The sequence below is a fragment of the Ornithorhynchus anatinus genome, chromosome 7, assembly GCF_004115215.2.
Source record: "Ornithorhynchus anatinus isolate Pmale09 chromosome 7, mOrnAna1.pri.v4, whole genome shotgun sequence".
Classification (NCBI taxonomy): Eukaryota; Metazoa; Chordata; class Mammalia; order Monotremata; family Ornithorhynchidae; genus Ornithorhynchus; species Ornithorhynchus anatinus.
The window spans coordinates 34614901-34858693 of NC_041734.1; the positions used below are offsets into that span (position 1 = coordinate 34614901).

A 243793-nucleotide genomic window follows, 5' to 3' on the forward strand; every position below is an offset into this window, starting at 1 on the left:
TAAAGTATCATTTTCTCGTAAAAGTAGTTTTACCTGAATATTTGCGTAAATCTTGCCTTCATCTTCCTTAAATATTTAGCTTGCTTTTTTTTTCAAAGCACTTTTTATGTATCTGCTCTTTCAACCTTGTACTATTATTTTCCTCTGCTGCTTCGGTAGGAAGACAGTGAGCGTTATTCTCGTAGATCCAGAAGAAATACATCGGTTAGTATTGTCTTCATTCTTTATTCAGGCCTTTCACCGAATTCCAGTGTTACTGCTTTGGGGACCGCTTTTAATGATATTCATAAAAGGTAATTAGTAATAGTGATGTTGAGAGGCAGGTATAGTCGAGATAGGTATTGGGAAAGTCACCATCAGTAATTGGTTAACATCTTGGGAATTTTTTTTTCTTCATGTTGGGCCATTTTGCCTTTTCCTCTAATACGAAAGGTATTTTTAACATAAACGGTGAGTCCAATTCTTCCATCTGTGGAGTGGAAAACAGGCTCTCAAAAGCCATGGATGGAGTGTCTATCAACTTCATAGATTTGGTGGAATAGCTCATATTGTGCGGCTCTTCATTCCTGGATAAAGGCATGTTTTTCTATGGCTACTGCTTGAAGAAGAGGCAAAACCAGAGAAGGGCACAATGGCCACTGCTGTAGCTCTGCCCAGCTTCCTCGCAGTACCACAGCCGGTCCTTCTACGAGATGGACTACGACCTGAGCACTTTACTTGGCCACCCTACATCTGCCATTGCTGACATGGCAGCCGGGGTGGGGGAATGAGTGTTTTCTCAAGAGTGGCCAGAGAAAATCATGCCCTCTTAGCAGAACACAAGAGATGAGCTATGTGGGTGGGAAGGCTCAGTGCTCCTGTCTGTATGTGATCAGATATAAAGTGTCAGTGTCATTTCCAGGAATTTAGTCTCTTATATTTTGGGGGCATTAACTTTCACACGTTATTGGTTTCATTTCATGTTTTTCTTCTCATCCTTTCTTTTCAATAGGCTTCTGATGAAGATGAACGCATGTCAGTGGGTAGTCGTGGAAGCCTGAGGGTTAGTAACCAGAATGATAAAGTTTGCATGATTGTTGAAAAAAAAAGATAAGATCATCCTTCACCTTATAGTGATGTTTTCTGCTTTGAGTTGAAGAAGCAAACATGAAACCTCAAGAATTGTTTCCTTAAATTTCCAAAATCCCTGAAAGGTTTTTGAAAGTCCTGGTCTTTAAAGACACTGCCCAACTGCCCAGATGGCCTTCGAAGTCCCATGGTACTGCATCCTGTGTTGCCTAGAGAGAATGCAGTAGCAAACTATCTTGAATCAAGACGTCATCTTTCTGAATTTTATCTGGAACTCTCCCTGCGCAGGTCCCAACCTTGAGCCTGGGATGGATATTTTAGGTCCTCCTGATGGAATCTACGCTGCTGTCAAGGAAGAGATGAAGGGTTCCAATTTTGACCAAGACCCTCCTTGACCCACCCACCCTAACCCCAAAATGTGGTCAATTAATGTAGGCTCTGACGTACTCATTAGGATAAAAGTTGGCTGTAGGGTTGAACTAGACATTTTAAATTATGACCACATATGGCTACAATCTGGCTATGTAGTTATAATATATATTTTCAAGAACGCTGTTTTCCCTTGAATTAAATCTACTATTGCATTCTCATACCTTGCCAACCAACTAAACAAATCTCTTAGAACTTTGAAGTGCAAGCCTTGCCAGAACATTTTCCTAATATGTCCCAAACTTCCATTGGTGCACATACCTCTGATGAAAACCAGCTATGTTGATTTTATGGATTGGGTCTGCTTAAATTCTTTGAGTGTGCTATTTAAGCACAGGCATTTTCATAGCGTTAATGTGATTATTGAAGGCATACTGCAAATTAATGGCTGCTGAAGTCCTTTCTTGTGCTGGACACAGTTGGGGAGAAGGGGGGAAAAAAATCTGCCAGATGATATCACTTGCTTTTGTAACTTCATACCTCAGTAATAAGTATGGTGTCTGACATTTTGTGAGAAGCATATTGTGTTAAATATTATGTAATGCTTTAGGGTTTAAAGCGTCTTAACACCAGTGTCCAGTTAAACTGAAGTATTGGCAGGAGCAGAGAAGCTGGGTGAAATCTCTTGTTCTGAGTGTTGTGTGCTAGAAGTGCTCAAGAAGGCATTTAAATAGTCTTGTCTTAACATTTCTATATCTTCCATAAAACCCAGTTGCCAAAGTGCTACTTGAGGCCTACTAGACCAAGATGCCCCAGCCTTGTGGTGACTCTTGGCACTCTGGTACCCAGACCGTTGATGGGGTGGAGGTGGGGGATGGGCTAGGTGGAGTTTGTCTCAAATAATAAGTTTCCCTACCAGGATCTGGTCTAGTGCAGATTCTGTTTTAAGGAACCTGATGGAATGGAAAGGGGGTGTGGGGAGGCGAGGAGGAAGGCTGCAGCATCACCTCAGATTCGAGGATAACATTAATGCAGTTTGATTATGCTGTTGCAGGGCATAGCGATTGCCCAGTCATTCAGGGATTCAGTGACTGAGGCTGACTGTGCCCTGCCCTGCTTCTCTGGGGATTCTCAGCTGTGTCTTCTAAAAATATTTAGTTTTAACATGGCTTATGCACCTGGTGAATTGTCAGATAGCAAATCCTTACTGTGCTAGGGAAAGGTTTCCATATCTTCTACTGTGTTCATTTTGTATTCTCCTTTGATAAAGTGTATTTTTTTCCTCTAAATGTATATATCCTTATCTTAAAGTGGCTTAAAATAGCCCCCCCACCTAATGTTTCTATTAGAGAGGCTACCTACTCAAAGTAAGAAGTGGTTCCTGATGGGAGGAATTGTGAAGATCATTGTAAAAGTGCTTGATAAACTGAATTTTTTGTTACTAAAGGCTGAAAACTAACCTTGTTATGCATGGGTGAAGTGTCTTTGGTCTGGTCTTACTTTTAAAAATCAAACTACTCAGCCAGCCCTGATTGTAACTGCATTTTCATGACCTACAAAAGGGTAATTACTCTATCAAATTAGGAAAAATTATTCATCTTTATCCATATACCTAAAACTGCTAAACCGATTTATTCTGTTGCTCTTTATACGTTCAACTGTGAAGCTGATTTCTTTTACAGCTAACATTCCTTTAGAGTGGATTTTAGTCTTTACTCTCCAGTAAGCAATTAAAGATTTAAGGTTGGAATCCACTGTAAAAAAGCTAACAAACAAAGAAACAGATTACTTACTTGCCCCTGATCGTAATGATAACCAGGTGAAGTGAGCAGTTTGGAAAAAATTTTTTAAAATCAGGTCTCAAAATGAGATTCTCATCCCACCCAAGAAGCTAAATTGGTCTGATCGACTCAAGAGTGCCTCCTTTACAACCCGGTTTCAAAGGTATGCACCCAGAGGCTACTCATTGAGCCATGAAGGTGAACTTTGAAAATTCTTTGAGTTGCACTTTTATACTGTTGGTGCTCAGTAGACTGCTTCATTAAATGAGAAAAATCTAATGGAATTGGTGAATTGTGTAGTTACTGAGAACGTTTTATTTGCAAAGCAGTCTACTAAGCACTTGAGAGCTCCATGAAAGTAAGACTTGGCCCAAGCCCTCCTAAAAAAAAAAATCTAAAGGGGGATCTCTTTGTGTTTATGCCTAGTTTGGCTGAGAGGATGGAATCTTACTGGGGCGGGGTGAAGAGTGGAGGGAGGGGTAAGGAGAGGAGATTCAGGTTGTCCAACTCCTGTTTTCAGATTTTTTGATTTCTGATACTGCTTGTAGGCTATTGCATGTGGAACTCTATTTTCAAGCTACCCAGTTTTAGATTTATATTGATCAATGTATTTCTATTTTGGTTCAAGTACAGGCACTGCTCATAGGCTTGTGGATAAGGAATTTTATATTTGGCCTTTCAGTGCACTGCTCTAATATTGATAATGTCCATTGTTGTGCTTTTGTGTGACATTCATTTTTCCTTCTGACAGTCTGACTTGGAGTATCCCAGTTCCTTCCAAGGGGTGAGAGTGGCTATGTGAATATCACAGTTTGAAAAAAGTAGTTTTTTGAAAAAAAATTAACACTTCTAATCTGTGGTATTCTTCTGGAAAGCCTCAAGATCATTAGCTGTTGGTGAGACAAGGGGGTGTCTATTACCTATGGGACCAGTTCCATTCTCAAAGAGCAGACATTAAATCCTCCCTTCGTCCTAACAAATGTCTTTAATCATCAGGTTTTGAGGTTTACTAAGCAATTGATGGTAAACTTTGCTCTCCCACTAGAAGTCCTCTCATGTGATTGGCTACAAAAGTTTAACAACCATAAAACCCAGATAACATTCTTAATTAGTTCCTTGGAAATTAAATTATTAAACCAAAGAATGCTGAATGAAAATATAGCTTTCTAAACCAAATAATCTTAGGTATATTCATTCCCAAGACTGAAAAAAGACCCAAGCATTTTAAAATGTGATTATAAAGCACAATGAATATAATTACATGAGGAGTATAACTATATTTTAAATTTGAATTTGATTTTAGTTTTGTTTCACATCCCATTCAGCAAAAAGCCATCTTGATAGAGCATACTAGTTCTATAAAGCTCTCTGTCTTTCCAAGTAGATCTGCCATTATCTCATGCTACATTGCAGTAAACTCTAATAATAGCAATAGTTACTACAGTTCTTGGCCAACAGTAAGTGCTTAATATCACAATTACTAAGTGCTGGGGTAGATACAAGGTAATCAGGTCAGACACAGTACATGTCCTACATGGGGCTCACAGTCTTAATTCCCCATTTTACAGATGAGGGAACTGAGGCACAGAGAAATTCAGTGACTTGCCCAAGGTCACGCAGCACACATGTGGTGGAGCCAGGAGTAGAGCTCAGCTCCTCTGACTCCAAAGCCACAAGGCCATGCTGCTTCCCTAATCACTCTATTTAAATCAGCCAAATACTTTAAAGATTGAGGAGGAGAGGAAGGGAAATATTTAAGCCAAAGTAAACTTTACAGTTAAATGGAAATGAGAGACCACTTAAATGTCTGTAATAAAAATTCAATAGCTCTATAACTGAAATAACTTTTTTCTTTCAAAGGCTAGCTGTATTCAGTTCTCTCAACGAGGCATCTTTATTAATGTAAGATTGATATAAAAAATTAGGCCAAATTTTATTCTACTTGTTCTATTGTCTTGGCCATTTCACTTTATAGTTTGATCGAAGAGGTAATCTGAATATAAATATGTTGGGAAGACTTCCAGTTCATATTAATAGCCTGTTACTATGCTATTGAGGTTTGTAGGTGCTTGGCTTTCAAGATAGTTCTCATCTGCAATATTCAGCACTAATTGTGAAATATTGCATGCTTTGAATATCTTGTATAATATATTGCCTAATCCACTTCTGAGGTCTGAGAGCATTATAAGTGCACATGATGTAATGCATCAGATTTTGATAATAATTTATGCAAAATTGACTAATTGTCTTGTGCACCAAAAACCGGTGTGCTAGAACAGAAAGTCATGCTGTTTAACTTTGGGGAAGTCAGAATCAGGATTCCTGTTGAAGCCAGTTCTAAGTGTTCCTGAATCTTTCCTAATGACTTTGGGTTGGATTATTTTATTCTGATCCATAATAATGATGATAGTACTTGTTAAGTACTTACTCTGTGCCAAACACTGTGCTAAGCACTGGGGTAGATACAAAATAAGACACATACCCCTGCCCCACCCAGGGTTTAGTAGGAGGGAGTAAAATTTAATCCAGTAAAATTTAATCCACATTTTAAAGATGAGGACACTGAGACATAGAGAAGTTAAGTAGCATGCCCAAGGTCACACAGCTGACAAGGGGTGGAGCTGAAATTAGAACCCAATTCTCCTGATTCCTGAGCCACTTTTTTTTCAACTAGGTTGCTGCTTCCATGTGGTAGAATAAACTGATTGATTTGAGAGAGCCACATTTCATGACATGCCTTCTATTCTTTTTCTAAGATAAAAAAAGAATTCTAAAGGGATATTGCTGTTTGCCAATTTCCTCATAAATTATTTACTCTCCTCTTTGGTAGTAGAGCTGTGCTTCCAACTACTTTCACAAATACCATAGATTTACCTCTCCCCATAGATTCCCCATTAAGATAAGCCACCCTTTAGGAGATTGCCCAGGGGAAAAGTTTCTTCTAATATTATTAATGACTGACTTATGCATGACTGTGTCAAAATTAATAGACTGGTACATTAAAACTCTGCATGAAAAGAAAGAGCAGTCATTTACATTTGAATTATAATTATTTAAATAGCCAGTACTTAAATCTTCTTAATCCCTTTTCACAAACTGGTTCCTTGGGCCTTCGGTTTTTAAATTGTTTATTCTTTGCCGCCTATAAAGTCATGCCTCCTTTCTGTGTCAGAGCTTATATTCTTGTGTGTTTTTGCATGGTAGACCCGAGAGAAGAGGTGATGGCCAGAAGAGTTAATTTAGCTTTGCCATCTTTTTCTTTTGCCCTTTTGATCCCCACCTACAGGCTGAATTAGAGATCGAGAAGACCAAAAGGAAGAATTCCAAAGCAGTATGTACTTAGAAACTCTCAATGATTGACACCACCTTTCTTGATTCTCTTTATTTTATGAGCCATTTTTTTCCAGAAATTATTCTGAGTTATTTTTTATTTTATTTCTTGAAGAGATAAAAGTTTAAGACATAAAATGGGATGAGAAAGGAACTCCAGCATCAATTTATCCTCTCCATGCAGAGATGAAGGGGAAGAGATCATTATAAAAATTCCAGCCAGGATCATTTAGCTTTCTCTGAGGATTTTACTAGAAAATTGTTTTCTGGAGATTTTTATCTATATTTGTAAGAAACTAATATCAAATTTCTTAAAGATTTACCTTTGTTTTATAAAAATTGATTCAAATTAATTTGGTTCCTTTTTGTTTAACAATGCAACCAAAAATCCTTACAGTCAGGGATGGAATGATTTGAGGATTTGGGACTGATGCTCCTCTATCAATAGACCTAAATCTTTTCTTTTCATAAACCTTTTGAATGCACGTATACCTGTGGATTCTGCTCATGTTAATGAGAAGCAGCATGGCATAGTGGAAGGAGCACGGCCTGAGAGATAGAGGACTTGGGTTCTAATGCCGGCTCTCCCATTTGTCTGCTGTGTGACTTTAGGCCTGTCACTTAACTACTCTGGGCCTCAGTTTCCTCATCTGTAAAATGGGGATTCAATACATGTTCTCCCTCGCCTCCAGACTGTGACCTCATGTGGGACAGGGATTATATCTAGTGTGATTCATTTATATCTACCCCAGCTCTTGATATAATATTTGGCGCAATAGTAAGAGCTTAACAGATACCATAATTATTATGTTCCATCTGCTTCTCAGAGACATTACCGGGCTTTGGAGTCAGAGGTCATGGGTTCGAATCCTGGCTCGGCCACTTGTCAGCTGTGTGACTGTGGGCAAGTCACTTAACTTCTCTGTGCCTCAGGTACCTCATCTGTAAAATGGGGATTAAGACTGTGAGCCCCACGTGGGACAACCTGATTCCCCTGTGTCTACCCCAGCGCCTAGAACAGTGCTTGGCACATAGCGCTTAACAAATACCAACATTATTCCCCCGATTAGACTGTAAGCCCGTCAAACGGCAGGGACTGTCTCTATCTGTTGCCGACTTGTTCATTCCAAGCGCTTAGTACAGTGCTCTGCACATAGTAAGTGCTCAATAAATACTAATGAATGAATGAACATTACCAGGAATTACCTCAGAGTTCTTTGTGGTCCAAGGGTAGATTGCACTCCTCAGTTTGAAAATCAGTGCCCAAGCTCAAGAGAAAATAGGAACATTGAGCAGCTGCTCATTTTGAGCTCTGTATTAGCATAAGCCACCACCAGAGCCAGAAAAATTTTGCTTGGAGAGTTGTCGATGAACCGAGAAATCTGTGTTTGAGAGAAGGTGGACATAGTGTACAATCAATCCAGTCTTCCTCTGCCATTTTCTCTTTAGATTTGGCCAAAGTTTTCATTTGGGTAAAGAGTTGAAAAAAAGATAATAGACAGGATTCAATGAAACAGAATTTATATAACTTAGAAAAGACCTGTCCTTGCAATATATGCTTCTGATTTCAGTTGAACTTCATAGGTCTGCTTTTCAAAAGGTGTCTGATGTATTTCCCTGGTGCTAGATATGTCTTCAAAAGCTTTCTCCAAAAAATGTTTTGAATCTTTTACCTATTTGCATACCTACCTACCTCTTAATCACTATAAGACACTGACATTTGTTCTTGGTCTGAAAGTCCTTCTGCTCTTAACGTCTTGTATTTCCCTTGGAAACTTCTTAATTGTTATTTTGCTCTGTACAGTTGTCAGTTCTTTCTCTCTCTTCTCTCTAATAGACAAATGGTTATGATGGAGATTTGTATGGATCATCATCCCTGAATAGAAAATCTAGCAGGGTTAGTATGCCACAAAAATCTCTAAGTCATTAGAAATTTCTTATAAAGTAGGTGAATTGGAACTTGTCAACTCTCTTCATTCCTTTGCCATAATATGATTGGAAGAAAAAGTTTTGTAGTTTATATATGGTCCTTATTTGTTTTTGCACCTGCATTCTCATTGATAATTCAAAAGGAGTCAGTTTAAGTGAGATTTGAATAGGAAATAAGGATGATTACATGTTTCCCTTTCATAGGGCAGATCCCCAGTTTCTTTTTCAGATTCCCTTGAAATATCAATTTAAACACTGCCCCACACTTTCTACTTTCATGGTTGAATCTCATCTATTTTATTTCCCCACAGGGAATACATTTTGCTGGCTACCATTTGCTGACTAACCGGCCCTATTTACTCCTACCACTATGCCAAATTAATCATAATTTGTGATTTTGACTGTCTCATATTTTGAGGTATAGCCAGGATTATGGGTGTGACACAGAGCAAAGGAGCCATTAACTAGAAAGTGCATTTAGTCCCTATAACATGGAACTTGTGTTACCACAAAACCCCAACTTGAAGGAAACTCACCCTGTAGTAGTACTCCTTTCTGATACTGCACACAAACTGTTTCTTCAAACAGTGCAGCAGTTTTATCCATACAGATTCATGCTATAGGGCAGATATTCCCTAATTCCCTAACAGTTTTCCAAGCAAACCGTGTAAAACCACCTGTAATAGTAGAACTGAGTTTCATGATGATTTAATTTGCAGTACCTTTGCTTCCTGTCACCTTCAAGTTATAATGAACTCTCAAACTATGAAAAATTCAGGCTCACCATTTTATGTTTCTCTTATCCTCTTGAACCACTTTGGATGGTAAAGTTAATTCAACTTCGGTCTCAATTTTTATGCACTTATTAGTTTATGATGCGATGCCATCAATATCTAATGCATGGAGAATTCCAGGACACTAGTGAGCGGTCTATGTGGGTGTAGGCTAATTGCCACATATATGGTGTTTAAAGTTTAGACTAGGAAAAAAAAACTGTTCTTCTAAATCCAAGGTGGAATGTTAATTTATAAATAGCATGGATAACCTATAAATCTCTTATCAATCCTCTGGGTGTATTTCAATGTAAATATCTAATTTATCCATCTGTTTAAATAGAGCACATAATTAAAATCAGAGATGTAAGTGTACCATGGTGTTACTGGATTATGTTTCTTGAGAACGTTTCCATGTCCACTGATGTCCAGTCCATGGGAGCAATGGAGGAAATTGCCCCCAGAACTCTTTAAACTGAATTTTCAGTCCTGCCCTGTTTCTGAAAGGGCTGGAATGTTTCTAGTCAAAGCTAAAAAGACCCAAAACAATACCTTTCAGGCCTATAATTTCCTTGAAGCCTTGCCCCACTCCTAGTCCTCATCCCCACCTAAAATTTCTTCCTTGTTTCTCACTCCCACGCTAATGATGAAAAGGTGGTTGAATTATAGAATAGGCTCTTCCATTGATTTTTTTTTTTTTAATGCCATTAGGTTCTGTTCCAGAACCAGCCCCACAGGACAGCTGCACCTTAGTTCAGGAAAAATGACCCTACAAATCCCTCCCTGTCATCCCAACCCTTTCCTTTGTTCTTTCTGCCCTGCCCCATCAATCTTACTCAGCCTTTTTCTCAGTGTTTCATTCTCCCCCAACCCCTTATGCTCCAGTATTTGGAGTTTTTTTGTTTTTGTTTGAACATAGCAACAGGTGCTAGATCCACTGCAATGCACTTCCTCCTACCCCCATCCCAACTCCCTCGGAGCCCCAGCTGTTGGTAGATCACCAGCCAGAAGGGGAAGAGGAAAGGGCAGCATGATGGCAGTTGCAGCCCTGTGTGTGCAAACTGCTGTTGCCCCCATTGTGCCCCAGTGGGTCCTTGTCCCCCTGGGGCAGTGACTAAAAGGTGGAGTTACTAGTGAGAAGGGAGGTCAGGGCAGGCCCGGGCTCGTGCCAGTGGTGCCTCGAGTGCAGCTTGTACCAACGGCTCCTGGAGCCACTAGGTTTAGTTAAAAAGTACTGGAAAATAGTGATGAGATGGGTGGGAGGGGTGAGGAAATGAGCTCGAATGAGGGAATGCCAGAAGGGGACAGAGTGGGGCAGTGACTGATCATAACTTCAGGGGTGGAGTGTCCATAGTAGCCAATTGACCATATTTATTGAGCACTTACTGAGTGCAGAGCCCTGTGCTAAGCACTTGGGAGAGTACACTATAACAATATAATAGCATATCGAATGCTAGGATCAAAGGTCCCAGGGTAGTGGGAAGTAACCATAATCCAGAGTATATTTGCATAAACACTGGACCGTGCATTTATCAGGAGTATAACCCTGTGAATGGAAATTCATCAAATCTTGAATTTGGATAGAGGAGCCCATCTTTCTCTTATTGACTTCTTGTTTCCCTAATATGGCAGATATATCTGTGGCCTATCAAAAATGTCTTACATGTGACAGTTGTTTTAACCAGTCTATAAGTATTCTGCCATTCTCCCAGCAACAGATTTGCCAGGAAAAGCTGGCCCAGGGACACTTCTGGAAGCAACAGGGTGGTAGTTCAGGGTTTAAGAGATCCTAATGGTAATTACAGAGAGCTATGGGGAGGTCAGAAAATGGGATTCCCTCTGGTTGAGGGTCTCACCAGCCCTCACATGTCCCTGGAAAATTATCTTAATTGGCTTCTCTCACCACAACACCTCTCCATTAATCACCAAGATCTTAGACAAGTTTAGCTTATAATGTATAGCTAAAATAGCTGTAAATTCAAATATATAAAATCAAAGCAAAAGGTGTGCTTTAAGTTATTGTTTCAAGGTTCTTCATAGGAAGCAGTCCAAATGGGTGAAAGTAATTGACTGAAAAATAGATCAAACTTCAGCTTCCTTTGAAAAGGAACATATTTTCCCGCAAAACTCAGTTGAGAAAACTGCGATTCATGAGCAGAACTTGTTTCCAAGGATTTTCTTTTTAATACTCATTTCAAACAGAAACATTTCAAATGCACAAGTGAAAAGACTCACTGTGGATTGAAATGGAATGAGTTTTGTGTTCTCTAGAAAGACTAAAGTCCTCAGAGTGGGGTAGATTGTGTAAAATATAGTCTAACAACTAGCCAAAACATAGAAAGCAATTCAATAACAAACATAATTGTCATGCACAGCAATTGGGTAAAATACACTATAACCTTGAAGTGTATATGTTAAATTAGGTGTAATTTAAAATTGTTGCAATTAGGAGTCATGGAGTTATCAACTTTCAAACATTTTATATTGTTTTAAAATACAAACACTAGCAGTTTTCCATAATCAGTTTTTATTGAACTGTTTATTTAAAAATCTGGATGTGATTTTTCAAGACACTGGGTAAAGGACTTGGCTGAGATTTATTCGGGATAACTCCAAAATTCCAAGATTTGTGATAAGTGATGTTCTTGTTTGACACTTTAGAATTCCAGCTTCAGTGGGGAGAGCAGAGTTTCTACCAAGTCATCGGCCAGGGAAGAGAAGTTGGTTGGTTTCCATTTAAATAAATATTTAAAATTGTATTGGAGAAACTGAAGGTTTTGTGTGTGTGTGAGAGAGAGAGAGAGAGAGAGAGAGGTATTTCACTTGTAATTCCAACCATTTTTTCATTACTAATTTCAATTTAGATCAGACCAATTTCAACAGTATTAGGCATATGATCCAATCTAGCTCTTCAGCCTCTTCTAAAAGTTATCATTTGCTATCATTCTCTTTGCAGCACAAGAAACATTTTTTTATGGATCTTGTGGAACTGAAAGAGTGGAAAGCCTAAATGAGGAAGCTTCAGGTTCTTTCTTCTTCAGGCATGATGAGTAATCCCAGTTTACCTGATGAATGAGGAAAATTGTGACCTAGAATAGAAATAGGCCCCTGCCTTACTTCTAATTGTGAGAATTTGAGGGCAGAGAGCATGTTCTCCAAATAACACCATCAGGTGTCATCATTCCCATTATGAACTCATACAACAGACTGTAAAAGTGATTCATTGTATATAATGGGAGATGAAGTTAACGAATGTCAGTTCAAGTACACTTTTGTCTTGTTAAGAGAATGAGCATAACCTTTCAAACTCAGTGAGACCCCAGAATTTCTCTCAAAACTTTTTTTATATTTTGGAATACAAATGCTTCTCAAAATTTAGAGAAATCAACATAATTCCATAATAGGGAGAAATTGGTAGAACTCGGTTTGGAAATGCTTCATGCAAGGTTGCTCAAAATGATCTAAAAGCATAGCATTAGTCATAGGTTTGAATGCAGAGTTGTAACTCTGCATTCTGAAGAGGAGATGTTTATCATCAGCTCCTTTAATGCTTCTCCCTGACAGTTGAGAAGCAAGAACAAGAATTAATAAGAAACAGAATTATAGAATTGAGTGCAAAGGATCAATCAGCAAAGAGACCACAGGCATCTCTGTAAGAAATAGTTTCGTTTCTCTCAAAATATTAAATGATCATTACCTTTTCATTTTTTTCTGCTTTATGATATTTCTGTGCCAGGAGAGAGCAAAACCATTAGTCAAATACATCAGTATTTTATGGTAATGATGATAAAGGCAGGTATAATGAAAATAAAAAAGCCATTTACAACGAATTCTGTACCAAAGTACAGGAAATGTTAGTAACTTGGAAACATTTAGAAAAAAGTGTCTTCTAAGCCTTGTATAGTAGCCCATTTCCAAATATTTTAGCTATCTCAGGAATCTTTGTTTCCTAAATTTAAATCCATCATGCATTCATCATCACCTTTTAGTGTTCTAATGGTTCAGGCCTAGCCAGATTTGAAATGTATTGTTCAGGGCAGGACAATTTATTATGATAATTGTGTATCCAATTATGCATTTATTCAACCATACATTTTATTAAAAGATTACTTTTTAACCCTGAAAATGTGGTTGTGACCTAAAAGCCATATTCAGCGACAGAATAAACCAATTAGATCATGGAAATACAACCCTCTTTAAGGTTGTCAACTTGGTCTGGCTGCATATCTGACCTCCAAAATCCTTGGGTTGCATGCTAGCTATTGACTATGCAATAATAAATTGTGAGGTAACAAGCATGAGATTGGATCTATCGGAAAGGTGTAATGGAATGCCATTCAGACCAGAAGAAGACTCCTCATCAATTTTGTTCTATTGTGATGGACCTGTTTTTATATAGCCAAGAGAGTTTTTATACTACATAATGCTTTTTCTCATTTAGAACCCCTGGCCTACAAATTGGAAAATAGCCATGAAAGAGCAGCTCTCTCATTTGTCATATTCCAGTGGATCTCTTTTTGGCACACCAACTTTTGTCCCTAGATTGCCTGGATATGAACATAGAAGCTCTGTTATATAGAGGATGGAAAATGCAACTTTGCAGAGAAAATGCAGAGAAGCAGCGTGGCTCAGTGGAAAGAGCACGGGCTTTGGAGTCAGAGGTCATGGGTTCAAATCCCGGCTCGGCCACTTGTCAGCTGTGGGACTTTGGGCAAGTCACTTAACTTCTCGGTGCCTCAGTTCCCTCATCTGTAAAATGGGGATTAAGACTGTGAGCCCCACGTGGGACAACCTGATTCCCCTATGTCTACCCCAGCGCTTAGAACAGTGCTCGGCACATAGTAAGCGCTTAACAAATACCAACATTATTAACTTTGGGATTTTGATCACTGTATGGCTTTTAGCCTAAATAAGAGAATTGATGAACATACCAATCTAAGATTTGGAAACCTAGACTGTCATTCCAATAGGAACTCTGTAGACACAATAGCAGTAAAAGATAAAACCTTTGGCATAGGTTATTCTGCGTAAAATGGCCCTGAATTAGCATGAAAGGGGAGAATGCCAAGGAAATCAAAAGCTCTTGCCTGAACAGGCTTTGAAAAGCCTATCCTAGGTAATAATATTTAATGGACGCTTTTGTTCCATGATGTATTTTAATGCAATTATTCAGGATTTGTTTTCATAAATTTTCTGTATTTCTGTTCATTTTTCACTCCTATTCCATTTTGGGCTTGGTTGAATAAAATGAAGTTCTTTGTTTTGTTCTTTCCCCCTTCCTCCTCGTTTTTCAATTTTGTTTGATTGCAGGGATCCTGCAGCTCGGACCTTGGCCTTTCCAACAGTGGTTTAGCCTCCAAATCCCAATCTTCTTCCCAAAATGGAAATCGGGTCTGTCGTCTTCCTTTTCCACATCACCCCTCCCCTCCACCCTGCATTTCTTTCCATTTAAATGTTTTGCTTTCTGCAAAAATTGACGCTGACAACTCACCTTCACTCATTTGATTGGTGCCAGCTAAATAGACAAATGAGCATGTTCCACTCACTGACACTAGTGCCAAGAGCACTCCTTCGGTATATTTTTCAAAAAGTAATTTGCATAATGAATGAAGTGACGAGCTTCCCAAAAGAAATTCCAGTATATGTGACTCAACTCTTGAACCATTCCTGCTTTATCCTGCATTTTGCTGCTCATTGGTTCTCATTGTTTGTTTAATACTTTCCTCTAGCACTGAGGTGTGAAATGTTTTCTTCTGCTCACCTGTCCTAATCTGTTTCTTTGTGGGATATGCTTCTGTACCCCCAAAGTGTGTGTTACAACATATCTGATCCCTATTCTGCTGCAGAGAGAATAAGGGTCAAAATGTCTATTTCTGAATTGGGGAGTTGAATTGTCTGCTATGCGTGCAACCAGGACTATTTGCAGATGAGTTGAGAGGACATAAATGTGCATCCCAGGCATTACTCTGCCTATAAATTTTATCTTACCTGCTATCCACCTTTATAGATATGTTATTAGTGGCATACCTGTTGTGTGTATAATGCCATATGCAGTGTGCTTTCGTGAGATGGATTTGCTTGTATTTTTACCTATTTAATTGTATGCCACGAGCTGTCAGTATGCCACAACTCATCAGGAACATTTTAAGTGTGACTTCTAATAATACAACATATACGTGTATCCTTTCCCACAATCTTTTGTGACAGCGATCCTGACATAAAATCAAAATTTGGTCTCTACAGCTTTATTGCTTACTTTTGTATTTCTATATCTTCTGAAGGTTTCAACTGTTGCCTTCTGTTAGAAATATGTTCTTCTTTGCTTCTTCATTCCATATAGTGCTTCTCAGTGTGTATTTTTATCGTAAGACTTCTAATTCTAGGTGCTTAAGCACAGACAACTAGTATCATACAGGTGGCTCTCTTAAGCTTTCCTTCTGCCATTACCAGAAAAGGAAGCCCATTCTGAATGCTCAGCTCTTTTGCATTATAGAAGGATTTGGATGCTGTGAGCACACAGAACCTCTAGATCTCTAAAGGAAAAGAGATTTTTGTTTAGCTGTAAGGAAGACCCTGTTGATTAACAGTGAGATGAAACACAGGAATCGGTTATATAGGGAGTTTGTAGAGTCTCGTACCCTGGAGATATTGAAGAGCATGGACATGGCCTTTTTCCCAGGTTATTCACCTGGCTGATGTTTGAGATGGTCCCTTCTACCTCTGTGATTGAACAAGCCATTACGCATGTCTCTCTTGCTGGGTTTTTGTGTTTCCTTTGGTGTTTAAAGCTTGTGCTTGTTTCCTTCAGCCCAGCTTTCTCTATAGTGGTGCTCCGCTTGGCAGAAGTTACAGGGTTTGTGTGCTCCTCCTAAGTTCTCTTAACCACTGTTGATCATTTTCACTTTGGTCACACCCAATAAGACAGTTTGCATTTGCAGTTTGTCCTTGTTTCATTTCATTACGTAAGAAGTGATTCTAGTTGAGTCGCTGATCCGATGGCAATCATTTGATTATTTTACTGCTATTGGCAGTGTGCAACAGCTACCCATTCAACAAATGCTGTTGCAAATTTCTAAATAAAGTAAAACATGAAGTTTTCATTTTTCCTTGATTAGTGACTGCTATAGACCAGAGGTCACAGCAATATATGATTACTTTCTGAAAGGTAAAAGGCATTATTTAAAGGCCATTGGTAACCTTTTTACATGCCAATGTAGCAAATTATTTTGGCAAGCAGTGATCTAAAAATTGTCAAAGGCAAATAATACTCTTGCTTGTAATATATTTACAGTTCAACGAAGAAGTCCACTTTGTGGGCTTTGTCTGTGACTGGAAAACTGAGCCCTTTGGCCAGAGGAGATATTAAAATTGTTTGAAAGATGATTTAGTCAGCACTGCCATTTTATATAGCAGAACGTTTTCCACACAGTTTTATGCAATCTAAAACAGAGTGAAGAATGCATGAAGATTGATCATTTTGATCTCCCATTAAACCTTTGGTGCATGCAGTGGAACAGCTTGGGGAGTGGAGGTTGACTTTTTCATTCTTTGCCTGCTGTTACTCCATGTTGTTTTCATGAGTTACTCCTATCACTGTTGCCCTTCCCTTATATTATTTCTCCTCTTTGATCACTCTGCACCTGATTTCCGTCTCTTTAGGGACTGAATCAAAGAAAACCAGTTGGTTCTGTTCTAACTCTTATTTCATTTGTAGGCATATCTGTATGATGAGAGCATTTTCAATGGAAGCCGTCGATGTAGCGTCTCTAATTCTCGTGCTGTAAGATGTTTTTCTGATTTTCCTGCTGATCCGTTTTCTCTATTGCCTGTTTCTTACTAATGCATAACCAACTAAGGTGTGTTTCCTTTTTTTTTTTAAATGATGGACATTTTCTGCGGACTCTCTAGTTTTTGGTCATCTGTAGTGGAATGGGGATAATATGGATACTTTAATGACATTTCTGCCCTTTTCTCACCAAACATTTAACCATTGTCATAATGAACAGAAAAAATGACCAATCTGGGATTCATCTCCTTGTATAAATATGCTGACAGGTATTAAATGGCTAAAAGGTATGAAAAAGTGTTGGTGCTACAAAAATGAACCCAGGAGTATTACCCCCACCTAGTTCCTTGCTTGCAAACCCGATAGAATTGAATGAAATTGAACCTGATGGACTGGAAGAGCAGGATTATGCTTTTTCAGTCCTCACAGAGAAGTCATTTGGGAGTTGCAGCATATGTTTCTAACGATGAGCAAAAATAGTGCCTGGTTGACTTCTCTGTTAGTGTTTGCGGTCTGGGAAGTCATTTGGTGGCTCACAGATTAAATCCAAAGTCAGAGCTCCCAGAAATGGCTATATTGGTAGCAAATTCTGCACTTTTTTGGCTGTTCTGGAATGTCATACTCTGAAACAGTGGCCCATTGAAGGATAGGTTATTCATTCAGTCACATTTATTGAGCGCTTACTTTGTGCAGAGAACTGTACTAAGTGCTTGGAAAGTACAATTCAGCAACAGATAAAGGCAATCCCTACCCATCAACGGGCTCACAGACTACAAGGTTATCCACTCTTGCCAGGAATTTTCCAGCTTGCCCGCCAAGTTCCTAAAGGACTTTGGAGTGGATACCATACAGTCCTATTGGTTGATTTACATAATGTGTGCTTTTGTAAATGTATGAAAGACCTCTTAGCCATATGTTGTAAAACAAATATGGGTGTTGGAGCCTCTGTCTTCCAAACTAAAAAATAAAGAATGAACTCAAACTCTCATTAAGCCACATTGCTATCTCATTTCATCCCATAGTGCAGTATTCACACCTGATCTTCGATTAGCTTCTTGGATTTCATACCTGGCTACTGCTTGTGTTCTGTGTTCTGAAAATTAGCTTATTATTAGCTTTTGTGTCCCTTTCATGGGGGAATCAAAAAGGAGCATGAGGAACCTCAAACATCCTTTTTGTGACTGGCATATAATTGTTTTGTGGTTTCTTGTTCTTAAGTGAGTTTAACCATTAATAAAAAATTCTTGGAGCACTTTTGCTCTGCCATTGAGCCATGCAAAGTTCTCTGGTTTGAGGATTTCTGTGTGTATGCGTGCACGCGCGTGCTATTGTGCATATTTTACCTGGGCTTCTAATTTAGCATTTTTGTTTGATTGTAAGCTTTTTGTGGGCAGGGAGCACATCTACCAACTCTGTTTTATTGTACTGTCTCAAATGCTAAGTACAGTACTTTGTGCACAGTTAGCACTCAATCATATTTTTTTAGGTGTTTATCGTATGCAGAACACTGTACTAAGCATTTGGGTGAGTACAACACAACAATATAACAGACACGTTAGAAGCAGTATGGTGTAGTGGATAGTGCATGGTCCTGGGAGTCAGAAATTCATGAGTTCTAATTCTGGCTCTGTCACTTGTCTTCTCTATGACCTTGGGCAAGTCACTTCACTTTGTAAAATGGGGATTGAGACTGTGAGCCCCATAAGGGACAGGGACTATGTCCAACTTGATTTTCTTGTATCCACCCCAGCGCTTAGTACATTGCCTGGCACATAGTAAGCACTTAACAATTAGCATTATTATTATTCCCTGCCCCCAATAAGCTTACAGCCTACAGGGGCAAAAATAATAATTAAAAAAATCAATACCATTGATTAATAGCAAGTTCCAGGCTTTTTTATACCTTTAAAATATGCTCCTTTCAACTTTTTCCTAATGTTTGCAATTTATCGTAAGTTCCTATGCAAAAGAAAAATTGGTGTCTCAGGTTGTTTTTGCTTTTTTGGAGGGGGAGGGGTTCCCTCGCAGGCATTATTGTTAAATTTAGTCATGTTGTAATTGATATTGCAGAAAGGCTATAAGAACCCATGACCTTCTGACTCCCAGGCCCATGCTCTATCCACTACACAATGCTGCTTCCCTTCCCTTTCCGGTACCTCACAGTATCCTTACGAGGAGGCAGAGGTGTGGGGGAGACCCATTTTCAGAAGGGGAAACTAAGGCCCGGAGCAGGTCTAGGGATTTGAATAATAAAGACTTGAATAATAGAATAATAATAAACTTGAAAAATAAATAATAATAATAAAGACTTGAATAATAGAGACTTGAATAATAAACACCAATCTTGTATTGTTCCCCCTGGAGAGACAGTCGTGGGCCTCTTCCTCCAGAGCCAGAGTCTTGAGGAGAGGGACTCTCTTCCTTGTCACAAGGTTTTCCTCCAGATATGATGAGCCGTTGGCTTCTTGATGACTCCCATCTCTCTGTGGATACTCTGAGCCTCCACTCAGCACTCTAGGCTGGTCTGTAAGGACATGCTCAGAGCTTTACACTGTAAACTCACTGTGGGCAGGGAATGTGTCTACCATCTCTGTTGCATTGTACTCTCCCAAGCGCTTAGTCCAAGGCTCTGCACACAATAAGCGCTCAGTAAATATCCCTGATGATGATGATGTTCTCAAGGGCTTTTCTGGATGATTGTTTCGGGGGTTTCACAGAGACATCTACAATCTGCTTTTTTATGACAAATGACAAATCACACACCCATCTTCTATCTGGGCAGCCTGCCTGGACAAGGTCCTGTTCTTTATGTTGATCTAAATCCTCTGAGTTTTCTTTCCTTGTGGTTTCTAGGCCTCCCTCTTTTCCAAGGAAGTCATTTATCCTACCAAAAATCCTTACCTCCACTTCTTACACTACGTTTTTGAGTCATGGGGAGGATGATTAACACCTCCAACTTATTCCCTTCTCTAATGTACTCCCCATTCTGACCTATCATTTCTTTCTTATATTCTTTGTTCAGCTCAGAGCTATATAGTCGAGCCCAACATTTACTTTTTTATGGTGGAATTTTTGGAATTTATACCCAAAGAGAGTTCATGATGGGACTCTTTATTAAGAAAATTTTGTACTGACTTCTATGTTGTCTTTCTCAGTGCTATATTCCTAACTATAGTCTGCCTCCTTTTATAACTTGGCAGCCCTAGATCACATTTAGTGTCCCTTTAGTAGTTCTTAAGCTCCTTGTGGGCTGGGAATGTGTTTACTAACTATATTATATTGTACTCTCCCAAATGCTTAGTACAGTGCTCTGCACACAGTAAGCACTCAATAAATATGGATGGAATAGACATCAAGGTCATCAGACTTGCCAAGTGTTCCAGTTCACTCATTTTATGTTTCAGGCTTCCAGCATTATATCAGAAGCATTTGTAAATTTGGGGTTGATTTGTTCCTTTGACTAGTGAGTTGAAGGTGTAGGATTTATAGCTAAACTCTATGGGCTAGATACTGTAGCCAACCTGATAGACCTATACCTACCCTAGCACACAACAGTGCTTGCCACATAAACACTTAACAGATACCATTAAAAAAACACTAACGGAAGGATCTTTCTTAGTAAAATGTATTTCTTTTAGACAGGAGCTGTTAAAAGTGGTGGTTTAGCCAGGTTCCATGTTTGCCTGTAAAAACTGGCAAAAAGTCATTATTTCAAACTTTCAATACATTGAGTCATTTCCTTTAATGCCAAAGTAATAAAGGGTTGGGATGCATGTGCTAATGAAGTTGACATACTTATGAAATGAGTCACATTAGTACATGCGTAGTTCTGAAATCACTTTATGACTTGGTAAGAAATGCTTTCTTTCTTTGGCCCATTTATAGAACAAAGTCCTATTCTTTAGGGTATAAACCCTACTTCCTATTTTGAACTTTATTAAAAGCCAAGTTCAGGATATTCAGTTAGATGATTGAAAAAAATCTAAAAACCTGTTAGGTGAGTGCTTACTATCATATGTTTTTGGGGGGCAGACTAAACCTGTCTATATTACAGTCCTTATTTGAACTTCTAACACCTGCATAAATAGGAACAACTCTATTCTGTGGTTCTAATGCTTTTGACCACTTTTTGTAATGGTATCTGTTAAACGGTTTCTTTTTGTCAGGCATTCTATTAAACACTGGGCTAGATATAAGATAATTGGGTTGGACACAGTTCCATCCCACATAGGGCTTACAGTCTTAATCCCCATTTTACAGGTGAAATAATTGAGGGACAGAGAAGTTAAGTGACTTGCCCAAAGTCACCCAGCAGACAAGTGGCGAAGCTGGGATTAAAACCCAGATTCTCTGACTCAAAAGAAAGTAGCATGGCCTAGTGGAAAGAACACTAGACCATTTAATTCAATCCAGGCTTAGTTAATCTTCCTTTGAACTCTTAAATAAAAAGATTACTTGGAAACTGTTATCTCTCTGAGTTTCATTAGAGATGCAACGTTGCCTAGTGGAAAGAGCAAGAACACAGGCCTTGGAGTCAGAGGACATGGGTTCTAATCTCGGCTCTGCCAATTGCTTGTTTTGTGACTGTGGGCAAGTCACTTGACTTCTCTGAGCTCAATTTCCTCAACTGTAAAATGGGGATTCAATACCTATTCTCCCTCGAACTTACACTGAGCGCGCCATGCGAGACAGGGACCATGACCCACTTAATTTACCAGCACTTTCCATAGTGCTTAGTGTTTGACACATAGTAGGTGCCTAACATACCTTAAAAAAAAGCAGCCTTCCACTAGTTTGCCAAATTCTCTAATCTTATCAGTGATCTAGGCAGTACTTGGGTGAACTAGAAAATGGGTGCTGTCTGTTGTTATATTTTAGTTTCCCAAACCTTAACACAGTGCTTTGTACACAGTAAACAAATACAATTGAATGAGTGAATGAATAATGGTAGATTTGGAAACTGTGAACTAGGCCCTCGTGCTGAGGTGGACACTGCCTTATTTGTAATTTTCCAATTAGCTCACCGACAGGGAAATACAGTGTTGTTCTTTTGAATTTGTGTATTCAAGACACAGTTGTCAGTAAACCAAGCCTTAGGTTAGACCTGGCTTTTTTCATTCATTTGCCACAGTTCTTTGGAGAGAACATTTGCAGTGTTATCATCAGGCAAAACAAGAGAACACAAGAAGTAATATCTGCCCCCTCTCTGGGACTCTGATATCATGAGGATAATTACTACCTGGAAAGTAACTTCATTCATTCAGTTGCATTTATTGAGTGCTTACTATGTGCAGAGCACTGTACTAAGCGCTTAGAATGTTCAATTTGGCAGCATATAGAGACAATCTCTGCCCAACAGTGGGCTCACAGTCTAAAAAGGGGAGATGGGAAAACGAAGCAAGTAGTCAGGCATCAATACCATCAAGATAAATAGAATCATAGAATCATATATGTATATCATTAATAAAATAGAGTACCACCCCCCCTTCACCTCTCCGCAGCTTAACCCTCTTTTCCCCCCATTTCCCTCTGCTCCTCCCCCTCTCCCTTCCCATCCCCTCAGCACTGTACTCATCTGCTCAACTGTATATATTTTCATTACCCTATTTATTTTGTTAATGAAATGTACATCGCCTTGATTCTGTTTAGTTGCCATTGTTTTTACAAGATGTTCTTCCCCTTGACTCTGTTTATTGCCATTGTTCTTGTCTGTCTCCCCCAATTAGACTGTAAGCCCGTCAAAGGGCAGGGACTGTCTCTATCTGTTGCCGACTTGTTCATTGCAAGCGCTTAGTACAGTGTTCTGCACATAGTAAGCGCTCAATAAATACTATGGAATGAATGAATAATATATACAAATATACACAAGTTCTATGGGGAGGGGAAGGGGGTAGAGCGGAGGGAGGGAGTAGGGGGACTGGGGAGGAGGGGCAGAGGGAAAAGGAGGGCGCATTCTGGGAATGCCTCCTGGAGGAGGGCTTTGAAGAGGGGAAGAGAGTTAGTTTGGCGGATGTGAGGAGAGAGGACATTCCAGGTCAATGGTAGGACATGGGCCATGGGTTGACGGCGGGACAGGTTAGAATGAAGCACCGGGAGGAGGTTAGCGGCAGAGGACCAGAGTGTATGGGGTGGTCTATAGAAGGAGAAAAAGGGAAGTGAGGTAGGAAGGGGCAAGATGATGGAGAGCTCTGAAGCCAAGAATGTGGAGTTTTTGCTTCATGCGAAGGTTGATAGGCAAAAATTTTCGGGCATTTGAACTTGAATTTGGTACTTTTTCATTTAGTCTGTAAAACCCAAATGAAACCCAGTTTTTTCCCATGCTTTTGTAGAATGCAAAGTAGTAATAGTAGAGAGGTGATGTGCTCAGCTTGTGAAAAACCTAGTTTGATATGAAAATTCCATTGTCTTGTTAGAAACTTTCAGATTTTTTTTGGTGATGATTTCCTTTCACTCAGCAAACCAGGTGTGACTCCAGGGATTAGGATGGTGTTTTAAATATTTTATATTTACCGAGTGTGTTTCATTTCCAACCTTAACAGATCCTCTTTTTACCATGACATAGTGGTCTTAACCCTTTAATGCACATAGAATGCCCATTTTAGCATATTGTGTGGTTCTTCTAAAAGTGAAGGCTTGAACTAACATTGATCTGTTTTTCTCTATTCAGTATAACACTGCTTTTCTTGGCTGCCTCTCGGAGGAACATTCTGCTTTTTTCTGCTCCTGTGCTGCTCAGTTGCTAATCCTGTTGGTTTATTTGTGTTTTCTGTGTTTCGGGGTGTGGGCTGGTAGCCGTCGGAGTACACCTTCTTCGGGTCAGGATCTCGGGCGTCATCCAGAGCCAGTTCTGCTCGGGCGAGTCCAGTGGTGAGCATATCTTTATTTCTCTTTAATGCATACTTGGACTTATTTTCTTTTTCTGCCTCCTTCTTGCTGAGTGCTATCTGCTTCTCAGGTTTGGAGAAGATTGATCGGGTACAGGAGCAAGCCTCCACGTTACCTCACACTTCATTTCGGGTTTGAAGATGAAATAATCATTGAACACGAGTAGACTGGCAAAGAAAAAAGTCACCCTTATCTGTGTATCTTTCCCTCATCATTCACAATACTCGTTCCCAAGTGTGTGCTTCTGATAAAAGGTGCAGGGGTAGCCTGTTCTGTCCTTTGTGATTTGGGGCAGATTCTCACAAGATCTGGTTGCCTCAATCGACTTACTTTATTGTTCTTCTAAAATGGCTGTTTTGACAAAATGCCATGGGGTTAGTGAGAGGTTTTGAGCGTTGTTTCTTCTGTTTCGGAGGGGGGAACAAATATCGCAGTCACCTTTGAAAACAAGAGTGAACCTTTCTCTAAAGGGAGAGGGGGAATGCTCCAAGCGCATTTCACAAAGTAGTGCACTTGGTGAATGACTGTGGAAGATGATAATCAAAAGCAGAATCTTAAAATGTCATTTCAGTGGCTGAGCGAAAATCACCCCAGCCATCTTAAATTTAGAATCAGTTACTCTTCTCTCCCTAATCCTCATCCCCACTTGGATGTTGAAATCCCAGACAATCATTGCAGAGGAGAAGGAGGCAAGGAAGGTGAGAGAGGCATCAAAATCTAGCAGGAATTTGGAAATGGTGCCTGGGGAGGTATGGGGGACTGCAGTTGATGATGATTAATAATTGTTGGGCTGTTGATCTGGTCTTCAAAAGAAGAGAGAAGGTGAAAGTTGGAGGAGGGGGTGACAGAAGAGCCATTTCAGGGCAAGGAGCAGGCTAACTTCTCCTTGAAGTATAGAGACAGTCCCTGTTCCCCAATGGGCTCACAATCTAAGAATGAGGATGAAAGGGGTGGGACCCATGAAGGTAAACCAAAATACAAAAGAGCAAAACAAGGAGAAACTTGGAAGAAGGAGCAAGACTTTTTTTCTTTTTTTCATATGGGCTATATCAAGTGCTTACTATGGGTCAAGCACCATTTTAAGCACTGGGGTAAATATAACCTTGTCCCCCATGGGGCTCACAGTTTCAGGCTCCTCATAGCTCAGACCAACAGTCACAGAGGAGGCCATAGGCCCTGACGGAGTCGAGAAGAAGGGAAATGGGGCCGGCGGGAGGGGGATGACACGTGGATGTGGCAGGTGATGCCACAGGAAGGCATGGGAATCCAGAATGTTTTGATCACTGGGCTAGTGGGGAGACTGAGGGGGCAGTACACCCACAGCCCAGTGTGCCAAGGGCTTATTGAGAATGGGGGTCACTGGGTGACCGAGTTTCCATTTGTTTCGATTGGCTGGTAAAGAGATCAGGGAGCGTGCTGCTGAGTACCTTTGTAGATTGAAAGCTCATTTTGGGCAGAGAACATGTCTCCCAACTCTGTTTTATTTTACTCTCCCTACCACTTAATACAGTACTCTGCGCTCAGTAAGTTCCACTATTGAATTAAATAATTATAATAATTATGGTATTTGTTAAACACTTACTATGTGCCAGGTACTGTACTAAGGGCTAGGGTGGATACAAGTAAAGCAGGATGGACACAGCCCCTCTCCCACTTGGGGCTCACAGTCTTATCACCATTTTACACATGAGAAAACTGAGGCACAGAGAAGTGAAGTGACTTTCCCAAGATCACACAGCGGACAGGTGGCAGAGCTGCGTTTAGAATCCATGACCATCTGAGACTCAGGCCTGTGCTGAATCCTCTACACCATGTGGCTTCTCCATTATTAATAATAATCATTATTACCAAATAGGGATTTTTAAGTGATTACTATGCACTAAGTACTATAGTAAGTACTGGAGTAGATAGAAGATTATCAGACCAGACACCACCCAATCCCATATGGGGCTCCCAGTCTAAGTAGGAGGAAAATAGGTATTTCATCTGTGTTTTACCAATGAAGAAACTGAGGCACAGTTAAGGTGAGTGACTTACCCAAAATTTCAAAGCAGGCAGGGAGCAGAGCCAGGATTAAAACCCAGATCCTCTGACTCCCAGCCCTGTGAGCATTCTACTAGGCCACGCTGTTTCTGTAAATCTCTACAGTCCCAGGGCGCAAAAGGCATGTCAGGGCCCTTTGTGGCGAAAAGAGGAGACAACAGGTTCCCACTGGATTTGCCTGGTCATGTGGTGGAATGAGAAGCTGAGAGATTTGCTGCCTCAGTTTAAATCCATGTAGTTTAGTGGGCCTGGGGCATAATAGAAGCAGAGGTCCTGGGGGCCACGGAATGGGGCAGTGGGTGGGGGGAAGTGACAGGAGTCCTATTGCTTTCACTTGGCATGCCAGGGGGTAGAAAGAGAGTCACCTGGAATGAGCCAGGACTTGTTGATGGTGAAGAAGCACCATGGTCTAGTGGAAAGAACCTTGGCCTGGGAGTCAGAGGTCCTGGGTTCTAATCCTGGATTTGCCACTTGTCCGCTGTGTGACCTTGGGCAAGTCACATAACTACTCCGGACCTTAGTTACCTCATCTGCAAAATGGGAATTAAAACCTGGGCCCTATATGGGACAGGGACTGTCTGACCTTATAATCTTATATCTTCCCCAGCACTTAGTACAGTGCCTGGCACAGAGTAAGCACTTAATAAATACCATTGTTATTATTATCAATAGCAATAATAATATTAAGTGGAGAAGTGACTGGATCGGGAAAAGATCAAAGATAAGCAGATGGCTGGCTGCGATGGGGCAGGAGTTCCACAGGCTGCGTTCAGGTGGGCAAGTGGGGTGAGGGTGGGAGAGGAGGCTGCACGAAGCCTGGAAAAGCTTTGAATGAAGAAGGGTTGAGGGGAGTGCAATACAGGCGATCAATCAGTCATAGTTACTGAGCACTTACTGTGTTGTGCACAGCACTATACTTGGGAGGCTTGAAGTGGAAGTAAGAAAGGGAGTCAAGGAGGAAGCACAGTGATGTCCTGGATCTCATTTCCCAGACACTGGCTGGAGTGACTGTGGCTTTCATTCCCAAGTGGAATAGGTCAATCAGTCCTATTTATTGAGCGCTTACTGTGTGCAGGGCACTGTGTTAAGCGCTTGGGAGAGTAATGATGGGTGAAGAAACCACTGTTGCATTTTGTAATAGGGAGGAGATGTTGATCGTACTGTGTTTCTTGTGATGGGCAGTGAATGAGATCAGTGTGACGGTCACCCTTCATTGGGGGTTTTTCTCTCTGCTGTTAGATTGTAGGTTGGCACCTTTTCTGGGAGACACATTCCTTTCCTTCAATAGTTATCCTGTAGGAGTCTGTGTGTATTTTGGGATTTGTCCAAATGCCATATCCTATCTTTAGGAAAGGAACAGTGCCATATCCTTCTACGATAAGCTTGGTAAATTTAACAACTGAACAAACCTAAATTTAATATATTCAGGTATTACATACGTTTAGAGAGTGGTATTAAAATCTGGCACTGCAAAATGGAAAATATGTTTACAAGAATTTTTTTACAAACTTAAAACAATCACAAAACCAATATTTGCGTGGCCCTAAATCTGTTTATCTTTTGGACACTTTCAATACTGTACAAAATATGGAATTAAATGTTTTGCTTTCTGGGAATGTTTCTGTAATATCGTACTCTCCCCCGCGCTTAGTGCAGTGCTCTGCACACGGTAAGCATTCAGTAAATACATTTGACGGGGAGCCTGTAAACTGTAAGCTCCTTGTAGTCAGGGATTATATCTCCCAATTTTGGTGATTTTACTTTCCTAAATGTTTAGTACAGTGCACTGCACACAGTAAGTGTTCAATAAATACCATGGATTGTATTGATTGATCTTTGTAGATTTCCACTAGAATGCATGGAGAATCAGGTCTTGCACACCTGTTGTAAGGGATAAGTGAGGAGTTTGTCAGCGGGAAATGATCAGAAGCATTCCCAGTTTGGTAGAACTAGCCAGCCCTTGGCTTTGGTCCTGAGAGTCACTGTTGAATTATTTCAGGCAATTTCACTCAAGTTGGCCATGGTACATGTCAGCTTTCTGCTTCAGTCTACCTAGGAATCCAGGATGATCAGCACATCTGAACATTAAAAATCAAGTTGCGTATTATAATTTAAAAAGTTTATCAGAAGGAAAGTAAAACTGACAGTTAAGCCATGATTCCCTACAGAATCAAGAGTGTGTGCTGAAGATTACAGAGTTATTAGACATTATCTTGATTCAATCATTATACAATTTTATCAATCGATGGTATTTATTGAGCACTTACTGTGTGCAGAGCACTGTACTAAGTAAGCACTTGAGTACAGCAGAGTTGGTAGGCACATTCCTTGTCCACAGTGACTTCTCTTCCAACAGTGGTATCGTCAATGCAGATGTCCCCGAGGGGCTGGAAATGTTTTCAGTAGAGTGTGAGTGTGCACTGAATTTGACTTGCCCAAGATCACACAGCTGAGCGTAGCAGAGTCAGGATTGGAACCCGTGACCTTGACTCCCCGGCCCATGTTCTAACCATTATGCAGTGCTGCTTCTCCAGAAATACAGTTTCCTATAACAAATTACGCTTTGGCCAGAGTTAGAAAAATAAGCAAAGCAATACAAATATATAGAACATGGATAAAAAGATGTGATACATATAAATACACGATCAAATAGTTATATTTTAGTGTGGTTGTTTCCTGGGGCATACCTGAATATGAATGAAACTCTAGCACTGTCCACCCTTCTATAGGCTGTGAATCCCAACCTGTGGCAGATGTTAATCTGTGATTTTTAAATGAATCTGAGAATTTTCCTAAAGGGTCAAATTTTTAATCCACCTTTCGGAATATCTAGAACATGATGAATGCCGCATTAGCTGGCCACCTGCCCCTCTCCCCCAAGTATTATTTTTGTTCACTCCCTGATGCTTCAGGGCGACTTTCTCGCTGTATGAGACTGACATCTAGTGACTGAATGAGGAAGGCAACTTCATATCTTGGCATTGGTTGAAAACATTCATCACCATGTAATACATGCTACATTAAAGCATATATTAAAGGCTGAAACCTTATCACCCTCAGTTTCATTGTGGTATTGAATCTTCCTCTCCTTTGTTTCCACCTGGGTAGGATTTGAGTTACAATGTTTAAACTGGGATTCAAAAGATAAAACAATAGAGTATAACTAAATTTATAAAGAAAGAAGCTTAAACTATCAAAATAGATTTTCTATAGTCCTATTGAAATGAATAAAATACATCTTTTTTTAACTTGAACTTTGCTAGTGGATTTTGTCTTTTAAGATCTACACCATTTGTATTTTTGACTTGATTTCTCAGTCATATAGTATTTGTATAATCAAGGAACAATTGTAATGAATGAAAACCTAATTCATCTTAGTTTACAAAATAATGGAGATGGTATGCGCAGGCTCTTAAGCAAACTTCCCTTACTGTCCTCAATGAACCTCTTCTTAATTATTATCCAGATTAACTCATTATTTTAACCAAACCTCATTCAGTTGGCAAACAAACATAATGATGATGGTATTACTTAACGTTTACTGTAGTCCTAGCACTGTACTTAGTCCTAGGGTAGATATAAGATTATCATGTGCTAAGTGTAGTGCTCTGCACATAGTAAGCCCTTAATAAATACAATTGAATAAATAAATATCAGACACGATCTCTGTCCCAAAAAGAGCTCAAAGTAGCTGGGTGACTGTGGGCAAGTCACTTAACTTCTCTGTGCCTCAGTTACCTCATCTGTAAAATGGGGATTAACTGTGAGCCTCATGTGGGACAACCTGATTACCCTGTATACCCCAGCACTTAGAACAGTGCTCTGCACATAGTAAGCGCTTAACAAATACCAACATTATTATTAGAGGGTAGGAGAATGGGAAGAACATACATTTTATTTCCATTTCATAGATAAGAAAACAGAGGCACGGGGAAGTTAAGTCACTTTCCCAAGGTCACAGTGCAGGTAAAACTAGAACTTGGGACTCTTCATGGCAGTATTTTATTGAGCACTTAGAATGCCATACAGTGTGTGAATGGCTTGGGAAGGTAAAAGCTTAAATTTATGACCAGAGATGTGAATAAACTGAACAATAGACTGTTTTTTTACCTTCCATATTTATACTACCAAGTCCACTAGAATTGTTCAGTTAATAACTTCAGTTAATAATTAAGAATACTTATAGCCCCTGGACTACCCAGTATTTTGTCTGCTTTTCTTTCATGGGCCCTCACTGTAATTTGCAGCTCTCCTCTATCACAGACAGTATTAAAGTTTTAAATTTTAACAGGAAGCACCATGGCCTAGTGGAAGGAAAACAGCCTGGGAGTCAGAGGGCCTGAGTTCTAATTCCAGCTCAGCCACTTGTCTGCTGTGTGATTTGGGCAAGTCCTTAAACTTTTCTATGCCTCAGTTGTCTCATCTGTAAAATGAGGATTAAGACTATGAGCACCCTGTGAGACCTGAACTGAACTGTGTTCAATCTGATTAGCTTGCATCCATCCCAGCACTTATTGCAGTGTTTGGCACATAATAAACACTTAACAAGTGCCATGAAAAAAAAATTACAGAACTTTGCTGTGGGTTACATTTGAGGAGATATAAAACCCCAGAAAGATTACAAATTAAGATTCTAAATTAAAGCTTTCACAATTTTGTGTAGTTTCTGTGACTTTTCAGAAACACCAGTAATTCCATATTTGGACTTGGAGAGTTATTCCACTTGTACTTTTAGTTGTATGAAATTATGGAATTTTTTTTTAAGTGGATGTTTTGATTTATTCTAAAAATACTACCTGGCACTGTGTGACAACCTTCACATATCTTTTTTTTTTCTTTTGTGTAATAGACTTTTCTGAGAGTTTCTTATACTCTGGGCTGTTCAAACTAAACTGTAAACAGAATTCTGGGGCACTTTTTAAAGTGTGTGTAAGAATTGTAGGGTTTTTGTTGTTTTGATCCTCAAAAATATAAACTGATACTATAAGCAGGTGTTTATTCAAACAGGGTAGAAGTATCAAACTATCAATCATATTAAGCTCATACGGTGTGCAGAGCACTGTATTAAGCCCCTGGCAGAGTATATTTTAACAAAGTTGGTAGAAGTGTTCCTTGCCCACACTGAGTTTACAGTCTAGAGGGGGAGACAAACATTAAATTAAATTATGGATATGTACACTAAGTAGTATAAATGATTATGATTACTCAATCAAAACCAACAATGTCATTTACTTCCAATTTTTAGTTCCATGGTTCCCTGAGCCCTGTAAAAATATATATATGCACTGTAGGGAAACAGCATGGTCTCTTGGAGAAGCAGCATAGCTTAGTGGAAAGAACAGGGACTTAGGAATCAAAGGTTGTGGGTTCTAATCCTGGCTCCACCATTTATCAGCAGTGTGACTTTGGGCAAGTTACTTAACTTCTCTGTGCCTCAGTTCCCTCATCTGTAAAATGGGGATTAAGTCTGTGAACCCCACATGGTACATCCTGATTACTTTATATCTACCTTAGCACTTAGAACAGTGCTTGGCACATAGTAAGCCCTTAATAATAATAATAATAATAATAATAATGTTGGTATTTGTTAAGCGCTTACTTAACAAATACCATCATTTTTATTATGGGAAAGAGCATGGCCTTAGGAGTTAGAGGACCTAGGTTCTAATCCTGGCTTTGCCAGTTGCTTGCTAATTGGACTCGGGCAAGTTACTTAACTTCTCTGTTTCTCAACTGTAAAATGGGAATTTAATACTTCTCCCTCCTCCCTCCTTCTCTCTCCCTCCACTTTGAGGTCCATGTGACCTGCTTATCTTCTATCTACCCTAATGCTTGGTTCAGTGTTTGCCATGTAGTAAGTGACTAAATGTTGTTGTCATTATTATCTAAATTCTTTTTCTCTTTGGGTGGTTTCCTTTTAACTAGAAGTATTTCAGCCCGAACTGTCCCAACTCACAGGTGATTAATCAATCGTATTTATTGACTGCTTACTGTTTGCAGAGTTCTATATTAAGCGCTTGGGAGAGCACAGTATAACAGAGCTGGTAGGTTCCCTGCCCACAACAAATTTACAACTAAAGGGGGAGACAGACAATAATATAAATAAATAATGGATATGGTACAATAATAATAATGATGGTGGTGGTATTTGTTAAAAACGTACTATGTGCCAGCCACTATACTAAGCACTAGGGTGGATACAAGCAAATCAGGGTGGACACAGTCCCTTATCCCATGTGGGGCACACAGTCTTAATTCCCATTTTACATATGAGGGTAACTGAGGCGCAGCAAAGTGAAGTGACTTACCCAAGGTCCATGACTGCCTGACTCCCAGGTCCAGATTATCCATGGTGTCATGCTGCTTCTCTACCTAAGTGCTGTGGGGCTGAGGGAGGGGTGAATAAAGGGTGCAAATCCAAGTGCAAGGGCGACACAGGGAGTGGAAGAAGAGGAAATAAGGGCTTAGTTGGGGCAGGCCTCTTGGAGGAGATGGGCTTTTAATAAAGACTTTAAAGTTGGGGAGAGTGATTGTATAGGTGATGTGGGTCACTCTGGGTCCAGCATGTTTGTGTCATTCTCCTTAGTGCATGTGCTCTCTGACTGCACAGTTGGCACTTCCCCTCCCACAGCCCAGACAAAAAGTGTCTGGCTGGAAGCAGAACCAAGGATTGCCTGATTGCCTGATTCAGCAGGGTCACTTCTCTCTCCCCTCCTTCCACCATCCCCTGCCTCCTGCTCTGAGCCAGGGTGGTCAGTCAACATATTTGACTGCTTACTATGTTCAGGCACTGTACTAAGCACTTGCGAGAGTATAATATTACAATATAACAGACACAATGAGCATACAGTCTAGAGGGGGAGACAGATGTTAATGTAAATAAACAAAATTATAGATATGTACATAAGTGTTGTGGGGCTGGGCGTCAGGTGGCAGATAAAGGGAGCAAGACAGGTTGATGCAGAAGGGAGTGGGAAAAGAGGAAATGAGGACTTAAGGAAGGCTTCTTGGAGGAGTTGTGCCTTCAATAGCCTTTAAAGGCGGGGAGAGTAATTGTCGAATATGAAAAGGGAAGATATTCCAGGACAGAGCAGGATGTGGGCTAGAGGTCAGTGGAGAAATAGATTTGACCAGGGTACAGTGAGTATGTTGGCATTAGAGTCAAGTGTATGGGCTGGGTTGTAGTAGAATAGCCAGGTAAGGTAGGGGCCAAGGTGATTGCATGCTTTAAATCTGATGGTAAGGAGGTGGATGGGCAACTACTGGAGGTTCTTGAGGAGTGGGGAGACATGAACTGCATGTTTTTGTGGAAAAATGATCCAGCAGCAGAGTGCAGTAAGAACTGGAGTGGGGAGAGACAGGAGACAGGGAGGTCAGCAAGGAGGTTGATGCAGTAATCCAGGTGGAATAGGATAAATGCTTGGATTAACTTGGTAATAGAGTATTTGTTGACAGCACTTGCCAATACCAGACACCCTTCTGTGGAACTGGAAAGGAGACACATGTTATGTCTATGGTGTAAACCTGTTACACAGTATAATGATGCCAGAATGGACAATTGGGGGAATTCTTCAGAACTGAGAGCATTTCTCCAGGGGGACCCTTAAAACGCACCTCGATCTCGGGATCGAGCCTGTGCATTCATTCCCCCTGTAGTCCCTGTGCATCTGAATGTCGGTTTTGAGGCACGAGACTTGGCTGCTAGAGCTAAGGCAGGAGGAAGCCGGACACAAAATCAAAATGTAGAAGAAGCAGTGTGGTATAGTGGGTAGAGGATGGGCCTGGGAGCTTAATCTTGACTTGGCCGTTGTCTGCTCTGTGACCTTGGGCAACTCACTTAACTCCTCTGTGCTTCGGTTACCTCATTTGTAAAATGAAGATTAATTAGACTGAGCACAGGTCTGGGAGTCTGGACGTGACTTCTAATTCCGGCTCCACGATTGTCCTCTGTGTGGCTTTGGGCAAGTCGCTTAACTCCTCTGTGCCTCAGTTATAATAATAATAATGTTGGTATTTGTTAAGCGCTTACTGTGTGCAGGGCACTGTTCTAAGCGCTGGGGTAGATACAGGGCAATCAGTTTGTCCCGCATGAGGCTCACAGTTAATCCCTATTTTACAGATAAGGTAACTGCCGCACAGAGAAGTGAAGTGACTTGCCCACAGTCACACAGCTGACAAGCGGCAGAGCCTTAATTCGAATCCATGACCTCTGACTCCCAAGCCCGGGCTCTTTCCACTGAGCCACGCTGCTTCTCTATCTCAACTGAAAAATAGGGACTAAGACTGTGAGCCCCATATGGGACATGGACTGTGTCCAACCTGATTAGTTTAGAACAGTGCTTGGCACAAAATGCTTAACAGATACCATAATAGTTAATTGGCTTGCACACAGCTCACAGTACAGTGCCTGGCACATATTTAGTGCTTAACAAATACCATTTAAAAAATAAAATAAAATCCCAGGCCATGTCTGTTCCAGGCAGGGGACAGACTAGCTGGAAACTCTCCCAAGTGCTTAGTAGAGTGCTCTGCACACAGTAAGCGCTCAATAAATACAATTGATTGATTGAAACCTGGTTAGAATGGTTTAATAGTGTACAAATAGCTACCTTAGTCTGGCTAACTTCTAGTCCATGCAGGGTTCATTAGCTGCCAAGTTCACACTGGTCCAAATTTCATCTAAGGCCCATTCAGGCTGCAGCTGTCAGACTTTAGTGAAAGTTTTTGGTCTCTGAGCAGATGGAAGTATGAGGTAGAAAGATAGCCTTTTCAAAAGTAGAAAAAATTGTAAATTAGGTAGATGTAGTTTCATTTTCATTGGTTTGCTGGCTAACATTCGACAGTGATGGGGAAATGTTTATTTGGCAGGGTTTTCTACTCTTATTACCATTTGCATCTGCCAATAGAAATTTTTAGGTTGTTAGCCCCATGTAAGAGAGAGATTGTTTGATCTGATTATCTTGTATCTACGCTAACTCTTAGCTCATCGTACCATAATTAATTGGTTGTTATAGAAAGTCATACACATTGGGGCCCTTTTTTGGATGTAACATGTAACTGAATTTAGCAGAAGAGTAACCAATTCTTAATTATATTTATGAATTGAAGAATGTATATAGAAAAAGACAAACTGCTGTTTTGAGGGGGGACATGAAATCTGAATTTCTCTTGCATAAAGAACTTAAGAAATGCTTTAATTTTCAAAAAATTTTCACAGACACGTAAAACTGATCCTCATTCAGAATTTGTTTTTGGTTTGTGAGTAATTTTTCTGAACTGATTGGTAGCATGACCTTTAAAACAAAAATTTTGTCAGTGGTCATTTTTACTGGACCTCTTTTGAAGTTGATGTCTTTGAAACGTATTTAATTATCCACTGTGTTAGAAGGCAGTTTACTTGTTATTGCTAGAATCCTTGTGCTGTACTTCACTGCCAGGACTTGGTTAGCCCTTGTGATGGTAGTTGGTGTCAGACTAGGTTTCTACCTACCTATCTAAAACCACATTTGGTGTTAGGGGGAAATCTAGAATGACTTGTCAGATTTCTTTAGCACTTTGTATAGTATATAGTAGCTAAGTAACTACCATGGCATTGTAGAATTCCACTTCTCCAAGTGTTAGCATTCACTTTATATTTTCTAAACCCCAAAAAGAAAAACTTGAAAAATTACCTACATTTTCTCATACGCACCTGTTTACTAAATTCCGTGCCACTTTTAAATGTGGTGTGAATTCCTGGAGGGATAAGGCAGTCCTGGTTGAGCCAAAATTAAATACCATCATTTTTGTTATGTAAATGATATAAGGTGTCTTTAAAGGAAACCATTTTAGGTCAACTCTGAATTTTGAGTTTTAGTTTCATTCTACTGTTAGTTCAGATTCACTAAAAATCACAAGATTAAATAGTGAACTAATGAACTAAATCTCTTTTATTCTGACTGTGATGTAAATGCTGTTGTGTGCATTTGAGGTCTGCATATTAATACCTAACATTCTTGAGATGCTCAACTGATAAGAATTGTGTTTAAAATATCAGAACCAGAGAATCCGAGGAAAGATGTTTAAAAGCAGCTCAATTACCAGTTGTCTCTCTAGATTTTTCAGTAGCAGGAAAATAATAAAATGGACATGAGGTCTAAAATTGCGAAGAACAAAATGTTTAGGTAATTATGTAATTACCAAATTAGAAAATTAAGTTTGAGAAATGAAGTGCATTTATCATCAATGTATTAGCCTATGTAGTGGCGGGGGCCTCAGGTATCATGTACAAAGGGGCTTGAAAGAAAAACGAACTTGACTTCATTTTATGAATTTCTTTCCATTACGTTCTCATTCCTTGGTTAATATTCCTAATATTTTTGTACTTTATTTGACAGGTTGAGGAAAGGCCAGAAAAAGATTTCCTTGAAAAGGTACGTCTTGTGTATTTTCAATAATTCTATTTTGCCTCAACAACAGAATTTGTTGCCCATCTTAAAATGCGGTCAAAAGAGCAAGCAAATCATCATATTTGGGGTTTAGAATAACACCCCCTCCTAATGATTAAAATACATATATAAATCCTTCATATAGGGATGGGAAAAAATTCAGTCCAGAGAGCAAGCACATTTGATAAATTGTCTTTTCCATTTCTGGCCTAGGGAGGACGGAATGTGCCTGGCTTGTCAGCTGCTACCCTTGCCTCTCTGGGTGGAACTTCTTCTCGGAGAGGCAGTGGTGATACCTCCATCTCTGTTGATACTGAAACGTCCATTCGGGAAATCAAAGTAAGAAACCCTTTATGTATATATATTTGCCTAAAACTGCCCTTCGCCAAGACCTGCAGTCCAATGAGACATGATTCCTTAAAATTCTGACATTCTACTCCCTGAGTATTTAGCTGGTACGTTTCCTAATTTTACAGATTTTTTTTTGTTTTTATTTCCAGATTAAACAGCAAATCTAGGGTAGAGCTAGGCTTAAAACTTTGCCCCAACCAAAGATACCAACCTACACCTAGATGGCCGTATCGGTTAAAACATGGCCAGAAATTTGTAATCTGAGCAAAATCTTCTCTCTTAAGGGGATAGTGTTTCAAAACCAATGTCAGATAGACACAGATGAAGTTCTGACAGTGTTTCAGCCTTCTCCATTTTCCCTCTTAAGTGAACAGTTTTCACATAAGAAGCACATTCTAATAAAGCCTGAAAGTACATTTTGATTTTTCTCCTTCTTCTATACTAGTTTCATATTCAGGACTCACAAAATACGGACAGTGAATAATGAAGGTTGGATGATGATTATGCACAGGATTGCTGCTACACAGCAGCAGAAGATATAAGGATAGTGAGAAAAAGCTTCCAATTGTGAAGATAACATATATAGGGGCAAGAAAGAAGAACTACCAGGGATGTGTGTGTTTGTCAATATAGGTCAACATTTTTTGAGCCTTGACTAAGCAAGTATTTATTTTGCCATTTCACATGAAGGAATGAAAGTGTTTCCTAATATCAAACCAATCTTAATACAGATGAAGCTTTTGAACATTATTCCAATTCTTCACCTATAATCGCTTTAATTTGTTTCCTTGTCATCGTTGACCTTTCTTGCCATTTCCCTCAGGAGATCAATGAGTTAAAGGACCAGATTCAGGATGTAGAAGGCAAATACATGCAGGGATTGAAAGAAATGAAGGTACTAGCTTGCAGTCTGAACGTGTGATATTAACACACTTAACTTTCCAAAGAGATATTGAAGAGGGACTACTATTTAATATGCATGCTTTGCTCTAAGTTATAAATTGTTTAAAAAAAAATTCACACGGGTGGGAGAAATGGGTTTAAATTAATTTTCCCAAATATTTAGACAATTTATATAAACACTTAGCAAAAAATATTACTAATATATGGTAACTAGATGCATGTCTTTTTCTATTAAACTATGTACTCAGATTTCTTAGTTCCCTAATAATTTTTATCTAGTAATGGGACCAATGAAAATTTCTTATTTTCTGTTCTAGGATTCCCAAACAGCTACATTAGAAGAATGTATACTTAGCTTTAATACCTGCTTGGTTTGGATTTATCTTAACATTGTTTAAAAAGTCATACTTTTCTCATCCACTAGCTTTTGAGGAAATAACAAAAGGCAATACCATAATTTGAGCAAACGCTAATTTTGAAAGGGATTTTATTTAATACTTTTCAGTCAGTTTCTTACTCAGTTCAGGATAATTGTCGCAACCAAAGAATCTAGCTCATTACAGATCATAGATATAAAGCTGCACTTCTCATAATATGAATATATTTTCTGTCAAATCACTTTGAGAGTAATATTGCCCTTTTGATAGAATTCCTTCACCATACCCCCAGCTACTCAGTGTTATTCACTAGTCTATAATTGTAGTTGGGACCATCGGTTAGAAAGAAAGCAAATACTTCCCATTAATCCTTTGGTAGTCATGAGAAATTAACTTGGTTTTGCTCAGAAGGAAGTGTCCAAGGAGACGAAATAACTTCCCAGGTTTGAAAATCTTTGAAATTAGTAAACCAGAATATTTTCTTTATGGAGAGCAGATTGTACCTAGCAAATTCAGTCTCCTTCTGTGTTAATGTGAGAACATGTGGACAGCATGAGAGGCAGCGTTGCCTAGTGGAAAGAGCCCAGGCCCGGGAGTCTGAAGGACCTGAGTTCTAATCCTGGCTCCGCCACTTGTCTTCTGGGGGACCTTGTGCATGTCACTTCTCTGTGCCTCAGTTACCTCATCAGTACAATGGGAAGTAAGACTATGAGCCCCATATGGGACATGGACTGTGTCCAACCTGATTAGCTTGTATCTACCCCAGCACTTAGTATAGTGCCTGGTACATAGTAAGTGCTTAGCAAATGTTAAAAAAAAATGTTAACCGGAGAAACAATTTTTACATCATCTTGCCTATCCTTCACTAAGGCTTGTGACCTTCTCCCTGACCAGCTGACATTGACCACTACAGTTTAGGTGGAAGCACAGCTGGCTTGTGAGCTGCACTCAGATTCCCACTAATGGTTCAGTTTCAACCTACATGTGATGGGCCCTGATGGGATGGGGTTGTGAGGGGGACCCAGAGAATGATGCTCCTCAGGTCTGCCCTGAGGCCAGTTCTATTCAATAGAGTGAATGACCTGCACAAAGCAGTTGAGTATACTCATTGCAAAATGCAGATGGAATAAAATATGGTGGGATTGCTAACATTTTGAAAGTCAAGGAGATAAATGAAAATGACAGACCAATTAGAAACATGATTACTGCAAAAACAGGATGAAATTAAGCAGAGACAAGGACAGTTGAAACTCATCTAGGAGTGCTGATGCTCTATGTGGTGCTTAGCACCCTTCTCCTCACCTCCCAAAGTAAATATCAGTCTGTAATATATTGAGAACCTGTGTGTAGACCACATTATTAAGGACTTGGAAGATCAATCAGTCGTATTTATTGAGGGCTTACTGTGTGCAGAGCACTGTACTAAGCACTTGGGAGAGTACAATACAACAGAAGACATATTCCCTGGCCACAACAAGCTTAAAGTCTAGAGGACGAGATTACACTCTAGAGGAGTATAATTATTGTTGGTAGAAATGATTTCTCTTCTCAAGGAGCTACAGCCTAGTAGAGAGAGGCATTAAAGTAATTTAGTTAGGAGTTAGAAGGAAAATTGGATAAGTAGATCAGTAAGTGCTGAAAAAATAGGGCATGTAAGTCATTATGTAAAGAAGGGTTGCCCGGGGTTGTGAGTAAACAAATGTATAGGTGGCACAGAAATGCTGTCGTGGTACATGAAGAGGGGAAGTGGGGAAATACCCTGGGGAAAAGAGAAATGAACCAGGGAAAGGTTGCCTGGAGAGGGTAGGATTTCAGAGGAACCTGAAGATGAGCAGAACTGTGTTCTGTCCAAGGTGAAGGGGGTTGGAGTTTCAGGCGGGAGGAATGAGACCCAGAGAATAGGTTAGCTTGTGAGGAGCGCAGGCTGGGGTAAAGTTTTTATTGAGTGTTTACTGTGTGCAGAGCTCTTGGGAGAATATATTGTAATAGACACAACAATTCCCTCAACAATGTAATGGTGGACAATACCAACAAGAGTGGGATGTGCAAAAGTCTGAGCTCTCAGACTTTTATTAGAGTAATGTGTCCAAATGTAGTTATGATACTTTAAAAAGAATATGGAAAAATTGGAGAGGGTCCAAAAAATACCAGTAAAACATAGATAAAGGAGTGGAGAAAGATTCAATCATCTAACTGTGTGAAGCCTATAGAAGAAAAGGTTGTGGATCTCATTGTCATTTTCTTCCCAAAGATTTAAGGAATTTACTGAGGAATGTAATGATCAGTTCTTCTCCAGGCCAAATGAGAATTGAAAATGAAGAAATTAGAGGCGGAGATACTTTGTTTAGCTATAACTTTCTCATTATCAAGTTGATAAAATCCATAGAATAAGCCACTAAGAGAGGTTATAGAGTCTCTATTCTCTGAAATGTTCATTGAAAGTCTGGTCACCCCCCTGCTTAGTTGGTTAGCCATTCACAGTCTTAGAGGCAAGAAAATTGGAGATCTCACGACCTCTTCCTTCCCATTTCTATGATTTAATGGAGACTTTAATCCACCCATTTGCTTGGTATTTCATACACTGTTTTACATTTTCTTTTATGCCAGTGGAAAGTCTAGGCCTCTCAACCATCTGGACCTTAAGGACACTGTAACAATCATAAGTCAATTTAAGTGGTAGTCCAGTGGTTGGTGGTCCAACAATAGACTTCAAATGCACTTTTTCCTTCCACCATTGGTTCAGTGGAAAGAGCATTGCTGTAGTCAGGACACCTGGGTTATAATTCTGATTGTATCTTAGCTGGTTTATGTGCGCCAGCACTGCACAGGCGTTTTAATAATAATGATAATAATGGTACTTGTTTACTTGTTAAGCACTTACGGTGTGCCAAGCACTGTTCTAAGCATTAGGGTAAATACAAATTAATCAGGTTGGACACAGTCTCTGTTCCACATGGGGCTCACACTCTTAATCCCCATTTGACAGATGAGGTAACTTAGGCCCAGAGAAGTGAAGTGACTTGCCCAAGGTCACACAATGGCCACTAGCATCAGACTTGATGTATCTGCCCGGGTTCTAAATCTCTAAGTCTCAGGACTAAGGGTCATCCTTCATTCCCAATGGGAGACACCATCACATGTCACATTATAACCTAGTAAAGTATCCCACAGTTGACTGATGGATCTCTACACCTTCCTAAGTACATTTAAAGCAGGGAGGCACCAAAATCACTTCGCCAAATGGAAAGAGCCTGGGCTTCAGAGTCAGAGGTCATGGGTTTGACTCCCGGATCTGCCACTTGTCAGCTGTGTGACTGTGGGCAAGTCACTTAACTTCTCTGTGCCTCAGTTACCTCATCTGTAAGATGGGGATTAACTGTGAGCCTCACGTGGGACAACCTGATTACCCTGTATCTACCCCAGTGCTTAGAACAGTGCTCTATACATGGTAAGTCCTTAAATACCAACATTAAAAAGACCAGTTCTGAGCTAAAGTTTTTGCTGAAAGGGCAATCCTAGAACCATCCCCTCTCTTTTATACTAAATTATGATTGTAAACTAAAGAATGCTTCTTAAGGATCACCATACCACAGTTTGTAACAACTAGCAAAGAAGAGACCAGCGGAGCACTGAGACTTAATGGAAAAATCACAGATCTGGAAGATAGGAGACCTGGGTTATAATACTGACTCTGCCACTTGCCTGCTGGATGACCTTGGGCAAGTCACTTTGCTACTTTGTGCCTCTGATTCCTCACCTGTGAAATAGGGATATAATACCTGCTCTTCTTCCCCTGTAGACTGTGAGCCCCAATGTGGAACAAGCACTGTGACTAATAATAATGGAATTTAAAGGCTTACTGTGTGCCAGGCACTGTACTAAGCACTGGGGTGGTTCCAAGCAAATTGGGTGGAAAAAATCCCTGTCCCACATGGGGCTCACAGTTTCAATCCTCATTTTACAGATGAGGTAACTGAGGCACAGAGAAGTGAAGTGACTTGCCCAAGGTTGCACAGCAGACAAGTGGCAGAGCTGAAATTAGAACCCAAGACCTTCTGACTCCCAGGCCTTTACTCTGCCCACTACACCAGTCTACCCCAGTGAATAGCACAATGCTTGGCACATGGTAAGCATTTAGTATAAACCACCCGAGCTGTAAGATGGTTTTGATGTTACTTGGCTTTCATGAATGGGTATGATTGTGATAATATGGAATTCTGGCTAGCTTGAAGTTGCTGAAGCATATCATATCAGCAAAAATTTACTGAGTTGGGAGAGGCAGCATGGCTTAGTGGAAAGAGCATGGGCCTGAGAGTCGGAGGACCTAGGTTCTAATCCCAACTCTGCCATTTGCCTACTGTATGACCCTAGGCAAGTCACTTCTCCGTGCATCACAGTCCTAGAGGCAAGGAAGTTGGAAATCTCAGGACCTCTTCCCATTTCTGTGATTTTTTTTTTTGCACACTTTCTTCTGCCCAGTTGCTTGGTGTTTCAGACATTCTGTTTTCCATGTTACTTTATGCCAGTGGGAAGTCTAGGCCCCTCAACAGTGTAGGCGTTAGGGGAGCTTAGTACCTGTTGTTCTTTCCCACTCAGTCAGTCCCATTTGGAATAAGGATTGTGTCCACCCCAATTAACTTGTTCTTGCCCCAGCACTTAGTAGAATGCTTAGCACACAGTCAGAGCTTAACAAATACCACAAATATAACTGCATAATAATAATAATAATGACACCCACAGCTCAGCTATTGCGCCAAGCCTTAAGCAAGTCACTTTAAATTCTCTGGATCCCAGTTTCCTCATCTGTAAAATGGGGAAAAATTCATATGTTCTTTCCCTCTTAGATCATGTGCCCTGAGGAGTTCAGGGAATGTGCCCAAAATGATTGTTGCATCTATCTACCCCAGTATTTAGGCACAGTGTGTTATGAGTACCAGAATTAATCAATTATATTTACCCATTCTTGGAGTTTAATCTCTTGGCTCACTTTCATAATTGGCATGCTTGTTCCAGGACTCACTTGCTGAAGTTGAGGAGAAATATAAGAAGGCTATGGTGTCCAATGCTCAGCTAGACAATGAAAAGATGAACTTCATGTACCAAGTTGACACTCTAAAGGATGCAATGATGGAGCTAGAAGAACAACTGGCAGAATCTAGGCGACAGTATGAAGAGAAAAACAAAGTAAGTATAATATAGATGAGTTCATTAACACGTATTATGAGGCCAGGAGCTTCTGAAAGACTGGGGACATGTCTATCGGAGTTGTATTTTGTTGTGATTTAGATTTTAGGCACCATTTCAAACCAGTTTATAAATAAGCCCACTATCCCTCTAGGAACTATTTTCTTTGACCCTTAAATAAAAATCAGATACCTAGGGCAATTTCCAGAATCTCTGTGTTTGTGTGGGTTTCGTTTTCAGGTGAAAGATTGTCGAGGCTTACCTTTCATTTCATTTTTGACTGACACTGAAAATAGAATTCATATTTCTTTCATCCATTCATTCATTCCATTGTATTTATTAAGCGCTCTGTGTGCAGAGCACTGTACTATGCACTGTGAAGACAACCCGGCTTGAGAATTCTATAACCATTATCAATATATAAATTATTTCAGTAATCTCCCTCAAATACAAATAGGCATGAATGCATTATTCAACAAAATTGTATTAGTAAAATTGTCATTTGCAAACTGTTTCATTGGGAATTGGGTTGCAGCTGAAGTGTATGATGTATATTACAATAATCTTTGCAATTAAGAAATATTTTCAATCATTCAATTTCCCTGTCCTCCTTCAACTGATCATATGTGTAAAGCCTCCAGCATTTGAAAATTTTAGGTGTTAAAATAAAATGTTCAGGGTTGAAATTGGCAGAATAAGCTGTTCTTTTGCAAGGGACTCCTATTTAAAACTGTTATTCAGCAAGATAGTCACTCTATAGAGATGGAATTTATGAAATTAATAAAAATTAAGACTTGGCTCAACATCAGGAAATAAAATGTTGTTAGTGATGCATATTGTGAGTTAATTTGGCAATAACCAGACTTTATATTAGTTTGGTCATTTGTCCTTGAAGATCCTTCATGAGATTTAGGAGAAGAAGCATGTACTTGTTATAGTTCTAGAAAATTGTTTTTCCAAGATCAAAATAAATTCTATTTTATTTCAAAGCAGTGCATATATCATGTAGTGTTTAAATTTAGACTTACAAGGAATTTGGAATGGGGGAACCTATCTAAACCCTTTCCTCCATAAAAGGACACATATTATTGATGATTATGCATTAACCATTTGGAACAGAAGCCTTTAATATATTTAGTATATAATATGTTTAGTACAACTCTCTATTTTTGTTCTTGAAATGCATATATTTTTACCTTTAAATGTAATTTTCTGACTAGAAGCTATTTCTCTAGGAATTTGAAAGGGAGAAACATGCCCATAATATATTGCAATTTCAATTTGCCGAAGTTAAGGAGGCTTTGAAGCAAAGAGAAGAAATGCTTGCAGTAAGTACTTTTCCTTAACTTATTTTTTGAATAATATTAAATTGAGCCTTTTTTGTAATTGGGATCAATGAGAAAGTGAGAATTTTGGATTGAATTCCAGTTGTCTCACCTAGAGTAATCGTGGTTAGCTGATTTCCCTAACTGAAGGTTGACCATCTTGTTTTTATTGAAAACTCGGTCATAGGAGGAAGCTTGTGCACTTTACTCTTTCTTTTGACCAAGAGAGCAGGGTGGGGGAAAAACCTTAGGTTATGGCCACCCCATAATTCATCCACAGCAGATGTAAACCCCACTTCCCCATATTAATCCAGTTGTTACAGGAAATCTTCCCTATCTGCTTATCAGTCAGTTGTATTTATGGACCAAGTACTGTGTGCAGAGCACCTTACTAAATACTTGGGAGAGTGCAGTAAACTAGGTGGGTATGATCCGTGCCCTTCCCCTGGTACCAGTGGCTTTCCTGATCTTCCCCCACTTCTCACCCTGAGGCCCAAATTTGCCCACCCCAGCCTGTCTTCCCACCCTCCACCCAACAAACACACACATCCCCCAGTGGGTATTTTTATTAAAAGTTATCCTGGTGCACTAGCAGTCACTACTGCCAACTGAAAATGTGTCACCGACCACCCTCCCACTTCCTCTTCCCGGCTGGTAATCAAAAGAAGGGGCAGTGTCAAGGCAACAGCACCCACAAGTGCAGTAACAACTATCAAATGCAGGCAAAATTACTGGAATGTAGAAATAGGAGTGGGTGAGGGCTTGGGGAGATGGCAGCAGAGGGGGTTGAGTGTGGGATGTGGGGAAGAGGCTAAAAGAAAGATGAGGAGGAGGGACATGAGATGCAGGTTTAGGGAGGGATGTTCTGGGTAACTTCTACTCACCTGTGAGGCTTAGGGGTAGTTTTGAAATGGAACTATTAGGTACTTCTTTGGGAAAACACATCCCACGACAGTTGTATTTTTGAAGAACGTCACGTGGCCATATTGTCCGGTCGGTCTGGAAAGTGTTTTAAGTATTGGTTTAAAACACTAATACTGAGTCACAGAATGCTATGGAACCCAAAATAAGCATGCACTGACCATGCCCCAGGCTGGATGTGGAAGTGAGGTGAGCAAGAGTATGGAAGGGTGGCAGAAGGTATTTCGATCAGTCAGCCAGGACCATCACAATTCCAGGAAGCCTACAAAAAATCCAGATCTATCATGGGCAAACTGAGGCAGAATCAGCCTGCCTGAAAGGGACTCAAGTTTTAGGACAAATACTTTTCTTGAATACACTGAGAATACCATTCTGTGTTTTCAATCCAGACACTATATGTCCTACCATTCTTCCTTAAAGAGTAGAGCAAAAGGATGAAAATGAAGGTAGTGGAATGAAGAATTCAGGGCCAAGTTTGCAACTAACATAGCAATCATTCAGATTTTTGGGGTAGTTAGCAAGTTTTCATAATCAAAGTCCTGAGAGGATCTACTGTAAATAAAAGGTTATAGAGGCAAGTTAATGAAGTCTGTAATGCTTGTTTTCATTAACCTTTCTATAAGGATAACTGTAACCATTTGTAAGGTCTTCTTTTCTTCTTGCTTAACACTTTTATCTGCTCTCTCTCTCATTTGTTTCTGCTCAGGAAATCCGACAGCTACAACAGAAAAATGAGAGCTATGTCAGGGAGATTTCTGATCTTCAGGAAACAATAGAATGGAAAGACAAAAAGATAGGGGTAGGAATATTTTGAGCCTTTGGAAATCTGTTGAGTCTGGCACTGAGTTTATCACATTTAATCCTGGCAAATATTACTCAGGCATGCATGACATTAAACATGAAGGGCTGTATTTTAACCAGGAATATGTTTTATGAAATGACTTGCCTGAATTCATTTAAAGTTAAAAAAAAAATCAACTCTTTTCAACAGGAGTCTAGATTTTCTTAAACACTGTGGTTTCCAGAGCAGCTAAATGTTGGGTACACAAATGTTTCGATCAGTCATTTAGTACTCACTGTGTGCAGAGTACTGGACTAAGTGCTTGGGAGAGTACAGTAAAACTGTTGGTGGACATGTTCCCTGCCAACAATGAGCTGGCAGTCTAGAGGACAAGCTTACAATCTAGAAATGATGTCTCTTGGTAAAGTAGACCTCCATTTGTTGGGGTTTGAAGCTCAGCATTCTTTCACCTTCATTTCCTTGACCTTTTTATAAGAGGAATTTGGGGAAGAGCCACCTTGCTGAAGGGTATCAATATACTGCCCTGGATACAGCCCAAGGATGTGTGTCTTAAATTCATTTTTCTCCACCACTGCATAAGATGAAAGCTTACAGAAACTGTTTCTTGACATGGAAGAGTAGTGAGAAGAATCATGTAGCTTGCAAACATGTGAGTATGGAGGAAATAATCCCCCAAAGGGGTAACTATTCCCATGAAAAAGAATTCAGCCCAAAGTCCGGAGACTCCTTTGCAGAACAGTCTACTTCTCTGACTTCCTTTGGCACTAGCTCAAGACTCTCTTCTCTTTTTTTCCTTGTGAAGCAGTGGTGAGTGGTCTAAAACTGGAGAACCAGGAGGGGCACTAGCTCCACTTTGTTCTTCTCTTCTAACTTTGTTTTATTTCTGGAGCAACCAAATCAGTCAAACATCACTTTCCCCTTCTCCTCCCTCCATTCACCCTTCCCTCCTCCCTCCCTTTTCCTCCCTCCCACCTTCACCTAGATGTGCTGATAGAAAGAAAAGTCCTCTCAGGCTTGTGTGTGCTGTGTTTTATAAATTGTCAGCAGGTGCCAGTGTTGTTGTCTTTCATTTTTTTTGTTGTTGTTGTTGTTATTATTCCCAAGCCCAGTAAAGAGATTGGGGAAAGCTGCAGTGGAAACCAAGGGATTTTCTCTCCCATCTAGGGAATGTGAAATAGGGTATGACAGTGATCTTTCCAACCCCAGTCTGTTCATCCTCTCATTCACCCAGGCAACTGCAATTAGTGCTGCTCCTTAAATGGATGTGAAATTCAGTAATTGAAAACTTAAAATGATGTGCGTTGGACTCAGGCCCTAATTGGTAATTAGGGGTCTCAAATGTATAGCATGTATAGGTGGTAGATATGGCTCTTAGTGGAAACAGATGTTTCTGGAGGCCCAGCCTTCCCAATTTGCAGACCTGAGTGAAAAGGCTGTCCTAGGTCTCTGCTCCTGCTCCCTCTGGCTTCTCAGAGGATTTAGATGGGAAGGGGAGCAGCTTATTTGCCAGCATAGCCTCCGTGACTGATTGAGCCCTCACCACTGCCCTTCCCCCAGCCTTTCTCCTGCCACTCTTTTGTCACCTTTTCTGTTCCCCTCTACTCCTGCCTTTTCCCTTTACTCTCCCTACCCTCCTCCTTCCCTGCTCTTCCCCTCCTCCTTCCTTGTTCTTCCCCTCTCTTCTCCCTCTCTCTCACCTGCCTTCTCCCTGACCAAGCTCTCACCATGAAGCAGCTCTAATGACATCATGTCATGGGTCATAAATTGAATGACTGATTGCATACCTACTACTCAGAGTTTTCACTTTTTTTTTTTACCTCATCTGCAAAGAGAGGTTGATGAATCCTGGTCTAGAAAATACTAAATTGCCCAGTGAGGGATTACTGTAGTCTACTTTTTAAATTACTTGACGGTTATTAACATAAAGTACAATGTCCACTATATATTAATCAGGACAACACCCAGTCCTTGACTTTTGGGACACATGCCGAAAGATTTGTATAGTAATTTATGAATATTTTGTATTGTTATGCTCTTGTATTACATTTATGTATGGCATTGGAATCAGACAAAATTAATTATCATATTTGTTAAGGACATTCTATGTGCCAAACATTATTCTAAGCACTGTGGTAAATATAAGGTTATTAGTTTGGACACGGTCCTTTTTTATGGTATTTGCTAAGCTCTTACTATGTGCCAGGCACTGTACTAAACGCTGGGGTAGATACAAGCTAATCAGGTTGTACTGAGTCCATGTCCCACTTGGGGCTTAGTGTCTAAGTAGGAGAAAACTGAGGCACAGAGATGTTGTGACTTGCCCATGGTCACACAGCAGACAAGTGGCAGAGCCTGGATTAGAGCTCAAGTCCTCTGGCTCTTAGGCCTGTGATCCTTCCATTAGGTCATGCTGCTTCTCAATATTAAGTAGCATATTTAAATTACAGTGATAAAACTTCTATTTCAAATATGCCCATAGTATATTTCCTCTCCTACCTATTCCCTATTAAATGTCTTGAGGACCTAAGTCCCAAAAATACGTACTCTATCTGATATTGGTATTGTCCTGTCCTTAAACTTCATTATTTTTTTTCCTTTCTGTACACCTGAAATCTTCTTATTCTTTCAAGTTTTTTCCTAACATTGCTTTACTTCCCTATACTGTACTTTCCCTTCTCTCTGGGCTCTACTGCAAATGTAGGCATTAGAAAGACAAAAAGAGTTCTTTGATTCCATAAGGAGTGAACGTGATGACCTTAGAGATGAAGTAAACATGCTGAAGGAAGAATTAAAGGTATGAAGCTAAAAGCGGCAACCACCATTGTTATACCAGTAAAGTGCCTATTCTTTTATTGACGATATCTATCCACTGTTCAGACCCTGGATTTTATGATGTTAGTCTCTTTTCTGTTGAGCAAACTAATTCTTGAAGTAAAATAAGATGGGTGTTCTTTTATATAAAACTATTATCGTCATTATTATTTGTAGAAAAGTGACTCGGAACATAGCCCTAAACTGGATGCTCAAAATGTATTTAAAGATCATGTCTTTTGTTCTAAAGAAACTTGTAGTCCTATAAGAAAACCAAGGCTGATGAATATAGGTTTCCACAGGTTTCCATATTTATGGATTACAATGAGTAAGTTATTGCAACCAGTAGTAAATGTTTAGTAGGCTTAAGGATCTTTCTGAAAAAGTCCTGAGAAACTTGGGCCAATTGTCAACCCAAGCTGCCCATCAAAGAGCAACTTGGTGGCTAGTTAGTATATGACAGTCACCAGCACATGACAATTATGAATTGGTTCATAGGGGATTTACCTAAACCCTTGCACAGTAAAATTAATCAATGGTATTTGAGGGCTTAGTATGTGCAGAGCATTGTAGTAAGTGCTTGGGAAAGTAGACTGTAAATTCTTGGAAAGGGACCATGTCTATTTTGTAATTTCCAAGTGCTTAGAACAGTGCTCTGCACACAGTAAGCGCCCAATAAATATGAGTGACTCACTGAAAGTACAGTGCACTTTACCTGCCCATAAAGAGTTTAGAGTCTAAAAGAGTGGGGAACAGACATTAATATAAATTACAGAGTGGGGAATATTAGCAAAAGGAGTTAGGGATTTTAGGACAGACATCCCTAACTTTGGAATTGGGTGTCCAGAGGTAGGGTACAAAATATTGATGCATTTCCTCTAACCATCTTTTGCCAGCACTACTGTGGATCAAATATAAGTGAATCATTAGGCTAGTACTATCTGTATGTTTGTAAATGTAACTCATCTCTGGTACCCCCCAAAATATGATACCTCTATGTGCAAGTACTGTAATACACTGTGGCGTTGTAGGAATTTATAAGAATGAGTAGACGGTAGGGGTGGGTAATGGAATATGCAAGGCGGAAAAAATGGGAAGTTTCCTTAAGGAAGGGGCTTTGAGCTATAATACTCTATTTCAAGCAGAAAGTATAGCTAAGGAAAAAGACTAAAGTTTGGAGAATGGTTTAAAAAAAGACAAGCTTTGTTGAGCGGAGTACAGAATGGGGGAGAATGGGAAATGACAGTAGGTGTATAGAGTGGAGAGCTTTGAAGACGATGAATAGGAACTTATATTTGATCCAAAGGCAATGGGGAATCGCTGAATAGTGAATAGCAAGCTATATAATTATGATATTTAAGTGCTTACTATTCATCAGTCAATTGAACTATGTACAGGGCACTGTACTAAGTGCTTGGGAGAGTACAGTATAACATAATTAGCAGACACTTCCTTGCCCATAATGAGCTGTGTGCCAGGCAGGGTATTAAGCATTAGGGCAGCTACAAGATAATCAGCTTAGGCATAGTCCCTGTCCCACAGTCTAAGAAGTAAGGAAACAAGTAGTTAATCCTTATTTACAGATGAGGCGACTGAGGCACCAAGAAGTTAAGTGACGTGCCAAGGTCAAATAGGTAAGTGACAACCTAGGATTTGAACCCAAGTCCCTGATCCTCATGCCCAGGGTCTTTTGCTAGGTCACACTGCTTCTCATGTTTGGAGAAAGGTAGATGTCTTGAAATTTTTAGAGAGAGAAAGCTGGGACAAAAACATTCTGATCTCAAAGACATTTTAGTTATTCCTAGAAAGTACTCCAAGGTTATCTCCATTGGAAGTAATGAACAAGTTCAGACATGGATTGCAGAGCCCCAACAGATGTGTTGAATGTCACAACTAATATTTTCTCTGCTCAGATATTGTAATAATAATTGTGGTATTAAAGTATTTACTGGGTGCCAAGCACTGCACTAATCTTGGGGTAGATAAAAGATAATCAGGTCATATTCAGGATAATATGTCAGTACACCTCATATGGCAGGGAATATTTTAAAAGTTTTTTCTTAAAGGTACTCTTTGCTGTAGCAGTACATACTGTATCTGCAATTTGGCACAGAGTGCAGAATGAAAGATTCTTACGTTTTCCATGAATAGGACTGTTAGCTTCACATTCCTTAGCTGTTGTTTTGCACTTCCTGCAGAAACATGGAATTATTTTGAATTCTGAAGATGCCACTAATGGAGAGATTTCAGGGGGGCCAAATTACGATGGACCCCTGGGGTGCCCTGCCAAAGCAGTCAAAGAGGCACAAGAAACAGCACATGCCCTAAAGGGAGCAGGAGATGAGACGTTAGGTAAGTGCTCCTTGTCTCCTAAATCTCCCTCTTTCCAGTCATTCATCTTTGCTAATTTGAGCATCTGTCACTTGGAAGTTGACTAACCACACATGGCATGCTACTGTGTAAAATCATTTCCTGTGTGTTTTCTCTGCTTGATAGTAATCTCTCAAACATGTTGTCATGCACATTTCTTTTTCTGTTCCTAAAAGATGGTTTAGTTCAGAAAAGTTTCTGGTTGCGAAGACAGACAGTACTGCATTTTCAGTATTTAGTCATAGTGTGTTCTTCAGTTATGGTCCAAGCTCCAGCTCTCTCTACTTAACACAATTTAGAGGGGAGAGATGGGGGATCTATAAGTGTAGCAATATGGTAATGATGAGAGATGCAAAGGAAGAGCATTTGGAATTCCTATTTATATATTTAATATTCCAGGTATTTACAGTTGCATGTGTTTTTGAAAATTTGGAACATCCTCCAGTTGGTGATTTTTGGTCACTGTAGTAAAGTACACTTTAGGTGTAGAGCACTACACAGATAGGGAAATTGATAGCTATTGCATTACTATTAACATAGCATTGATACCCTCCCACATTCTGCTGCTTTGTCAGTTCACGTTGCTATGTGAGGAGTTTCTGCTTCTGAAAGGAGAGATTTGATTGGCGGAATTCATTTGAATGTTCGTAGTGGTAATAGTGTAAAATGTTTATTGTGTGCAGAGCACTGTACTAAGTGCTAGGAGAGTAAGCCTATGGAAATTAGACATGGTCCCTCTCCCTCAGGGCTAATTGCTAAACACTTCTGTCAGTTTTCTAAATTTTTTTCTTTAATGGTAAGATTCCATTCTGGAATTTTAGGTAGTTTTGGAAATCGAAATCTTCACATTTTGGTAGTCAATCTGAAGTAATCATCAGATGAATACAAATGTTGATATTTCTTCACTAGAATGTAATGGGAAGATGGGGAGAAGAAAATCATCTTTACTTTCCCCTGGGATATAGGCCATTTGTATGTTAATTACCTGAGTCGTTCAAGCCACCACAAGACTACTTAATACATTTCTTTCAGTTAGTATTAAATGGTTCCTCAGTGCCCTGAAAAGAGTTCAAACAAGTCCCTCAGCACCCAGTTTACCAACAACTAGCTAGGGAAGTCAGACTCATTACAATTCAAAGGAAGTGACCACAGCTCTCACTTGGAAGAGTGGTAGACAAAACTGAAGGTAGCAAACCAGATACGTTTCAGAAGTGGCCTTTGCCAGAAAAACATCGGAATGACTTTTTTAAGTGCATTGCACATTGTTCTAGCTTGAATGAGTCTTTTGTTAATAAATAAATAATTACCTCTCTGTAGTATTCACCTGGCCAACCAGTTTATGAACACTTCAGAGTAATATTGTCAGCCTCTTGAAAACAATCCCCAAAATGTCATTAGCTAAAGCTAGGGTGGAGGAAGAAAATGGTTTAGCTTTATAAGCCTATTTGGAGGTTGGGTTTTTTTATATTTGTTTTTTCCTAGATATTCTGGGGGCTGCTTCTAAAGGTACTTACGGAGGCACCCAGGAAAGGATGCTTTGTTGAGTTCTTTGACCTCCCAAGTTAGACCAAAGGTTAAATGTTGAGACTAAAATGTTTGAACCTGAGAATTGAAGTATTACTTCCGATTCTAAAGTCTGTTATTGTTCACTGTCTTAGTTTTCATTGTGCTACCTGTAGTAATGCTCTTTCTGTTTGGCAAAGTTCTGGATTTCTTCTTCAAAAATCAGTTCACATAAAGTGCCAGAAAAACACTTTTGCCTTTCAGGTGGTGGTGGGTTTCACTGTTTGACAATTTACTAATTCAATTCCTGCTTTGCCGCACAAAATTGGCAAAGGCTGATCTTTGATTAACTGTGAGTCTTCGATTCTTTTTCTTTGGGAATGGGGGTTGAGAATGTTTTTACCTAGCGATTAAGTGGTCACCACATCATGTGGTCCCTTCAATTTTCTCAATGGTCTTTTAGGAAGAACCAATGAAGTGGAGATGAAAAATGAGATTTTGGAGAATGTGGGGAAAAGAGAAATCTTGCAGAACACTGAGCATGAGCAACACAAAGAGGACACTGTAAAGGACTTTACGGAAATAAAGACTTTACATCCTGATGAAAATGCAGAGTCTAAGAAAACCATTGAAGACAATGCCACATCACCAGGGATGTTAGCAAATAGTGAAAATGAGGAGCAAATTAGAAGTGAAATTCCAGAGGGTAATTCTTTTCCACCAAGTGGAAAACAAGTTGAGTTTAGCAAGGATAAGTACATATCAAGTGATAAGACTTTAGCTTTCTCAGTGGTTACTAAGGAGTCTGACCCCTTGTGTGATTTAAATCATGAAAACTTGAAACACAATCAGGAAACACCAGGTACACACCAGCATCCTGGGGATATGATTGTCCAAAACGAAAGCCAAGAATTTGTCCCAAAGCAGCAAAAAGACCAACCCGAAGATTTAAAACCTAGTGAAGGAAAGGATATTGGGAAACTATGCCCTGAATCTGGTAATTTAGGAACATCAGAAGTTGCAGTAGCTTATGCAGCTAATGAAAGTCAAAATGAATCAGTGAGTTTAGTTGATTCATCAGAGGTTTTGCCTCTCTTCTCAGATAGTGATCATACTTTGGGAGAACAAGAAGTCATGCCAAAGGGGAAAGAAGGTGATAGCAGCGGGGGAGCTGAGGCTGGAGATAGAATTCCTCCAGATTTGGCCTGCAAAAGGAATCTATCAGAGTCTGGAAATGATACAGATATACAAAATGAAAAGGATTTGGTAGGTAGCTCTGAAGTGTTGAAAGTATTGAATGACTTAGAAAAGGACCAAGGAAATGGGGAAGCATTGAAGCCTAAGGAATCACTTCTAGACACTAGTCTTAATAAAGAAGACCAGAATAAAGAACAAGTCAGTCCCAAAATCAGTGAAGAGAAGGAAACTGAATTGAAGGAAGAGGCGCTCTCCCAGACAGAAACTCAAAGAATTCAGTGTTCTCCAGCTGAGAGTAGTCAGCTGGACGAAGTAGATGGTAGCACCTTGGAAATGGAAGGTGAATCTCCAAATTTAACTGTAGCTCTTGAAGAAAAAGATGGTAAAAAGGCAGAAGATGGTAGCCAGGAAGTGGGTATTTCTGATCAACAGGAAGAAACAATTGAATCAAGCAATGACACAAGTAATTCATCACAGAAAAAAACAAAAAACAAGAAAAAGAAAAACAAAAAGAAAAAAGCACTGTGTACCCCCAGTGAATCATTTGAAGATGTTAAAAGTGAGGTGGTATTTCACGATGCAGACTTAAGTGAAGTTAAAGAGAAGGAGCAGGTAGAAATTGAAGATTGCATTCAGCCAACAGACAAACAAGATGTGGTAGCTGAAGTTAAAGAGCAGGAAACTTTGGCAAATACTAGTATGCCTGTGGATTGTCCCGAAAAACCTAAAGCTGAGTTAGAGGGGAGGCTTAATCTAGAGACAGATGAAGTAAAGGGTCAAGAAAATGAAAGTACAGTGGAAGCGGGTGAAAAAAGTGGTCCTGATGATGAAACAATATCAGCAGCCGAAGTTAATGGGCCCAGAGAATCAGATAATACAGATAACCCCCAAACTGATAGTACATTCAAGGACACAAGTGATAATGCCCTAAAGAATACCAGTGAACAAAGTACCCATGAATGCAAGACACACGAGCTGGAGAATGAAGAAGTATCCTCGAGGACCCAACAAGAAAATACAAATGTTTCAGAGGAAACTAGTGCCCTAACTCAAGGAGAAATTACTGAGGAGGAATCAGAGGACCAAATAGAAACTGCTGAAAGTGCTCTAGATAGTATTGATGCAGAAAGAATGGATGACCCAGTGGAGCAGTTGGGAAAGTTCCCATCAGGAAGCAAAGAGGATATCAGAGGGGGTAGCAAGGGGAAAGGTAAAAATAAGGAAGATTGCATGCTATCATGAGTACACTTAGGAACACTGATGCTGGTTATGGATCATAAAATCAGATTAAGGAGAAAACATTTAAAGGAAGAAATGCACTTTGCACAATATATTAGGAAAACTTGTTTGTCTTTACTGGTGAGAATTATAAAATATGTTGTAGTGAGTATGTACTAAATACCACAAGTGACCAAGTTATTTACTTATGTTAAGACACAGATCTTTTTAAATCTGTTGACTCGTATTTAATCTCTTGGGTTTATAACCATAACCATATCATCAAAATTAGAACATGGTGCACAGTTATATTTGCTTAAGCTTAATTAACAGACAAAAACAAATTAATAATATTCACTTGTTTTCTGTTGAAATTCAAAGTTACTTCAGTTTATTTGATTCCCGTCCTTAGTTTGTTAGTTTGTCTGCTGGTAGCCATGTCTTTGCTACTTCACTGAAACCATCAAATAGCATTTTGACATCAGTAAGCTGTACTAAATCCTCAACTTGGCTTGCCTCAGGCTTAAAATATAGTTGCTAAAACTATTCTTCCCATTTTAATGGAAACCCTCTAAAGTAAGTAGTATGTAATTTATACCTGATGAGCTGCCGTATTATACTTAAGTGAAAATCTGATCTGCTCCTTATAAAAAAAAAAACAAACAAAAAACTTCATTTTTTTAAAAGTGAAGCCTGAAAGTCTTAAGGCTATTAGCTATTTATTCCTTTCTAAGGACTATGTGTGTCTACAAAATCAAGTCTTCTGAACAATACTTTAAAACATATTTGGACTTTTTCATTGTTTTATAGTAAAGTTTTAGTTCACTTGATGTGGGCAGATTTTCTATCTGGTGCATTTTTTGCAAAATCATAAAGTCTATTTTTTCCGAGAGATTGTTTAAATAGCATTTTGCATTTTGGGGGAAGAAGTATAATTTTTTTAAATGGGTCTTCCTTTTTGCTGGTATTTTTTGAATGTCTGAATTTTATTGAGGTAGTCCTGACCAAAGATATTTAATAGTACTGTTCAAAACCAAGCTCCTAGTAACAAAATGGGTTTGAGTCTTAAATAACAGAATTCATCCTGATTGCTACCTGGAATACCACCACATTTTTGCTTATTAATTTCCTCGTGGAAAATTCTAGATTTGACCTGCCTGAAGGAAATGTATGTTTTGTATGTTAAAAAAATAACTGTTAAAATGTTCAAATGTTAAAATTCAAAGGGAATGCATATTTTGAAAACTGTTGACATTTGTAGTTATATTCTTTGGCTTTGTTTTGCTGTTACACAAGAAAACTGAGTGCCCATAGACCAAGTCTTTAACAGTATTTGATATAACAAATGTACTAAGTTGTATATAATTGAAATAAAAACATTTTATAATTTAAGAAGTCTGACAAGCACTGTTTTCCCATTATGTAGAATTATTCTGGGTTTGGCAAGTATTTCTCTAAATAGTATTTGCAAAGAAGTTTGAATTTCTCTGCCATTTGTTTTGTAGCTTTCCACACTTTTTCTTGATTAGAAAGATGCTGAAGCTCAAAAATGTAATTTTACTCCATTTTTCAACAATGTCAACCTGTGGCAATATTTTGGAAATATACAGAGAGTGTCAACTGTATTTCTACTTTGTTTCCAGATTCTAGATCACCCTGAGCCAGCAATAGAGTGACAAAGCCCACTCAATTTTTTGGAAAATTGGGCAAATCATTGGCGCTCTTACTAGCCAAGAATCATAAGGCTAGAAGGCACCAGAATGCTTGCTGGCCTTGGCAAGATTCTGTCAGTCAGTCAGCGGTATTTACTGAGCACTTACTGTGTGTAGGGCACTGTACTAAGTGCTTGGGAGAGTACATATAACAATATAACACACATTTCCTGCCCACAGTGAGCTCTCTACCACCCCTGAAAATGAGTGTCCCTCTAATTTTCAAAGCTTGTATCCATGAGGAAATCGCATAATTTTCCTCATTACCCCATTGTGGTAATTAACAGTAGTTCCTAGGTTCTTTCACTTGATTTCACATGCTGTTTCACCCAATGTAGGGTTTCATTCCCAGGTGATAATGCAGAGTAAAGAGAGAAATCACATCAGCAGCATCAATCAAATTTACTGAGCACTTACTGTATATAGAGCATCGTATTAAACGCCTGTGAGAGCACAATGTAAGAGAGTTGGTGGATGTGTTCCCAATGTATATAATAACTACTCCTTCCTAAGCCAATGTAAGTTCAAGAGAAAAATATAAAATGTACATCTGCTCCAAAACACCTCATTTCTTACAGTTAGTACAGGTATACAATGAAGGGGGAAAATATTTAGAAAAGTTTTCTGAGAACTAAAAGATAATTAATTGATATTTGCTTTGGAATTTATTTTTAAAAAGAAAAAGGCTTTTAACATTTGAGAATTGCAGTTTTTCATTTAAAATTTGGCTGTGTTCAGCTAACAATGAGGAGACCTAATGAGTTTACTTCCTGATATTTCATAATCATTCTTTTCAATACATAGGGCTCACCATATGCTTGACGTTGTGAAAGTCAGTCCAGAAATGCTGCTAGTCCTTGTGCTAAGAGAACTTGCTGTCTTAAAGGAAATTCATGTCTTGGCTACAACCATAAAAACAGAAGTGAAATAAAGTAGGTTTCAAAATAAGCATTTGGGATGTTCTCCATAAGAGGAGGATTTTGACAGAGATCCCAAATGAAATTTGGGGACCAGTATTACACATTCGGATGACACTGAATACTAAAGTAATTCATTTTGCTTTTTTAAATGATATTTATTAAGCTGTTACTATGTGCCAAACACTGTATTAAGCACTGGGATAGAGAAGCAGCATTGCCCAATGTGGAAAGAGCTCAGGCCTGGGACTCAAAGGACCTCGGTTCAAATCCTGGATCCACTACTTGTCTGCTCTGTGGCCTTGGGCAAGCCACTTAACTTCTCTGTGACTCAGGTGGTGATTAAGGCTGTGAGTCCTATGTGGGGCAGGGACTGTGTCCAGCCTGATCATCTTAGTATTTCTCCAGCACTTAGTTCAGTGCTTGGCACATAGTAGGTACTTAACAGATACCATTTAAAAAAAAAAAAAGATACAAGATAATCAGGTCACAGTCCCTGCCCCAACTGGGACTCGCAGTCTAAGTAGGAGGGAGGTCAGTTATTGAATCCCCATCTTACAGGAGAAGAAACTGAGACCCAGCGAAGTGAAGGGACATGTCCAAGTCACACAGTACGTTAGTGATGGTGCTGAAACTCCAAGGTGCTGGGACTCCCAGGCTCATAATCTTTGCACTAGGCCATACTGCTTCCTATGGTTTTCCTCAATCAGTCAACAGTATCTGTTGAGTTCTTGCAGTGTGCACAGCATTGTACTCAGGCCTTGGGAGAGGTTACAATCTAGTGGAGGACGCAAATATTTAAATTATAGGTAGGGGAAGCAATATGAAGACAAGCACTTAATGGCTGTGGGGGATAGGGTAAGTATCTTAATGCTTAACGGATACAAGCTCAAGCATGTAGTTGGTGCAACAGGGAGAGAAAGTGGGAATGGGAGAGGGGAGATTAGTCAGAGAAGGCTTTCCGGTGGAGATGTGATTTTAGTAGGGCTTTGAAATCCACCCTCCACCCCTTCACATACAGCACACCTCTAGTCTATCTTCAGACAGGAGGGAGGGTGGGCATGGGCAGTTGGTCCAAGGCAAGAGAGATGAAAGAGAGGCACAGTGAATCGATTGGTATTAGAGGAGTGAAGTACGTGGATTGGGTCTTAGTAGGAGGTGATTGATAGTAGTAGGCAGAAGGGCGGATAATTGATTGGGTTGCCTTAAAGCCAATAGTGAGGAGTTTCTGCTTGATGCAGAGATGGGTGTTCAGCTATTGAGGATTTTTTGAGCACTGGGGACGTGTATGGAGTGATTTTCTAAAAGAATGATCCAGGCAGCAGAATGAAGTGTGGAATGGAGAGGGAAGAGGCTCGAGGCAGGGAGATGAGCAACGAGGCAGATCAGCAGTGAGGCTGTTGCAGTAGTCTAGATGGGAGATAAGGGCTTACACCAGCACAGTGCCAGTTTGGGTTGAGAGGAAAGGGCATATTTTGGAGATGTGACGCTAGATAAAACTGATAGGATTTGATGATTGGATGTGCAGGTTGAAGGAGAGTGAAGAGCCAAAGATAAAGCCAAGTTTGTGGGCTTGTGAAAAGAAGGATGGTGGTGGTAACAGTGATGGAAAAGTTCTAGGGAAGAGAAGGCTTGGGAGGGAAGATGAGTTCTGTCATTTATAGGTAATTCACTTTTGATTCCTAGTTCACTTTTCAATATCTAATTGTTCTGTTTCCTTTTTTCTATGCTCATTAACTAATTTTTTTATTCTTAAAATGTTTTTTTGAAAATTTTATTTACTTTGATCTTTTCCTTATGTTCCTGCACCATATTTAAATTATCCATACAGTTTCTACTTTTAATTTTTAAATTGAACATCATGAGGCTCCTCAGGTTCCCAAGGATAAGTCTTGCAGACCAAAAAAAAAAGAGCATTTGGTATAGTCTTGCTTTGGAGAATTTTTAGCTTCTCATTTCCCAAGGTTTTCCATATTATTTCCTTAACAGATTAAAGAAATTTCATCATTTAATCATTTCTGCTTTGACTCCCTTCTCCTATTTTGCTTTCAATTCATTGATCTATGAAATAGGTGTAACTAAAAGTGTTGTTGAAAGGAAAGAATGAATTTACTGCTACCAAAGAGGCTCTAGGTGTGGCGAAAATGGAAGGTGAGGAATGGAGGATTCAGAAGACCAATTCCATTTCCCTCAGTGAAATGTAACACAGTTCATTCTGTTATTCGGTTAAGCCTTGGGGAGAGGTTTTCCCTCATAACTTTCCCTAAAAGGTGTTTTTGTAAGTGGATTTTTTCATAGGTTTTATTAATTAAAGATAAGAGTGGATATTGAACTGCATTACTTTTTTTGCCTAATTCTGTAAAAAAAAATAAAATAAAATCACAGGTTAGAGATGAGAAACAAATAGTGTATCGAGAAGAGAACAATGGGCTCGTTTAATATATTTGAGTTCTTGTGTTGATTACTTGAAATTGCGGTGTAATTTCATCTCTCCCCCCTCCACTTCAGACAAGAATCTTTAGTTCTTGCCATAATTTCCCTATTTAAGATAATAGTCCTTATTAACAACCTTAAAGTGTTACTGTGAAGGAGTCTACTAAAGTATTTTGCACTCCTTGTGGTAGAATATTACAAAAGCAAAGTATTATCTTCTAACTAAAATTAATAGTTGAACTTGTTTGACCTAGTTATGTTATTGCTACCTGTTTTGGTGAACTATTAAAAAAATAAGCTCAATTGGTATTATGGGCCTAGATCAATCAATGGTATTTACTGAGCACTTACTATGTGCTAAGCACTTCAGGGAGTACACTAAAACAGAATTAACAGACAGGCTTCTTGCCCATAATGAGTTTTGAGTGGGGGAAAAGTTATTGCTGAGGAAAACTAGAGTTAGAGTTGAAGAAAATCCTGAAGATATTTGTGATAAGCTAGTCCTGACAGGTGTGTTTATACTTTGCTAATGATATTAAACTGTAAAGCTTTGAGATTTTTGTATTGCAGTTTTGTATGCATGCTCACCTAAAGTAGAAGATAGTGTTTGCATGCAGCTGGATGCTCTGTGAGGTTAATACAACCTTCCTTGGCTGAAACCCTTCCCCAGTCGTGTCTGTGACCTCATTCACTGTGGTACGTGTATAACTACGTTCATCATTAGTTTCACTAACCTGAATGATCAATTTTTCATTAAATAATGTAGAGGCTAAGATTCATGTTCAGCAATATCTCTGAAACCCACTTATTTTCTTCTTTTAGACAGTAGGCAGAAAAAGTGTATCGATGATGGAGAATCAGTATTAGAAAAGGTAACAAACTTCTGTTCACTGTTACTTTGTAATTTCCCTTAGTGATGCATTTTCAACTTTGATTTTACTATAGGTATCACCTGTACCTATATTTCGTAACAACAATGAAAGACTTCCTAGGACATGATATCCAAAATTAAGTACACCCAAGGGGCTGTGCCTTGAAAACCCTTGATATTAAGGAATACCCATGCTTTTTAGTAATCAGGATGTCTGACATGGTACATGTGCATACAACCATTGATTTTTTTTTTCCACTGTCATTCTGGATCCAAAAAGGCTCAGGTTGTCAGAAAAACACACCCTAATTCTAGTCAAAACTTCTAGTGTCAAGTCTGGGAAGAACTGAATGAACTGTATTGACTGAAATGGAAAAAATCTCCCATGAATTAGGCATTTTTTCCTCTTAAATGAATTTCTTCTGTGAAGATGAATGTTTTTCAGAAGAAAGATATGGAGGCAAATTTGGCCCAGCATACGTCGATTCTCTTCTGCCATTATTTTGTCTATGTTCATAAACCCACAGGTATAGAAGAGATCTAGACCAATTGTGTAGTCCAGGGTTGGAAACTGTATTTTGCAGAAGAGCTAAGAAGGAGCGAAGCAAGCTGAAACTTCGGAGCAGGTGGTGCACAGAGAGCCATTCATAATAGTAATCATAAAAAAATTGGGGAACTAGATAAACGCTTTACCATGTGCCAAGCATGGTACTAAGCGTTGGGGTAGATATATGATAATCAGGTCACACATGGGCCTCACAGTCTAAGCAGGAGAGAGCACAAGTATTGAATCCCCGTTTTGCACATGAGGGAACTGAGGCACAGAGAAGTTCAGGGACTTGCACAAGGTCACATAGCAGACAAGTGGCAGAGTTGGGATTTGAACCCAGGTCCTCTAATTCCTAGTCCCATGCTCTTTCCAATAGACCACCCTGCTTCCCCTAAAATTCACTGCACTTTTGCCAGAGTACATGTTTTCACTATGCATTTTGGCTAGACCTAGATGGCAGAATTAAGGAATATTCTTTTGATAACTATCCCGTCTGGATTCAGTGAGATGCAGTGTTGGAAGAAATAGAAGCACATGGTGAGTATCACAATGCAAGTTGTCCTGCAATGTGGGATTCAGCAAGAATGCAATACCAGCATTCTAAATGGACTGGGTGTACCTATTTCCATCCTGATATACAGTGAAGAACATTTTGATTTCACAAAGATTTAATAAGCAAATGTATTTGGTAGTTTCAGGTGAAGAAATTGAAAGAGCAACCAGGAGAAAGGCAGAAGAGCGCCAAGACGGAAAACATACGCTCTGAAATTGAAGTTTTGGAAAATGGGACAGATGTGCACATAATTGATCTACAAAGTAAATGTTGAATTTTCTACCTAAATTTGCATTTCCAATGCAGCGAGCTTGAATAGGGGCAATGGTAAAGACAGTCCATGAATTCCCAGAAAAATCTCCGGCTTCCTGAAAACCTTTAAGATAGTTGGATTCTAAGCCTTGGGTGGGGGCAGGGTGGTAGGGATTCCCTTGAAATAGGATCTTCAGTTCAGAATTTAGATTCCAGCTGATGGATAGAGTTATGTATTTTGAGGAGCAGTTTCTGAAGTATTGATAGTATTTGAAAGGTCCACAAGCAATATTTTTCTAATTGCGTGATATTGGTGGTTAGTGAATTACACCTTTAGGGGCAATACTGCCCTAAATCCTTCACCTCCCCAAAGCAACTATTTTAGGTGATGTCTGGCTCACTAATGGAGCCCTTGGATTAGTCAGAGCAATTGCTGGAGTTGTAAATATGTGGTAGCCTCATTTCGGGAATCCTCACGATATTGCTCTTCAACCGCACCAAATCTCTTAGGGGTGCAGGAATAATATTCTCTTTGTGGTAAAACTAGTTTCTAGGAGAGGATCTGACCCCCCATGGTTATTTCACCTTTCAATGTCTTAGGAGTTTAGTAGATGTTTCCTTTTTCGCCCCCAACCTTGTTTAGGAGATGCCAATAGACAGATCAGCGACCTCAAATTTAAACTCGCAAAATCTGAACAGGAGATAACCACATTGGAACAAAATGTATGTATTCACTGCCAAAAGACTGGACTGCCAAACTAGATTTTTATTTTTAACATATATAGTAAACCCAAGTTTGAGTTGTCAGAAGTATTAATCTGTTAGTGGGATTAATAGACAGAAATCTTATGTTCTGTTGAGTTTAAACCAGGATTATCCCCCCCAAAAAAACAAAAAAAACCTTTTCCCTGTGGAGTTCTACCCAGGTTTTGCAGGATGAAAGAGACTAAAGAACTCTATGGAATCTGAAGGAAGGAGCCATCAGATTGTAGCTAGACCAGATACTCGGGAACAGCTGTTTTGAGGTTGAGAATAATAATAATAAAATAATGTAAAGAAAAGCTCTCCATGATCAATCAATCATATTACTATGTGCACAGCACTGTACTAAACACATGGGAGAATACGCTAGAACAGAATTAGCAGATATGTTCCTTGCCCATAAGGAGGTTGCAGTCTACAGTGGGAGATGGAAAAAGGTGGAGATGATTGGAGCTTCTAATAGGAATAGCTGTTTTTGGCTTGGATCATGGCTGTCCCTGGGAAGAGGAGGTGAGGGGGAAGGAAAGGAAGATCAGCAAATCAGGCTAATTGCATATACATGTACCTGCCAGCAGCCCAGCTACTTGGTAAAGAGGAAATCAGCTGACAAGGGAGTTTTGTTATGTGGTAAAAATCAAGCTGGAGAAGGGAAAAATGCATTTTGGTACTCTTTTTCCCTTCCAAAGCATAGGACTTTTTCAGATTAGTGGTGATCCTAATTCCTATCATTTTTTAGTTTTTTTCTTTCCTGCCTATAAGAAAAGAAATCTGGGCCCTGGGGGCTTTTTTTTGTTATGTAACTGAATCTTTTGGTTTTAATTTTGTTTGGTTCTAACCTTTAGGTAATACGATTGGAGGGTCAGGTAACCCGCTATAAATCAGCTGCTGAAAATGCAGAAAAGGTAGAGGATGAATTGAAAGCTGAAAAACGTAAACTCCAAAGAGAGGTAATCCATTTGCCATGGCTGTTTTATGAAAAGAATGCTAGCAGTGTTATTCTTTGGGGAATAGAAAGACATTCTCACCGCTGAAAGGACCATTAGGGTGTTTCTCTCCTCACCTTTTACCCCCATTGTATCTTCTGCTCTTTCCTTCCCTTTATTCCATCCTTTCCTGTCTCTCTTAGAAGTGTCATCCAGTGGACTACTGAAAGAAACAAGTTGGAGACAGGCAGTGCCTAGCCAACAGAAGCATTCATTCATTTGAATGTATTTATTGAGTGCTTACTATGTGCAAAGCCCTGTACTAAGCATGCATTTGCAGACCAACATATGGAAGGACATACAAGCAGCTTTGTACAATGAACCAAATATAGGCAGTCATATTTATTGAGTGGTTACTTTGTGCAGAGCACTGTACTAAGCACTTGGGCGAGTACACTATACCAGTTGTTTGACACCCTCCCTGCCCACCATGAGTTTACAATTTAAAGGTGAAAAAGAGCTAGTTATTTCCAGGCGGGATAGGGAACAGGCATATTTTGCCAGGAAGAGGAGTTGAGCTTGCATGTTGAGGGAGAATGAGTTAAAATGTAAGTGATTATCTTTCTCCAGTTAGGTGGGAAAAGTTAGAGGAGAAATGTTGGTAAGCTTTTGTAGGCAGATGATTTGCCCTCCACTTTGTCGAGATAAAGAATTTATGTCGAAATCTTACATATGTTGCTGTTGGAGTTATTAAGCTAAGGGTGAAGGTACATCTGCTCATGTAATTGAAGCTGCTACCACTGTGGTAAGAGTGAAAAATCACCCCACTTATATAGACCAGTAAAAATCTGTCACAAGCATCTTAAATCCAAGGATTGGAATTACATATATCCTTTAGGTTGAAAGACACACACACACACACAGAGAAATGTCTTCTGTTTATGTATATCCACGCAATAGTCAATTGTATTGAGCACTTACTGTGTGCAGAGCACTGTGCTAAGCACTTGGGAGAGTACAATATAACAGACACACTCCCTTCCCACAATGAGTTAACAGCCTAGAGACAAGCTAGCCCTGCATCTTAAATAATAATAATAATAATGTTGGTATTTGTTAAGCGCTTACTATGTGCCGAGCACTGTTCTAAGCACTGGGGTAGACATAGGGGAATCAGGTTGTCCCACGTGGGGCTCACAGTCTTAATCCCCATTTTCCAGATGAGGTAACTGAGGCACAGAGAAGTTAAGTGACTTGCCCACAGTCACACAGCCGACAAGTGGCAGAGCTGGGATTCGAACTCATGAGCCCTGACTCCAAAGCCCATGCTCTTTCCACTGAGCCACGCTGCTTCTCCGTGCTGCTGCTGCTGCTGCTTAAAGTATATCCCCACAGCACTTTAGTACATATCCATAATTTATTTTAACATCTGCTTCCGCCTCTACATTGTAAGCTCCTTGTGGGTGCGGAATGTTGTCTTCCAACTCTGGTATACTCTCCCAAGCGCTTAGTACAGTGCTCTGTAGACAGTAAGCAGTCAACAAATATAATTGATTGATTGTTGCCCTCTAAGTTATTTTCAAGAGTTGGATTGATATTTTGTTTCAGAACTATTCCATTTTAGTGTAAACTGTAACTTAAATATACGGATTATAGAAAAACTTTATGAACAGTTGCCAGAATAATCACTTGATATCTACTTGGCAGTATAAAATCACCATGAGTTTTTTTAATCTATAGGAACTAGTTCCATATCCATACTTAACTGGACCTTTACTTTCATTGTATTCATAATTTTTCCCAACTAACTGGAAGAGGTGGAGTTTTACTCTCTAGACCAATTCTGCCTCAGCGTTCACCCCAACTTCCCTCTACCACCCCAGTTATCCTTAATTCTCTACCTCCTTCTTGCACACAGAGTAACTACTTATTTTTGTGTGAATTTGGCTCCTCATAGACCATTATATGCCCAAAAGAAAGATACTGTTATGCTGCCTTATTCATTAATGAATACAAATTCCTCGTATTTTGAAGGGAGGGTTTTTTTGGTTGTTTTTTATGGTATTGGAGTGCTTATTATGTCCTAAACCCTGGAGTAGATTTAAGCTAATCAGGTTGGACATAGTCCATGTCCCAATTGGGGCTCACAGTCTTAATCCCCATTTTACAGATGAGCTATCTGAGGCATAGGATTATGGGTCAAACAAGTCATAAATGAAGACACGGTGGTCATTTCTTAGAATTTACAGGACCTACATTTTGTCCCAGGCAATCACCTCGCTAACCACTAACATGCCATTGAAATTATGGAAAAATCAAACTCAGGGAATGAATGTTGGTATAACCCCAAAATTGAATATATTACTTTTTAAGTTGGAAAGATTCTGATAGCCTGACAGGTTTTCCGTCTCTATCTCCAGCTTCGTTCTGCATTGGATAAAACTGAAGAACTCGAGATGAGCAATGGCCACTTAGTGAAACGGCTGGAAAAGATGAAAGCTAATCGAAGTGCTTTCTTGTCACAGCAGTAAATACCAGCTCGGAATGGAAATCTTCTTGACAGAATGAGGACACCTCTGCAGATGAGTCTCTCCATTAGGAGTGCTTCTTTGCACCATGCCTTCCGAGAGAGGGAAAAACAACACTATAAGGCATGCGCTCATTTGTTAGGTGCCACCAAACGGTGGTAGTCAACAGATTCGAACCTGTAGCCACCCCGTCCATTCCTGAAGGGGAAATTGATCCAGGGGTTGTGCCTACCGATGCCCTTTCACACAATATTTGTGGTACCGATACAGTACCTGTACGTAACTGAACAAGCACATTAGGCATCATGTAACTTTCTCATCTAGAAAGGCACAGGAGCATTAATTGCCATTTAAAATGGTGTTCAAGGTTAAGATTAAAATAGGACTCGAATTGTCTTTTTAATTGTCTTGTTGAAAAATGAGCAAAAATACATAATTTTTGGACTTCCTTTCATGGCAGAATCTGCTATTTTAGTGACTTAAGTAGTATAATCATAACCTCTGCTTTTCATACACAAAACACTGTGGAACCATAAGCCATTATGAAACAAAACTCCTTCGTCGGAAACAAGAGAAGATGGTCTTAGAAGCAAAAGTGACCTTAAAAGACTCTCTGTGGATAATAAATGAAGGTGTTCAATAGGAATTTTTTCATTGGTTCAATCATAAAATATTTTATTTCAGGGTAAATAGGCATTAGCTTCACTGAAAATGACAGCTTTTTATTTGTATTATTTAATCCTTATATTTGGAATTGAAGTTGTTAACTTCTTTTAAAGGATGTACTGTTGGCAAAAATAAAAAGAGAAATGTCATGTTAAAAAAAAAAAAAAAAAAGGATGTCTTGTCTGCCCATTGTGTCATTATCAAAAAAACTTCAGATTGCTTGAAGAGCTTTTATTAACTTTTTAATATGGTATTTGTGTTTACAATGTTCCAGGAAATGCTCTAAGTAAATGCTGGAGTAGACTCAAACTAATCAGGTTGGACACTGTTCACGCCCTACATGGGGCTCACGGCCTTAATCCCCATTTTACAGATGAAGTAATTGAGACCCAAAAAATGAAGTGAATTGCCCCAAATTTACACAACCGACAAGTGGCAGAGCTGAGATTAGAACCCAAGTCCTTCTGAGTTCTTCTTTTAGACTGTGAGCCCATTGTTGGGCAGGGATTGCCTCTATCTGTTGCCGAATTGTACATTCCAAGCACTTAGTATAGTGCTCTGCACACAGTAAGCCGCTCAATAAATACGATTGGATGAATGAATGAGTCCCCAACCCGTACTCTACCCATGGGTTTCCTAGTTCGAAACTGCAGTCATTCAGAGCCCCTTTACTGTACCACCGAAGACCGCCCTCTTTACATTTTTCAGTTAGCTCACTACATTTGTCAAAAAACTCATTTGCTTAAAAGAAGTTTGAAACTGCACAATTCTGATCGTATAAAGCGGTACACACTTTATAATCCTTTCACATTTTCTAAGGAAATAAGTTTCTTCTTTGGTCTATTCACAGTATTCACCACATCTTTGGTCTATCCATAAAACTATCCAAGGAATTTGCAATTTAATGTGAGTTAGAAACTAAACTCAGTGGCCTCTGACGTAGACTGGCTTTAATGGAAAGATTAAACCATTTTTTGAATGACAGAGTTGGTTGGGAGAAAGCAGTTCTTTAAATACTGCAGTTCATTCAGAATTCAGGTACTCTACTCTTCTACATAAAAGCGTTTCTTTCCTTAGAGAACCATTCTTCCTATCTGCCTGCTGCAAATCTTTAACCTTTTGTTGTGAATCAGTAGAAAAAAAAACACTCTTTAAATTGTTTTCATTTCCTAAAAAGAACCAAAGTAATGTGAAAAATGCTTTGGAAATGAAAGTGCTTTATAAAATCAAAGTACTATTCTAATTTCCCCTCAGGGTCGCACCTGGAGAGTTTCCAGTACTCTACTGGTCTCAGCTGTGGGAGGGAGAATCAAGTAGAGGCCTATCCATTCCACTCCTAGCTTGGGCAGTGGCTAGCGAGTGGAAGGTAATCTGCTACAAGTCAAAACTCACCCATGCTGGATAGGAGCGGCATGGGAGAAAGTCGAGAGTGGAGACTTGAGTTTACTGCGCGGAAGGTGGCAATGATAAACCACTTCTGTATTTTTACCAAGGAGACTCAATGGATATACTACCAGAACAACTGCAGATGGAGAGCGGAGCGTTCTGGGAGAGATGTGTCTGTGGTGTCTCTGTGGGTCGGAAATGACTCGGCATAAGACAAGACTATATTATTTAAAAGTTAAGTGGTCATTGCTCGGAGTGTCATTGCTAGACCCTTTCAAACTAACCATCTTAGGCTCTCATAGTAAATACAGAATTCTTCCCAAAACTTTTTTTTTCCTAATGGTATTTAAGTGCTTACTATTTGCCAGGTGCTGTACTAAGCACTTGAGCAAGTCACTTCACTTCTCTATACCTCAGTTACCTCATCTGTAAAATGGAGATTAAGATTGTGAGCTCTGTGTGGAACGGACTACGTCCAACCTGATTAGCTTGTATCTATCCCAGCACTTAGTACAGTGTCTGGCATGCAGTAAGAGCTTAATAAGTACCATAAAAATAGAAAGATGCTATGGGCAATTGTAAGTGCTGAAGTGGGATAGTTGGAGGATAAAGCTTAAGGAAATAGGGAAAGTCTCTTAGAGGAGGTAGGATTTCCAAAGGACCTTGAAGAAGGGAGAGCTGGGGTCTGAGGGAATTTTCATCAGGAGGAAATATGTGAGCAAGGGGATGGAAGCTAGGGTTGAGAATGAGGCATGTTGAGCTGGAGATGAAGAAAGAATTCAAGTTGGGGTGTAGTGGAAGAAGAGATTTGATGAGGAGGAGCGAGAACTGATTGCCTTAAAGCCAGTGTTCAGGAATTTCTGCTTGAAAAGGAGAGGAATGGGGAGCCATTGAAGGTTTTTAAAGAGTGGGGAGTTATGTGCCGAGTGTTATCTTAAAAGCCTGAACTGGGCAGTAAAGTGAAGTATGTATTCGAATGGAGAGAGACTGGAGACAGGGAGGTCCGAAGGATCTTACGTAGCAGTCAACCCAAAATATGGGAAGTGAGTGTGGATGTTTAAATGGAGAAGAAAGGGTGGATTCTGGAAATAATGACATTGAAGAACTTATATTGTTTTTATAGGGGTTGAAAGAAAGGGAGGAGTTGAGAATAATGTCACAGTTAAGGGCTTGAGAGAGGAAAGATGGTGGTGGTGGGATAGATCAATGCAGAAGATTTGGGCAGGAAGATCTGAATTCAATTTAGGACATATCAAACGAAGTGTTAGCGGTCCACCCTTGTAGACATGTCCTGGAGACAGAAGCAAATGTGAGATTCTGGAAGAGGTGAGAGGTCGAGGCTAATGAGATAGATTTGGTAGGATAAAGGTTGTGGTTGAACCCATGCAATTGGATGAGCTCCCCAAGAAAAAGCGTATAAGCGAAAAGAGAAAGGGACCCTGAATAAAGCCTTAAGGAATACCCACCAGTAGAGCAGTGGAAGAGGAGCTAGTGAAAGAGATTGAGAAAGAATGGCCAGCGTTACAGGAGAACCAGGAAAGAACTGAGTTGGTAAAACCAAGATTAAATAGCATTTCTGGGGAAAGGTGTGGTCCACAGTGACAGAGCTGGCCAAGACATCCAGGAGGATTTGAGCGGAATAGTAAAATGCATGAGATTTGGCAAAGAGGAGGTCATTAATGATCCCAAAGCACAGTCGTGATGGAATTAATCCAATCTATTGGTGGTATTTATTGAGGGCCTACTGAGTGCAAAGAACCATGCTAAGCATTTGGGAGTTCAACAGAAGCAAACTGCACATTCTATTCCTTCAGGGAACTCACAATCTAATGTAAGAGACAGATGCAAATGATTTCTACAGTCTGTGAATAGGAAGATGTGAAAGGAAGTAATTAGACTACAGCTGGGTGAAATGCAGAATGTCTTAATAGACAAGGGAAAAATCCAAATAAAAGTATACAGGTGTACGTGAGAAGCTTAGTGGCCTAGTGGAAAGAGCATGGGCCCGGGATCCATCAGAGAACCTGGGGTCTAATTCTGACTTTGCCACATACCAGCAGTTTGGCCTTAGGTAGGTCACTTAACTTCTTTGTGCCTCAGTTTCCTCATCTGTAAACTGGGGATTAAATACCTGGTCTCCTTATAGGAAAAGTGTCTACCAACTCGGTTTTGTTGTACTCTCCCAAGCACTTTACAGGGCACTGCACACTACAGTAAGTGCTCAATAAATACTATTGAATGAGTGAATACCACTGATGATGATACTGAATTATGAGCCCCATAAGGGACCAAGACTGTCCATTCTGCATCTATTGTATCTAGTACAGCAAACACTAAGCACTTCATAAATACCATAGTTATTATGAGAGCTGAAGAAAGCACTTAATATTTTTCTCCTAAAGATGACTACTGGGCTGATAGGACTGAGGTGTTATGAATGATTTAGGAAGGCTTCCTAAAAGAGTTGTGGGGAATAGAGAGTTGGAAAATGAGAGACTAATCTGGGAAGGCCTCCTGGAGGAGATGTGATTTAAGAAGCCCTTTGAAGATGGAGAGAACTGTTCTGCCAGATATGAAAGGGGACGGAGGTACAGCAGAATGGGGGATGTGAGAAAGGGTGGGAAAAATGAGAATGAGGCACGGAAGTGAGTTAGCTTGACAACTGTGATGCATACTATACTGGGAGAAGAGCGAGGACAGGTGAAGAGAACTGATTGAGTGCCTTATAGTTGGTGGTCACAAGTTTAATGTGGAGAGGAATGGTTAACCATAGGAGGTTTATGAGGAGTGGGAGGATACGTACACAAAATGATGGTTTAGAACAATGATTTGAAACTTGAAGGTAGAGGGGAAGGAGCTATTGAAAAGAGAAAGGCTGATGGTAATTTTAAGGGAGGGGAAGAACCAAGGGCCTTTTAAGAGGAGAAAGAGTCAGCGTCACAGGTTAGAGTAGTGATGGATTTCAAGAGCAGGCTGAAGATCTATTAATGATATTTATTGAGCACTTCCTATACACAGAGCACTTTACTCTCATACACATGGGAAGATAAGAGAAAAATGAGGAGCAGGTAGATTGGTGATTAAGAGATTTGGAAAGATTCAACCTGATGTTTTCAATTTTACCAACAAAATGGTTGATGGGGTCATGAGGGAGGATTAGGGGTAAGTGTGGGGGGTAGAGCACTGAGGACTTCAGGAGAGAGTATAAGTTTTGGAATAGTTTGGGGGTTGTGGGAGTCAATGTGTGAAGAGTTGGAGTTGTTGAGCAGAAGAGAGAACTGGTAGGAAGAGAATGGTGGGAGAAAGTGTTTCTGGAAGGTGAAAAATATAGGGTTAGAGACATAAATAGAGGGAGTAGATTTTAAAATGTACCCACCTGAGACTACGAGTGACAAGCAAACTTGGAATGAGGTATTTAGGCATTCTATAAAAAGAAAACAAGAAATGCAGCACAACTATATGGAATCTGCTACGCATTGATCAGAGGAGCATGCAAAAACAAGAAATGGAAGATTGAAGTTGAGAGAATAGCAGGAAACATCTGTTCTCAGAGAAATGTTCTTCTAGTTGTTCAGGTGTTGCCGAATTGTACATTCCAAGCACTTAGTACAGTGCTTTGCACACAGTAAGCACTCAATAAATATGATTGAATTGCACACAGTAAGCACTCAATAAATATGATTGAATTGCATGAATATTGGGAAGAAATTTCAGTAAAATGAAATTGCAGCCCAAATCAAACCCTGAAAGATATTTGCAGATATCTGACTTTTTTTTTTTTTTTTACCAGTTTACCACAAGTAGATTTGGAAGAGAAAATGCAAACCACTACCTTTCTGGGAAGTTTTTTGTTGTTCTGTTTCGGTTTTTTTTAATTCAATTGTATTTATTGAGCACCTGTTGTGAGAGTACAATAAAGCAGTTGGGCTGACAGTGCCTGTAGTTTCTATGTAAAATAATAGACTTGCTGTTTCTTCCTTTCTCTCCTATCACTATGCCAGAATTTTCAGTGTTCAGGCATTAGACACACACACATACCCAGAGATGATCCAGCTTCCAAACTAAGGCGTTTGTATTAACAGTTCCTGTTTCATCAAGGGGAAATCTTTGATTCAGCAAAGGGAAATATTCTTGGAGAGATTATTTGCTTTGAAAATAGGTTTGCCAATTCCTCCAGAAATAGGGTGCTAATCCCGTAATTTGATAATGGCCCGCATTCAGATAGCTCATCCCACTGTCAGTGACTTGTTCCATGTTTTAAAATGACCACCTGCTTCATTTAGCCCGGAAAGCTGGGTCACCTTAAACATAACATGTTAGCAGCTGCTGGAGCCATCTTGAAGGAGGGGCTTGAGCAGGGATATGTAAAATGAAAATTAGGATGGGCAAACTCTTGCATTTCTGGTGTGCAGTGAGGTGCAACTGCTCCTTCCTGCCTGACACCGGTAGGGACAGGAGTTTCTCGGGCTCGGATCAGTCAATCAGTGGTATTTATTGAGCACTTATGTGCAGAGCACTATAGGAAGCACTTGGGAGAGTACAATACCACAGAATTGACAGGTTACTTGCCTGTAATGAGCTTACAGTCTGCATCGACCAGTTTATCCTCAGGAGGGGTAGAGAAGCAGCGTGGCGTAATGGATAGAGCATGGGCCTGGGAGTCAGAAGGTCATGGATTCTAATCTGTTTTCTACTGTGTGACCTTGGGCAAGTCACTTCACTTCATGCTTCACTTGCCTCAACTGCAAAATGGGGCTTGAGCCTGTAAACCCCACATGGGGCAGGAACTATGTCCAACTCGATTTGCATGTATCCATCCCAGCGGTTACTACGGTGCTTGGCACATAGTAAGCATTTAACAAATCCCATCATCATTATTCTAATTAGCTTATGTACTAAACCACCTTTTGGAGGGTGTGCACTCCGTGTTACCGCTTCCAAGGGGGGAGGGAACTCGTGCACACTCCCTAAATTCATTCATTCAATAGTATTTATTGAGCGCTTACTATGTGCAGAGCACTGGACTAAGCGTTTGGAATGTACAATTGGGCAACAGAGAGAAACAATCCCTGCCCAAGGACGGGCTTACAGTCCAATCGGGGGAGACAGATGGACAAAAACAAGACAACATCATCACGATAAATAGAATCAAGGGGATGTACACCTCATTAACAAAATAAATAGGGTAATAAAAATATATGCACATGAGCACAGTGCGGAGGGAAAGGGAGAGGGGGAAGAGCAGAGGGAAAGGAGATTTAGCTGAGGAGGTGAAGGGGGGAAAGGGGAGGGAGCAGAGGGTGGAGGAGGAGCAAAGGGAAAAGGGAAGCTCAGTCTGTATAATAATGTTGGTATTTGTTAAGCGCTTACTTTGTGCCGAGCACTGTTCTAAGCGCTGGGGTAGACACAGGGGAATCAGGTTGTCCCACGTGGGGCTCACAGTCTTAATCCCCATTTTACAGATGAGGTCACTGAGGCACCGAGAAGTTAAGTGACTTGCCCAAAGTCACACAGCTGACAAGTGGCCGAGTTGGGATTCGAACCCGTGACCTCTGACTCCAAAGCCCCTGCTCTTTCCACTGAGCCACGCTGTTTCTCCCAGCGCTTAGTAAACGCTTAACAAATCCCATCATCCTTATTATTTTAATTAGTTTATGTACTAAACCACCTTTTGGAGGGTGTGCACTGCACGTTACCCCTTCCAAGGGGGAAGGGAGGTCGTGCACACTCCTTATGGTTTCGTGGCTCAGTGGAAAGAGCACGGCCTGCGGAATCAGAGGTCATGGGTTCAAATCCCGACTCCGCCGCTTGTCAGCTGTGTGACTGTGGGCGAGTGACTTCACTTATGTGTGCCTCAGTGCCCTCAGCTGTAAAGTGGGCATTAAGACAGTGAGCCCCACGTGGGACTAACCTGATTACTTTAGAGAAGCAGCATGGCTCAGTGGAAAGAGCCCGGGCTTGGGAGTCAGAAGACACGGGTTCTAATCCCGACTCTGCCACTTGTCAGCTGTGTGGCTTTGGGCAAGTCACATCACTTCGCTGTGCCTCAGTTCCCTCATCTGTAAAATGGGGATTCATAACAACAATAACGTTGGTATTTGTTAAGCGCTTACTATGTGCAGAGCACTGTTCTAAGCGCTGGGGTAGAGACAGGGTAATCAGGTTGTCCCACGTGAGGCTCACACTTAATCCCCATTTTACAGATGAGGGAACTGAGGCTCAGTGAAGTGACTTGCCCAGTCACACAGCTGACAAGTGGCAGAGTCAGGATTCGAACCCACGACCTCTGACTCCCAAGCCCGGCCTCGTTCCACCGAGCCATGCTGCTTCTCTATAATAATTATGGTATTTGATAAGTGCTATGTGCACAACACTGTTCTAAGCGCTGGGGTAGATACAGAGTAATCAGATTGTCCCACATGAGGCTCACAGCCTTCATCCCCATTTTCAGATGAGGAAACTGAGGCACAGAGAAGTGAAGACTTGCCCGAGATCACACAGCAGATAAGTGACGGAATCGGGATTAGAACCCACGACCTCTGACTCCTAAGCCCGGGCTCTTTCCACTAAGCCAGTTTGCCAGCTGTGTGACTTTGGGCAAGTCACTTCACTTCTCTGTGCCTCAGTTCCCTCATCTGTAGATTCTATTTATTGCTATTGATTTTGTCCGTCTGTCTCCCCCGATTATTCATTCAATAGTATTTATTGAGCGCTTACTACGTGCAGAGCACTGGACTAAGCGCTTGGAATGGACAAATCGATAACAGAGACAGTCCCTGCTCTTTGATTAAACTGTAAGCCTGTCATTGGGCAGGGATGGTCTCAATCTGTTGCCAATTTGTACATTCCAAGCGCCTAGTCCAGTGCTCTGCACATAGTAAGCGCTCAATAAATACTATGAATGAATGAATGAATGAATGAATGAATGAATAAAATGGGGATGAAGCCTGTGAACCCCACGTGGGACAACCTGATGATCTTGAATCAACCCCAGCGCTTAGAGCAGTGCTTGGCACATAGTAAGCGCTCAAATACTATTGAATGAATGGATAAAATGGGGATGAAGACTGTGAGCCCCACGTGGGACAACCTGATGACCTTGAATCAACCCCAGCGCTTAGAACAGTGCTTGGCACATAGTAAGCGCTTAATTGTGAGCCTCAGGTGGGACAACCTGATGACCCTGTAACTCCCCCCGCGCTTAGAACAGTGCTCTGCACATAGTAAGCGTTTAACAAATACCAACATTATCATCATTATTATTATTATCATTATTATTATTATTATTATTTTTTATTATTAACAAAATGCCATCATTACTACGGTTTGAGCGGCCAAGGCTCGGGGCAGGGCGTCGGTTCGAGGCCCGGGCTCAGGACCGGCTCCGTTAGGCCTGGCGCGCTCAGCCCCGGAGCGTTTCCCGCCGCTTTCGGACGATCCCCCAGCTCGGCCAATCAGAGAGCGGGGACGTTGCACTCCAGCCAATCAGAGTAAAGATCCGCGCTCTCCTCCCCGTTCCCCGGGGCGGCCGCTCCTTCTTCCTCCACCGTCCGGGCTGGTGAGTGAGTCCAACTTGGGCTTCTTTCATCCCCTACCTGTCTTGGATCCCCGACCCCTCGAACCCTTTTCATTCATTCATCATTATTTATTGAGCGCTCACTATGTGCATAGCACTGTACTAAGCGCTTGGAATGTACAATCCCTTTGCCCCCGGATCCCTCTGCCCCTCTAACCCCCCAACCTCTAAACGCTGGGGTGGATACAAGCAAATGGGGTTGGACCCAGTCCCCGTCCCACGTGGGGCTCACCGTCTCGTTCCCCGTTTTACGGATGAGGGAACTGAGGCACAGAGAAGTAAAGCGACTTGCCCAAGGTCACACAGCAGATTAGTGGCAGGACCTGGATTAGAACCCATGTCCTCGAGCCCCCGGTCCTTCCAAACCCTTGCCCCTTGAACCTTCAACCCCTCTAACTCCTTTCCCCACTAGTCTTAGGCCCCCAGTCACTTAGTAAAGGGACACAGCAGATAAGTGGCTGGCAGGATTAGAACCCACGTCCTCGAGCCTCCGATGCCTTGAGCCCCCAGCCCTTCTAACCCCCTGCTCCTTTGACCCTCCCCCCCGACCCCTTTAACCCCCTTCCCCTCTAGCCTTAGGCCCCTGGAGCCCAGGCTCCTCTAACCCTGTAAACCCATCATTGGGCAGGGATTGTCTCTATCTGTTGCCAAATTGTACATTCCAAATGCTTAGTACAGTGCTCAGCACATAGTATGTGCTCAATAAATACTATCGAATGAATGAATGAACCCCCATCCTTCGAGCCCCCAACCCTCTGCCCTTGGAGGCCTCTGCTTCTCGAACCCTTTGCCCCTGGAACCCTTGAACTCCTGGCCCCCTCTAATAATAATAGTTATGGGATTTGTTAGGTGCTTACTATGTGTGAGGCTCTGTACTAAGCGCTGGGGTAGATAGAAGCAAGTCGGATTGAACACAGTCCCTGTCCCACGTGGGGCTCACAGTCTCATTCCCCATTTTACAGATGAGGGAACTGAGGCACAGAGAAGTAAAATGACTTGTCCAAGGTCACACAGCAGATAAGTGGCAGGGGCAGGATTAGAACCCATGTCCTCGAGCCCCTGGCCCTTCAAATGCCCTGGCCTTAGAACTTCCTATCCCTCTAACCTGCTTTCCCTCTAGCCTTAAGCCCCTGTCAGTAGAGTGACACAGCAGATAAGTGGCGGAGTCAAGATTAGAACCCACGTCCTAGAGCCCCCGGTCCTTCTAACCCCCTGACCCTTGAGCCCCTGACCCCTCTAACCCCCTTCCCCTGTAGTCTTCGGCCCCTGGAGCTCTGGGCCTCTTTAATCTCTGGTCCTTTGAGCCCTTTGTTCATTCATTCATTCAATAGTATTTATTGAGTGCTTACTATGTGCAGAGCACTGTACTGAATGCTTGGAATATACAATTCGGCAACAGATAGAGACAATCTCTGCCCAATGATGGGCTCACAGTCTAATCGGGGGACCTGGGCAGCAGCCACCCTCCTCCCCCTCACCTTGAGAAGCAACGTGGCTCATTGGAAAGAGCCCAGGTTAGGAGTCAGAGGTCATGGGTTCCAATCCTACATCCACCACCTAATAATAATAATGATGATGGTTGTTAAGCGCTTATTATGTGCAAAGCATTGTTCTAAGTGCCAGGGGGAGGGGGAGAGGGGGAATACAAGGTGATCAGGCCACCCCCCGTGGGGCCCACAGTCTCCATCCCCACCCTCCAGAGGCCCAGAGTGCCTAGAGTCCTCGAGACCCCGGTCCCTGGAGCCCCCCAGCCCTCTGCCCTTGGAGTCCTGTGCTCCTTGAACTCTTTGCCCCTGGAACCCTTGAGCTCCTGGCCCCTCTAGGCCCAGGCTCTCTGAGCCCGTAGCCCCTCGAGCCCCCAACCCTTCTAACCCCCTGGCCCTTGAACCCCTGGCCCCTCTAACCCTAAGGCCCTGGAGCCCCGGGCCCTTTAATCCCCTGCCCCTCTAGCCCTTGGATTCCCGAGCCCCCATCCGCTCTAACCCCCAACCCCCAAGCCCTTTGCCCACTGGTGTTTGATCCCCCCCGACCCTTCTGCCCCTCCAAGCAGTCGCCCCTTGGGCCCTTTGACCCCTCTGCCCCCGGCTCGGCCATTAGCGAGTTGAAGCTTCTCTGTACTTCTTCACTGAGAGATTTGCAAGAACCCTCAGAACTAGTGGAGTTGTGTAGCTGGGGCAGCCGACCCAGCCTTTCATTGCATTGCATGAGAGGAAGGGTCCGAGGCCGGGGAGGCCACTGCGGACGGCAAGGCCCTAAACCCGCATCCCCTTAAAGAGTCAGTGGTTGGAGTAAAGAGAAATGTCTTTTGAGGTTTAAGGATAGTCCCCCTACCGCTCTGGGTTGATGACTCCTCGAGAGGAGTTCAAAAGAGTGATGTTGTTTGTTGTTACGATTGAGAAGTTCAGAAAAGTGAAGTTGGTTGTTCTGCTTAGGTGTGGAAGGCGGGAAAGTCTGCTAGCAAGCCTTTCTTCTCCCAGCACACGCCCCAGCCTGTCAAATCGCCCTCCTCAATCAATGGGATTTATTGAGTGCTTACTATGTGCAGAGCACTGTACCAAATGCTTAGATGCAAAATAAGTAGCAGACATGTTACTTGCCCATAACGAACTCTTCCCAGTGCTTTCTCACCATGCCGCTCCCACACCATCCAGGCTCACAGCCTTTCTCCTCCTCCTGCCTGGAACTCCCTCCTCCTTAAGATCCTACAGCCCCTATCCGCCACCTGCACCCCCGCCTCCCCCAAAGCTCTCCTGAATAATCATCAAAATTGTGGGCCGTAAGCTCATCCTCTAGACCGTAAGCTCACTGTGGTTAGGAAACGTCTGTCAACTCTGTTTTATTATACTCTCCCACGTGCTTAGTACAGTGTGCTCTACACATAGTGGGAGAGTATTTATTGAGCAATTAAGTACTTAGTACAGTGTGCTCTGCACATAGTAATTGCTCAATAAATATGATTGACTGGCATTTGTTAAACAATAATGATAATAATGATATTAAGCACTTAGTGTGAGTCAGGCACTGCTGTAAGTGCTGGGGTGGATAAAAGAAAATCGGGTTCATTCATTCAATCGTATTTATCGAGCGCTTAATGTGTGCAGAGCACTGTACTAAGTGCTTGGGAAAGTACAATATAACAATAAACAGACATTCTCTGCTCACAACAAGCTTACAGTCTAGAGGGACCTTGCAGTCTAGAGGGTCAAGTGCCTGGACTTTCAAATGGGTGAAGAGAGGAGGAAGGAAGGGGGCAGAGAGGGGAGGAACAATCCTTGACCTCTCTAAAGAAGGGGTCCCTGGCAAGTCAAAGCCTGTCCCCTCTCTGTGGTTGGGGGAAGGTAGGCGGATCTGAAGGAGCTCAGAATTGAAGTTGAATTGTACATGGTGGTCAACTATCCAGGAGGTGGCTAATTTTCAATTAATCTTTTTATATCTTTTTATTGAAAGTAAATGTTATTTCATTTGTCAAAACAAGAGCCTTTCCAAATGAAAATATTAAAACACATTAGAAAAGTTTTAATTTCAGCTTATGATTCAAAAATACATTATATAAATAATTCCTCTTTTCATAGGCTTAAGAATTGTTCTAACTTTACAAAAGACATTGCTTCAAAGCATGGGGCTGAAGAAATTACAAAATATAACTATATCCTTCCTATTTTAAAGTTCAGTATTACGCATCACAAAGCACTCTCATTGTGCAAAGTATAATAAAATATTGTGCTTTTTTACATCAATACAGTTCTGTAGAGGAATAAACTGCAATCAAGCGCAATTATTCTACATAATAGTTGGTTACAATTTTCTTCAAACAGCTTTCCCCAGAATATAAGGTACTTTAGTTTAATATTTTGTCTTTATTTTGTAGCATTCTTAATTTTGTTGCATTTGGTAGTAACATATTTTATACAAATATACAGTCATATGAAAATAAGATACTATTCTGATATTAAGTAGATCATCCAATATATTTACAGTTTTGCTGGGGCAAATGTCCTCCAAACAAGTCTGTTAAAAATTGTAGAGAGCAGTATGAATGAAAAATCTTTTCTGTTGATTTCATTTCTGGTGCAAAGCATCGGGACAGTCCCTGCCCCATGTGGGGCTCACACTCTTATTTGCATTTTACAGATGAGGTAACTGAGGCCAGACTTGGGAAATGACTTTCCCAAGGTCACACAGCAGCCCTCTGGCAGAGCCGGGGTTAGAATCCAGGTCCTTCTGACTCCCAGGCCCATACTCTATCCCATGTTGCTTGCAAACACCTGCTGTTGCACAAGCCAGGGACCAGTGGTACTTTTACCTGACAACCTCTGGGGAACCTGTCTTCCCTAAATGTTTACTAGGTACCAAGCCCCATACTAAGCGCTGGGGTAGATACAAAATAATCAATCAATGGTGTTTATTGAGTGCTTACCATATTCAGAGAGCACTGTTCTAAGCGCTTGAGAGAGTACATACAACAGAATTAGTTGACATGTTCCCTCCCCATACTGAACAGCTCGAACACAGTTGCTCACCCGCACGGGGGTCTCAGTCCCCTCCCCTCTCCCTTCCCCCATCAGGTTTTTGTTCTTCTTTGTGCTCTCTTTTATCTTTTAAGATGAAAAGGATCTCCATCCCTTAGAACCCTTAGAACAGTCAGCATGAGTGCTACACTAAGTAATGGCTTTGAAATTAGAGATATGATTGGGTTCTGTTATTTAGTATGTGTCTGCAACACTTGGCCAGATTTGCAACCCTGCTGTGGATAACCACAGGTGGGGTTAGGTAACATGCAGATTTATCTACTGTGAATCAGGTGAAGTAATAGTAGTAATAGTGTGTATTGAGCACTTCTTGAACACGGAGCATTGTACTAAGTCTGAGAGAGAATTCACAGATGGAAATTAGACTTGCCCAAGGTCACACGGCAGACGAGTGGCAAAACCGGGATTATAATCCAGGTCCTCTGACTCCCAGATGTGCTTTTTCCACAAAGCCATGCTCATGAGCTTACAGTCTAGAGGGGGAGACAGTCATGAATAAAAATAAATTATGTATTTAAGGGTAATTAATTTAAATGTATATACATAAATGCTCTGGGGTTGTGGGTGGGGCAAATATCAAATGCTCAATTGCATAGATGAGAAAAAAGGGAAAGAGAGCCATGGCAAAGAGGGCTTAGTCGGGGAAGGCCTCTTGGAGGAGATAGGACCTTAATAATGCTTTGAAGGTGGGGAGACTGGTGATCTGATGTATATGGAGGGAGAAGGAGTCCCAGGCCAGGGGGAGGTTGTGGGAAAGGGGTCCGTCCTGAGAGAGACAAGATAGGGGCACAGTGGCACTAGAGGAGTGAAGAGTGCAAGCTGGGCTGTAGTAAGGTGATCAGTGAGGTAAGGTCAGAGGGAGCAAGCTGATTGAGTGTGAGCAAGCTAGGCAACCACTGGAGGTTCTTGAGAAGTGGGGAGACATGAGCTAAACTTTTTATAGAAAAATAATCAAATAATTCTTCAGTGAAATCCTGGAATGGGATTCATTCCTATTTATAGGTTTCTACTAATGAAGAATCAGGGTAGTCTTATTACTAGAACTCAGAAAAACAGAATTGTTTTTGGCTTTGACTCTGGGAAGTTTCTTCATGTCCCTATAAATGAGTTCCCCCCATCTGCAAAGTAGATTAATTTGCAGTAATTGCTTACAGAAATATTATTGGGCTTAATCCCCTAATGCATAGGAAACAATTTGAACATATCAGATAGATTCCAAAGCAATGCTAAAATATTCTGTGTTATGAAGAAAAATTGAAGGGCCCGAGTTCCCCTATAAATGAGGATTGCATTCTTGTAAAGCCTGTCTTAAAGAAAACTTTCTGGTTCTGACACAATCATTCCTTTGATAATATGGCATACTGAGCCTAAATGGCTTTGTGTTGTCCAAAGAATGTTCCCTACCAAATCTAGCTGAAGCATGGATTGAAAACATGCATTTTAGCAAAACTGTATTCTATAGTATGCTTCATCTCATGTTTTCTGCCCTGCTGCACCTGGAAGCACTTTAATTGTATGAGATAGTCTTATACTTTGGTAGAATCTTGTCTCTTTTATAGGAAAGTACAATTTAATCTTTGGTTTGTCAATAGGTGAACAGCCAAATTCTAAAAAAAAGACTCCTGACTTCAGATAACAGTGGGAGCCTGAGGATGAAGCCAGATGTATATTGACTGCTGCTAATAATCAGTGACATCCCTTGGTTAAAGAGCAAAAGGAAAACTTCAATGAAAAGATGAGCATTTTTGACAAAATAGGAAACCCAAAGTCAACATCTGCCCTAAGCCAGCCTGTGGAAGTTCCTAGAATGGACAGTGAGTCCAGTGAGTTTGTAGACTGCGTCTATGGCTGCAGTGAAACTTATTTGACAGATGCCTCGGAGTCAAAATTGATTGAAGAAGATGCAGTGCTTGTAAATTGGTCATTAGATACAGAACTAGACAGATACAAAAAGGAAGACATATTTAGTGATGTTGTGGAAAACAAAAGTGTTGATTCTGATTGTTTGGAAATGAACTGCAACACTTTAGATGATGATTGCAAAGAAACGAATGGCCATAGGAAAAAAACTGGCACAGATGAAGACTCACAGTTAGAATATCACAGTGCCGAAGAGCAAGATTATTCGGACCACTCTTTACCTTTTGACAAATTGAAAACGTTAGCTCCTAATCCCCAAATTATGCAAATTGAAAGGTTACATGATGAAACTAAATTTACTGAAGACACAGATGAAAAGATGCACACTACCAACTTGGAAAGTAATTCCTTTGTTTTCTGTGATTCTGTTCATATTTTTGGAAAAGCAGAGACAGCCAAGACCTTCAATCGCGAGGACTCCATATCACTTATGCAATATCATAGATTGACATGTGAAAGTATTAAAAGACAAAAAACTAATCTTATGTACTGTAATGTGTTAGGTGAAACTGTACTTAGGAGCAGAGATGAAGGACATGGGGAAAAGACTTCAAGTCAGGAATCTGAATTAGTAACCAGTTCAGAATATCCTCAAAAGATCATAAAGGGTCTTCTTGTAATGATGCACTGCCAGGTCAAGTAACTGAAAATAAAGGTATATGGGGAAATGTAGAAGATAAACATAGCAAGCAACAGAGTTTAGAAGATCCTTGTGTCTTACTGCAGAAAAAGATTTCTGTAACATGTCTGCCCCAACCCTGCAAAGATCTTCCAAGTCCCAGCATTTGTGTAGTTGATGATTTACATATTCCTGGCCATAATAACAATGGTCAAAAGGGTGTCCATAAAACCATTGACCCAAACTTGCATTTTTCTCTTGCAGCCTCAAGGATTTCAGTCAGAAACAATCAGTTGATTGAAGAAGATAGAGAGATAACCAGCAGTACTATAAATGAATCAAACTTCATGTGTACAGATCTGAAGATCCCTTCACCTTTCAAAAATGCAGCAACTCACTTTTCGGTGAACCAGGTGGTTGATGTCTGCTCAGATTTTAGGGCATGTTTTATGACCAGCAGGGCTACAAGTGCAGGGCTGCCTGTTGTCTCTAGATCAAGTAATACAGTGATAACACTGATGAATAGAAAATGGCCTAATGAGATTTGCAAAAGTGTTGCCTGTAATACAGATTTGCCTTACAAGTATAAGCCCAGGGAAGAGATGGACTCAAAAATGGCTCTGAACAAAGCACTGGAAAAACATTTTGTTGATGATATTGCAAAGGCTAATGGAAATGTTCTAATCAAGGTAATTTTAGGTATTAGATTTTTACATTTAAAAAAAGTCTTGGTGGTGACCATGCGCAGATGTTTCTTATTTGCCCTACAAATTTGTATTTGTTTTTCTTTTAGGATTCTCAAGAATTGAAAGAAAAGTTGGATGTTAAAGAAAAGGTAGTGAAAAATTCTGGAAGGTATGTCAAGTGACCTTTATTTGTTGCAGACTTTTTTGAAGGAGACGTGTGCAATACTCTCTGTTGATATGTTGACCCTGGTGAAAGGAAGCAGAGGTGGATGTAGTATAAAATACATTACACAGTTACTCAAATTTATTATCTTACCTATATGTACATTTGTTCTCTGTGCTTCTTCCCTGGCTTAAACAAGGCAGGGATGGAGGGAGGGAAAGCTGGTTAAGGCAAGAAATGGGAAAATCAGCCCTAGACCCTAATGCAAGCTCTTTAAGGGCAGGGAATGTATCTACTAATTCTGTTGTATGGTAGTTTCCGAAACACATAGTTCAGTGCTCTGCACATAGTACGCACTCAATAAATGTGGTTGATTGATTGATTGATGTGAGGCAGGAAGAAGTAGGATGTTCTGAGTGAGACAAAGGTGCCTAGGGGTAACAGTTGTCCAGGACGAGTACTGTGGGCAAAAATAAGAGCAAAGATAATTGCATGAAAATAAGCAGGGATATATTCATTGTTCTGCTTTTAGCATTGAGTTCAGAAATTATTTTTGAATCTTGACTGTCAACTTGACTGTGGCTTGCCAAAGAATGAGTTCTAGTAACACTCTTGGCATCACACAAGGAACTCCAGTACTCTTAATTAGTCTCATTTTCCAAAGCCGTTTTGTATCTGCAGAATATTTGCGGTGCAGTTGTGAGCCACTTCGAATAGTTGACTTTAGCAATTTGAAGGTGGAAAGCTAGGGCAACAAACTTAAAATAACTGCTCTGCTTCTAAATGTTTTAAAAGTTCATTAAAAGAAATGTTTTGGGAGTACAAAGTGGTGGGTGGTTTTTTTTTTTTCATTTTAAAGGATAATTCAACATTCAGAAGAAGTTGAAGATAATTTTCCATCAAAGTGTTGTCAGAATACTTTTCAAAGAGCTGTAAATGCTGAATTAAACCTTTTAAAAATCTATTATTATCTGTGTCATCAGCATTGTTGGAAAATTTACGAATATGTAAAGGAAGAAAGGAAATTTTGTGATAGGTATGTATTCATTTAAAATTTACCTAATCAGTAGCAAGTAATAGCAAAAGAATGTTACTGTAAAGGTTTTCCCTTTCTCAAACTCTGGTTACCTACCTGCTATCACCTCCTATTCAAACTTTCTCCTTCAGTTGAGAAAATCTGCTGATCAGAGTTTTAAAACCTCCACACTCCCAACCCTTTTCTGCGGCACATGCTATTGTCCCCTGTCTGGAATTCTTTGTCCTTTTTCATCAAACCTTGCCTCTCTCCATTGAAGGTTTTAACAAAGTAGCCTGAAGTAGCTGTCCCAAGTTAAATCCACTGACTCCAATTATTCCAGTATTTGTACACATTTTTACATATTTTATCTTTCTCTCGATATAGACGTAGATAAATATGTCTACATCTATATTGAGAGAGAGAGAGAGATAGGACCAAAGAGATGCAGTTTCCAAACTGTGTGTGCAAATATACCCATATCTAACTCATACTATCAAAGACTTTTTATATTCTGATATGGTCTGCCCTGTCTTTTTCTCCATTTAGTATTTCAGCTCCCTAAGAGGCAGTCCTTGCCTTAATCCTTCCCCTCAATATCTAGGAGAAGAATGCTATGCACAAAGTGGGAGTTCAGTGAAAACTGCTGCGTGACAGTCAAAATATGATAAATTTTCCAAGGCTGCAATGTGAACAGAAAATAATAATAATAATTCTGGTATTTGTTAAGTGCTCATTATGTGCAAGGCACTGTACTAAGCTCTGGGGTGGATACAAGCAAATTGGGTTGGACACAGTCCCTGAACTACATGAGGCTCACAGTCTCAATCCCCATTTTACTGATGAGGAAACTGAGGCCCAGAGAAGTTATGTGCCTTGCCCAAGGTCACACAGCAGACAAGTGGCAGAGCCAAGATCAGAACCCAGGTCCTACTGACTCCCAGGCCCATGCTCTATTAGGCCATGCTGCATCTGGAGTAGTCATTCTACTGTTGATTGACTGAACTGTACTGGGGAAAGTATTTGTTGCAACTGTTGAAATAGAGCAGAGGTTGTCAACTCTGATGTGGAAACACTTGTGGATAATTCAAGGCATTGGGCCCAGCAAGCTGGAGCAGGGGCAGATGAGAAGACAGTGCCTCCCTCCAGGTAAACAGCAATGCTTTCTCCTCTCTGGCTACTACACCATTCTCAGCTCTACCAGAGGAACTAGAGAGAGAGAGGGAGGAGGCAGAGAGAGGAAAATTGGAAATGTAGGGAGGCCTGTGCTTTCCAGGAGGAGGAGGGCAGAGAACCGGAATGTCATGTATTCTGTTCCACTTTACAACCAAAGGGATATAGTTTCCAAGTGGTTGAGCGAGAACAAGTTACATTATATGAAACTGAAATAAGTGGACAAAGACCTAATGATAAAATTATGTTACCAATGTGTTTTTTTTCCCCACAAGTGATTTTGACAAAACAGAGCTGGACTTTGCATTTTTGTCTGATTTTGAAGATCTGAAAGCTAAGTATATGAGAATGAGAGAGAAAGTAATCGGCGGTGTCCCATTAGATGAACTACCCCCATTGTCTACAGAATCAAAATTGAAGCCCTTCTTTTCTTCTTTTGTTCCTTCAAAGGTATGTGGCTTATTCTAAATTTTAAACTACTCTCATATCATGTGGAAAATGTTACATTTTAAATCCATATCTCTCTCTTTCAGTTATTGAAAGAAGAATGCCATATGTAAGTAAAGTGGTTTTCATCCAATTTGGATTAAAATCAGCAAAATGAGAATGTAAAACAGTTGGTTTTTTTGTTTTTGCTTCTTTTAGACATGTCAAATTGATTTTGAAGCACTGGTACTCGTTTCTAAATAGTGATTTGTATCCCATTCTAGCTTTCCAGGGGAAAAGTCAAACCTAGATTTTCAGGGTGGTAATAATGCTGGAATTTCAACGGGCCTGAAAAGAACACCTTCTAAAGTGAGTTTTTTGGCAATACTTAGCCTTAACAAGTCTTCCCTGTACATTTGCCATCTTTATTATATCTAACTACAATATAAGATATGTTGTTAATAACCTTGAAAATGGTTTCAGAAAATAAATTGCCTATCATTTTTTTCATTAGCACCTTTCTTCCTATCCAACTAAGTTGGTACACTGCCCTCAAATGTGTGCTTTTATAGCTGTCCTTTGGGTTTGAAGAGGAAACTAGTGAAGAGGAGAGATGTTATTAGTGTGTACAATGTGGCCGAAAAGACCAGTGTGCAACTGGCAATTCCTTCTGCACTGTGTTAATGTAAATGTTGCCTTTTGCAGCCTTGTTTTTCATTTGTTACCTCTAGTACTGAATAGAGTTTCTGTTTTTTCCTCATGGTGTTAATGATGTTTCTGCAGCCCGCACTCCAAGATAGTTACCTCTTTTCTGATCTCTCTCATCAGACTGTCTTGTCAAATGTGGCAATTTCCCAACTGTTACTTTCTGCCACATCATTTGAGGTTTTGCTTCAATCAGTAGTATTTTTTGTGCATCTGCTGTGTACAGAGGACTGTACTAAGTGCTTCAGGAATATAATAAAAGCTAAAGACATGATCCTTACTCTCAAGGAGCTTACAATCTAAGGAGGGAAACAGACTGGTATAAATTATGTATAGGGGGAGTAGGAAAGAGAACAAAGCTACAATTGGTAATAGTGGAATTTTGGAGAGGAGAGTAAAGAGTGAAAAACAGTGTAAGGAAAGATAATTTAGACTAATTTCAGGAGTACCACTATTGACTAAACTGATTCTAATGAATGATTTTAATGCTAGAGTTGGAAGAAACATCAAACCACATGGGATTAGCAAAGTTACAGGCCCTGGCCTATTTTTGCTAAGTGCACATCTCAAACCCCATCTTGTGATCACGAACACCATCTTCCACCCTCCAGCGTAAAAGGAAAACCCTTGATGCACCCAGGGACACCTCATTGACTGAATCCTAGTACAGCATACAAACCTTGATATATGGATTTCACCCACTTGCCTGTGGGAAAAGGGAGAGGTGATAAGGTGACAAGTTGTAGCTATGTTGGCTTTTTCATAAACCCAGTGTCACCATCTAACCTTATAGAGGAAACAAAGGGAGTAGTGTGTAAGCTTTTTCACTATTACAGTGTAGGGCCAGAAGGAGCACAGAGAACAATTAGAACAGTAAATTTTGTGGATAGTTTAAAAATTATTTACTTGGAGAATTATTTCATTACCTTAGACCGAGGCACCACCTATTTTTCCATAAAGGCAATATGATGTCTACTGTGGATTTCTATCAGTTCCAAATGTGTTTATTGTTCTTTCACTTATCTTGGTAATAGAGAAACACATTTTAAGCATATTGAGGGAATGGTAACATTTCTTGAGTTCTATATTTTTGCATTCCAAGTACAAATGGTTTCTTAACCAGTTTGTGTAGCTATAACCCAAAATTTTTGTCACCCATATACCTATCATATTGAATCACGTGTTTCAATTACTCCTTAGATGCCTTCTTTTCCTGAAAACTGTTCTTCCAATTCAAATTCTTCCTCTAAGGATGTTGGAGTAGTGAATCTTAATCTGAAGAGGGACATTAAGCCATTTGACAATACAGGTAAGTATAGAAACTTGAGGTCTTCATTAACTGACACTCATGAAAAGGTATTTAAATAGTTTCATTTACCCTCCTTTTATCCAAGTGAATAATCTATATTTGGTCAACAGCATTTTTATTCTACTCTTAAGTGCTGAGTTCCTACTAAGTTTTTCATAGTCTATTTGGATGTATAAGTTCATAAACTAACCTTAAATATCTCATCCTTGCTTTATATTGAAAACTCTTATTTATTCTTTCTGATTGCAGTACAATGTAACTGACATAAGCAATTAAAACCTAGATCCTGCTGATGACAAGGAAAAGTCAAGTAGTGAGTGTGGCTGCAGGTGGGAGTCTAACCTCATGCTGTGTCATGGCCTTGTCTCCAAAATGCCTTCCCCCATTTGCACATATATGTGCCTGTCTTTCCCCTTTGAGTGGAAGCTCCTTGCAGGCAAAGAACGTCCTTCAGGCTTCTGTTGATCTTTCCCAAGTGCTGACTCCAGTGCAGTCAGTAATATTTGCGGGCTTTTCTGCAGCAAGTGCTTGAGAGATGACAGTAGAGTTAGAAGAAGTTAGAGTTAGAGAAGCAGCTTGGCTAAGTGGAAAGAGCACGGGCCTGGGAGCAGAGCACCCGAGTTCTAATCCTGACTCTGCCACTTGTCTGCTGTGTGACTTAGAGCAAGTCACTTAATTTAATCTGTGCTGGTTATCTCATCCGCAAAATGGGGATGAAGACCATGAGCCCTATCTGGGACAAGGACTGTGTCCAACCTAATTATCTTGTGCCTACTCAAGCACTTAGTACAATGCCTGACATATAATAAGCACTTAACAAATACCATTAAAAAGTAGTGTATAGCTGTATGAAATAGTTTATTGATGTTGATAATGAGGATTCTCTTGGAATGAGAGAGGTTTTTTCATTCATGTTCTCTTCTGACTGCTCACCACACTCTGTGGGTATGTATATATATATATATATAAACTTTATATATAAAAGTATATGTGGGTGATATGTTTTACTATCATCATAAATGATTTAAAGGCAGTGAAATATGGTTTCAGTAGTGGGCTTCAGGTGTAAGAAAGTACTGGAGATTTGACCTACTCTTACCTTACTCCTTGACTGCTGTTTTATTCCCTGAGATTCCTGGAGGCTCCAGATGCAAGCGAAGCATCCCTCTACTAGACCCTATGCCCACTGTAGAGATTAAACATTACCATGTTTTCTTTATTAAAGTCTTTCACTTTTATGGAATATAAAGATCTTCTAGATTAAATTACATCATCTGTCTAGATTAAATAAGCTTTATATACCTGTAATTTTACTAGCATTCTACTTAGTTTTCCAAATTTCTTAGAAATTCTAAGACCACATAGACTTTATGATCGTAATTTTTTAATCTTGAGTTTTTGCTCTTGTAACTTTACTCCTATAACAGGCCTATTCACCTATTCCATTTCAGGAAATGAGGAAAGCATTTAAAATGGTTTTTCCTTGGTGCCTCCTTTAACCACTTCTCTTAATGAACTTCTGGCATTTGCACTTTGAAGGGGATATCGTAGTGTCAGTCACGTGGCCATGAGAGCCTGTTGATCCCTCCTGGAGTTCTGGGGAGGGATTAAGGCTAAGGAGTTAAAATCGGTAGATGGGTTGATTTCCCTCTCTACCTTCCTGTTCCTTGGTTGAAGAATCCAGTCAGAGGGCCAGCCACACTGAAGGGCATTTTCCGAGGCCACATGACATCAGTGGATGTTGCCAGTTTTTGGGACCCATCTGCAGTGAAACCAGGATTTCGTTTTCATAGCGTACTAAATCCCAGCTAAAGGAGACTTTAGATCCTGCCTGGGTACTTCTGTATAGAAATATTTTTAGGTTTTATGTCGAGGAATGTGTGTGTCATCTGTCATGTGAGAACCCATTAACTCCAGGGAAACCATGCTTTCACAGTGATGAGGAAGCTGAGGCTTTCTTGCCCAGATGGCAACCAAACCATCAGACATGCAGGTCAACAGCAAAACTCCCCAAAAGTCCAAGGGCCTCTTGAAGGTTCAAATCTCACCAACCAAGGAAGGACAGTATCCAAACAAGTAGTATCATTTCCAGGAATACACCAGTACACCAGCTGGAACTATCTGGAAGCCGAGACAAAAGGCAAGGCTCCCTGAGAATCCTACTTCGCCCTCAGACAGTTCCAATCAGTGAAGGAGGCTCTAGGAGACTTCTTCATCTGACATGTGTACACTGTCCTGAGATTCAAGCCTTCCAGCTGGGCCCTCATCAAGCCGCTGTAGAGCTCCAGGCTGAGAACTGTTTTGTCCTTCATGGCTGGTTGAAGCTATAAACTCCAGTGTCTAATCTGGAGCAAGATCCCTATCAGAGCGATGGGGAACTTCACATGCTTCTGACATGGACAGTGACTCTCCACCAGTGTCAGTGCAGAGTTTACTCTTGAGTCTTCCCTTTACTCGAGAAAATTCAAAGGCTTTTATGTTGCCTAAAAGCTAGGCATCTTTTTAATTAGAAAGTATGAGATCCCTTCCTGGAATTGATATTTTATTCAGCTATATAATGAATTGGCTAAAGAGAAGCAGAATTGATTTTTTTAAACTCCCTGCAAGAAATACTATGTGTTTGGTTGTTTCTCTTATTTCTTCCTATTTATGACAACTGCTCTCACTCCTTAGTTTTCCCAAATTGGAATTTCTCCAGTTCTCTTTTTGTGGAACATATGATTCATGGCTTGATGGGTTTAATTTTCTAGTCTATATAAAAAGTCAAGAAATACCAGAAGACTGGTTTGATGCCAAAGAGAATCTTACAGTAGTTGACTTTTCAGAGGTCTGTGGGACTGAAGTGGAACAAGTCCAGTTGAGGGCAGCACATAAAACAGGTGAGTTGATGTGACGTGTTGGGTGGAATTATTGTACAGTGCACTTTAAGGAAAGGTTGCAGTCTTAATTGTATTTTTGCACCTTCAGAAATGACAGCTCTCGAGTCCTCTGAAAAGGAGCCAAAGCAAAAATATTTCCTTCATGTTGGTGGCCTAGGTCCTTCAGTATCTCAGGTATTCCAGAGTTCTTTAATAATGCTGGTATTTGTTAAGCGCTTACTATGTGCCGAGCACTGTTCTAAGGGCTGGGGTAGACATAGGGGAATCAGGTTGTCCCACGTGGGGCTCACAGTCTTAATCCCCATTTTACAGATGAGGGAACTGAGGCACAGAGAAGTTAAGTGACTTGCCCACAGTCACACAGCCGACAAGTGGCAGAGCTGGGATTCGAACTCATGAGCCCTGGCTCCAAAGCCCATGCTCTTTCCACTGAACCACGCTGCTTCTAATTAAGCATGTTGACCCACCTTAAACATGATCGTGGCTTCTATCATGGAAGTAGTTTTTGTTTTAAGCTCTCTCTATTTCTCTTTTTTTATAGGCTGATCTGATGACTCATTTCCAGAAATATCAAACCTCTGAGGTTTTTATTTACAATTCTGGTAACAATTACAGGTAAATTGCTTGTACGTCAAATTTTATTTGAGTTTCGGATGGAAATCTTTACGGTTGATATGTGGGATTTTTATTTATCTTCTGAAATCTTAACTGAATCTAAGGCAATGACTACTGTTAAGGTAGTGGAGGTTTTTTTGGAAGGGATAGTGTTTGTATTTTACTTGATTTATGAAAACTATATTGAATCTCTTCTTTGGAATTCGATCAAATATAACACTAAGTGCCAAGTTCTTTAGTAAATGTTTAAGAGTTGTGTAGCCAAGGGGTTTTTAAAATATGTTTTCAAACTTAAATTTCAGGTATGCAACCCTTTCTTTTAAAAAAGCCAAAGATGCAAAGATGGCTGTGCAAGAAATGAATGGGAAAACAATAAACGGGAAATCAGTCAATGTTCGCTTTACAAAAACTTCAACAGAAAATGTGTCACCACTTGTCCACAAACTCCCAAAGAAAAATATTGACACTAGAATGCCCAGCCTGGAAACAACATCTTCTTTCAAAGAGTCCAGTTCTATGCTAGAGACACTTGGATCTGGACCGGAACCAAAAAAAAACTTTATCCTAGTTAACCAGAAGGTAAATAATTACAATCAAGACCTTATGTTAAAGTTATATTCTCTATTGTTATGACTTCTAAAATAAAAATAAATCCCTGTTCAGTACTAAGTTCAACAGAGTAGCCTAATGGGGCATATAAGATGTTATATAGGTTGTGGTGCCTACTTAAACTGATTATTTCAATTCTATTAATGCATATCTAGGTTGCTGGAAAGGATCTTAAGCAGGTAAAATCTCAGGTTTTCCCTTTAACAACTGGTATGTTCATGCCTCCGAACAATTTGAACTTGAGTAGCTTTACCAAACTGATTAAGAAACTGGAAGAGCTTCATCCAAAATCCAGTAGGTAAGCATGTTTAGTTATAGCTCAACTCTTTCCATTTCTTTATTAAATGCATAGAAGATTAATAGTTTCAGGATATTCTTAATTCTTTGAATTTGGAAAAATAATTTTCATGCACTTTATCCTCTCCCTTAGAGACAGTATTATAAATGCTCTACAGGAGGTGAGAACAAAAAAGGGTTTTCTGAATGGCTTACCTATTAACACTATTGTGGAAATGACTTCTTTGGTTTTGAAAGACAGAGCATCCAAGCATGAATGAAATAAAGGAGCAAAACCAGGTGATTTACCAAATAGTCTTATATATAAAGAAGTTTATAAAGGTATTACGGAGATGAAGCCTCAAATGAATTTTCACTTCATATTGCTGAGAAATAGAAATCTATTGATTTTTTTCATTGCAACTTTCAGTAGAAATAAACAACACAAGTTAACTCCTTGTTTTCTTACCTGTGCTAGCTTTTCCAGATCCAGAAGTTGTGCAAGCATTGATGGAAACTGGTTAAGTGGGCCTAGAGGACAAGTAATGTGTAGCAGAGGAATAGCAAGCATGAGATTTAGGAGGGGACAAGGCAGCTAGCAAGTAGGAGGTTTTGGGGGAACCTAATTTTTTTAAAAGTGAAGCCATCAAAATGTTGTGACTGCACTGGTGGCCACAGCCAATTTACTCTGAAAACATTCACCGAGACTCTGTGTAATTCATATTGAATTTTATTTTTGTGTGTTAACATGCGGGACAGGGACAGGATCAACATGATTGATTTGCATCTGTCCCAGTGCTTAGAATAGTGCTTGGCACATAGTAAGCACTTAACAAGTACCATAATTAAAATTATAAATAAAATGAAATACTTTAGACTTTGGATGTTAAGCAGGAGATACTTGTTACTTCAGAAAGCAGTACTGGCCAAAAATATCTAGTTCAGAGAAGGGTTTGGTCAAACTGATGGGCAAGTGATCCATAAAGGGTTATTATATGGGAAAGTTAGGGTTGTAGAAGGAAATTTTAGGGATGTTAGATGGATCATTCAGATCATTAGAGTGTATATGAAAATGCCTTGTTTATGTTTTACACTCAGGATATTGAAATTGACTGGATTTGTGTGAGGAAAATCGATAAGCACATTTCTATTTGCATGTTTTCCCATCTTATTTAATGGAGTGAAAACCAATTTAAATGAATCTGATAAACCTTTCCTTGTACTATGCAGGGTAACCCAATTAAACAGGTTCTAGCCAAAGATTTAATGTATTAAAAGAGGTTATATGCCATTCTCTGGGAATGCCTTAAAACCATACAAGCTGCTATTTTAGATTTTTTATAACATCCTCAAAATGTGTTCATTTGATGACTTGATATTTTAAAATATTAGTTTGCAATTCTCCAGTTCTAATTCTACCCCCTTAATGTATTTACAGGATCAAGAAAAAAAAGCCCTGAATCTGAAAGAAGTTGACATCTTCAGTCAAGTGGAACCTTAATTAGGTTGATTTTTCCTCCTCTTGCCTATTGTCATAAACAGCATACATGCATACTTTGTATAGACAAATGTCCTCTGGAAGAATCGGGATTCAGCAGTTATTATTTGAAGGGTAATAGTAGGATTTAATATAGCTAAGAGGAAAAACAACCCAAAATGTTTAACAAATGATTTGTGGCTTAGAACATTTTGGATTAATGATACTAATTCTAATAGGTATAAGCATTCAAGATAGAATGTTCAGCAGGATGTGGTCCAACTTTTACAAAAAGGTAGTTGGGAGAGAGCCACTCCTTGCAGGCAAAGCAGTTTTGGAAGAACACTAATTTTTTTCAGGCTTCTCTGGAACTATTAAGTAAAGAGTGCTTGTGGTTCATTTAATAGTGTGAAATAATACTTGCAGCAACAGAAATTTGGCCCTTTGTCTGATCCTGCACAAGCAAATGTAGCAGCCTTGCAAATTAATAAACTGTTCAATTTCCTTTTTTTGACATGAAGTAATGTCATAAACCCTGAGAAATTTACTTTATTTTCTTTGATAATTGTTGACTGTTCACTTTGAAATAAAGACTGAGTTATTTTTCACTCATGTGCTACATGTAAAAGAGAAACTTCTTTTTTAACTTTATCCTCCCTTATGCTATTGTCTCTAGTTGGATGGGGATGTTGGCTCTACTACTACTACTACTTCTACTACTACTACTAATAACTCTAATCTTTAAAAAGCATTTATATTGGGTCTAGCACTGTTAAATTCTGGGGTAGAGCTATCTTCTAAGATGATGTGGTTGGGCTTAGTTTCTGTCTCACAAGGGATTTACAGTCTCTAAGGAAAGGAGTTAATTGGGGCCTTGGCAGCTAGTAGCAGGAACAGAAGCCCAGGCAGGACTCTTGAGTGCAGGGGACCACTTCTGAAACTGTTGAGTGCAGCCAGGCACGCACAGTTGGGTAGAAGGACAAGTTACACAGAATGTGCTGAGAGCACAAGTAACCAGGATTGTGTCAAGATGGCTCCCCTTTGCTTGGGACAAGGAGGCAAGCAGAAACCCAGGTACCCTGCCACAGGAAGAACTGAGTCGGGTGATAAGAGTAATAGTAGCGGTGATAGTAGCAATAGCATTTATTAAGTGTCTCTCGTGTGCAAGGCACTGTATTTGGCACAGGGAATGAATCCATGGGAGAGAATTAGCCATGGTCTGGGAGAGATTTGATTTACGAGCAGTGATTGGAGGGAGGTGGGATTTGAATATTCTGGGGAACGCAGCAGTTAGTGCATGATGTATCTGAGTCATCCACATTCTTGAGTAGCTGTAAAGTAGGATGCACCTTGTAGGAAAAATCTAGGAGAGAGAAAGATTGTGTTTTTATGACTCAATTTTATATTTTTTGAGCTAGTAGAGCTAATGTCTGATCTAAAACTGCTTAATATTGATTCCTGTTGGTGAGTATACCTAATGCTTTAACCTGCTTTATGTTCTGGGTAGTCAATCAATCAGTAGTATTTATCAAATGATTACTCTGTGCAGAGGACTGCTAAAACATTTGGCGGTGCAGTAGAGAAGCAGCATGGCCTGAAGGAAAGAGCATGGGCCTGGGAGTCAGAGGACCTGAGTTCTAATCCTGATTCTGCTTCTTTCCTGTTGGGTGGCCTTTGGCAAGTAACTTCTCTATGTCTGTTTCCTCACCTCTCGAATGGTGATTTAATACCTGTTCTCTCTCCTACTTAAACTGTAAGCCCAATGTAGGACGGGGACTGTGTCCAATCTGTATTTAGTGAATTTAGCCCAGCATTTAGTACAGTAAGTACTTAGCAAATACCACAATTATTATTAGTATTAGTAGTAGACAAAATCCCTACCCTCAAGGTGTTTGTATTTACTTACAATCCACATGATTTCCAGTATCTGGGCTTGCCTAGATCGTTAAGTCCCAATCAGTACTGGTTTTGGAGGCTAAAGTTTAGAGACAGTGAATACTGGACTGTTTTGGAGTGCTATAGCTGGAAAAGTCAAATCAGTCATTCTCAGTAGATTGTAGGGTGATTACCAAAAGTGACCCACATACTTTACGTTCCTGCTATAGAACACTAAAACCTACTTAGGTTTTCTAGTGCATCCTGAACACTCCATTTTTCTCTCTTACATATGGACCAATGTGAGATCTATTACCATAGGTAATAAATTGAATACCCGAAAGAGTGATTTATATACATCACCTTCCCCTTACAGAATTCTACTGCACAGATGAGATATCCTGTGCATTTTGACCACTCTCTCTAGGCTGGAAAAAGATGTGAGGAAAGCATTTTGGCAAGTTTTTTTTAGTATTGTGGGAACTCTTTGGGAGCCACTGTAAAATCAATTACAATAAACGGTGCTCAGCACTTAGTACAGTGCTTGGCACATAGTAAGCACTTAACAAATACCATTATTATTATTATTATTATTAATCCAAAAGAGGGCACCACATACTTCACCTTCCTACTGCAGATTTCTACTGTCCACCTGGGTGAGTTTCCTTTTAGTTTTGTGTCCATCTTGTCTGGAGAAGGGGATATGGGAAAAACATTTTGGATAGTTCCTCTAGGCTGTAAACTCATTTTAGATAAGGATTGTGTCTGCCAATTCGGTTGTATTGGACTCTACCAAGTGCTTAGTATAGTGCTCTGCACACAGTAAACACTCAATAAATACCACTGATTTCTTATGTTGAGCTTACTTTTTCTGGTGTTTGTTATACCTGTACTATGTACCAAGAACTGTTCTAAAGGCTGGGCAGATACAAGATAGTTTGGACACAGTCCCTGTCCCACATAGGGCTCCCAGTCTGTCAGTGGGAGAAGGATTTAATCCCCATTTTACAGACGACATAACTGAGACACAAAGAAGTTCAGGGACTTGCCCAAGGACATGTAACAGACAAGTGGCAGAGTTAGAACCTTAGCTTATGCTGCTTCTCTCCTTCATTACATATGGGCTGATGTGAGATATACTACCACAGTTTATACAGGCATTGCCCACAATACATCCATTCACAGTAAAAAAACATAGTCAAGGTCTGTAACCACTCTGTATCATGTAATACATTTTCCCCTAAACATTACATGTTATAAATTAGGATCTATCCAGAACCTCTGGAAAAATATGAAATTATTTTACCGTCATATTACACATTACTAAACCATTAATTCTTTGTTGAAGTGATTTCAAGCATAACATCACAACTTTGAACTGTTGGTTTATAATGTGATTGAGTCTTTTCAGGAGGCTCAGAAGTGTGGGCATATGTTACACTTACCCAATAGCAATTTGGAATCCTCTGTACACTTCTCTTAGCTGACAGATTCCTACCCTTTTGACTTACTGAGAAATAATGTATCGTGTCTGCTGTATGCAGAGTACTTACTGTATTAAACATTTAGGAGGATACAATAATAGAAGACAAGTTCCCTGTTATTCAAGGAAATGGCAATCTAATGGAGATAAGGTGACCTAATCAATCAGTGGTGTCTATTGAGCGCTTACTGTATGTAGAGCACTGTACTGAATGCTTGGGCAAGTTTAATACAGTAAAGGTGGTGGATATTATCCCTACCTTCAAGGAGCTTACAGTCTAATGGGATAGATAGACATTAAAATAAGTTGCAGATAAGGAGACAGATCATAGCTCATGTGCATATGTGTATATATATATATATATACATATATATATATATAAAATAATAAGGTTGGTATTTGTTAAGCGCTTACTATGTACAGAGCACTGTTCTAAGCACTGGGGTAGATACAGGGTAATCAGGTTGTCCCACGTGAAGCTCACAGTTAATCCCCATTTTACAGATGAGGTAACTGAGGCACAGAGAAGTTAAATGACTTGCCCACAGTCACAAAGCTGACAAGTGGCAGAGCCAGGATTCGAACCCATGACCTCTGACTCCCAAGCCTAGGCTCTTTCCACTGAGCCTCGCTGCTTCTCGCGAAGCAGAGCTGTGAGGGTGGTGTATCAAAATGCATGAGGCGTAGAGACCCAAGTGCATAGGCGATACAGGAAGAAGAGTGAAGAGGGCAAGTGAGGACTTAGTCACTCTCACTAAGTCACTTAGTCAGTCTCACTAAGGACTCTCTCCTTAGGCCCCCTGTTCCTCCCCCTCCCCCATCTCTCACCCCTAATGATCTGGCCACCTATTTCCTCACGAAAATCAACACGATCAGGTCTGAGCTCCCCAAAGTCACCCCTCCGCCTCTCCCCTCCCCCCAACAACCCCCTCCCCTACTTTCCCATCCTTCCCTGCAGTATCCTCAGGGGAGATCTCCTCCCTCCTCGCAAGTGCCACCCCCTCCACCTGCGCCTCGGACCCCATTCCCTCTCACCTTCTTAAAACCATCGCCCCTGCCCTCCTCCCTTCCTTAACTTCTATTTTTAACCACTCAATCTCCAAGGGCTCCTTCCCCTCTGCCTTCAAACATGCCCACGTCTCCCCCATCCTAAAAAAACCCGCTCTTGACCCCACTTCCCCCTCCAGTTATCGTCCTATCTCCCTACTACCCTTCCTTTCCAAAATCTTAGAACGAGTCGTCTACAATCGATGCCTAGAATTCCTTAACTCCCATTCTCTCCTAGACCCCCTCCAATCTGGCTTCTGTCCCCTCCACTCTACCGAGACTGCTCTCTCTAAGGTCACCCATGACCTCCTTCTTGCCAAATCCAATGGCTCCTACTCCATTCTGATCCTCCTTGACTTCTCTGCTGCCTTTGACACTGTCGACCATCCCCTCCTCCTCCATACCTTATCTCACCTTGGCTTCACGGACTCTGTCCTCTCCTAGTTCTCCTCTTACCTCTCTGGCCGATCATTCTCGGTCTCCTACGCTGGAGCCTCCTCCCCCTCCCATCCTTTAACTGTTGGAGTTCCTCAAGGGTCAGTTCTTGGCCCTCTTCTGTTCTCCATTTACACTCACTCCCTCGGTGAACTCATCCGCTCTCACGGCTTTGACTACCATCTCTACGCAGATGACACGCAGATCTACATCTCCGCCCCGTCCTCTCCCCCTCCCTTCAGGCTCGCATCTCCTCCCGCCTCCGGGACGTCTCCACCTGGATGTCGGCCCGCCACCTAAAACTCAACATGAGCAAGACTGAGCTCCTCATCTTCCCTCCCAAGCCCGGTCCGCTCCCAGACTTCTCCGTCACCGTGGATGGCACGACCATCCTTCCCGTCCCGCAGGCCCGCAATCTCGGTGTCATCCTTGACTCGTCCCTCTCGTTCACCCCACACAACCTATCCGTTACCAAGACCTGCCGGTTTCACCTCTACAATATCGCCAAGATCCACCCTTTCCTCTCCACCCAAACGGCTACCTTACTATTACGGGCTCTCGTTATATCCCGGCTAGACTACTGTGTCAGCCTTCTCTCTGACCTCCCTTCCTCCTCTCTCGCCCCGCTCCAGTCTATTCTTCACTCCGCTGCCCGGCTCATCTTCCTGCAGAAACGATCTGGGCATGTCACTCCCCTTCTTAAACAACTCCAGTGGTTGCCTATCGATCTCCGCTCCAAACAAAAACTCCTCACTCTAGGCTTCAAGGCTCTCCATCACCTTGCCCCTTCCTACCTCTCCTCCCTTCTCTCTTTCTACCGCCCACCCCGCACGCTCCGCTCCTCTGCCGCCCACCTCCTCGCCGTCCCTCGGTCTCGCCTATCCCGCCGTCGACCCCTGGGTCACGTCCTCCCGCGGTCCCGGAACGCCCTCCCTCCTCACCTCCGCCAAACTGATTCTCTTTCCCTCTTCAAAACCTTACTTAAAAATCACCTCCTCCAAGAGGCGTTCCCAGACTGAGCTCCTCTTCCCCCTCTACTCCCTCTGCCACCCCCCCTTTACCTCTCCGCAGCTAAAGCCTCATTTTCCCCTTTTCCCTCTGCTCCCCCACCTCTCCCTTCCCTTCCCCACAGCACTGTACTCGTCCGCTCAACTGTATATATTTTCGTTACCCTATTTATTTTGTTAATGAATTGTACATCGCCTTGATTCTATTTAGTTGCCATTGTTTTTACGAGATGTTCTTCCCCTTGACGCTGTTTAGTGCCATTGTTCTTGTCTGTCCGTCTCCCCCGATTAGACTGTAAGCCCGTCAAACGGCAGGGACTGTCTCTATCTGTTGCCGACTTGTTCATCCCAAGCGCTTAGTACAGTGCTCTGCACATAGTAAGCGCTCAATAAATACTATTGAATGAATGAATGAACTTAGTCAAGGAAGGCCTCTTGGAGGAGAAATGGTTTTATCAGTCAATCAATGGTATTTGAAAGCTTACGGTGTACACAGGCACTATACTAATCTCAGAGTTGGTAGACTCATACCTTGCCCACAAGAAGTTCACAGTCTAGAGGAAAAGACAGACATTAAATTATGGACATATAAATACGTTCTATGTGGCTGAGGGTGGGATGAATATCTGTCATATATGAAGAGGGAGGGAGTTCCAGGCCAGAGAGAGGACAACAAGAGGCCAGTGATGAGATAGACGAAATCAAGGTACATTGAGTATATTGGCATTAGAGGAATGAAGTGTGCGAATGGGGGTGTAGTAGGAAATCAGCAAAGGGAAGTTGGAGGAGAGAGCAAATTGAGTGCTTTAAAGCTATGGGTAAGGAGTTTCTGTTTGATCCAGAGATGGAGGGCAACCATTGGAGATTCTTGAGGAGTAGAGAGACATGGACTGATTTTTTATTTTTTTTTAGAAAATTGATTGGGACAACAAAGTGAAGTATGGACTAGAGTTGAGAGAAAAGAGGCAGGGAGAAGAGAAACAAACGAGGCTGATGCAGTATTCAAGGGCTGTAAGTCCTTGGATCAATGTGGTAGCAGTTTTGAGGGAGGAAGAAGTGGATTCTAGAAATGTGAAGATTCTAGAGATGTTATGCAGACTAACCTATTTTCAGAGAGAAAGAGGAAAAACATAGGTATTACTAGTAATAATGTTGGTATTTGTTAAGCGGTTACTATGTGCAGAGCACTGTTCTAAGTGCTGGGGTAGACACAGGGGAATCAAGTTGTTCCACGTGGGGCTCACAGTCTTAATCCCCATTTTACAGATGAGGTAACTGAGGCACAGAGAAGTTAAGTGACTTGCCCACAGTCACACAGCTGACAAGTGGCAGAGCCGACATTTGAACCCATGATCTCTGACTCCAAAGCCCATGCTCTTTCCACTGAGCCATGCTGCTTCTCTACAAGAGCTTATAAAGCAAATAAACAAAGAAGTGAGAAAATAAATGGAGGATGTAAACCAATATGTACACAAGTGATAGGGGTGGCTGATGGGATAACCCAAATTGGGGTGATGGGATTCATTTGGGGAAAGCTTTCTAGGCAGTCTTTCCAGTAAGCTTTGAAGCTAGGAGAGGGAGATGAGTGGGTTTTGGCAGGTTTGAAGTAGGAGAGAATCCCAGGGAAGGGAGGTACACAGTCAGAGATTAGAGAACTGAGAATGAGGTATACTAAGGTTCACCTGTGAGAAGAGTGAGGAGTGTGAGATGGGAAGTCATGAAGATGATGGTGATGAGAACAGATTTATAAAAAGCAGAGAGCCAGTGGAGAGTCATGAAGCTAATTGTCACGAGCAACTGTTTGTGAAGGGAAATAGGGAGCCATTGGAGGTTACTGAAGAGAGGCTGGCCTTGTGCTGATTGACAATGTTGGCTTCAAGGCTCTCCATCACCTTGCCCCCTCCTACCTCACCTCCCTTCTCTCTTTCTACTGCCCACCCTGCACGCTCCGCTCCTCTGCCACTCACCTTCTCACTGTCCCCCGTTCACGCCTATCCCGCCGTCCTACCTCTGGCTGTCCTGGAATGCCCTCCCTCCTCACCTCTGCCAAACTAACTCTCTTCCCCTCTTCAAAGCCCTACTGAGAGCTCATCTCCTCCAAGAGGCCTTCCCAGACTGAGCTACCCCTTTTCCCTTTGCTCCCTCTGCTCCCCCTCTGCCCTCTGTATGCTCCCCCTTCCCCCCTTCATCTCCCCTCAGCTAAGCCCTCTTTCCATCTGCTCCTCCCCCTCCACCTCCCCTCAGCACTGTGCTCATTTGTATATATTTTTATTACCCTATTTATTTTGTTAATGAGGTGTACATCCCCTTGATTCTATTTATCGTGATTATGTTGTCTTGTTTTTGTCCGTCTCCCCTGATTAGACTGTAAGCCCGTCATTGGGCAGGGATCGTCTCTATCTGTTGCCGAATTGTACATTCCAAGCGCTTAGTACAGTGCTCTGCATAGTAAGTGCTCAATAAATACTATTGAATGAATGAATGAACAATGTAGAATGATAAACCCGTCAATGGGCAGGGATTGTCTCTATCTGATGCTGAATTGTACATTCCAAGCTCTTAGTACAGTGCTCTGCACATAGTACGTGCTCAATAAATACTATTGAATGAATGATGATTCCAGCAGCAGGGAATGGTTTAGATTGAGGAAGGGAGTAGCTGAAGGCAGGGAGGCCAGGGAGAAAGTTGCTGCAATGGTCAGGTGGTAACTTGAACCAGGATGAGAATATTATGGAGGAAGAACTAGCAGGATTTTGTAACAGACTGAATATTTGTTAAAGGAGAGAGGAGCCAAAGATACACACAATTTGCAACCATCTGGGACAGGGAGAATAGTGGTGTAGTTAACTGTAATGGGAAAGAGAAGCAGGGTGGTGTAGTGGATAGAGTCAAAAGGACCTGTGTTCTAATCCCAGCTCCTACACTTGTCTCTGTGTGACCTTGGGCAAGTGACTTAACATCTCAGTGTCCCAGTTATGTCATCTGTAAAATGAGGATTTAAGGCTGTGAGCCCCATATGGGACAGAGACTATGTCCAACCTAAGTAGCTTGCATCTACCCCAGTGCTTAGTGCAGTGCCTGGAACATAGCGCTTAGCAAATACCTTAAAAAAATGAGAGGAGTGGATTTAGGAAGGAAAATGAGTTCAATTTTAGCCAAATACTCAAATCCAGCACCTGAGTGCTATTGCTCTGAAGACTGGAGGCCTCTCCAGTACCTCTCGCTATTACCTCTTGGGCAGTCTAGATGTCCACTGTAGATCTGGCCAGTTAACAAGCCACAAGTGTCATTCTTAGGGGATGATTGGTGTTATTGTGCAATAATTTCCCATTGTTCCATGATCATCATTTTCCATCCATTGGTTTTCTCTGCTACTGCACTGAAAGATGCACTGTTCATAACAGGAAAAGATTTGGGGGTTGAGGCAGCTCCTATCCAAGGATGGCTTTGGCTTGAGGGTAGATGGAAACGTTTAGGATTCTACTCTATGGAAAGTTTGAGGTTGAAAGGGGCTTGAGGGGATGAATTAAATGTGTTGTCCTCATGCCAACTGGGGAGTCTTGAGCCTGTTGGTCTTTAAAATGGAATTTACAGATTTACAAAAATTCAATATACTTAATGCTTTGGCCTCTGATCTCCAAAAGGACCTGAGCTGTGAACTGGATCTCTGCCGAGGCAGGTCAATGCTTTGGATGAATTAGGACCCTCAGGCCTCAGTGAGATTCAGCTGTATGGCTGTTGCTACCCTTTCATAATGGCTGTTCAGAACAGCACGGAAGGGATGGGAAGTCACAAGATACCACTTTAGAGCAGCTGGGATTGCACAGCCTCCTGTCACCAGCTATTCGACCCCCAGCATTTCTGGGATGGGAGCCTGAAAAGTGTCCACTTTTGGAAGTATTTCTATCATTCCACGTCCCAGAAACTCTGAGAGCACAGAAACCCTCTCCTGCTGCTGTGGCATCCTGCCCCAGCCCTGCCCCTCCTGGGGATGAGAGGAGGCTAGGGGACAGGGAATAATTAAGGGCCTGGTTTTCTTTCCACTGAGCGATATCCCAAATGACCTTTTACTTTTCTGAAGACTTTGTTGTTCAGAACTGCAGTCCGGGCATGGAGGCCAGAGGACGTGGGTTTTAATGTCTGCTCTGTGACCTTGGACAGGTCAGTTCACTTCTCTGTGCCTCAGTTACCTCATCTGTAAAGTGGAGATTAAAACTGTAAACCCCATGTGGGACAGGGACCGTCTCTGACCTGATTACCTTGTGTCTACCCCAGTGCTTGACACAAAGTAAGAGCTTAACAAATGCCATTATTAATATTATTAACTTTGTACTTAACTAATCAAGTGGTATTTATTAAGCACTGACTATGTGCAGAGCACATTCCCTACCCGTAATGAGTTTACAATCAAGAGGAGGGGTCCTCTAGAGGGGGAGTCACACACTATGGTGGAATAGATCGATTGGCCAGATCTGCTAATCCTTGGTGGGCAGATGGGACACAAGACAGTGTACAAAGAAAACCCACTTGAGAGGAGGGGCTATTCTGGCAGAAGGGGCTATAGTTTGCCCAGATTGTCTATTTCCAGAATTGAGGGGAAAAGATTGTGAAGCAGGGGTTAACACAGTGTCTGCTCCTTCATTTGTCTGCCCGTACAACTTGAAAGAAGCAAGCACACAGGTGTAAAAATAATTAAAGTGAGGTGAAAACAGGTGTTCAGGATAAGCATTCATTCATTCAATCATATTTATTAAGGATTTGTGGTGTGCAGCACACTGTACTAAGTGCTTGGGAAAGTACAATACAGCAATAAAGAGTGACAATTCCTGCCCAGAACGAGGTCACAGGCTAGACTGGGGTGGGAGGGGAAGACAGACATCAATACAAATAAACATATTTAATACAAGTAAAATTACAGATATACACAAGTCTTGTGGGGCCGGGAGAATGGGAAGAGCAAACTGTGAACACTCTGTAGGACACAGACTGTGTCCAACCAAATAAGCTTGTATCTGTCCCCGTGTTTAGAACAGTACCTGGCATAGAGTAAGCACTGAACAAATAGCATTTAAAAAAAACAAAAAAAGCTGAAATGAGAAATTCCTTAAGAGGGATTCAGCCTTCAAAGTGTTCTCTAAAATTACAACAGATGGCAGCAAACTCCTTTCCTCTAACTGCCCCAGAGAGGAAAAAAACTGTGCCGTTGAGGATTTACATTTCTCCCTCCAACTCAAGAGACGTCTGTCAGTGTGGATTGTAGAAATTTCTGTCGTGAAACTTGGACTCAAGATCTAAGGGCCAATAAGAGAGAGAGAGAGAGTGCAGGTAAGTAGGTAGGTAGGTAGGTACGGGACATGGCTTGGAACCTCACATGTTTTGTTAGAGATTTAGGAGTGAAACTGGAAACCCTTGAAGACACGGTGCCCATGGAGTTGTATCTTTGTTTAAGATGTCCAAAATTGGACGACAGACACTTCATCAAGATACGTGCCCAAGCAGGAAGAGAATAGAGAACCAAAGGGGCCTCTGCCTAGATTCAACCTTTGCAGTCAGGGGGAAGACTGATAAACTGCATTTAAAGAGATAAAGTGGGGTGTGGCACTTGGCAAACAGAATGAGTGTGTAAAAGAGGAATTGGTAATTGTAGTAGAAGGCCCCTAAAATTAGGACCTAGGAATCACTCAGGGGGATTAAGAGCACGTGCTTAAGCACAGGTAGGGAATTATTAGCTAGAGAAGCAGCGTGGCTCAGTGGAAAGAGCCCGGGTTTGGGAGTCAGAGGTCATGGGTTCAAATCCCGACTCAGCCACTTGTCAGTTGTGTGACTTTGGGCAAGTCACTTCACTTCTCTGGGCCTCAGTTACCCCATCTGTAAAATGGGGATTAAGACTGTGAGCCTCACGTGGGACAACCTGATCACCTTGTATCCTTCTCAGCGCTTAGAACAGTGCTTTGCACATAGTACGTGCTTAACAAATGCCATCATCATTATTATTAGCTGCTGGAGAGAGAATCTAGTCTGTTCCTTTCTAAATCAATCAACAGTCTTTATCGAGTGCTTAGTATGTGCAGAGCCCTGTATTATACACTGGGGAGGGTATGGCATCGCCTAGTGGTAAAAGCAGGGGCTCGGGAGTCAGGACATGGGTTCAAATCCCCCCTCCGCACTCGTCTGCTGTGTGACCTTGGGCGAGCCTTTCTGTGCCTCCATTACCACATCTGTAAAATGGAGATGAAGCCTGTGAGCCCCAAGTGGGACAACCTGATTACCTTGGACCCACCCCAGCGCGTAGGACAGCGCTTGGCATAGAGCAAGCGCTTAATACCGTAATCATAATTATTATTAGGAGACAACAGAGTTGGTAAACGTGGCTTTGTGGAAAGAGCACGGACTTGGGAGTCAGAGGTCATTGGTTCGAATCCCAGCTCCACCACCGGGTTGGGGTTGTGTGGTCTTGGGCAAGTCACTTAATTTCTCTGCACCTCAGTGACCTCATCTTTAAAAGGGGGACTAAGACTGTGAGCCCCACTTGGGACTACCAGATTACCTTGGATCTACCCCAGCGTTCAGAACAGCTCTTGGCACATAGTTTTAGAGAAGCAGCGTGGCTCAGTGGAAAGAGCATGGGCTTGGGAGCCAGAGGTCATGGGTTTGAATCCCAGCTCTGCCACTTGTCGGTTGTGTGGCTGTGGGCAAGTCACTTAACTTCTCTGTGCCTCAGTTACCTCATTTGTAAAATGGGGATGAAGATTGTGAGCCTAATGTGGGACAACCTGATTACCTTGTATACGCCTGCGTTTAGAACAGTGCTCTGCACATAGTAAGCACTTAACGAATACCAACATTATTGGTAAACACTTAAATGCCAGCATTATTATTATTATTGTGTGACCTTGGGCAAGTCACTTAATTTCTCTGTGCCTCAGTGACCTCATCTATAAAAGGGGGATTAAGACTGTGAGCCCCCCGTGGGACAACCTGATTACTTTGGATCCACCTCAGCCCTTAGAACAGCGCTTGACACACAGTAAGCACTTAACAAATACCAGCATTATTATTATTGTGTGACCCTGGGCAAGTCACTTAATTTCTCTGCGCCTCAGTGACCTCATCTGTAAAAGGGGGATTAAGACTGTGAGCCCCACGTGGAACTATCTGATTACCTTGGATTCACCCCAGCGCGTGGGATGGCTCTTGGCATAGAGCAAGCACTTAATACTATAATAATAATTATTATTAGGAGACAACAGAGTGGTAAACATGGCCTAGTGGAAAGAACACGGGCTTGGGAGTCAGAGATCATGGGTTCTAATCCAGACTCCACCACGTATCTGTTGTGTGACCTTGGGCAAGTCACTTAATTTCTCTTCACCTCAATGACCTCATTTTAAAAAGGGGATTAAGACTGTGAGCCCCACGTGGGACAACCTGATTGCCTTGGATCCACCCCAGCTCTTAGAACAGCGCTTGACACATAGTAAGCGCTTAACAAACACCAGCATTATTATGTGACCTTGGGCAAGTCACTTAATTTCTCTGTGCCTCAGTGACCTCATCTGTAAAAGGGGGATTAATAATAATAATAATAATGTTGGTATTTGTTAAACGCTTACTATGTGCAGAGCACTGTTCTAAGCGCTGGGGTAGATACAGGGTAATCAGGTTGTCCCACGTGAGGCTCACAGTTAATCCCCATTTTACAGATGAGGGAACTGAGACACAGAGAAGTTAAGTGACTTGCCCACATTTTAAAAAGGGGATTAAGACCGTGAGCCCCCCGTGGGGCAACCCTGATTACCTTGGACCTACCCCAGCGCTTGGTACATAGTAAGCACTTAACAAATATTATTATTAATAGTAGTAGTAATAATAATAATAATAAACGTCTTCCCCTGCCCAGAAGGAGATCTCACATGAATGGGAAAGGGTGTCTCCAGACTTCTCCTTTGGAGGCGTGGATTTTCTACGTGGAAAGGTAAATGGGAGACAGGTGGGAAAGGCGCATCCCCCACCCCCTTCCCCGGGGATTTGCCACCCGGTGCTGCCCTAAGGAGGGCAGAAGGCAGCAGAAACTGAGGAGGTGGGCAGGCCCTGCCCCCCAGTCTGGACTTTGCGGCACACCTGACTCCCTCTTGCTGCTTCCCTTGGGCTAGGAGGACTCAGGGGTTGAGCCGGCCCTCGCCCTCTTCCCTTGGACTATTTTGGGAGCCTGGTCCTGGCAGCTGTAAGCCCCCCTCCTCCTTCTTGCCTTGGCCGAGCCCCCCCCCCAGAGCGGACCCATGCCCCCGGCCCCGCCCGCCGGAGCCCGCCCCGCCCCGAGCAGGATTGGAACTCGGCTCCCCGATGGTCTTCTCTCCGCGGCCATGGGTCCGGAGCGGGCTGCCGGACGCCGGACCCTCTTCTGGATGCTCCTCGGTGAGTGCGACCCCCCGGCTGGTCCTGGGGGGAGGGTGGATGGGGACCCCCCCCCCCCCTCCCCGAGCAGCGTCTAAAACAGTGCCTCGCCAGCCGGGCTGCCCTCCGCTCTCCAAGTAGCCCGAGGTCCAGAAGGACCGGCCGGCTGTCGTAGCCTCCCCCCGCCCAGCAACCCCCTCATCCCGCCGGCCCCGAAAGCATAAAAATTCACCATAATGATGGCATTTTGTTAAACGCTTACTAGGTGCCAGGCATTGTTCTAAGCGCTGGGGTAGATAACAAGGTAATAATAAGGGTGGTGTTAAGCGCTTACTAGGTGCCAGGCACTGTTCTAAGCGCTGGGATAGAGACGAGGTAGTAACAATGATAATGGTGGTATTTGTTAAGCGCTTTACTGTGTGTCAGGCGCTGTTCTGAGCGCTGGGATGGAGCCGAGGTAATGATAAGGGTGGTATCTGTTAAGCGCTTACTGTGTGCCAGTCACTGTTCTAAGCGCTGGGATAGATACAAGGTAGTAATAATAATAACGGTGGTATTTGTTAAGCGCTTACGATGTGCCAGGCTCTGTTCTAAGCGCTGGGATAGAGACAAGGTAATAATGGTGGTATTTGTTAAGCGCTTACTATGTGCCAAGCGCTGTTCTAAGCGCTGGGATAGTCAGGGTAATAACGGTGGTATTTGTTAAGCGCTTATGATGTTCCAGGCGCTGTTCTAAGCACTGGGATAGAGACAAGGTAATAATAATGGTGGTATTTGTTAAACGCTTACTATGTGCCAGGTGCTGTTCTAAGCGCTGGGATAGAGACAAGGTAATAATAATGGTGGTATTTGTTAAGCGCTTACTAGGTGCCAGGCACTGTTCTAAGCGCTGGGGTAGAAAGAAGGTAATAACGGTGGTATTTGTTAAGCGCTTCCTATGTGCCAGGTGCTGTTCTAAGCGCTGGGGTAGAGACAAGGTAATAATGGTGGTATTTGTTAAGCGCTTACTATGTGCCAGCATAGAGACAGGGTAATAATGGTGGTATTTGTTAAGCGCTATGTGCCAGGCGCTGTTCTAAGCGCTGGGATAGAGACAAGGTAATAATAACCGCGGTATTTGTTAAGCGCTTCCTATGTGCCAGGTGCTGTTCTAAGCGCTGGGGTAGAGACAAGGTGGTAATAATGGTGTTAAGCGTTTATTGTGTGCCTGTCAGTGTTCTAAGCGCTGAGATGGATACGTGTTAATAATAATCGTGGCATTTGTTAAGCTCTTGCTATGGGCCTGGCACTGTTCTAAGCGCTGGGATAGATACAAGGTAATGGTGGTATTTAAGCGCTTACTATGTGCCAGGTGCTGTTCTAAGCGCTGGTGTAGAGACAAGGTAATAACTGTGGTATTTAAGTGCTTACTATGGGCCACGTGCTGTTCTAAGCGCTGGGGTAGATACAAGGTGGTAATAATTATAATTGCGGTATTTGTTAAGCACTTGCTATGTGCCAGGCACTGTTATAAGCGGTGGGATAGATACAAGGTAATAATGGTGGTATTTAAGTGCTTACTATGTGCCAGGCACTGTTCTAAACTTTAAGGTAGATACAAAGTAAAAATTATAATTGTGGTATTTAAGCACTTACTATGTGCCGGATACTGTACTAAATGCTGGGGTGGATACAAGCAAATTGGGTTGGACCCAATCCCTGTTCCACAGGGGGCTCACAGTCTCAATTCCCATTTTACAGATGAGGCAACTGAGGCACAGAGAAATGAAGCGGCTTGCACAGACAAGTGGCAGAGTGGGCATTAGAACCCACGTCCTCTGACTCCCAAACCCATGCTATTTCCACTAAACCATGCTGCTTCTAGTTGTTTTGGGAGTGGAAGGAGAGCTTCCTCCCCACCCTCCAAACCTGTAACTCAGGGCTGGGGGCGTGGGGGAGTCCTCTGCCCTTTGGGAATGGAAGAAGATGTGTTGCACCTTAACAAAGAGTTGGTTGTCCAGTGCTGCCACTGTGGTCTCACGAGCAGCCGTGCTTCAGTGCATCTGGTCTGTGGACTTCTCAACAGCCTTTCCTGGCCAAGGTGCCCACAACTTTTCCAACTCCCTGTGCAAAAGTCGAGTCTCAAGCTGAACAGCCAATGCCTTTTTGGCCCAGAGCTAATGGAAACATGAGGGAGGCAGGCTTTGAGGGCCACCATAGGCAGCGAAGGTGTTGCTGAGATGCCTATCAAGGTGGGACCTGCTCAGACAAAGCAGATCTCTCACCTGGGGGAAATAATGATCTCCGCCAGCTGGGAGAGAGTGCCAGCTGGGGGTGCCACCAGCCCCAGCCTGTTCTGAGCTTTCTTCTTCCACCTTAGGCGGATCCTTCCTAGAAGCAGTGCGGAAAAAAGCCATGGTTTGTGGGGTGGAAGACGTTATCCCTAGGATACATGTCTGACAAGGAGGCGTTCTTGTATTGTCCAGTTTCTGAGCACAAAGTGGGATGGCGCAAAGATGTCTCTCAAGGAGAAAGAATTTTCTAGAAGGAAAATAAACTTGATACAAAACAGGAAAAAAAAATGTAGAGGGAATGTGGTCGTTCCTTTCTCATGTCATTCTTACAATGTGGCATCTGTCTTTTGTTTATCCCGAATCTCTAGAACTACAAGTATTGTTTATACAAACTTGTATTATGTAGTAAGTTCTATTAACTTGTTGAATCTGGAAACCAAAAGTGCATAAACACAAATATTTATGGCATTGCAGCTTTACTTCATGCATTTATTTGAAACTAAAACTAAAACTATACCTTGCATACCAATGTGAGCAATGTCATTGTTGCGTCAGGACTGGATAGGTGGGATAAGTGGCAATCCAAACTTTGATCACTTCGGGTGATAATTTCGACTTGGCTAACCAGGAACTTCTCATTGTCAGGTTCATATTGTCCTCTCATCCGTACCTATTGCTTATTTGCGGGTAACAAGCTTTGGTGAAGGCAAAATGCCGTTTCTGAAACATGTGTTCTGTATGCATACTTAATAGGCTATCCCAAACTGTACTGTTTACTATTGCCCTTAGCATCCTTATTACTTTGAATTACATAGAGCTTTCACTGGTGAAAATTTGAAGGAAAATAGAATCCAAAATTTGGTGGTAAATCAGGTTATTCAGGTTTTCTTTTCTGATGTCTATTATTCATTCATTCAATAGTATTTATTAAGCGCTTACTGTATGCAGAGCTTTGTACTAAGCACTTGCATTGAAGCATGATATGTGAATTATGGGTAGGTGCCATTCCTTAGAAGTTAGGGGACCTAACCTTGTCGATAATTTTATTTTAATGTTTAATAATAGCACGTAACATTATCAATAATATTTTTTAAGTGCTGGGGTAGTTACAAAATAATCAGATTGGGCAACAGTCCCTGTTTACACCGGTTCATAGTCTAAGAGCGAGTGGTTATCTGAACCCCATTTTCCAGCTGAGGAAAGGGAGGTATTATCTGAGCCCCATTTACCCGATGAGGAAAAGGAGGTAAGGTGGTGACTTGCCGAAGGCCACACCGCAGGCCAGTGGCAGATCTGGGATTAGAGTCCCGTTCTCCTGCCCTCTCCCCACCGAAAATCCCTCCTTTCCAGGTCCGCTGCTCTTTCCACCATGCTGCCCGTTTGTCTTCTAATATTAGCTGTATGCAGCTTGGAAAATCAGCCTCTGCCTAGCCAGGCACTGAAAAAGTATTCTAGCTGAATAAACGTCCACCTTTAAATGGACAATTTCAGTGTGCTGGTATGTGATAGTTGGTCCTTGAGGGAACCCCAGATTTCCGGCCTCTCTGAATTTGCACCCTATTTCATGTTTAGGATCCCCAAGTTGGAGAAGTCCATGGGTGTGCATTAGGGAGCCCAGCCCCTTCTGTGATCTTGGCTGCCTGGTTCTCCGCCCCTACCCCTTCACCCCCCGTCCCCTAGGCTGGGGGGGATTCATTCATTCAATAGTATTTACTGAGCTCTTATTATGTGCAGAGCACTGTGGTAAGCACTTGGAATGTACAATTTGGCAACAGATAGAGACAATCCCCGCCCAATGATGGGGGATTGGTCCTGGAGCAGGGGATGGCAGTGGTGACTGAGGCTGACCAAAGTTCCCGGACCCTGTGGCAACTTACTCTTTCTGGAGGACCCATTTAGTCCAATCCCCGCCCCATCTCCATTTGCAAGCGAGACTGACTTGCAGCTTTTCCCTCTCCTTTTACTTCTCCCCATGCAGTGTGGGGACCCTGTTCCCAACACCCTTTCTCCTCCAGCTCCAGAAGTGCCATCCCCAGATCCTGCCCCGAGCAACCTGTGCAGAATGTGTGAACGTGGTGCTTTCCTGGGACCCACTAAAATACGAATCATCTCTGACTGATTCCCAGCACTCTCACTCCCTCCTTCATAAATAAGAAACACAATCAGGGATTATGTTAATTCTCTATTAATATTCGCACATGCCCCAACAATGAAGCAGAAAGAGAGCATGAGTGAAACAGCTAGACTGCAACACGCCGAGTCTTTGCTGGGCTGCCAGCAATGGCATGGACACATTTCTGCCTCCTAGCCCTCCAAAAAAAAATTCCTCCAAATCAGTTACATTTATTGACTGTTAACTGTGCCCAGAACACTGAACTAAGCCCTTGGGAAAGTATAGTATGACAGAGTTGGTAGGCATGTTCCCTGTCCACAATGAGCTTACAGTCTAGAAGACTGTAAATCACTTTCAAATGCCCCAGAAACCTCAGCCGGTCAAACCCCCTGATTTTTGAAAAAAATGAATAAAGTAAAATAGCTGCACATTAGCACAGTGCTGTCTGTTCTGTTTATATTATTTTTAAGAGTCTCTGATTTTTATGTCAGTATTGCTATTTACAACATATATTATTGTAACTCCAATTGTCAAGTGCCCAGTTCTGGATGATTTGGGTAAAGATAGGGTACTCAACTTTGGTTTAGGAATCAATTCCCCTATGGGGTCAGGGACTGTCAAATTCTCAACTGGATATTTTTTTTTTCTCAAGAACATAGTACAGTATTTTACATACAGAGAATGCTAATAACTAGTCCTCAATTCAGAACATTTTCCTTATGGGGAAAACTGGTTCTGACTTGCACCTTTTTGACTTACGATACAGTTTCTAGAAACCGTAGTAAGCTCTAGGGCTGCATGTTCGCCACTACCTTTACTCTTCTAACACTTCTAACAGACCAAGGGACAGCTTATTCTCCTCTTCATAAAGCCCCGAACACCAAAGTGAGGAATCAAGGTGGTTGTGAAGAGTGTTACCCTGGTTTTACTCTTGGTTGCTGGGAGTTTCTTGGTGAGGAATGGAGCTAGGCTAGAACTGCTTTGGCTCGCTAATTATTTACCGTAATGCGTATTACGACCGTAATGCCACACCGCCTCTTACATCAACACAGAATCTCCACTGGGAGATTTTTAGCTTGGCATAATAAAATAATATCCAGGAATTTCATTTATCCCAAGACTTTTCAGGTACTTACATTGAAAGCTAATTAAAATAACACACATGGGATATAGCTTTTTTTAGAGTAGGAATTATTCTGTGATGGAACATGAAGTTCCTTCATCAGTGATATTTACTGAGCATTTCCTGTGCACAGAGCGCTGTACTAAGCACTTGGGGGAGTACAGTACAACAGAGTTGGTAGGCACTTCCCTGCCCACAACAAGTTTACAATCTACAGGATCTCAGACTACTAGTTCCTGTTGGTTTGTTTTTATCCATCAAATGTGTAGTCCTGGCTAGCAGAGCTGAACTTCTCATTTACCAGTGTGTTGGAGAAGTTGAAGGTTCTGATTAAAAATCCCCTACCGTTGTCAAAAAGCTCCTGAATCCCCTAACACCTTTAATAATCACTGTGGTATTTAAGTGCTTGCTTTGTGCTAAGCGCTAGGTAATATAATAATTCTGCCACACTTGCTTCCTGGGGAGGAGGGTGCTTGTGTCAGTGGTCCAGCTGCTGGAGAGACAGGTTGCAGGAGTCTTGCTGCCACAGATCCACTGCTCCACCTTGAGATTTGCATTTGGTCAGGGTCCCTGAAGCTACCAGACACCTCTTCCTTCCTCCCTCTCCATAGCCCCACAAGATATAAGGTAGATGCAAGGAAATTGGGTTGGACACAGTCCCTGTCCCACATAGGGCTCATAGTCTTAATCCCCATTCTCCAGATGAGGTAAGTGAAGCTCAGAGAAGTGAAGTGACTTGCCCAAGGTAGCACAGCAGGCAAGTGGAGCCAGGATTAGAACTCTGGTCCTTCCAACTCCCAGACCCATACTCTATCCACTAAATCATGATGCTTCTCTGTCATGCAAGGAGGGGAAAGAGTGGAGAAGAGGGAAAGAGACTGAGCCAATCAATCAAAAGTATTTATTAAGGGCTTACAATGAGCGAAGCCCTGTACTAAGTGCTTGGTCCTGAGTGAGCTCTCTGCCTCCCTCCCTCTCCATGGGCCCATTGCTGGTATCTGCGAGGGACTGCCTCTGAGGGGAAGGCTGAATGGCGGAGTAGGTGCCTTCTCTCCTAACCCCACCTGGAGGTGCTGCTTGTCTCCATTGCAAGAAGACATCAACCAACCAATCAATTGTGTTTACTGAACTTACTATGTGCAGAGCACTGTTCTAAGTGTTTGTGGAGACTTGATCCCTGCCCTCAAGGAGCTATCAAGCCACCTCCTGCAGCAGGTGATCCCTGAGTCCCTCCCCACCACCTTCCAGGCTTTTAGGCCTTTGACCCCAGTGCTACTTCTCCCCCTCCCAACCCCGCCATCTCAGCACTGGGAGGTCTTACTGATGAAGCAGTTCCCTACTGGGCACCCTGCACTTGTCTCTGGAGCCGGTCGGTGGGGATGGGACCATGTCTCTTGGTGCTGCTTGGAAGGGCGAAGAAACTCCAGGGGAGAGCCATCGTGGAACAAACAGGTGACAAAATAAGGAAAGTAAGAAGGTTGGTGAGCGTGTGTGTGATCATTAAGGGATCGATCAAAATGTTTCAGTCTCCTTTTTTGTAGAACATTGAAAACATGAAAATGAAGGCATTAATAATAGGGTTTAAAAATGAATAAATTTTTTTCTACAAAGTTCCACCCATCATCTAGGTGTGTCAGTTTATGTCTTTTCCATTTGTCTCTTCCGGTTCTCCTCTCCAGCACCATTCTGATTCGCCCCACCCGTGCTACAGTTCCTTCAAATCTTCATCCTTATTACCTACCCTGAAGTCCCTTCCTCACCAGGGCCAGGTCTGGAACCACACCTTTATTACAGAAGCAGAACCACACCTTTGTTACAGAAGCAGCATGGTGTAGTGGATAGAGCATAGGTCTGGGAGTCAGAATGACCTGAATTCTAATCCCAGCTGTGCCACTTGTCTGCTGTGTGACCTTGGCTAAGTCACTTCACTTCTCTGGGCCTCAGTTACCTCATATGTGTCACAATCATAGGGACTGGGACTGTGAGCCCTATGTGAAACAGGGACTGTGTTCAACCTGCTCTGATTGTATCTACCCTAGTACTTAGTACAGTACCTGACACATAGTAAGCACTTAACAAATACCACAATTATTATTGTTGCTTAAATTAGGTCACTTCCTGCTGCCTTTTCTGTGGTCCCTAGGTCTCTTATGGCCTGGGCATCTGAAAATCCTCAGAGTATCGGGGATGGGACAGAGCTGAGGAGGGGGGTGGGTGGTGGTAGCCCCTAGCCAGGACTCCTCCTCTCCCCTCTCCCTCTCCCCTCTCCCCTGCCCTCAGTCTGTCCCACTCCCTGGTGCCCTGGCTTTATAGGGTTCCAGGATGCTTGGCTGGAAGGTGTCTGCATGGCAGGGATGGAGGGGAAGGGTTCTGATAGGATGGAGTGGGACAAATTCTGGACCAGAGCAGCGCTGGCCTGCATTGAGGAGAGAGAGTGGCCACCATGCCTCACAACTGGCCCTGGAAATCCTCAAGCTACTAGGTTTTTTTCCTTTTTTTCATGGTATTTAAGCACTTACTATTATGCCAGTCACTGTTCTAAACACTGTGGTAGACACAAGTTAATCAGGTTAGACACAGTCCATGTCCCTCATGGGACTCAGTCTTAATCCCCCTTTTACAGATGAGATAACTGTGGCGCAGAGAAGTTAAGTGGCTTACCCAAGGTCAGGGTCTGGGCTTCTTGCTTCACAGTTGGTTACATTTTTCTGGACTGTGCTAAGCACTCGGGTCCTTATAAGGGCAGACAATTAGTCACATCCAGGCTCACAATCTAAAGGGATGGGTGGTAAACAGACATATAGTAATTGTGGTCTTTGTTAAACACTTATTCTGTGCCAAGCTGGGATAGATACAAGATAATCAGGTCGAACACAGTCTCGGTCCCAGGGAGGGCTACTAGTCTATGGGGAAGCTCTTAGAACAGAAACTGAAATACTAAGACAAGCTCACAATCCAAGATTACTATGAAACTAAGCAGTTTCTTGTTGGTTTGTTTCTGTGGGGGAGGTTATCATGTCCGTTAGTGATGCAACTGACAATCATTGTGAATATTTCTCACCCACGCCCTGCCTCTGGACTGGAATGCCCTCCCTCGTCATATTTGACAGACAATTGCTCTCCCTATTTCAAAGCCATATTGAAGGCACATCTCCTCTAAGAGGCCTTCCTTAACTAAGCCTCCTTTCCTCTTCTCCCAGTCCCTTCTGTGTCACCCTGACTTTCTCCTTTTCCTTCATTCATTCAATTCGTTCAACTATTTTTGAGTGTTTACTGTGTGCAGAGCACTGTCCTAAGCCCTTGAGAGAGTACAATACAACAATAAACAGACACATTCCCTGCCCAAAACAAGCTTACAGTCTAGAGAGGGGGAGACAGACATTAATATAAAAAAATAAATTAGAGATATGTAACTAAGTGCTTTGGAGCTGGGAGGTGGAAGAACAGAGGCAGCAAGTCAGGGTGATGCAGAAGTGCTTAGTACAGTGCTCTGCACATAGTAAGCGCTCAATAAATACTATTGAATGAATGAATAAGGGAGTGGGAGAAGAGAAAAGGGGGGGCTTAGAGAAGGCTTCCTGGAGGAGATGCCTTCATTAAGACTTCGAAGTGTGGGGAGAGTAATTGCCTTTCAGAGTTGAGGAGAAAGAGCGTTCCAGGCCAGAGGCAGGATGTGGGTTGAGGGGTCGACAGCGAGGTAGGTGAGATTGAGGCACAGTGAGAGGGTTAGCATTTGAGGAGCAAAGTGTGCGGGTTGTAGTAGGAGAGTAGCAGGGTGAGGTAGGAGAGGGCAAGGAGATGGATTGCTTTAATGCCAGTAGTGAAGAGTTTTTGTTTGATGTGGAGGTGGATGGGCAACCACTGGAGTTTTTTGAGAAGTGGGGTGACATCCTGAATGTTTTTGTAGAAAAATGACCCAGGCTGCAGAGTGAAGTATGGACTGGAGTGGAGAGAGACAGGAAGCTGCTTACTGCTATGGGCTCTCGTTATATGCCAGCTAGACTACTGTGTCAGCCTTCTCTCTGATCTCCCTTCCTCCTCTCTCGCCCCGTTCAGGTCTATTCTTCACTCCGCTGCCCGGCTCATCTTCCTGCAGGAACGATCTGGGCATGTCACTCCCCTTCTTAAACACCTCCAGTGGTTGCCTATCAACCTCCGCTCCAAACAAAAACTCCTCACTCTAGGCTTCGAGGCTCTCCATCACCTTGCCCCTTCCTACCTCTCCTCCCTTCTCTCTTTCTACCACCCACCCCGCACGCTCCGCTCCTCCGCCGCCCACCTCCTCACCGTCCCTTGGTCTCGCCTATCCCGCCGTCGACCCCCGGGCCACGTCCTCGCGCGGTCCTGGAACGCCCTCCCTCCTCACCTCCGCCAAACTGATTCTATTCCCCTCTTCAAAACCCTACTTAAAACTCACCTCCTCCAAGAGGCCTTCCCAGACTGAGCTCCCCTTCTCCCTCTACTCCCTCTACCACCCCCCCTTCACTTCTCCGCAGCTTAACCCTCTTTTCCCCCCATTTCCCTCTGCTCCTCCCCCCTCCCTTCCCATCCCCTCAGCACTGTACTCGTCCGCTCAACTGTATATATTTTCATTACCCTATTTATTTTGTTAATGGAATGTACATCGCCTCGATTCTATTTAGTTGCCATTGTTTTTACGAGATGCTCTTCCCCTTGACTCTATTTATTGCCATTGTTCTCGTCTGTCCGTCTCCCCCGATTAGACCGTAAGCCCGTCGAATGGCAGGGACCGTCTCTATCTGTTGCCGACTTGTTCATTCCAAGCGCTTAGTACAGTGCTCTGCACATAGTAAGCACTCAATAAATACTATTGAATGAATGAATTAGTACAGTGCTCTGTACACAATACGCACTCAATAAGTTTGACTGACTGACTGATTTGCCCTTGTGTTTGCTGGCTGGAGAGGCCAGTACTGTTGTTGCTGTCAAGGCAGAGTCTTCTGGCTTAGTTTGCTGCAGGCCCACCGGGCTAGAGGCTTTGTGGACAGACTCATGGAGTCAGTTCTGGAGGGAGGTAGGACCCTCTCCTGGCTAACTTGGTTCAGCTGATCACACGGGGTTGAAAGGTGATTATCGTAGAGAGGCGGAGAGATCTGGATTCGGGTCCTGGCTGTGCTGCAGACCAACGGTCCCTTGGGCCTCAGTTTCTCCATCTGTAAAGATGCTCTCACAGCATCATAGGGACGTTGGAAAAAGAGTTACTAACTGTTGGATCAGTTCGAAAGCAGCATGAACAAAAGCTCTTGATTTTCAAACTGACGCTTTCAAACGGAAGCAGCATGGCATAGTGGATAGAACATGGGCCTGGGAGCCAGAAGGAGGTGGTAATAATAATAATTATGGTATTTGTTAATCACTTACTATGTGCCAAGCATTGTTCTAAGCCCTGGAGTGGATACAAGCAAACCAGGTTAGACACACTCCCTGTTCCATGTGGGGCTCACTAGTACTGGGGTGGTTACAAGGATACTGGGTTGGATATAGTCCCTGTCCCACATGGGGCTCACAGTCTCATCTATTCAATTGGATTTATTAAGCACTTACTGTGTACAGAGCACTGTACTAAACACTTGGGAAAGAACAATACAACAGTAAACAGTGGCAATCCCTGCCCACAATGAGCTCACAGTCTAGAGGGAAGGAGCTAGGATTAGAACCCTTGACCTTCTGACTTCCAGGCCACCCTGCTCCTCTACTATGCCATACTGCTTCTTTAATCCCAACTCTGCCACTTGTCTGCTGTGTGACCTCGGGCAAGTCATTTAACCTCTCTGTGCCTCAGTTCCCTCATCTGCAAAATGGGAATTAAAACTGTGAACCTCATTTGATACATGGACTGTGTCCAACTCAATTAGCTTGTATTTACTCCAGTGCTTAGAACAGTGCCTGGCACATAGTAAGTGCTTAATAATCACCATGAAAGAAAAGCAGAAAGACATAATATTATGTAATATAAAGTGGTAACTGGGCATCAGTGAGACATGTATTTATCCCCAAGCTAGGAGATGCTGACTGGCAGCGAACAGGAAGGGGTTCTGCAGGGGATGACAGCCCAATAGCAGAGCTCCAGAGGGGCAATGGGTGTAACTAGAGACAGTTTAAGCACTGTAACCAAGGGGAAAGAGCCTGAGCTTGGGCATCAGTTGACCCGAGTTCTCATCCTAGCTCTGCCACTCGCCAGCTGTGTGACTTTGAGCAAGTCACTTTACTTCTCTGGACTTCAGTTTCCTTAACTGCAAAATGAGGATGCAGTGTTGTCCTCTATCCTTCTTAGGCTGTGAGCACCATGTGGGACAGGGACTGTTTCTGATCTGATTACCTTTCATCCCCCCGAGCATTTAGAGCAGTCCTTGACATGTAATGCTTCAGAAATACCATAAAAATAAAATAAAGTGTGTACATATGCACTATGGGGATGGGAGGCTGTGGAGGAGTATCAAAGCCCTTAAGGTAATGGAGAAGGGCAGGAGAATTAGGTAGGGAAAAGAGGAGTTAGGCAGGGCAGGATTCTTGGAGGAGGCATGAACATGATAGGGCTTTGAAGGCAGGGAAAGCGGTGATCAGTCCAGCCTATCACCTAACAAATGCCATAATGATAATCACGATTATTCTTCTTCAGCCTCAAGCTCTTCGGTGCTAGATTTCTCTTCCAGCCACTCCTGCCACAGCCTCTCTTCACCCCCTCCCTCTCTCCCTGCATCCCTCCCTCTTTCCCGCCCCTCCAGATTGGACCAGTGCCTCAGTCTTGGGAAGGGTGATGTCACAGTTGGCCTCACGGGGAGAGGCTGGTGCGTACAAGCCCAGGGCCCAAAGGACCGCGGGAGCAGGTGGGAGTGGGAAGCACTGTGAGAAGCAGCCTGGAACCTAATTCCCAAATTGGAGGGGGCCTTGCCCCCCTCCCCCCAGCTCCTGGCTTTGACGCATCACCCCAGGTTTAATTTCTGGGTGTCTTCCCTGTCCCCCTGGAGTTCACTAATCCAGGCCACCCACCTGCCTTGGCAGAGGGCTGAGAGTCGGGAGGAAATGTTTTCTGATCCTTTCCAGATCCCTGGGTGAAAAGGTGTCTCTGAGGCCTGGGAATGACTGTCCTAATTGGGCCCTGGATGATCCCAGGAGCAGAGCAACTCTGGGGGTGGCAGGGATTGGGGAGAGAGTTGAGAGTTGTGCTGCAGTGGACTCAGCATTTAGAGCTTAAAGAAGATCATGGTAATGGGTACAGAGAAGTTTAAGAAGTTAAGAACTTTAAGAACAGGTACTTTATCCCTTTACATGTGAGAAAACTAAGGCGCAGAAAAGTGACTTCTTTGAGGTAATAGGCACAGAGAAGTTAAGGGTTTGCCTAAAGCCACACAGCAGATAAATGGAGGAGCCAGGATAAGAAACCACATCTTCTGACCACCAAACCCGTGCTCTTACCACTAAGCCATACTGCTTCAATGCCACTGACTTGTTTCTCCAGGACTTTGATTTAAGAAGGAGGCAGCCTGGAAAACTGGAAGTCCTTGTGGACAGGATCTACACCTTCCAATCATACCTATAGTGTCCTTTCCCAAGTGCTTAGCACAGTGTCCTGTGCACAGCTAACACTCAGTAAATACAGTTGACTGAGCTTCTCTGATATGCTTTCTCCCAGCTTCCAGACTGAGCTGTATTCCACCTAAACAACTTCTTCCTTCAGTTCTATTTGAAAATGCAGGTCCTTCTAGAGGCAAATTAATTTTATTTCATTATTCCTTAGAAAGACAATAAGATGTCATAAAAAAAATCAGTATACTTAGCACCTGCTGTGGGCAAAACTGAACTGCCTGCATCATTTTTCAAAAACAAAAAAAATAAACATTCAGTCCATATTTCCTCACTCCTGAAAAGCCTGTGACAAAAAACCTCTAGTGGTTACCATCTCCTCAAACAGGAACTCCTTACCACTGCCTTTAAAGCGTTCAATCAGCTCTCCCCCTCCTATCAATCTAACTCATCTCCTTCTATACAGCCCAGGCTGCACATTTTGCTGTCTAACACCAACTTACTTACCATGCCCCTTGGCCAAATCCTCTGTCAGGCCTGGAGCTCCCTCCCCCTTCATGTCAGACAGACCACCACTCTCCCCACCTTCAAAGTCCTACTGTTACCCAAAGTTACCCATCCATCTTCTCATCAAACAGGAACTTAATAACTTAAAGAACTTACGAAGTTAAGAAGTACCTTCTTTAAGTCCTGGAGAAACAAGTCAATGGCATTGAAGCAGTGTGGCTTAGTGGTAAGAGCACGGGTTTGGTGGTCAGAAGATGTGGTTTCTAATCCTCACTCTGCCATTTATTTGCTGTGTGGCTTTAGGCAAACCACTTAACTTCTCTGTGCCTATTACCTCAAAGAAGTCACTTTTCTGTGCCTCAGTTTTCTCACATGTAAAGGGATATTAAGTACCTATTCTCCCTCACCTTTAACCTGTCCGTATGGGTCAAGGACTGTATGTGATCTGATTATCTTGTTTCTACACTGAAACAGCAGTGAGAAGCAGTGAGAAGCAGCGTGGCTCAGTGGAAAGAGCATGGGCTTTGGAGTCAGGGCTCACGAGTTTGAATCCCAGCTCTGCCACTTGTCGGCTGTGTGACTGTAGGCAAGTCACTTAACTTCTCTGTGCCTCAGTTCCCTCATCTGTAAAATGGGGATTAAGACTGTGAGCCCCACGTGGGACAACCTGATTCCCCTATGTCTACCCCAGCGCTTAGAACAGTGCTCGGCACATAGTAAGCGCTTAACAAATACCAACATTATTAACATTATTACATACACCAGCAATTTTTCTAAAGTTCATTTTTCTAAAAAAAAACCCTTTAACTTATGTTTCCCTACTCCTCAAGAACTTCCAGTGCTTGTCCAAGACAACTAACAGAAACTCCTTGCCACAGGCATTAAAGCACTCAATCAGCAGGTCCCGCCCCCCCATCTCAACTTGCTGTTTTCCTACACCCCAGCATACTCACTTCACTCCTCTAACGCCAGCCTTGTTCTCATCTATCTTGCCACCAACCCCTAGCAAACATCCTGCCTCTGGCCTGAAACTCCTTCCCCCTTCACATCCAACAGATGATCATTCTTCCCTACCTTCAAAGCCTTACTAAGATCACATCTCCAAGAGGTTATCCCCCTCTAAACCCTCGCTTCCCCTTCTTCCTCTGTGTCACCTATGCACTTGGATCCTTTCTTGTCTTGTCTTATGCCGTTGAGTCCTTTCCGATCCATAGTGACAACACGGACACATCTCTCGCAGAATGCCGCACTTTCCTTCTGCAATCGTTCTAGTAGTGCTATCCATAGAGTTTTCTTGGTAAAAAAAAAATATGGAAGTGGTTTACCATTGCCTCTTTCTGTGCAGTAAACTCAAGTCTTCGCCCTCGACTCTCTCCCATGCCGCTACTGCCCAGCATGAGTGAGTTTCGACTTGTAGCAGATTGCCTTCCACTCGCTAGCCACTGCCCAAGTTAGGAATGGAATGGATAGGCCTCTGCTTGATTTTCCCTCCCACAGTTGAGTCTGGTGGAGTACTTGAAACTCTCCAGGAGTGACCCTGAGAGGAGAGGGACTTGGATCCTATACCCTTTGTCTTGTCTTATGACGTTGAGTCATTTCCGACCTATAGCGACACCATGGACACGTCTCTCCCAGAACGCCCTGCCTCCATCTGCAATCGTTCTGGTAGTATATCCATAGAACTTTCTTGATAAAAAATATGGAAGTGGTTTACTGTTGCCTCCTTCTGCAGAATAAACTCAAGTCTCCGCCCTTGAATCTCTCCCATGCTGCAGCTGCCCAGCACAGGTGAATTTTGACGTGCTTGCCCACACTGGGCTTAGTCTAGAATGAGGGAGACAGACATCAAAACAAGTAAACAAGCATCAATATAAATAAATAGAATTATAGATATATACATATATTGAAAAGTGCTATGGGGTAGGGAGATGGGGGAGAAGAGCAAAGCGAGCAAGTCGAGGTGATGGGGAAGGGAATGGGAGCTAAGGAAAAGGGAGCTGAGTCTGGGAAAGCCTCTTGGAGGAGGTGCACCTTCAATAAGGCTTTGAAGGAGAGAAGATCTAATCCAAGCATCGCCACTTGACCTTGAGCAAGTCACTTAACTTCTCTGTACCAGTCTCTCCTCTGTAAAATAGGGATTTGAGATCTTTCCAAAACTGGGGGCCCTATAAGCAGGGCCCAGGTACCTTCCAGAGGAGAGTGGATCAATCAACCAGTGTTATTTATTGAGCACTTACTGTATGCAGAGTACTGTACTAAGCAGTTGGTAGAGGGCAGTACCACACAGTTGGTATACATGATTCCTGCCCACAATGAGCTTACACTCTAGAAGGATGGATGAAAGCTCTGTCCCTGTACAAACCCTTTGTGATTCCTTATCAACCGGCATCATTTCAGATTAAAGAAACCAATATTTCAGCCTATGTTTGTGCAGAAGTACCTCCATTCTTTTAATCATCTTGGTCACTGCTTCTGGAACCCCTGGGCATCTTCTTCTGTGGTCAAGTGGGCACTGCCCATCCCAAAGAAAGCCTGCTTGTCCTGGATTTGCAGAGGGGAGGGGCGGCGTGTTGCCAGTGGATTGGTTAGAGATTTCTTTTTTATTTTCAGCACTGCCCCTCCTTTTCCGTGGAATCCTCTCTCTTCCCTCCATTCCTTCTCCCCCATTGCTCCTACATCCTCACTCTCTGTTCTTCTCTTTGTTTTTTCAAAGTCCCTTTCTCCGTTTCAGCTGGTCTCCACTTTCTGTAGCTGGGCTGGATGGGTGTGAGTATCAAATACTGCACGTGGGCAGGCAATGGATAAGGGGGGAAGAATAAGATGGGGAAATGAGAGGTTTGTCAGGGAAGGCTTCTGGGAGAAGATATGAGTTTCAGTAGGACTTTGAAGGTGGGGAGAGTGGTGGTCTGTCTGACATGAAGGGGGAGGGAGCTCCAGGCCTGACAGAGGATTTGGCCAAGGGGCATGGTAAGTAAGTTAGTGTTAGCAAAATGTGCAGCCTGGGCTGTATAGAAGGAGATGAATTAGATTGATAGGAGGGGGAGAGCTGATTTGAACGCTTTAAAGGCAGTGGTAAGGAGTTCCTGTTTGAGGAGATGGATGGGTAACCACTAGAGGTTTTTTGTCACAGGCTTTTCAGGAGTGAGGATATGTGGACTGAATGTTTATTTTTTTTGTTTTTGAAAAATGATGCAGGTAGATCAGTCTTGCACACAGCAGGTGCTAAGTATACTGATTTTTTTAAATGACATCTTATTGTCTTTCTAAGGAATAATGAAATAAAATTAATTTGCCTCTAGAAGGACCTGCATTTTCAAATAGAACTGAAGGAAGAAGTTGTTTAGGTGGAATACAGCTCAGTCTGGAAGCTGGGAGGAAGCATATCAGGGAGGCTCAGTCAACTGTATTTACTGAGTGTTAGCTGTGCACAGGACACTGTGCTAAGCACTTGGGAAAGGACACTATAGGTATGATTGGAAGGTGTAGATCCTGTCCACAAGGACTTTCAGTTTTCCAAGCTGCGTCCTTAAATCAAAGTCCTGGAGAAACAAGTCAGTGGCATTGAAGCAGTATGGCTTAGTGGTAAGAGCACAGGTTTGGTGGTCAGAAGATGTGGTTTCTAATCCTGGCTCTGCCATTTATCTGCTCTGTGGCTTTAGGCAAGCCACCTAACTTCTCTGTGCCTATTACCTCTCCTGGAAAATGGGGATTAAGACTGTGAGCCCCATGTGGGGCAACCTCATTACCTTGAATCTACCCCAGCGCTTAGAACAGTGCTTGGCACATAGTAAGCGCTTAAATACCATTATTATTATTAATCATCTCTCTTCTGGCAGGGCTTATCATGTAGCTCTCACCTTGTATGCCTGAACAATTCATGTTCTTGTTTGGCCAAAATTCCAACAGCAAGTTTATCATTTTTAAAAAATGGTATTTGTTAAACACTTTTTGTCAAATACTGTTCTTAGCACTGGTGTAGATAGAAGATAATCCAGCTGAACACAGTACCTGTCCCGCATAGAACTCACAATGTTGGAGGGAGGAGGATACAATTCCCATTTTTCAGATGAGGTACCTGAGGCCCAGAGAAGTGACATGATTTGTCCAAAGTCATCCTGCAGACAAGTGGCGGTGCCAGGTTAGAACTCATTCATTTGTTCAATCATATTTATTGAGCGCTCACTGTGTGCAGAGCACTTTACTGAGCATTTAGGAAAGTAAAGTTCCTCTGACTCCCAGGCCTGTGCTCTTCCCACTAGGCATGCTGCTTCTCATTTCCTATGGTAAATGATTCTGCCAGAGGAGTGAAGTTTTTATTCTGACACAACTTCCCGCTCTGGGAATGCAGTGATTCAGCTTGTTCTGCTTTCAGCTCTGTACTTTTCAGAGCTCCTTCTATTTTTAACCTAAGGATATAGAGGGACCAGCTGTGTGCATTGCTGTGGTGGACTCCCATTGGCCACACAATCAGCACAACCGCAAAACCCAGTGTCGGGAGTCCTGCAGTAATGGTGGTAGAGAGTGGCCCGCTGCGGTCAAAGGTTAGGGGTCAAGGTTCAGGCCTGTGGAGGTTAAGGTCCCTCTGGATTTAGGGAACCTCTTCACAAAGGTCATTCCCCCTAATTGCTGTATTGTACTCTTCCAAATGTGCTTAGTACAGTGCTCTACACACAGTAAGTGCTCAGTAAATACCATCCATTGACTGATTAATTGTCCATCGATCCCCACCTACTAGCAGAGTTTCTTGGCACCTGGTCAGGGAGCCAGGAAGCTTTCTGCGTGCCTTTGAAGAGAGGTAATCTGCAGAGTGACTTCAGTTATTAGCCAAGAGTGAAATCCTTGGTGTAATCACTGTTCAAAGCAGGAGGCCACTCTTGCACTTTAGAAATGGTCGCTTAGAGATTTCCTTCTCCATGTGTATTACATTTATTAAACACTGGCTATGTTCTAAGCACTGAGTAGAGATAAAAGATTGTGAGATTGGATGGAGTCCTTGTCCCACATTGAGCCCATGTTCTGTTTCATCCTTATTTTAAAAGTGAGGAAACTGAGGCCTAGAAATATGAAGTGACTTGCCCTAGGTCCCATAGTAATAATAAGAATTAAGGTATTCAAGTGTGTACTATGTGCCAAGGACTACATTAAGTGCTAGATATCTGCCCCAGGTCTACCACAGTAGGCCATTGACAGACTTGGGATATAGAGTCAGAAGACTGTAGATTTGGTGCACTTTCCACTAGGCCATGCTTCCCCCATCCTTCATTCTTCTGAGGAATGAAGCTTTGCTTGAGTCCGGGGATGGATTTGTGGGCCCATTGGAAGCTGGAGGTAGGCATAGCTTGGGCAGAGTCTCTGAAGAGCTGCATGAGTTGCTTGAGACTTGGGAAAAGGAAGCAGAAAAGGTGGAGAGGAAAGTTTTACCCCGCGCTCATCCTGCTCTGCTGCCCTTGAAGATTTGGACGGTGGCAAAACCTTCCCCAGAGAGCAGTGGTCCCTGGTAGACTTTGTTTCCCAAGCCATATTCCAAGTCCACTGGCTTCTGGTTTCCCCAGCAGGATAGTTCCTGTGCATTTGTGACTGCTCTCAGCATCTCGTATAAGGGTGAGCCATAGATTAAACTGCCTGTCTACCTTCTAGCTGCAGATAATAAAGTGCTGCTTGGTGAGACAGCAAATAAAAAGCTTTTTCCTGGAGCAAGAAAAAACCCTTGTCTTAGTTGTATTTCTGCCTGCCTCCTCGCTCCTGCATTGGTCACTTTCCTTCACGGGCTGAACGGTCCAGCTTTCTAATGAATGCATTTTACTGACCCCTTTAAGACAGCTCTCCAAGCAGTCCCTCGACAGGGTGAGCGTGCATTTGGTAAGGGTGTTACTTGCCTGTCCATGGAAATATGAGGAGACATACTGAGCCCAGACCTGTCTCCCCAGACCTACCCCACCTTCCCCTGACAAAAACTCTGACCTCTAGGAGGTCAACTACCACCTACCACCTCCTTGTGGATGATTCGCAATTTACATCTCCAGCCCTGATCTCTCTCCTCTGCAGATTCGCATTTCCTCCTGCCTTCAAGACATCTCTACTTGGGTGTCCCATTATAACCCCAAATTTAACACATCTAAAACAGAACTCTATATTTTCCCACCCAAACCCTGACTTTCCCATCACTGTAGACAGCACCATCATCCTTCCTGTCTCTCAAGCCTGTAACCTTGACATTATCCTTGATTCCTCTCTCTCAGTCAACCCACATTTCCAATCCATCATTACAGCCTGTCAATTCGACCTTTGAAACATCGTTAAAATCTGCCCTTTCCTCTCCATCCAAGCTACAACCATGTTAATCCAACCCCTTATTCTCCTTTCTGATGTCCCTGCCTCCTGTCTCTCCTTACTCTAGTCCGTACTTCACTCTGCTTCCCATATCATTTTTCTACAGAAGCATCCAGGTCATATTTCCACACTTTTCAGGAACCTCCAGTCAGTGCCCATCCACCTCCACATCAAACAGAAACTCCTTACCATCGACTTCAAAGCACTCAATCACCTTGTCCTCTCCTACTTCACCTTGCTACTCTCCTACTACACCCTAGCCTGTGCACTTCACTCCTCTAATGCCAACCTTCTCACTGTACCTCGATCTCGTCTATCTCACCACTGATCTCTCACCCACATCCTGCCTTTGGCATGGAACACCCCCCCCCCTTCGTATCCAACAGAAATTTACTCTCCCCTCTTTCAAAGCTTTATTGAAGGCACACTACTTCCAAGAGGCCTTCTCTGACTAGGCCCTCCTTTCCTTTTTTCCCACTCCCTTCTGCATCTCCTTGATTTGCTCCTTTTATTCATCCCCCCACTTCCAGTCTCAAAGCGCTTACCTGTAATTTTAGGCTCATCATGGACAGGGAATGTGTCTGATCTATTGCACTCTCCCAAACCAGAAGTAAAGTGCTCTGAACACAGTAAGCGCTCAATAAATATGACTAACTGGGAGTCACTTCTTTCCTCTCTTCCAGGCTGAGCTTTCCATTTACAACCAAGTGTTCTTGGTCTGAGAGGGAGTTATTCTCTGGTGGTAGATTAAGCCCCTCAGGAGTTCTTGGGCTGGGTAATTGCGTGGCTGCCTAGGGGGTAAGCAAGGAGTCTAACAGTGCCCTAGTGCTCAGAGAGTCATTATGCCACCCAAGCGGCAGAACAGCAGTCCCTGGGAAATTCAGGCTCAGAATGTTTGCGCCAGCACAGAAAGCACTTAATAAATGCCACTGATTAATTAAGACTGAGATGGGTGTTTCCTAAGAGACCCACCTGTGAACACCTGGGAGGAATTTTGAAATCTCAAACCAATACTTCTCCAATTTATGAACCACTGAAATAACTTCCAGAAAGAGTTCATATTTGACCATGGACTGGATTGGGAGTTTAGTGAAAAGGACCTGGAAATTAGAGGACCTGGATTCTAATCCTGGCTCTGCCACTTGCCTGCTGTATGGCCTTGGGGAAGTCATTTAACTTCTCTGGGACTCATTTTCGTTATCTGCAAAAATGGAAACTAAATATCTGTTCTCTGTACCCCTTAGAATGTGAGTCCCATATGTGACATGGACTGTGTCTGATGAGATTACTCTACATCTAGCCAAGCCCTCAGAACAGTGCTTGACACGGAGTAAGCACCACAGTTACATATAGCACAAATACTATAAGTATTATTATTGCTCTAGTCCTAACTCTGCCTATATCTTATAAAATGGGGCTACTAATGCCTGTATTTCTCCACCTCCCAAGGATAGTGTGGTAAAAAAACCTCCACTGGTTGCCCAGCCACCTTGGCATCAAACTGAAACTCCTTACCATTGGCTTTAAAGCGCTCAATTACCTATCCTCTCTGACCTTACCTCCATGACTTCCTACTACAACTCGACACATTCACTTTAGTCCTCTAACACCCAACTCCTAACTGAATTCCGATCTCATCTACTTTGCCGCTGACTCATCCACGATGATATTCCTCATCCTATCTCTGGCCTGGAACTTCCTTCCCCTTTGTATCTGACAGACAGTCTTCCCATGTTCACAGCCTTATTAAAATCACATTCCCTCCAAGTGGGCTTGGAATAGCACTATTTACTTACCCCTCCCTCAGCCCCACAGCACTTCTATATGTAGCAGTAATTTATTGTAATGCGTGTCTCCCCCTCTAGACAGTAAACTCCTTGTGGGCAGGGAATGTATGTACCAACTCTCTTACTCCCAGATGCTTAGTTCAGTGCTCGGCACACGGTAAGTGCTCAATAAACATGACTGACAAAAATGAGGCAAGTATTGACAAAATGAGTGGGAAGATAAAGGTGCTGTTCAAATTCATAGTCTGGAGGGGCTGCTTGGAGGAAAAGTTGTGTGACTGAAGCAGCTGTGAGGAGGGATGTGGCTGGCTTCACTGGACACACCAGTGTTGGCACTGATTGCTTAATTTTTTAATGGTATTTGAGTGCTTGCTATGTGCCAGGCACTGTACTAAGCACTGGGGTAGATACAAGCTATTCAGGTTGGACAAAGTCCCTTTCCCACATGGGGCTCACAGTCTAATTTTATCTGAAGGTGAAGTGACTTACCTAAGGCCTCACAGCAGAAAAGTGGCAGAGCGGGGATTAGAACCTAAGTTCTTCTGACTCCCAAACCCCCGCTCTATTCAGTAGAAAACACTGCTTTTTGACCTGAAAGTTCTCTGCTACCTTTATAGGGTCAGAGGATTAGTCTCTGCTGTAACGATGCTGGTCATAGCCTGCACCCTTCTTTCATTCAGTCCTAATTCTGCCCCCAGAATTTCTTTCTTCATATGATTGATTTATAGTTAAAGTTATTTAAGCATTTACCATCTGCCAAGCATTATACTAAGATAATCAGACTCCAACATGGGACTCTCCGTCTGAGAAGGAAGAACATGTATTGAATCTCCATTTTGCAGATGAAGGAACTGAGGCAGAGAGGAGTTAATGGCTTGCCCAAAGTCACATAGCAGGTAAGTGGAAGAGCTGGGATTAGAACCCAGATCCTATGACTCCCAGGCCCGTTCTCCTTTCCCTATCACGCTGCTTCTTGCTTAAGTACAAGGGCAAGTCCAAAAATCAAAACAAAAAGATCAATAGGCTACTGTGGCCAGAGGAACAGAATTTCAGCCTCTTCACCCTCCAGCACCAATCATTCCCAGCCTTTTCCAGCATGTCTTGGTATCTGAGACCCTTTCTGTTTATAAGGAAATCCAGAAGAATAAACCTCTCAGGGCATACATATGTATGTAGAAAGAATGTGCCACGCTGTCTTGTGGGTTGAAAAATGATACTATTGACGATGAAATTTTATCTGTGTGGGTGTGTGTGGCTAAGAGGCCTTCCCTGACTTAAACCCCCCCTTTCCTCTTCTTCAAGTACCCTCTGCATCACCCTGACTTGTTCCCTTTGTTCATCCCCTCTCCCAGCCCCAGAACACTTATGTACATATCTGTACATTTTTTTTATATTAATGTATGCCTCCCCCGTCTATTCTGTAAGCTCACTGTGGGCAGGGACTGTGTCTGTTTACTGTTGTATTGCACTCTCCCAAGCGCTTAGTACAGTGCTCTGCAAACAGCATGTGCTCAATAAATACAATTGAATCGAGTGAATAGAGCTCCACCACTGACAATCCCTTCTGCATCATGAGTTTAACAGATTATCCCTTTCTCCTATCCAAACAATAACTCTTTATTTGAAAGTAATCTTTCAGAAGAACTACTGTTTAATGTCCTTCAACAAACAAATCACTGGCTCCCAGACATTCCACAGAACTGCCCCTTGGAGGTCATGGACAACTGAGATCATTGATACCTAAGAGCTGTACTTTTCCTGTACTTTATCTTTACACACCAAAATTAGGTCTTGAAAAAATACTGGTTACAGTGATAATTATAATTATGGTTTTTGTTAAGTGCTTACTGTGGGCCAGGTACTGTACTAAGTGCTGGAGTATGTGCAAGGTAATTGGGTTGAACACAGTCCCTGTCCCACATGGGGCTCACAATCATAATCCCTATTTTACAGATGAGGTAACTGAGGCACAGAGAGATGAAGTGATTTGCCCAAGGTCACATAACAGACAAGTAGCAGAGCTGGGATTAGAACCCATGTTTTTCTGACTCCCAGGCCCATGCTCTAGTCACTAGGCCACCATTACCAGATTCCCCTTCCCTGCCTTCACTGGGTGGGCAACCAGCAGGAGTTGAATTTGAGAATGTTCCTTATTATATAATCAGTGGGCAAACCCGCAAAATGCCAATCACTAATTTATTGAGCGCTTAATGAGTGCAGAGCATTGTACCAAGTGCTTCAGGGAGTACAATTTAACAGAGTTGGTAGACATGTTCCCTACTCACATCTTCTATTGATGGTATTGAGCATTTACTGTGTGCAGAGCACTGTAGTAAGTGCTCGAGACAGTACAATATAACAGGGTTAGTAGATACATCCCCTGCCCACAAGGAGCTTACAGTCTTGAGAGGTTCTATACATCAGAGTTGATATGACATATTGGCAGTGCCATTTGTAGGTCAGAACAATGGTGTCTCTGTCCATCCATCTATCTATCCTGTGCAATGGATGTTGTCCTGGTTAGGGATGAACAATCAAACACCTCTAACTTTCCCCTGTAGCAACACGTCATGGACCAGTTGTTCTTTTTTTTTTAGGTTCCTTTTAGATACGAGGACTTCCGAGGACAGATGTCTTTAAGTCACTGGAGTCCATGTAATTTGATTTCAGCCAGTTATTGAGAGAGGGGCAGTGGTCTCAAGGAACACCATCCTGGGGCAGAGGCAAGCAGTTGAGTTTAAGAGATTTTAAACAATGTGCAGCTCATCAGAAGCAACACCTGTGTGAAGATGGGAGTGGATTCAGTAACTCTGGAACCCAGGGGTGGGGTCAGGAATCCCTCAGGAGAAATACTCTAGATTTAGGAGTTTAAGCAGACTTCCACAAGATGTGCTTAATGTCATGTGAGCACATAATGGAGAGAAACAGCCTGGTGGAAAGAGAGCATGGGCTTGGGAGTCAGAGAACCTGGGTTCTAATCCTGGCTCTACCTGGCCTGCCGCATGACCTTAGGCAAGTCACTTAACTTCTCTGGGGTGGCCAACTCTCTGAAGCTAGTCCTCCCAGCATCCTAATCTCAGCAGATAAGGTTCGGCCTACACAGACCATTTTCGCAGAAAGCCGGATACCTGCACTGATTTGGATCTATATTCTCAGATCTCCAAAAGTAGATTAGCAAAATAGAATTGGGATTGGCCACGTTGGTCATACATTACTCAACCTTATCTGCTTATCTGTCTGCTTGCATTACCCAAAATAACTTGTTTGGATAGAACCTGTTTTCTGCTTTCCTCTGCCCTTTAAATTTGCTCTTAAAAGATGTTCTCTTTTCTTCTTTTGTCTCTACCATTCATGGCACTGCCATTCCCCTGAGCTGATAGACTTTTCATGAATGAGATATGAGTGCAGGCTTTTGATGTATCTGGCCTTTGTTGTCTCTCCGTGGACCATGGAGGGGGAAAGCTATCAAGGCTGAAATGTTTCCTTTAGCAGGAGTGACGGAGCCATCTGAACCCCTGACAAAGAGTGTGTGGTCATTGGTCCAGGATCCTGACTGACCTTGGGTGCTCATCAGTGCAGAAGGGGAGGAGAGGACCCTGGCCTTGAGACAGGGTCTATAGTTGCAGATCTCAAAATACCCTGCAAACATTATCATGGTCATTATACTGCTCTGCCCAGTGCATGACCAGAATGTATCAACTAAGTTAAAGGTAACAGTGAGAAGTTAATCATTCAAACAGTGGTATTTATTGAGTTGCTTAGCATGTGCAGGGCACTGTACTGAGCACTTGAGAGATTACGGTACAATAAAATAGGTAAAGATGATCTGTACCGACTAGGAAATTAGAGACTAGACAGGGAGACTGGTGTTTGGAGAAATTACAGATATATATGTACACAAATACTGTGGAACTAGTGGGTGGAGTCAATATCAAAGTGCTTAAGGGATGCAGAATCCACCTGTAATTTCTCCTTTTGGAGGAGATATTTCTCTAGGGCTTTGAAGATGGGGAGAGTGGTTGTCTGTCAGATATGAAGTGGGAAGGAGTTTCAGGCCAGAGGGAGGATGTGGGCAAGGGGTTAGCAGTGAGATGAGAAGCATCTTGGCCTGGCCTAGTGGATAGAGCATGGGCTTAGGAGTCTGAAGGACCTGGCTTCTAATTCTGGCTCTGTCTCTTGTCTGCTGTTTGACCCTGGGCAAATCACTTCACTCATCTTTGTTTCAGTTACTTCATCTGTAAAATAGGAATTAAGACTGTGGGACAGGGACTGTGTCAAACCTGATTAACTTGTATCTACCTCAGTGGTTAGCACAGTGCCTGGCACATAGTAAATGCTTAAATGCCATTTAGAAAAAAAAAATGAGATCGAGGTACAGTGAACCTTGGAGCAGAGTGTGTGAGCTGGGTTGTAGTAAGAAATCAATGAGGTGAGATAAAAGGGGGAGAGCTGATTGAGAGTGCCTTAAAAGAAAGGAGTTTGTCTGATATGGACTTGGTTGGGTCTCTTCTTCAACTCTCCCCTGGACATTTCTAGCTGTGATTGTTGTTTTTGTTTTTAATAGAAACCTGAAATCTCTTACTGTCCCAGGCTTTAGCATGTGTGAGGCTTTGACAGTTCATGTCATGCTCTAACCAACCTCAAAACTGAAAAGGGACAACCAAAATGAATCTACACAGATCCTGGTCGAAATCTGAAATAGGCTGCAGGATGAGGTGGCCACTTATCTGGCTGGTCTGACCTCTGTCCAGCATATGGAAGGTACCAGACACCTTTATGTCTGGTATTTTTGTTTTAAGCACAGAGCCCGTCCCTACTTTATCTTTTGCAAACAGAAGCAGTGCCTGTGCTCGGAGGATTCTGGGAAGGGAGTAATGGCTCTGGAGCAAGTTAGGGGGTGGGTGAGGGATCTCTTCAGAGAAACACTTGGGATTCTGAAAGCCATGGAGGGATTCCACAAAATGAAGTATATTACATTATCTTCCCCTCGTGGGATGTCTTGGTCATTGGTCTGTCAGGTATCTGCATGAACCATCAGTGACTAGCTGCCCTACTAGAGGAAGAGGAAATTCTTGACTGGAATGAGATGATTGAATTTCCTGTAGATTTCCATTACCCAATTTTTCCCTCCCTACCATTCCAGCAGAGATGCTCTAATCTTGAGTGGGTTAGTTTGCCCCTCTGTCCTGGTTTCTCTTTGTGTAGTGTCCAGGGAAACTCAGGATGAAATGTGCTTCATAAGGAAGATGATGCTATTCACTGTACAGAACTTAATCAGGTTTCTTTTCAATGAAAAAAATCAAATCCTAGATGTCAGGTGTGGTGGCCCATGTACCTATATACATAAATGTGGTTACTGATGGCACTCTCTATGTTTTATCTGCTTTCTATATTCGTTTAGATTCTGCCCAGAATACCGGACTCATGTTATTTGCAGGACCCTGCTGGGTTTCAGGAAATGAGCTGAAGTCATGGCCTAGTAGAAAGGGCCCAGACCTGGAAGGCAGAGGAGCTGAGTTCTAATTCCACCTCTACCACTTACCTGCTGTGTGACTTTGGACAAGTAACTTAACTTCTCTGTGCCTCAGCTCATCTGAAAAATGGGGGTTGAATCCTCCTCCCTCCAACTTAGACTATGATCCCAATGGGACAGAGACTGTGTCCAACCTGATTATAATGTTGGTATTTGTTAAGCACTTACTATGTGCAGAACACTGTTCTAAGTGCTGGGGTAGATACAGGGTAATCAGGTTGTCCCACGTGAGGCTCACAGTTAATCCCCATTTTGCAGATGAGGTAACTGAGGCACAGAAGTTAAGTGACTTGCCCACAGTCACACAGCTGACAAGTGGCAGTGCTGGGATTCGAACCCATGACCTCTGACTCCCAAGCCCTGGCTCTTTCCACAGAACCATGCTGCTTATCTACCCCAGTGCTCAACAAATACCATAAAAAAGGCCAATGGGCAATAAGGCGCTCATCACATGAATGGAAATTTTAAAAATAATAATAATGATAACTGTGGTATTTGTTAAGCACTTACTTTCTATGTGCCACGCACTGTACTAAGCGCTGGGGTGAATACAAGAAAATTAGGTTGGACACAGTCCCTGTCCCACGTGGGGCTCACCATCTCAAACCCCATTTTACAGCCGAGGGAACTGAGGCACAGAGAGGTTAAATGGCTAGCCCAAGGTCACACAGCAAATAAGTGGCAGAGCTGGGATTAGAACCCATGACTTTCTGACTCTCGGTTCCCTGCTCTATCCACTACGCCATACTGCGTAACCAATTACCAAGAACAGGGTGAACTTGGAGATGTTCCCCAAATTCCGTGGCACCAGTATGGGAGTGCTGGGGCTCGGTGGAGGGGGGTGGGTCCGGGACACAAACAAGGAAACCCTTTTTCACTTAGCTGATGGTAAACACATGAAACTCATTCTCACCAGGTTGAAGAGGTGCTTGGATAAGTTCATTGACAAGTGTCTGTCATGGGATGCAAGAAAGGAAAGTTAGGAATTTAAAGGGAGATGTGAATCAATCAGTGGTAATTATGGAACACTTACTATGTGCAGAGCACTGTGCTAAGTGCTTGGGAGAGGACAGTGCAGCAGATTAAACACAAAGATGGATGTCTAAGGGACAACCTTCATCTAGTTCCTCCAACGTCCTCAGGTCACTGTTGGAGATCCAGTAATGACCTTACTTTACCTTCTCATGTTCACATTACATAGCCTGGGACTCCCTCCCCCTCCATTCAATTGTATTTATTGAGCGCCTACAGTGTGTAAAGCACTACTAAGCACCTGGGAGAATACAGTATGACATCAGACACATTCCAGACCCACAAAGACCTCATAGTCTAGAGAGGGAAATAGTATAAATAAATAGATAAATTACAGTTATGTATACAGATATATATATGTATGCTGTAGGAAAGGAGGGAGGGTGAATGAAGAAGCAAGAATGAGTGGTGCAGAAGGGAGTGGGAGAGGAGGGCTCAGTCAGGGAAGGCTTTCTGGAGGAGATGTACCTTATCGAAGTGGGAGAGAACATTTTTTGGTCTGATATGAGAAGGGAGGGTGTTCCATGCCAGAGGTAAGATGTGGGCAAGAGTTTGGCAACGAGCAAGCGAGATCGAGGAACAGTGAGAAGATTAGCATCAGTGGAACGATGCATGTGAGTTGGGTTGTAGTAGGAGAGCAGTGAAGTGAGGAAGGAGGGGGCAAGGTGATTGAGTGCAGCCCTCCACTCTCCCCACCTTCAAACCTTTGTTAAGGTCATTTGATTAGACTGTAAACCTATCAGTGGGCAGTGATTGTCTCTAACTGTTGACAAATTATACATTCCAAGCGCTTAATACAGTGCTCTGTACATAGTAAGCGCTCAATAAATACTACTGAATGAATCTCCTCTGAGAGACCTTCCCCATTTAATTAAGCCCCTTCTTCCCTGGCTCCCTCTCCCTTCTGCATCATCTATGCCCTTGGATCTGTGACCTTTGGGCATTTGATATTCACCCTACCCTCAACCCCTCAGCACTTATGTCCATGTATTTAAATAATATATTACAAATGATCTATATTGATGTCTATCACCCCCTCTAGACTGTAAACGCCTTGTGGGCAGGGAATGTGTCTGCCAACTCTGTATCATACTCTCCCAAGTGCTCAGTACAGAGCTCTGCATATAGTAAGCACTCAGTAAATACCATTGGTGATGTTGATTGATCATTAGCAGTGACTTCTGAATTCTGATTCCATCAGCACCCAAAAGACAGAAAAAAACTTGCATCTAGTGATGAGATTTGAAGTAACTTGCCCAAGGTCACCCAGCAGAGAAATTATGGGATTAGAACCTAGGTCCTTCTGGCTCCCAGGCCCATGCCCTGTGGATAGAGTACGAGCCTGGGAGTCAGAGGTCATGGGTTCTAATCCCTGCTCTGTCACTTGTCTGCTGGATGACCTTGGGCAAATCACTTCAATTTTCCAGGCCTTAGTCACCTCATCTGTAAAATGGGGATTGAGACTATGAGCCCCATGTGGGACAGGGACAGTGTTCAAGTTGATTTGCTTATATCCATCCCAGCGCTTAGTTTACAGAGCTTGGCACATAGCACTTAACAAATAACACTAATATTATTATCATCCACAAGGCCATGTTACTTCTCTAATTCATTAGTATTTACTGGTTCAATTTGCCCTCTGGAACGATTCAAAAAGGGCTCTCCATTGCATTTTTTCTTAGTGGTATCTTCAATAATACAGTGGGATTAATCTTTAAATATAGTTTTCTTCCTTCACTTTGTAGTTAAAACCAATCTATCACCTTGAGTGATTCTCTGCTTCCCATGGGCTCCTCAGTAAATGTTCACTGGTGATGCAGAAAGATTGGAGAATTTGGAGTAAGTTTGACCACATATTGGTTTTCAAGTATATTTGGCATTGTAGTGCAGGTAGTAGTTGTGATAGTATTTATTAAGCCTTTACTGAGTGCAGAGCACTATACTAAGCGCTAGGAAGTTTCACAGGTGGGAATTAGCAGCCCTGGGAAAGAGGAACAACTCTTCTGCATTTCCACTAAGGGCAAGCAGAAAAGGAGGAAAAGGAGAATGGTAGAGAAGCAAAATGGGGTAGTATAAGGAGAATGGGTATAGGAATCAGAGGATCTGAGTTCTAATCCCTGCTACTCCACTTGTCTGCTGTGGGACCATGGGCAAGACACTTCTTCTCTGTGCTTCAGGTACTGCATTTGCAAAATGGAAATTAAATCATTCTCTCTCCGATTTAGACTGTGAGCCCTACGTGAGACAGGGACTGTGTCTAATCAGATTAATTTCATTCTACCCCACTGCTTAAAACAGTGCTTGACACCCAATAAGCGCTTAACAAATACCATTTTTTAAAAAAGTCAGCAAGCTTCATTGAGCCTTGAAATGGGTTTCGTAAGAACATTGGGGGCATTTCTTTATTAAAAATAGAATGGACCTGCTGCTGTACTGAAATGCGACCTCATCCAGGAAACCTTCCTGGACCAAGTACTGCCCCCTCCGGTCTGTTTCAACACATAATTCACATGTTTTCGTTTGCACAAAACTTTTGTGTTAAGATTCGTGAATAATGAAAAAGTGTCAATGTTTGTACAGTGGAGTCTTGTTAAAGATGCTTTGGAGAGTACAATAAAAGTAGAAGCAAGACACTGTGCCCCTAAGGAGCTACAATCTAAGTGAGAGAGACAAAGGCCTTGATTATTTACCAAAAGTTGGAGCAGTAGAAAGAACAATGCTCTAAGTGTAGATAGCAGAATAACTACCCCACCCCCTAAAAAAGAAATTAACATTAGTTGAGAGGTAAGTTAAATGCCTAATGGTAGTTATATAAGTGCTAAGGTTTGTTGTTGGTTTGGCATGACCTGAAAAAGAGGAGATTAATTAGGGAATGTCTCCTGGAGGAGAAAAATTATGCATATATACCTAAGTGCTGTAGGGGCAAATAGGGCGAATGTCAAGTGCTTTAAGAGTAGAAGACCACTTGCTCCATTCCAGACTCCCCTTCTGCTCCTCCCAAGCCAAACGTCTTACTGTGCTTCCTCTGAACACTTGGGCCTTTGATCCCTTACTCCCCCACTTCTGCCAGGAATTCCCTTTCCCTTTAAAGCCACCAGACCACAGCTCTTCCTATCTTCAAAATCCAATCTGTCTCCTTTAGTCAGAGAGTGGGCTGTAGGAGGAAAAGGATGGGAGTATCAGGAGGGGAAAGTGATTCATCTAGGTCTTCTAGCACAGATGATACATATAGCTTTTGTCACCTAAGGTCACTGACCCAGATTTTCAAATTGTTCAGGTCTCCTTCTTTTGTTGGTTTTTTGTTTTTTTAAATAAAAGTATTTGTTAAGCAATTTCTATGTGCCAGACACTGTATTAGATACAAACGAATCAGATTGAATCCAGTTCATGCCCCACATGGGGCTCACAATCCTAATCTCCAATTTACAGATTAGGTAACTGAGGCCCAGAGAAGCTAAGTGATCTCCCAAGATCAAATAGCAGACAAGTGGCAGAGCTGGGATTAGAACCCAGGTCCTTTCCTCTCCTATTAGAGCGCTTCCTCCTCCTATGACATTCTCTTATTAGATTAAGCTCCAGGGGACATACTCAAATATACTTCTTATTTATTTGATGCCTTGGATCCCTTGATTTTCATATTTGGATGTTAGTGGGTAGAATGGAAACACTCTGAGTGTTGACATTTAACTTCCTCCTCAAGCCCCCATCACCTCCACCATCTGGCCTGGCTAAGTACTTCATCGATAAAATTGAAAATATCAGGCGTGGTCTTCCTAAAATGTCACCTGCATCTCTTCAGTCCTACCCTCCTCTTACCATCTCTTTGAGTCTCCTATCCTTCCCAGCAGTATCTCAAGGGAAGATCTCCCACTTCCTCTCAAAATCTACCCCCTTAAGCTATGCCTCCCAACTCCATCCCTCATCTCTTCACATCCTTTATCTTCCCTGACCACCAACTTCAACCACTTCCGTATCCTTAAAAAAACCAAAAAAACCCTCCCTTGACTCCTAAGACTCCCTCCAATTATCCCCCATCTCTCTCCTATCGGTCCTTTCCAAACTGCTCAGATGAGTTCTTATACCCACTGCCTCCACTCGCTCTTGCCATCAGTTAGTTGTATTTGAATGCTTTCTGTGGGCAAAGCATTCTACTAAGAGCTGGAGAGAGTATAATATAACAGAGTTGGTAGACATTCCCTTCCCACAACAAGCTTACAGTCATTCTTTCATTATTGTATTTATTAAGCGCTTACTTTGTGCAGAGCACTGTACTAAGCACTTGGGAGAGTACCATACAACAATATAACAGATTCCCTGCCCACAGTGAGCTTACAGTCTAAAAGGGTACAGCACAGAGAAGTCAGGGACACAGCCTGCTCCCAGTCAGGAGGTTTTAATCCCACTCCTTCCATGGAGTTCTCTGCCCAGGGCTGCTGCTCCAGGTACTGAGCATATGTTGCCCACAAATCTGGCCTTTTATTGTTTTGGTAATTTACATATTCCTTCCCCCAAACAGTCATGTTGGCACAAACTGTCTTTGGCCTTCCATCGGTTGCTGGCCCATCAGTCCTTTCCTTCAACAATCTGTGATGGCTGCTATCGGAGTCCATGCCTCCTGGTGGGACACATTGGAATCTGCCATCCTGGGTTCGCTGCCAACACATGGCCGGGATACAAGGCCATGTAGAAGCATCATGGCCCACTGGATAAAAGCATGGGCCTGGGAGATAGGTCATGGGCTTTAATCCCGGCTCCGCCACTTGTCTGCTGTGGGACCTTGGACAAGTCACTTCACTTCTCTGTGCCTCAGTGCCCTCATCTGTAAAATGAGGATTGAGACTGTGATCCCCATGTGGGACAGGGACTGTGTCCAACCCCATTTGCTTGTGTCTACCACAGTGCTTAGTACAGTACTTGGCGGTCAGTAAATTGTATTTATTGAGCGCTTACTGTGTGCAGAGCACTGTACTAAGCATTTGGAAGAGTACAATATAACAATATAGCAGACACATTCTCTGCCCACAACGAGTTTACAGTGTGGAGGGGGAGACAGATATTAATATAAATAAAATACTGATATGTACGTAAATGACATGGGTCACATTAGTAAGTGCTTAACAGACACCACAATTATTATTATTATTTTTATCCCCCTCCGAGGCTGGACCCCTGGTTCCAGCTCCCCTTCAACCCTTTTTCCCTCCACTCCATGCATGCTGGGGTCAAGGGGCTGGTGGAGCTTGGCTCGACCCTTCCCGGGCACCTCCTTCCACTCCTCTCCCAAGTGCTCTTTTCCCTCTCACTCCCCAGTGCTCCTACCCTCCTGCTCTCCAGTGCTCAGCCCTGTGGTAGCGGGGACTCTGGCTCTGCCCCCCTGAACCAGATCTTGGTGCCTCACCTTCACTCAGTGCTCAGGTCTTAATACTAGTAATTAATATTAGTCATATAGCAGACAAGTGGCGAAGTTGGGAATAGAACCCAGGTCCTCAAGTCAGCCCTGGGGCAGTGGCATCTCAGGCTCTCCATGTCTCAGGACTGCCCTCCCCTGCTCCCAAATCCCAGATGTAGCGAAAAACTAGCCATCCTCTGCCCTCCCTCTCCTGCCACTGATAACAATAATAATAATAATAATTGTGGTATTAAAGTGCTTACTATGTGCCAGACACTGTACTTAGCGCTGGGTTGTATACAAGCAAATCGGATTGGACACAGTCCCTGTCCCACATGGGGCTCACAGTCTTGAGCCCCATTTTACAGATGAGGTAACTGAGGCACAGATAAGTGACTTGCCCAAGGTCACACAGCAGACTAGTGAGAGCTCACTTCCTCCAAGAGGCCCTCCCAGACTGAGCTTTCCCTTTTCCCTCTGCTCCCTCTCTGCTCCCCCTCCGCCCTCTGCTCCCTCCCCCATCCCCCTTCACCTCCCCTCAGCTAAGCCCTCTTTCCCTCTGCTCCCTCCCCTCTCCCTTCCCCTCCCCTCAGCATTGTGCTCTCTTATATATATATTTATTACCCTATTTATTTTGTTAATGAGGTATACATCCCCTTGATTCTATTTATCGTGATTGTTGTCTTGTTTTTGTCCATCTGTCTCCCCCGATTAGACAGTAAGCCCGTCATTGGGCAGGGATTGTCTCTGTTGCTGAATTGTGCATTCCAAGGGCTTAGTACAGTGCTCTGCACATAGTAAGCGCTCAATAAATACTATTGAATGAATGAACAAGTGGTGGAGATAGGATTAGAACCCACCACTCTCAACATCAAGCAGGGGATCACCCAAGGCAGAAACAATCTTTCTAGGTAACACTTCTCCTCAAATTATTTTCTTGACCCCCTTCAATCTGGTTTCCACCTCCTCCACTGCATAGAAACTGCCTTCTCTACCAAAGACCACCCTCTTGCTAAACCCAATGGCCTCTACTCCATCCTAATCCTCTTCTACATCTCAACTGCCTTCAACATTGTCAATGACTCCAATCCCCTAGAAACATTATCCAACCTTGGCTTCACTGACACTGTCTTCTCCTGGTTCTTCTCCTATCTCTCTGGCTGCTCATTTTGAGTGTTTTTCTCAGGCTCTTCTGCCTCCCATCCCCTATCTGTGGGAGTCCTTCAAGGCTCAGTTCTGGGTCCCCTTCTATTCTGCATTTTCACCCACTCCCTCGGAGAGCTCATTTCCTCCAGCAGTTTCAACTCCCATCTATATGGAGATGATTCCCAAACCCATTTCTCCAGCCCTGATCTCTCTCCTATGAAAATTTGCCTTTACTCTTGCCTTCAGGACATCTCTATTTGGATGTCCCCCCTACACTTCAAACTTGATATATCCAAGAACAGAACTCCTCATATTCCCATCCAAACCCTGCCCTTCCCCTGACATTCCCATCACTGTAGACAGCACCACTATCCCCCATGACTCACAAGCCTGTAACTGTGCCATTATCCTTGACTTATCACCCTCCTTCAACCCATATATTCAATCTGTCATGAACTCTTGTTTCTACCCTCACAACTCTCTAGAATCCACAACATCTCTAGAATCCTCCCTTTCCTCTCAATCCAAACTGTTACCACACTGACCTAAGCACTTAGCATCAGCCTGCCTCCTGTGTCTTTCCTCTCTTGCCCAAACTGTACTTTGCTGCTGGGATCATTTTTCTCTCTTTCTTGTTTTTTTAAAGTTCAATCCAAGTCTCCTTATTCCTCAAAAACTGCCATGGCTACTCATGCTCTCCACATCAAAGAGAAATTCTTTATTATCAGTTTTAAAGCAATCAATCATATCTCCCACTTCTGCTTTACCTCACTGATTTTCTGCTACAACTCAGCCCACACTTTAGGTTCCTCTAATGCGAACCTATGCACTGTACCTTGGTCTTGTCTAGCCACTGACCCGCTTGCCTATGTCCTCCCTCTGGACTGGAACAGTCTCCCTCTTCATATCTGACAGACCTCCACTCTCCCCATCTTCAAAGCCCTGCTAAAATAATATCTCCTCAAAGAGGCCTTCCCTGATTAAATCTTCATTTCCCCACTCTTTTGCTCTCCCTTTGCATCACCTGTATTCTTGGGAAGCACTTAATAGTCACTCCACTCCCAACCCCTCAGCACTTAAATACATATTCAGCACATAATACATATTAATGTCTTTCTCTCCTTCTAGACTACCCTCTTTTGCCTTCACCTCCACCACCTTCTCCTCCTTCATCTTCTCCTCCTCCTCTTCTTTTTCCTCCTCCTCCGCCTTTGCCTCCTTCTCCTCTTCTGCCATCTCTGCTTCTTCCTCCTTCTTTCCCTTCTCTCCCCCAACCCCCCACCTCCTGGATACCAAGCACTGGTCCAAGTGTTTTGGAGACATTTGATAGAAGTGATGTGACCCCTGCCCTTATGCAGCTTGCAATCTAATGGGAGAGACAAGCAGGCTTAAATAGCCAAATATACGATCCGAAGAAGAGGAGGAGGAGAGATGCAAATGCTTCTTCAAACATCTAGGGGGCAGGAATTCCAGAGGCCCCCAGTCAGACATGCCCACCAGCCCGAGTCCTCTTTCTAAGTGGTCTGGAAGACATCTCCTCTAAGGATTCCAGGGATAAGCTTGATGTGGTGGTTGGTTTTATTTTGAGACTCAGGGATCCCAGAGGCCTCTCTGTTTTTTTCCTAAACCAGTGGTTCTCATACTTTATCCACCCATGATTACCCCCTCCCCACCCCCCTACCACACTCAGGCCTATATTGCAGTCACATGAGTCATAAAGTCCTGCACTTTCCAAGGGGGAAGAACACAGGCTTGGGAGACAGAGGTCCTGTGTTCTAATCCCAACTCCACCACTCCTCTGCTTGGTAGCTATGAGAAAGTTATTTCTTTGTGCTTCAGTTTCCTCATCTGTTAAACAGGGATTCAATACCTGTTCTCCCTCTTACTTGGATTGTGAGCCCCATGTGCAACAGAGACTGTCCTACTTGATTATCTTGTGTATATATCTCTGCACTTAGTGCAGTGCAAATGCTATTGTTTGAATTATTGAGTGCTTGGCACATAGTAAGCCCTTAACAAATATTAAGATTATTATTACTAATATTATTGTTATCCATTGCCACTTTTTAAATGGCCTCAGACCTTTCTTGGTCCCTTCTCAGAGTCTGTGGCAGCCCCTTCCTGAAACCAGGGTGGAACAGGGCCAATCTTCACTCCAAACACTAGATTCTAAGATCCTTAAGGGCAGGGACTGTGTCTACCAACTCTTGTAGTCTCCTAAGTGCTTAGTACAGTGCACTGCCCACAGTAAGTGCTCAATAAGCATGGACCTGGATTCTAATCTGGGCTCCGCCACTTGTCTTCTGTGTGATCTCAGGCAAGAGTCTGCCTCAGTTACCTCATCCATAAAAAGGGATTACTCCTGTGAGCCCCAGGTGGGACACAGATTGTCCAACCTGATTAGCTTGTATCTATCCCAGCGCTTAATACAATGCCTGGCACATAGTAAGCACTTAAATACCGTAAAAAAAAATTAATACCATTGATTGATTGTCTTCAGTCAGTCCCCTCCACTTTGTAGTCCTCCATTCTTTGTGCTTCCCTTCTCATTGTTCACAGCATCTCTCCCAACCCCTTCCCTGGCCCATCTCTGTTCCTGGTCCACCTTGGCCACCTGAAATTCTGCCCCTGTCCCCAGGTCTCAGTACAGTGCTCTGCACACAGTAATTGATTGGTTGGCATTCTGTCCTTTCTCCCTTTTCCCAGTCTCTCCCACTAGAGTCTCAGTGCAGTTTTGAGAACTGCTCCCCTGGAGGACAGGCTGCCTGGGATGATGGGCTGCCTGGGAGGATGGACTTCCCTGGAGGACAGGCTCCCTGTGTCCAGGGGCTCTTCCCAGTTGTTGTAATCCTTCAGCCTGCCATCTGTTCTCCTTTGCTCCCATTTGGAAGGGGCTGGTGGGCAGCCAGCGGCATCACTCACTCTACCTCCATTTCTGGCTTCCATTCCTCTCTCAGAGGCTTCCAGGAGCGCCCCACCTGATGGCATCTGTTCCCCGGGGGATTTAATGCACACCGGAGTCGACAAGCACATGGGTGGGAATCGTGCTTGGAGGCCGAGAGCCCTGAGCTGAGGGGAGGCCTTTGGCTGGAACCTACAGAAGTCCTGTGGTCCATAACCAAAGGAGAGGAGGCCGAGTGGGAGCTGGCCTCTCTCCCAACAGATGGAGCCCTCGGGGAAGGAGGACGGGGTGACAGTTGTGCCATTCTAACGAACACTCTTTTCTCTCTCTTTCCCTTTCAGCCCACCATTTTTTTGCGGCTTCTGCCTGCCACGAACCCCACTATGGCCAGCTGATTGATGACCTGTGCCTCTCCAAGTTCAAGCTCGACATGGATGCCATCGGGCCGGCACTGTGGTGCGACTGGGGGAAAACACTGGGGTAAGTGCTCCACCGCAACCTCCTGCGAATGTCCTGAAATGTATTCCAGGATGCACCCTGCCCGCTGGGAGCAGTGGGCATGCTCCGGCAAAGCTCCCCACACTCCCACTCACTCCCCAGCTAATCCTGACCCAAAAGTGTGTTTGTGCCAGTCTAGCCCACCCGCTTCCTTACTGCCACCTCTGGGCACGAAAGTCTCTTGCTGGGGACTGAACTTCCACCCTCGAGGTCACTGCAGGAGCCACCCTCCCTGCCCACACCAAGGCAGCCCATTCCCACTCTATCAATCAATCAAAAGTATTGACATGTTCCCTGTCCACAATTAACTTGAGAGTCTCAATGTGCGAACGGGCTGATGGACCTCGGCCTTCCAGGAAGCCGGCCACCATTGCTGGCCCCGGGCACCCTGCTGGGATTCCCTGGTCCAGTTCAGAACCCATGGAACCTCCCCAGTGCAACCGGTCCGCACAGTTGAATTATTTGGAGATGCTGCTGCTGTTGAAATGACCGGAAGTGGAGAAGGTCAATCAATATGATATTGCTGGCTGGGATGGTGAGTAAAGGGAGCAAGTCAGGGCAATGCAGGAGGGAGTGGGGAAAAAGGAACGAAGACTTAGAGAAGGCCTTTTGGGAGAGATGCGCCTTCAATAAGACTTTGTAGATGGGGAAAATAATTTTCTGCCAGATCTGAAGTGGAAGGGTGTTTCAGGCCAGAGGCAGGATGTGAGCGAGAGGCCAGCAGTGAGATAGATAAAGGAAGTTGGCACTAGATGAGTGAAGTGTGCAGGCTGGGTTGCAGTAGGAGGTAGTGAGGTGAGGTAGTAGAGGCCAAGGTGATTGAGTGCTTTAAAGTAGATGGCAAGGAGTTTCTGTTTAATGCAATAGGCAATGCGATAGGCAATTTCTGTTTAATGCGATAAGTCGATAGGCAACCATCGGAGGTTCTTGAGGAGTGGTGAAATATGACCTGAACATTTTTGTAGGAAACATTTTGGTAGGTGGGCAGCAGAGTGAAATATGGACTAGAGAGGGGAGAGACAGGAGGCAAGGAGCTCAGAAAAGAAGCTGATACAATAATCAAGGGAGGATATAGGATAAGTGTTTGAATTAAAGTGGTACTAGTTGGTTGGAAAGAAAAGGGAGGATTTTAGCAATATTTAGCAATTTTTGTGAAGGTAGAACTGACGGTATTTAGTGATAGATTCAAAGTGTGGGTTGAATGAGAGAGAGTAGAGGATAATCCCAAGGTTATAGGCTTGTGAGACTGGAAAGTTGGTGGAGATGGTCCAGGGATGCAATTTTAAAATATTTTTGGTTGGCAGCAACACGACCTTGGCCCTTAGACCAATAGTCAGGGCTCATGAGTTCGAATCCCAGCTCGGCCACTTGTCAGCTGTGTGACTGTGGGCAAGTCACTTCACTTCTCTGTGCCTCAGTTCCCTCATCTGTAAAATGGGGATGAAGACTGTGAGCCCCACATGGGACAACCCGATTCCCCTGTGTCTACCCCAGTGCTTAGAACAGTGCTCTGCACATAGTAAGCGCTTAACAAATACCAACATTATTATAATCTAAGGGGGCTTCAGACAGATGTCTCTTCAGCCGTCAATCAGTGATATCAAGCATGTATTGAGTGCAGAGCAGTGTATTATTATAGGCTTGGGAGAGTACAGTACAACAGAGTTAGTAGGCATGTTCCCTGCCTACAAGGAGGTTAGAGTCTAGAAGACTAATAAGTCCTCTTTGCAGAGATTCTATCAGAGAAAGAAACCTTTTATTCCTGGAGTGTGAGCAATGTGGCCTTGTTAACTAAGTCCTGAACACTCCATCCTGCTTAATAGAGCATTCAGAAAGGTTGGCAAATATTCAGCATTGCTTTCTAAGAGGAATGCTCACTACACTCTTGCTGGAAGGGTCCATGCTCTGTGCCTCAGTTTCTCTGCTTATTGAATGGGAACTGTGTTAGTTGACTGTGTCTGTGCTGTGTGACATTCTAGGATGGCTTTGGGCATTGAAGGTGGGGAGAGTAATTGTTGGATATGAAGAGAGGGGATGTTCCAGGCCACAGGGAGGTTCAGAAATGGGAGTTTCCACTAAAAACATTTTGGTATAAAATATTGAAAATAAAATAAAATGGCTGTTGGTCATACTTGCTGCCTTTTGTGGGAATTGCGTCAGGGTCCCTTGCTGTAGGAGAAGGTAGCTTTTAACTAGACAAGCAGCATTACGTCATGGAAATGAGAGGATCCGGGTTCTAATTCCACTCTACCACTTATCTGCTGTGTGACTTTGGGTCAATAATTTCTCTGTGAGCCCCATGTGGGACCCGATTATCTTGTAACCACTCCAGCGCTTAGTACAATGTTGGATACATAGTAATCATTCAACAAATATTATTATTATTACAATCTCATGTCCCTGTGAAGAGTTTCTGATCAATAGACAATGGTTCCTCTCTTGTTTTCCCTCAGAGGTGGCAGATGGGCCAGAGAGGAAGTCTCCCAAGGGTGCTTTACAGGGAGTTCTGTAAATTCTAGACTGTAAGCTCATTGTGGGCAGGGAATGTGTCTGCTATATTGTTATATTGTACTCTCCAAACAGTACAGTGCTCTGCACATAGTAAGCCCTCAATAAATATAGTTGAATGACTAACTGCTGGCTGGGGCCAGGCTGGGAATGGGGAGCCACCATCCTCCTGCTGTCCCCTCCCCGACCAGTCTCCCCTTAATTAGGGCATTCTGGTTACCACTGCCAGTGCCTCCTTCCTGATTTTCTTGATGCTTCTCTGCAGAAAGAACTGTTCTAAGATTGGGAAAATGCAGGTACTGGGGGAATGAAGTGAATAGACCAAACTCCCTCTTGGGACTCTGTCTTCCGAGAAGAGGAAGCTTAGCTGGTAGAATCAATCAGCTGGTTTATTTATTGAGCACTTACTATGTGCAGAGCACTGTATTAAGCATTAGGGAGAGTACAACAGAATTAGAAGTCACGTAGAAGTGAGCAATTCTCTTCCCAGAGCAAGGACATATGGTTCCCTTTCCTCCACCAGTGGATGGTCGATGTCGACTTCTGTTCTCAGGAAAATATTTCTACTGGTTTTTTTTCGGGGGTTCAGTTGTATTTGCAGCTTTTGGGGACGGTTCCTACTTGAAATAACAATTGTATTTTTAAGCACTTATTATGCCCCAAGCACTGTACTAAGCATTGGGATAAATTGAGACTATGCAGACAAACATAGGCCTATCCCACATGGAGCACATAGTGTCAGTGGGAGGGAGAACAGATTTTACAGTTTAGGAAATTGAGGCACAGAGAATTTATGATCTGTCCAAGGCAAGTGGCAGAGTAGGATTAGAACCCATGTCTTCTGCCTTTTGGGCCCATGCTCTTTCCACTAGGCCATCCTGCTCCTCCCGCGTGTGCTGAGCAAGTCTTGAGTCTCAAGCTGTAGTGCTCCAGTGTAAAGATGTCCGCCTCTTATTTGGTTGGTTGATTCATTATTCTTAATTTCACTTCAGGAGGCACTTTTGTGACTACACTAATTAGTTGTAATGATTTTTTTTTTTTTAAGAACAACAATTTTGCGATGTTGCAGTTTTCTGCTAAGTTGCCAGCTTGAATCATTGTGGGCAAATCAATTGCCATTTATTCTACATTAGATCAAGGTAGAGAGGGATTCTCCTCGGAGCATCCTGTCAGGTGTCCATTCTCTCTGACTTCAAGATCATAATCAAATCTGATCTTACACACCAGCAGAAAACCAAGCGACAGTGGGTGGAGCAATCCTGGGCACAGAAAACACCCTCCTTGTGTTTGTCTCTTTTCACTTCTGATTCTTGGGGATTCTGAGATTGAATCCTGCAGAGACCCAGGCAAGGTCATGCAAAAACAGAAAGGGTAGGAGAGAATGTGGCTTCTGGAAATGGCAACCATGCTGCTCTGACTTTGGAGGGTGGGTAAAAGCCGTGTTCCACTTGGAGTCGATTTGCCCCATCTGGGGGTCTGCTGGGATCAGTCTTTCCTTCCTGGAGGTGTCCTGGGGGGATGGTCTGCCCTGCCCAAGGTTTTCCTGGGAGGTGTCTGTCCTGCTTGGGGCTCCAGGGGCATTCTACCAGGCCTGAGGGTCTGCCCCCTTCCCAGGGGGGATCTGTTGAGGGGGCCATCTGTTCCATTCAGAGGTCTGCTGAGAGACAGTCTGTCTTGCTGGGGGGCGTTCTGTCCTGCCTGGGGGGCGGAAGGTGGGAGGTCTGCTGGGAGGCGGTCTGCGGGGGGGGGGGGGAGGGGTCTGCCCTGCCTTGGGGGTCTGCTGGGGGGTATTCTGCCCTGCTCGGGAGTCTGCCTTATCCACTGGGCCAACACTGCTTCTTTGTCTACTTTCATATATACATCTACCTATTGATCTGCTCACAAGGGGAAGTTGTTTCCATTTGGGACACCTCTCTGCTCACCTTGGCTCCCGAGCCATGATTGGCTGGGAAGGGCGAGGGGCAGAAGGAAGAGGAGGAAGCTGTGGAGGCAGGAGGGTCTGGGTCTTTGAGCCTGGAGTCCTCAGAAAGCATATGGAGGAGGAGTTAAACAGCCACTGGGGAAAGACAGTGGCTGTGGGAAGTGTCAGGGGCACTGAGAAGGGCACCAGGCCCCTAGGCAGAGCAGGTAATCCTGCCAGTGACATCTTTATGATGATGTTTCCACCAGTCATTCTTTTTAAAGTTCTGCTTGTGTGTGTGTGTTTGTGTGGGGCTGTGGCCATCGTGTGCCCACTTTGGAGTCTGTCTTCTAATTTGTGATTCTAATAATAATAATGATAGTATTTGTTAAGCTCTTACTATATGCCAAGCACTGTTCTAAGTGCTAGGGTAGATACAAGGTAGGTTGTCCCATGTGGGGCTCACAGTCTTTAATCCACATTTTAGAGATGAGGTAACTGAGGCACAGAGAAATTAAGTGACTTGTCCAAAGTCACACAGCTGACAAGTGGCAGACCTGCGATTAGAACCCATGACCTCTGACTCCCAAGCCCGTGCTCTTCCCACTAAGCCATGCTGTTTCTTTCTGCGGTAGGCTGCTATTTGCAGTCCACGTTTACTCTCTAAATAGTGGCTCCCCTCTCCCTTCCTACCCCAAGTGCTTCCTGAAATCATTCTATTTGCTTTTTTTTGGAGACAGGGAGAATCCACTGAAAATGCCCACTGGAGAAGGCGATGTCCAGAGTCCTGGTCTTGGCATTAGCACACCCTGAGGGGATGTCAGGCTGAGCCGGGTAGGGGTAGCTTTTTACAGAGAGTTTGGCTTAGGTCTGTGCTTTGCTCCACAATGAGTTTACAGCCTACATGGCTTTTGGACCATCCCTTGGCTTTCCCGGACCAACCCCTCATTTCCCCACCCTATTCAGTCTCCCTTCTGTGTTCCTTATGCACTTACGATGGTATCCCCTAAGCAATTTGATATTCACCCCATCCTACTCATGTACGTATGTTTATACTCTGCCACTTCCCCTATTTGTAACAAATTTTAATGTCTGTCTCCCCCTACTATACTGTAAACTTCATATCCACCAACTCCCATGTAGTACACTCCCAAATGCTTAGTACTGTCCTCTGCACACAGTGAGAGTTCAGTACACATAGCATTGGTTGATTGATGGTTAATTTTTCCCTGTCTTAGGGTAGCCCACTATCTGAAACTACTTCTGATGAAAGCTCCCCCAACAAGGCTAGAGCCATCTGGACCATCTCCCCTCAGCCAGGACAGGGAAGGCACCTGAGGCAAGCTGCCATGAGCTCCCAACTTGATTGGTCAACTCAGGGTTCTTTCATATCTCCTCAGTGCACCTCAGGCTCCAGGGCCCACTTTCTGCATTTGGTCTCTATTTCTGAGGAAGAGGAAAGCATTCACGGGCAAAAATGGAAAGTTGAAGTATGTTGCTTTGTCACCCTGCTTGGCTTTGTGGTCATGTGACAGCCACTGAAAAGGAGTCTTCAGCTGAGTGGGACTAATTCTCCCAAGCCCTAGTCAGGCTATGTAGATTCCATTCTTAATTGAACCAATAAGTTGATTAATCCAAAAGCGTTTCCAGAGGTCCCTGTGGTTAGAGGCTATTTTGGGAAGGCAGTCATTTAATGTTTTGGGGAAAATGACGTTAGTCTGTTTGCAGCTCGGCGGGTGGCAGGAGACTTCACCATGATGAGGGGCAAGAGCCTGGCTCCTGGCCCCATCAGAACAGGGAAGCAGCATGGCCTAGTGGAAAGAGCATGGGCCTGGGAGTTAGAGGACCTGGATTCTAATCCTGGCTCTGCCACATACCTGCTGTGTATTCTTGGACAAGTCACTTAGCTTCTCTGGACCTCAGTTCCCTCATCTGTAAAATGGGAAGTCAACAATACTTAGATTGTGAGCCCCATGTGGGACCTGATGATCTTGTATCTATCTGGGGGCATAGTACAGTGCGTGGCACATAGTAAGTGCTAAATAAATACTACCACTACTTGGTGCCTCAGTTTCCACATCTGAAAAATGGGGAATCAACTGTTCTCCACCCTTCTTAGACTGAGCCACATGTGGAACAAGGACTGTGTCAGATCTGATTAACTTGTATCTTCCCCAGTGCTTAGCATAGTGTTTATCACTTAATATGTGCCTCTAGACTATAAGTTCGTTATGGGCTGGGGATGTCTGTGAGTTCTTTTGTATTGTAATCTTCCAAGTGTTTGGTTCAGTGCTCTGAACATAAGTGCTCAATAAATACAATTGATTGATTAACAGATACCATAAAAATAACTTATATCCCTTTCAGGAGACGTTCATGGTTCACCCCAGTACAGTATGGTGGATTCTAGAGTAGGGTCACTGGGCCAAGAGTAGAGAACAGCTTTGTCAACCATTTTGAGATCCTGGGCAAGTCTCAGATATTCCCTGCACTTCTTTTCTCTTTCTGCCAACTGGGTATGAAATTGCTGCCAGTCCTCAACTTGTCAGGAAGAGGCTGACTAGCCGGACTAGACAGGGGGAGAGCTAAATGAATCCATGGTGAGTTCTCCATCATCACTTGGACTTTGGTTTTAACAGGAAATCTTTCAGTCAGCAGTCGACTGTATTTATTGAGCACTTCTGTGAATCAACGCCTTTCTGGGACAGGAGAGTTTGCATACACTATTGAAGCTTAGCGCTATGCCATTGAGAGAGACTCTCCAGGGTTACCCATAATGAAAAGGTCTAAGCCAAAGCATCACAGTTGATTCACCTGTGCTGGGCAGCAGTGGCTTGGGAAAGAGTGAAAGGCAGATGATCGAGTGATCAAAATGTTGATCGAAGACAACGGCAGAGACTTGGGTTTTTACTATGTAGATGAAGGCAATGGTAAATCACTTCTGTATTTCTTTTACCAAGAAAACTCTATGGAAAAAGAACCATAGAGTCACTATAAATCAGAAACCAAATGACGGCATCTAAGAAGAAGACTGTGTGCAGAGCACTTTACAGAGTACAAGATAACAGACACATTCCCTGCCACAGCAAGGTTACAATCTAGAAGGGGAGATGGACATTAGTATAAATAAATTACAGATATAATAATAATGTTATTCGTTAAGTGCTTACTATGTGCCGAGCACTTTTCTAAGCGCTGGGGTAGATACAGGGTCATCAGGTTGTCCCACGTGAGGCTCACAGTTAACCCCCATTTTCCAGATGAGGAAACTGAGGCACAGAGAAGTGAAGTGACTTGCCCACAGTCACACAGCTGCCAAGTGGCAGAGCTGGGATATGTACGTAAGTGCTGTGGGGCTGGGATGGGGGATGAATAAAAGGAGCGAGTCAGGGTGATGCAGAAGCGAGTGGGAGAAGATGAAAGGAGGACTTAGGGAAGGTCTCTTGGAGGAGATGTGCTTTCAATAAGGCTTTGAAGGTGGGGAGAGTAATTGTCTTCCACCAGCAAAGCTATGTTTGAGCTCTAATTTATACTTGCCAGGTTGGAGAGGGTGGGGAGTGTGGACCAAATGTTTGAGGGTGAGGGTCCTGAGGTCCCAAAGCCTTAATGTTTCTGGTTGACCCTACAGAGCCTCTGGGACTTATGGGGATTGGCTGCCCATCTGCCCCTGTTGGGGAAGCAACGTGGCTCAGTGGAAAGAGCCTGGGCTTCGGAGTCAGAGGTCATGGGTTCGACTCCTGGCTCTGTCACTTGTCAGCTGTGTGACTGTGGGCAAGTCACTTAACTTCTCTGTGCCTCAGTTCCCTCATCTGTAATATGGGGATAAAGACTGTGAGCCTCATGTGGGACAACCTGATTACCCTGTATCTACCTCAGCACTTAGAACAGTGCTCTACACATAGTAAGCGCTTAACAAATACCAACATTATTACATCCACCTGCTCCTCCACCATTTTCCCTTTTGAGGACAGCTATCTCTTCTTGCTGACAACTCACCGCTCAAGAGGTAGCCAGTCTGGGAGGTCCCCAGAGGCCCCTGGTGCTGGGCCAGAAGGCACATGGACTCAACTGGCTCTTACCGGCCCTTTGGCCCCAGAAAGAGGCTCAGGTCCCTATGGTTTCCCCTCCCAGGCAACTTGACACACTTCATCACGGGGCCATTCACCATCTCCATTTTGTTGTTGCATCTCTTTCCTGAAAGGGCCACCCTTGTTTCTGTGTTCCATCTCTGGTGGCATTCTTCTAAAAACCAGTTCCAATCTGAGCCACTGCCCGTTGGCATCAGCCATGAATCCATTATCTCCTCCCTGTTGCAAGAAGGAGAAATGCTAACTTCTCAGATGACTGACAGAATATTTTCCTCTGCCTTTCCTTCCCCAAGTCCCTACTCTTTTCATGACCATTTTCAACTCCTATCCATTACATATCTATACACATGAGTTTAAAATCTAACCCAGACAACCAAACGCAAACAAACATATAAAACCACACAAAGACATCTGTACAGCCCTCTCTTGCTTCCTCCCCTCCTGACTCCTCATGTTCTCAACGTTTTCCACTCTTGCTATTCACACCCCTCCCCGCCATTCTGGCTAAATTCAGCTGACTGGAAGAAGATCTAATTGCAAACTGGGCTGGTGGGATCTAAATTCAAGACCAGCAGATGCAGAGGATAAGCACTGGCATTTTGAAAAGGTGTCAGGTCACCAGAGGATGTCTTAACCCTTTGACAGCTCCCAACTTCTCCCTGACGGGCTCCCTGTTTGGTTGCTGGGGCTGGGCGGGGGCAGGGTCCCCCCATTGCTGAGATTGTTTCTGCAGATGGCTCCAGTGCTCCCAGAAGCTCCCGTGCCACTGTGCACCCTTCGCCTGTCAGGTGGGGACTGCCATCCATTTGCAGCGTGAGCCGCTGATAATAAATTGGAGAGGTGGTGAAGGAATGTCTCTCCATAAGAGACAAATTTAAAGTGAAACTAGAGAAGCCAGGCGAGATGTGGCTAGCTATTTTAAGTGTTAGCTCAGGACTAAATAGCTGTTCTTCTCTGGGCTTTATTCATTTAAAAAGACCCTAGCAATATTGTCAAGCCATTATAAGAAGGGGTTGTGCTTCCTCGCAAAAGTAAGCTGCTCCGGGCTAACTCTTCAGGGCTAAATGGTGAAAAAAACATGCTGTGTGCCCTTGCGCGAGCCACCTATCCTCTCTGAGTCCCAGTTTTCTCATCTGTGAAAAGGGGATCAAATGCCTGTGTTATTTCTGCATAAGATCGTGAAGTCTGTGTAGAATGGAGGTTGTGGCCTAGCTAATTATCTTGTCTTCCACACCACTTGGCATGCTAAATAAATACCATTTTGCATTAATGATGATCATGGTATTTATATTAATGTCTCTCTCCCCCTCTAGATTGTAAGCTCGTTGTGGGAAGGGGATGTGTCTGATTATTGTTGTACTGTACTCTTCCAAGTGCTTAGTACGGTGCTTTGTCCGCAGTAAGTGTTGAATAAATACAATTGACTATTAAGCCATGCCTACCAAGTGTTAAACGCTGGGCTAGTTGTGAGCTCGTTTTGGAAAGGGAATGTGACTGATGTTATATTCTACTCTCCCAAGTGCTTAGTACAGTGCTTTGCACACAGTAAGCTCTCAACAAATACAATTAATAATTATTATAATAATGAGATAAGCAGGTCCGATAGAATCGCTCTCCCTTATGGGATTCCCAGTCAAATAGAAAGTGCTAAAAAGCTCCTTTCTCTCATTTTTCTGCTTAATCCTCATCCTCCCTTATGCCCCACACCAAAGAAAGTCTCAGATCTGAGACCTGTCAGAGACTTCTCCCCATACTGCCTTCTCAACTGGAACCAAAATTTTGAGAAGCTTTCTTTTCTCACCGCCCTGGAGTTACTACATCTCTAAACCATTATCTCTCGCTTATGAATTATTACAAAGTGTTCATTTATGTAAGTTACTGAAAGAGTTTGGGAAGATTAAACTAGAAAGAATATTTCAAAATGATATATATTCACCACAGACATTTCCTCTTTGCAAATTTCTGAGTGTGGCAGTGGGAATTCATTTGTTTGGCTGGATTTTTTTGAGCAGCTAGATGCTTGAGAGAGTGCAATGGTATGTTTTGAGAACTTATTGGGTGCACAGCAGTGTACTAAGCACTTGGGAGAATATAATGTAAAAGTTGGTGGAAATATTCCCTGCCCACAGTGAACAAATAGTCTAAAAGGGAATGATAGACAACGTAGTCCCTTCTCTCAAGGAACTTGCAATCTAATGGGAGTGTCACAGTTCCAGTTTCATTGCTTTTTTTGTTTGACGTGTATGTTTCATATATAATAATATAGTTGGTATTTGTTAAGCACTTACTATGTGCCAAGCACTGTTCTAAGCACAGGGGTAGATACGAGGTAATCAGGTTGTCCCCCGTGAGGCTCACAGTCTTCATCACCATTTTACAGATGAGGTACCTGAGGCACAGAGAAGTTAAGTGACATGCTCAAGGTCACACAGTTGACAAGTGGCAGATCCGTGATTAGAACCCACAACCTCTGACTCCTAAGCCTGTGCTCTTTCCACTAAGCCAAGCTGCTTCTCATGGCACCTACTTTATTGATATTTGGTCCATGTTTGAATGCCAGTTTTCCTTTGGAAATTTCTAAGCAAATAGGGTGTCACTGTGTCTTTAATTCCACCTACCATAGCACTGGATCAATCAATCTGTGGTATTTGAATGCTTACTTTGTGTAGAGCACTGACTAAGAGCCTGGAGAGCCAGGGAGGAGGGAAGGTGTGAGTAAGGTGTTGACTGTGGGAGAGGTGGGTGTGAGAGAAAGTGAGCAAGTTAATATTAGAGGAATGAAGGGTGTGAGCTGGGTTATGGAGGACGATGACCAAGGATCAGAAAGTGGAAGACAGCTGATCGAATGTCTTGAATTTGATGGTGACTCTCTGTTTTATGCAAAGATGGATGGGCCACCATTGGAGTCAGTAGAGGAGTGGGGAGGAGTGCACAGAATGATTTTCTAGAAAAATGATCTGGACAGCAGAGTGATGTATGGACTGGAGAGACAGGAGGCAGGGAGGTCAGTGAGGGGGTTGATGCAGTAGTCAAGACTGGAGTAGGACAAGTGCTTGTCCTAGTATGAGTACAGTTTGGATGGAAAGGAGCAAATTCTGGAGATATTGTGGAGATAGAATCAACAATGTTTAGTGGTGGACTGAATATGTGGGTTGAAGGAGAGAGATGAGTCTAGGATAATGCCAAGGTTGCAGGCTTGTGAGACAGGATGGTGGTGGTGTTTATCGAGTTGGGATAGTTGGGTAAAGGAAAGAGTTTGGGAGGGAAGATGAGTTCAGTTTTGGACATTTATTTTGAGGTGTCAGTGGGACATCCAGGTAGAGGTGTCCTGAAGGCAGGAAGATATGCAAGACTGCAGAGGAGAGAAGTTGGGGTTGCAGATGGAGATTTGAAAGTCATTGGCATAGAGCCAGTAGATGAAGCCTTGGGAGCAAATGAGTTCTCCAAAGGATGGTGTAGGTGGAGAATAGAAGACTCAGAAACAAACCTTGAGGGACCCCTCACAGTTAGGTGTTAGGAGATAAAAGAGACCAAAGAGAAATGACCAGAGAGGTAGAAGAACCAGGTGAGGACAGCATCACTGAAACCAAGATTTGATTGTATTTCCAGGAGAAAATGATGGTCCAAAGCATCAGACAATTGAGAAGTCCAGGAAAATTAGGTTGGAATAGATTCCACTGGATGGGTTTGGCAATGAGAAGGTCATTATCAATAATTTTTTTTGATGAAGATGGAAAATAGAATCCTAGACTTATGATTACTGTGACCAGATAGAGGAGAAATATTTAATTCTGAAAAAAATTTCTTTGGAGTAGAATGAATATTTGAGGATCTATTGAATGCCAGACACAAACTATACTAGTTGCTTGGGAGAACAGCAGTACAAGACTTCTTCCCTAACTGCAAGGAACGTGCATTCCATAAGCAATGTTCCTGAATGGTGGAATCAGAATTAATGAAAGTGATTCTTCCATAAAATATGCTTATATGCATAAGTGCTAAGAATGAATACAAATGAATTTGTAAGCACAAGAAGCAGTTAAACAATTAAGATCTGTTCACTGTCCAATGGCTTCTTTCCCACTGCTTTCAAACACGCCCATGTCTACCCTATCCTAAAAAAAAAAACCCTCCCTTCACCCCACAGCTCTCTCCAGGTATCATCCCATCTCCTTCCTACCATTCCTGCTGTGAGACCTTGAGCAAATCACTTCACTTTTCTGTGCCTCAGTTGTCTCATCTTTAAAATGTGGAGTTAAGACTATGATCCCCATATGGGACAGGGACCGTTGTCCCACCCTTTTAGCCTGTATGCCCCCCAGCTCTTAGTAGAGTGCCTGGCACATAGTAAGTGCTTAACAAATACCATAATTATTATTATTATTATTCCTCTCCAAACTCCTTGAGCTAGTTGTCTACACCCAAGTTGTCTCAAGTTCCTCTCCTCCAATTCTTTCCTTCACCCCTTCATTCTGGCTTCTGGACTTTCCGCTGCAAGGAACTGCCCTGTCTAAGGTCACCAGTGACCTCCTACTTGTCAAATCCAGTGAGCTCTACTCCATCCTAATCGTCCTCGACCTCTCAGCTGCCTTCAACATTGTGGATCAACCCCTTCTCCCGAATACTTTATCCAACTTCTGCTTCACTGACATTGTCCTTTCCTCGCTCTCCTCCTATCTCTGGCTGTACATTCTCAGTCTTGTGTACTTTTCTACTGCTTCCCACCCCCTAACTATGGGTGTCCCTCAAGGTTCAGTTCTGGGTCCCCTTCTATTCTCTATCTACACTCACTCCTTTAGAGAGCTCATTCATTCCCATAGCTTTAACTGCTTCCACTATGCGGATGATTCCCAAATCCACATCTCCACCCCTGGTCTCTCTCCCTCTCTGCAGTCTCACATTTTCTCCTGCCTTTAGGACATTGTCTTGACATCACTTCAAACTTAAAATGTCTAAAATAGAATTTCATATCTCCCCATTCAAACCCTCTCCACCCCTTGACTTTCCCATCAGTAGACAGCACCACCATCTATCCTGTCTCACTAGACTATCACCTTGGTGTTATCCATGACCCCTCTCTTTCAACCCACATTTTCAATCTATCACTAAATATAGCCAATTCAATCTCCACAACATTGCTAAAATTTGTCCTTTCTTCTCCATCTAAACTGCTACCACATTAATCCAATCACCTATCCTGTCCCTCCTTGATTACTGAATCAGCCTCCTGTCTTTTCCCACTCCAGCCCGTACTTCACTCTGCCAGCTGGATCACTTTTCTACAAAATGTTCGGGCCATGTTTCCCCACTCCTCAAGAATCTCTAGTGGTTGCCCACTCACCTCTATGTCAAACAAACTCCTCACCATTGGCTTTAAAATACTGAATTACCTTGGTCCCACCTACCTCACCTCACTACTCTCCTACTACAGCCCAACCCACACACTTGGCTTCTCTAATACCAGTTTGCTCACTGTACCAACCTGCTCTCATCTATCTCACTGCTGACCTCTTGCCCATATTCTGCCTCTGGCCTGGCGTCCCCTCCTTCTTCATTTCTGACAGTTACTCTCCCCCATTTCAAAGCCTTATTGTATCCACCTCCTCACTGATCTCCAAGCACTAACTTCTCTTCCAAGATGCCTTCCCTAAGCCCTCTTTTCCTTTTCTTCCACTCCCTTCTCGGTCACCCTGATTTGCTCTCTTTATTCCCCCTCACAGTTGTACATATCTGAAATTTATTTATATTTGTCTGTTCCCCCTCTAGACTGTAAGCTTGCTGTGGGCAGGGAATATGTTTTACTGTTACTGTACTCTTCCAAGTGCGTAGTACCGTGCTCTGCATTTAGTAAGTGCTCAATAAATACTATTGAATGAATAAGTATGATTAACTTCTTTGAACCTTAGTTACCCCATCTGTAAAATGGGATTAAGACTGTAAACCTTCAAGGGACAGGTATTATGTCCAACCTGATTATCTTGTATCTACCCCAGCACTTAGTACAGTGCTTAGCATATAGTCATTCCAAGCACTTAGTATAGTGCTCTGCACATAGTAAGCGCTCAATAAATACTATTGAATGAATAAATATGATTAATTTCTTTGGACCTCAGTTACCCCATCTGTAAAATGGGATTAAGACTGTAGCCTCCATGGGACACGTATTATGTCCAACCTGATTATCTTGTATCTACCCCAGCACTTAGTACAGTGCTTAGCATATAGTAAGCACTTAAAAAATTACTTTGACTCTTTCATCTCAATCTGGAGCAGAGGGAAGCAGTCAGTTGACTAGTGTACATTGAGACCTTAAAGTGTGCAGGACACTTGGGAGAGTATAGTATAAAACACCCAATTCCTGCCCTTAAGGAGCTTAAGATCTAATGGGGGAAGACAGGCAGACCCAAAACTATTTACAGTTGAGAGAAAAAATAGAAAGTACACCTGATTTATAACAAGTAGGTGGGAAAATGGATAGATGAATAAACAGGAGAGTACGTAATAATAATTGTGTTGTCCGTTAAGGACTTATTATATGCCAAGCACTGTTCTAAGCACTGGGATGGATAAAAGGTAATCAGGTTCCACATGAGGCTCACAATCCAAGTAGGATGCGTGCCTACTAAGGTCCTGCAGGTAACTGTGCATTTATGAGTCCTGCAGTTATGTGACCTGGGGAAAGAAAAGAACTGTGCCTCAGTTCCCTCATCTGTAAAATGGGGATTAAGACCATAAAACCCATGTGGGACAGGAACTGTGTGCAACCTGCTTACCTTGTATCTACCTCAGTGCTTAAAACAATGCTTGGCACATAGTAAGTGCTTAACAAATTCCATCATAATAAGAAAGCTGGTATATTAAAAGGCAAATGCTTGAAGCCAGTGGTAAGGATTTTCAATTTGATGTGGTGACCACTGGCAGCTTTCAAGGAGGGGGAAGACGTGGGCTGAAAAACATGTTAGGAAGATGAGGCTTCAGAGTCTTGTATAAATTGAAGAAGGGAGAAGTTGGTGCTTGGAGATCAGTGAGGAGGTGGATGCGGTTGTTTACTTAGGAATAATAATTTATATTATGGTGCTGCCTAAGCATTTACTATGTGCCAAAGGCAGAAATACACTCAGAACAGATGCAGTCGCTGTCCCTCATCTCTCTTCACAGTCCCTGTCCCATGTGAGGCTCACAGTCTGAGAGAGGGTGAACAGATATTGAATACCCAATTTACAGATGAGGAAACTGAGGCACAGAGAAATGATTTGCCATGGTCCTGCAACAGGCAAATGGCAGAGCTGGGAATAGAACCATTGTCCTCTGACTCCCGGACCTGTGCTCTTTCCACAAAGCCCTGCTGGCGACAGTCCTGGAGCAAAAGAGGAAGCTTTCAGCCCAGCTGGAAATGCAGATTGTGGGAGGGGAAGGAAGAAGCCGGTGGATCTAGGAGCCATGGTGGGTTTTGCATGGTGGAGCTTGGCACCTTGGGTCAGGGCTGTGAGTCTGGGCCCTGCGAGTCGGTGACTAGTTCTACTGGGCTGGTCCCCTTCAGCCTGGCCCCGATCCCAGGGCATTTTGGACTCCCTCACAGGCTGTTCTCAGGCTCAGATTTCATACAAACAAATTATCCTGCAGTCCTCCCTCACTCTCTGGGGATGCTGGGAAATATGTGGCCTGTGAAGCCTGGTCTCCAGCGATAGACCTGCGGTGACCCCCGGGGCATAAATAGAAATAAAGGCTCGTAACTCAAAGCCAAAGGACATAGACAACATAGTGAGACATAGCTGTGACTATATATACACAACCCGGCTTCAGAGGTTCATGTTCCCTGTCACTGCCTTCTGTGCTTAATCTCACTGTGGGCGTCTTGGGCAAAGAGGATTTCCCTTGTTCGTCCTCCAGGAGCTTAGTCATAAGCCCCAAATTTCCTGTTGGGAAGGAGAATGGACAGCAGAGTGGCCTAGAGGACAAAGCCCAAGCCTGGGAGCCAGGGAACCCGGGTTCAAATGCTGCTCTGCCACATGCTGGCAGTATGACCTTGGGCAAGTCACTTAACTTCTCCGTGCCCCAGGGTCGTCAACAGCAGAATGGGGATTCAATACCTGTTCTCCCTCCTGCTTGACTGTGAGCCCCATGTGGGTTAGGGACTGTATCCAGTGTGATTAATTTGCATCTACCCCAGCACTTAGAACAGTGCTGGACACATAGTAGGCATGTCAATTAAAAAAAAAAAAGACAGTATCTTTTTACCTGGAAGGGTTCTTTGAAATAGAAGTGTATAACAGGAGAAAGAGAGAATAAGAATGAATTTAACTTCTGGGATAGGTAACAGCTCTCCCCATAAACATATGTAGCAATTTTGAAGGTTCACAGAGGCAGGAGAAGGAAACAAAAGGCAGCCAGATCCAACTGGGGCAGAAAACCATGTCCAAAGAAGGAATTTATGATAGCAGGGACTCCCCCCCCCCCCCCCCCCCCCAGCTAGTTACTTCCCAAGTGAGCAAGAAATAGAGCCAGAGTAGCCTTTAAGTACTTAGGTAATAATAACAAATAATAATTATGGAATTTAAGTGCTTACCATGTTCCAGGCAATGTACTAAGCGCTGGGGTTGATACAAGCAAATTGGGTTGGACAAGGTCCCTGTCCCACGTGGGGTTCACAATCTGAATCCCCATTTTACAGATGAGGGAGCTGAGGCACAGAGAAGTGAAGCGACTTGCCCAAGGTCACACAGTAGACAAGTGACAGAGCCAGAATTAGAACTCATGACCTGACTCCCAGGCTCGGGCTCTACCCCACAGCAATTAGGCGCAATTAAAATATAATTTTATTTCAGTGACTCCCGTGCTAGATTTTAAACTCTTCGAGGGTTGGGATTGTGACTACTTACTGTACTCTCCCATGCGCTTAGTATGGTGTTCTGTGCCCCAGAGTCAGTGCTCAGTATCCGTTGAATAATTGAGGAAGGATCAGTCGAGGACCTCAGGTATGCAAGGGTCATTATTTATGAAACTTTTATACTTATCATTCTTTTTACTGGAAGAAGAGACTGGTGAAGGTGAAATCCATGTGTTGCTTGATTATGGATGGTGGTGTGGCTGTTAAAGTCACACAGAGTCCTGAACACACTGGTGCACATGTGCAACTGAGAATAACTCAAGGGGTGGGTAGCCCATCATAGCAGCATCTTAGGTAGGATAAGATTGAAAAAGCGAGAAAAATATCAGTGATATTCCAGTAACAGAAGCGATGTATATTACAAAACTGTTCCTGATATGATAATCTACGGCAAAGCAACAGATCATATATATTTTGGAGTCAAAATCTCATGCCAATATTGGTAGGTTGTCCTTTGGATCAAAAACAGAAGACTGCCTGACTCTCCCAACCTTTGGTCAGTTGAAGGGACATGACCAGGATTCTCTGCTTAGAGATTTCTTTCTTCCTCTCCCTCCCTCTTCCTTCCTCTCCGTCTCCCTATCTTTTCCCTTTCCTTCCCTTGCCCTACCTCTTCCTTGCCCTTTCCCTAACCCTCCCTCTTCCCGCACTCTCCCTCTTCCCCCTCCCTTCTCCACCCTCCCTTTTCCTTTCCCGTTACTTTAAAGATGGTTAATGGTGGCCCCCTTTAGTCCCTAAAAGATGCTTAGGTCATTCACTTGATGATCTTTCTTATAGGCTAAGATATCTGGTGTAGGTCATAGCCATTTTGATAAATTATTTTCTGGTGTCATTTGCCATGGACTATTAGATCAATATTTTAAGTAATTATTTTTGGTTATCCATTGTCACCTTGTTTGAAGAGTAGGGTCTTGATCAAATGTGATAATCTGTTTTCACAAGTTTCCTCAATATTTACCCTCAATGTCATAAATACTCTTTTGCCCTTACCCATAGCAAAGCAAACTCCAATATGGCTTAATTTGGGCCCTTCTTGCCTCTTGGCCTAGATTGCATCCTCAGGGAAGGTGCCCTATGCTGTTTGAGTCCATTATTATTATTACAGTATTTGCTAAGCACTTACTTTGTGTCAAGCACTGTTCTAAGCCCTGGAGTAGATACAAGTTAACCATATTAGACACAATCCCTATCCCTCATGGGGCTCACAGTCTAAGTAGGCAGGAGTCTATGTTGGCTATTTTCTTTCTGCCTTCATCTTTTTCTGTGTTTTTTGGCCCTTGGCTCAGACTTCATTAAGCCAAGTTTCTCTGCCCAGCTTTGGGCCAAGAATGGATTGTGCCAACACTGAATTTCCTGAAAGGGATAAAGGATTTAAATGGAGTTGTGCCAGTCCTGAATTGTTCATGTGGTCAAGGCAGGGCCTTGTGAGTATGAGCTTATGTATCCTCCCAAGAACTGCAGTGGGGGGAGGGCATGTAGTAGTGGGAAGGGCACTGGATGAGGACTACAATATATTTTTCCAAATTTGGGATGAGTGAAATGGGAGTTGAAAAATTCATATTCTCTCTCTCTGTGTCTCTTTTTCTTTCTCCCCTTTTGCATATAAAGGACATACCTTCATATATAAATTATATATGTACCCCTTGTACTCAAAGACAATCAATGGTCAAATTCACCTCTGTGTACACAATGCAGAACCTACAATCCCAGACACATTGTGAGTGCAAAAACAGGATCTCATAATGCTGCTGATGTTGGCAGCATCTGCTGCTGTTTTTGTTTTTGCCTCCTTGCCTCTCGTTCCCTAAAAAAGTTTTTCTCAAGAAGAGCCGCTCCTTTTTGGATAACAGTCCAGCCTCAGCAATTGACTCCCAGTTTTCAGCTGGGATGCAGCACGGTCTGAGGGCGATAATATAAATATAAGCCAGTCCAATGGTCCTCACATTTGAAGATGTTAGAAATTTGATTTTTTTTTTTTTATAAAACCAAGACTTCTTCTTAATCATATTTACTGGGCATTTCAGAGCATTATCCTAAGTGCTTGGGGGAGTCCAATACAACAATCCAACAGGGTTGGTAGACAAGTTCCCAGTCCACAATGAGCTCAAAATCTAGAGGGGAAGACAGACATTAATACAAATATATAAATTAGGGATATGTACATAAATGCTGTGTGGCTGAGGTGGGGTGAATAAAGTGTGTAAATCCAAGATCAAGGGTGGCGCAGAAGGGAGTGGGAGAAGAGGAAATGAGGGCTTAGAGATCAGACAGATGTGTCATCCTCCTTCATAGTCTCATCGTATTTTGTCTTTGGACTGGCAAGTGAATCACCTGAATTTGTGCCCAGTGATCTGTGACAGAGTCATGAGGAGAGGATGTTGTCATTCTGGCCTGACTTCATTCTTTCAATCAGTAGTATTTATTGAGCGCTTCTATTTGCAGAGCACTGTACTAAGCACTTGAAGTGTACAATTTGGCAACAGATAGAGATAATCTCTGCCCAGTAATGGGCACACAGTCTAAAGAGACCAAGGATAGAGAGCAGCAGTCATGGCTGGTGGCCTGCCGGGCATCATGCTGGCCCGGGATGATGACTCCTGGGTGATGGAGCAGCAACTGATTGGTCCTACAGCTCTGGGGCCCTCAGGGAGGGAGGACTGGATTTCTCCAGGTCAATCACAAGCCTCGTGGGTCGTGGGAGTTCCTTCACTGTAGCTGGGCCACCTCCTAACCTCCTGGCTCCAAGACAACTGGCGCAGGGCACCGCTTTACCCCAGAGCCAGGCAGGAGGGCTTCAACATTGATTCAGTCAGTTCAATGATCTTTATTGAGTGTTTACTGCCTGCAGAGCACTGTACTGAGAACTTGGGAGAGAACACTGCAACAGGGTTGTGTCTCCCCTTTTAGACTGTGAGCTTTCTGGGGACAGAAAACATGTACTACAGTGATGGCACCCAGTAAACACTCAATAAATACCTTTGAGTGAAGTTGAAAGTCATGATCCCTGCCCTAGTCTAGTGGGACTAGTGCAGCAGTTACCTCAACCTTCCCCACTCCCCTACTTCCTCCTCAGCCCCCTAAGGATCCATAGCTTGGCCTAGTGGATAATAAAAATAATAACAATTAATAATTATGGTACTTGTTAAGTGCTTACTATGTGCAAAGCACTGTTCTAAGCACTGGGGTAGGTACAAGTTAATCAGGTTAGACAGAGACCCTGTGCCATATGGGGCTCACACTCTTAATCCCCACTTTCTAGATGAGGTAATTGAGGCCCAGAGGAGTGAAGTAACTTGCCCAAGGCCACACAGCAGACAAGTGCAGAGCCAGGATTAGAACCCAGGTCCTTCTGACTCCCAGGCCCATGCTCTATTCACTAAGCCACGTTATTTCTCCATTAAGTCTCAGGCCTGGGAGTGAGAGAACCTGGATTCTAATCCCGGCTCTGCCACTAGTCTGCTGTGTGGCCATGGACAAGTCATTTCACTTCTCTGTGCCTCAGTTATCTCATCTGTAAAATGGGGATTAAGGCTCTGAGCCTTATGTGGGACAGGCACTTTTTCCAACCTAATTAAATTGTATCTATCCCAGTGCTTAGTACAGTGCCTGGCACTGGTTAACAAATACCCTTAAAAAAAAAAGCAAGCCAGTCCTTGATTGGGTTTTGCTGCCCCTTGGGAGACAAGGACTGATATTAGGCCCCGAGATGGTGCTCTGGGCCTAGCTGGGGTTGGCTGGGGCAGGTGCAGTGTTTGGTCTAGTCTTTTTCAGACAGGACCGGTCCTGGCTGGTCTACTGCTCCTGGTGATTCCAGATTGGCCACTGAGGAGATGAGCAAGCCTTCATCAAGGGTCTATTGAATTTGTGCATTAAATGAAGCCTCCTGCTCACTAACTGGAACTTAATAGCCCAAACCAGTAGGTAATGGGATTAAGCAGTACTTAGAGGGCAAACATCATCCATTGTATTGTAGGGAATGGCAAAAATGAAATGATAGAACCAAAGAAAAATGTCCCCCAAAAAAAAAAGTTGGGCAGGGGGAGTGTCGGGGGGAGAGCGGGTAAGAGAAACTGAAGGCAAAAAGGCAAAAAAAAACCAATGGAACTGAGAAAAATACAGGGAAAATGTGGCCTACTGGAGAGAACATAGGGCTGGGAATCAAGAGACTGAGGTTCTAGTCCCATCTCTGTTATTTGCTTTCTGTGTCACCTGGGAAAGTCACTCAACTACTCTGTGCTTCAGTTACCTCATCTGTAAAACGGGGATAAAATATCTTTTCCTTCTCTCCTTTTATTCTATGTTCTAAGTTCTCAGTACAGTGCTCTGCAGGCAATAAACACTCAATAAAGATCATTGAACTGACTGAATCAATGTTGAAGCCCTCCTGCCTGGCTCTGGGGTAAAGCGGTGCCCTGCGCCAGTTGTCTTGGAGCCAGGAGGTTAGGAGGTGGCCCAGCTACAGTGAAGGAACTCCCACGACCCACGAGGCTTGTGATTGACCTGGAGAAATCCAGTCCTCCCTCCCTGAGGGCCCCAGAGCTGTAGGACCAATCAGTTGCTGCTCCATCACCCCAGAGTCATCATCCCGGGCCAGCATGATGCCCGGCAGGCCACCAGCCATGACTGCTGCTCTCTATCCTTGGTCTCTTTAGACTGTGTGCCCATTACTGGGCAGAGATTATCTCTATCTGTTGCCAAATTGTACAAGAAGTGCTTCAGTTACTTAATCTGTAAAATGGGGATTTAGACGGTGAGCCTCATGTGGGACATGGACTGATAATCAGTCCAAACTGATTATCTTATGTCTACCCTAATGGTTAGTACAGTGTCTAGCATATAGTAAGTACTTAACAGATACCATTAAAAAAAAAAAGTTGTGACTTGCCTAAGATCACCCAGCAGACAAGTGACAGAGCCCAGGATTATTGTCATTCCCACCCAAAGTGAGGGCTTATAGCATTGGTGAAAAACATGTTGAATTTAGGTATGCTGGATCCTTGGAGAAGTTTTAACTGATTCTCCGAGCTGACTTGGAACGGGAGTTATTTCTCTCAGCAGAAGGGCAAGATCTCCTAGGAATAAGGATACAGATCGTTAAATCATCCCCAGACTGGAAGCTTGTGGCCGGAGAGTATGTCCACCAGCTCTGTTGTCCTTTCCCAAGCACTTGGTACAGTGCTCTGCACACAGTAGTACTCATTAAAATGCCATCTCTCACTTTCTTAAAATGCATCTTGAGATCAAGTCCTATTTAATCTTTACCCCTTTATCAAAACTGATTTCACTTGGTTCACAGGATCAAAGTGTGCCGGGGGAACACACCTTTCCTCTACCCTGAGTCATTTTGTTGACTGTCTTTTTACCAAGGAGGCCAGCAGTGAAATCTAGTGCTGAGATGAATTCTGTAGCTCAAGGCCCCTTGAAGTGTTTGCAAGCACAAGAAAGGAGTTTAGGAAATAAGATAGGAAGAGTTGGAGGACTTCATGCAGGAACGCGGTTTGGATGTGATTTGAATACCAGGTGTGGTGGAGTGGTAGTTTAGAAAGGCACGTTAGTCTTATCAGGAATGATAGGCAGCCATGCATGAAAGAGCTCCAGCATAATGGAAAGAGATCTGGCCTGGGAGTCAGAGGACCTGTTTGCTCTGTGATGTTGGCCAAGTCACTTAGCTTCTCTGTGCCTCAGTTACCTCATCTGTAAAAGATGAATTAAGATTGTGAGCCCCATGTAGGACATGGATTGTGTTCAACCTGATTAACTTGTACCTACCCCAGCAATAAATACAGTGCCTGGTTCATAGTAAGTGCTTAATAAATGCTATTTAAAAAATATAGGTGGGGAAGGAAGGGGATGAAAGAAGTTATACCTGACTCCTCCCTCTCATTCACATTTGTTGAGCACTTACATGTGCAGAGCACTGTAGTAAGCACTTGGGAGAGTACTACAATACAACAGAATTGGTAGACACATTCCCTGCCCACAAGATGCTCAAAAGTCTACAGTTTTTCAATTCCTGCATTCATTCTGCCACAAATCCCTTTCCTTTGCAGCATTTCCAGAACCTGTCCCTTGCTCTCCATCTGATCGGCCACCACGCTCATCCAAGCACTTGTCAAATCCCACATTTACTTCTGCGTCAGCCTCTTCGCTGATCTCCCTGCCCCCTGCCTCTCCCTTCTCCAGTCCTTGCTTCCCTCCCTTAAAGTCACATTGTCTATGGGGGAGCTAACATCTTAACCTTCTATTCAATCAGTTAATCAAAAGATTCCTGTGTGCTCCTCTTTTTTTTTTTGTAAATTTCCATCTGCCTCCCCGACGCCGTCGCTCCCAGCAGTGCGAGAGGCCATCGGGCTAACACCGACCCGTCCATCCAGGTGGCCTTGGCCTATGCAATTAAGAGGGCAATGGGGGCCACAGAAGGAGAAATCCCAGCTTTCAGCAGCACAGGGCCATACCCTGAATGGTCCCCTGGCCCCGGTGTGGGGCTGTAGAGGGTGCTGGGAGATGAAAGGACTGATAGAAGTGTTTGCTGCATTTCAGACCACTTGTAGATGCTCCCCCAGGTTGGAGAATGAGTTGGCCCTGGTGTGGCAAGTTCCTCAGGCCAAACCCCACCTCTGGAGCCCCAGAAGGAGGCTTGCACACAGTGGCCTAAGAGCAACCCCCTCAGCACCCTTGAGCAGAGCTGGTGGCCACCAGGACTTCTCTCCCATCCAAGCCTGGGAGCCACTGGACTGATCCAGACCCTGTCTGTGTTCCAAGGACCCAGGTGGGCAGTTGGGCCACGAGCAGGGGAAGGGGCAGAGGAGCCTAGCCGGGGACACCAGGGGACTGTCACCCCCTTGTGCCCTGTGGCAGTTTTGGGACTTCCCGCCCCTCTTCCCATCCCTTCCACACGTGGGATACTCCAGGCCCAGCCCACTGTGGGGGCAGCAGCAGGAATGAACACCAGGACCCTCCCCAGCAATGCCCTCCCCTGCCCAATGCTCAAATGGCTGGTTGGCTTGAAGCAGGGCCCGTGGGCGGTCCGGTGGTCGGTCCGTGGCCTGGGGTGTGGGCAGCCCCAGAGCTCTCTGGCCCAGCTTGGCGAGGGAGAGGGGAACCCCTCTCAACCTGGCTCCAGCTCAGGTCCCTTCTCTGTCTGCCTGCTTCTCCCTTCCTGGAGGGTCTATACCACGTGGGTCAGTAATTCATTCATTCAATTCAGTCGTATTTATTGAGCGCTTACTGTGTGTGGTGCACTGTTCTAAGTGCTTGGAAGAGTACAACATAATAAACACATTCCCTGCCTTCAATGAGCTTACAGTTTAAAGGGGGAGACAGACATTAATATACATAAATTAGAGAGAAACAGTGTGGCTTGGTGGAAAGAGCACCGGCTTGGGAATCAGAGGTGATGGGTTCTAATCCTCGCTCTGCTATGTGACTTAACTAAAACTCCTCACTCTAGGCTTCAAGGCTCTCCATCACCTTGCCCCTTCCTACCTCTCCTCCCTTCTCTCTTTCTACCGCCCACCCCGCACGCTCCGCTCCTCTGCCGCCCACCTCCTCACCGTCCCTCGGTCTCGCCTATCCCGCCGTCGACCCCTGGGTCACGTCCTCCCGCGGTCCTGGAACGCCCTCCCTCCTCACCTCCGCCAAACTGATTCTCTTTCCCTCTTCAAAACCTTACTTAAAAATCACCTCCTCCAAGAGGCGTTCCCAGACTGAGCTCCTCTTCCCCCTCTACTCCCTCTGCCATCCCCCCTTTACCTCTCCGCAGCTAAAGCCTCATTTTCCCCTTTTCCCTCTGCTCCTCCACCTCTCCCTTCCCATCCCCACAGCACTGTACTCGTCCGCTCAACTGTATATATTTTCGTTACCCTATTTATTTTGTTAATGAATTGTACATCGCCTCGATTCTATTTAGTTGCCATCGGTTTTTACGAGATGTTCTTCCCCTTGACGCTGTTTAGTGCCATTGTTCTTGTCTGTCCGTCTCCCCCGATTAGACTGTAAGCCCGTCAAACGGCAGGGACTGTCTCTATCTGTTGCCGACTTGTTCATCCCAAGCGCTTAGTACAGTGCTCTGCACATAGTAAGCGCTCAATAAATACTATTGAATGAATGAATGTATGACTTTGCGTAAGTCACTTAACTTCTTTGTGCCTCAGTTACCTCATCTGTAAAATGCAAATTAAGACTGTGAGCCCCATGTGGAGTAGCTATCTTGTATCTACCCCAGCACTTAAAACAGTGCTTGGCACATAGTAAGCTTAACAAATGCCATCCTTATTATAAGTGCTATGAAGTCCTGGAGGCCACCAGCTCTGCCAGAGCATACACTTGGTGTTATTAGGCACCCATCTACCCCATTCATGCCTCTCAGCACCACCCACTGATGGTCGCCATCTCTTCTTGAGGCTCAGCTCGTCATGGGCACCTCTGTCAGTACCTAAGGGGTGGGCGACATGGAGAACGTGGATGAGAGCAGTGTGGCCTAGTGGAAAGAGCACAGGCCTGGGAGTCAGGCCTCGGGTTCTAATCCCAGCTCTGCCAATTGCTTGCTCTGTGACCTTGGGCACGTTACTTAACCTCTCTGGGCCTCAGTTCTCCCTCCTACTTAGACTGGGACAGGGATTGTGTCCAATCTAATTTACCTGCTTTGTTTAGAACAATGTTTGAAACACAGTAAGTGCCTAACAAATACCAAAAACAACTTCCTCTGGGAGCAGCCATAGTCCTACCAGTGACAAGGCAACAAGCTGCGAGCTCGGAGCTGCCCATCAATCAGTCAATTAATCCAACCCCCTTCTCTGCCACTGAGAATCATGAATCCATTGCAGACCAGGGGAGAAGGTAAAGTGTAAGACTGGGAATCAGTAGACCTGGGTTCTAATTCTGGCCCTGTCCTTTGCTTGCGGTATGACTTTGGTTGAGTCCCTAAACTTCTCTGGCCTGTTTCCTCATTTGTAAAATGAAGACTTGATATCTGAGACTTGATATCTGTTTAACCTTTTTCTTAGTCTGCAAGCCCTGTGTGGTTCAGAGACTGTGTCCAACCCCATTATCCTGTTTCTACCCCACTGCTTAGCACTATGGTAGCAATTAACAAATGCCTCAGTTACGGTTATTACCATTACTCCTACTGGAGTTGGGTGAGGAGTGGTGGGGAAAGGCACTGTCTCAAACACAACATCTGGGGGCAAGACAGCAAAGATTTATTTATTATGTTTCAAATATGGTGACGGGGGAGCAGGGGAGAGAGGAGGCTTGCTGTCTGCCCACCCTGGAGTGGGCGCAGGGTTCAGTGGGGCAGGAAGTCTTCGCCCTGCAGAGTCAGGAAGGAGCATACCACGTTCTTGATTTTTTCAAGGGTGGCTGCACCATAGAGCTTGGACGGGAGATCCTGTCGGAGACGGCGGGCACATCCTAGGAGGTCACAGGGCAGGCGCCAGAGATGAGATCGGATGTCTTTGGTGCACAAGGCGATGATGAGCACATTGAGCAGCAGCAGCAAGAGAGCAAGTGTCCAGAAAGCCCTGCTGGAAGAGAAAGAGAAATGGGGAGAGAGGGCATGGGCGAGAAGACCAGAACTGTTTCCAGGGGCCTCTGGTGGGATGGGAATGGCTCTTGAGACCAGAGATTGGGTGGAGATCTCCCATCCTGGACAGCCCTGGCCCCTGGGCAACCTGGCCCCAGTGGAGGGGTTGATTACAGTCCACTGTGACTGGCGGCCACTGAGTGGCCATTGTCCACCTACTTCTTCCAGTTCGTCACCTTCCAGTGGCCACTTGCTATAGCCTGCGTCCATGGTATGGTTGGCTCCCGAGGGGACGGAGAGGTCTCCTTTGGTCTGCTCAGCTTCCCCAACATGCTCCTTAGAGAACCAGACAGACCCTGTGAGGTGAGTCCTGCTGCCTGGCCCAAGGTATCCCTAGCTCTGCCTCCCCTAGCCTGGGTTAGGGGGACCCAGTGACACCCCGCCTCCCTCCCCCGCATCGGGAATGGGGTTGAGGGAATTACTACTCTCCCTAGCCTTCTGCTCCCTGGCACTAGGGCATCCAGGGGGGCTCACCTGGTGAATGCTGTGACATACGTCCTCTCCTTCTCTGTCCGCACCGGTGCCCGGCACAGTGTCTGTTGAGAGACAGAGGGGACATGAGGAGAGCTGGAGCATTTTGGGGATGCTGTATATTAATGTCTATCTCCCCCTCTAGACTGTGAACTCATTGTGCTCAGGGAATGTGTCCATTTGTTGTTGTAGTGTACTCTCCCAAGTGCTTTGCACCCAGTAAGCGCTCGGTAAATGTGATTGAAGGGAGGTCCTGGGGCGGAGGAAGTCCTGGAGAGGAGTCACCGACCATCTTTTTAAAAGAACCTAGATATGTGTAAATAGAGTAGGCTGGGAGAGTGGCTTGAGGGATGCCAAGGGTGTCAAGGCCAAGGTCCCAGTGTCTCGCGCTTCATTACTAAAGGGAATGAGCTCATCCCCACAGCTCTAACTCTGGCGTTGCTGGGCATGCCTTCCCTTTGGAGCTCGGTTTCCCCAAGGAGCTGATGGATTGGCCCCAGAGGAGATCGTGCCTCACCCATGGGCTCCCTCTGCTAGGGAAAGGCTCCAGGCTAGGCCCCTCCCCCTCGCCTAAGTAGGACCCCTTGCCTTGTCACTTCTGCCCAAGTCTCCCACTTTCTCAGGCCCCTCCCCTACCCCAGCAGAGGCACCCCAACCTCGTCCCAGGGTAGGCTAACCTCCCCCAACTTGGGACCAATACTCTACCTGCCCCTAGGTGTGCACCCAAGAGGCACAACTAGACCCAAGGGAACCTAGGAAGGAAGGGTGGGAGTGGCGGGGTGTGATGGGCAAGCCCCATTTCCATGTGCTCCCCCATTGCCACCCCCCCCGCCCTCAGACTCCCCCAGGGTGGTGCTGCTCTTGCCCGCAGCCTCGGAAGAAAGGGTGCTACTGGTCAAGCTTAGCAAGTTCGCCTTGCCTGCCCCTTCCTGGTTGCTCACCATCCTGAGCACGGTCCTCTTTTGCGCCTTCCCATCTCCAGTCCTGGACTGGAGCTGCTGCCGGGTGCGAACCATCCTCTTCTTCCTTACCGTAGCACCGTCTACACCGTCTCTGGGTAGACGGGTAGGTGGGCACGAGGGCAGGCAGGCCGGGCTGGACTGGGAGCAGCACGGGGGCTGCCCCCATCTGGGTCTGGTGTCTGCTCACAATGGTGGGCTGGCCCGGCTCACAGATGGCATTGTTGGTCAGAGAACTAGGCCACACTCCGGGGGTGGTGGTGGGGGGGGGAGGGGACGACGACGACAGGGGAGTCGAAGCCTGTGGGGGGGGGAGCAGATGGGGCCGAAGGCTCCGCCTCGATTGTGTATCTGGCACCTGGCTCTGAGCCAGGTTCTGATCCAGGCCCAATCGGCGGATCCAAGCCCCGAACCTGCAGGGGCAGGACCCCCTGGCCTTCACCTACCACCAACCCACACTTGTGGATAAAATACCAGCACGATGGGCCAAGGCCAGATCAGACTCCTAAAGCCAGAAAGGAAAGAATTAGAGGTCACATAAGCAATTCTTCAATGGTATTTATTGAACACTTACTGTGTCCAGATCACTGTACTGAGCACTTGGGAGAGTACAATATAACAGAGCTGGCAGGCTCATTTCCTGCCCACAGTGAGCTTATATTCAGTCAATCAGTAATTTTTACTGAGCGCTTGCTATGTACAGAGCATCGTGCTAAGCGCTGGGGAGAGTACACTGTAATAGACATTAAAGGCAACAAAAGTATCTGTCTATTCAATTAGGCCCAAGAGGAGCCATTGGCACACAGGGATTCCCAGGGCCTGAGGGAGATCTGAGGAAAAGATGTGAAGCTGTTTGTCATAAGTCTGCACCCCGGGACCCCGATGGGAACAGGAGCCATATCAAGCTCTCGGACAAAGCCAGACAGCATCTGGCACGGGGCAGAAATACAGGTGAATTACGGGATTGATGCTGAGTCTCTCAGGGCTGAACACCCCACAATGGGGCCCCCAGATATGCGAAGTGCCTCTCCCACGACTCTGGTGCCCTGCCCAATGCCATCCTGGGGTGTGGCCATTGGACCTCACCTGCCCCCCAATCCCTCCCCTTCCCATGAAGGAACTCCCTCCCCTCACTGCAGTTCTGGCTTGCTACCGGGGATATGTGAGAACCGCAGCTTCTGTTTACCTAGCATAGAAGGCCCGGGTTTAGCCATTGGGAAATCCAGCAGGGATGAGAACCCCCAGATCTACAGGAAGAGGAGTGACAGCACAGGATCACCTCCCTTTATTCACCCCTTCCTCAGCCCCGCAGCACTTATATTCATATCTGTTATTTATTCATTTTATACTGATGTCCGTCTCCCCGTCTAGAGTGTGAGCTCGTTATTGGGCAGGGAACCTGCCTACCACCTCTGCTTTAGTGTACTCTCCCAAGCACTTCATACAGTGCTCTGCACATTCCAACCCAATTTGCTTGTATTCATCCCAGCGCTTAGTACAGTGTGTGGCACATAGTAAGCACTTAACAAATGCCACACTAACATTAAGCACTCAATAGATACGACTGATTCTAGGTCCTCTTCTCTTGCTCCTGAAACCCTTGGCTGGGAGGAAGCCAAACCATAGAACTAGGTGCTGTGGCTGAACATCCTGGATCTGCCACTTGTCTGCTGTGTGACCTTAGGCAAGTTAATTCATTCAATAGTATTTATTGAGCACTTACTATGTGCAGAGCACTGTATTAAGTGCTTGGAATGTACAAATCAGCAACAGATAGAGACAGTCCCTACCCTTTGACGGGCTTACCGTCTAATCGGGGGACACAGGCAGACAAGAACAATGGCAATAAATAGTCAAGGGGAAGAACATCTCATAAAAACAATGGCAAATAAATAGAATCAGGGTGATGTACATCTCATTAAACAAAATAAATAGGGTGATGAAGATATATACAGTTGAGCAGACAAGTACAGTGCTGAGGGGGTGGGATGGGAGAGGGGGAGGAGGAGAGGGATGGGGGGAGAAGAGGGTTTAGCTGTGGAGAGGTGGGGGGGTAGAGGGAGCAGAGGGAAAAAAGGGGGGAGCTCAGTCTGGGAAGGCCTCTTGGAGGAGGTGAGCTTTAAGTAGGGATTTGAAGAGGGGAAGACAATTAGATTGTTGGAGGTGAGGAGGGAGGGCATTCCAGGACCACGGGAGGACGTGGCCCAGGGGTCGACGGCGGGATAGGCGAGACCGAGGGACGGTGAGGAGGTGGGCGGCAGAGGAGCGGAGCATGCGGGGTGGGCGGTAGAGAGAAGGGAGGAGAGGTAGGAAGGGGCAAGGTAATGGAGAGCCTTGAAGCCTAGAGTGAGGAGTTTTCGTTTTGCGTGGAGATTGATAGGCAACCACTGGAGGTTTTTAAGAAGGGGAGTGACATGCCCAGAGCAAGTCACTTTACTTCTCTGTGCATCAGTTACCTCATCTGTAAAATGGAGATTGATACTGTGAGCTCCACTTAGGAGAGAGATTGTGTCCAACCCGTTTTGTTTATATCCACCCCAGTACCTGGCACATAGTTAAGAGTTTAACAAGTATCACAGTCATTATATTAGTAGCCCCATTAGCCTTAGTAAATAGCCCAATCAATTAGCAGATGTTAAAAGACAGGGGATTAGGGATTATTAGTGGGAGTAACACTTACATTTGCCCTCAGAGTGAACAGCCACACTTCTCACACACTTCCACTGGCTGCTATCACCTCTGCATCAAACAGAAACTCCTTACCATCAGTTTTAAGGCAGTCAATCAGGCCTCCCTTCCTACCAGAAGCAGTATGGCTCAGTGGAAAGAGCCTGGGCTTGGGAGTCAGAGGTCATGGGTTCACATCCCGGCTCTGCCACTTGTCAGCTGTGTGTCTGTGGGCAAGTCACTTCAGTTCTCTGTGTCTCAGTTCCCTCATCTGTAAAATGGGGATAAACTGTGAGCCTCACGTCAGACAACGTGATTACCCTGTATCTACCCCAGCGTGTAGAACAGTGCTCTGCACATAGTAAGCGCTTAACAAATCCCAACATTATTATCTCCTCCAAGAGGCCTTCCCGGATTAAACTCTCTTTTTCCTGACACACTCTCCCTTCTGCATCATCTATGCACTTGGATCTGTGACCTTTGAGAGTTTTGATATTCACCACACCACCAACCCCACAGTACTTATGTGTATTATCTTTATATATTATGAATGTCTATATTAATGTCTGTTTCCCACTCTAGACTGTAAACTCATTATAGGCAGGGAACATGTCTGCTTATTTTGTTGTATTGTACTTTCTGAAGTACTTAGTACAGTGCTTTGCATATAATAAATATTTGATTCTTTGAAAGCTAACAACACTAACTGGACAGGATTCCTTTTCCCAACTCATGGATAGCTACTCTAGTAGTAGTAGTATTAAGCTCTTGCCATGCAAAGCATTAAGTGTGGGGAAAGAAATGCACGAATGAGGTCTAGGGCCTCACAGTTTATTTTATCCCCATTTTACAGTTGAGAAAACTGAGCCCCCAAGAGGTTGTAAGTTGCCCAAGTCACCCAGCAGACCAGTGGAAGAGTTGGGCCTCGAGCCTGGTGCACCCTCCACTGGACCCCATGTCTGTCATCCATATATAGCCTAACATTGGTCTTGGAGAACCATTCAAAAGGTTCACGTAATATACCGATATAAAAAGCCCATTTTCTATTGACCTTAAACCAGGTGGAAGCCAGGGTGCTACTGACTGATGACTTTAGTATAGCTAGAGGGTCTTGACTTGGAATTCGTTTGCCCTCCTATCCCAAAAATGTGTTTGTTATTTCTGCCATTTCTTCTGTACAGATAGTGATGTTGAAGTGTCCTACCTAGGAACTTGTCTCTAAGGGAAGTCAACTTCTAACTTCTTCGTTTCTCTTTGCTGTTTTTTTAGAGCATAATTTTAAGACTACTTGAAGAGCTTTTAAGATATTGAAAGAAAACTAATAAACAGATGTGTTAATTTATTTGGGATTTAATAATAAAATATCTATTCCTAAACGATTTCACCTACCTCACTGTATAAGTTAAAATTTAAAAGTACTTTAATTGAACATGGAATTTTAAAAGCTTAATGAGTGCTATACTATATTCTGGTTCTGCCTCCATTTATTCTCTTATAATTAGTGTAAATTCTCAGCTTAAGTACAATTACTGTAATTTAGTTCAACATACCAAACTCTGATGATGCCTAAAAGGAAAGGAATAAAGTGACAGTTTTGCTTAAAAAAAAAAAGACTATGGAAGAATTACTAATTATAGTATTGCTCTATAAAGATCTTCTACTTTAGAATATGCCTGACTGTCTGAAAGAAGCATATTATACTTTGTGTTAAGCTGTTATTGATATACATTTAAGTCAAGAAATATCACTGGAGTAATTGTACTGAGGTAAACTGCCCTCAAGAATCCTGGCCAATAAAATCCAAAGGAAAGCAAAAAACCTGAAAGGACAGTAGTAGTAAATATTAGTGATAGTAAATACAGAGACGCAGAGTTATCTAGTGGTTAGAACACAGGCCTGGGAGTTAGAAAGACCTAGGTTCTGTTCCTGACTCTGCCACTTGTCTGCTGTGTGACCTTGGGCAAATCATGTCACTTCTTTGGGCCTCAATTACCTCATCTGCAAAATGGGGAATATGAGTGTGAGCCCCATGTGGGACAGGGACTGTGCCCAACCTGATTAACTTGTATCTGTCCCACTGCTTAGTACACTGCCTGACACCTCATAAGTACTTAACAAATACCATAAAAAAAGATTAATTGATGTTCTATAAAAATAAGATTTTTTGTACATATTTTGAGCAAATTTCTGTGGATATTTCTACAAATATCCAATCTTTTAAAAAAGATCTATGTGGACTTCTGTCAAGAAAGAAACAGAGCTTTATAGGTTTACTGAGTATTCTACAAGACTGCATATTGGGAGTAGTTATATTGTGGTGGGGGGTGGGTGGAGGGTAGTGAATCCAAAAGACTAAAGCACCTGCAGCTATGAAGTGCCCTAGAAGTGATTACAATCAAAATACACTTTGGAAAGGAAAGGAAATGTAGTATTTGAGCACTCTTTAAAAGAGACACTCAGAGTCAGCAGTATAAACCAACTGTCACAGTGGTGAAGCTAAATCTGTGATCATGCATTTTTGTAAAATTCCTAGTCTTCATTGTTAAATTGATGAGCTATATATGAAAGAGAGAGATTAATGTATTCTGAACATTGCTTCCATAATGTAAATTCGCTTACTATCCCTCCAATTTCTTTTACTCACATCCAGTTTCTCCATGTTTGGGGGAAAAGGCCCTGAACAGCTGCAGTCTTAGCCTTGAGTTGTCCCATTCTGAATTTGAGCTATAGCTATGCGCTCTCCAAATGGCAATGGAAGATTCAGCTTGAGTGGGGTCTGTCACCTTTATCCAGTTCCCCCATCACTACTTCCCTGCCCCCTTTGGCTTTGGTTTTCAATAGCGATTGTAAGACCAATGGTCTTCTGCTCAAGGCTCTGAAGCTATAGGGGTTTCTGGGGTCCCCACTATGGTCTTATAAACTAACACCATCAGCGACAATTTGACATTTTCTGTTTGCATCACTGGTTGAGTGGGGTAAACTCAGACCTCCTGACCAAACGGGGGGGTGGGGTGGGGGGGTGCAAGGGGAGGCTATGAGGCATCACAAAGGATGGAGACCTTCCACCTCATAATTTCCAGCATCCTACTCCCCATAAAGCTCAGGGTAGTAAAGAATGAGGAGATGAAGCAGACCAAAGTAGCGGAAGTCAATTATTATGATAATTGACTTTCTTGTCATTATCTTGCAGTAATTCCTTGTAATAATAATAATACATGTGTAAGTGCTGATCATGTGCTAAGCACTGAGGTAGCTAATATAATCAGATCAATCACAGTCTCTGTACCACCTGTGGCTTAAGGTCTAAGGGGAAGGGAGAGTGGCACTTAGTTCTCATTATACAGATGAGGAAACTGAGGCATAGAGAAGTCAAGTAACTTGCCCAAGGTCATACAGTCGGATTAGAATCCAGGTCTCATTACTCACAGTTCTGTGCTCTTTTCACTATGCCATTCTGCTCCTATCCTTCCCTAGGAAGCAGTGTGGAAAGAGCACCCACCTGGGAGTCAGAAGACCTGGGTTCTAATACCAGCTCCACCACTTGCCTGCTGTGTGATCTCGGACAAGTGGCTTAACTTATCTGTGCCTCAGTTTCCTTAAATGTAAAATGGGTATTAAATCCTATTCCCTCATACTTAAACTCTGAGCCCCATTCAACTATCATCTCTGTGCAGATGACACCCAAATCTTCATCTCCTCCCCTGTTCTCTCCCCCTCCCTCCAGGATCGTATCTCCTCCTGCCTTCAGGAAATCTCCACCTGAATGTCTGCCTGCCACCTAAAACTCAATATGTCCAAGACTGAGCTCCTTATCTTCCCTCCCAAACCCTGTCCTCTTCCTGACTTTCCCGTCACTGTCACGACAGTACTACCATCCTTCCCATCTCACAGGTCCACAACCTTGGAGTCATCCTTGACTCTGCTCTCTCATTCACCCCACACATCCAATCCGTTACCAAAACTTTCCGGTCTCACCTTCACAATATCGCCAAGATCTTCCCTTTCTTCTCCATCCAAACTGCTACCTTGCTGGTACAAACTCTTGTAATATCCCGACTGGATTACTGTGTCAGCCTCCTCTCTGATCTCCCATTCTACTGTCTCTCCCCACTCCAGTCTATTCTTCATTCTGCTGCCCGGATCATCTTCCTACATAAAAGCTCTGGGCATTTCACTCCCCTACTCAAAAATCTCCAGTGGTTGCCTATCAACCTTCACATGAAACAAAAACTCCTCACTCTTGGCTTCAAAGCTCTCCATCACCTTGCCCCTTTCTACCTCACCTCCCTTCTCTCCTTCTACTGCCCGCCCTGTACACTCCACTCCTCTGCCACTCACCGTTCCCTGTTCATGCCTGTCCCACTGTCGACCTCTGGCTCACGTCCTACCACTGACCTGGAATGCCCTCCCTCCTCACATCCACCAAACTAACTCTCTTCCCCTCTTCAAAGCCCTACTGAGAGTTCACCTCCTCCAGGAGGCCTTCCCAGACTGAGCCCTCCCTCTGCTGCTCCTCCCCTCCCCATTCCCCCTTCTCCTGCCTTCTGCTCTTCCCCCGTCCCCTCCCCACAGGACTGTGCATATTTATACATATTATTTATTACTCTATTTTGTTAATAATAATGTTGGTATTTGTTAAGCGCTTACTATGTGCCGAGCACTGTTCTAAGCGCTGGGGTAGACACAAGGGAATCAGGTTGTCCCACCTGGGGCTCACAGTCTTAATCCCCATTTTACAGATGAGGTAACTGAGGCACCGAGAAGTTAAGTGACTTGCCCAAAGTCACACAGCTGACAAATGGCCGAGCCGGGATTCGAACCCATGACCTCTGACTCCAAAGCCCATGCTCTTTCCACTGAGCCACGTTAATGATGTGCATATATCTATGATTCTATTTATCTTGATGATATTTACACCAGACTACTTGTTTTGTTGTCTGTCTCCTCTGCTTAGACTGTGAGCCCATTGTTGGGCAGGGATTGTCTCTATCTGTTGCCAAATTGTACATTCCAAGCACTTAGTACTGTGATCTGCACATAGTAAGTGCTCAGTAAATACAATTGAATGAATGAATGAATGAAAGACAGGGACAGTGTCCAATCTGATTATCTTGTTTCTACCCCAGCACTTAGTACCGTGCTTGGCACATAGTAAATCACTTAGCAAATATAATTTTCATTACTATTATTATTATTGATACTATTATTTCTGAATCCAGTAACACTGTGTCACAAAAAAAGGGAGCAGCATTTTGCTATACATCAAAATAGCCTGTGTTGTCCCAGCTTTCTGACACTCTGGTTGGGCAGGGAAGAAAGACCAGTGAGAATTCAGAATTTTGGAGAGAACTTTCTTCTTTCCTCTCTACAAGTCTGTGCTTTGTTTCTCTTCTATGACTTTGGCTTTTCTGGAGACAAATATCAATAGAGCTACATCTCCCACCTGTACTTTTATTTAGTTCCGTGTAAATAGTGTGTTAAGTTGAAATAATGCTGAACAAAGTATAGCTTCCCCTAGGAAATAATGTGAAGTGCATTCAGGAGTGACCAGAATGCAAAAAAAAAAGTGACTACTTCCATATAAGTACACTGGAAAATTGTGATTGAAAACCTCACTCATCATAGTTTTAGTGGGCTATTTAGATCCAGGATGTTTTTTTGGGTGTGTGTGTGTGTGTTTTTAGTGGAAAGAGCATGATCCTGGGAATCAGGAGACCTGGATTCTAGTCTTAGTTCTGAAAGTTGGGGAAGCAGTGTGGCCTAATGGAAAAGGCCTAGAAGTCAGAGGACTCTAAACTCAGCTCTGCAACTAGCCTGCTGTCACCTTTGAAAGTCACTTCATTTCTTTGTGCCTCAGTTTCCTCAACTATAAAATGGGGATTCAATATTTAGCTGTGAATCCCATGTGGAATAGGGACTGTCTCCAAGTTATTAACTTGTATCCATCCCAGAGCTTAGAACAGTGCTTGATAGCCTAATAATAATGATAATAATTATGGTATTTGTTAAGCACTTACAATGTGCCAAGCACCATACTAAGCACTGGGGTGGATAAAAGAGAAGCAGCGTGGCTCAGTGGAAAGAGCCTGGGCTTCGGAGTCAGAGGTCACGGGTTCGAATCCTGGCTCTGCCACTTGTCAGCTGTGTGACTGTGGGCAAGTCACTTCACTTCTCTGGGCCTCAGTGACCTCATCTGTAAAATGGGGATGAAGACTGTGAGCCTCACGTGAGACAACCTCATTCCCGTGTATCTACCCCAGCGCTTAGAACAGTGCTCTGCACATAGTTAAGCGCTTAACAAATACCAAGATTGTTATTATTATTATAAAAGCAAATCGGGTTGGACACAGTCCATGTCCCATGTGGAGCTCACAGTCTCAATCTCCATTTTCCAGATGAGGTAACTGAGATAGAGAAATGAAGTGACTTGCCAAGCAGACAAGTGACTGAGCCGGGATTAGAGCCCATGACCTTCTGACTCCCAGGCCCATGCTCTATCCACTATGCCACTCTGCTTCTCTAGAACATAGCAAGCACTTAAATGCCACAAAAAAAGCTCAGCCATCAGTGGCGTAGGTTATTAATCCAAGAGTCATGGAGGGGGTCAGCAAGAATTCTAAAAAAGTAGCTGCCAACATGGGCAGTAAAAGTACTGAGGCGCCACCTGTTGGGTTATTGTGTCCTGGCTCAACAGAGCCACTAGGCAGGGCTCATTTAGTTCTTAAATGGGTCCTATGTGCAAGACACCTCAGTAAGGCATTTGCCATGCATTGCACCCCCCTGCCCACCTACTTTCTTGTTGCATTCTGTGCCCCAGTGGAATCACAACTGGCAAGGATGAGAGAATGCCAAAGGCACCACGCAAACCTCAAGCACTAAAATCAACTCCCCCAGTACTCGTTCTTGGTCTCGAAACCTCAGGACCGAGGACCGTCCATCGATCTCCATCGGAAGCTCCAGCCCACAGCAGTTAATGAACCTTCAGAGTTGCAGGGTCATGGACTTGGGAATTCCCTCAGCGTAAAGACAGTACTGAGTGCTTGGGCGAATACAATTTAATAGAGTTGGTAGGTGCATTCCCTGCCTTCAAGGAGCTTACAGTCTAGAGGACTGTTCAGGACCCCTGTAAATGCAGAACAGAAGCAGGGGGACTACCTCCAATCAATTAGCATTAGTTATTGAGCAACTCTGGGCTGCAAAACATAGTAATAATAATGATGATAATGGTATTTGTTAAGCGCTTACTATGTGCCAAGCACTTCTAAGGACTGGGGGGATACAAGATAATCAGGTTGTCCCACCTGGGGCTCACAGTCTTAACCCACATTTTACAGATGAGGGAACTGAGGCACAGAGAAGTTAAGTGAGTTGCCCAAAGTCACACAGCTGACAAGTGGCGGAGCCGGAATTGGAACCCATGACCTCCGACTCCCAAGCCCATGCTCTTTCCACTGAGCCAAACTGCTTCACTAAGCGCTTGGGTGAGTACAGGAGAGTTAGAAGATCCAATCCCTGCCTCTATGGTCGGTTTGCCCTGTTGTTCTGTTACCAAGTGGCACTGTGACTGCTGGATTTATTCCTGGGAACCCAGTCCTGGCCTGGGGAAACACAGCGGGAGGTCTCATTGTGAAGATTCCCCCTAGCCGGAGCTGGAGAAGCCAGCAGAGTCCCCAGGGCAAACGGGCAGAAAACATGGTTCTGGTTCAGTGAGCTTCTACAGAGGGAGTCCCGCTTCTTTTGATTAATGAGGATGAAAGAGGGGGCCTGGACTGTAAAGGAGTCTTCCAGGATTGGAGGGACAGCCTGTACCTGTGTGAATGGCTTGTTGTGTTCTCTCTGCCTCTGGCACTGATCGTTTGGCAGTGACTGCTGGTTCCGGAGTCTTTAGCTTAGTGACTGCCGATGGAACGGCCCCACATGGGGAACTGGGCCCAAGAAGAGGCTCTGCCCGTGTAGCCTTTGTCTTCATTTGGGAACTGAGCCTCCAGGTGTGGTGTTGCCTAGTGGAGAGGGCACAGGGATGGGAAGTCAGGAGTCCTGAGTTCTAATCTCAGCTCTACCATTCAACTATCATATGACCTGGGGCTGAGTCCCTTAACTTCTGTGCCTCAGTTTCCTTGTCTATGAAATGGCTATTAATTTTATTCTCCCTCCACCTTAGACTGTGAGCCCCACTTGGGACAGGACTGTGTCCAATCTGATTACTTTATACCTACTCCAGCACTTAGCACAATGTTTTGTACATAGTCAGTGCTTAACAAATATTATCATCAATATTATGAGCATTATTATTATCACTATCATGTCATTCCTGGGGCCTCAGCCCAAGATCTCAAAGTGCATTGCACCTTCTCATCTCTTCAATGAGTCCCAAATCTGTGGGAGTTGAGGAGTAGGCTCCTTGAGGGCAGAGACAGCGTCCATCAGTGCTGTTGTCGTGTACTCTCCCAAGCATTCATTCATTCATTCAATAGTATTTATTGAGCGCTTACTATGTGCAGAGCACTGTACTAAGCGCTTGGGATGAACAAGTCGGCAACAGATAGAGACAGTCCCTGCCGTTTGACGGGCTTACAGTCTAATAGGGGGAGACGGACAGACGAGAACAATGGCGATAAATAGAGTCGAGGGGAAGAATATCTTGTAAAAACAATGGCAACTAAATAGAATCAAGGCGATGTACATTTCATTAACAAAATAAATAGAGTAATACCTTATCCTTACCTTATACCTTATCTCACCTTGGCTTCACGGACTCCGTCCGCTCCTGGTTCTCCTATTATCTCTCTGGCCGGTCATTCTCGGTCTCCTTCGCTGGTGCCTCCTCCCCCTCCCATCCTTTAACTGTTGGAGTTCCTCAAGGGTCACTTCTTGGCCCTCTCCTGTTCTCCATTTACACTCACTCCCTCGGTGAACTCATTCGCTCTCACGGCTTTGACTACCATCTCTACGCAGATGACACGCAGATCTACATCTCCGCCCCTGTCCTCTCCCCCTCCCTTCAGGCTCGCATCTCCTCCTGCCTCCGGGATGTCTCCACCTGGATGTCGGCCCACCACCTAAAACTCAACATGAGCAAGACTGAGCTCCTCATCTTCCCTCCCAAACCTGGTCCTCTCCCAGACTTCCCTATCACCGTGGATGGCACGACCATCCTTCCCGTTTCTCGGGCCCGCAATCTTGGTGTCATCCTTGACTCGTCTCTCTCGTTCACCCCACACATCCTATCCGTTACCGAGACCTGCCGGTTTCACCTTTACAGTATCGCCAAGATCCGCCCTTTCCTCTCCACCCAAACGGCTATCTTACCGCTACGGGCTCTCGTTATATCCCGGCTAGACTACTGTGTCAGCCTTCTCTCTGACCTCCCTTCCTCCTCTCTCGCCCCGCTCCGGTCTATTCTTCACTCCGCTGCCCGGCTCATCTTCCTGCAGAAACGGTCTGGGCATGTCACTCCCCTTCTTAAACACCTCCAGTGGTTGCCTATCAACCTCCGCTCCAAACAAAAACTCCTCACTCTAGGCTTCGAGGCTCTACATCACCTTGCCCCTTCCTACCTCTCCTCCCTTCTCTCTTTCTACCGCTCACCCCGCACGCTCCACTCCTCCACCGCCCACCTCCTCACCATCCCTCGGTCTCGCCCATCCCGCCGTCGACCCCTGGGCCACGTCCTCCCTCGGTCCCGGAACGCCCTCCCTCCTCACCTCCGCCAAACTGATTCTCTTCCCCTCTTCAAAACCCTACTTAAAACTCACCTCCTCCAAGAGGTCTTCCCAGACTGAGCTCCTCTTCTCCCTCTACTCCCTCTACCACCCCCCCTTCACCTCTCCGCAGCTTAACCCTCTTTTCCCCCCATTTCCCTCTGCTCCTCCCCCTCTCCCTTCCCATCCCCTCAGCACCGTACTTGTCTGCTCAACTGTATATATTTTCATTACCCTATTTATTTTGTTAATGAAATGTACATCGCCTTGATTCTATTTAGTTGCCATTGTTTTTACGAGATATTCTTCCCCTCGACTCTATTTATCGCCATTGTTCTCGTCTGTCCGTCTCCCCCGATTAGACTGTAAGCCCGTCAAACGGCAGGGACTGTCTCTATCTGTTGCCGACTTGTTCATTCCAAGCGCTTAGTACAGTGCTCTGCACATAGTAAGCGCTCAATAAATACTATTGAATGAATGAAAGTTTAGCCTCATGGCAGCCCTGTGAGGTGGAGGTGGGCATATATATCCCATTTTGTAAATGAAAGAGTTGAGGCACAGGTTAATTGAATTGCCCAAGGTCTTACAGAAGGGCCAGAGTTGGAGGTGGGGCTAGAAACACATCCCCTTTCTCCCAGACAAGTGCACTTTCCACTATACCATGCCATTACCTTCCTCAATGCCAAGTGTTGAGATGCAATGAAGGCTCTTCTGCTGCCACCAGAGCAGCAACCCCAATAGAAGTAGTACTTGAAGAGGGGGAGAAGTGTGGAAGTGTTCTTTGAAGAAGGGGTCCCAGAAAGCTGACCTGCAAAGTTTCCTCCCATTTCAAAAATGCTCCATCAGCTCCCTCCTCCCAATCCCAGTCTGCGCTGGCATTTGATCATCAACTCATAACTCAGGGCAAATGCAGATCCATTAGCTCCTCATACCGGCTCCTCAGCTCTCCTGGGAGCTCACCCTTAGACTTGACAGCCGAATAGCAATGAATCTTAGTTAAGACTCGCTGACACACCTCTTCTTCCTCCCCAGCCTGGGCCTTGAGTGGATGAATTGGCCTTGGCTTTTTGCTGAGAGTTGAAGTTTGGTGGTTTGAGAGTCTGGTAGAGCAAAAGGGAATTGGGAGGGTGGGAGGGAGCCAAGGATTAAGGAAAAGCCGGGGGGAGGCTGGAGAGGCGTGATGCTCTGTGATGACATCATTACCCCTCACCCGGGTTTCTGTGGAGCCGGGACCTCCAAGCAGGATGGGGAGATGTCATGAGCCAGGGATAATTCCCTGTACCCACCCACCCAGATTCTATCTGACCCAGTCTGTATGTTGGTCTGTTGTGGGTAAAGTTGTTGGTGATGCCTGGGGTAAACTGAGGTCAGGACTAAACAGCCACCTGTCCCAAGGCCCCTCATTCCCTTCCTTTTCTTGCCCATACTCCTTCCGTTCTCCCGGCTCCAGTCCGCCATCCTGTGCCTCGACCCCCAGCCCACGTGGCTAAATCTTGAGCGGAGGACAGATGGACGGACTGAAGGATGACAGAAGGATTGGGTGAAGTGCCTTAGCATCGATAACTTCGGCATCAAAAACAAAGGACAGCTATAGATGGTATGAGAGTACTGTTTATGTAGCAGTACACGGACACAGCAGTGGAGAGTGTTTGAGCCCGGACTGTGTGTCCAGGTTTCCTGTTTGGGCATGTGTGCCATAGGGTGGCTCCTTGTTAAGCTGCTGTGGTTCATGTTTTATCCATCCTGGGTTCTAATTCCGACTTTGCCACTTGCCTGCTGGGTCACCTTTGGAAAGTCACTTCCCTACTCTGTGGCTCAGAGAAGTCATCCCCATCTGTAAAGTGAGGATTAAAGCTGAGAACCAATTTGAAACATGGACTGTGTCCAACCTGATTAGCTTGTATCTACCTCAGAGCTTAGTTCAGTGCCTGACACATAGTCAGCACTTAAATATCATAAAAATAAGTTTTCACTGAACATCTTTAGGACAGTTGGGTGGCACTGCTGAGTGCTTGGGGAGAATACTTTCTCTTAAAATTGACCCACGTCAAGCTGGTTTATTGGCCACCTAGGTCTCCCAGCATTCATTACAGTATCTTTTGAGATTCTGCTTCGCTGTATGTTTAAATAATTTATTCTGCTCTCCCAGCTTGTGATTAATCCAGGGAAAAGCTCCAGGAGTTATAGGAGACATATCTGCTGCTTGAGTGGTGTGAGTTGACAGAGGGGCTGACCATGCAGGGCCATTGCCCTGCTGAATCCTCTGTCACTCTCCCCCTTTCTTCATTCTCTCAGGGCCTGTTCACTCTCCTTCACAGATAGCTGGATGCTTGCGTGGCTCAGTGGAAAGAGCCTGGGCTTGGGAGTCAGGTCATGGGTTCCAATCCCAGCTCTGCTGCTTGCTAGCTGTGTGACTTTGGGCAAGTCACTTAACTTCTCTGTGCCTCAGATACCTCATCTGTAAAATGGGGATTAAAACTGTGAGCCCCCTGTGGGATAATCTGATCCCCTGTATCCCCCCAGTGCTTAGAACATGCTTTGCACATAGTAAGCGCTTAACAAATATCACCATTATTATTATTCTCAGTAATCTGGGAAGGCTTCTGGAGTTGGACACAGATAGCACTAATAACAATAATTAGTGTTAATAACAGATAAGCAAATGGCTCAGTGGAAAGAGCCCGGGCTTGGGAGTCAGAGGTCATGGGTTCGAATCCCAGATCCACCGCTTGTCAGCTGTGTGCTTGTGGGCAAGTCACTTCACTTCTCTGTGCTTCAGTTCCCTCATCTGTAAAATGGGGATGAAGACTGTGAGCCTCATATGGACAACCTGATTACCCTGTATCTACCCCAGCGCTTAGAACAGTGCTCTGCACATAGTAAGTGCTAAACAAATACCAACATTATTAATAATTGCGGTAAGCACTTACTGTGTACGAAGCAGTGTACTAAGCACTGGGTTGGATACAGTATAAGCTGATCAGACATTGTCCTTACCCCTCTTGGGGTTCACAGTTAAAGAGGAAAGGAGAACAGGTGTTTAATCCTTATTTTACAGGTAAGGAAACTGAGGCCCAGAGAAATTAGAAGCAGCATGGTGTAGCAGAGCGCAGGCCTGGGAATCAGTAGGTCATGGGTTTGAATCCCAGGTCTTCCACCTGTCTGCTGTTTGATCTTGGGCTAGTCACTTCACTTCTCTGTGCCTCAGTTACCTCATCTGTAAAATGGGGATTGAAACAGTGACACCCGCCCCCCCCAAAACATGGGACAGGACTGTGTCCAACTCAATTTGCTTGTATCCACCCCAGTGCTTAATACAGTGCTTGGCAAATAGTAAGTCCTTAACAAATACCATTATTATTATTACTACTACTAATAAATTAAGTGATTTGTCCAAGGTCACAAAACAGGCAAATAGGGAAGCTCAGATTAGAACCCGAGTGTCCTAATTCCCGGGCCTATGCCCTTTCCACTAGGCCACACTGGACCTCCAGTCCTGGGGAATGGGCCAGGCTGAAAAAATATCATCAGCTGTGGTGTCCCCCTTGCCCCCAGTTGGGATTGTGGAATTTATTCCCCATGGTTATGAACTCCCAATCAACGAGAAGTAGAAGGGTGTGGATGGCATTGCTATTAACATCACCAAAGGGAATTTTTGTGGAAAACAATACACCATACCAGCATGTGCTATGTATGTTTTAAAACCTTCAGCCACGGGGGAGACCGGTCAAATTGAGTTTGATGCCACAGACAGCAGCCAAGTGAGGATGTGGCCTTCTACCTGCCCATCTGTGAGGCTGCCTGGGTATGGTGGCTGGGATAGGAGGTAGAGAGAGCAGTTTGGTTTAGTGCAGGAGGGCCCAGTGCCTGTGAGGAGTTGGGAACTCAGCAAAGATTCATGGAATTGATTTCCCCAGCTCTGTTGCTATAATGTATGGGGGAGATTTGGGGCCCCAGGAAGGATCAACCCATCCCTGGGCTGGGCTTCCCCTGGAATCGGCCTCTCTGATTCCGGGGATGCAGCAAATGAGAGATTCCCCCAACCACTTGCCTTCTATTCTGTGAACTCCTTGAGGGCAGGGATCATGTCTACCAACTCTGTTATATCGTACTCCCCCAAGTACTTAGTACAGTGCTCTGAACACAATAAGTGCTCAATAAATGCCATTGATTAATTGACTTGCTGCCAAACCGACCTCTGATCAGTTTTCTCCTCAACTGCATAGATTAAAATGTGAGCTGCCAAAGGATTGAGACTTTTAGTGGGAGCTGCTGGAATAACAGGTCAAAAAGTAGTCTGGTGCCAGTGGAACCAGCTCAGTTCAGGCTTGTCAGGGGAGTCTGAGTGTGCCAGGTAGGCAAGGCCAGAAATGAGGCACAGACATGGACTCTACCCATCACCGTGGTGCTCTCACAACCAAACAAGCAGAGGTCCAGGTAAATCAACTGGGCCATCTGCGTGAAGGAAGGTAGAAGATGTAGCAAATCTTCAGCTGCCTCTGGACCTTGTGGAACTCATTAGGAAGCAAGAAGGCCTAGAGGATATAGCCCAAGCCTGTGGATCAGATGACCTGGATTCTAATCTCAGCTCTGCCACTTGCCTGCTGTGTGACCTTGGGCAAGTCGCTTCACTTTTCTCTGCCTCATTTTCCTCAATTGCAAAATGGGGATTCAATTCCTGTTCTCCCTCCTACTTAGACTGTGAGACCCACATGGGACAGGGCCTGTATCCGGTCTGATTAACTTTTATCTAGTGCTTGAAGAGTGCTTGACACAGAGTATTATTATTATTATTATTATGTGCCATAGAGTCATTTCTGATTCATAGCAGTTCCATGGACATACTTTCTCCAGAACAGCCTGTCCCCTGCCATAATCTACAACCTTTCTAATGGTTCTTCCATTATTGTTGTTATGGTCTTTATCCATCTAGCTGCCGGTCTGCCTCTTCCATGTTTTCCCTGGACTTTCCTGGACACACAATAAGCACTTAAATGCCATTGGAAAAAAAGTTAGATCCTAGTGGTAGGTAGCTTCTCTTATTTGGCAAGTTGATTTTGGTTTTGTCCCTCGGCTTTGCAAAGGCTTATCAAGTGTTCCCAGCAAAGAGCAAGTAACTTAAGATTGAAAAGCATAAATTCACATCCGCACCAAGCATTTGCTTCCCTTCCTTCGCCTTAAGCACCCAAAATGCCTTAAATGCAGCGGTTCTGTTCGGCAAGATAAACTTTGATATTGCAACAGAATCAGAATTTATTCTAACTCCAGTATCAAGAAGAGGCCTTAGTGAAAGGGAGTGCACTCACACTTCAACACCAGTTAAAATGGTTGTGTTTAGTGGAAATGCAATCCTTTCCCTAAGGATAGAAATGGAAAAGAGAAATGTCTCAGTGTTTTCAGAGGCATTTGTTTTAAGCTTTCTCTTCCTGTCTGTTAGAAAGGGGTGGGGGGTTTTCTGATGCTCTTCTTTTGCCTAATGTAATCAAAGAAAGTGTTTTGGTTGTTTTTGCGTGATTTGGATTGGCTGCATCTGCTTTTCAGCTTTACCATTTTTCATTCTGTACTGGCACTGTCTTCAAGCTTGTCTTCAATGGCATAATAATAATAGTAATAATAATTGTGGTATTTTTGATCACTTAGTATGTGCCAGGCACTTTACTAAGCGCTGGGGTGGATACCAGCAATTCCTGTCCCACATAGGGCTCACACTCTTAATCCCTATTTTATAGATGAAGTAATTGAGGCAGAGAGAAGTGAAGTGACTTGCCAAAGGTCACACAGCAGACAAGTGGCAGGAGCTGGGATTAGAACTCACAACCTTCTGACTCCCAGGCCCATGCTTGACCACTGGGGAAGCTATACTCTTTGCTTTTTTAGACCAGGTGGAATTCTGATCTTGTAATCTGGGGAATTTGTGGCCTTTTTCTCTTGCCTGTGCAGTGAAGGATTCGTACTTGAGCCAGCAGACTTTGAAAAAAAAAAAAGCAACAGCTTTAGCTCTTAAGCCTCTTAATAATGCCCTAAGCCCATTAAAATTCCTTCCTAAAGTTCACTTTCTTCATATTTCAGGCTTCTCTCCTCTATTCCCTTGGAATCTTAGAGCTTCCTTTAGCTCCTTGACTAATTTTTTCCCATTATTAGAAGTCGAATAAAGAAAGGCATCTAGCAGATTTTTATACTAAATGTATCAGGAATGTGTGGCTCTTCTTGGAATCAAATGGGGCTCTTTGGCACCCGTGGATTGAGTATCGTGAGGACAAAGAAGTTAGCATTGCCTCCACAGCCAAAAGTTGTGTGGGAAGCTAGACAGGAAGTAACTGTGCTACCATATCCCTTGGAGCTGGGAGAGGGCTGTGGATGAGTCAAGATGGCATCTTCCGTGCCGCTCCTGAATCAGGGTGAGCTGAAGCTGCTCTCGGCAGCTCCATGGGTGCCACCCTCCCACAGTGAGTAGCGGTGCTAAGAGGGGCCAGCCATGGCAGGCGAGAAAGGGGGACTAGTCACCCTGACACTCGCAGGGACTAAAAGCAGCCCTCCACTGGTTGCTGGACAGGCTGAGAGCAGTCGTGGGTGGGCTAAGTGTAAGGGGGAGAAGTTGGGGTAAGGGACAAACTTACTGCTGTGCCAGCATTTAGGAGGCCCCCACACTTAGCTCATATGTAGCCTCCTTCATTGTGCCTGGATAGGAAGAGGAGGGAACATTAAGACCCCCGCTCCTCCTCTTCCAGATTCTCCTGTTATACAGAGGGAGGATTTTCCCTCCAGTCAACCCCAGGATCCCCCACTTCCCCAGTGTCTGTGGAGAGATAGAAGTGATTGAGGCTCAGTGAGTGGTAGGTTGGCATTAGAGAAGTGAAGTGTGAAGGCTGGTTTGTATTAGGAAATCAGGGAGGTAAGGTAGGAGGGGGCAAGGCGATTGAGTGCTTTAAAGCCTATGGTAAGGAGTTTCTGTTTGAGGAGGTGAATGGGAAACCACTGGAGATTCTTGAGGAGAGGGAAAACATGGACTGAACACTTTTGTAGAAAAACAATCTACAGTGGAGTGGAGGAGTGGAGCAGTGAAGGAGCCAACAAAAGACTGAGAATGAGCAGCCGGAGAGAAAGGAGGCAAACCAGGAGAAGACAGTGACAGTGAAGCTGATATTGGATATTGTTTCCAGGACTAGAGGGTGGTCAACAATGTCGAAGGCATTTGAGAGGTTGAGGGGGATTAGGATGGAGTAGAGGCCAAGGGATTTAGCAAGAAGGAGATCACCTGTGACCTTTGAGAGGGTGATTTCTGTGGAGGGAATGGGTGGAAGCCAGATTGGAGGGGGTCAAGGAGAGAACTGGAGGAGAGGAACTTGAGACAGCAGGTGTAGACAACTCACTCAAGAAGTTTGGAGAGGACTCGTAGGAGGGAAATGGGGGCGATAACTGGAGGGAGCTGTGGGGTTAAAGGAGAGTGATTTTAGGATAGAGAAGACCTGAGCATGTTTGAAAGCTCAGGGGGAACAAGCCATTGGTGAGCCATTGAAGATGGTTGTCAGGGAGGGAAGCACTTGGAAGAATACCAATGCAACAGAGTTGGTAGACATGATCCCTGCCCACAAGGAACTATCTAGAGGTAGTAACAGGCATTAAATAAATTACAGATGAGAAAAGAGCAGAGAGTAAGGATACACAAGGGCTCTGTATGTGGGTGAATATCAAGTGGTTAGGGGTTACAGATACAAGTGCATAGGTGATGCCAAAGAGGGGGGAATAGGGGTAAATTTGGAATTTTAAAAGAGCTTTGATGATGGGAAGAATGGTGGTCTTTCATACAATGGTGAGGGGCGGGGAAGCTCCAAACTAGAGGGAGGAAGTAGACAAGGAATCAGCAGTGAGATAGACAAGATCTAGGTACCATGAGTTAGTTGGTGTTAGAAGAGGGAAATGTGTGTTGGCTGGGTTGTAGTGTAAGTATTTATGATAATCTGAAATGGGACTTCGGTGGATTCTTCGGCCTCTGGACCAACTGATTATGATCGACCAATCAACTGTATTTATCAAGCACTTACTGTGTGCAGAGCACTGTACTGCGCACTTGGAAGAGCACAGTATAACAGCGTTAAGTAAACACATTCCCTGCCCAAAATGAACTTACGATCAAGATGGGGAGTTAGTTATTAATATAAATAAATAAATTACAGATATGTACACAAGAGGGACTGAGGGAGGGATGAATGAAGGTAACAAATCCAAGGGCAAGGGTGAGGCAGAAGGGAGTGGAGGAGGGGAAATGAGAGCTTAGTCAGGAAAAGCCTCTTGGAGGAGATGTGCCTTCAATAAGGCTTTGAAAGTGGGGAGAGTAATTAACTTGGATATGAAGAGGAAGGGCATTCTAGGATACGGGCTGGGCTCGGGCTTGAGGTTGGCAGCAAGGTACAGTGAGTAAGTTGTAAATTGGCATTAAAGGAGCTAAGTGTGTGAGCCAGGCTGTAGTAAAAGAATAGCGAGGTGTGATATAGGAGGGGGCAAGTGATTGAGGGCTTTGAAACCGATGGCGAGGAGTTTTTGTTTGATGTGGAGGTGGCTGGGCAACCACTGGAGGTTCTTGAGGAGTGGGGAAATGTGAACTGAGCATTTCTGTAGAAAAACGATCCTAGCAAGAGAGTGAAGTATGGACTGGAGAGGGGAGAGACTGGATGCAGGGAAGTCAGCAAGGAGGCTGTTACCATAATCATGGTGGAATAAGACAGTAATCTAAATGGGATGATGATGGCACCTCCTGTCAAAAATGCCAGTGAGGACTTGGTCCAATCAGGAAAAAGTCAGGACCAAGAATGTGCTCAGAGAAATTCATTAGGTCGCTAGTGGCTTGCATTGCATTAAGGTAGGTGATCTGACTCCACTGAAAGCCTTGCACACACCAAATGGAGATGTTCTGATATGCAGCCCCACTGAGAGTAAATCCTTCCAACAAATCTGGATGAAGAATAGGAGGCCATAGAAGAAGCGTGACCTTGCGGAAAGAGTACGAACCTGGGAGTCAAAGGACCTGGGTTCTAATTCCGGCTCTGCCAATTGCTTGCTCTGTGCCCTTGGGCAAGTCACCTAACTTCTCTGTACCTCAATTTTCTCAACTATAAAATGGGGATTCAGTACCTGTTCTCCCTCCTAGTTAAGACTGTAAGCTCCATGCAGGACAGGGACTGTAGCTGACCTAATTAACTTGTACCTACCCCGGTGCTTAGAACAGTGTATAACATATAATTAAACGCTTAACAAGTACCACAAAACCAAACAAACATTGGCAGGATTGGGGTTATGGAGTTGATTTGTGAAACCACCCCCACATTGCCTGCTGGGAGAAATGACTGAAGATAGACACCTTTTTTTGTTTCAGATAAGGAAGATTAGTGGCCTTGTTAAACCAGTTTGGGAAGCTCTGAATGTCTGGCATCTGACAGTTGTGTGACCATTATTTGCTTAAGTGAGCATTTGGCCCCCCTTTTTAATCAGGTCTATTTGTGTCAGTGTTGCCTAGTGGACAAAGCACAGGCCTGGGAGTTAGCTAGAGGATCTGGGTTCTCATCCGGCTCTGCCGCTTGCCTGCTGGGTGACCTTGGGTAAGTCACTTAAATTCTCTGTGCCTGTTTCCTCAACTGTAAATGAAGATTTAATACCTGTTTTACGCCCTAAACAGAGTGTGAGCCCCACGTAGGACCTGATCATTCTTGTATCTACCCCAGGGCTTAGTACAGTGCATGGCACATAGTAAACGCTTAAATACTACAACTGAGGCTATGTCTTTTCCTAATGAACTAAAATGGTTTCCAATTTGCACTTTGCCAGCTGCCATTAGATTAGGGTGACTTGGATGAGTTTCCGAAGATGCAGTGGGCAGTGTTGCTCAGTGGAAAGAGCATGGGCTTGACAGAAGACTCAAGTTCTGGTTCCATCACCGCCCTTGGCCAATTTATGACCTTGGACCTCTTAGCCTCCCAGTAGTTCCGTTTCCTCATCTGTAGAGGAAACGTTTCATCAAGTGTCGATGAAATACCCATTCTCTTTGCCTCTTGGATTGTGTGAGCCAGGGACTGTGTCTGCTCTGATTCTCGTAGATTTATGCCAGCCCTTAGCACAGGGTTTGGTACATAGGATCCGTTTGATAAATACCTTGCCAAGAACTGACTGGGGCCCTAAATTGGGCCTTCCCTAGGTGGGTGCTTAACAAATACCATATTTTTATTTATTTTTTTTTAAAGCAAAACTTTTCTTTCTGGGAGGGTTGGAGCCCTGAGGCATTTGGGGACTTCTAGGATGGCAGTGTCAGGCCTCAGGACCCTACTCACTACCTGGAGGACAGCTTCTCAGTCTGGATATTGGGAATATGTCTTGTCTTCTCATCATACCCCCAGCCCACCCCAAAGCCTGCAGTCCTCAACTCGTTGTGGTCACCCATTTGGGATAGTGCTTTCAGATCCTCCCTCCCCGGGGACTTGGGAGCTACTTAATAACAATGATAATAGTGGTATTTGTTCAGCATTTATGATGTGCCAAGTGCTGTACTAAACACTGGGGTATATGCAAGATAATCAGGTCCCACATGGAGCTCATAATCTAAGTAGGAGTGAGAACAGGTTTTGAATCCCCATTTGGCGGATGAGGTGACTGAGGCCCAGAGAAGTTAAGTGATAGCGTGGCTCAGTGGAAAGAGCACGGGCTTGGGAGTCAGAGGTCATGGGTTCAAATCCCAACTCTGCCCCTTGTCAGCTCTGTGACTGTGGGCAAGTCCCTTAACTTCTCTGTGCCTCAGTTCCCTCATCTGTAAAATGGGGGTTAAGACTGTGAGCCTCATGTGGGGCAACCTGATTACCCTGTAACTACCCCAGTGTTTAAAACAGTGCTCTGTACATAGTAAGCACTTAACAAATACCGACATTATTATTATTTACTTGACCAAGATCACATAGCAGGTTAAGTGGGGAACCAGAATTTGAACCCGGGTCCTCTGACTCCAAGGCCAGTGCTCTTTCCTCTAGGGCGCACAGCTTCCTGTAAACAATAAGGATAGCAGAAGAGCAGGAACTATTCCATTACTTCAACCAAGGCCATGCTAGGTCTCGACTGTCATCACCATTTTTAAAAAAATGGCATTTGTTAAACGCGTATTACATGCCAGACTGTACGAAGTGCTGGCTGGATACAAGCTTAACCAGCTTGGACACAGTCCATGTCCCTCATAGGTCTCACAGTCTGAATCCTCAGTTTCCAGCTGAGATAACTGAGGCACAGAGACATAAAGTGGAAGGGGAAGCAGCATGGCTCAGTGGAAGGGGAAGCAGTGTGGCTCAGTGGAAAGAGCCTGGGCTTCGGAGTCAGAGGTCATGGGTTCGACTCCCAGCTCTGCCACTTGTGAACTGTGTGACTGTGGGCAAGTCACTTAACTTCTCTGTGCCTCAGTTACCTCATCTGGAAAATGGGGATTAACTGTGACCCTCACAAGGGACAACCTGATGACCCTGTATCTCCTCCAGCGCTTAGAACAGTGCTCTGCAGATAGTAAGCGCTTAACAAATACCAACATTATTATTATTATTATTATTTGCCCAGGGTCACACAGCAGACAAGTAGCCAAGTCAGGAATAGAAGCCAGGTCCTTTGACTCCTAGGCTCAAGCTCTTTCTACTAGGCCATGCTGCTGCTTCTCCCAGAGCAGGTTCAGGGGTCAGGATCCAGAGGCCAGTGGGTAGAGACTGAGCCACCCTGAGCCAGAGCAGAATTCCCTCCACTGAGCACCAGCACAGCAGCTGTCCACGGTGGTTCCATGGGGGCCCAGAAGGGCTCTTAATGATCCTCCACCTCCAAAGTGCCATTTTTATTAGAATGGTCTGATTTGCCCTTGGTTTACAAGAGACTGATCAAGTAAGACACTAGGAATAGTAGCAGTAAAAGTAAAAGTACTTACTCTGTGTTAAGCAGTATACAATAATAATAATAATAATAACAGTACTTGTTAAGCGCTTACCTGTGCCTCTTCTAAGCACTATGATAGTTGTAGGTAATCTGCTTGGACACAGTCCAAGCATCTTGGCCTAGTGTATAGATCTTAGGCCTGGGAGTCAGAAGGACCTGGGTTCTAATCCCAGCTCTGCCACCTTTCAGCTGAGTGGCTTTGGGCAAGTCACTTTACTACTCTGTGCCTCAGTTACCTCATCTATAAAATGGAGGTTAAGACTGAAAGCCCACTGAAAGGGACTGTGTCCAACCCAATTACCCTGTCTCTACCCCAACATTTAGTACAATGTCTGGAACATAGTATGCACTTAACAAATACCACAGTTATTATTACTAAGTGCTGGGAAAGTAGATAGAAGTGGGAATTAGACATGGTCCCTGGCCCTTAAGGGGCTCACAGTGTCTAGTATTAGAGCAAGTTCCAGGGACTGGGGCCGGGTTGATTCCACCTGATAATAATTAGTAATTATTATGGTATTTGTTAAGCACTTACTGTGTGCCAGGCACTATACTAAGAGCTGGATGAGAGCCTGATTCCCCTTGTAAGCTTGAATAAGGTCCGTAGCCCCTCTGGGCCTTCTTGCCGCTATCAGGCAGTGGGGAACTCTGCAGGGTCTCTGTCTGCTGGTTGGATTCCCTGGGGGAAGCTTTTGCCTTGAATCCTACCCCCACGCTGGGATAGATGCAGTTTAGGGGACACTAAGGTTATGGAGACATAACCTGGGCTTTTTGCACCCGTTCTGGGCTAGAACATGGAGCTGGCAGGGGAGTTAGGAAACATTTCCCCTGACAACAGGAGTCCGTTTGCCTTCAGCATGCCATGGGGGTGGAAGAACCGGCTTGTGCATTTGTCAGTACTCTTTTAACATGGGGTTTTGCCAGAACACGACTCTCCCATTAGAGTCAGAGAAGCAGCGTGGTTTAGTGGATAGGGCACGGGCTTGGGAGTCAGAAGAACCCGGATTTTAATTCTGGCTCTGCCACATCTTTGCTGTGTGACCTTGGACAAGTCACTTCATTTCTCTGGGCTTCAGTTACCTCATCTGGAAATGGGGATTAAGAGTGTGAGCCTCATGTGGGACAGGGACAGTGTCTAAAGTAATTAACTTATACCTAGCACTTAGAACATAGTAAGCATTTAACAAGTACCATGACTTATTATCGTTATTATTATTAGAGGAGAACTGGGGGCATCTTTTTCTTTTCCTAAGCATAGTCCAGTGCTTCAGAAGGAACTATAGCAATAAAAGGAGGAAAGCTGTGGCCCAAGTCTTCCTCTTCCTCTCAGCATCCCAGCCACCCCCTAGCGTCTGTAGCACATGGCACTGATGTCAACAAGAGGTTGGGATGCTGGCTCCGAACGGTTGAATTCCCTTCAGGTTCCAAGTTGGAAATTTGGCCCGGGGTTTGAAAAGTTACAGCAGTTTCTGCATCTGGCATTGTGTTCTGAATTTGCATATTTGGAGACGAGCTTGTCCAAACAGGTATGTGTAGTCTTCCTGTCTCAAATTCTTCGGTCAGTTTTTCGTATTTCTCTGGGAAAGTGAAATGCAGAATTTTTGGCTTTACACCTTACTCTCAGATGGAAGGAAAGTTTCCACTTGGCTCCTCAGAAAGGTGTTGGCTCAGACTACACTTCCTCCAACCCATAGGCCCAGAATCAACTGTCCTGGGTGGTCAACAGGCCTTGGTCTCTGGGACTTGGTTTCTTCTTTCACTCTTAAGGACCATTTCCCATCCCCTCTCCAGAGGCAGGTTTAGTGGTGCTGGGGAAGGTGCCAACCCACGGATTTGGAGGTTTGATCTGGGTACTCAGGCAGTGATGGTGATCCAGTTTGGGACCAGACTTTGTTTACTATGGCAGTGCCATGCCTGGGCTTGGGGGAAATGGACAGGATGTGGGTCACGCTGGAGGCGGGCATGCCCACCACAGGCCCCAGTCAATCTTATTTATTGAATGCTTACTGTACTAAGTGCTTGGGAGAGTACAATATAATATGACACATTCATTTATTCATTCACTCAATTGTATTTATTGAACACTTACTGTGTGCAGAGCACTGTACTAAGAGCCTGGCAGAGTACAATACAACAATAAACAGACACATTCCTTGCTCCCAGTGAGCTTACAGTCTAGAGGCGGGGAGACAGATATCAATAGAAATAAATTACAGATATGTACATAAGTACTGTGGGGCTGGGAGGGGGACGAGGAAAGGGATCAAGTCAGGAAGACGCAGAGGGAGTGGAAGAGGAAACTGGGGGCTTAGTATGGGAAGGCCGTTTGGAGGAGATGTGCCTTCAATAAGGCTTTGAAGGAGTGGCCAGTGATTGTCGGATTTGAGGAGGGAGGGTGTTCCAGGCCTGAGGCAGGTTGTGTGCCAGGGGTCAGGGGAGAGATAGGTGACATTGAGGCACAGAAGGAAGTTTAGCACTAGAGGAGCGAAGAATGCAGATTTGGTTAGTAGAAGGAGAATTACGAGGTTAGGTAGGAAGGGGAAAGGTTGTGGACTGCTTTAAAGCCAATGGTGAGGAGTTTTTGTTTGATGTGGAGGTGAATTCATTGTCTTATTTATTGAGTGCTTACTGTGTGCAGAGCACTGAACTAAGTGCTTGGGAAAGTACAACACAACCGTAAACACTGACATTCCCTGCCCACAATGAGTTTTACAGTCCAGAGGTGGGGAGAGAGACATTAATACAAATAAATAAAATTACAGATATGTACATAAGTACTGTGGGGCTGAGAGGAAGGAAGAGCAAAGGGAGCAAGTCAGGGTAATGCAAAAGTGAGTGGGAGATGAGGAAAAGTAGGGCTTAATCTGGGAAGGCCTCTTGGAAGAGATGTGCCTTCAATAGGGCTTTAAAGATGGGGAGAGTAATCGTCTGCTGCGTATGATGAGGAAAGGCATTCCAGGCCTGAGGCAGGATATTTGCAAAAGGTCGGTGGTGAGATAGATGAGATCAAGGTACAGTGAGTAGGTTAGCACCAGAGGACAGAGTTTGTGGGCTGTGTTGAAGTAGGAGAGCAGTGAGGTGAGGTAGGAGGGGGCAAGGTGATTGAGTGATTTGAAGCCTATGGTAAGGAGAGAATCACAAACCAGGGGGACATGAGCTCTGTTGGTCAAATGTTCGGGCATCTATGTGATTTATTTATTTCCACAGTGCTTATGTCCCACAGCTTTTATGTACATATCCAGAATTTATTGATATTAATATTTGTCCCCCCAACTAAACTGTTAGCCCCTTGTGGGCAGGGAATGTATCTGTTATATTGTGTTGTATTTTCCCAAATGCTTACTACAGTGACCTGCCCCCAGTAAACACTCAGTAAATATGTTTGATTACTATTTCTCCAATCTGCCTCGTGCTTCTGGGTCTGAGTCCAGAGAAAAGCAACCTGAATGAAGAGTTGAACAAAGGGGTCTGATTTTCAGATGTTGATGAGATGAACAGAAGCACCCAGTGTTTGGAGAGGGATGATACAGCATGGCCTAGTGAAAAGCATGGACCTGGGAGCCAAAGGATCTAGCTTCAAACTCTGCCATTTGTCTGCAGGGTGACCTTGGTCAAGTCACTTCTGTGTTCCTCAGTTTCCTCACTTGTAAAATGGAGATTCAATAACTGTTCTCCCTTCTACTTAGATTGGAAGTGCCATGTGGGACAGAGACTGTACATCTGACCTAATTATCTTGTATCTGCCCCAGTGCTTGGTGCATCAATCAATCTGTGGTATATACTGAGCACTTACTGTGTGTAGAAGATTGTACTAAGAACTTGGGAGACATGTTGCTGGTAACATCTTGCCTGCCTACATGAGTTTGCAGTAATTAGGACAGATATTTATGTAGCTTATAGACATGAACATAAGCGCTGTGGTGCTGAGGATGGTGAAAATACCAAATGCCCAAATATCGCAGATCCACCTGCATATAGACACATAGTCAACTCTTAACAGTTACTACAGTCATGACCTTTTTCATCATAGTGTTTACTGCTCATTTACCCTTCCCAGAGCATAATGCTAGGTGTTGTGGAGTGTTTAAAAGGAAGAATAGAACCTTAAACAGCTCAGATCCTACCAGGAAAGCCTGAGTGTTTGCTTAAACACACACACAAAGGTGTAAGGACTGGGACACAAAACCAAGAGAACCCAGGGTTCCCAAGAGCTGGGGTAGCTGGAGTGAATACAGGGGCTGGGGTCGGGGGGGCGATGGACAGGGCTTCCTGGAGGAGCAGAGGAGGAGGCATTTTAGGAAGTGTTTCAGGGATGCAGGGAGGATTAGAGAATAGCATTCCTTGGAGGACAGGAAACAGTTTTGGGGGCCACAGAGCTGGGATGGAGCCGGAGAAGAAGAGGATCCTGGGCAGAGGGAGTTGCCCTATGGATCACATTAACAAGGAGTGTCACAAATCAAGTCCACAAGTTAATTAGGTTGGACACAGCCCTGTCCTACATGGGGTTTACAGTCTAAATTGGAAGAAGATATTTTTTTTTAAATGGTATTTAAGTGCTTAACATTGTTTAAAGTGCCGGAGTAGGTGCAAGTTAATTAGGTTTGGACACAGTCCCTGTCCTGTAACTGAGGCACGGAGAAGTTAAGCGACTTGCCCATGGTCACAGAGAAAGTGTGTTGCAGAGCCGGGGTTAGAACCCAGGTCCTCTGTCTCCCAGACCTGTGCTCTTTCCAGTAGGCCATGCTCCTCCTGCCCTGACCTCTCCTTCTCACTCTCATTCTCTGGCTCCTTTTCAATTTCACAGTCCTAGCCTTGAGGGGGACCCACAAGGCTCTGTTCTTGGTTCCTCTACTCATCTCGCTCTACATGCTTTCTGGGAGCTTATCCCATCACACGGCTTCTGCTACTGCCTGTTGGTGGATTATTACTATTATTATTGTTGTTGTATTTGTTAAGCACTTACTGTGTGCTAAACACTGTACTGAGCACTGGGGTAAATACAAAATAATCAGGTTAGAAAGATGAATCCCAAATATTCCTCTCCAGTCTGACTGCTCACCTCATCTACATTCCTGCATTTCCTCTTGCCTCCGAGGACATCTCCACTCAAATGCCCATCAGCACCTCAAACTTGATATGTCTGAAGTGGAACTGCCTATCTTCTTTCCCAAATTTCCTCTCTCTCAACTTTTCCCATCTGTCTGGATAACATCACCATCCTCCTTGTCTCTAAAACCAGCAACGTTGGTGTCATCCTTGACTCCCCTTTTTTCAACTCTCATAATCAATCAAATGGTAAATCCCACTCTCAACTCTGCTAAGATTCTTCGGTGTCTGTCCACTGACTCCTTGGTTCAATAGTAAACTTCTTGAGGTTAGAGATAGTATTGCTTATTACACCACTGTTACTATTAGGAACATCTAATTCAGTTCTTTGTACTCAACAGTTGCTTGGTCTACACCAGTGATGTGAATAGTGATGTAAACACCCCTCTACACCATTTTGGGGGCTGGAGGAGTTACTGTCAGACCTGGGTTAGTATGTGCTTGAGTTATGATGGAAAGATGTAGTCGAAGGGTCCTTTTTCCTCTTCTAGGGTCCTTTTTCCTCTTCTTTAGCACTTAGCTAGGAGGGGATGCTGAGTAAACATTGTGTCCTAGGAACTGGGGGACTCAGAGGTGTGGCAGCCTGAGCATGTGGCAGCCTGAATGACATTGAACATTAGTAGCAATCTTGAAGAAAAGCTTCCTGAACCAGAAATGGATCAATTCTGAACATAGTGCTTTCTGATTCTGAACAGAAGCTCGTTGAGGGTAGGGAACGTGTCTGTTTATTGTTGATTCGAACTCTCCCAAGTGCTTAGGACAGTGCTCTGCACAGTAAGCGTTTAATAAATACGATTGAATGATCGAATGAATGAAGGTATATTATTCAAGCCTACGTGGTTTCCGGTGGTGAGCTGTTGGAATTCGGTGGAATATGTCGCTGACTGAGGCAAAAACATATGCAAAGCTGAAGTTCGCTGTCCGGGTGTCTGGAAAAAATGAAACCCGAGTCAAGTGTCCTGCATTTTGTCTCACGACTAAGTCGATGAACGTGTGACCACTGGGCTCACGTAGACTTCATGTGGAAGCGGTTCCCTTGTTTGCCTGTTCTGCATTAAAATAAACAAAGGAAGTTGCATGATGTCGAGAGGGAGGAGAGAATCTTGACTTGAGAGTGTCCGGTAAGGGGCCTTCACTGGCCTTCCGGAAACAAGGAGGAGGCCGGCAGGGGCTCTCCTCAAACCTAAAGTCAACGCTTACTTCATAACTACAGATCTGGCCATTTAGTGACCCTCTGGTCTGCTTGGTTCCCCTCCTGAGCCCCACCGGGACTCATCTGACATCTGTTGGGAGAGACGAAGGCCCAGACCCTTTCACCCTTCCTCACAGGTCTGTTTCCTTCTGCGTAGTTCTTCTGGTGGCAACTGGCCAGGGAGCTGCTTTTTGTCAGTCTTCAAGCCTCTTGGCTTCAAAATCTCCCAGAAACCTTCCCCCTTCCCCTCCGCCCCCCTTGCAACATTTTTATGCAAATGTCGTAGGAGTCCCCGTGGGAGATGCTGAATCTGGTTCACTGGGTCCAACTTCAGTGATTAATCTCTTCCTGACACCCCTCCCTCCCTGGGCCCCTGTTGCCTGTATGTAAGTGACATGGGGCTCTCCCCTAAGGGGTCGTGGCTCTCTGAGGGGAATCACAAAAAAGCAGTTCAGTCAAGGTCGCATTTGGGTTGTCCTTTCTTGGGAGCTGAACATTGTGTCTGTTGTCTCAGGGAACATGTCGCCAGAAAGGAAGTTTTCAAAGCAAAGGCCTTGCTTAGCCAAACGCTAAGCTCACTGTCGCTTTGTGTTCCTGAAAGTTGCCTCAGTTTGACAGAACAATAAACAGGGGAGACAGAGGATTCCACCCATTTCCAGGAGCCCTAAGTATATGGTCCAATGGACCAGGGAAGTTCTCGAGGGGACATGCAGGCTCTCAAGTCAGGCTGCAGGTTTGGTTCTGATTTGAGCTGCAGGACAATAGATCACTTGCAGAAGCGTCACTCTAGGTAATGTCCCCACCTCCATTAGTTAAGGGGTGTCCTTCCCTCAGGGGCTTCCGCAGAAGAGAAAGCTGTGGAATCAGCTCCTCTGCGCTTACCTCCTCATTGTCCCCCGTTCACGACTATCTCGCCATCGACCTCTGGCCCACATCCTACCACTGTCCTGGAATGCCCTCCCTCCTCACCTCCACCATACTATCTTCTCCTCTTCAAAGCCCTACTGAGAGCTCACCTCCTCCAAGAGGCCTTCCCAGACTGAGCTACCCCTTTTCCCTCTACTCCCTCTGCTCCCTCTCTGCTCCCCCTCCACCATCTGCTCCCTCCCCCTTCCCCCTTTCACCTTGTCTCAGCTAAGCCCCCTTTCCCTCTGCTCCTTCCCCTCCCCTCAACACTGTGCTCATTTGTATATATTTTTATTACCCTATTTATTTTGTTAATGAAGTGTACTATGCTGTCTTGTTTTTGTCCGTCTCCCCCGATTGACTGTGAGCCCATCACTGGGCAGGGATTGTCTCTATCTGTTGCCGAATTGTACATTCCAAGCGCTTAGTACAGTGGTCTGCACATAGTAAGCACTCAATAAATACTATTTAATGAATGAATGAAATGTCTGTGTCCTGGGACTTGGACTTACTCTTGGATCACCCCATCCGCACCCCACAGCGCTTATGTACATATATGTGAATTATTTATATTAATGTCTGCCTCCCCCTTCAGACTGTAAGCTTGTTTGTTGTGGGTAGAGGTAGCCCTGTTGTACTCTCCGAAGTACTTATTCATTCATTCAGTCAATCAGTCATATTTACAGAGTACTTACTGTGTGCAAAGCACCAAATTAGCGCTTGGAAAGTACAATTCGGCAATAAAGAGAGACAATCCCTGCCCACTACAGGCTTACAGTTTAGAGGGTGGAAAACAGACATCAAAACAAGTAAATGGGCATCAATATAAATAAATAGAATTATAGATTTATACATATATACATAAGTGCTGTGAGGGGGAGGAGTGGGGGAAGAGCAAAGGGAGAGAGTCGAGGTGACGTGAAAGGGAGGGGGAGCTGAGGAAAAGAGGGCTTAGTCTGGGAAGGCCTCTTGGAGGAGGTGTGCCTTCAGTAGGGCTTTGAAGGGGGGAAGAGTGATTGTTTGACAGATTTGAGGAGGAAGGGCGTTCAGGCCAGAGGTAAGATGTGGGCCAGCGAGTTGGCTGTGAGACATGCAAGATCGAGGCACATTGAGCTGTTAGCGCCAGAGGAACGGAGTATGTGGGCTTGAATATAGGAGAGAAGGGAGGTGAGGTAAGAAGGGGCAAGGTGATGGAGAGCTTTGAAGCCAATAGTGAAGACTTTTTGTTTGATACAGAGGTTGATAGGCAACCTCTGGAGATTTTTGAGGAAGAGGGTGTGACATGCCCCAGACGTTTCTATAGAAAGATAATCCAGGCAGCAGAGTGAAGTATGGGCTGAACTGAAGAGAGGCAGGAGGTTGGGAGGTCAGAAAGGAGGCTAATGCTGTAATCTAATCGGGATAGGACGAGTGACTGTACTTAATGCGGTAGCAGTTTGGATGGAGAGGAAAGGGTGGATCTTGGCAGTGTGGTGAAGGGTACTACAGTGCTCTGCACACTGTAAGTGCTTAATAAATTCCATTGATTGATTTTTTTAAAAAAAATGGTATTTGTTAAAAACTTACTATGTGCCAGCCACAGTTCTAAGAGCTGGGGTAGATACAGAGTAATCTGGTTGGGCACTGTCCCTGTCCCACAAGAGGCCTCCAGTCGTAATCTCCATTTTGCAGATGAGATAACTGAGGTGTATAAATTCAGTGATTTGCCTAAGGTCACACAACAGACAAGTGGCAGAAATGGAATTAGAACCCAGGTCCTTCTGACTTCCAGGCCCATGCTTTATCCACTAGGCCATGCTGCTTCAATTGATTGACCAGTTGGATAGAATGCCCCCACCTCCCTCTCCCCCAACCTATGGGGGGAGTTCAGAAGCCACTTTGAAGGTTTGGGGGCCCACACGACTTTTAGCTGAGGGCAACAGAAACCTCTTCCCAGAAAAATGCCTCTTTTCTGATCTGCCTGGCTCTTTGTCCTTGTAAAGATCTTCTTGAGATCTTCACTAACTGGGCTGCTGCTGCTGCTGCTAACGTTGACAGGAGTGGGAAAAGGCCACTAGAAGGGAAGGTGAGGGTCAGAGGAGCACTAGGAGAGGCTGAGTATGAATGGGGGCAAGGGTGAGGGGTATTGGGAGGTTCATCTTAGGTCAAGGGTCCACTTGACTTTGGGGCAGTTCAGATTTCCTTCAAGAGCCAACCTCTGGCATCCTTTCAAACAAGGACTGGTTAAATTCTCATTCCACAGGGAGCCAGAGGACTTGATAACAAGTGAGTGCCTCAGCAGATCTTTTCTCAGTCTTTCCAGTTTGCATTAAAGGAGCACTTTAAAAGCAATTCTCCCCCTTGCTTCAAAATAGCACATTAACACTTGAGGAGAATGGAGCCCCATGGATTTCTCTGCCTTCCAGTGGATCTCAATCAATCAGTGGTATTTATTGAGCGCTTAATATGTGTAGAGCACTGTAATTAGCGCTTGGGAGAGTACAATAATACAGAATAAGCAGACATGTTCCTTGCCCATAATGAGCTTACAGTCAAGAGGGGGAGACAGACATTAATATTAATTAAAAGTACGACTGATTGATCTGAAGCTTGGGGCTAGTTATGTATCAGAGGGCCAAGAACCAGGCTCTTGGCAAGCAAAAGGAATCTCGAGGCTGCAAGCAGACCATTCAGGATCCTATTTGACTGCATGGTTGGTGTTCTTTGAGGAATGTTTGTGAATGGGGCTTCAGACTTTTTGACTTGAGGAGATGGTTCACACAGTAGGATGGCTATACTTTGTTCCTCTGTGGCTGAGAAAATGGCAGCCCACCTCTTTGGCATTATTCTCCAGTCATCTCTCCCCTTTAACCAGCATTTTCAGCTCATCACCAAATCTTATCCATTCCATCTCCTCAACATCTACAAAATTTGTTCCTCCTTCTAAATCCTGGTTCAAGCATTTACATCCTGTCTAGGCTACTGCATCAACCTCCTCGCTGACCTCCCTACCTCTAGTTTCTTCCCCTCTCCAGTCCGTACTTGGCTCTGCTGCCTGAATCACCTTTCTAAAAAAATCTTTCTTTGCATATCTACCCACTCCTCAAATGCCTCCAATTGTGGCCCATCGATCTTTCCATGAAGCAGGAACCCCTCACCATCAGATTCAAAGTACTCAATCAGCTCTCTTCCCCTTTCTTCCCCTTGGTCCTCTCCCACTACAGCCTAGCTTCGCCAGCTTATTACCCATTTTCCTTAATACCAGTTTACTCACTGTCCTTCACACTCACCTCACCCACAGTCAATCCCTTACTCATAATAATATGGTATTTGCTAAGCACTTACTTTGTGCCAGGCATTGTACTTAAGCGCTGGGATAAATACAAACAAATCACGTTGGACTCAGTCCCTGTCTCACATTGGGCTCACAGTCTCAATCCCCACTTTTTTACAGATGAGGTAACTGAGACACAGAGAAGTGAAGTGACTTAGCCAAAGTCACACAGCAGAAGGTCACACAGCAGACAAGTCGTGGAGCCGGAATTAGAACCCATGACCTTCTGACCCCCAGGCCAGTGTGCTCTAGAGACTATGCCATGCTGCTTCCCTTGCTGCTGCCATGTCCTCCCTCCTTTCCGTAGCTCCTTCCCCCTACATATGTGACAGACCCCCACTCACCCTATCTTCAAAGCCCTACTAAAATCACATCTCCTCCAGGAAAGCCTCCTCCAAGTTTTCATCCCTTGCAACCCCACTTTCTCTCCTTAATGCCTCCCTCATGCTCTTAGTCCCATCCCCTAAGCATTGAGTTACCCAACCCCTACAGCATATATATATATATATATATACACATATATAATTTCCTTACCTGTAATTTATTTTAATATCTGTCTCCCCCATTAGACTGTAAGATCCTGAAAGGAAGGGATCATGTTTACCAACTGTTCTGTACTCTCACAAATGCTTAGTTCAGTGCTCTGCATGGGCCTGGAGTCAGAAGGTCATGGCTCTAACCCCGGTTCTGTCCCTTGCTGCTGTGTGACCTTGGATAAGTCACTTCACTTCTCTGTGCCTCAGTTACCTCATCTGGAAAATGGGGATTGAGACTGTAAGCCCCACATGGGACAAGGACTGTGCCCAACTCGATTTGCTTGTATCCACACAGTAAGCGCTTAACAAATATCACAATTTTATTATTAAAGAATTCAGTAAATACTATGGATTGTTGAATGGTATTTGGGCACCCACCATGTGCAGAGCACTGTACTAAGTGCTAGGGGCAGTACAATAGAATTAGTAGACATGATCCCTGACCTTGAGGAGATTATAGCCTAGCATGATAGACATTAAAATAAATTGGAGATCGGAAGAAATGTGCGCAGCTAAGATACGAACATAAGTGCTTTGGGAGGGAGGTTGGGAAATCCCACATGCTTTGGAAATATAGAAGAGCTGAACAGGCAGCTGACAGGATATTATAAGATGGGGAGATTGGAAATTAATTGGGGAAGGCCTCCTGGGGTAAATGTGATTTCAGATGGGCTTTGAAAATCGGCAAAGCAGTGGTTTGCTGGATATGAAAGGGGGAGGGAGTTCTTAGGGCAAGGCCATGAACCAGAGACAAGAATAAAGCACCATTTGTTGATTTGCTTGAGAGACTAATCATAATATAACAATTGTGGTATTTGTTAAGTGCTTAGTATGTGCCAAGCACCATACTAGAAGCTGGGGTAGATACAAGATGATTGGATTGGACACAATTCCTGTCCCCAATGGAGCTCACAGTCTCAATCCCCATTTTACAGATGAGGTAACTGAGGCACAGAGAAGTGAAGTGACTTGCCCAAGGTCACACAACAGACAAGTGGCAGAGCCACGATTAGAACCCATGGCCTCTGACTCCCAGGTTCATGCCCTATCCCCTATGCCAGATGAGGTCTCACCATTCAGGCCGACTCATTCAAGTTATTATTTGCTCAGCAATGATTTTGATCTCTACATTCAGGTAGTCCACTGGCTCATACTGAGGATCAATCAGTGGCACTGAATGCTTACTGTGTGAAGAGCACTGTACTAAGCTCTTGATCGTGTACTGTTGTGGCTACTTTTCTTGCTCTTTCCTAGTTCTTCATCCTTTTTACTTTCTGTAAATAGTGACTGTCCATCCTCTCCTCCATCCCCGCCACCCTCCCCACTAAATTGCAAGCTCCCTGAGGGCAGGGAGATGGCACCTTGGTATATTCGTACTCTCCCCAAATCTTAATATGGCATCCAGCACTCATAAGGGCCTTAATATTGTTTTATGGTACTTGATAAGCACCTACAATGTGTCAAACACTGTTCTAAGCCCTGGGGTAGGTACAAGTTAATTAGGTTGGACACCCCTGTCCCGCATGGGGTTCACAGCCTAAGTACAAGGGAAAACAGGAGAATTGAGGCACAGAGAAGTGGAATTACTTGCCCAAGGTCACACAACAAGCAACTGGCCAAGCCAGGATTAGAGCCCAGATCCTCTGACTCACAGGCCCATGCTCTTTCCACTAGGTCATGATGCTTGATTGACAGATTAATTAACTCTGTCTGATCTAATTATCTTGAATCTCTCACTCAAAGGTGAGCTTCTCTACCAGTGGTGTCCTCTTCGAATACAAAGGGCAACTCTCTATATATCAAATCTACCCCAGTGCTTACCATAAGGCTTGGCATAGAGTAAGAGCTTAGTAAATACCATAATTCACTGCATTGGTGAATTGGAGAGAAAACTGAAGTTAGGATGAGGGTCGGGCAGGTCTGGCCTTGTCGTTCATTCTTTTGTGCTTCTCTGCTAGTTCCTTTCCTCTGGCTGTGCAGGGTGGTCATAGGACGGAAAAATAAGGGGCCATTTGGAACCGTTGGCGGCCCGTGTGGGTGATGTCATGGTAGTAGAGTAAGAAGCCAGGTGCTGCTCCAAGCAGAAGGGAGGAGGATAGAAGAATCAAGAGCAGTCTCAAGCATTATTAGTCTGGGGGAAATTTGGGGGAGATATGGGGGTTGGATACTCAAAATGGTCAGTGAAATTAAACCTGAAAAGGACCTGTTTTTAAGATCTCTCTTGGGGGATAAGACACAAATGATGAGGTCTGACAGCCATAATTGGAGGAGGCACAAAAAAAGTCTTATGTACATGTGTGTGGTGGGGGATGTTGGAATTAGTGTTTGAAAACTGAGCGAGGCTGGTGCAGCAATTTTTATTAATGTCAGTGTTCTATGTGTCGGTTATGGTTGGGTTGTGGCTGACTATCTCTTATTTGTGGCTCCTGCGGCTTTTTACAACCCGTTGTTGGGCAGGGATTGTCTCTATCTGTTGCTGAATTGTATGTTCTAAGCGCTTAGTAAGCGCTTCATTCGACTGACTGAATAACCTGGCGGGATCTAAGTAGGACCTCGTGAAAAGACAAAAAATGTATTTCTGTGAAGGATGGAAGGATGGGTTGGGTTAGGTTAGGGTGGACTTTTCGCAGTTTTGATTTCCACTTGGAAATCAGTAGTGGGAGTGGAAATGGAGTTTAGCGGCAAGACTTGTGTAAACTTCTCATGGACGGGGATCTTGTCCCTTATTTGGTTTATGCTTCCCAAGCACAGTGCACTCAAATGCACTATTCTTACTACCGTTACCACTACTGACATTACTGCCACTACCGTCACTACTCCCACCACCACCATTCCTAGTTCTCTTACTACTACTACTACTACTATCACTTCTGTCATTATTATAACAACTGCTATTACCACCACCACCATTACTACTTCTAATACCATTATCATTACTATTGCTTCTTTCATTATTTCAATAACTACCATTACTATTACCACTCACTATGATTGCTATTTTTAATACCATCCTTATTACTATTGATTCTATCATTATTACAATAAGGACTATTACTACTACCACCGCCATCTCTATTTCTACTCCCATTACGATTACTATTACTATTCTACCATTATTACAATAACTACAATTACTGTTCATTCAATAGTATTTATTGAGCATAGAGAAGTAGCGTGGCTCAGTGGAAAGATCCCGGGCTTGGGAGTCAACGGGCATGGGTTTGAATCCCTGCTCTGCTGCTTGCCAGCTGTGTGACTTTGGGCAAGTCACTTTACTTCTCTGTGCCTCAGTTACCTCATCTGTAAAATGGAGATTAAAACTGTGAGCCCCATGTGGGACAACGTGATCACCTTGTATCCCCACAGCGCTTAGAACGGTGCTTGGCACGTAGTAAGCACTTAACAAATACCACTATTATTATTATTATCATTATATGTGCAGAGTACTGTACTGAGCACTTGGAGTGTACAATTTGGCAACAGATAGAGACAGTCCCTGCCCAACGATTACTACCACCACCATTACTATTTCTACCACCAATACTATTATTTCTATCATTATTACAATAATTACTATTACTACTACCACCATTAATTTTTTATTGTATTTGTTAAGCGCTCACTGTGTGCCAGGCACTGTAGTAAGCGCTGGGGTAGATACAATCTAATCAGGGTGAATATAGTCCATGCCCCACAAGGAGCTTACAGTATTAATCCCCGTTTTACAGCTAAAGGAACTGAAGCACAAAGAATAATAATGATAATGTTGGTATTTGTTAAGTGCTTACTATGTGCCGAGCACTGTTCTAAGCGCTGGGGTAGACACAGGGGAATCAGGTTGTCCCACGTGGGGCTCACAGTCTTCATCCCCATTTTACAGATGAGGTAACTGAGGCACAGAGAAGTGAAGTGACTTGCCCAAGGTCACACAGCAGACAAGTGGCAGAGGTGGGATTCAAACTCATGACCTCTGACTCCAAAGCCCATGCTCTTTCCACTGAGCCACGCTGCTTCAGAAGAAGTGAAGTGACTTGCCCAAGGTCACTCAGCAGATGAATGGTGGAGGCAGGATTAGAACCCAGGTCCCCTGTCTCCCAGATCTGTGCTCTGTCCACAAGGCCAAGCTGTACTACTATTATTTCTATTACTATTAAGTTACTACTACTTACTACTACTACCATTACTAGTCCTCAGAAAAGGAGAATGGGTCAAAAAGGAGCCCAAACAGCTGTGGCAGAGAACTTGCAGTGGAATCTCAAGCTGAACTCAAGATAGAAAAAGAAAACTTTTATAGAAAGGAAGAGTAATAGTGGAATTGGGCCCAGAAGAAAAACTGTCTGGAAAAAGAAACTAAAGAAACTTTTGTTAATGTAAATGGATGAATAAAGTAGTGTGGCCTGCCTGAATGGGAAAATGGAGGAGAAAGGGAATACAAATGTTAGAGAGCACCCAGGCAGATTTTGCTCCAGACAAAGCAGCGTGGCCTAATGGCTAGAGCATCGACCTGGAAGTCAGAAGGATCCGGGTTCTAATCCAGACTCCTCCACTTGTCTGTTGTGTGATCAGGGGCAAGTCACTTCTCTGTGCTTCAGTTACCTCATCAGTAAAATGGGGATTGTCTGTAAGCCCCATGTGGGACAAGGGACTGTGTGCAACCTGATTATCTTTTATCTACCCCAGTGTTTAGTAGAGTGCTTGGCACAAAGTAAGTGCTTAACAAACATAAAAAAACAAACCAACCCAAAAGTGTGGGGAGAAGGAAACAGAAAGATTGAATATTAGGGTGACCAGAGGCTAAGGCTAAAGACTTTTGGATGATGTGGGGATAATCAATCTGTGGAATTTACTGAGTGCTTACTGCGTGTAGAGCACTGTACTAATCGTGGTGAACAGTAGAGTTGGTAGACATAATTCCTGCCCACGTGGCATTACAGTCTAGAAGGGGAAACGGACATCAAAATAAATTACAGATAGGGGAAATGGCAAGGAAAAATGATATACACATAAGTGATGAGACCTGAATGTGGATTGAATATCAAATGCTTAAAGGGTACAAGTGTCCAGGCAAAGCGGAAAGAAGGGTAAATGCAGTTTAGCCTTGGAGGAGATGTGATTTTCATTAAGATTTTGAAGGTGGAGGAAGTTCCAGGTCAGAGGGAGTCCATGGGCAAGGAGTGGGCTGTGAGGTAGACAAAATCGAGGTCCACTGAGAAGACGGGTGTTAGAGGACCAAAGTGTGAAGGTTGGGTTGTTATAAGAGAGCAGAGAGGTATGGTAGGTGGGGGAGAAGCAATGGAGTGCTGTAAAGAACAGGAAGACTTAGATGATGGGGATTTAATAGTAACTGCCTGCAGGATGGCTGTGAAGGAAAGGGAGAAGCAGCTATTGTTGCAGCCTTGGCAGCCTTGAATGACAAATGTCCTCCAGCTAGAAAACGTTGTTAGGGCATTAGGGGCCATTCGCCCAACAATGTGAGCCTTTTTGGATTACCAGGCGCCGTGTTGGCGGGAGAGTGGTTATGAACATTCATGTGTTGTCAAAGTGCAGAGACAAGACTGCATTTTCTGGCTCTGGGCTGTCTAATAGTGCTGAGAACAACTCTAGCTTTTTGGATTGCTTTCGTTACTCTCTCTTTTGTTTTTCATTTCTTGACTGGGCTCTTCCTCGGGTTTTCCCAAGAAAGTGAAAACCTCCCCTGGCCCTTACTAAGAAGCGCTCTGCAAATTATACTCGACTTAGGAAGCAGTGTGGCCTAGTGGGGACATTACAGGCGTGGGAGTCAGAGGATCTGGGCTTTAATCCCAACTCTGCTTTATTCCCAGCTCTGCAGTTGCTTGCCTGAGGGATCTTGGGCAAGTCACTTAACTTCTCTGTGCTTCACAGTTTCCTCAACTGTCAAACGGGGATTAGATCCTACTTCCTTCTACTTAGACTGTGTTCCCCATGTGGGATAGGGACTGTGTCTGACTTGATAAACTTTTATCTACCCCAGCACTTAGAACAGTGTATGATATGATACATGGTATATGCTTAACGAATACCATAAAAAACACAAAAACTTAAATGAGTGAGGGCACGGTGTGCCTGCCACTGAGCTCTCAGAGTTAATCTGTTCTAGGACCATTGAACACACTCATTCCCCTATTCGATGTGTCAAAATACGTGTCACAGGGCAAGGGAGTGCAGATGGTTCCACACAAACCACTACTGCAAAAGCAACTCAAGGGCATCCTGGTGGTAGGACAGATATCCCTTCACCCTCTGCGTCATTAATGTCTGAGCAAAGGTCATCCCAAATAGCAAAAAGTGTAATAATAATAATAATGTTGATATTTGTTAAGCGCTTACTATGTGCAGAGCACTGTTCTAAACACTGGGGTAGATACAAGGTAATCAGGTTGTCCCATGTGAGGCTCACAGTCTTAATTCCCATTTTACAGATGAGGGAACTGAGGCACAGAGAAGTTAAGTGATTTGCCCACAGTCACACAGCTGACAAGTGGCAGAGCCGGGATTCAAACCCATGACCTCTGACCCAAGCCCGGGCTCTCTGCACTGAGCCACTTCTGTATTTTCATCGGCACAGTGTGACAATGTGGAATTCACACACCTTGGCCCAATTTCCTTGTCAGCAGCTTTGCTTTTCAATCACAGGGTCCCTCTACTTTGAAAGGGATTTTCTGATTTTATTTTTCCAGTTACCTTGGAAAGGGTAGAAAGAAGGGGGGCAGGTAACCAGCTCTTACTCCACCCCAAACCCCCAGGTGACAAAAAGAAGACGTCAGCCACTTTTAGTTGCTCCTCATTTCCTGGTTTCCCGCCCTAGGCCTCTTCTATGCTGCCACCCAGCTGGATGCGGACGCATCTTCCGCCAGGGTCAGGTAACTGACAAAGGCGGTCAATGGTAGCCAAGCAACCGAAACTCCTCCAGCTCCTCAGAATGTTTTCTGGCTTCTGAATCAGCCCCCCTTCCAGGTCATCCTTTCTCTGGGCCTTGCATTCCCCTCCTGCTGCATTACTGCTCTTGGACCGTGGGTCCAGGCTTCTTGCGCTTGAAACAAAAGGCCCAGCCAAGAGGAAACCATTCTCCATAAGGCTCTTTGAGGGCTTCCCAAGAGCTCAGGCTGGAGGCTAACCTGAAGGGGGGGCCTCTTATGGGTTTTTTGGCTCTCACCTCTTCAGGAAGGAGGGGAGGGGGTGTTTTCAATTGGATCAATGAGCTATTGGGTGAGGGATTTCACAGCTGTGCAAAAGCTGCCCTCCCCAACCCCGAGGAAGATTTCCCATTTGCTTCTCCAACCAAACTCTCACCTGCATCCTGACCAGATCTGAAACTGCATGTGGTTATCAGTGAGGTAGCCCTTGGAGGGAACCATTTTAAAATGACAAAGATGAATTCAATTTTTGGAAGGGGGGGTTACTTTGTGCAGGCCACGGTGCTAAGGACTAGGGATAGGTTCCAGGATGAGTTTGAATCAGTTGCTGCCCCTCAGGGGCCTCCCAGTCAGAGATTGGGAGGAGGTTTGTGGGGGGAATGGACACCCCAGGAAAGAAATGGAAAGCAGCATGGCCTAGTGGCTAGAACACCGGCCTGAGAGTCAGAAGGACCTGGATTATAAATTTAGCTCTTCCAATTGTCTGCTGTGTGAACTTGGGCAAGTCACTTCACTTCTCTGAGAAGCAGCATGACTCAGTGGAAAGAGCGCGGGCTTGGGAGTCAGAGGTCACGGGTTCTAATCCCGACTCTGCCGCTAGTCAGCTGTGTGACCTTGGGCAAGTCGCTTAACTTCTTGTGCCTCAGTTACCTCATCTGTCAAATGGGGCTTAAAACTGTGAGCCCCACGTGGGACAACCTGATCACCTTGTATCCCCCAGCACTTAGAACAGTGCTTTGCACATAGAAAGCGCTTAACAAATACAATTTTCTCTGGGCCTCAGTTACCTTATCTGTTAAATGGGGGATAAAGACTGTGAGCCCTATGAGGGACAGGGACTGTGTCCAACCTTATTAACTTGTATGTACATTGTTTGGAAAAGCAGCATGGCTTAGTGGAAAGCGCACAGGCTTGGGAGATAGAGGACCTGGACTCTAATCCTGGCTAGGCCATTGCTTGCTGTGTGACTTTGGTCAATTAAGTCAATTCACTTCTCTGAGCCTCAGTTCTCCTGTTCTCCCTCTGGCTTAGGCCTTGAGCCCCTGCGGGACAGGGACCATGTCCAACCTAATCAACTTGAATCTACCCCAGCGCTTAGAACAGTGTTTGACCCAAAGTAAGTGCTTAACAAATACCCTTTAAAAAAAAATATACTCCAGCGTACAGCACCTGGCGCATAGTAACCACTTGACAAATACCGTAAAAAATAAAAAAAAATAGCGTAATAAAGTAAAAAGAGCAATCTAAGAGTGCAGTGACCACCACAGCACTAAGAGTTGTGATCTGCCCTGGCTATAGGAACCAATTTCAAGTTCTTCACCGCTCCATCAATACGGATAGTCACAATCTTCCCACTTTTCCAACAGCACCAGTCACAGGTGCACAGCACAACATTTTCTACCCAGCCTATTCCCACAGGAAATACTGCTGAAATAGCAGTAGAAGTTCAGAGATGAAATGGGCAATAATGAAGCAGCATGGCCTAGTGGAAAAGTGCACAGGTCTGGGACTCAGAGGACCTGGGTTCTAATCCCAACTCTGCCACTTGCCTGTTGTGTGATATTGGGAAAGTCACTTACCTTTTCTGTGCCTCAGTTTCCTCATTTGTCAAATGGGGATTAAATCCTACTCCACTTAGACTGAGCCCCATGTGGGAAAGGAACTATGCCCAACCTAAGTATCTTCTATCTTCCCCAGCACTAAATAGAGTGCTTGGGACATAGATAGTCCCTAAAAGATATTATTATTTTCATTATTAATAATGTTGGTATTTGTTAAGCGCTTACTATGTGCAAAGCACTGTTCTAAGCGCTGGGGTAGATACAGGGTCATCAGGTTGTCCCATGTGAGGCTCACAGTTAATCCCCATTTTACAGGTGAGGGAACTGAGGCACAGAGAAGTGAAGTGACTTGCCCAGAGTCACACAGCTGACAAGTGGCAGAGCCGGGATTCGAACCCAGGTCTTATGACTACTAAGCCCGGGCTCTTTCCACTGAGCCACGCTGCATTATTAATATCAGTATAATATCAACATATCTTTGAGAGAATCTCTTACATACTTGCATGCTTTATCCTTGAAAAAAAAAATCCCGGCAAGGCACTTTGATTGAAGCTTTGCCATTCAGGTGAACGTTGCACACACAGGTATTAGAGGCTAGTCTGGAAAAAGTTTTGTCCTAAAAGTTACAGTAGTGAGCATCCACTTAGTGCTAAGCACTGTACTAGGACAGTACTGGGAAAGTAGAACAGAGCATACCCTCTAAAAGTTGAAACGGACCTAAGAATGCATTTACAAATAGAGTAAACTGATTAAAACCTTGCTCTGCACATATGCATAGGAGCACTGAGGAAGGGCAGAAGTATATCAGTGGTATTTATTGAGTTTTTACCATACTGAGCAATTGAATACATGTGGCTGGAGGTAACTGTTGGGCCATTTTGACTCGAGGCATTTGGAGTTCAGTTGGGAAAGTCTTGTTGGCGAGCTGGCTCTGCCTATCAGTCCAAAGTGAGTGTTTGGGAAGGAGGTGTAAAAACCATCCAGATCACGCCAAGGCAGATGAGGGACTGGGAACATTTCAGCAAAACATCATATGGGCCGATATTTGTTCTTGAATGGCCACACCAAGGGCCTAGCAAAGGACCAGCCATCCTGGAGATGTTCAAGCAACACTGATGCTAGCAGCTGACTCTGAAATCTCAAAGACCTGTTCCAGGCATTTCAGGATCAGATAATCTATGCTGTTAGCCAAAGAAGTGGGCAGCCGCATGGCCTAGTACAGAGAGCCTGGGCCTGGGAGTCAGAGGACCTGGGTTCTAATCCTGTTTCTGCTGCATACATGTCTGCTGTGTGATGTAGGGCAAGTCACTTCTCTGTACCTCAGGTTCCTCTCTGCCACTTGTCAGCTGTGTGACTGTGGGCAAGTCACTTAACGTCTCTGTGCCTCAGTCCCCTCATCTGTAAAATGGGGATAAAGACTGTGAGCCTCACGTGGGACAACCTGATTACCCTGTATCTACCTCAGCACTTAGAACAGTGCTCTGCACATAGTAAGCGCTTAACAAATACCAACATTATTATAAAATGGGGATTAAATCCTACTCCCTCCTGCTTGGATTGTGAGCTGCATGTGAGACAGGGACTGTACCCAACCTGCTTAACTTGTACATACCCCAGGGCTTAGAATAGTGCTTACAACATAGTAAGTACTTATTAAGTTCCATATTTATAATAAGTACTATAATTATTATGAAAAGCACTTGCCCAAAATAGCCAAGGTGAGCTTTGTGATTGAATGAGAGTGTCTCCATTCTCTGCATCATTTTGCTAGTTTTGTCTCACTGTACCTTGTGATGGGAATGATGGAGGTGATGATAAAAGCTGGGAGTGGAACATGGAATCTTTACGATCGGATGAGCAGTTAAAATCATTTTTATCATCAATGGTATTTGCTGAGAACTTACTGTAAGCAGAGCACTGTGCTGAATGCTGGGAGAGTACAATACAACCGAGATGGTAGACACATTCCCTACTCACAGTGCCAAGAATTCTATTCCTATAATGTTAAACCCACCCCTACCAAGTAACCAAATGCCCCACTGCACAAATATTACGTCAGAAGCCTGCTTTTCTTCTGAAGCCATTTCAGCACGAGGTAGATAGGTGAAATGCAGACTTCTTTTTAATATTTGTGATATTTGTTAAGCTCTTACTATATGCCAAGCACTGTACTGAGCGCTGGGGTAGATGCAAGATAATCAGGTTAGACACACTTCCTAGCCCGTATTTCCTAATATTTAACCATTTTAAATGTGGCCTCTGCCCTATTTGCCAACGCTTCCAATTTTAGAAATCTGGGTCCTTTAAATGGTTTCCTTAAGTGGATTTTTTAGAGTTCATTCCAATTTTTTTTTAACCAAGATGGACTGTATATTTATATTAACGTCTGTCTTCCCCTCTAGGCTGTAAGCTTATTGTGGCAGGGAATGTGTAATATTATCTCTTTCTCTCAGTAACTTGATCTTCCTGAAGTCTCTTGTCCAAGATAGTTACCCTCTTTCTGATTGTTAACAGCAGGCTAAGCTGTCTTCTACTGCTGCCTCTCTGTCAGATGAGCATGTCTGTTATATTGTACTCTTCCAAACACTTAGTACAGTGGTCTGCACACATTAAGCACTCAGTAAATGCGATTGGTTGATTGACTTCTCAGTAGTTGCCAGAATTCAGGTTTATTCATGGTGTCAGATGTTCACATCAGGTCTCCGAACACAGTCCAGATTTGTTTGCTGTGTTTCTTCTTGATATAACAGATAGCTGAAGTGATGTCTGCTGTACTCTGGTGTTGCAAGCTGCATTGTGATTTGGGGAGTGCAGATTTCAGAATGTTCTTCAGTAGTAGTAATACTATTTATTAAGCACTGTCTGTGTGTGCAGGGTACTGTATAAGCACAGGGAAAGATTATACCGGAAGGAATAGACACAGATTCTATCCCTTGAGGGGCTCCCAATTTATGAGGCTCACAATCTACCTAATTCGGTAGGTGTCCAGGGCTCTGGCTAAGATCTTACGAGGAAATGGAGAATGGTCAGCTCCCTCCACTTCCTCCTTCTATGGCTTTGCCTCAGTATTCCATGTTGAGGAAGAATCTGTGAGGATGACTTCACAGCATGTACCCTCCTTCCTTGTATGTATACCTGCCCCCCTCTTCCCCACCCCTCCACACACATGTCTTCTGTTTTAAAGATGATGCTTCTGACATTCAGATCCCATCCATGGGTAGGATTGTGTCTGAAAAGACTGACTAGGCATGGGCACTCCCCGCCGCTTTTATTTCTGTCTTGGTACGCTCATCTTCCTGAAGCCTCTCCTCCGAAATGGTTATCCCGATTCTGAAGTGGGGATCCTTAGGTCGGGAGCCCCTTGAGGGACAGGGACTGTGACCAACCTGATGATCTTGTATCCACTCCAGCACTCAGTGCAGTGCACAACACATACTAAGCACTTAACAAGTACCACAATAATAATAATCCTTGTTGCGCTGATGGCTCTTGGCTATTGCGCTGGGTAATTCATTCATTCAATAGTATTTATTGAGCGCTTACTATGTGCAGACCACTGTACTAAGTGCTTGGAATATACAATTCGACAACAGATAGAGACAATCCCTGCCCAGTGACGGGCTTCCAGTCTAATCGGGGGAGACAGACAAAAACAAGACAACGTAATCACAATAAATAGAATCAAGGGGATGTACACCTCATTAACAAAATAAATGAGGGTAATAAAAATATATACAAATGAGAACAGTGCTGAGGGGAGGGGAAGGGAGAGGGGGAGGAGCAGAGGGAAAGGGGGCTTAGCTGAGGGGAGGTGAAGGGGGAAAGGGGGAGGGAGCAGAGGACGGAGGGGGAGCGGAGGGAAAAGGGGAAGCTCAGTCTGGGAAAGCCTCTTGGATGAGGTGAGCTCTCAGTAGGGCTTTGAGGTGGGGAAGAGAGTTGTTAGTTTGGCGGAGGTGAGGAGGGAGGGCATTCCAGGACAGCGGTAGGATGTGGACCAGAGGTCGACGGTGGGTAATGGAGGTTCACTGTGCCTGGTGTCTCCAGACTGGGCACCTCGCTGGCTTGCTGGGCAAGAAGCAGTGTTGGGGGTCAGGGGAGGGTGAGACCAATCAATCACTCAACTGTATTTATTGAGCACTTACTATGTGCAGAGCACTGTACTAAGTGCTTGGGAGAGTACAACCTAACAATATAACAGACATATTCCCTGCCCATCACAAGGTTACAGTCTAGAGGGGGAGACAGACATCGATATCAATAAAGTAAGGATATGTGCATAAGTACTGTGGGGCTGGGGGCGGGGCTGAATAAAGAGAGCGAGTCAGGGCAACATAGAAGGGAGTGGGAGAAGAGGCAGGAAGGGCTTAATCAAGAAAAGTCTCGCTTTGAATTTGTAAAGATGGGAGACGGGAGGGGGAAGTGGGTTTGAAGAACAGACGTCCTGCCACTTACAAGTTCTGGGCCTTCTCACTCTGATCCGGGTAGGGCCAAGTCCTCCAGGGTCCCAGTCAGATCCCTCCTTTATTGTTGTGTTTGTTAAACGCCAGGCATTATTCTAAGCACTGGGGTAGGTACAAGATAATCAGGTTGGACACAGTCCATGACCCACATGGGGCTCACAGTCTTAATCCTCATTTTACTGATGAGGTAACTAAAAAAGACAGAAGTGAAGCGACTTGTCCAAGGTCACCTCGCAGACAAGTGGCAGAGCTGAGATTTGAACCGAGGTCTTTCTGACTCCCAGGCCCTGGCTGTAGCCATTAGGCCACACTGCTCTGCTGATGCCCAGCAAGGCTTGTCCAGAGCTGGGCTGCTCCTCAGAGGTGCTGGCCTCCAGAAGTCCTGGCCCAAATGAACCCCCCTCCCCACCAACCGCCGGCTGCCTCCCAAGGCTGGGGAAGGGGATCACTGGTGGGAAGATGTTTGGGAAAGCTAAAACTGCCCTACCAAATCACGGTCTTTTTATTTTACTATGGCTATCAGAGAAGCTCATGGACTTCCTCTAGCCCACTCTGCCTCCCTTCTGGCTGCCCACTTTGATTCGACCATCAAGGAATCGCCCAGCACCGATGGCATTCAGCTCCTTGAGAAGCAGTGTGGCATAGTGGATAGAGCATGGGCCTGGGAGTCAGAAGGTCATGGGTTCTAATCCCAGGCCTGCCACTTGTCTGCTGTGTGACCTTGAGCAAGTCACTTCACTTCTCTGTGCCTCACCTTTATCTATAAAACAGGGATTAAGACTGTGAGCTCCAGGTGCGATGGGGACTGGGGGACTGGGACCAAACTCATTTGTTTGTATTCACCGCAGCCCTTAGCACAGTGCCAAGCACATACTAAGCACTTAACAAACACATTATTGTTATTATTATTACGGTGTGGCTGGCTCCTATCCCCCAGAGGGGCTGAGGACTTGGGTCTTTGTGTAGCAGACCCCAGGCTTTGGAACCATCAATCAGTTGTATTTCCTGAGCATCTACCAGCTGCTGACCAGCACTGGGGACCACCAAGGCGGGCAGGCTGATGCACTCTCGGGTTAGGGGGCCCCAGACCTGTCGTCGGCCCCCGCACCCCCACAAATCTGCTTCTTGTCTCACAGGAGCTACGGAGAACTCACCAACTGCACCCTCCTGATTGCCCACAAACTGGACTGCTACTGGCCCAGCCAGCTGGTGGACACGTTCTTCATCGCCATCCACAGATTCTACTTCAAACACTGCGCCCTCACAGGGAGGAAGATCCAAGACCCCCCGTACCACATCTTGTGCCCCTTCATCGCAGTCCCCATCCTGGTGACCCTGCTCATGACGGCCCTGGTGGCCTGGAGGAGCAAGCGGAATGAGGGAATTGTCTAGGCCCGTGGCCGGCACGGGTAAGATGAGGTCTCCGGGATCCCGCCTCCTGAAGCTGGTCCTGCGTGTGTGAGCCCGTGTGCGGCCCCTTGGAGGGTTGGGGGGGCGGGGGGAAAGCTAGAGAGAGGAAGATGAGGGGCTGGAGGGAGGGTCCAGTGGGCCCTCTGTTTAACATCTCCTGAACTCGGGTCAGACCGACAGTGTCGCTAGTGTTCGTGATGCCCAAAGCCCCTCTCGCAGTTGTAGAAAAAAGCACTTGCTTTGTTGGATTGATAAGAAAAATCAGAGGCAGGCAGGCCTTGGTGTAGAAATATTGGAAATATAGTTTATTCCTCGGGATATTTGACCCCCAAGGGTTCTCGGAGGGTGTTCTTATTCTCTCCAGGCTGCTGAGGCTGGTCGTTGCTTCTCATGGGTAGAATGTTCTTAGGCAGGATCCTTTAAATCGGCTGTGGTTTTGGAGATTAAAGCTCTGTTCTCGGATTTGGAAATGCTGGTCCTTTCTGCGGGTGAATCCTTGGAGCGACGGGGCTTCTAATGATCTGGGATGTGCCCAGCCAGCTGGGTCTCTCAAAAACCATTATGGCTAACTGCAGACTTACTGGTGGTCACAAATGATGCCCCAATCATGTTGGTGAGTTGGTAATAGACAGTAAAATGGACCCATCTGCCCGCACCTCCCCCATTCGCTGGTGGCTGGGCCTTTGGGGTGGAAAATGGCAGGGAAGGGGAAGATGCACTGCCAGCTGATTGGTAACTCCAGGACAAATTGGTGCATCCCGTGCATTGAGGGGAGGTCAGCAGAAACATCCCTGGGTGGTTTAGGGGCGGGGCAAGTGACCCATTCAGGAGTTGTTGCAGGAAGGTGGGGCGGGGGTGGGGATGTTTGAAAGTGAAGGTTTTGCACTTCCCTTCCCCTTTGACCAATGTGGCATTCTGGAAAGTCCAGCCCTATTGGTAAGTGGGATTCCAACATGGTTCCAGGTGGATGCTGGGAGGAATTGTGGAGGGCATTGCCCAGATCGAGCAGCCATCAGCTCCTTCCTCACACCCACCTCCTCCTCCTGCCCCCCTTCCATTCCTGGAACAGGAGCTGACCAGAGTTAGATGGCTAGGAGGGGCAGGGTCCCAAGGCCAGGGACCCAGGACAAATTCCCATGGACGGGATGGGGTTGGTTGAGAAGGTGGAAACACACTGAAAATGCTGACCATCTACACCAAGTGGAACGGGATGGGTACACAGGGTCTTACTCCATTTCTCTTCTATGTTTGATGTTTTCTTACTCTCAACATGGGCAGGAGGTCTGTCCTTTCATGGCTAAGAATTTCAGACTTTGAACCAGCTGTACAAAAAAGAGCAGGGCCTAGTGGCTAGAGCACAGGCCTGGGAGTCAGGAGGACCTGGCTTCTAATCCCGTCTCTGCCACTCGTCTGTTGTGTTACCTTGGGCAAGTCACTTCACTTCTCAGTGTCTGTTACTTCACCTGTAAAATGGGGATTAAGAGTATGAAACCCTCTCAGGGTCACACCTGGAGAGTTTCCAGTACTCTACCAGTGGCTACGGGAGGGAGAGTCAAGCAGAGGCCTATCCATTGCATTCCTAGCTTGGGCAGTGGCTAGTGAGTGGAAGGCAATCTGCTACAAGTCAATACTCACCCATGCTGCAGCAGCCACATGGGAGAGTCGAGGTGTTTTTTTACCAAGAAAACTCTATGGATACACTGCCAGAATGATTGTGGATGGAGAGCTGGTTGTTCTGGGAGAGATGTGTCCGTGGTGTCGCTATGGGTCGGGAATGACTCGATGGCATAAGAAAAGAAAGAGTATGAGTCCTAAGAGGGACATGGTCTGTGTCCAACCTGAATAGCTTGTATCTACACGGTACGGTGAAAAGGAGTTTCTTAGCTGGAGGCGCTAAAGCAGGTGAGAGATTTCTGAAGGAGAATTTATGTTTCATAAGAAACAGATCTCTCATAGGCATGGGTGTCTACAAAGAAGAGGTTTCCATCCATCAGTTGATGGTATCTATTGTGTGCTTACTGTGTGCAGAGCAATCAATCAATCATATTTATTGAGCGCTTACTGGGTGCAGGGCATGCCATTAAGCACTTTGGAGAATTCCATAATGAGCTTACAAGTCCACAGCTTACACTCTAGAGCAGTATACTAAGCTTGGGGGTGTACAATGCAACAGAATTGGTAGATATGATCCCTACCCACAAGGAGATTACAGTTTAGAGGGGCAGCCAGGTATTATGGATATGTATATAAGTGCTGTGGGGCTGAGGATGGGGTGAATATCAAGTGTTCAAAGGGTACAGAGCCAAGTGTGTAGTGCAGAGCAGATGCACAAGGGAGAAGTAGGAAAAATAAGGGCTTAGTGTGACCTACCTACAATCCATCACAATAATGTCCAGGTACCTCCAGGGTTCATCACGCCTTGAGGTATCTGAAATTCTAGCCCCAGTGCTTAAGTGCCTTTTTAAAAAGAAAATAGCAATTGTTAAGAACTTACTGTGTACCAGGTGCTGTACTGAGTACGGGGTAGATACAAGCTAATCAGGTTGGACACAGTCCATGTCCCACATGGGGTTCACAGTCTTCGTCCCCATTTTCCAGATGAGGTAACTGAGGAGCAAAGAAATGAAGAAACTTGCCCTAGGTCACATAGCAGACAAGTGGCAGAGCCAGAATTAGAACCCAGGTCCTTCTGACTCCCGACCCTGTGCTCTATCCATTAGGCTTCACTGCTTCCCTCCTTCCTACTCTGTTTCGTACAGTGCTCTCCACCCAGTTAACGCTTAATAAATATCATTGATGATCCAGTGACTATAGGAACCCTGTCAGGTTTCTGGAATCCACCATGAGTCAAAACTCCATTTTGGAATCATGGCAAGTCTTCAAACCTCTCCTTCTTGTTCCTGACCTCACGATTGATACTTATCACTAGGCTTTAATATTTTTCTTCCTTTCAGCTTCACCAAATAGGAAAAGCATATGTGCAGAACTTTTGCCCCCTTGATAAGGATTCCAGACACGTTCAATTCTATTTTTTTTATGTTATTTGTTAAGCGCTTACTATGTGCCAGGCACTGTTCTAAGTGCTGGGGTAGATACAAGGTAATCAGGTTGGACCCAATCCATGTCCCAAATGGTGCTCAAAGTCTTCATCCCCATTTTATAGATGAGGTAACTGAGACACAGAGAAGTGAAGTTACTTGCCTGAGGTCAACCCTGAGGAGGCAGAACCCTAACAGGCTTAGCTGACATTCTCAGAATCTCTCAGCCCATCTGGTAGCATTGACTAACAGCTGCCATTTTGAGGAAGAAGTTACTGAAGGGCCCTAGCTGTACAGAAATGAGCTCTTTCAAAGTGAAGCACTATGGATGGAATCTTTGCCCTGGTAAGTATAAAGGAAGTGAAAGGGCCCTGAATTTTATAAAGTGGCCAGTGCAATGCTATAGTTTTGGAATGGCAAGAGCCCTACCATTATAGAGCAGGGCTTAACTCTGAAGGAATGCAGATCCAGTGTGGCAAGAAGAGGAGCTGAATATGTACACGTCCCGGTGGGGAAGGAGGTAATTTGCTGTTGTTTCCCCATTAACCTGAGCTTGGATCGGAAAAGGAGGTGAGTACCCCCCATCCTTGCCGGTCAGAAATGGATTTTTCTCTGCAAGAAAGAAATGGAGCTGCCTTTCCTCACTGTTGAGACTGGGGTACAAGTCACCTGGTCCCGCCTGAGGTTATTTCTTCTTTGACGTCCCTCTAGGCTCAAAAGAGCATCAGGGACCTCACAATGGGCAGGGAATGTATTTACAAATTTTCTCATATTGCAGTCTTCCAAATGCTTAATGCAGTGCTCTGCACACAGTAAATGCTCATGGTCTCATGGTTACAGCGTGGGCCTGGGTGTCAGAAGGACCTGGGTTCTAAATTTTGCTTCACCACTTGACTGCTGTATAACCGTGGGGAAATCTCTGGGCCTCAGTTACCTCATCTGTAAAGTGGGGATTAAGACTGTGAGCCCTATGTGGGGCGAAGACTTTGTCCAACCTGATTAGTTACCTGATTATGTACCCCAGCACTTAGAACAGTGCTTGACACATAGTAAGCGAGTAACAGATACCATCATTATTATTAAATACGATGGATTGATTGATCAATTCTACACCATAAAAGCCAACATGTTTTCTAAGATTTTAAGAACAAGCTTGAAAATCAGTAGCTGGAAGACAGTGCAAATTCAGGGGTGGTGGTCACCACAGCCCTCTTTCATGAATTGAAATAGTTGTGTATCTGTGAAGCATTTACTATGTGACAAGCCCTGGCAGAGACTTAACCTCTCTGTGCCTCAGTTACCTCATCTGCAAAATGGGGATTAAATCCTACTCCCTCCTACTTGGACTGGGAGCCCCATGTAGGACAGGGACTGTGTCCAATCTGATTATCTTGTATCTACCCCAGTGCTGGGCACATAGTAAATGCTTAAAACGTACCTTTTTTTTTTTAATCCAACACAGTCCCTGCTCTGCAAAAGGCTCACAGTCTAAAGGAGAGGGATGACAGATATTGAATCTCCATTTGACTGATGAGGAAATTAAGGCATAGAGAATTGAAATGTCTTGCCCAATGTCACCCAGAAGACAAGACTCAGAGCTGGGATTAGAACTCAGGTGTCCTGACTCCCAGGTCCATACTCTTTCCACACTGCTTCATTTGTTTCCATTTTGTTTTGCTTCTATCATAGTGATTATAATAGGGAATGATAGTCCCCTACCCGACTGTTTTCGACGAGATCCGTTCAGGTGTGTTTTCCTAGCCCGAGCAGGCAGTTTCGTATCCGGGTGAATAGATCAGATAGATTTATGGATCTCAATCCCACCAAGCTCTAAACCCCTTACTGAAAAGTGTGAGGTTTTATATTCCAATAAACAGGTTTGATTATCACCTAGGCACAGTTTGCTAGAACTTCCTAAAATTTTCCTTCACACCAAGCTAGTCAGATGTGTTGTCGATTCAGAAACGCCGACTTCTTGTGAGTAATTATGATTTCTCACTATTTTCCTCAGGAGTCAGAGGCACCTGTCTTCTCCTAACAGCTTTTACCAGATCCAAAGGAAATACATTCAGACCAGCCACAGAGCAGTCAAGTCCCATTGGACTGAAAAATTCAGAGACCCATTTGATCGGTGAAGAATGTAGTTCCACAAAATTAATACCTAGTTTCAGGATCTGAGAGGTCAACACCTAAGGCAGACTCCAAATTACCAGCAAAACATGAGAGCTGTGTTTATCTACTTGGTGGTGACAGGGTGGGCTCTTAGTACAATGCTTGCCATATAGTATGTGCTTAACAAATACCCCAATTTCTATCATTTTTATTAAATCACCAAATCTCAGGATGTTCCTCAACTGTTTTCAGGTAAGAGAGGCAGTATGATCATTATTATTGCAGTAGTAACTACTATTACTACTACTTCTACTAATGATAATACTGCCCCTCCTACCTGAAAACAGTAGTAACTAATACTATTACTAATAATAAAAATAGTGGTATTCGTTAAGTGCTTCTTATGTGCCAACTGCTGTACTAAACCCTGGGGTAGATACAAGATGAGTTGGATGCAGTCAATGTCCCACATGGTGCCCACAGTCTAAGGGGGAAGGAGACCACGTATTGACTCTAGACTGTAAGCTCATTGTGGATAATATGGAATTTGTCAGTTTTTTGTTGTATTGTTCTCTCCCAAGCATTTAGTACAGTGGTCTGCACATAGTAAGCACTAAATAAATGCAATTGAATGAATGAATCTCCATTTTACAGATAAGGAAACTGAAGCACACAGAAGCTAAGTGACTTACCCAAGGTCACAAAGCAGGTAAGTGCGAGGGCTGGAATTATAACCCCGGTCCCCTGGCTCCCTGATCTGTGCCCTTTCCACGAGGCCATCCTCATATTTCTGCTTTTGGGATCCTGCAGCACAGGGACTGAAGGGAAAAGGTGTCAACCACAAAGAGAGAACTCTTTCTCCCTCTTCTACTCAATGTTGAGTTGCCAGGAAGTTTTTGGTTATGTCAAGCAGTGGTATGTGCAAATCCTCCCAGGTTCCCCAAGGAAACATCGCCTATGGGCTGAAGAGATTCCCCTAGAGAGAGTCACCTCTACCGCTGCCATATATATATGTATACACACACACACACACACACACACACCCTCTCTCTCCCCTCCATCCCCCCTTTTCCCCTCAACCCGATCTATTCTCATTTCTGCTTTCAAAAACAGCTGGGACCTCCTCAGGCTTGGGAGAACCCAAACACTTTCCCAAGAGTTTGTGTTTTCACAGATGGGAGGCACGCTGTTCTCTAGACAATCGCTTCCTGCTGTTTTTAAGGGGGATCATGAGTCTAGACAGCTTTGGGCCATCAGGAGAGAGCTCTGTGTTCCAGGAAGCCTTCGAGCTTTGATGCAGCAAGAGGGCAGCTCCCTTCCAGAGCTCTCTGTCCCCTGATGGGGAAACGTTCCCATGGCCCTTGGCCTTGCAGAAATTGGGCCTGGGCTTCTGTTAGGCATTTGTTTTCCACTGTGGGAGCTTCGGTTTGTGTGAGGCGGGAATGGTCCTCCAGGATCACTGGGTAATGGAACCCTGGAAACTCACAGGAAGCTAGGAGGCTTGAGTCAGCTCGAGAAACTGTACGTGACTGGAAGCGTTTACCATTTGAGTGCCTCTTCACCCCAACTTCAAAGGGCATCAGTGGGGGCAAGGCCTGGGATTTGCTTCTGCCACAGCCTGGGGGTATGTGCTGTGAACCGGGAAACCAATCTCTGACCAACCCTGTGAGGAAATTGAAGGTTTGGTCGCCTCACCGGCCTGCTTGGTAATGAAGATAAAAGAGCAAGATCATAACAAATCATTGACATCTCTTGAGGCTATTGTGGTCTGCCTCCAGGGAAATCACTAGAGTGCTGTCCTTGGGGGTCTACAAAAGGCACCCAGCTTCTCTCTGTCCCAGCTGACTGCTTCAGACACAGAAGTCCCTGTTCAGCCTTCCAGTGTAATTTGGAAGAAATCCCACTTAGTCTCCCTTAGGCCCAGAGCCGGCCTCATTTATGCTTCTGGGGCTTTTAAGCCTTTGAACTTCTCTGGAGTAACTTGGTAACAAATGGTAAAAAGCCAATTTTTTTATGATAAATTCTCTTTTAATAACACTTTCCTGTTTTATTGAAATATATGACATCATTACCTCTTAATCCTCTCCACCTCCAGGGTTGTGAGGAGTGTGATGGGATGGGGGGAGGGAGAGAGGAGCTGTCTGCTGCCACCCCAGATAGCTCCTCCCTGCCCCCCACCTCATCCCTCCCCACGGCAGCTGGGGCAGTGTAGGCCTGGGCTCCTATACTGTCCACTCCATCAACTGTTTAACTTAAGTATTGTCCACAACTGAGATTCTTACTGTGGAATGTTGACATGTTTATATTGTGTTTACAGGATATTTTTTTGTTTCGTTTGTCTGCCCTCCCCTACTGTGAACTCCTTGTGGGCCAGAGAGCTGTGTGCTGTTTGACTTTCTGGTAATCACCCCAGGGTTTAGTGCAGTGTTTTGCATATTGTAGGCACTTAATAAATTAAGGATAACAAGAATGTTCTGTAATCCATTTTATAAGCGTGATTGCTGCTTACCATTGAGATTGGAGGATGGGGGGGTGGCGGGGAAGGGGCATGAGTTTACATTCTTTCTAAGCCCCTGGAGGAATTTGAAGCAATGCTCAGAATCCTCAGAGGAGAGGAAAAGGAGGAAGAAGGGAGGAAGACAAATGATTCCAGATCCTGTGGTTTCTATCAGAGATGGTGGAATTTTTGCCTAAAGTGTGATAGTGTGACATGGAACATATCAATAATAATAATGTTGGTATTTGTTAAGCGCTTACTATGTGCCAAGCACTGTTCTAAGCGCTGGGGTAGACATAGGGGAATCAGGTTGTCCCACATGGGGCTCACAGTCTTAATCCCCATTTTACAGATGAGGGAACTGAGGCACAGAGAAGTTAAGTGACTTGCCCACAGTCACACAGCCGACAAGTGGCAGAGCTGGGATTCGAACTCATGAGCCCTGACTCCAAAGCCCGTGCTCTTTCCACTGAGCCACGCTGCTTCTCACCTTATATCAGGCAGGAATAAATTACCAGGACTCTGAGTCCCAACAAAGAAATTGATCTTTACTCCCCAACCAACGGTATTTATTGTCTTCTGTGGGTGGAGGGTGAACTAAACAATTGGAAGAGTATAACAGAAGCCAAACGTACGTCCCTGTCCTACTGGGGTATAAAGGTGGACATAAATTGTGGAAAATGATGGAGAGCAGGAGGAAGAACAAGGATGCCAAAATGTGTAAGGAAGAAATAGATGGAGAAATTGTTGAAAATATATATACATATATTTTACATATATATGTATATTTTACATATAGTATGCATATTTTACCTATATATATGTATATTTCTCACACACACACACACACAAGTACTTATGATGGGTATTGAGGAAGCACAGTGATCTAGGCCTTGGATTAGCCTCTTTTCACCCAACTGTTCTGAGTTGTTTTGTTTGAGTGTCTCCTTACCACCTTGTTTATGTGAACAAGAGAAACTCTGGTGACTAGAGATCTTAGGAGTGGTAGAATACTAAGGAAGGGAATGTGATGGGCCTTTAAGCCTGGACTCCATTTTGTCTTTCCAAGCTGCTATTTACTTGAATTGTGCACATCAGGTATCCTCCTCTCTCCTTCGATTCATCCTCTTTAGATGTCTACCTTATGAGGAAGTTTGCTATGTCATGGTCTTGAAACAGGACGAAGCCAGACCAGGTTCCTCACCTGCTTATCAGTAGTATTTTCTCACTAGAATCCTATAATGGAGAGAACCAGGCAGAGTTGAGTAATTACCCCAAGTAGAATTTAAGGTATATACAAAGTACCATGCTCTTCCAGATCCTGTGAAGTTCGGATGCTGTACCAACTATTTATAAGGAAACTCTTTATTGCTTGAAGTTGGTCTGGCCTTGACTAGTAGAGGAAACTGCCCATCAACCACCAGAAGTTAAATGACAAGTGGTAGAACCAGGATTAGAACCCAGGACATTCTGAATCCCAGGTCCAAGGTCTATCCACTAGACCATGCGTGAAGAAAGCAGGTAGGTAAGAAAGAGAGCATTGGCAGAGAGCCTTGAAACCAGTTACAGGGAATTTCTGTTTGATGCGGAGGGGAAACGAGTAGCCATGGGAAGTGTTTTTAGAGATGTGCCAAATGAATCTTTAGAAAGATGATCTAGATGCCGGGTTTAATGTACATTGAAGGGAGAGACTTGAGGTAAGTGCTTAATATAGTGCTCAAGTGCTTAGTACAATGTTCTACACACAGTAAGCGCTCAATAAATACGATTGAATGAGGCAGGGAAGCAGTGTACCTAGTGGAGAGAGCATGGGCCTGGGAGTCAGAAGGACCTGAGTTCAAACCCCAGCTCCACCACCTGTCTGTTGTGTGACCTTGGGCAAGTCACTTAACTTCTCTGTGCCTCACTTTCCTCATCTGTAAAATGGGGATGAAGACTGTGAGCCCCACATGGTACAGGGACTCTATCAAACCTGAATAGCTTGTATCTTCCTCACCGCTTAGTACAATGTCTGGCACATAGTAAGTGCTTAGCAAATGCCATGAAAAACAAAAAAAAGTCCTGTATTACATAGAGTTTGAGCTGGTCCTGACTAGTAGAAGAAACTTTGCCCGTCAACCACTGAACCTTAACTAGCACTAGTAGAACTATACTTGTCTCTGACATAGCTGCTAGAACACAGTGCAGAGTCTGTGAAGTTTTCTTCAACACTTTCCAGTGGTTGATGATAATGATAAGAGATGTGCCAGGCACTAGACTAAGCTCCGCAGTAGATACGAGATAGTCACATCCCACATGGGGATCACAGGGAAGTGACTTGCCTAAGATCACCTAGCAAACAATTGGCAGAACCAGGATTTAGAACCCAAGTCCTTGTGACTTCCAGGCCTGTGCTTTATCCACTAGGCTATGATTTTTTTGGTATTTGTTAGATGTGTCAAACACTGTTCTAAATGCTGGTGTAGATACAAGTTAATCAGGCCAGTCTCTATCCCACATGGGGCTCACTATCCAAGTAGAAGGGAGAACAGGTATCGAATCCTTATTTTCTAGTTAAGGAAACTGAGGCACAGAGAAGTTAAGTGACTTGCCCAATATCACACAATAGGCAAGTAGTGGAGCTAAGAACCCAGGTCCTCTGTCTCCCAGGTCTGTGCTTTATCCACTAGGCCACACAGCTTGACTTATACAGCTGAACATGGAATCCAGATCTCCTAATTCTTTCCACTGGACTGACTTTCTAGTGGGAAATTGTCTAGTTCTGTGTAAGAAAATGGATGAGCAGAGGGATTAAGTGTGTTGGGCTGAAAATGTACGGAATAAAGGAAGCTTGGGAAGGCTTAGCTAGAATTTTCCTCCTATCCTATGTCCCGTGCTGGGAATGTCTTGAAGGAATGCCAGTAGGCCCAGCGTTTCTTTTTTCTCTCTTTCAGATGGTGATGAAAGAGGAACTGCTGTGAGTTGAGAATAATAATAATTGTGGTATTTAAGTATTTACTCTGAGCCAAGAACTGTACTAAGTACTGGGGTAGATACAAGCAAATTGGGTGGGACACAGTCCCTGTCCCACATGGGGTTTGCAGTCTTAATCCCCATTTTACAGATGAGGTAACTGAGGCACAGAGAGGTTAAGTGACTTGCCCAAGGTCACCCAGCAGACGAGTAGCAGAGTTGGGATTAAAACCCAGGTCCTTTTACTCCCAGGCCTGTGATCTATCCACTAGACCACACTGCTTCTCAAAATAAAACACCTTCTATCAGGGTTTGTGCTGAATTCCCAATCAAGATGTGTAACATTTAGGATCTTTATGGTCGCTATACAAATGATCTTGGCTCATTTGACCAGAAGTATTTATTGAGTGCTTACTGTGTGCAGAGCACTGTACTGAGCACTCATTCACCTCCATTTGCTGACTTTGGGGGCACAGAAATGGCAGTGCCATTGAGAAAGGTCTGACTTGTGATGTTTGTCATTTTAGGGAACCTTAACCCCAACATCACAATTTAAAGGATTGGAACCTCCTTCCCACCACTCCTGATTAAATCGCCCAAAACCCATTCTTGGGGACCAAAGCCAAAGATACCTCAGAGGCAGTCTGATAACTCCACAACCTAATAATAATAGTAATAACGATAATGGCATTATTTAAGCACTTACTAAGCACTGTACTAAGTGCTGGGGGTAGATCCAGAATAATCAGATCAGACATAGCCCCTACCTGACATGGGGCTCACAGTCAAAGTGGGAGGGAGAACAGGTATGGAATCCTCCCCATTTTACAGATGAGAAAATTGAGGCACAGAGAAAATTGTGACATGCCAATGTCTCAAAGAAAGCAAGTGGTGGAGCCAAAGGTCAAAATTCCAAAGTGCAGGCCTGCAGGTGCCTCTCTTCCTTCCCAGGTTTTGGTTTGGAGAATGCCAAGAGCAGAGCCAGATTCTGACATCTTGTATGACAGCTGCATCCGCAGCCTGATTCTAGCTCTGGACTGAGGCTTGATCCCCAATTGATTCTTCAAACCAGGTCTGGTGGAGGGAAGGCGTGGGTCCCCTGTTTGAAGTAGTGTGGCTTAGTGGATAGAGCATGGACCTGGGAGTCAGAAAGACCTGGGTTCTAATCCTGACTCTGCCATAGGTCTGCCGTGTGACCTTAGGTAAGTCACTTCACTTCTGGACCTCAGTTGCCTCATCTGTAAAATTGGGGATTAAGCCTTATGTGGGACAGGGACTTTGTCCAACCTGATTAACTTGTATCTACCCCAGTGCTTCGAACAGTGCTTGGCACATAAGTACTATCATTATTATTATTAAAGGAATCACCTGTCAGAGATTAGCATTCATTCATTCAATCCTATTTATTGAGCACTTACTGTGTGCAGAGCACTGTACTAAGTACTGTAAGAAGAGAGTACAGTATGACAATAAGCAGACACATTCCCTGCCCATAACAAGCAGACAGTCAAGTGTGCATCTTCTGTCAGGAAGTCTGTGGCTTCATTGTTCAAGTCAGTGGCCCCCTGTGGTGCTGTGAACTTGTTTATTTTTCCATGGAAGTGCCTAAGGGAAAAATTAGCTGGACGGGAAGGCTCACATAAAGGAAAATTCAAATCGAGTTAAAGCACTTGCAAGATGGGATTGGCTGTGAGCAAACTTTTTCCAAAGTTGTTTTTATGAATTAGCTTTCAGAACTTTGCGTGGCCTGGAAACCATATTTCCTGGCAAGTGAAGAAAGAAGAACCCAGCGGGATTTGGGGCCGAATTTCTCCTCAGAGATTCTCCCCCCTCACCCCTGCACCCCAGGCCCCAATACTGAGCTTTCATCCAGCCAGGCTTTCTGGCGGAGCAGGGACTGGGAAAATGGCATCCTCTGGGGCTTTAATATGTCACTGGTGTGTTCCTTGGGCTCCTGTGGGTTCTCCCTGTGGACTTCCCATCTGTAACATCTAGTACTCTCTTTGGGCTGAGGGAAGTCTTCTGCCCAATCTTGGAGGAGAGCTAAGGCTACGTCTGTCGGCACTCACAGGAGGCTAGCGAGATTCCCCAATTCAGTGTTCAGACAAATCTGGGTTCTCCAAGAAAAACCTGGGAACTGGTGGCCTCTCTGATCTCCCTAATGATAATAATAATAATGATGGTATTTGTTAAGCATTTACTCTGTGCCAAGCATTGTGCTAAGAGCTGGGGTGGATACGGCAAATTGGGTTGGACACAGTCCCTGTCCCACGTGGGTCTCACAGTCTCAATCCCCATTTTACAGATGAGGTAACTGAGGCACAGAGAAGTAAAGTGACTTGCCCAAGGTCACACAGCAGCCATGGGGCAGAGTGGGTTTAGAACCCATGACTTTCTGACTCCCAGGACTTTGCTCTATCCACTATGCCATTGCTGCTTCTCCAGGCTGGATCAGTTATTTCATTCATTCACTAATATTTATTGAGCGCTTACTTTGTGCAGAGCACTGTACTAAGTGCTTTGAATGTACAAATCAGTTACAGATACAGTACCTGCCCTTTGATGGGCTTGCAGGATGGCCTCTGCCCGAGGAAGGAATTTTCAGTGACCAGGATGTGTATGACTCCCCCCTCCATGGCAGGGATGGCTAGTACAGTCCAGTCTGTAATTTATTTATTTATATTGTTGTCTTTCTCCCCCTCTATATCTGTAATTTATTTATGTTAATGTCTGTCTCCCCCTCTAGACTGTAAGCTCTTTGTGGTCAGGGAATGTGTCAGTTTATTGTTATATTGTACTCTCCCAAGCACATAATACAGTGCTGTCCACACAGTAAGCGCTCAGTAAATACAAATGAATGAATAGGACAAAGCTCCCTCCTTGAGGCCTTCTGGGGTCCAGCAGACTTGGGCAGGACAGAGCAGGGCAGGCAAGCAGTGAAGTGTTGGTGACTCTGAATAGGAGGCTGCCTCAGTCAAAAAACAGCTCCAGGGTTATGGTGGAAACAGTTTTCCAGGGTCTGCATCCCACCTAGATTCTTGTGCTTCAACACAGCCTAGCCCGGCCACGGATCACCAGCCAGTGCACTCCCTTCTCCTGCTCTTCCTATCCTTCCTGAGGTATCAGACCCCCACCAGGAATTTGTTGCTCATCGCACAGCTCTGGCCATCTCTTGAGACCAGACAAAGCCCCAACCTGGGCAGTCCTGGCTCTCTGTTAACGGACCCACCCGGCAGTTCCATTTCCCCAGCAGGGTGGATAACAAATCAGCTGTGCCTGGATCCTACACCCTGTGAGCACTGAACCAGGTCCACTTGGCATGAGACCTGGAGGTGGGACAGCTTCCGTTCGGCCTTGACCCTCAGCTGAGCCTCCTGTGGAATAGGCTGAGGAGCCGCCCTTGCCACGGTGTCTCTTCTCTATCCTCTCCAAAGCTGAACAACTTGGATTCGGCTCACCGCCGTATCTGGCCGTTCCAACCGCCTCCTGCCTGCAGGTATGCCTTCCTTTCCCCCAAAACGATTATCTTAGCCACTGACCAGACGGGGATATGTTTCTATTTTCCCCACAGCAGGCAGGGGGTGGGGTTAGCTTCCCAGGATAAGAGGGGGCATGGGAACGAACACACATTGCCCCACACTGCAAGCCTGTGCTGGCAGCCTGAAGCCATCTCTGGATGTGTAGACCACAATGGAAATGTGTGGTCATTCACATTCATTCATTCATTCAGTTGTATTTATTGAGTGCTTACTGTGTGCAAAGCATTGTTTTAAGTGCTTGGGAGAGCAGAATATAACAGTAAACTGACACATTCCCTGCCAACAATGAGCTCAAAGTCTAGGGGGGGATGGACATTAATATATATGAATGAATATTATTATGAAGGTATAGATATATGCGAATATATATGATTGAATATTCATTCATGCATATCTCTATATATACATATACACACACACACACACATATATATATATATATATACATAAGTGCTGTGGGGCTGGGAGGGGGGAATGAATGAAGGAAGCAAGTCAGAAGTCTGTTGTCAGAAACAGTAGCTGTGGGCACCAGAGCAGCTAGCAAATGCACTTCCCTTTATTCTCTCTTTACTATCTAATTTGAAAAGAGTATCTGGAGTTCAGCAAGGTCAGCCTGAAAGAGCAGGTCTGGATAACAGTGAATAGTGTGGTAATGGATGGGGCAGAAGGAGATTTTCTTAGCCACGTGGGAAACCTTTGGTTCTGTTGAGAGGAGAGTGCATGTATCACCCCTCAGATACACAACTTCTGCACCTGTTCCCACTCTCCTCCACCCTTTTCCCCCTTCCCAGCTGCCCTGACCACCCTCCAAGGAAAACAGACCATATCTGCACCTGCTCTGCTCTGGAAACTAAATGCTCTTTTTCTTGGCTGTGAATGTCTCCCCAATCAATTAATCGATAGTATTTACTAAGCACTTACTGTGTGCAAAGTACTGGAGTAAGCACTCAGGCGGGTACAATGTAACAGAGTTAGTCAACATGTTCCCTGCCCACAGGGCCCAACCTGAGGGTGCCCCTCCCAGAGTCAGAACCTGCTGAAACTATCTTTGGAAGCATGGCAGCAGCATGAGGAGAGAGAGAAATTGGGGAAACAGCGGAGAAAATCTGGGAAACAACACGAGACCAGGATTCTTGACATCATCTTACCTGCAACACTGGGACCAAGTGAACACAGTAGATAACTAACCCATATTGGTTATACTGTCTCTCTCCCCGCCAGCCTGTTAGCTCCCTCTGGGCAGGGGATGTGTCTACCAACTCTGTTGTATTCTTCAAGCACTCACTACAGAGCTCTGCACTTAGGTGCTCAATAAGTAGCATTGATGATGATGATTGGCCCAGTTGCCCTGATTTTTTCTTTTCATTTTAAAATTTAACTTGGGGGAGCAGGAGGGCAGCTACCACCACTGCTGCTTTTTGCCCATCCTCACCAGCTTTCCCAGTTTGCAGTCCCCACAGCCACTTTAATGAAAAAGGGAGGCGCTACAGACTAAATGTATCTTGTAGTTGAGGAACAGGAAATGGGTTGAGTCGAGGCTACGCACTTTAGAGGTTGGGGGAGGCTCTGCAGAGACTCATGTTACAGGAATCCCCAATTCTTTTGTTTCCCTTTGGGTCCTTGTGGACAGGGAACATGTTTACCAACTTTGTTGGACTGTACTCTCCCAAGCGCTTAGTATGATGCTCTGCACATAGTAAGCGCTCAACAAATACAATTGATCGATCAACTGCCACTTTAACTACTTGACCTACAAAATTTGGACGGTTCCAAAATCTGCTCTGAAGCAGGAAAGCCATTTAGGAGTTGCTGAAGGAAAGTAAGGAAAGAAGGTGCCGTTCATTTAACAGCAGTTCGTTGCTACTTCTAATACACTGAAATGCTGCCGTAGCTGTTGTCATTTTGATTTGTGACAAGCCACTGATTGGAGTCATATATGTGAGCCCCATGTGAGACAGGGACTGGGTCCAACCTGATTGTCCTGTGTCTGCCCAGTGCTTAGTTCAGTGTCTGGCACATACTAAGTGCTTAACAAATACCATTAATCAAGCAAAATAACAGTGCTTGACGTGGTAAGTGCTTAAAAAGCATAATAATAACATTATAGATTGCCACCTACACACACCCATCCAGCAGTTCCTAAGTGATTGTGCCAATGACTTATTGATGCTTCTAGCCTGTTGAGCTGAAGCACACTCTGAGCAAAGCACCTACAATCCCTTATCACATCTTCAAACATGGCAGTCTAGAATCCTGCTTCATCTGTTTAGTGCTCTTAATTGGTTCCAAGAAAATATAGTGATTAGCAAAAGAGAACTAAATAAAATAATGTAAATTTCATTCATTGGTTCCCAAGAGCCAAAAGAATATAATGTTAAAGAAGTGATTAAAAACATGGTAAATATAGCAATGAACAAAGAGCAATGTAAATATGTACCAATAAGATCCTGAATTAAAATTTTTTCATGTGTCCACATGTAAATACTGAACGTTAGCTTTCACATCCAATGCAGCGAAAAGGAATGCAGTGCTAACACACTAGAGATCTGGTAATTTAACCTTATGTCACATGAAAATGGGCTTTAATCACTCTATTAAATATCAAATATTTAAAGAGGAAGGCGAGACGAAGTGCTTTAAACCAAGATAAACTTTGAAGTGTTATTTTGAGCTGTGCAAACACTATAAAAATACCGGTGTTAATTCTTAAGCATTACTATTATTATATGGTATCATTAAGCACTTACTATGTGCCAAACTCTGTTCTGAGCACTGGGGTAGATTCAAGTTATGTTGGACACAGTTCCTGTCCCACAGGAGCTCTCAGTCTAGGCAGGACTGAGGGAATGCTGAAAGAAGAGTTATACAATAAGGATACACAGGATTGAATCTCCCATAGTTGGAATTGTTTTATTCCAATGTTGAGGGGTGGTAGGTCCCGACAAGGCACCTGTATCTCTGATGTGACCAGCCACCCTATCGTGGAATAATCCAAAGATTTTAGTGAACTTTGTAGGACAATTAAATTTGCTTTGTAGTGTCTAGAGCTCTGGTCTGTTGAATGCTTTTGTCGTGGCTCTGAGAACACTACTGAACCTTGCTTGTTGCTCTCTGGAATTTTCCTAACAATAAGAATAGTAATTGTGGTATTTGTTAAGCACTTACTATATTCAATCGTATTTATTGAGCACTTACTGTGTGCAGAGCACTGTACTATCTATATGCCAAGCACTATATTAGCACTGGGAGAGATTCAAGATAATCAGGTTTGACACAGTCCCTGTTTCACATGGGGCTTAAGTAGGAGGAAGAACAGGTATGTAATCCCATTGTTCAGATGAGGAAATTGAGGCACAGAGAAGTGACTTACTTGCCAAAGGTCACACAGCAAGCAAATGGTGGAGCCAGGATGAGAATCCAGGTCCTTTGACTCCCTGTCCCGTGTTCTTTCCACTAGGCTATGCTGCTTCCTGTGTTTCTGCCATGCTACAAAGAGAATATCCGACGTGCTGTGTTATGGTCTGAGGCTGTGTTGTGATTCAGTAGCCGGTCCAGTAGGATTCTGGCTATAACTTGGTTGTCAGTGGAGAGCCGTGGGCATGTGACTGTCCTGGAAGCTGTGTCTATCGCAAGGCATCCAATTAAAAGCTATCAGTGTGTAGGATAAGATTTATATGATGAGGGCAGCTGAAAAGGGACAAGGAATAAGCTGATGGAAGACCACAAAATTGAGTCTGGTCAATCTAGTAGTTCAAAGGACTAAGAAAACAAAATCAGTGGCTTCTCAACTGCTATCCCACCGCTGCCACTTGTCAGCTGTGTGACTGTGGGCAAGTCACTTCACTTCTCTGTGCCTCAGTTACCTCATCTGTAAAATGGGGATTAAGACTGTGAGCCTCACGTGGGACAACCTGATTACCCTGTATCTACCTCAGCGCTTAGAACAGTGCTCTGCACATAGTAAGCGCTTAACAAATACCAACATTATTAGTCTTCTGAGGTGGACC

At 43.9% G+C, this 243793-nt stretch overlaps 3 protein-coding genes and 5 non-coding genes across 45 annotated transcripts in view; 7 read left to right on the plus strand and 1 right to left on the minus strand.

The window, feature by feature from the left end:
* The window catches only part of LRRFIP1 (LRR binding FLII interacting protein 1), a 192386-nt gene extending 124695 nt beyond the window's left edge, over positions 1-67691 (plus strand). For 4 of the 33 annotated variants that reach the window (XM_007668358.3, XM_039912595.1, XM_029069871.1 and 1 more), the window contains 19 exons: positions 160-204; positions 992-1042; positions 3970-4002; positions 6505-6549; positions 8386-8445; positions 11912-11974; positions 14561-14641; positions 16059-16103; positions 16965-17030; positions 23829-23903; positions 36341-36376; positions 36605-36730; positions 37566-37637; positions 43036-43206; positions 44442-44534; positions 46159-46251; positions 48956-49048; positions 51264-51417; positions 53402-56745. In XM_007668358.3, coding sequence (XP_007666548.2) covers positions 160-204; positions 992-1042; positions 3970-4002; positions 6505-6549; positions 8386-8445; positions 11912-11974; positions 14561-14641; positions 16059-16103; positions 16965-17030; positions 23829-23903; positions 36341-36376; positions 36605-36730; positions 37566-37637; positions 43036-43206; positions 44442-44534; positions 46159-46251; positions 48956-49048; positions 51264-51417; positions 53402-55377 — 3378 coding nt within the window. In that variant the 3' untranslated portion in view covers positions 55378-56745. Of the gene's footprint in view, positions 1-159; positions 205-991; positions 1043-3969; positions 4003-6504; positions 6550-8385; positions 8446-11911; positions 11975-14560; positions 14642-16058; positions 16104-16964; positions 17031-23828; positions 23904-36340; positions 36377-36604; positions 36731-37565; positions 37638-43035; positions 43207-44441; positions 44535-46158; positions 46252-48955; positions 49049-51263; positions 51418-53401; positions 56746-61237; positions 61288-62528; positions 62653-63284; positions 63365-64245; positions 64351-66746 lie in introns of those variants that run through there. The other 29 variants (XM_039912597.1, XM_039912602.1, XM_039912612.1 and 26 more) reach the window with 26 other exon arrangements.
* MIR7403 (microRNA mir-7403) lies at positions 17589-17665 on the plus strand. The gene has a single exon (NR_127381.1). It is a non-coding gene; the product is annotated as a microRNA mir-7403 (primary transcript).
* Positions 67692-68764: 1073 nt separating the features above from the next.
* On the plus strand, positions 68765-68902 carry LOC114813565. The gene has a single exon (XR_003761282.1). It is a non-coding gene; the product is annotated as a small nucleolar RNA SNORA7 (small nucleolar RNA).
* Positions 68903-76428: 7526 nt separating this feature from the next.
* Positions 76429-95504, plus strand: RBM44 (RNA binding motif protein 44). 6 transcript variants are annotated; one of them, XM_007663370.3, is made up of 17 exons: positions 76429-76464; positions 80225-80315; positions 82604-83272; positions 83815-84239; positions 84344-84405; positions 85259-85435; positions 86863-87037; positions 87121-87143; positions 87298-87382; positions 88919-89027; positions 91778-91906; positions 91995-92080; positions 92448-92521; positions 92824-93100; positions 93286-93428; positions 93561-93706; positions 94845-95504. In XM_007663370.3, the coding sequence occupies exons 3-16, from the start codon at positions 82747-82749 to the stop codon at positions 93685-93687; spliced, it is 2418 nt and encodes an 805-aa protein (XP_007661560.2). In that variant the 5' UTR covers positions 76429-76464; positions 80225-80315; positions 82604-82746; the 3' UTR covers positions 93688-93706; positions 94845-95504. The 6 variants fall into 6 exon arrangements, with proteins under 6 accessions (XP_007661560.2, XP_039768635.1, XP_028924118.1 ...); XM_039912701.1 differs by having other exon boundaries at positions 91853-91906; XM_029068285.2 differs by having other exon boundaries at positions 83815-83966.
* Positions 95505-109026: 13522 nt separating this feature from the next.
* Positions 109027-226118, plus strand: RAMP1 (receptor activity modifying protein 1). Its single transcript, XM_029068435.2, has 3 exons — positions 109027-109145; positions 147146-147284; positions 225375-226118. Exons 1-3 carry the CDS (start codon positions 109094-109096, stop codon positions 225628-225630), a joined length of 447 nt encoding a protein of 148 aa, XP_028924268.1. The 5' UTR covers positions 109027-109093; the 3' UTR covers positions 225631-226118.
* Positions 124095-124232, minus strand: LOC114813554. The gene has a single exon (XR_003761271.1). It is a non-coding gene; the product is annotated as a small nucleolar RNA SNORA7 (small nucleolar RNA).
* A 1020-nt stretch (positions 226119-227138) lies between the features above and the next one.
* Positions 227139-227273, plus strand: LOC114813386. Its single transcript, XR_003761108.1, has one exon. It is a non-coding gene; the product is annotated as a small nucleolar RNA SNORA7 (small nucleolar RNA).
* Positions 227274-237214: 9941 nt separating this feature from the next.
* On the plus strand, positions 237215-237293 carry LOC114813509. The gene has a single exon (XR_003761226.1). It is a non-coding gene; the product is annotated as a small nucleolar RNA SNORD60 (small nucleolar RNA).
* The last annotated feature ends 6500 nt before the right edge of the window (positions 237294-243793 follow it).

Bases quoted from the DNA above. Each gene is read 5' to 3' on its own strand.
- RBM44 (XM_007663370.3), top strand. From the start codon at position 82,747: ATGAGCATTTTTGACAAAATAGGAAACCCAAAGTCAACATCTGCCCTA. The intron at 84,240-84,343 runs GTAATTTTAGGT...TTTTTCTTTTAG, and splicing joins ATGGAAATGTTCTAATCAAG to GATTCTCAAGAATTGAAAGA. The intron at 87,383-88,918 runs GTGAGTTTTTTG...ATTACTCCTTAG, and splicing joins TGAAAAGAACACCTTCTAAA to ATGCCTTCTTTTCCTGAAAA.
- RAMP1 (XM_029068435.2), top strand. From the start codon at position 109,094: ATGGGTCCGGAGCGGGCTGCCGGACGCCGGACCCTCTTCTGGATGCTC. The intron at 109,146-147,145 runs GTGAGTGCGACC...TTTCCCTTTCAG, and splicing joins CCTCTTCTGGATGCTCCTCG to CCCACCATTTTTTTGCGGCT. The intron at 147,285-225,374 runs GTAAGTGCTCCA...CTTGTCTCACAG, and splicing joins GACTGGGGGAAAACACTGGG to GAGCTACGGAGAACTCACCA.